The sequence below is a fragment of the Xiphophorus couchianus genome, chromosome 20 (genome assembly GCF_001444195.1).
Source record: "Xiphophorus couchianus chromosome 20, X_couchianus-1.0, whole genome shotgun sequence".
Classification (NCBI taxonomy): Eukaryota; Metazoa; Chordata; class Actinopteri; order Cyprinodontiformes; family Poeciliidae; genus Xiphophorus; species Xiphophorus couchianus.
The window spans coordinates 2,757,327-3,023,451 of NC_040247.1; the positions used below are offsets into that span (position 1 = coordinate 2,757,327).

Genomic DNA, 266,125 nt, shown 5'->3' on the forward strand with positions numbered 1-266,125 from the left:
AGCAATTTATTCACATATATGTAGATTTATTATTATTGATACTTTAATTAAAGATGAGTTGTACAAGTTTATGTTATTGGGGCGGGGTGGCGGAGTGCCGATGACATGTTCGCCTACATCTCAGAAAGTATGCAGTTGCGCCCGAGTCAAGGACTGTAAAGCAGCTAATTTGGGATTCACAATCTGGTTTTGGAAAGGGCTGAAAGTATCTGGTTTCAGACCAGCTTTTTTATTTATTTTTAATATTTTATACTTTTATGGCTGTTTGGTCTTTGTTACTTTTCTTTATTATCCAAATTGTATTTTAATTGTATTTTGATTTGTAATTGTCAATGTGGTCTTGGAAAAACTGATTTTTAATCTCACTGAGCCATACCTGGTTAAATAACGGTTACATAGATACCATACTGAAAAGAGTGGAAAAAATATCCATCTAGAATGACGCCTGAATAAAAACGAAATAAAACGATCCAGAACTTGAACCATTTTAAACGTTATTTTGAACTTGAACCATTTTAAACGATATTTTGAACTCAAACCATTTTAAATGATATTTTGAACTCGAACCATTTTAAACGTTATTGTGGACTCAATGAACCAATTTAAACGTTATTTTGAACTCGAACCATTTTAAACGTTATTTTGAACTCGATTAACCATTTTAAACTCTATTTTGAACTCAAACCATTTTAAACACTATTTTGAACGTGATGAACCATTTTAAACAATATTTTGAACTCAAATCATTTTAAACAATATTTTGAACACGATGAACCGTTTTAAACCTTATTTTGAACTCTATGAACTGTTTTAAACCTTATTTTGAACTCTATGAACTGTTTTAAACCTTATTTTGAACTCGATGAACCATTTTAAACCTTATTTTGAACTCGAACCATTTTAAACCTTATTTTGAACTCGAACCATTTTAAACGTTAGACTGTTTGGATGCAGGCATGTTTATCTATCGTTCTCGAAAACAAGATATTTCAAACTGATTTTCTATCAGCTCTGATCAAATGGCGTGCCTGATTGCAGAAACTGAAGAAAAGCTGTGTCTTTTCCTGAATGGAATCTGAACTATGCAGGATTCATGAGATGCATGTCACACAGCCGCTCCATGACTAAAAGAAAGTAACTAATATCCAGACCAGAGACGCTGATGCTCTGCTGACGGATTACTTTGAACAGCAATTAGTTTTTTCTGTTTCGTCTTTTCTCAATAACCCAAACGGACGAACAAACGGAGAGGATCAACCAAGAAGTGGAGACCAAGCTTCGTATGCTCTGTGAACATGATCCCTCTTCTTGGTCACAAAACCTACCATGGGTGGAGTATGCACTCAACTCTCTCCCTTCTAATTCTACAGGCCTGTCTCCCTTTTACACCGTCTACGGTTACCAGCCTCCTGTGTTGTCTCTTCAAGAACGGCCCATTAGAGTTCCATCTGCGCATGCCTCTGCTTTGAAGTGCCAGCAAGTATGGCGTCAGGCCCACAGGGCCCTTCTGAAGACCTCTGCTTTATGTTCCAGATTTGCCAATCGTCACAGAGTCCCAGCACCCACCTACCTCAAGGGACAAGAAGTCTGGCTATCCACCAAAGACCTTCCTTTGCGGATTGAAAACCGCAAACTAGCTCCTTGTTTCATAGGGCCCTTCCCAATTTCCAAAGTGGTCAACCCTGTGGCTGTTCGGCTTCGCCTTCCCAAGACTCTCAGGGTTTGTCCCACTTTTCATGTGTCCTGTGTCAAACCTGTTTTCACTTCAGGGTTGGTACCCTCCTCCAGACCCCCTCCTCCCGCCCAGTTCATCGATGGGGGCCCCGCTTACACTGTGCGCCGTCTCCTTCGGTCCAGACGTTGGGGTCGGTCCATACATTACCTGGTGGACTGGGAAGGATACGGGCCAGAGGAGCGCTCCTGGGTGCCAGCCTGACATGTTTTGGACAAATGCCTGATCAGGGAGTTTCATTGGTCCAATCCTGACCAGCCAGGTGGTCCTTCTGGAGCCGGACCTTGAGGAGGGGGTACTGTCATGATTCATGTTCTGTCCTGTCCATGCTGTCTGTAAACACTCATTCAGTTCACCTGCCACGCCTGCTGATTGCTTACCTGTTCCACCTGGTCCCCGCCCTACTTAAACTCCTCTCAGCTTCTGCCTCCTTGCCAGATTATCGACAGCCAAGAGCCAGTAGAGATCCAGCGTTTCCTTAAAAGCCTTCAGTATTTCTGCGACCCTTTTCTGTCCACGGATTGAACCCCCCCTGCCAAGCACTTCACGGATCCCAACTGTTCTGGATTTCTGGACCCTGACCCAAGCTTTGCCTCACGACCACCGACTATTGCCTGCCCCTCAAGCTAAGTTTGCTCTCTCTGCTCTCCTGTGTATGACCTCTGCCTGACTATCGTCTTAGTCCCTCCCTGGGTGTTGCCTGTTGGATCGCCTTGTGGAGCATTTCATTGGTTCCACAGCAGCCTGATCTTCCTGGGTTCTCTGCTCCACCCGTCCATTGCACTACAGGTCAGTTAAGCTGAACGTTTCTAAGTTACCCCCCTATCAGTGCATCACCAGCCTTCTCTCCTCTCTTCTCAGTGCTGTGTTGGATGACCACATCCTGAGCCACAACCAGCATCTGAAAATTTAATTAAACTTTTTTTCCTTTGCAACTCCTGTGTGTGGTTGAATTTCCGGGTCCCCACCCAGTGTCCTTACACGTTATAAGTGTGGTGTAACAGACATTCGGCAGCCGTGTATGAGGAACAAGTCTATGTAAATGCTGACAGCTGCAGACACGAAGACCTTCCTGTGATTTCAGTTCTGGATCAGCAAACTTACCGTTTATTTGTCCTGAGTTATTTGTTTTAGGAGAGATCTTAGGGTATTTGATGAGAGGAAATTAAATTATTTATCTTTGCTGGAGATTCATGAAGATACAGAAAAAATGTCACCTCAGTCTAAAATTTGAGTGAGTCTTTATTTTAAACCTTCACATCACATGTTTCATTTAAGTTTTCTTTTCAAATATCAGAAAATAAAATGAGAATCAAAGCAACACTCCGGTTTGTTTCTGATGAGGGAATAACATTCTAACATGAGCCAATGCCCAAAAAAGTTACCGTTACATAATACTGCCGCTTTAAAAGTAGAGGAAATAAATGATGTATTCTCTAATTCAGCAAAATAAGTTGGAAACTGAATAAAAATTGAACGGAACGTTTTCAATTTAAACTATTCTGTCCACTTTTCTGCAGCTGAGTGAAGCGTGACGTTGGATTAATGAAAGATGGACTGATAGGAGTTTCCGCAGCTGCATCCTGATGCGTTTCCTTCGCCATTCTACCTGCATGCCACACAGTCTGACGCCCAGCTTCGGCGTAGTGGTTTCTTTGCATTTCTTTATCTGGCGGGTCACCTTCTCCGAGGTGTCGTCGCCGTGCTGCCGGGTTCCCATCTTCAGGTTCCAGGATGCAGGGGAAGGAAAAGGGTGAACTACGTTCTCCAGCAGCAGGCCATCTGGTTGAGACGCTGCAGTTAGGGAATAAAACCTGGAGGATTTCATCGACCGCAGACTGACTGATCTAGTTTTAAGAATGTCAGTTGGAAAAATATATTTGATTTAAAAAAGAAATAAAAGATTTCTGCTTTCTTTTACACCAAAAGTTGGGATTTACAGGCTTGAAAATTTCAACCGATTCCAATATTTGATATTTATACTTCTGTTATGAACAATGCCTGATATTTACTGATATTATATGAATTTTGTCAACCATTTTGATACCCTGAAAAAACAATCAGGCAAGTTTTACTAATTGAATCGATCCAGATGTGTTTTAAAAAAATATTCTGTCCACGACTTTAAGTACTTTTAAAATGTTGATAGACGAGAATTTTTTTTTAAAATTTTGCTCCTTCAAATTAAGGGACATGAGTTTTTATAGTTTTTAATAATTTGTGGATAAAAACAAACGTTTAAAAATGAAGTTACGAGATTTTTTTTGTGTCTCTGTTGTTTTTAACTGTATGAATATAATCGCCTTCCAAAAATAATGGCTTATGTCATTTTGTGCCAAAAGCGATATTTTTTTTGTTGCTTAAATAAAATGTAGGTATTAAAAAAGCCATAGTCTGAGAACGATAAAAACATAATATTCTTCATAATTCTTGGTTTAACTTATTTTTTTAAGAAGTTCTATTAAAATAAGCTAAAAAAATACACTCCAGTTTTTGAAGATTGCAAATATTTATGCAGATTTATGTATTTATTTGCACTAGTGAATGATTGTGAGTTCATCCCATTTCCCTGTCAAAGAATCTCTTTTATCGGTCTGTTTCTAGACTTTGCCCAGGTCAGAGCGAAACTCACAGAGGACAGAGTAAAATTACTTATCAACTGCATGTCCCTGTTTCACAAGGGAAATTTTGTGTCTCCCCGTCTGTGCAGACAATTACTGCGTCTAATGGCCTGAGTTTTGGACGTTGTCCCACTAGGCCGCCTTCATATGAGGGGAGTCCAACGTTGGGTGGCCTCTCAGATGGTTGGCTTACAGCGCCCCACAGAGTGAGGGTCTCAGCCACCTGCAAAGCAACTCTACGTCCCTGGAGAAGTGTACACTTCCTAACTCAGGGTGTTCCCATGGGAACTATACAGAGCAGAAAAATGGTGACCACAGATGCCTCCCTGTCAGGCTGCGGGGGGATCTTCGAAGGGAAATCAGTGAATAGGACATGGGACAGACACATGCGTGTGTTCCATATAAATTATCTGGAACTGCTGGCTGTTCTGACACTGAAACATTTCCTCCTTTTCCTAAAGGGTCATCACGTATTAGTTCAGACAGACAACACAACTGTGGTGGCATACATAAACCAACAAGGGGGTCTAAGATCCCATCATCTTCATATGCTGGCCCACAAGCTGGTCACTTGGAGCAGCAATCATTTTCTGTCACTAAGGGCCACTCATATCCCAGGAGTGTTAAACCGGGGAGCAGACCTTCTCTCCAGGGGAAACCCTCCGTATGCAGAATGGAGACTTCACCCCGAGGTAGTCAGGATGATCTGGCTGCGTTACGGGCAGGCCTCAATAGACCTATTTGCGTCTCGGGAAAACCGACAGTGTCCTCCGTTTTTCTCCCTTCATGACTGGGAAGCACCTTTGGGGGCGGATGCTCTCTCCCACCAGTGACCCCGAGCTCTCCTGTATGCATTCCTTCCTGTAGCCCTCATTCTGCCGACGATAGCCAGAGTTCGAGCCGAAGGTTTGTCAATGATTCTCATTGAACCTCACTGGCCATCGAAGGACTGGTTGGCAGAGATAATCCAGCTTCTCCAGGGAGAACCATGGCCTCTACCTCTGCAGCGGGACCTGTTGTCTCAGGCAGGGGGGGAAGACTGGCACTATGGGCCTGGCCTGTGAGTGGTTCAATTTACACTCTGTAGGTCTCCCACACAATGTTATTGAGACGATCCAGAGTGCGAGGGCCCCCGCCACCAGGTCTCTGTATGACTGCAAATGGGCCATATTTGAAAAATGGTGTGCAGAAGCACATGAAATACCCATTCAGTGCTCTGTAGTTACCATTTTGACTTTCCTGCAGGACCTGCTGGATAAGGGTAAGGCTTTTTCCACCATAAAAGTGTACTTGGCAGCGATCTCAGCTTGCCATGTTGGTTTTGGTGGGAAAAATGTGGGACAGCACCCCTTGGTTTGCCGGTTTATGAAGGGAGTTTGTCGTCGGCTTCCTGTCTCAAAACCCCTGGCTCCGTCATGGGACCTTCCCCTGGTTCTGGATGCTCTGATGGATGCTCCATCTGAATATGGATCAGGTTCTCCAGTCCGAACAGGTAGCCAAAGCCAGGTAGGTCCGGGCCTTTGTGCAACACCTTGTCGTTGAGAAAACCCCTGTAGGTGGAGTGGGCAAAATTAATCATTCGAATGTCCACCAGAGGGGGCTGCTAAGGCAGCGGTGGGGAGGGACATTTTGACGGGGGGGCAGGGCACAAAGGGGGCAGGAGTCCGTCACGCTGGGCAGGAAGGGGGGCGGGCGAATGTCCGGGTCCCTGAGAGGACAGGGGCTCCAGGTCCGAGTCCTGGTTCTGGTTGAAGTCCGTTTCTCTGGAAATGTCTGAGTGAGGAGAGGGAGCGGCGTGAATGTCTGCAGGGGCGGCGCTCTGCCCAGGGCCGGGTGCCTTCAGACTCCTGCAGCAGATTGAGAAGAGTCAATCAGGTCCGAAACGGTCCGGTTTATAAACTAACAGAACCAGGAAGGTTTCACAACTTATAGACCCATAACAGTTGTTACATTTTCAGCTGCTCTGAGTCAAACCATCCAAACTAACTGCAAAAGCTGTTCCCCTCTTTCATGTTGTTTCTTTCAGTGGTTCTTAGTGCAGCGCCCCCTCTGGTGAGGAGGGGAACAGGTTGCCCAAAAAGTTTGTTTGGTTTGACTCCACAGCAGCTGAAAATGTAAGAAATGTTGACATTTTGTTCCCAAATCAAACCGAGTCTATCAGGTGTAAAAACTGTCCTGTTTTTGGATTGTGGGAGAAAACTGGAAAACCTGGGGAGGAACGCAGGCCGGGTTCAAACCCAGAACCTTCTTACTACAAGGCGTCAGTGGTACCTATTAATTTATTACATTACTGTGATTATTATTAGTTTAGTTATTGATTCTAGAGTGCGAACATTTACCGTATGTGCTCCTGTTTTATCCACAGTGCGGTTCACAGGAATATCAAAAGTGAGTGGAACCTCGTCCATGTTGATGATGTGCTCTGGCCGGTTCTTTTTTTCAGTAATCTTGTTTTTGCAATATGCACGGAAAGTGGCCAGCTTTTCTTGGTAGTCTTTTGGCAGTTGCTGTGAAACAGTAGTTCATGTGCGGATGGAGAGATTACGTCTTTTCATAAACCAAAAGCACCAAGAAGGACCGCCTCTAAATTTATTGATGTTAAGTTCGCATGCTAGCGCTGTTGCCTTCATTCCAATAGTGATTGTACTGACACTTCTACTTGCTGCTCTCTGTTCAACAACCCACTGTTCGAGTTTGTCCTCCAACTGTAGCCATCTCGCTTTGTTCCCTCGAAACCTCGTTTAGTCTTCTTTACTTGGAGCAGGTCATCTAGTTGCTTCCTCCACTTCCGCACCATTCATTCGTTAATGTTAAATTCTCTCGCCGCTGCTCTATTCCCGTGTTCTACTGAGTGACTGATCGCCTTGAGTTTAAACTCTGCGTTGTAAGCGTATCTCTTAATAGGAGCCATTTTGGGGTCGTTACACAAACACACAAATGGAAATGAAACGGCATGCTTTGCGCAGTCATATATACCAGCATGCACCATGCGCTTCTTCTTCTACAGGGGAAAATGAAGTCGGCGGCTGCTTACCGTAGTTGCGAGAACTGTTGTGGCTCAATACTGGTCCATATATAAGGCACACCAGGCGCACTGTTGGCTTTTGAGAAAATTGAAGGTTTTTAGGTGCGCCTTATAGTGAGGAAAATACGGTAATTAGAAACCTGCCCATCTGCTCACCTTTCCCCCGTAGATGATGAGCAGCGAGGAAGAGTAGAAGCTGTAGGACTCCTGCCTCTCTAGCACCACCTTCAGTCTGCGGAGATTATTTATGATCGGCTCAAAGAGATCCCGCCTCAGGCCCTTCCCGTTGTCCAGGAACTGGCGGAGCGCCTGGTGGAAGCCTTCGACCGATAGGCCGCTCCCGTAGTATTTGTCCATGCACAGGTAGACGCCGGTGCTCAGCTGGTACACCTGCAGAGGGAGAGGGCGGAGTTTAAATAATTCATCACCAAAATCGCTCTGCAGACAGTAATACTTGCTGCAGCTCTGTGAGGTTTTAAAGGTGAGATATTACGCTTCCTTTAACAAGTTAGGAAAGGTCTAAACAACACATGCTCATTACTTTTTTAGCACAAAATGATTCTTAGATAACGAGATTTTAGTCTGCTCAGTTCTGCCTATTGTGAGCTGTTCTAGGGCGTCCTGTCACATTAAATCCAAACAAGCTGCTGCTGGCCAACTCAACGTTTATACTCACATGTAAAAATGGCTGCAAACAGATGCACAATCATACAACAACACATTGATGAAAAGCAGAAGTGAAGCCTCCTGCACAGTCAACAAAAATGCAGAAAGTGGTTTCTGGATGGTAAGTCAAAAACAAAACACTTGTGTTTTCCAGCAGCCATTGTACAGCACATGCAGCGATAAAACCAGCTGACCAAATGTTCTGGAGCTCAGCCTGGGTTGCTAGGTAACAGGCTGGCTTGCTAGGTAACAGCACCTAGATTGTGGCTCAACAATCAGGAAGTTTTTGAAATGGCTTATTTTCCAGACACCAGAAAACATTAACTTATTGCCATAACCCCCCCCAAAAAACACAGCTGGGTGGGTTATTTTAAGCACTTGGGCTGTTTTTTTAGAAGCACTAAAAACCCAAACAAAGGACCAAAAATGTGCAAAGTGTGAATTTTACATAATAGGTCCTCTTTAAATGGGTAGTATTATGTATTTACCAGGCACATAGTGCCACTCTATATCATAATCAAGAAACTGTTACTTTCAACTTGTTATAAAAATGCTATATAAATATTACACATGACTGAAAAGAAATTTCACTTCCTGATTTAAGGCCTTGAAATTGGCCATGTAATCCATATAAATATTCCAAACACCAGAGATATTTTGCTTTTAAAAATCGAGAAAAAAAAATAAAAAATAAAGGTCTGCTACAATAGTTCTTATTTTACTGATTATTTTTTGGTTGAATTATTCCCTCTGTTTCTGGATACTCTACATCAGGAAGAATCTTTGATCCTACCTTTTGCCTTCTTACAGTTGTTATCATACGTAACCATGACAACAAGGTATTGTTGTTTTTTTTTTACAATTTGGACAAGCGGATTAGCATCTAAAAACTCAAAATAACACCTGAATTATCATCACAAATTCCAGAGGGGTTGAAAAGGAGGCTTCAAGGATGCAGAGCAGGAGGTTCAAGCATTTCTTCCATCAATCAATGTTTCTCTTCCCGGCTTCCTAACCGTATATTCAGATAGCAAATGAGGTGGATTAGCAGTGATTGCCAACAACTGATCGTGTCACCTGGGACATGTTATAATAGAAAATAGTCTCTGCTGCATGAAAATGAATCTGTCAGCATGTCATGACAGTGATACAGCAACAGCCTTCAATCAGAGGATTCTTCAAATTCGTTGCATAACTGACTGCTACTGGAGGTCCTTCCTTGATGCCCACAGCATCACCATCCACTCTCTTTAAAGATACTTGGATAACATTTAATTTTCTTTTGGGATAAATCAAAGTATTTTTCAATTTGAATGATTAATATAAATATAAATAAATAAACTAAGTCAAGAAATGTTGGACTTTTCTTGACTTAGTTAAGAAAAGTCAAACCACAAAGGATCACAACATAGGTGATCTTTGATCACCTATGTTATATAAAGCTTGTTTAAGCTAAAATGTCAGTGTTTAGATGTTTATAAAAATTAATTGATAAAGTGCAAATGCAAATTGTACCGTAATTATAATATATCCAAGCAAATACTGATTTATTCAAATCAATAAATTCCTATAAATAGTTAAATATGTGTTGGCAGGGCTGAGTCCCCGGGTGGTAAAACCTACCAACGCCTCTGGTCTTTGGTACAATCATATTTACACAGAGGTAGCTTCCAGCGAATGAAACTTTTGGAGAAACAACATCTTATCTCAACATCTTAACTCCCGATCAGTGTGATCCAGAGGCTCGGCCATTATCCGCTAGCAGAAGGACTTAATGCCACATTACACGTTTATAGAGACAGGTATCGGTTAGCGTTAGCTGCCGAACTGGCCAGCTTCTTGACCTTAGCCTGACAACCAGCAAGAGAAATAAGTCGATCACTTTCAGCATTTAAATAAGCTTTGACTCAAAATAAAACATCACCTCGTTTTATACTATCGTCCGTCGTAATTCCACCTTCATTAAGAGCAGCTCTGACCCGAAAGGCTCGCCCGGAAAACACTGTCGTTACACAGAGTCTAGTTGCCGTTAAGTAGCCTCGCATGCTAACGGTGCAAGCTAACATCACGGACTGACGTTACGCTCCGGTCATCCGATCTGTTACGAGCAGCAAATTTTTTAAACTAGCGATTTAAAATCTCTCCCTAAAATTTTATACAATACAGGTAAAACAGACAGAAGAAATGTACTTACAGATTCTTTCGTAGGACAGCCAACCCGCAGACTCCGCGCCAACGGACTGCTAAAGAAAAGACGCTTGATTTTGAAACCCCATATCCATCCGCAGTTAACAATTTTATGTTTTCCAAGAAACACAAGATTAATTTTGAGAGTGCTACATCGGTTTATAACAGATATAAAACCGATGTAGCACTCACAAACGTTCTCAATGAAAATAAATAAATATAGTCCTCCTTATTCAAATGTGCTATGGAACTATTTTCTTCAGTGGATGTGTATAGTGCCTATTTCAATTCACCAACCTTTATTGACAACGGTGCCAACAGTACGGTACGGTACGGTACGGAGCCCTCTAGGGAACATGGGGAATTTTTTTTCTTTTGCGTTTCCTCGCAATACTTTTGCGTTCCCTCGCAAAACCTTTGCATTACCTCGCAAAACTTTTGCGTTACCTCGCAATACTTTTGCGTTACCTCGCAAAACCTTTGCGTTCCCTCGCAAAACTTTCGCGTTACCTCGCAATACTGTACTGGTCAGTTATGCAGCATAATTGAATACTGCAAGCCTTTCTTACGGTGGGCGCCGTACTTTCTGCTTTAATATAAGGTTATGTGAGGTTTTTCCATGAATGTTAGAATCTTTTTGTGAAATATCTGAAGTTTTATATCTTTCTTTAGGATAGAAAGGCACCACAAACCTACGATATAAACAGAAACCTTCCGTAAGTAGGAAAGAAATAAAAATGGTTTAAAGAGCTGCTTTCAGTGCCGCTCCATCTTAGCCTTAACAGACATAAACATGCAGTAAAAAAATCGATTTTCAATAAGTGTTTTGCACCAAACAGTTTTTACTGTTTTTATTATTAAAAACACGACAAACTAATGATGGTAAAGGGCCTCACTGGGTTAACTCGGGGAATCTCATCTGTCTGTGTATCAATCAACTCCAAACCTTTTCTTTATTCTGTCACAATTATCGATTTATTCCATTTTGATGATCAGGCTCCAAACTTTGCAAGGACTGACCGCCCCGCTCACCTGCTTCCTCATACACACAAAGCCAGTATCCTTCCATTCATACCTGGTGACGTCACGCCCACATCGACACACCTAAGTGTCAAAGCCGCTGCTCCTGTCATATCAATAATTACTTATTTCATTTATATGGCTCTTAAAGAGCCTCAGTGAAAACTTGTTTATTATTATTAACTGTTTGGTGCAAAACACTGATTGAAAATCGATTTATTACTGCATGTTTATGTCTGTTAAGGCTAAGATGGAACTGAAAGCAGCTCTTTAAACCATTCAGACTATGAACAACAGAGACACAATCAAAACTGTCAGATGATTTATTACCCGCGATAATAACTCAGAAATAGTCCAAATTACTCCTCCATGGGCTGCCACCTTATCGTGGTGGAGGGGTTTGAGTGCCCCAATGATCCTAGGAGCTATGCTGTCTGGGGCTTCATGCCCCTGGTAGGGTCACCCAAGGCAGACAGGTCCTAGGTGAGGGACCAGACAAAGTGCAGCCCGAAGACCCCAATGATGAAGGAAAACCTTGGACTTGGTGTTCCCTCGCCCGGACGGGGGTCACCGGGGCCCCACTCTGGAGCCAGGCCTGGAGGGGGGGCACGATGGCGAGCGTCTGGTGGCCGGGCTTTTACCCATGGAGCCCGGCCGGGCTCAGCCCGAAGAGGAAACATGGGCCCCCCCTCCCATGGGCCCACCACCCGTGGGAGGGGCCAAAGGGGTCGGGTGCACTGTGTGATGGGTGGCGGCCAAGGGAGGGGACCCTGGCGGTCCGATCCTCGGTTGCAGAAACTGGCTCTTGGGACGTGGAATGTCACCTCTCTGGTGGGGAAGGAGCCGGAGCTAGTGCGTGAGGTCGAGAGGTTCCGGCTAGAAATAGTCGGTCTCACCTCGACGCATGGCTCTGGTTCTGGAACCAGTCTCCTTGAGAGGGGCTGGACATACTTCCACTCTGGAGTTGCCCAGGGAGAGAGACGTCGGGCAGGAGTGGGCATACTTGTTGCTCCCCATCTCGGCGCCTGTACGTTGGGGTTTACCCCGGTGAACGAGAGGGTAGGATCCCTCCGCCTACGGGTGGGGGGACGGGTTCTGACTGTCGTTTGTGCTTACGGGCCGAACGACAGTTCAGATTACCCACCCTTTTTGGAGTCCTTAGAGGGGGTACTGGAGAGTGCTCCTCCTGGGGACTCCCTTGTTCTGCTGGGGGACTTCAACGCTCACGTGGGCAACGACAGTGAGACCAGGAGGGGCGTGGTTGGGAGGAACGGCCCACCCGACCTGAACTCGAGCGGTGTTCTGTTGCTGGACTTCTGTGCTCGCCATGGATTGTCCATAACGAACACCATGTTCAAGCATAAGGGTGTCCATATGTGCACTTGGCACCAGGACACCCTAGGCCGCAGTTCGATGATCGACTTTGTCATCGTTTCATCGGATCTGCGGCCGTATGTCTTGGACACTCGGGTGAAGAGAGGTGCGGAGCTGTCCACTGACCACTACCTGGTGGTGAGTTGGCTCCGGTGGCGGGGGCGAAAGCCGGTCAGACCTGGCAGGCCCAAACGTGTTGTGAGGGTCTGCTGGGAACGTCTGGCGGAATCCCCTGTGAGACGGAGCTTTAACTCCCATCTCCGGCAAAACTTCGAACACGTCCCGGGGGAGGTGGGGGACATGGAGTCTGAGTGGACCGTGTTCCGTGCCTCCATTGTCGAGGCGGCCGATCGGAGCTGTGGCCGCAAGGTTGTCGGTGCCTGTCGCGGCGGCAACCCTCGAACCCGTTGGTGGACACCTTCGGTGAGGGATGCCGTCAGGCTGAAGAAGGAGTCCTATCGAGCCTTTTTGGCCTGTGGGACTCCGGAAGCAGTTGATGGGTACCGGCGGGCGAAGCGGCATGCGGCTCGGGCGGTTGCTGAGGCAAAAACTCGGGTGTGGGAGGAGTTTGGAGAGGCCATGGAGAAAGACTTCCGCACGGCTTCGAGGCGATTCTGGTCCACCATCCGGCGTCTCAGGGGGGGGAAGCGGTGCAGCACCAACACTGTTTATAGTGGGGATGGTGTGCTGCTGACCTCTACTCGGGACGTTGTGGGCCGGTGGGCAGAGTACTTCGAAGACCTCCTCAATCCCAACAACATGCCTTCCACTGAGGAAGCGGAGCCTGGGGACTCTGGGTTGGGCTCTCCAATCTCTGGGGGCGAGGTCGCCGAGGTGGTTAAAAAGCTCCTCGGTGGCAAGGCCCCGGGGGTGGATGAGATCCGCCCGGAGTTCCTTAAGGCTCTGGATGTTGTAGGGTTGTGTTGGTTGACGCGACTCTGCAATATCGCATGGACATCGGGGGCAGTTCCCCTGGATTGGCAGACTGGGGTGGTGGTTCCCCTGTTCAAAAAGGGGGACCGGAGGGTGTGCTCCAATTATAGAGGGGTCACACTCTTAAGCCTCCCTGGCAAGGTCTATTCAGGGGTCCTGGAGAGGAGGGTCCGTCGGATAGTCGAACCTCGGATTCAGGAAGAGCAGTGTGGTTTTCGTCCTGGTCGTGGAACACTGGACCAGCTCTACACCCTCAGCAGGGTCCTGGAGGGTGCATGGGAGTTCGCCCAACCAGTCTACATGTGTTTTGTGGACTTGGAGAAGGCGTTCGACCGTGTCCCTCGGGGAGCCCTGTGGGGGGTTCTCCGGGAGTATGGGGTACCGGGCCCTTTGATACGGGCTGTCAGGTCCCTGTATGACCGGTGTCAGAGTCTGGTCCGCATTGCCGGCAGTAAGTCGGGCTCGTTTCCGGTGAGAGTTGGACTCCGCCAGGGCTGCCCTTTGTCACCGATTCTGTTCATCACTTTCATGGACAGAATTTCTAGGCGCAGCCAAGGTGTTGAGGGGATCCGATTTGGTGGCCTCAGGATCTCATCTCTGCTTTTCGCAGACGATGTGGTCCTTTTGGCTTCATCAGATCGTGATCTGCAGCTCTCGCTGGATCGGTTCGCAGCCGAGTGTGAAGCGGCCGGGATGGGGATCAGTGCCTCCAAATCCGAGGCCATGGTCTTGAGCCGGAAAAGGGTAGAGTGCCTTCTCCGGGTCAGGGGGGGTGTCCTGCCCCAAGTGGAGGAGTTTAAGTATCTCGGGATCTTGTTCACGAATGGGGGAAGAAGGGAGCGGGACATCGACAGGCGGATTGGCGCAGCGTCTGCTGTCAAGCAGGCGCTGTACCGGTCCGTCGTGGTGAAGAGAGAGCTGAGCCAAAAAGCGAAGCTCTCGATTTACCGGTCGATCTACGTTCCCACCCTCATCTATGGTCATGAGCTTTGGGTCATGACCGAAAGAACGAGATCGCGGATACAAGCGGCCGAAATGGGTTTTCTCCGTAGGGTGGCTGGGCTCTCCCTTAGAGATAGGGTGAGAAGCTCAGTCATCCGGGAGGGACTCAGAGTAGAGCCGCTGCTCCTTCACATCGAGAGGAGCCAGTTGAGGTGGCTTGGGCATCTGGTCAGGATGCCTCCTGGACGCCTCCCTGGTGAGGTGTTCCGGGCACGTCCCACCGGGAGGAGGCCCCGGGGAAGACCCAGGACACGCTGGAGGGACTATGTCTCTCGGCTGGCCTGGGAACGCCTCGGGATTCCCCCGGAGGAGCTGGAAGAAGTGGCTGGGGAGAGGGAAGTCTGGGCCTCCCTTCTGAAGCTGCTACCCCCGCAACCCGACCTCGGATAAGCGGAAGAAGATGGATGGATGGATAGTCCAAATTAGGATGTATTTTCATTTCTTTCCTACTTACGGAAGGTTTCTGTTTATATCGTAGGTTTGTGGTGCCTTTCTATCCTAAAGAAAGATATAAAACTTCAGATATTTCACAAAAAGATACTAACATTCATGGAAAAACCTCACATAACCTTATATTAAAGCAGAAAGTACGGCGCCCACCGTAAGAAAGGCTTACAGTGTTCAGTTATGCTGCATAACTGACCAGTACAGTATTGCGAGGTAACGCAAAAGTTTTGCGAGGTAACGCAAAAGTATTGCGAGGGAATGCAAAAGTTTTGCGAGGTAACGCAAAAGGTTTTGCGAGGGAACGCAAAAGTTTTGCGAGGGAACGCAAAAGTATTGCGAGGGAATGCAAAAGTTTTGCGAGGGAACGCAAAAGTTTTGCGAGGGAAAGCAAAAGTTTTGCGAGGGAACGCAAAAGTTTTGCGAGGGAAAGCAAAAGTTTTGCGAGGTAACGCAAAAGTATTGCGAGGTAACGCAAAAGTATTGCGAGGTAACGCAAAAGAAAAAAATTCCCCATCTCCCCTGAGGGCTCCGTACAACAGAGCAAAAAATGAACAAAAAGGTTAAATTGCAACCAGATTAAAATATATAAAATGAATCATTAACAGAAATGTTAAGTTTTTTTATTTTATTCATACTGATGACTTGGAAAATGTTTGCAGATATATGAAAAAACAGATGCTTAAAAATTTACTCTCGTCTTTCTCACTTAATAATGAGTTTTATTTGAATTTATTTTCTAAACATTTTGTAATATTTTTCACGATGGTCCGATCTAAACTATTTCTCCAAATAAAAATTCAATCCTGCTGCGAACAGGCTGCAATAAACTCTGGATGTCTGAACATCCAATTGATCAACAAATTTTAAAAAAGCAAGGACAAAAGTCCACTCTGAACCATGACCTAATTTTGAATAAGCAGCAGAAGATGAGTTTACGTATACATGACATGGCGCACATTTAAAACAGATGATGTCACAAAAGGACTGGACTGGACTGTTCCAGTGTAAAATAATGTAAAGAAGAAATGTTAGGGGTTCAAAGTATAGCTAGAACAATACTGAACTGGTTTAAAAAATAATGCTTTGAAGCATTATTTTTAATGGCAATGCCCTGGTCCTCTGGAAGGCTAGTGTCATGTCGTTGTTAGTAAATGAGCCAGACACAGAGATCATATAGCGAGCATGTTTTAGGTTCAAATACAATACACCTTGGTGACCTCCAAGATGAGGTCACCGTCCAAGGAAAGCTTTTCCTTTTGTGGAAAGAAAAGCTTATGCAATTGTTTCTACAATTGACCTTATATCAAATCCAATACAGGCCAGCTGACGAACAATTGCCTTGGCAAAGGCCATCAATCTGATATCTTGGGTAATTTTTTTCCAAGTTTTTATAATCTTGCTCTTGCAGCTTTTGCTTTTGACATATAGTGAAAAGTTTGAAAGTGACATAGTAACCACATTGTCTATTAAGATGCTCCACAGTTTTGTCCCATTACCCCACATAAAAATCTACTAGGGCCTACATATCCATGCCCAGGTCCAACCCATGTAAGGTCACCGTACGGTACGCTTGCTAAGTCAAAGACTAAACCAACTGGACAGCAGACTAATGAAAGTTGGATTGAGTAAAGACATATCGAACGGCCAAGAATGGTACAAAGCTGAGGACGTGGGGTGAGGCACTCAGATGTGGGCCATCAGAAACAATCCTTGAGCTAAATAGATTTCCAATAGATCCTGATCAAGGTAAAACTCAACATGTTTAGGAATCTCAGCACCCGTTGGATGGAGAGCTGAGCAAGTGCTAGCCTCTCAAAGTATGGAGTTAGGAGTTTAGTTCAAAAAACTGTTGCTCTGGTTTGTGAAGAAGAAGGTCTGGATCCACTGTTTCTCCTGGGTCTCAACACACTTCTGTCGACATAGGCAGAGCTTCATAAAACCTGTCACCACGCTGATGATATTTATCAGTTTAAATTGTAGGTTAATCTAAACTGTAGGTATCTAATCTATAGCTCTGAATAAACCAGTAAACCACAAGTATAGTCTTGCGGTTCTTGCTTCTAAATATTTGGGATGGTATTGAAGTAACTAAAGGATGAAGAACACCAGTCTGAAGGAAGAGAACAATGGAAGAAGATGGCAGCATTGACTTAAGAAGATTATCCTGAGAGTTCAGTCAAAGCTGAATGACTGCAAAGAAAGACACTACAGTGGACCTTTCAGATTTGGTTTGGTTCCATTAGAAATTTAGAACCTACTTCCTGTGCTAAAGATCACACTGTTTTCCATCATCAGCTGCAAGTTTAATAAATAACTTGAGACAAAATTTGATATATATATTTTTTATATATACAAACTAATTTCAGTTCACAAAAGCTATGTTTTGATGGAAATCAGAATAATACTTTTAGATGTTGCAAAGTGCAGAACAATTCATTACATTTTTGCGGTTTGAAAGAGCATTTCTTGTTTTCTGAAACTGCAGAAAAACAGGAAATTCTATAGAGGGCACTACATCTTTGTCTCAAAGTCAAAACAGCAGGAAACAGTTTAGAGAGAAAAAAAACTAATCGAGAAAGCACACTGAGGATCACTTGTTTCACAAAACTTCTTTACCTGTTCAGAGCAAACTAACGCTGAACAAGGAGAGCAGAGAGAGAGCAGGGAGACTGCGACACTGAAACAGACGCCTGCAAAAAGAAAAATCAGGAAATCAAAGTGAAAGTAAGTGAATGATGTTTCTGCAAGATGAAAACTGACTTCCTGGTTTAACGTTCTGTCTGCTGTGTTTTCAGCTTCACTCAGAGACAAAATGGCTTCCAGATCAGAGGAGGATCTCTGCTGTCCGGTCTGTCAGGACGTCTTTATGGATCCGGTTGTTCTGTCATGTAGCCACAGCTTCTGTAAGGAATGTCTGAAGAACTGGTGGAGAGAGAAACCAGCAAGAGAGTGTCCAGTTTGTAAGACCATATCATTCACCAAAGATCCTCCAGTTAGTCTGACTCTGAAGAGACTCTGTGAATTATTCCTACAACAGAGAAACCAAAATGTTTCAGAAAGTCTCTGCAGTCTGCACTCTGAGAAACTCAAACTCTTCTGTCTGGACCACCTGGAATCAATTTGCTCCATCTGTAGAGATTCAAAAAAACACACCGACCACAGATTCAGACCCATCGATGAAGCTGCTCAGGATCACAGAGAGAATCTGGAAACATTTCTGGAGCCTTTAAAGAAGAAACTGAAGCTGAAGAAGGAAGTTAAAGAAAAGTTTGATCAGACAGCAGAACACATGAAGGTCCAGGCCCGACACACAGAGAGGCAGATTGTTGAGCAGTTTAAGAAGCTTCATCAGTTTCTAGCAGAGGAAGAGGAGGCCAGGCTGGCTGCACTGAGGGAGGAAGAGGACCAGAAGAGAGGGATGATGAAGGAGAAGATGGAGGCTCTGAGCAGAGAGATAGCAGCTCTTTCAGACACAGTCAGAGCCACAGAGGAGGAGCTGAGAGCTGAAGACGTCTCATTCCTGCACAACTACAAGGCTGCAGTGGAAAGAGTCCAGCGCTGCCCCCTGCTGGAGGATCCACAGCTGCCCTCAGGAGCTCTGATAGACCAGGCCAAACATCTGGGCAACCTGGCCTTCAACATCTGGAGCAACATGAAGAACATGGTGACCTACACTCCTCTGGTTCTGGACCCAAACACGGCTGGGTCAAGACTCTTCCTGTCTGAAGATCTGACCAGTTGGACAGTAGGAGAGATGCAGCAGCTTCCTTATAATCCAGAGAGGTTCAAGACATGCCGTTCTGTTCTGAGCTCTGAGGGTTTTAACTCAGGGAACCACAGCTGGGATGTTGATGTTGGACACAGTGAAGACTGGATGCTTGGTGTGTTTGCAGAATCTGTCCAGAGGAAGGGAGACATAGAGTCTGGATTGTTGGTTTTAGGGTTCAGTAAAGGTAAACACTCAGCATGTTCTCCATCAGCTGCTTTCACATTTCTCTCAGTCCAGAAGAAACTCCAGAGGATCGGAGTGAATCTGGACTGGGACGGAGGGAAGCTGTCGTTCTCTGATCTGGACACTAACACACACATACACACCTTCACACACACCTTCACTGAAAAGATGTTTCCATTCTTCAACACTCATGATAAAATAAAAATCATGCCAATGAAGATCTCTGTGGTCAAACAGCAGCTCTGATCTTCTCAGCATGAAGAACACAAGGTCTAAATGAAACCATATTTATCAAATCACAAATCACATGACAGGTTTTCATGTTTACTTGAGGAACATCTCAACAGATTGCTAGTTGGATGAAACCATTTAGTTTCTGATTAGCACCAATAACTCTCAGCGTTTCTGTCTGACTTCATGTCTGCTGCTCCACAACATGGAAACATTCTGGGTTTAGTTTCTGTTACATAATCTTTTTGTTCATATGAGGTGAGAAGGACTTTGTTAAAAGGTAGAAACTTTTCTTCATGAGACTGGAAGTTGGTTTCAAGTGTGAAAATAAAAAGTAAACTGTTCCAGTGTGTCTGTGTTACTGGAAGAACTGGAAACCAGCAGCAACATACTCCACAGAGAAGTCGTCCTCCATCAAACATTTCTGCACTTTCTCCAGGACGTTCTGGTCGTACGGTTCGTCTATCTGGAGGCCGGTCCTAACGCAGACAGAGACGTAAGAGTCCAGGTCTAACTGTAGGGACAGGTTTTCCTTCTGGTTCTGGTTGGCCGGGTTCTACCTGTCCTTGGGGAAGTCCTGCAGGTGTTGCTCCACTCGGCAGCGGAGGAAAATCAGGAATCAGTATAAGGTACACCTGTGCACTAACCAAGATGTCAGATCAGCATCTTGATGTGGCACACATATGAGCAGATTATCTTTGCTGAGATAATCGGCTTTGCTGGATTATCTCAGCAAAGCAGAAGTGCTCACTATCAAACATTTAGACAGATTTGTGGACAACATTTGAAAGAAATGGTAATATTGTTTATCTGGAATGAATTTTAGATCTTTCGAGTCCATCTCATGAAAAATGGGAGCAAAAACAAAAGTGTTGCGTTTATATTTTTGTTGAGTGTATATGCTCCCACTGGCTCAGGTTATAACAGGAAATAAGATTAGCTACTATAACTACGCAGATGACACACAGCTCTACATTATGAAGTCACCAGGTGACCTTTGACCCCATCCAATCACTGAATAAATGCTTAGAACAAACTTTTCTCCAGCTGAACTGAAACAAAACTGAAGTTATTATTTTTGGACCTAAAGAGGAACGATCTAGAGTTATAGATCTAGAGTTATAGACTAGAATTATAGATCTAGAGTCAATGCACAGCTTCAGTTATTACAACTAAAACCAGCGATCAGCCCGAAACCTGGGAGTAGTGATGGACTCTGACCTGAACCTCCAGAGCCACATAAAGACAGTTACAAAGTCGGCCTTCTATCACCTGAAGAACATTTCCAGGATTAAAGGACTAATGTCTCAGCCAGATCTAGAGAAACTCATCCATGCCTTCATCTTCAGTCGTATTGATTATTGCAACAGCGTCTTCACAGGTCTGTCCAACAAATCAATCAAACAGCTGCAGCTGATCCAGATGCTGCTGCTGGCGTTCTGACTAAAACCAGGAAGATAGAGCACATAACACCAGTTTTAAAGTCCCTCCAGTGGCTCCCTGTAGCTCAAAGAATAGACTTTAAAATACTGTTGTTAGTTTATAAATCACTGAACGGCTTAGCACCACAATACATTCAAGATCTGCTGTTGTTGTATCAACCTTCCAGGCCTCTCAGGTCTTCCGGTTCTGGTTCTGCTCCCCAGAACCAAATGAGGAGAAGTAGTATTCAGCATCTATGCACCACAAATTTGGAACAAACTTCCAGAAAACTGTAAAACAACTGAAACACTGACTTCCTTTATATCTTGACTAAAAATCCACCTGCTTAGAATTGTATTTGAAACTTAATCAACTACGAATTTAATGATGGCATTTGACTTAATGTAATGTATTGATTGTTGAGTCTATGTTGCATGATTATGTGTTTTTTGTGTGTGTGTTTGTTATGATGTAAAGCACTTTGAAATGCCTTGCTGCTGAAATGTGCTATACAAATACAATTTGATTTGATGATTGATTGATTAGCTGTGCCCTGCGACAGACTGGCGACCTGTCCAGGGTGTACCCCGCCTCTCGCCCGGAACGTAGCTGGAGATGGGCACCAGCAACCCTCCCGACCCCATTAGGGACAAGGGTGAACGGAAAATGGATGGATGGATGGATGGATTGATTAGCTGTCATGGCGATCCGGTGTTCTGACTATCGGTGCTACCTCGTCAGATTTTCCTATCGTAGCACAGATAGATAGCCATATCTTTCTATTCGTGCTACGCTTCTAAAACTGCTGTTTTACACTAAACATGACAACTGCTGTCGTCATGTTTACAAACTGAAAACTACAGCGTGTTGTGTTAGGGTAGGGCAGGTTTATGGGTAGCACAGATAGTTAGAACACCCGTTTGTGTCTGTATCTGTTGAAATTTTGGTTAAAACATGTTTGTTCTTCATTCAGTGAATTTACTCAGTGGATTAAGAATCCCGAAATTTTACTCAAGTAAGAGTAGCAATACTTCATAATAAAATAACTCAAATAATAAAGTATAGCATACTCCTCCTAAAAATACTCCTAAAAGTATTTTTTCCTCAGAAAAAGTTACTCAAGTAAATGTAATTAAGTGAATGTAACTACTACCCAACTAAAATCCCACCTGCTGACAAAAATAGATACAGTGTCTACTGCCTACCTGTGAATTGGTATAATTACAGCAATGCCGTATGAGCAGGTCAGTAAATAAAATCAATCTGTGCAGCTGTAGCATATTTTACATGGGGTGGAGGTTAGCTTCCATCCAGAAATCAAACACACACAAAAAAGTGTTTATAATAAAGTATCAACATTCATTATCCATTCTGTCTTCTCTTTGTTTGACCCCTGACCTCCACTGCTTTGCTGCTGAAGGGTGGATCAGATTGGAGCAAACATCATGGATCATCGATGATTTTAATGAGATCAGCGTCTTCAGATTGAAGGCTGAGTTACAGTTGCTCTTTTGACAGGAAGCGTTAGTTGTTTATGCTTGACGCGCAGATTGTTGCAGTATTCTCCTGAAAGATAGGGGGCAGTAAACTACTTTACAATCGGAAATCTGGTGAAAACGGGAAAGAAACGCTTGATGCCACATTTCCGAAACGGCTGTGCGGGGTAACACAAACATGCAAGAACGGTTGTGTTTTAATCAGAAGTGGACAGAGTATCCAGAAATTGTAGTTGAGTAAACATATGTTGAAGTAGTGGTAATCTTAAGTAAAAGTAAAACGTATCCACCCAAAAAATGACTCCAGAGTAAAATAGTATCTGGTAAAGTCCTACTCAAATCCCAAGTAACTGCTCAAATTATTAATCATTTAATATTTAACATATTACATAATCAGATGGACCAAAATATAAAGTTAAGTGGAACTTTTGATATTTTAATTATGAAAATGAAAATAATCCATATATGTAACAAAAAATAATCCGGCAAAAGAAATGTTTTCTAAAGCAATTTCTCTCAATAAAAAAAATTATGAAACTTTAACAAAAGCTGCATGTGTCTGTACCTGGTGAATTTTTGGTTAAAACATATTTGTTCTTTATTCAGTGAAGTTACTCAAAGTGGCTGGAAAATCCAGAAATTTTACTCAAATAAAAAGTGAAAAAAACTCAAAGTGCATTTTTTTTACTCAAGTAATTGTAACCGGTCACAACCCAACTCTGCTCAAGATTAAACATAGAAATCTGAAAATTTGACCTTAGTGAAGCGGTTTTTATGCAGCAGTTCCCCAGTCAGCCTGCAGGGGGCGCTGCTGACCCGGAACCAGACAAACACACAGAGAGCAGACAGACCAGGGTCTGTACCGGACCGAACCGAAGTTCGGTCCGGTACAAATGTTTATTCTGATACAAAGAGCGTGACTGTGACGGCAGAACCAGCGAAGCTTGTTGGTTCAAATCTACAAAAATAAAATGATTTCAGTAGAAAACACCAGGCAGCTGTTTGGCCTTTACATCCTCAGAGCTTCTGTTGCTTTGATTTCCAGTCTGCAGGAATCGCAGAGCTGATGACCTATGACCCTCAGCGAACGGAGGCGCTCAGGCAGCCGGCCAATCAGGTTCCAGCTCAGATTTTTAACAATTTCAACAGAAAACTGAAGCTAAATGTAACTAAAAATCTTCTGATTTCACATTTTTATCCAATTTTCTGAACGTTTAAAATATTTTTTAATTTCTTAACATAAAAATCAAACTAAAACTGTTCATATGTCATTTATTTTTAACATTTATTTTTTCTTTTTGTATTAAACAACCTGAACGTTCCCCTTTGCTATCATCGTTTGTTAGTTTTCAGAAATGGTCATCTTTTCTAAAAGCAGGGCTGTAAAGTTTTCACACCCCTGTTAAAGTCACTTCCTGTAGTGGCGAGACGTCGAGCGGTGAAAGTTCTGGAAACATTTAATGTGACATTTATCCTGGAAAACCTGCATGAATACGTTTTCACACCCTCAACATAACCGTCTTGGTTTCAGGGAGTCATTCTGCCTGCTTTATAAAGGTTCTCCAGTCTATTCTTCACTCGCCTCTTCAGCTCATTGATTTTCAGTCTGGACTTTAACTAGGCCGTTCTAAAACTATGTAATTTTCCTCCCATAAAATCATTCATTAAATGTTCTGACTGGATGTTTGGTCTCTCGGAGATGATGGAAAATAAAATCCTTCAGTTTTCTAGCAGATCAGTGTGCTGTGCCCTTCTCCTGACTGATACCTTTAAACCGTCAGACCCTGTGGAACATGAGCAGATGTGAGGAAGATCCCAGCTGAACTTTACTTCAGGTTCATCAGATTCACCCGAATGCTAGAACTGGACCAGAACCTGCTAGTTGGAGGGTGTGTAAACTTGACTGGGTTGTTACAGATTTATTGGTTCTGTTTTCCCCACTAAGCGGTTAGTTTGTGTTCCAGGTGAGTCTTTCAGGATATATGTCACATTAAAGGTGAATAAAGTCGCCTTTTGCCTCATAGGAAGTGGATATGTTCACAGGAGTTTGTAAACCTTTGGAGCGTCTCAGCTTCATCATCAGATCGACTTTATCAACATTGTACAGTTTATGAGCTGTAACCTGAAAATCCTCCCAGTTGAACTGGAACGTTTCCAGTCTGCGGCACCGTTCAGACAGGGCACATCCAGTGATCAGTGAGCGGTTCCAGTGAGGACACACTGCTACTGATTGGCAAAAAGAGAGCGCCTTCGACAGGAACCGAGGTCACAGGTCAGCGGTTTCTCTGAAGCCGCTGCCGCCGGTCCAGCAGAATCTGTCCAGACCTGTTGAACGGGTCGGGCTGCAGGGGAACGCAACCTGTAACAGAGTTAGCTTCCTCAACAAACGCACCATCACCGTCCTCCAGAACCGGCACCAGTCATGTTTGGCACAGAAACCAGCAGGTCAGAGGTCAAATCGGACCTTCACAGCAGAGTCCAGGTCAGCCGAACGCTCTGAGTTCTAGAACGATTCTGAAGGGGTCCGGTTGGACTCTGGAGCAGCTTTCAGTCCAGAAATCGGACCTCAGAACCTTCTGATATCCAAACGGTCCTCATTTCCTCACTACTTCTTCTCTGTTTGGATCAGCGGTTCTCCAGAACCTCCATAAGGTACTCCAGGTTCTGTTGGACTGAAAAGGACTGAATATCAGCCAAAGTCCAAAAGAATCGTCTGGAAGACTTGCAGAACCAGAACAGAGAGAGGAAGGAACCGGATAAGAGGAAAGAACAGGGACCGGATCAGAACCTTTGAATGCTGCTGTTTGTTTAACGTCCAGACTGAAATCTGTTCTGGCTCTAGTGAGCGGTCCGGTCCGGTACGGCACAAACAGAACCAAACCCGCTCTCCTCAGTCGCTGGGAGGTTCTGGCTCAACCCGAAGCTGGACCCAGTAAAAGGCTGTCCTGTTGCTGCCTGACAGTAAATTCCTTCCTGTTATCAGTGGAAACATCAGCGGTTCTGTCCCAGCTCTGTTGGAGCCCGGATACAGCGACCAGAATCAACCGACCCAGGAGGTTCTGCTGGTTCTGGTCGGGGTCAACAGACCCTTTAATTTGACCTTTTAAAGCGTTTCAGCAGACGCCTGCTGACAGTGTTTGATGATGACGACCTCAGAGCATCAGAGCCCGTTGCTATGACAACAGCTTCAGGAGAGGTCAGAGTGAAGCTGCGAGTTTGTGGTGAAGTAAGACAGAACCGGCGCTGGGTTCCGGTCGAACTGCTCTCTGGGCGGTGATCTGTTGACCTCAGAACCGGTCCGTTCACACAGCCTGGAAACACAGCGCCCGCTCCTCCCTCTCCGCCGCCAGGATGCTGGGCAGCGGCGGCAGGGAGCTGTTGGGCAAGGTACCGCCCGTCCTTAGGTAACAGGAGACGATCTTCTGGTCCAGACGCAGCTGGCGGGGGACGCTGTCCAGCGGCTTGGGGTCTAGATCCAGGACGGAGACGGAGGAGGAGAAGGCCTGAGGTCTGAAGTCCCTGAGACGCTTCTGGGAGGAGAGACTGTGGAGGAAGAGGAGGGTTAATGACGATGCTTTAACTTGCCGTCCATAGCCACCACAACGCGGTAGAACCGTTATAAATGAAACCGGGAGATGTAGGAATTAATAATTTAGCGCAGTGTGCCACAGCGAAGGAAAAGTAACGCAGAAAAGCCCTGAAGAACAACCCAAAACTATTTTCTTTTTTCTCGTCATCTGAGTCGGTTACGGTACAAAAACACACATTGCAGTTTTATGTTTCCATGCTGTTTATTTTGCGATTATTAATGAGAGATCGCTGTGGTGGCTAATTTGCCGCAGCAGTAGCTAAACTATCACAGCAGTGGTTGATTAGCTCATTTAAACACCTGCTCTACTGATCAGTCTGAGTTGGTCTGGGGTTTTTTTTACTCAACCGAAACACGAAGAATTCGCAGAACCTTCATATGTTAAAGTGGTCAGAGTAAAGCTAGCATAACTGACCTTTTTTTTTTTAGCATAACTGACTAACTTCCATCTCCCTTGCTATTATATAGACCCGGTTCTGCAACGGGTCTATATAAAAATAAATATAGATGTGTTTTACTTGAGGTGCAACAATACTTATGTCTGTTATGAACAGTTCAGTACAATGCTCTTGGTTCGGTAAGCACTATGCAAATTTTTAAAAATTATTTGATCAAGAAGATGCGCTCTGCGTTGAAGGCTCAATGGCTCTGGGTTCGACTACTCCACCTAGGCTGCATTATCGAGCGCAGATCCACTGAGCATTCAGGCTAGTGAGAGGCTAACTAGCTGCAACATGGCTACTGCCTCTACTATACCTGATATCGAAGCTCCTCCACCATCATCATTCAGATCTGCCGTTTGGAATAACTTTAGCTTTCATGCCAAGTCGTGGACAAAATTGTTTTATGTGTATTAAAAAAAAAAAAATTGAATCGTGACACTAAAGCACTGAACTGAATTGTTGCACTCCTAATCAACTAAACTATCTGTATTCCAGTAGCTAACGACCATGTGTTGTGTTGGACATAAGTTTGTGTTCATTCTGTGAATGAATAAAATCACTCAGATCAATCTTCATCATTAGAATTAATAAATCAGAGAACATTCAGGCTACAGACTAAACGCCTCAGCTTTGATTTAACAGACAGACTAAGGTCTTACTCTTCATCATCGTCCTCTTCCTCACTACTGGGAACCAGTGTAACCATGATGGAGCAGTCCTTAGCTGTCATGGCGATCCGGTACTGATGGACCTGCAGAGAAAAATAACAGAACTGGATTAAAACTGACTGAAAAGCAACAGAAAACCTGAGAAAAACTATCTGTATCCTGAGTGTCTGAGTTTTACTTCAGGAACAGACAGAGTGGGTCTAAGTACTGATGACTTACAAATGTGATTAAGTTATTTTATTAACTAGGACATAAAACCAATTGGTTCTTACTAATTTTTACAAGATTGAACAGCAGGTTGATGGTGTCATCAGTTATTTATCAGAAACTAAAACCAGCCACCGATCTAAAAACTAAATAGAACCTTAAGCAGAAAAAAACAATGTTACTTTAGATGTGAACTTTGCTGAGGTCAGCTGATTATTCCTAAATGAGAAGCAAGATGACAAATCAGTTTATTCTACTGTCTTTATTGCAGTTTCTGCTCTGATCAAAGGTTGAATTCTAGACTCTGGAGTGAAGCACGCCTCAAATACAAGGAACATCACAAGTTCATCAGATTTAAGCTCCGCCTACCACCCGACACACCTGAACCAAAGCAGGAAGCATCTTGTGACTTTTGATTTGTGCAGAGAGACTCTGCTGCTTCAAGCTGCTCACACTGGAGGTGAGTTGGACCAAAAACACTTTGAGGGAAGTTAGTAGAGGAGGGAGGGAGCCGCGACTGACTGGACCTTCTGTGTTTTCAGCTTCACTCAGAGACAAAATGGCTTCCAGATCAGAGGAGGATCTCTGCTGTCCGGTCTGTCAGGACGTCTTTAAGGATCCGGTTGTTCTGTCATGTAGCCACAGCTTCTGTAAGGAATGTCTGAAGAACTGGTGGAGAGAGAAACCAGCAAGAGAGTGTCCAGTTTGTAAGACCACATCGTTCACCAAAGATCCTCCCTGTAACCTGGTGCTGACCTCAGGAGCTCTGATAGACCAGGCCAAACATCTGGGCAACATGAAGACCATGGTGACCTACACTCCTCTGGTTCTGGACCCAAACACTGCTAATCCAGGACTCTAACTGTCTGAAGATCTGACCGGTTTGATTTATGGAGAGGAACAGCTTCCTTATAATCCAGAGAGGTTTAATGACTTGTGGCGTTCTGTTCTGAGCTCTGAGGGTTTTAATTCAGGGAACCACAGCTGGGATGTTGAGGTTGGACACAGTGAAGACTGGGAACTTGGTGTGTCAGCAGAGTCTGTCCAGAGGAACGGAGACAGAGCATTTGGCTGGTTGGGTATCGGGTTATATGACAGTAAATACTCAGCATGTACTCCATCAGCTCCTCTCATATTCCTTTCTGTCCAGAAAAGACTCCAGAGGGTCAGAGTGAATCTGGACTGGGACGGAGGAGAGCTGTCCTTCTCTGGCAGAGAACGACAGAACGACAAGATGCTTCCATTCATCCCCACTGATAATATAGTAAAAATCCTGCCAATGAATATCTGAATGATGAAACAGCAGCTCTGATGTTCTCAGTATGAAGAACGTAAGTTCAAATTAAAGCTGCAAGCAGCTTCATACAGCAGCTCTGCGCCGCTCCGGCCCCATGGCAACCACCACCTATCATAAACACTTTCCCGCTCCTGTCCACTAGGGGGCGCATTTGACAAATCTTCCAAATAGACTCAATGCGAGTCCAGCAGCATGTCTTAAAAGTTTGGCTTTAAGACAGGTCGGGTCTTGTAGGTCGAAGGATTGGCGAGTACTTCCTGTAGGCACACATTATGTGTGGTTATCAACAGTTAGTGAATATAGTTTCAATCTGAGATCACAAACAGGATGAAACAGGATAATCTTCAGTATTTTTTCTGTGTTGGGTGTAAAACATGGCTGTCAGAGACATCTCTGTACATCTTGGGAAATTGTAGAAGTGTTGTGATGTTCATGCCTCTACAACTAAGGTCAATACGCAGGGTGTTTTGAATGTTGCCAGGTGGCGCTGTTGAGCCATTTCTATTGCGAGTTTTGCAATGACCTTAAAATACGTAAATTTCACGCAGGCCTGATGTGACCGTCATGTTTGGTGAGTGTTCAAGCATGTTCTCCAAAAACCCAGTTTATTTGACAGAAGAATCATCATAATAAACATTATAATTGCAATATTCCTTAATAAAACCTTATCGATCAGAGCAGACCAATAAACACTGCAGAAAAAAACTCTGAGGTTTTCATTCTATCGTCTCAGCAGATCTTTAGTTGAATGAAAGCATTTAGTTTCTCCTGTGGTTTGGAGAAAATCTATAGAAAAACCTAGAACATTGATCTGGAGGATAAAACTGTTAGTGCTGGAGTGTTTGACTCTTAAAATCTGTCCAGCATCAATAAAGAGTTTCTGTCTGACTTCATCTCTGCTTCTCATCATCATGGAAACATTCTGGGTTTAGAACATTGTTGTTCATCTTTGTTTGAAGAGCAAAACTGGAAGTTGGCTTCAAGTGTGAAAATAAAGAGAAAATTGTTCCAGTGTGTCTGTGTTACTGGGAGAACTGGTAACCATCTGACCTTGGCAGCAGCGTACTCCACAGAGTCGTCGTCCTCCATCAAACATTTCTGCACTTTCTCCAAGAAGTTCTGGTCGTACGGTCCGTCTATCTGGAGGCCGGTCCTGATGCAGACAGACAGAGATGTAAGAGTCCAGGTCTACCTGTAGGGACAGGTTTTCCTTCTGGTTCTGGTTGGCCGGGTTCTACCTGTCCTTGGGGAAGTCCTGCAGGTGTTGCTCCACTCGGCAGTACAGAGGATAAAGTCCTTCGATGTCCAACGAGTCCAACATCTGAGTCTGAAGGATTCTGGACAAAATGTTGTTGGTGGGTAAACCTTGAGATCCTGCATCACAGAGAGACAGGTTCATTAAATCAACCTGGAAATGGTTCTGGTTTCAGGTCCGGTTCCAGAGAATTTCATCAGAAAGTCTGCTCCTCTGTTTTATCTGTAACATCAGGACCTGGAAGATGCTGCAGAACCAAAACCTTTGGAGTAACCAAACTGAAATCTGAACTAAACTCCTGATTGAAACGTCTCGGACCAGAACCAAAGGTTTTGTGGTTGAGCTAGTCCCAATGTGCATCAGGTCTATACTAGCATGTTTATCTAGTGATTCCAGGTAATCTGGTGGTGCCCCAATTAACTAAAGAAACTAACTTCATAAATTATGTCATTAATAATAAATTACTTAACATAACTGTTACTAACTGCGTGTTAAAAAACTGGATTCCCTGTCAAAAAAAACCAAACTCTTCTTCCACTCTGTTGTTTCCATTCTGACAGGTACGTTTGTGTTGCTTTAATAATAAATTTGGAAAATCCACAGCAGATAAAGAAAATTCACCTTCACCTTTGAACAGAACACAGATTTCTCTACAAATAAAAAGTAAAACTTTGTTTCTAGGTGAAAGCAAGATGACACAGCAAAGCCCTGATGATCGCCTCGTTACCAGACTAAATCCATTCCTGCTAGAGATTTTGGGAGCATTATTGGCTGTTTACGTCACCATGGTAACTCAAAATGCTGGTAGAAGTGAACGCACACATCTCAAGTCTGAGCTGCATGTTTTGATATGCATATCGTTTGGGTTAACGCTGAGCTTTGCTCTGCCATAATCTTGACAGAAGATCAGAGATGAAAAATAACAGGTGCCTCCACATATTGCCATGGCAACGCTGACCCATATAATGCATTTCTGAAATGTATGCATCAACTCTTACAGATCACACATTGTTTCCAATGTTAACTGTTGGTTTGATCAATGTTGATTTTATCTTGTGATCATATTGATTCTGTTTAAAATTTAAAGTTCAGAAAAACCAAAACAATAAAAATAATCTGCTTAAATCTGCAGTCTGTGACTTTTATAAATAAATTATTTTTTAGTAATTTATCGTATGAAACAAATAATATGTGATAAAATCAGGCTCCTCTGCCTTCTCCCAGTTCTCCCAGTGCTAACTAGAAACAACCAATCAGAGCCTGGAGACTCTGATTGACAGTCTTAGGCTGTCAATTACAATCTTGTGCAGTGCTGCACATTCTCTGCAGCTAGCATGGCCTGTTGTGAATGCTAAGGACTAGTTAGCATGGCCACCGATGACGGTGGATAAACAATATTCCTGTAGCAGTGAATTGTTTCTTAAGGATGATTGACAACGCTAAGACCCGCCTCTGGGCTCTGATTGGTTGGTTTTGGTGCATTTGTTCAGATGGTAAGTAGGGGGGTGGAGGAGATAAATTTAACAAACATGTAAAAATATTTTTTTATAAATGTTACACTCTGCAGCTTTAAAGGAACAAGTTCTGATGATGTTTGAGAACAAACTGACCGTGGCGAATCCGCTCCCTGTTAAACAGACTGGCCTCGCAGAAGCTCCGCCCTTCTCCTGTCCTGTCGGTCACCTGACCTCCATCTCCTCCTGCAGCGCTCAGCAGGGCGTTCCCCAGGACCTTCAGACACAAAACCAGCTGTTAACGCAGACCAACACCAGCAGCTTCAGGCAGAGCCATACTGGACCGCTGCTTCACCTGTATGAAGTCGTTTAGGACGGCTTTGGTGGTCACGTGACCGTTGACGCGGTTGTTTCCACGCAGGAAGTAAGGTCTGAGGTGATGCAGCAGAGAGTTTGTGTCGGGCGACTCGTCACTACCCTCCTTACTGCTGTAGATACACTGACCACCCTGAAACCCAGAACCAGCTGTTAGTCCGGTTGGAATAAAAACAAAACACAATCAGTAAAGTTAACTGGAAACAAGAGAAGAAAACAGCTTAAAAACATGATTTATTAAAACACAAAGGACCAGGAACATCAGAGGAACAAAGTTTGGCTTCATACCTTAAATACTTTGAGGTTATTCTGAGGTTCTTCTATCAGGTGTCTGATGGCGAAGTGCATTCTCTGTTTGTTTCTGCACAAAAGAAGAAGAAGAAATCAGACTGCGACAGAATGTAGAACAAAAAGACGGGACGGTTCCCTGAAAACCCATGGGACAGCGAATGCATCGTCAGTGAACTCACCCTGAGAACAGGTCCAGGGGACAGTACAGGCTGCGTCTCTTCCACTTCCCGTTGGCCACCTGAACAGGTGAGACCGAAACAGCAGAGATGCTGGTGAGAAACCAGAACCAGAACAGAACTCTAACTGGTCCTACTGGTCCAGTGACCTGGTTCTGCTCTGCTCTTTAGCTGAAACATCTGTCCTTATCATCAACTCTGATAAGTGGATAATTGCTTCTTCTTTTGTTTTTAACTCTAATAAACCTTTTAAACTAAACTCAGTCATTTTATCTTCAACATCAGATTAAAATGTTCTGATGCTCAGCTGGTTATTTGCATCTTTACCACTAGATTTCAGCATCCTTTCAGCACAGGTCTTGTGGTTTAATGAGGAAGACGCAGTAAAACCTGTCTGACTTCAGTCAGGAGGATTTTCTGTCCATCAGAGCAGAATGAAAGATGATCTGAGGACGTTCTCCATCTGACAGGAGAAACATGTCTACATTCTTCTGGAGCTTTCCTCAGAGGAACCAGCTCAGAAACAAACAGAGCAGCTTTTGTTTTTAGATCAGAGTGATACAGCTTTGCATTCTGCATGTCTCAGAACAGAGGCGTTGATTCACCACAGGCCGAGGCAGATCAAACATCAGAGTGTGTGTGTGTCTGTCTGTGTGTGTGTTGGGGTGTGTGTGTGTGTCCTGCAGGCTCTACCTTGTAGTGCTGGTGCATGCAGTAACGACACACTCTGGTCTTGATGTCCTTGCTGACGTGTTTGGGGGACGGCAGGAAGCCACATTTAGGCTGAAAACAGAATCAATCAAATTTATTTGTAGAGCCCATTTAGTCAGTTCAAAGTGCTTTACATCACAAAAACACAAAAATACAAAGTCATAAAAACAACATACAGTCAACAAATGAAGCATTAAATTTAGTCAAGTGTCAGCAGTAGAGCAGAACCAGAACCAGAAGACCTGAGAGGTCTGGAAGGTTGACCCAACAGCAGCAGATATTAAAGCCATTCAGTAGCTTATAAACTACTAACAGTATTTTTTCTTCTTCCTTTTTTTACCCCTCCAGGGGGTCTTTTGTGGGCTCTAGTGTCCCTTATATAACAGTGGGCTGACAGGAAACGGGGAAGGAGAGGGAGGAAGACATGCGGCAAATATCGTCGGGTCCGGGAGTTGAACCCGTGATGGCCGCGTCGAGGACACAAGGCCTCCAAATATGGGTCGCGCTAACCACTACGCCACCACGGCACGCCCTACTAACAGTATTTTAAAGTCTGTCAGTAGAAGGACTTTAGAACTGGGTGATATACTCTATGTTCCTGGTTTTAGTCAGAACACCAGCAGCAGCGTTCTGGATCAGCTGCAGCTGAAGGACTGACATTTTAGTCAGAACTGTGAAGACGCTGCTGCAGTAATCAATGTGACTAAAGATAAACACCTGGATGAGTTTCCCTAATGCTGAGACATTCATCCTCTGATCCTGGAAATGTTCTTCAGGTGATAGAAGGCCAACTTTGGAACAGCCTTTATGTGGCTCTGAAGGTTCAGGTCAGAGGTCAGCCTGATTGCTGGTTTCCAGCTGTAATAACTTAAGATGACTCTAGATCGTTCGTCCAAAGATAATAACTTAAGTTTTGTTTCTGTTTAGCTGCTGAATGACGCTCCGACCCACAGAGCGTCACTCTGAGGGAAGCATGGCGGCGAGTCGCACCTTGATCTCGATGCAGAGGGGCGGGGTCGGCGTGGGCTGGTGAAGGGTTGGAGACGTCAGGTTGGGCAGACACAGAGCGCAGCCGCTGTAGATGTCCATGACTTTATCACAGCGCCACGCTGAAACAGAAACACAGAGTGCAGGTTCAGGTCCTGATCAGGGTCCAAACGGGCCCCCGTCGGGTTCTGAGGTCTCACCTGGCCTCTGATGCTGAATCTTGATGGATAATTGTCGAACGAACTCCAGCGGCAATCTGACCACTTCCTGCAGACCAAATAAAGACACAACACTTCAAGTTCAACATCAAACTGAACTTCCACATAAATCTGATTTGCAGCATCACTGAGCAGCTTGATGCGTCCAGTCAGGGTGTACAAACTTTTTACCATGCGAGTCAAAATTATTCAGGCTGAAAGCCTCAATGGTCAAAAATACAACAGCGTATTAGGGCAAGACTAGGAGATATCTTTAAATTAACAGAGTAAAATCATAATATTGCCAGAATAAAGTCGTAACTTTAAGAATAAAATCATAATTTTAGGAGAATAAAGTCATAAATCTAACAGAATAAAGTTGTAATTTTAGGAGAAGAAAAAGTAATATTAGGAGGATAAAGTCGTAATATTACCAGATTAAACACAATAGATGATGCATTTTTGACCCTCCTGGCTCAGGAGAATCAAATATGTACATTTTCTAACTGCTTACAAGGGGCTGCAGAAAATCAGCCCACGGACCACAAATGGCCCCTGTGCCCCACCTTGAACACACCCACAGATCTGAACCATAACCAGCCGGATGATCTGCTCTGTCTCTCTAAACAGATAACAGAAGTTATCTGTTTAGATAACAAAAGTTATCTAACAAAAGTTATCTAAACAGGACTCTGTGGACTCTTCCAAAAATAATGACAGTTAAATCAGTTTTCACTGTGAAATTAGGGGCTTTTTATGTCTTTTCTTTTTTTTAATATGATTGATGATTTGTAAAATTTGTGCGTATTACCCCACTGTGGACAAACTTTTCCCCCAGCAGGCAGCTTATGACATTGGAGGTGAAGTCCACGATGTTCTGGATCTGCCTGAAGGCCTGCTCCGCCGTCTGCAACACAAGATCCTGCTGTCAGCGCTGGCGTCAAACCGTCCACCAGGGGGCAGAGCCACCTGTCCCCGGTGACCTCACCCGCAAACGGCGCTCCAGCCGACACCAGACGGGTCCGGCAGAACAAGAGAAGGATAATGAAGGGAAATGAGGTCTGATGAAAGTAAAATCAGCGCCGGGCTTCATGCAAATAAAGGATAAGAAGAAGAAGAAACACTGAACTGCAGATGCAGCTGCAGAGAACTGGAACTGAAAACTGTTTCCGTTTCAACTGAATGTTCTGGTTCTGCGGGTCAGAACACAGTCAGAACCAGCGAGCCAGGGATGGGCATTCATCATATTGTTTATTATTTATCGTAAAAAATTTTGGTGTCACTTTATTTGAAGAGATGTGACAAAACTCAAGTCATCTCCAGTTTCGTAAAGTTCTTGATACATAATGACAAATAAAAGATCTTATATCATCAACATGAAGGACTCTCTATGAATGTCTATTATTTTTGTCAAGAAGTGCTTTTTGGTAAATAATGACCATTTTAATGCAAGGTTGCATTAAAAGTGTCAATTTTGCATGAAGGGAGGTCATCTGCAAACTGTTTTTTTATGTTTCTTTTGGAGTAATGGCTTCTTACTCGCTGAGCGGCCCATTTTGGATCAGAACCCATCTCTTCCTGATCCGTATGATGGTTGGACATTCGCATCATGTCTTCCTTTGCTATCATACTTTGAACAGATGAATGAGGCTCTTTCAAGCATCTAGAAACTGGAGGTGAGTCTCCAATAACTTATATGTCTCAGCTAACCAATCAGAAGTTTCCAAAGCCGTGACATCATCCTCTGGGCTTTCCCTCATTAGTTCATGAAACAGTAATCATTTTGAATGTAAACTTCAGAATAAAATAATCTCTGACATTTTCTCTTATGATTGAGGCTTTTAGCTAACAGAAATATTTTGTTGATTCTGACATGAAACCAGAGAAGTTTGTTCTGATTCTGGTCTGTACAACAGAGACAGATCTAGCATTTTGGAACAACATGAACAAATCAGAACTTTCCAGAACAAAGTGGTTCTGATCAGAAGAACAAACAGCAGCTTTACCTGAGGAGGGTTCTCAGAGTCTTCTGCTGGATACTTGAGGAGACGTAAAACTCTGCAGTGCTGCAGGAACAGAGAGAAGTCCAGTTAGGATTCAAACATAAGAGTCCGACTCTCATCAGCAGAACCAGCCTGAAGCAGCAGAACCGTTCTTCTAAACGCAATGAGCCTGATTTATTTTACTACAGATAATCTTTCAGCCTCCCTGCAGCAGAAAGAAGACCGTACTGATCTGGTTCTGGTTGGGTCCTGTTTCTGGATGTTGAGCCGGGCTGATTTGGGTTTTGTCAGCTCTAGTGGCCTTTATTTGACAGTTGTCAGACAGGAAAGTGGGGTGGGAGAGATTGACAAAGGTCAGGGGGCAAAGGTCATAGGGCCGGGACTCTAACTTGTGACTGATGCCTCTAAACAAATTCAAGCTCTGGGTTTGGTTGAAGTGAACTTTGATTTGATTTGAATGCATATTTGAGCACCAACTGGACCAAAAGCAGGAAGTGGACTACAGTGCAAGGCATTCTGAGTAAGAAGACAACCAAGACAAATGTGCTAGCCTAGAGCTAGTAGAAGAAATGAGTCGTGGGGAAAAACATCCTCCTACAGCTAAAATCTGACGCCACTCCAATTTCTGCATTTGATGCAGCGCCTCCACAGGCGAGGAGGGGAAGAGGTTGCTCAAAGGGTTTGGCTGATTTGACTCAGAGCAGAGAGAAAGAGAACCACAGCAGCTGGAAATGGAGCAGATGTTGCACCTTTGGTCCCAAATCAAACCAAATCTACCGGACTATCAGGAGCAATGTCCCTTATTTGTTGTCACTCACCAGGATTAAAAACTTAACAGTTACTGAAAAACACAACAAAATAATTAAAAAACAACAAAAAGAGGCTCAACAAATTTTGAGTGACTGAGTCATTGCCTATTTGGGTAATTTAGTGTTATAAAACAATAAGTACAACCAAGAACATCTATAAGAACTCATTCATCCTAAATGCAATAATGTTCCTGAGTTGTTGACCGTTATTCAGATGTGATATTGTGTCCATTGCTGGTTTGTGATTCTGCTGTGATAGTTTTTATTTTGTAATATTTTTCACCACCATGCGAAGCCAAAGGCAAATTTCCACATGCATTTGTGGACAATAAAGATCATTATTCTTAATAAATCATAAAGTTTAACAGAGAGATCCAGACTGTCCAGCACCATGGACAGCAGCCTCCCAAAGGGTTAAGTTACTCCGGACGACTGATGATGTCCGCTGTAGACGGTCAGTCACTATTGGTCTTTGTCACCATTTGAACAATTTTAAAAATCCCATTATAATATTTTATTTCAAACATAACAAGGAAATCAGCCCAGCCAGAGAGTTTTAGGCATTTTTCCAACAAAAACTGCCCTCTGGGTAACAGCATCCTGCGTGACTTGAATACATAATTAAGTCTTAGCACAGAATAATGTCCTAACCTGCTGACAGGTTAGCAGCTCAGCTGTGTTGTTCCTTTTCATCACAGCTTTGACTTCCTCATTTGTTTTTTAAAAACACCAACCAGATGTGAACAGTGCTTGAGTTTAGGTACTTGCTGACACCAATGCCACGTCAACAAGTTGGTACTTATACGTCACACAATAACTTATGAAAACAAATTTATTTTATTTAGAACAGCTCTTCTTTTTAAGGCAAATCATAAATGGAGTAATACAGATTGTTTCGCATTTGAAGCGCATTGCACGATAAATGCGACACCATTCCGCTCCCATCAGTCGCACAACCCAGATGATAAACGCTAAAAACAGGAGAAAAAATGTCATGATTTCAGCTTGATGGTGGCAGGACGTGGATTATCTGTTCAGCTTGTAGAAAGCTGCTTAAATAGAATGACAGCATAATGCAAATAAATGTCATTAGGATTTTAAGAATGTAAGGGTAAAAATAAATGACATTATTTTTTTTTGACACTGTTAGTTAAAATGACGGACAACGAAAAATCTGGCAGGACTTTGCTCCAAACTACAGACATTTAACTAACTTATCCGCTCTCCTATGTATTTTTCTGTTTTTCTGGAGGATCAAGAAATAATTTATTAGTGTGGTACCACCACCACCTGGTCTGAAGTGCAGCTTAGCTTTGAGCTCAGCGCAGTACAAGAGGCAAATCCAGCAGAACAGGTAGCATCGGTTTGGAGGTTGGTTTTTACAATTAGCCAAGTTCAACAAACTAAATGAAAGCTGATTTAGCTTTTTTTTAGACGTTAAACCGGTATAGCACTGAGTATACAAATAAATGTCTGCTAATCTATTCTAATCAAACTCACCCCTTTACTTAGTCCCTGCTATGCTAAGCAAACACCTTTTCTTCTTAAATATGTTTTGATATTCTCCTTGTGGCGTAATTAAAATGCCTAACTCCATTACACAGTATGGCTGAAAAACGTATCACAATAGAAGGGTTTTATATCAGTTGATTTATAATTATTGATTAGCTTACTGGTTTTAAATATCTGCCAAACTGATGGTCTGACCTTTCCGGTTTTATCCACAGTTTTCACAAGATGCAGTTGTTTATTTTTAAGCAGTTATGAGGCACATTGGCAAAACATGAAACTGCTGCTACGAGAGTTACTCAACGGGTTGTTGCTAGGTAACCAAAGAGTGAGTTAGTTGGTTGATTCCACACCAACCTTGATTGAGAGAGGATGAACGGATAAAGCCTCTGCATACATCTCCCAGGATGCTGTGCGGTTCTGAATCAAAGTTCAGTGATGAGTCCATTGATACCGATCGTGTTTCTATTGCAATATATCTTGTTATTGACTTATTGTCCAGGACTAAATTCCATTGTCGAAAAATATGCAGGTATGTAGGTTTACTCAGAGTATCTGCCTTCTACTCAGGGTTTGTTAACCCAGATACATTGAGATGCGGTTTGTAAGATGACTGAAGGTAACCGTGCAGGTGAAAGGTCTGGTATTTGTTCATCATGTCAGGTCTATAAGGTGAAATGTTGGTGATAAACATAGTGGAAAAACACCAGCAGCAGAAGGCATGTCTGACATAATCCCATCCGGAGCGCCGTGCTGGAGCATTTCCAGGCGGATCCTCAGGCAGGTTCTGACATGTACGCCCGTTTTACACACAAAGACCTGATTTCACAACACCTGGGAGTGCCATGGGAAAACCTGGAGCTGCAGCTTGGGGCTGGATGAGGATTCAACACCACCAGAAACCTGCTGGGAAAATGTTCCCAGAACAAACATCCCAGTTTAACCCTACTGGAAACAAGTAAGCAACATAGTTGGAGGTCCAATCAGTTTAGAGACAGCCAGGTAAATCCAGATAAACGCAAACTTTCTCTTCTTGAACTCTTTGTTCTCACATTAATCACCAGCAACACAGCATAAAGAAACCTGACTCCAGGTGAGATTCACCTGGCGTAAAAAACAAAAACAGAGAAACTCTCCAACATGAAGCTAAAACCATCTGCTGGGACGTAGTTTCACACCGAGCCACCCGGCCCCAATTTCCTTTCTCAGGAACTAGTGGTAACTTCAAACCCGGGCCTAACGGGCTCACATCCCACTTTCACAACTCCACTTCTTCTTTTATTTCATTTCATCTTTTAATGTCATTTTATTTCAGTAGTATTATTATTATTTCTTTTTACATTTTTAACAAATACACTCATTTATTTTTTTACATTTTATTTCTGTTTTTTTTTAACTTTAATAACTTTACTTCTATTTTAATGTTATTGTTTATATTTACTCATTTTTGTTATTATCCTTTGCTACTTATACATTTTTAAACTTTACAACTTCACTTCTTTAATTTGATTGTTTTTATTTACTATTATTATGTGTAGCAGCTCCCCAGCAGTTGAATTAACCAGCCAGTCTCGACGGGTGAATTTAGCGTTTTATTTTTCTTCGGGTGATTCAGAATCACCACAGTCACCGTGAAAACTAAATCATATACAAATATTAGAATACAAACATAAACTTACAATACAAACAACAGAACAAAGCGTACCTCGCTGCTTTCACTGGGGAACACTAAGTGTTGATTTCTTCATGCTACTCAGCTTGACAGTTCAAGTCATTGATTGACACAACGATTCTACCAGCCTTTAAAGGGCCTGCCCTCATTAGTTACGGCAGCCCAAGAGGTACAACAAAACCCCCCAAAACATTACAAATTGTAAATACCATTACAAAACAAAAAAAAAAAAAAAAATGCTAATCAAAACAGACAAACATCCAAAAACAATCTGCGTCATACTTAATTTAGAAAATTCTTAATTTACTTTAAATAGTCTACTATCCGTTACATTATGTTTTGCGACATTTTTTTTAACTAACTTCAATTCTTCAACTGTGGTTATGCATTTATTATAATTATTAATTTATTTATTAATGTTTTTATTAACTTCTAACAGGTTAGAGGAGGACCAAAATTGTCATCATTAAAAATAAAAGCCGAAATATATATATATATATATATATATATATATATATATATATATATATATATATCTTGATGAAAACATATGTATAAGAAAAATAAATATATTTCTGCTTTTATTTTTACTTATGTCAGTTTTGATCCTCCATATATATGAATACAACACCTAACTAAATGCAAATTAAGGTTTAATTCTGGCCTTTTAAAGCCAGAAACAGAGAATGTTAGTTGTCGGGTTCTTCAGGTCTGAGTTCAACAAAAGCTGTCGGTACATTTGTTTCAGAAACAAATGGCCGCCTGGTTTCAAACAGGCGTGAGAAACGCAGCTCATGTTGGAGCAGCGTTCCCTCACTGGGTCCTCAGGCACAACGCTTCGCATGTTTCAGCTGTTTTCTGAAGTGAGCTGCAGGAGAGAAACATCCAAAGCACACAGGACCGTTTCCCCTGACAACCACAGGGTCCAGTTGGGCCACAGGGTAGAACGGGATTACATCAGCAGGGCGCCAGTTTGTTGAGAGGGGCAAAAGAATTTTATTTACATTTTTTTTAATAAATACATATTTTGCCAACATTGTTACATGAAACTCAGTGGCCCATATCACATGAGTTGTAGTGATATTTGGGGATTTTTATGAACATAAACAATATTATGAATTTAATGTTTATCATATTTTTGTATTCTATTGTGATAACAATAAAAGCAACAATAAGAACTTTTTTATTGTTACTTTTTTAGGTAACTTTAGGTGGCATATGGAGCATTCATAGCTCCAAAAACATAAATATTGTAATATGCTTCATTGGACCCTAGTTACATAAAGTTTTATTTGTGTCACTAAACTGATCACATTAACCGCAATTAATCATATTTTCAAATTTATTGATACTCTCAATGAGAAAACTGTGTAGTAAAATTAACATAATTAACTGAATTTTATAACTATAATTAAATTTTTTATCATGTTAAGAAATTTATCGCGATAAATGATAGAAGATATAATGAATGCTAAATGCTACATGAAGATATTATATTGGTAAGTAGATTTATAGAATTGTAGTTTATTCTTTTTTATGTTTGTCTGAAAACTAGGATCAAAACTGACATAATTAAAAATAAAGCAGAAATATATATGTTTTGTTTTTCTCTTTTCCTCATACGTGCGTTTGACAGGGAATGTATCAAAGGTTAGGAACACATTTTCATGAACGTGTCCCAAACATTTCCTCGAGACAACAGTGGTTAGAGGTTTTCAGCAGGAACATATTTCCTGTCAGTTAAAACAGAAGTAGAACCGCAGTGTCTGTTTGAAACCAGAATGAACTTCAATCAGCTTCAGAGCGGGATTAAAGATGATCCAATTCAACCTGTTTGAACTTCAGAAACAAAAGATGTGAAAAAATGTACAAAGCAGACTATTATTCCTGCTGAGCCCAGTTTTACTACAGAGTTTAATGGGTTACTAAACATAACATGTTTAAATGCAAAACATTGTTCAAAAAAAGAGGAACAGAGGGATCTGAACAGCTCACTTCGCCTTCTAAACCAGATGGGCCAGAACCAGCAGGCACTTCTTTTTTTATTTTAATTTAGACACCATCAACTGTCAGTTAATCCCAGAACATGTCTGTAACTTTTAAACCCTTCTGACCGTGAATGCATCATAAGGTCCTTCATCTGAACAACAGTAGACGAACCAAACCGGTTCCCAATGATTCAGGTCCAGTTCTGATATGACTCATAGTCTTCTGCGCTTATTGCTCAACAACATGGTCCGTCTCTGAACGGTTCCGACTGCTCAGACACACAAGTACCAGACCATAAAAAACACTCTATTGGGAAAAAAATGTCGGTTTTAATGTCAGATAAAAGTAAGAACAGGCCTATTAAATCATCCATCAGCAGCTGATGGAAACACTGATGCTAAGTCCCTTAGCTTCCCAACAACCCCGATACTTTGGTTTTTTAATATAAAATACGTCAAACTCTCAATTAATCTGCCCGCTGACACATTTAAACAAGATTGTGATGTAATAAAATAAATAAAAGTGTTGTTATTCCGTTGTAAGAAGCTGTTTACATGACTTAACTAGCTTCAACCGTTACAGCGGACGAGGGTGAAGTTAGCCTTCGATTCGAAGCTTCCGTAAAGGGCTAGTCCACAACTTTTAAAGACCCTAAACTTTCAAAAATCTGAAATACTAAAGAAAAATCATACTAGGACTGAATTTCGTTTTAGATTATTTGGAGGACCAAAATAAAACATTAAAAGTTTTATTTTGGTCCTTTTTAGGTATGTATGTTTTTGGTATGTAGATCATTACATAAATTGTTTTTGGTGAATACTTTAACAGTTAATACCTGAACTGAATTAATCTACAGTTAATGCAGATTCCTGCATAAACATAAGAACTGATGATCTGTCAAAAAAAAACTCATTTATAAAACATATAATCTACTTGTGAAATATGATAAAAGGACAAATTTAAGTATGTTTGTTTTCATGAAACATGAGTCCAGAATCAACACGGATGTGTTTTCGAGATGGAACAGTAGATGTCAAATCTGAAAAGGCAACAGCAACTATTTAATACAGTTTCCAAGAATATTAATGTTTTAATTGGAGGGTTTATGTCTGTCAATGTAACATGATGTTTAGTAATACTGAGTTTTGTATTAGAACAACATAGAAAAAGCTACACATAAAAAAGCACTAAAATGTCAAGTTTACTAAAACTTCTGCAATGTTAACTTAAACAATAACTGAGCTCATGTTTGAAATATAGAAAATAACTTTAAGTATTTTCTTAAAGTAATTCTGAATTTTGCTTTTTATGTCAGGTGTTAGAGAATTAAACCTGGAGATTTAATTCTCTAAGATTATTCTCTTTTTCGAGACTCAATCAAATTTAAAGCAATTTCATACTTCCCAAGCAGTGTAGAAAAATTCTAAACAATATTTATTCCCAGACCAAATGTACTTAGTCTTAAGTTTGGAGGTTCTATGTAAGGCAGTTCTGAAGACTCTGAAATCACTTTTTATAGAAATTTCAACAATCAAAATTAAGTTTGAGATAGTAAACGTTGCTTAGATGAAGCTATAATCAATGCAGAATATTTTTCTCAGCTTTGGTCAAACTAGTTGCTTTGGATTTTGTTGCAGACCGGATGCTCCAGGTTCCCTAAACAGTGAACTAGCCCTTTTAAAAAAAAAGCTTCGAATCAGACGCTAACTTCAGCACCGTTAGCCTATTTACCTGAACATGGGAGACCACCAGGCTCTTGTTTCCTTCTCCGTGGTATTTCCAGTCATTTTCATCCATTCTGTCCAGTTCCATCACACCGCGGAGAGCCGACCGAACTCCCGACACACACCACACAAGGAATCAGGACGGTGCAAAGCCCGGACCCTGCTGGCTGCTAGCGGCGGACCGACAGATTGACACCCGGTGTTCTGTCAAAGTCCGTCCCTCTCAGAACCCCCGGTTCCTCTCCGAACACGCCTCTGACGTGCTGTTTTTCTTCTTCTTCTTTCTGATTTTTACTGGCGGGTGACATCTAACGTTAGGATGTATTATCGCCATGTATTATCGCCATCTACTATGCTGGAGTGTGGACCAGAGTATCTCCCTTTAATCTAAATTCTTATATATAATCCTGTTTCCTTCAAAAATTTAATAACTGTTTTTTTTTATTTTATGTTTAATTAATATCTTATTAAGTTTTAATGTCTCTATATCATATTTCCTAATTTCTTGTTTTAGCTTCTCTCTACTTACTGTATATTTTTCACAATGAATTATTACATGTTCTACTGTTTCCATATCCATACCACGCTCACAACTACCTGTTGGATGTTTACCTATCAAATGTAAAGTTTTATTTAATCAAGTATGTCTGAGCCGCAATCTTGTCATTGCTACTTGTTCTTTTTGATTTTCTCCTATTATTTCCATATTCCCTACTTTAGTTTGTATATGAAGTAAATGACAACCTTTAGTTCCTTCCTCCCACAATTGTTGCCATTCAGATTTAATTTTGCTCTTAATAACTGATTTTATTTCAGATTTACAATACGCTATTTCCATAATTCTGTTTTGTTTTAAAGACATCTTAGCTAAATGATCTGCCATATAGTTCCCTTCTATATCTTTATGAGCAGGTAACCACATAAACCTAATCTTAATCTGAGTTTGTGTCATTCTAAATATAACTTCATAAATTTCATATACCAACACTATACGACTTTCAGATGACACATTTAAAATAGACATTAGTAATGATAATGAATCTGAACTTATAAGAACTTTTTCAAACGTGCTGTTCTCGCGCGACCTTCTGAATTTGATGGATGCAACTGACATAATTAAAAATAAAAGTAGAAATATATATTTAGTTTGTCCTTTTACAGATGCATATATTTCGCGTGTATATATGTGAAAACGTATATATAAACATGTATTGTTTTTCCTTTACATGAGTTTTCGTCAAGAAATGTATATATATAGTTTTTCTCTCTCTCTCCCTTCCTCCTCTCTGTCTGTTTCTTTCTTCCTTTTTTAGATTTTCACATATATCCAGATGGTAATTTAATTTAAGACTATCATTAATAACAAATGTTTTATATGGAGACGGATAACTCGCTGAGGCGACCCCTAAAGGGAAAACGTCGAAAGGAAAAAAAAATCGAACTATTTTATTTCGCCATATTTCGCCACATTCTCAATAAAGCATAAAAACTCAATGTTATTATACCATATTTTTTATAGATGGTAATAATAAAGAAAACAGAATAAATAGAAAGTTAAAAAATCTTAACAGTAGTTGACCGGAAGTTGTTTTATCCTAGTTACTGACAACTGGAATTAACTTCCGCTAATTCCAGTTAGCTTTTGTTCTAAAAGAGGATCCGTTTCTGTCACAGTTTACCCCCTACACACGTTGAAATGGTAAGATAGAACACCTGGATTTAACATTTATATGAATATCAGCAGGTTTTATCGCCACGTGTGGGGATGTATTGATTTATATTTGGAGGTTTGACAGGATGCTAACTATGGCTAGCAGAGAGAAGCTAGCCGGGCGTTGCCTGAGTTCAGAAAATGTTAATCTCTTATTATTTAACTGTTTTTACTGTTTAGTGACTTTGGTTTATTGCTGAGAATGTCTTATTCTTAGTATTACTGTTTATATTTATTTTCTATATATAGTAGCAATGTTAGCAGAACGGGGTTATTTACAGTTGTGTTGTTGTTTTCATTGTTGTCTTAGCCCCTGTTTACTGTTTTGTTGCGTTTCTACTGTACATTTACATGAAACCACCGAATGTTTTCTCTGACAACGGTACAGATTGAAAACGGGTTCCAGAGTGCAATGGTTCTTAAATGTTCCGGTGTCAGTTGTCTTGTAAACAGAATAAATGGATCTTTTCTGTCAGGGAATCCTTCGCTCATGCATAGTATGACGCAAAACATATCTGCTTCCTACAATCCTCAGAAGAATAAGAAACTACTGACAATGCTGGTGTTACTACAATTCGTGTTTCCCCTTCAGATACGGTTCCTCCAGCGTCTCTTCACCGCTACGCATCGCCCAGGTGGCAAAATACCCGTGTGCTTGGTCAGCCCTCTTATCTAGAGAACTGCGGACACCGTGAAAGCTCAAAAAACGTGTTTCAGCAAAGTCATCCTACTTTTTTACAAACTGCGCCCTAATCAGACGCACATAGTTTGTGTTTTCCCTCAGTGTCTGGAGAAGGACCTCGCTGCAGCAAACATAAAGGGGCGGGGACGGACCACTGTCAGTCTCATACCTTATTTGGAAATGGGACCACTACACTCCGGAAGTGAAGGGGGCGCTATTTCCCATATTATCCGCGGTCTTCTGTTTTTATTTTCTTTTGAAATCTGTGATACATCTTTACCTTTAGGAAGGACTTTCACTCGCCGCATGTATTTGAACTTCTGTCTTTTATTTACTTCAGCGCAGCTCACAGTTATTAACTAATTCCGTAGCTTTCTGTGTAATTTTAAATCTGCTCCTTAGTTGCATAGTTTAGTTTTCGGGCCTGCTACTGCCTCTAGTGGCGTGGGGGTGGTAACACAACTAATATAATTAAATTACCATATCAGAATACCACAAAGTCATTATTAATTCTGGCATTACTGGGACCGTAAAAGATAAAGTCCCTCACAAAACACCATACATTTTTATATCCTTTAGGAAGTAGAGCTAATTAAATGACATAAACAAGACCTGAAAGTGGTTCTAGTTTCACTCAATGGCCAACCTGTTGAAACTGTGGCTAATTTTAAATACCTCGGGTCATTCCTGGACAGTCAGCTCAGTTTTGCTGAAAACACTGGCTATATTTTTAAGAAATGTGACCCAGTGATCTTGGGGTTACCCAACCAGAGGTTGTGTACAACCTCTAGTTAGGTAGAGGTTGTTGAGTTAAAATGTTAAAACATTTTAACTTGAGTTTTAACTCATCTCAAGTTTTAACTGTTGAGTTTTTCATCTTTTCAGCTGGTTTGGTTACATGAGCTGCAGACTAACAGACAATCTTTTAAGAAAACTTTCAATGGCAGGTAAAATAGTAGGTAATACTTTGAGCTCATATTGTGTTCCTCTGGTAACTATAGAACATCTATTAGAAGTGATTTATTGATAGTGCAATAATTATTCTTAGCCAAACTAAATGATAACATTTACCTTATAGCATCCAAAGTATTTTACTTGATGCACAAATTGTTGATATTGTGATTCTATGAAAGAGTTTTATTTTATCGTTTTAGAGTCAAAGAAAAATTTCCACCTTGGAAGACTAAATAGTTTAAACATATTTTTTTATGATTTTTTTGTTGTTTAGAATGTCTTCATGTAAATATGTTAACAGAAACAAAACAAAAATTGAATTTTTGTTGGATCATTGTCATGTAAACAGGGCCTAAGTTTAGTGTTTATTATCAGTTCCTGGTTTCTTTTTCTCTTCTCCACACACACACACACATACACACGCACGCACGCGCGCACACACACACACACACACACACACACACACATGCTTAATTGCTTAATTACTAATTTTCATTAGAAACAAACATTGTATATTTGTTGTATAATTACAGTAATGTCCCTCTTAAATGTGTTTATTGATGTCCCTTAGAAGAAAAAAGGGGATTTACTGATCTGTGGTGTTTGACTTGCTTTTGTTTCTGAGTTAAATGAAACCACCTGCTGTTTTTGATTTTCAGGCTGAAGTTGAAGAAACTCTGAAGAGGATCCAGAGTCAGAAGGGAGTTCAGGGAATCATCATTGTTAACTCTGAAGGTAAAACGTTTTAAAGGTAGAATGCAGAACAAATGTAGAACATTACCGATTTAAGAGAGATAAATATTAAACGTTATCAGGTTTCTAAATGGTTTAAATCAGTTTAATAAGCTGTTTTGAAGTGCTTTGTGAACATCTCTGATATATTGATTGAGATGTTGTGTTTTCTAGTTAAAATGATCTTAGAACAAGATTTCAGTCAAACTTGGACTCGTTAAAATGCTTCACTGGAGGCACGACTCTGTAATCTAATTACATGTTTGACCTGCAAATGTTCCTTCCAGGAATTCCCGTCAAGTCGACCCTGGACAACCAGAGCACGGTGCAGTACTCGGCCTTGATCCACCAGCTGGTGATGAAGGCCAGGAGCACGCTGAGAGACATCGACCCGCAGAACGATCTCACCTTCCTGCGGGTTCGCTCCAAGAAGAACGAGATCATGATCGCTCCAGGTAAGAGAGTTTGTCCTCCAGATTTGCTTTGATTTTAGGAGAAAATCATGGTTGAACATCTGTATCTGATGATTCGTATGGAGGACCAGAACTGACATATTTAAAAATAAAAGCCGGATTATATAGATTTTGTTTTTGATTTTTCTTTCACATGCGTTTGACAAGAAATGTATGTATTGTTACATACATTTCTTGACAAAAATTCACGTGTAAGCAAAACGAAAAACAAAAATATACATAATTCTTTTTATCATACGTACTGTATGTTTTCATGTCAGTTTGGTCCTCCATAGATTCCAGCCTCACTGCGGCGATCCGATTCTGATCGCTGGTTCTGTCTTGTTTCTCCTCAGATAAAGACTATTTCCTGATCGTCATCCAGAACCCTTCAGCCTGAAGCTGCTGCTGCTCCTCTCCTCTTCATCTCCTGTCTGAATTTAAATGGCCAAACTGTTTTCTGTTTGCTTTGCTGAAAGAGAAGACCCCAGTGTTGGTTCTGCAAGGACAAGGACTGATGAAGGATGAAACTGAACCGATCGGGGATCCGTCTGATGTGAGATGGTCCAGATCTCTACTTCCTTTTTTGATCATTCCAGATCGCTCGTCTCTTAGTTTTCTAAGTTCTCTGCTGTTGTCTTTGTGTTGATTTCACATATGAAGACATGCACAACGTAGGAAACATAAGTTTGGACCAGAACGTCTAGAACTCCAGAGGTTCAGTTTGATGCAAACTTTGGGTTATTTATTGTTCTGTCCCAGAAACATGTTGAAGTATTAAACATGTGAGCTGCACTACATTCGCTTCTCTGTTCATTGTTTTCATCAGAATAAAGAATAGAGAAATACAATTGATTTATTAGTTCAAATTATTTTAAATAATTTCTAAAACAGCCCACACGATAGTGGCAATGATGTTGCAACTACCATGTATGACAGTTGGTACTTTGTACTTCACCTCGACTCCTCCCAAACATTTTGTCTCATCTGAAAATAAAACTTTTATCCAGAAAACATTTGACTTTTAACTATTTAATAGCTTAAAGTTCAACAGGGGGAAAATAACTGAGTGATCATCGATGAATCGATAGTTTTGTGAATTATTTCAGACATTTTACAAATATATTTCATTAAACTTGTGGTTTCCTGAAAGATTAGAATCTTTTTAACATTTCTTACTTGGGGTGGACAGAAAGTTTTAATTAATGTTTTTAATTACATTTAATTGTATATTCAAATTTATTTGTTTATCAGTAGTCTCATTGAACAGAAATTGAAGAAAATAATAAAACTAACAATCTTGACAGTACAGGCAGTTTTTTGAGGTGGGGAGTTGTTGACAATTATATGGAATTTTTTGTGAAAATAAATTAAAATTGTTATCATGATAACAACTTAACCATGATAACAATAGACAATACCATAAATACCCACTCCTGTTTTTCTTATGTTTATCAGTGAGTTTTGTGACAGTATCACGAACGGAAGCTAAGAATTCCGGGTTCGCCTCCAGGACTGTGAACACACCAAAGTAGCCGTTGGGATCGAACCTTATAGTTTCCAGTCAGTAACGGTTCCGTTAAATGTCAGAAGATTCGTTTTTGTTCCCGATTTCTCCAGCTAAACATTAAAATGGTAAGACAGAACACCGCACTGTGTTCTTTGTTGTAAAATTCAGGGTTTTATCGCCTCCTGTTCGAATGTGTTGCTTTATATTCGGAGGTTAGCGGGATGCTAACTTCGGCTAGCAGAGAGAAGCTAGCAGCTGGTTAGCAGTTTAAAGAGCAGCGGTGTTTAGGTTGCGTTGGTTTCGGAGCTAAACGAAGCCACCTGTTCCTCGTTTTTAAGGCCGAAGTTGATGAAATAGTGAAGAGGCTCCAGGCTCAAAAAGGAGTGGAAGGAGTCATCATCGCTAATTCTGAGGGTAAAACTCATAGTTTTAATTAATGATTGTTTGTCTCTGCTGAGTTCATGATTACTTCTGATTTGAGGTTTCCATTCAATGCTTTATTAAAGGGTCTGCATTCAATGACTTAAAATTTCTGACTTTCCACTCAAGTCAGAAATCTGAAGTGCTTTATACCATAAGATAATTGGGACTACTGAAAAAAGAACTTTAAATTCTGAATACTTTGAAAAATGTCAGTATTCTGATATTAAAATCAAAATTCTGTAGAAAAAGACAATCAAAGTTGATTGGATTTTGTTTAAAAATATATATGTAGTCCTCCACCCTACTTGAAAAATACTGACCTAATACCCAGAAATCCAAAGCTTTTTGAATGATTAAAGCTACAGGAGATGGTTAACTGAAAAAATTAAAAAAATAAAATCTCAGAATTGTTTGAAAAAATGTCGCAATTCTGAGACTGATTTTGGAAGCAGAAATCAGATGTTTGAAGAATTGCAAAATTCTGAGGAAAAAAATGTTAAAATCATTTAAGAAAAAAATCCGACTTTTTGAAAATGTTAGAATTCTATGAAATTCTGGAGAAAAGCCAGAATTCTTAGAAAAATGTTACGTAAAAACAGTTAATAATCCTAAAAATAGTTAACAGTTAATAATCCAGAAATAAAAGCAGAAATCTGTCAGAATTCTGAAAAAAGGCAGAATTCTTCTTTTCTTTCTTCTTTTTTTAAATAAAAGATGAAATTCCCTAAAAAGTCGGAATACTAAAAAAAAGTCAGGATTCTGAGATTAAAATAAGAACCCTGAAAAAGAACAACTATTGTTTTATTTTGAGGAATTATACTTTAGGGTGAAAAAGTCAAAATTTGGGATTCTGAGAAGAATATCCAGAATTCTCTGAAAAATGTCAAAATTCTTTAAAAAAGACATTGACAAAGAAAAAAAGTCTAAATTTTTACATTTAAAATGTAGCAAGTAGTGGTTTTTATTGCCATGTGATTTCATGGTGTGTAATCTGATTACGTGAGTATTTGATCTGACCAGGAATTGCCATCAGGTCCACTCTGGAAGACCAGCACACGGTCCAGTATGTGGCGTTGATCCAACCCCTGCTGGTGAAGGCCAAGAAGATGCTTCTGGAAATGGATCCCTCGGACGACTTCACCTACCTGCGGGTCCGCACTGAGAAGAACGAGATCATCATCACTGCAGGTGAGGTCCAGACGCCATTCTGAGCCATCAGAACTGGGTCCGGATCTGTGGAATTAACCTCCGGGTTCTGGCTTTTCTCTCCACAGATAAGGAATATTTCATGGTTGCGATCCAGAAGCCTGCACCCTGAAGTTGCTTCTTCTTTTTCAATCTTTAATCTTTATTGAAAGTTTATATTTTATCATCCACACCAACAATATTCAATGTTTCTTTAAAGATGGTACATCTTGTTTGTCCCAGGTTCTTGTTCTAGTTTGCTTTGCAGCGATTAATAAATTTTGCTCCCAGACGATTTGTATTTTTAAGTTATAACTAAGCCCCACCCCCAGACAAATTTAGAACAATTCCTGTAATGTGGGCGGAGCCAAGATACACTGAGGGGCGTGGTCAAGACGAAAAAAGCACTGTTGCCCATTTATCCACTTTGCTCCTATTTAGCAACTTTTCAGACTCTAATCCTCTTCTGTTTATATTGGAGTTTTTTGTAATACACTGCCAACTACTGGCCATGCACTGCATGTGCAGCAAAAGTTTCTCAAATCCAAGATGGCTGACAGATAAAAAAACATGCTGAGCATCTCAGGAGTATCCAGTCAGTCTTTCTAGAGTAGAAGAACTCTGCAGGTAAAATAAATACTGAAACATCAAGTAACAACTCAAGAATAGATCTAGTCATATATTTTATAAATATCAGCTTTAAATATAGAGAAAAAGATAACTGGTTATCCAGTAAATTGGACATTATGCATCACTGGATATATTTCAACAGCCATTGATATCATTAATCTGACAATAGTTCTATAAGATGCACCACACAAAATCTCATATTCTACTGCATAACTTGGAGATTTTTGGAAGGAAAAAAGTAAATTGCAGCCATAAACATGTAAGTTGGTTGAAGAGCCTATGAGATAGTGGAGCAACCGCTTGCCTCCCAGATGATGTTCTTCCAGAACTTTCTTTCTATATACCTAAGTCCAGTCTAGCATTTCTATTATTTAGAGTGGTTTTCAGTTAATCTTCAAAAGTTTTTCTGCGTTATTTTTCTCTTTGCTGTGGTGCGCTGCACTAAATTAATAATCTCCAGGTTTCATTTTGTTAATGGGTTTGTTCTACAGTGGCCGTTCATCTATGGAGGGGAAGTAAAAGAATCCTCTTTGTTTTGCAAAGTGTCTGCAAGGTTTCTGGATGTAAACAGCTAAGTGTAACATATCTATATGTAATTCCAATTAGTCTCAACCACTAGCTGGAATTAAAGCTCTGCTATAGCACAAAGCATAGCGGACCCATGGTTCCAGACCGACAAAAAGAAAATATGTGAACACTCTTAACCAATATGCGAGAGAAAGAACAAAATGGCTGCTATTGTGATCGACCCATGTTGTACGGATAAGGGAAATATGTCATATGTCAAGCTGCCTCTGATCTCCTACCATGATATAGTTCACACAAATGGTGAACACAAATGGTGAGCTTCGCAGCCTGAAATCTATACAATCAGTGTTTAAAAGTATTTGTAAAGGACACACAAACTTTTTGTGTGGATTACAAGGTTCTGCCGACTGGCAGAGCAAGTGTATATAGGCTACATATCTGTCTTAGCTTGCAGATAAAAGCTACATTAGCTAAGATAATTTTGCTAGTTCCGCAGTAGGTACTACAGTAAATATCACTGACATTTTCCTTAGTATTACATAGACGAGGGTGGAGTACTCAAAAACTAATTGAGTAATAGATGTAATGTACTTGTATAGTTTATAAGTTAGACAGACACGAGGCTAAAGCTAATTCTAAGCTTGTGGCTTTGTTGTTGTCATAGCAACTGTCAATTACAAATTCACATAAGTGTGACTTGACATGAGATCTATGTACTGGGTTGGGGACCCCAAGTGAAAATCTACTTTATGGCCCCAGAAAAGCTTGAGCAGCAGCTGGACTTCACCTCATCCTCCAGGAATAAAAGATGCACGTCCCCTTTAAGAGCCACTGATGACATCACAACTTTCCAGGCTTTGTTTGTCCCGAGCAGCCGCTGATCCGCAGACGGACCTCGGAGAGCAGCGGACGCCGAGCTACAGCCCCTTCTTTCGGACCCATCTGCAGCAGCCATGCCGTCCGACAGACCCTTCAAGCAGCGGAGGACCTTCGGTAAGACGGCGGCCCGGAGCCCGGCCGGCGGGCCCGAGCCCGGTGGTGGGAGCCTGGAGGCCGGGGGGGATGCGTTGCTGTGGCCGTTAGAGGCTCCAGGCTGAGCGGGGACTCAGCGTAAAGCCCCCCCGGAGGTCCAAATGAACCACCAGAACCGTTTTAAGCGTAAAGCATAAGAGTATATAAATGGGTTCTGGTGCTTTAAGGTTCGGTTTGAAGGCTAACAGCCATCTGGGTCAGTATGACACCAGGCCCGGACCCAGCGGTACCACCAGAACCAGAGAGGCTAAAACAACTGGACCACTGGTTCCGCTCAGTGTTTACTGGGGAGGGGAAAAACATGTGCTGAAACTTGATCCCGTCACGCGTGTTCTGTGGTCCGGCTGTAATCCGATTCTGGTGGAGGGGCCCAGTTCGGACTGGGAGGAGCCCAGACTCTCATAATTGCATAATGGGCCTGATCCAGAGGAAAACAGCAGAACCGGAGGAACTGCAGGGGTTAAAGGTCAGCTAGACTCTGGTTTTAGAGTCGGACTTGAACGGGACTCAGAACCCAGCAGAACCGTACAGGATGCTAATTTGTTTTTGTGTTTTGTTTTTGTTTTATCAGCTGACAGGAACATGGAGGCTGGACAGCTGATCCAGGTTCCGGTCCAGAGTCCAGGCGGTTTGTTTACTTGCTGGGATAAAATTAAATGATCCCATCTGGGTTTAAAACTGGACCTGGCAGCGTCCACAGACCGGGTCGGGTCAGAACGGCTCGGTTTAATGTGTGTGTTCACTTTTACGGTTTAACTGTAGTTTGATCCCAATTTTATTCAGATTTTTTGTTCTTCACTTAATTCAAGTTTTATTAGTTTTATTTAAACAATCTTTTTAAAAATTTATTTCTAAGTTTAATTCCTTGTTTATTTTTCCACTTTTTGTTATTTTTCATCCTGGTTTTAATAATTTAGAAAATAAACCCAGAATTTATCCTGATTTTATCCCATCAAACAGTGGGAAGGGTTCCTCTGCCTACATCTCCCAGAATGCTTTGCAGTTCTGGGAAATTATTTAATATTCTATCAGATGTATTGTCTATTCATATTAATCTGATGGTTCTGATCCGACCCACCTGAATATGCTGCAGTGGAACCAGAACAAAGAGCCCATTCAGATTCCAGAGTTTTCCTGACCTTTGACCCTAGCCTGATGTGTTTTTGGGGCATTGGGTATTAAGTTTTTTCTGACTGGTTTGATGAGTTCTGAGGAGGAAGCAGCTGGTTCTGACTGAAATGTTTCTAATGGTTCTACTGGGCTCAGAACCTCGGTTTGACCCCTCCTGCTTTCCATCCGCAGCCGATCGGTGCAAAGAGGTGCAGCAGATCCGGGAGCAGCATCCCAACAAGATTCCCGTAAGTCCTCGTCTCGCCTCTCGAATTGATCCTGAATCGGGCCGTCTGATCGGAATCAGAACAGAACCTTGAAGTGTCCGTTTGCATCTGTCTGATTCAGCAGCAGGGAGTCAAACTCCTCATTTTAAGCTAGGCTGAAAACGCAGGACATAAGTAGAGCTGACACTAAATTAGTAATCAATAAACCGTTAAGTGGCATAAATAGACCATAAAAAGTCCATTTACTGAAAGAACAAAACAGTCAGAGCAGTAATGAAGCAAAAACTGCACAAAAATAAAAACATTCAGCATTTAAACGGGCAGTATCGTGTAAAATCAACTTTTTTAGCTTTACATCATGTTATGTTATTTTCTCATCAAAAACAGACCTGCAGTGTTGCTTTGATTCTTTCATATATGTTTGAGAACTTCTTTAATTGCTATGGCAACCATTCAGCTGTGCAAAGCGCTCGGTTGGACCTAGCCCCGCCTTAGAGGTGCAGCTCCTTCAGACTAGCCAGGAGCAATTAGCAAACACCTGGTGGAACTGCTGAGCTTATTGTAGGAGCTGCTGCTCAGAGCAACACTGGTAAAAACGTTAAAGGGTTAATAGAGGAGCCATGTTGGGATGACTTCCCTGAAAGAGCAGGAGCTTCTTAAAGAGACAGACTCCCAATTTCACGGCATTAAATTCCGAAATCAAATTTCTTTTAAATCATATTTTTTATATTTGGTATTTTTATAACAACTGAAGGTAACATAGATATTTGATTATGCGATAAAAAAGGAATTATCTGTAAATCTGTTCTACCCAGAACTCCTCTAGTTGTAGGTTTAGCTTCACCTGGTTCACTTTCTGTGAATAAATGTCCTATTAAGCACTTTTTTCCATCCAGTTATTAATCGTTTAATTAGTCCTACACTGTATTGATGTTCAGTCCAGCAGAAATGGCGGAGCCTTTCATATGTTAATCGATGTTTTAGATTATTTATTGTTTAAAAAGAAAGTGATATGTATATTTCTTAAGCAATGATTCACAAATAATGTCTTGAGGTGAAAAAAGATAAATAAATTTCAAGTTTAATTAATTATTACAATTAAAATGTTCCTATCTACTGGAACCCAGCAGAGTATTGAGTCGTTGACGGTACAGCGGTGCCTCTGACTGAACACGCATGTGGCGACAGTGGAGAGGAAAAAAAATGTAAATCCATCGATCCTTTCTCTCCTTTTGGTTAAGGAGTAATTTGAAAAAAATGTCATCCTCATATTTGGTTTTCAGTTAATTATACAGGATAAATTTGATCAAATCTGTCAATTTAAAGGAGAAAAACTTTTGGTAAAAACTTTTTTTTTGCCTTATTTTATGACGAACATTTATTTTCTTTATTTACAGATTTAATAAGCAAAAAACTGCTTCTATAATTCAGACCAGAAGCTTTTCTTATAATCTCTACTGATGGGCAAGAAGTGTTATTTAAAGTTGCTGTGAATATTTGCCTGGATGGATTGAACTGTCAGGATCTTTCCTGCTCCTGTTCGCCCCCTGTAGGTGATCATCGAGCGGTACAAGGGGGAGAAACAACTTCCTGTTCTGGACAAGACCAAGTTCCTGGTTCCTGATCACGTCAACATGAGTGAGCTGGTGAAGATCATCAGGTAAACATCGTCTGCTGCTCCAGAACACTGAGATTAAAACTCAGCTGGTTTTTATTGTCCTGGTGCACAGAAACTGTTTTAGTCAAACATGGATTCATTTACTTTAGTGAAATTAAAGATTGATGATGAAAACACTGAACTCTGGCATAGCAAAACGGAAAGTAGAGAAAACGTCACTGCACTGTCGAACATTTCAAAGTAATTGAAAAAGTTGTTCCCCTCCTGACCTGTGGGGGCGCTGCACCAAGAACCACTGAAGGAAACGATACAAAAACCTCTGAAGACACTGAGCGCAACTTCCTTCTTCACTAAATGGGAACAAAAATGGAGGCGTCAGATTTTAGCGGTTGGAGTTCGCTTCAACCGAACCCAGATCAAGGTTTAGAGGACCAGAGTTAGCTTAGCATTCACACCTCACCAACCCAACCTGACTTTTTTTTTACTATTTTCAAGCAGTTTGAAAGTCCAAACTATGATCTGTTTACTGCCAAACAATCCAAATTTGTTCCACCTCTGAATGTGACAGAGGTCTAATTTCAAGGCACTAAATCAAGAATATATATTAATATATTTGTTATATTCAGCATTTTTAGGTAACATAGTTACTTTATTGTTCTATAAAATACCTGGAAAGCACAGAATACTGCCCCTTGTATGACAGTTGGAAACGCAGCTACTGAGTCACAGTTGAAGATGATTATTAAAAAATACTTTCCTTACTTTTCAACTCCCTGCTTAGGATTTTCAGTGTCTTCTGCCTCTAAATTGCTTTGTCATTAAATAATGAAGGTTTGGATTCAGTCTGGTTGTTTACTGTGAAGCTGCAGGAAGTTAGCATCATTATGAAGTGATGAAGTTCAACCTCTTCCTCCCCGCCAGGCGTCGGCTGCAGCTGAACCCTACCCAGGCCTTCTTCCTGCTGGTCAACCAGCACAGCATGGTGTCCGTGTCCACCCCCATCTCTGAGATCTACGAGCAGGAGCGGGACGAGGACGGCTTCCTCTACATGGTGTACGCCTCGCAGGAGACCTTCGGCTGCTAGGGAGGAAGATGAGGAGGACGAGGAGGATGGGATGTCCTCTCCACCTTCAGACTCTTTAGTTTATTCAGTTCATTCAACACAAGCTGCAGACGGCTGCAGAGTGCGCTCTGCTGTTTCTCCACACACAGGCAGAGAGCTCTTATTTTGAAAGACCACAAACTGACCAATCACGTTAGAGAATGTAAAGGCGTCTTCTCAAACACTAAACATGCATTTCTGGCTCATTTCAACCCCTTTTAACTGAACTCTTAGTTTTATTTACAGCCAACATGGAGCTTAACCTTTGACCCCGATGTGCAATATTTCCGCCCTCACTCAGCCGTAAGCACAACATCCCAGCTTCTAGCGCCGTAGATTCCCAGGAGCAGCGAAAGCCTCGCGCTGCATTCAGGGCTGGACGTAGTTCCTAGTGTTCAGAGCAGAGTGACGCTGCAGCTTCAGGGAGGAGGAGAAGGAGCCACTGTTAGAGGTCAGGAGGGCGGCGCCTCCTGCTGGTCAGTAGAAACACTACAACGTTCAACAGAGAAATCGGTTTAATGTAGGAACTGAATGAGCTTTTTGTTTTGCACATAAATCAGTAAAATGAGGCTCGTTTCTTTTAGGTTGTTTGTAATCATCTTTTTTTGTACTTCTCCCAGTCTGCCTTCTTTAGCAGGAATTTATAGAAAACGTTTGGTTCTGCACTACAAACCCTGCATGTTTTCACTTTTTTATAGAAATGTTAACAGATTTTATGCCATAAATAATTGTTTTCTTTTAACTATTAAAGTCTTTATTAGATGTTTTTTTTTCAAACCAAAAACATTAACATATGTATGTAAAGCAAAGTGTGCGTCATATAATCAACCTGTATCACCGTGTTTTTCTCTAGGCTTCCACCAGGTGTCGCTGTTTTCAGCTGGTGTACATAGATGCATTGCTGCGAGTTGACTCAGAGCGTTTGCCAGTAAATAAATAAAAACATAGAAAGCTTTGTAATGTTTGGAGGTTTAATTTTTACACAAAACTGCAGGTCCTGCTTTTGGTCAGCAGATGGCGCCACCAAATTTGACAGTCTTGGATCACTTAATAGGAGTACTAGGTTTTCGACCTCTCCCCAGATTTACTGAAACAGTGCCAAAAGGCCCCGAGTCCAAACTGACGACTCTGATGGCTCAAATTAGCATCCCTTCTTCAATTGTAATGTGGCCGTTGACCGTCAGGCCAGAAGGAGGAGTGTGAATAGTCCATGTTGGGGGTGGGTATCTATGATACCTACAACTAGTCAGTTTAGTTTTGAAGCATACATGAAGTGTTTTTGGAGAGATGTGACCGTATGCAACGAAATTTCGTTCTGTATACACCCTGTGCATGCAAAATGACAACAAAGTCAGTCTAAGTCGAAGTGTAAGTCTAAGGAACAATTGTGCAACTGTGAGATGCGTTGAGGCCATTACCAGGGTACTTATAAGGTAATGGCCTTATTTACAGAACAAAAGCAATCCTTCAGGTCATTTGGCCTATCTCTAGACTGCATAGGTAAATGTCAAAATGGACTAACTCCAGTACTTCCAGTGCTAAAACCTAGAGCAGAGAAATATTGCCACCTGCAGGTGGGCGTTAGTATCACCTAAGCCCAATATTGACAAATTTTTGCTGGAAATGTGCAATTAATAATTTTAGCACAAAATTTAATGCATGAATCTGCGTTTGCTTGAAAACGGATTCATTTTCTTCAAATTTCATTTGAAGAAAATTTTATTCAAATGAAATTGTTTCATGCAAGAAAACCAAAATAACTTTAGTCTGAAAACAAGCCAGTTTATAGTCATTCTTCCAAAACATTTGATTAAAATGCAATAAAGGACACTCAGTCAGACGAAAAGAGAGCAGTCAGTTTTATTTTACACATAAAACATCCAACATATTGAGTGTCTCCTGACAGAAACACAGCTTTCTGCACTTTGTTCCTCCTGCAGAGCCGACAGAATCAGAAAGTGGATCCAGGTCCAATCAGCTTAGAAACCTGCAGACCGATTCATCTAAATGAGTCTCGGCTCATCAAGGTGGCCTCCACCTGACTGGAGGCTCCAACGTCTCTGATCTGGTTAATGTGGTTGAAAAAAGGCGGAGATGTTTCTGAATGAGGTCCAGCTGCTTTAGGGGGCGGAGCTTCGTGATGGCAGCAAACTGAGGCAGCAGCTTCTTACGCCATGCTGAGGGGAAACAGGAAATCAATGACTTAAATATGAATAAACCAGAATAATCCAGCTGGTTATAGTAGAAAACATGGCTGTTTGAGTCTGGAAACAGGAGATCCTCAGCTTTAGTCAGACTGTTTGGGATGTAGGTGGAGCAGATCACAGTTTCAGCATGTGGAGGTTGCATTTTAATCAACAAAATAAGCAACGTTTTCAATTCAAACATCTTGCTGCTAAATTATTGATTAAATAGATATGAACACAGCAACAAATTTTAATCTGTTCTCCAGCCATCAGATTGGTGAAAAAGTGTTGGCATTTGGTCCAATGTAAATAAGTTCATAGTTAGCAAATTGTATGACTACATTTATGCTAAGAATGGATAAAGTTTAGATTTGAAATTTAATAATAGTGTGACATCTGTGTTACTGTCTGTTGTATTTGCAACAAAAAAAAAGACAGAGTGAGAGCTCTTAGCAGCAAACTAGCTTTGGTGTAAACTTCTCTGGTAACCATGGGAACCAAGAATTTAGGCCGAGAAAATAAACGGCTCCAAATGGATTTTACGCTTCATACGTGGGAAGATATTCTTCATTGTAAGTATTTATGTATTCAGAAGTCAGACATGTGTTGTTTTTTCTTTGGTTGATAAAATGTAGAGAAGTGAACATAATTTTTGAGTGTAGCATTAAAATGATCTGCTAATAATCAAAATTTATGTTTTGAGTGTAGCATTAATATTGGTGTATTAGCCAGTAATGTATTTTTATTTTTTACCTTCTGTTATACATCAGCTAAAAAAAATCAAATTATAAAAGATCAGTTAAAAGCAAGCCTTTTAAAGATATTAGCACAATAGCATCCAGCTTTATATTCGCTCATATGCTAACTCCTTTCAGCATAACTCGAAAAATACTCATTTCCAGCGTCCCATCAGAATGATTTTAAAAAATTAAACCCCAATGGGTCGAGAGAAGCAGCTTTGTCGTCCATTGCCATTAGCTAATGTCGCTTGTGCGTCACGCTAACAGGCGTACCGGAAACACTAGAAAATAAAGGTTCCAGCTGGAAACTGTATGTAAATGGGGACTTGTGATTTCCTGGTCAGACAGCCTAATAAATATTTATTTACAATTTTTACATTAACCTGCAAGACGTTTACTGCTCCCACAATTTCAGACTGGATATACATTGTAAATAAGATATACAAGCAATTACCTTTTCCATCCATTTTAAGAAAAATGTTTATTCATTTATGGGGCCAGATTTTGTAGAGATGTTGTATTAATCAGCCTATTTGTGCTTTTTGGTATGCGTGTTTCTCACCCCCAGTATAAATCAGGGATGTCCAAAATATGGCCCTTGAAATCATTATCTGTGGCCCTTGTCCATAATTCAAGAATAGCACAGTTTCATTTCGTCACACTGATGGTGAAAGGCTTAAAACAAATGAAAGTGAAGAAAAGGCAGATAAATTTGAATAATCCTAAAATGAAAAACTTAAACAACACAAACTATTCATCTTTTATAAACTACATTTTTCCTTTCATTAAACTTTGATATTTAGTCAAAAGTAAAATTGGGCCACACTTTGCTAAATAAGAGGCTTTTAAAAGAAAAAGAGGAATTTATATTGCGTTCTTATAGCCTAGAATATAAAAAGAATCTATAAATTAGTAGGTTTTAAAATATGTTTTTAAACAATAGAATTGGTTTTGCTTTTTTATATCAAAATGAATTAATTTATATTTGCAGCCTGCAGCTACTTTTAATTTCAGAGTTGTGACCCTTGTTGCAAAATGTTTGGACACTCCAGTCTAAATAATACAGATGTATATACCAGTGTTTTATTTTACCCTTTCTCCCCCAAACTGTTCTAAGTTGGTATATGAGAAAAAAAAGACAGGGTATTTCTACTTTTAGAAGTTGTAACTTTGTATTGTTGACTGAAAATATAAAATGCCAAAAATTCCGCATAAAATTTTAACATGTTAAAGTCCCAAGTTTAAACTTCAACATTTTGCTCCAATCTTCAATGTTTTTACTGAGATTTATTGCAATAAAAGGAACACGAAGTTGATCTATATTAAAAACAAGAATCTGATAAGTGTGGATGGCCTGACCTGTCGATGAGCGAGTCCCTCATGCTGGTGGCGATGGCGGACGCCTGCGCCGCCTCGCTGAGCCGGAACACGCTCTCGATGACGGACAGCTCCGTGCTCGTGGTGTCCAGGCCGCAGAACGCGCACCAGTCGTTGACCACCATCCCCGCTGCGATCACCTCGCTGCCCCGGTTCACTGTGCCGGCCTGCACACCAAACCCACTGTTACTAGCGGCTCTGGTTCCACTGAGCCCAGAACCGGGCCAGTGGACCGGGACTCACCACCAGGGGGACCTGCAGCAGGGACGACAGCTCATCCTGGTCCTCGATGGACGTCTTGGGGTGGACCAGGCCGCCCTGGTTGCTGAAGGCACAGTAGGACCCGACCAGAACCTGCTCGGCCACCGTCTGACGGAACACCTCCACCTTCAGCGTGTCGGCCAGGATCTCCTCCGTTTCCTGAGGCAGAGGAGGACAACATGGAGGAGTAACTCATCAGTAGGGCTGGGCAATAAATCAATAAAAATATATATCGCCATAGAAACATGATCAATATCGACAGATAATACGTCTGATATAATATTCAATACATAGTTCTCATGTGACATCGTACTACCGGGAACTTTGTAGCTGACAGATATCTTGGTAGGTAACCGTAACTAAATCTCATTCTCTTTCTCATACGTTTGGAGGAATCAACTAACTCTCTCACTCACTCTTTGGTTACCTAGGTAACTAGCACCCTTTACCTAGCAACAACCTGTTGAGTAAGTTGTGCAGCAGCAGTTTCATGTTTCGCCTCATAACTGCTTAAAAATAAAAACCAACAGTGTGGAGTGAAAACTGTGGAACAGGAAAGATTACGTCACCAGTCTGGCAGCAATTCAGATATTTAAGACCAAAAACTAATCAATAATTATTGATCCTAACTGATAAGAAACGCTTATATCTTGGTACGGTTTGTGGTCATATCGTCAAGCCCTACTCCCGAGGACCGCCTCTCACCCGGTCCAGGTCCGGGTGGACCAGCGCCACGTAGTCATTGCAGGCCACCACGTTGCCCAGCGCAGACAGCCGCTCCTCGACCCGCTGGATCCGCACGGCGTCCGGCAGGGAGTTCCTGATGTGCTGCAGCTCCTGGTCAGTCGTGTTGTTGGGCACCAGCAGGCCATGGCGGTTCCCTGATGAAGACAAGGAGGAAGAGGAAAGGCTCGTTAGCAGGCCAGGGAACTGTAACGAGGAAGAGGCTCCACTCACCGACACACATCCTGCCGATGATCCGACATCCGGCGATGGAGGCGTGAACCACGGGGATGGTTTCTGACAGCTCGCCTTCAAACACGCTGAAAACACAAACCAGGGTTACAGCAGTTCTACGTTTTCATTATAGTTTAGTTTTATTTCATTCTGGCTTTTTGTTTGTCTAATTCAGTTACTTATAATTAGTTTATAAGAGAGTGTTTGCTAGTTTTTATTAGTTATAGTAGTAGTTTTAATTTTTTTATACTCAGGTTAATTTTTAGGTGCAGAACTCAAAAAGTATATTATTGTGATTAAACACTGATTCAGTAGTGAATACTCAATGCAAGAAACCATTTTAAAAACATTAATTATTGAACAATTAGCCATCTCTGGTGTTTTCTCCAAACTTTTGCTGTAGCCATTTTGCAAACTAGAAGAGCTACCACCATGAGTTCTGATTGGCTGCTCTTTGGACCAATAGGAGCTTCCAAATCGTCCAATCAGAGCCATTTCCTCCTGCAGGAAAACTCAGATCTGGACCGGAACTTTTTTCATAAAAAACTTCTAATAAAACCCAGCATCATCATCAAGATCGTTACTTTTACTGTTTTCTCCAATAAATCAATAAATATTAATAAAAGTTAGAAATTATTATTAAATGCAGCTTCTGTCTGCAGTTTAGCAATAAAAATCAGACTATAAAACCAGATGCCTGAAAACTCATATTTGGATGTTTTTGAAGAGTCATAGTTCTGTTTCACTTAAAGAAGTTTAATTGTCACTTTTATTGTTTTCACAGTAAATAAATTTTATTGTGAAATGAATTTATTAATTTTAGATCCAGTCCAGAAAAACAATTCTCCCGATCCGTCTATGTGGCTTATCTGCTGGAGGACAAACTGACCACTTCTCATTTTCTTCTTCTACTACTCTCCGATTTCCATAATTTGCTGTTCACCCTTTGTTTTTTCTCAGTTACTTTTCTGATGGGCCTGTGATTCCTTCCTGGAGGACTTTTTCCTTTCAACTAGATTAGGGGTGGGTATCCTGGTCCTCGGGGGCCGGTGTCCTGCAATGTGGTGTCTTAGACGTCTCCCTGGTCCAACACAGTTTAATCCAACAGCTGAATCACCTCCTAAGTGCAGTCAGAGTCCTGCTAATGACCTCATTATTTTACTCAGGTGTGTTGAAGTAGAGATTCAGTTACTTATAATTAGTTTATAAAACGTTGCAGGAGACCGGCCCACCCAGGGGCCAGCTCCAGGCCCTGGGTGAACGAGAGAGTACCGTACTCCTTGTTCAGTTTTCTTCCTGTTTTCCTCTCCACTGTCACCACATGCATACAAACTTTTATTGCTCAAGTGCATCGAGATGACATTTATTAATTGACGCTATGTAAACAAACTGAATTGAATGAGGCTAGTTAGCCTCTCATCATAGTTTTGAACGGGGCCAAAGGTTCTGGATGTTAGCAGGAGTTCTGATTCAGTCTAGTTCTGACCCAGACAGCTCGAAGAACTGGGTTCTGCTCTGGTTCTTCTGGTTCAGCCCAGCTGGGTCACCTGGTACCGCTGCTGGTTGGTGCTAGTCTGTTGTTGCCTCCCAGTCAGAACTCCGGGATTAGCCACTTCGCCCAGATGTTTGACTGCTGTCAGAACCGAAGCGCGTGCGCGGCAGGTGGGGACCCACCTGTAGAAGTTTTCGGAGCCTCCGATGGCCACGAGGCAGTAGGTGTTGGTGAGTTTGGCGAAGCAGCCGATCTCGTTGTTCTTCTCGAAGGAGGCTCTGACAGCCATGATGAAGAGGAGGAGGAGGAGGATGAAGGAGAAGGAGAACGTTCAGCTCCAGGAGAAACAAAACCGTTCTTTTCTTAAACAGGAGCAGAAATTAAAGTTATTATCAGGTGATCCAGCAGCCTCACGCGCTCTGGGAACTAATATGAACCTTAAGCTAGCTCGCGGCGGCTCCTACCTTCAACCCCACGTGTTGACTTCCGCTTCGGGGTTCCCGTAGTGACGTAGCGCGTATGGTACGTCGAACTATTTATGTGCTACGAGTCAAATATTTGATATGTCCGTTATAAAACACAGAGATCTTCTTTATTTTATTCTTTAAAGGTTCAGATTTTTATATTTTATTTCCGAGTAATTTTTGCCCATTTGTTTCCGAAGAATCCTTGTGTTTTGTATTTTTAATTTGCATATATTAATTTCATTATTGCTTTCATTACATCACTTACAAATGTAAAGTAATTTTAATTATTCTATTTTAAAACATGTATATTGTTCTAATTATTTGTTATATTATTTTTTATATTCTTTATTTTTTATGTGCATTATCCAGGATTGTAGCGATAACATCGATACCAAGTCATTGTCAGCATTGGGCCGATTAGTTTCAGATTCCTTCTTGAAATGTAATTTTATTTTTACATTGTAATTTCTCAAATCTGTCAAAGAAAAAAAATCTGGTTTAAGTTGATCTAAAACTCTATATATTTATATTGCTTTTTTTTTTTTTAGGAAAAATTTGTTTTGTTTTTCTACTGTCTCTGTTTGTCATGTTATAAACTACTGAATTTATATATTGATTTTGCACTTACTTTGCATCAGATTGATACCAAGACATGCAGATTGCGCACTTCTACTGCATGCCTCTATCGTTGGTCTCCATGGAAGCCAAACTACATCCACATCAGACTTTCCAGATGCTTATCTGCTAACTGTCATCTGCTTGTCCAGTTGGTTTTCCAGTTCCTGACTGATTCATTACTTTAAAATTACTTTATTGGTTCCTGTGCTCCTGTTTGTCTCCAGCAGGTGTTGCTCTCACATTTCCAGACTGTATTTTCTAAACAATCAGTGAGTGAATCCATAAATCCAATCAGAGCGGCTCCTCTTGTTTAATAAGTTGAATAGCAACCAGCTTCACGCTGCTCGCTCTCAGCCAATCACAGAGGGCTCTTCCACTGACGTAAGGTGCCCTGTTGTTTTTCACTTCGGTGCAATAAAGACCAGTAGAAGAGCGTAAGAGGCATCACTCTGACTAGTAATGCTGACCGGGGGGGACAGACGCTTAATAATCATTAAATCAGCAGACGATTTCATTGTTCTTTTTGTTTTAAGAGTGATTTTGTTCATTTCTTGTTTTTGTTATTTATTTATTTTGGATATTTAAAATGTCTCCCAGTTTCAGTATTAAATGATCACTAGAATTTAAAGTTTATTGATATTATGCCAATGCCATTATATTGCTTGAAAATGGTCTCAAAACAACAATATTACTTTATCGCAATGACTTTATCGTCCATCTGGTTCTGAACGCATCTGGCTCAGACTCCTAGAGATGTTAGTATACGCCTCGGAGTGATGCTTCCTCTCACTCTAGGATCTCTGCAGCCGCCGTCTCAGCTGACACGTCGGAGCAGATTCTCTGCCTGGAAACATCGGAAACTGATCGGAACCGCCGTCAAACAGAGACACGGACCTCCCCGGATCCCCAGGCACCGATTAGGTGGGAAGACGTTCATTTCTGTTCCAGATCAGAGCCCAGATCCGGCTGTCCTGTAGGGGGCAGCAGCGGGGGCAACCCGCACTAGAGAACAGATAAACAGCCTCAGAATAAAGCAGTTCAGGTTTAGTTTAGCTGTCAAGTTCAGGCTGGCTGCACTGATGAAGAGGTCAGAGGTCATTCCAACCGGCAAACCGTCCCGCATTTCTCTAGATTTCCTGCAGCCACTGAAACATGCATGAATGAAAAACAACCCAGACTTTCTGCCGGGTCAGAACCATCATCATCACTCTTAACTGAACATTCAGGGGGAAATCTGGAAAAATCCCCAGTTAAACTGGGATTGTGGAAAAACTGGATTAGAATAGTAACTGGATCGGGTAAAATCCAGGTTCCTGTGACCCAGTTTGACTCTGAATGATGGCTCTGATGGAAGGATGGCTGAGATATGGAGGTCCAAACAGGATGGAGTTCATTTACTGCTGTCACCATCCATCCATTTTCTGCACACCCTGAGGGTTGTCGGGGGGAGGGGGGGGGGGGGGGGGGGGGGGGGGGGGCTGGTGCCAGGTGGGGTCACCTGGACGGGTCGCCAGTCTGTCAGATCAGTAATATTATTAGTGCTCACAGATGATTAATCTAAATTATGTCCTGCAGGCTGCCTCTGCCTCGGTTTTATTACCTAAAACTTTCTCTGACTTTGTTTTCGGATCAGAACAACTTGGTTTGGGTCGGTTTCATCTCTCGCCTGTTTTTCTGTTGGGTTTTCTGGTTCTTCTCTCTTCCCTCTGCACATATTTAAATGTGCAGTATTATGTGTTTTCCAGGCATACAGTACCATTTTATAGCAGAGTCATGTTACTGTGTTACCTGCAGTCGTTATACATACTGAATATGACTTTAACAAAATTAGACTTTGTGATTTAATGCCTTGAAATTGGGTCTGTCTCTTTAAAAACTCCTGCTCTTTCTGAAACTCCACCTTCAGGAAGTTGTCACAACATGGCTCCTCGTTTATTGTTTTCACCAGCGTTGCTCTAAGATGTAGCTCCTGTAATGAGCTCACCAAATGCTCGTTTCCACCAGGTGTTTGCTAATTGCTGCTGGCTAGTCTGAAGGAGCTGAGTGTGGGAGGAGCTGTGGCTCTAAGGCGGGGCTAGGTCCACCTGGGCATTTAGCCCAGCTGAATGGTTGAAAAGGAGATTTAAGGGTAGGAAATAATTAAGTCAACACTCCGGGTAGGTTTTTGATGAGGGATAAAACATTATGACATAATTTAAAGCTAAAAAAGTAGATTTTACATGATACTGCCCATTTAGCGAAACCATCTGCAGCCATCTGTGGTTTTGCAGAACTAGCCTGCTGCTGAATCTGGGTCTCAGACATGGTGCAGTTCTGGATGGATGAGGACAGACAACATCAGGACCTGAGAGGATAGAGCTATTTTTAGACCGATCTGATCTAATCAGACAATGAGGAGGAGGAGGAGACTGGACGATGACGAAGGTCATGACTGAAGCAATTCTGAAGTTAGAGAAGATGTTCAGTTTAATCCATCGTGAAAGGAGGAGAGAATGTTCTGCAGCGAAGGTTAAAGGTCAGAGGTGACCTGGATGTTGGAGATTTGATGATAAAATGTTGATTATTTAGAAACTTGACTTGGAGATAATGATTAGTGACCTTCTCTGAGTTTTTCCACTGTAACATAAATATAAATACAGCTAACAGCAGAGCATAAAAGTTCTGTTCGGGAGGGAGGAAGAGTGATTTTAATTTCCCAGCATGCATTTCCTCCCACTCTGAGACGGTGTTGAGAAGAGGAAGGTGACCCGATCATCTGCTTCCTCCGATCTGATCAAATACGACCTGATAGCCAGGAGAGGAGAGGACATTTTGTCCACTTCCTGTCTATCCCCACCGTCCATCTCTGTTCACACACCTACACCTACACACACACACACCTACACACACACGCACACACACACACACGCGTTTTCATGAAACATAAAGACATATGACAAAAATAGGACAAATCTTAGCTAGAATTTTGATCAAATCAGATTTTTATGTGACTTATGGGGACTATAATATCTCAGTTATTTCATGTCAAAGTGAATTGTGGGACCCAGAGATACACACAATATTTTCAAGTATATGTGACATGAAGACAAGGCACGCACACACACACACACACACACACACACACACACACACACACACACACACACACACACGCACACACACACACACACACACACACACACACACACACAGAGCATTTAACTTTAATGAAATATTCTACATAAAGTTTCTAATCTGTGTTTCAGTCAGAATAAAACAGTTTGAGTTCATGTAAAATTGGTTTTGGCAGCTACATAGAGCTTATTATGGGATGGATGGCAGTGGAAACCAAACTGTTGGTGGAAACAGGAAGTTAACTCTTGACTTCGTTGTGCCACCTGCGTGACTCATGGCTCCAATAGGGGGCAGCAATCTGCTGGATTTTCAGAATAAAAGTCCAAGCATTAACTGGTTTTCTGCTCAGATCTGAAAATTGACGATGGGAGGAGGTCAGAGTCATGAGAAGGAGGATGAGGAGCGAAGAGGAGGAGCTGAAGAACATAAGAAGCCTGAGGATGCTGAATCTGCTGAAGGTAGAAACAGAGAAATGCGAAAAATTCAGACGTTTATTTCTGATGAATTAATGTTGTTCTTCTCCTCAGAGTCGTCAGGTGAGCTGCCCCAGTGCAGGATCGGAAACAGGCTGGTGGACAACATGTGCTTCATGATCTCGTGCACTAACTGGTATTGAACTGGTGCAGACTGGGACTACTGGAGGAAGATGGGTGAAACATTCCAGAAGCAAACCTTCAGGAAGTTTGGTCTTTAGTTCCCAGGTTTAATCATAAATCTGCTGAAAAACCATCCAGGTGTCGTTTATGGCTTCGGATCTGTTAGTTTACTGCAGGAACAGCAGAGAGGTTGCATGATGAGGTCAGAACCCGAGGTTCTGTTGGATAGAGGAGGATTCATGGAGTCATCTTCTTATTATCTATCGAAAATTAATCTGATTACCTTCATCGCTGCATCAGGCTTGATCCTGCAAAAGCTGAAATCAGAATTTGTACATTTGTAGCAGCGCTCTAATGGCTGAAGGTAGAAACATGGCTGCTGCTGTTAAGTTTTCTTTTTTTTGAATCAATGATCAGTAGAAGTTTTGGTCAAGTCAGAGTTCTTCATCCATGCTTCAGTTTCTCTGCAGCTTCAGCAGAAAAGATGCAACAGCTGGTGATGATTCCTCTGGATTTAAACTGATGCTCTGATGATAAAGATTAAAATGAAAAGATAATAATGGATTTCTGAGGTTGATTTACAGTGTTTCACATTGCATCAATAAATTCTTTGCATTTATTGAATAAATATTGCTTTGAATAAAAATACAAATAAAATAATTGAAAACATTTATAGTAAATATTTTTATTGATTTTATAGATTTCCAACATGAAAAACAGTCAAAAATGAGAAAACATAAGGTAACGAGTGGCAATGCATTCCATAGCATGTGCATGAAATACATGCAGAGTGCATATTATTTAAATGTATCCATCAAAGTAAGTACTGGTTGACAAATATATATTCCTGGGTTAGTCAAGGAAAATCAGATTTTCTCCAGATGTCATTTCACTTTTACCTTTATCGTGTTTGATTTACATGCAAAATTAAACATCACTCTGAACACACTACCCTACCAGCATGATGGTAGCGGCAGCATCATGCTGTAGGAAGATGGATGGAGCTAAATCAGGACAATCCTGGAGGAAAACCTGTCAGAGGCAGAAAACGGGATGTAGGTTCACCAGGCTCAACGTATCTCTGTGGCAGAATTCAGTTGGCATTAATTAGTTTTTAGAGTGTGTTTGCTAGTTTTTAATAGTTATAGTAATAGTTTTTTAATGCTTTTAATTTTTAGATAAAGAATAAAAAATATCAAAATTATTACAAAAGTGTATTGTAAAAATTTCTCAGAGTCCTGACCTCAACCCGATAGAACTCTTTGGGATGAATTAGAGACTGAGAGCCAGGCCTTCTCGTCCAACATCAGTAAGTGACCTTACAAATGCACTTCTGGAAGAATGATCAAAAATCCCTATAAACACTCCTAAACCTTGTTGACTGAAGCTGGTGAAGGGTGGACCAGTGTTATATTGAACCCTATGGATTAGGAATGGGATGTCACTGAAGCTTATATGTGAATCACTTTTGGCAATATAGTGTATCTCTGAGGGAGCAGAATCAAGGTGCTGCAATGGCCTAATCAAAGTCCAGAGTTAAACCTGATGGAACCTAAAGAGCTGAGCGGAAGCAGAGTTCTTCTTTTAAGAAAACAAAACTTCATCCATCAGTCTGGATGTTTGGATCTAAGTTTGTTTCCATCAGCAGAGCTTTCCACTGTCCTCACCTGTTCAGGATCAGCACACCTGCATCCTGACCAATCAGGTTTCATTAGACTTTCTTTTCTTCATGCTGAGAACATCATAGCTTGTATTTGACCACTGAGATCTTCATCGGCAGGATTTTTACTTTATCTGCAGTGATGATGTATGGAAACATCCTGTCAGTGAAGGTGTGTGTGAAGATGTGAATGTGTGTGTTAGTATCCAGATCAGTGAACCACAGCTTTCCTCTGTCATAGTCCAGATTCACTCTGATCCTCTGGATATTTTTCTGGACAGATAGATCTATGAGGGGAGCTGCTGGAGAACGTGCTATGTATTTACCCTTATAGAACTGTATAGCCAACCGTCCAGACAGAATCTCTCCTTTCCTCTGGACTGACTGTGGTAAAACACCAAGCATCCAGGCTCTACTGTCTCCAACATCAACATCCCAGCGGTGGTTCCCTGAGTTAAAACCCTGAGAGCTCAGGACAGACCACCAGTGATCAAATCTCTCTGGATTATGAGGAAGCTGCTGTTCCTCTCCTACAGTCAGACCAGTCAGATCTTCAGACAAGATTAATATCGGATTCGCCGTGTTTGGATCCAGGATGATGGGGGTGTAAGACACCATGGTCATCATGTTGCTCCAGATGTTGAAGGCCAGGTTGCCCAGATGTTTGGCCTGGTCTATCAGAGCTCCTGAGGGCAGCTGTGGATCCTCCAGCAGGGGGCAGCGCTGGACTCTTTCCACTGCAGCCTTGTAGTTGTGCAGGAATGAGACGTCTTCAGCTCTCAGCTCCTCCTCTGTGGCTCTGACTGTGTCTGAAAGAGCTGCTATCTCTCTGCTCAGAGCCTCCATCTTCTCCTTCATCATCCCTCTCTTCTGCTCCTCTTCCTCCCTCAGTGCAGCCAGCCTGGCCTCCTCTTCCTCTGCTAGAAACTGATGAAGCTTCTTAAACTGCTCAACAATCTGCCTCTCTGTGTGTCGGGCCTGGACCTTCCTGTGTTCTGCTGTCTGATCAAACTTTTCTTTAACTTCCTTCTTCAGCTCCAGTTTCTTCTTTAAAAGTTCCAGAGATGTTTTCAGATTCTCTCTGTGTTGCTGAGCAGCTTCATCGATGGGTCTGAATCTGTGGTCGGTGTGTTTTTCTGAATCTCTGCATACAAGACACACTGGGTGTTGATGGTTCAGACAGAAGAGTTTGAGTTTCTCAGAGTGCAGACTGCAGAGACTTTCTGAAAGTTTTTGGTCTTTCTGTTGTAGGAATGATTCACAGAGTCTCTCCAGAGCCAGATTACAAGGTGGTTCCCACTTAGAAGATCTCCTCTTGCAAACTGGACACTCTCTTGCTGGTTTCTCTCTCCACCAGTTCTTCAGACATTCCTTACAGAAGCTGTGGCTACATGACAGAACAACCGGATCCTTAAAGACGTCCTGACAGACCGGACAGCAGAGATCCTCCTCTGATCTGGAAGCCATTTTGTCTCTGAGTGAAGCTGAAAACACAGAAGGTCCAGTCAGTCGCGGCTCCCTCCCTCCTCTACTAACTTCCCTCAACGTGACTCTGAGTGTTCTTGGTCCAACTCACCTCCAGTGTGAGCAGCTTGAAGCAGCAGAGTTGGAGGTTTCCACTTTTCTCTCCTGCAGCTGGACTCACTGAGACGAAGCTGCTAGTTTGGTCTGAAGGTGAATCTGATCGTCTCTCTGCAGGAACCAACGATCACAAACTGATTCCTGCTTTAGTTCAGTTCTGATTGAGGTTGTGTTAATGTAGAGTCCAGAATTCAACCTTTGAGCTGCTATAAAACTCACTGATTAACAGGTTTTATTTTTCTCTGCACAGATCAGAATAAACCTGCAATAAAGATGGAGGTATAAAGTGACTGAACTTTGTCAACTTGATTCTCATTCATTCCATTCTTTTTACTTTTTTGTGATCTCTCATTATAGAGCTGGTTGGCTTGATCTATAAATGAAAACAATAAATATTTAAAACAAAACAAAAAGCTACAGAAATTGATACATATAAACTGTTAGAACCTCTGAGAAGTTGTTGCCATCATTCGGTCACCGAAAAACAACATAGTTCAAGGAATTTTGATCTGTGGAAAACACCACTAATAATAGTTTAATATATAGAAAATACTTTCATTTTTTAGTCCAACAGGCAGATTGGTGCTGCGCGTGGGGAAAAGAGGGCGTGGAGTGTTGTGGTGAATAGAGAGCTGAGCTGAAAGATAAAGCTCTTGATTTCTATGCGTTCCTAGCCACAGTTTGGGATTGCAGTTTCCTCTGCAGGGTGGCTGGACTCTCCCTTACAGATTGGAGCTTGGTCATCCAGGACAGACTAGAACTGCTGCTCTTCCACACAGAAAGGAGCCAGTTTAAGGTGGATCAACATCTGGTTAGGATGGACGCCTCCAGGGAGAAAACTCAGAGGAAGACCAGGACTCGCTGGAGGGACGATGGTTCTGCCAGGGAGCATAGAGGCTTGGTTCAACAGGTGATCAGGAACACACCTGCTGGCTCCACCCTTCACATCTCTGGCTACTGGGTCAACTGCGCCCTCTGGTGGAGACCAAGATGTAAAACCAAAACATAGTCACACACCCCTAACCCTGTAACAGCACTTCTTATTTGTCTACACATTTTCTTTATGATTTTATCAGAATTTTAGCAAGTTTCTTAACTTTTTTTTAATGTTTTCGTTTCCTTCTGATCACCTTTAAAGAAATTAAACAGAACTTTAAAGTTATGATTTTGTTCTGGTTTTATAGATTTTTTTTGTTAGCTGTAGCTTTTGTGTTGTTTATGTCAGAAGTTAATAACATTAACTGTCCTTTCTAATTACAATAAGTCAAGACTACAGTGGTCCTACTGAGTAGATATATTGAAACAACATGTTACCGTTCAGCAGGTAAAGTAAAAAAGTAAAACTATTTCATATTGAGGAGCTAAATCCAGTCACCCAAAGTCACAGGTTTTCATTTTAAGTGACGAAGTCTTTTATTGACATTTTTTAGAACATGGTGGTGTCGGTACAGAATCGGTGCCGAACAAACTCAAAGAAAGATAGAAACCGTTTTCATTTTTCAGAATAAAATCCTTCAAAAATAAACCATAAATTGGAAACAGAAACATGGTTGTTCATCTGACAAATGCAGCAAATGACAGAAATAATACTAAAAAGATTTTCAAAAACATATTTCTTGTATTTACAGAACTTGAGATGAAACAGGATTTCAAAAATGCTTCATTATTTTGAGTCAAAAATCGAGATCAGATTTTGTTTAGCTAATTTTTATTTTATAATCAATCCATTGTTAAAGAAACAAACAAAAGTCAAACATTATTTACAGAAAAATATTTTTTAAGAAAATTCAACTGAATTTTTCTAAATTTTTCAGATGAATCAGCAGTAAAAAGTCTGAACATCTGAAATGTTTTTCTGCGTCTTAATAATCAAAGACAGGAATAAAAACTAAAGGCAACAACAGGTTAAAAACCAACTCTGGGTTTTCCGGCAGATTAGCTTGCATTCATCAGGAAAACTGACTGTGGAGGAAGTTGACAAAAATAATTCAACTAATGATTAAACTTGATCTCTTTTCAGTTTGAACATCTGTTTTGTTAGTAAATCTCTTTTTGCACCTTTTTAAAAGGTTTATCCTCATTCTGTTTGAAAATATTAATCTTGTTCATTTCATGTAAACTAAAAATTCAAACGAAGCGTACCTCTCCAATTTCCAAAAAGAAAAGAAGTTCAAGTAAACTAGAACTGCAAGCAGTCGTAACGGGTTCCTCGCTCAACGTGGCAGGCCCTCCACCGCAATAAAATTTAATCATGCAAACATCTGTGCAGCCTTTTGTTAATCCATTTCTTTCCATGTTTGCTCTTATTGCATTAAATAATAGTTTTCTCTGAATGAGCTGAGTAAAATCTAGAAAATAATCAGTTTTTCAGTTGCTTGCTGTTGTTCTGAACTATTTGCTTCCAGCTTTGTGAGTTGAACTTTCCAGAACGTCAGGAGACTGAGGTCAAAATGACTGGACTCTGGTCACATGGGAGTGTCTGTTATCTGCCCAATACAACCATCCAGAACCAGCAGTTTGGCCCAGTTCTTCCTGAAAAACCCACAAAGCTTATATACTACTTACAAAAATCTCATTTATACATATTTTCTCTATTATGTCCATTACATGAACAATGCAGTCACTACAGAATATTTTCTTCAAGTACTTTTCTTTATTTTCCACAAACAGACATTTGCTGAAATACACAGTAATCTGCTTTTCTGTAAATCTCAGTAAATATGTACAAACTCCAATATTTTCTGCCTAAAGATAAAAAAAGCATGAATCAGATGAATGAATATTTATTTTTTCTCAGCCGATTATTTAACCCCCCCCAAAAAACGGTGATGCTATTTTGCCATGTCCATCTTTAAAAAGCGATTGTAGATCTCAATGAGGTTTTTTATTATTATTATTATTAGCCATTATGGAAAGTGTCATCTTAGCTCTCACAACTCTAAAGGTCACTGCAATTTAAGCTGCACTTTATATAGTTTAAACCTGCAAAAAAAAGTTTTCTGCACAACCAGGAACAGAAGCGATGCTCCCACAACGTGTCAGGCGTTGTGAGGAGAACACTGGAAAACCACCAGATCAAGAATCGGGACCAGAGTCGGACTTTTTTCTTGTACAGCTGGAGCTACTGCCAACAAAGGATTAACTGAAAACAGATACAGGCTGCACTTTTCAGATTTTTATCTATGAATTAATGTAAACTGTTATGGAGCATTTTGTGTGGTCTGGCCCACAAAATAAATTGAAGTTGGTGGTTGTTATAAAGCCCCAAAGTGGGAAAAAAGTTCAAGGGGTATGAATATTTTGTATTTTTCTATTTGTGCAGCTTGTACAAAGTTATGAACACATTCATAATCCAGAAATTAGGAACTTTTCTTTCTTGCAAATATTTAAACTGCCTAAAAAATTCAGATGTCTGAAGTTTGATGTAAATATCTGCACAAATTTTCATTTTCATGACAAATTTTGTTTAATTTTGGCAAAAATGTCTTTGGAAACCTTGGAGGTTATAAACGTTAGCTGGAAAGGCTAGCAAGCTAAGAGCTAATGAGGCTAGCTGGAATTCATTAGACTGACGGCTGCAGGCTAAGAGTTGAATCTGATGACAGAAGAGAAAAAGAACAGGAAGCAACACGTAAGTAGTAATAAGTTTGGCTAAATTAATGCAAAATAAAGATGTGTAGTATTTTTAAGACAAACTGAATCACATAATATTCAGAATAAAAACAAATAATTGAATTAAGACACTGAGTAGTAATAATAAAGATAGAAATATTATTCTATGTCATGTTATAAATAAATTTTATAGTGAGGAAATTTAATCCCTGCAACAAATCATCTTGAATTTATAATTAATCTTGTGCTATTATAAAATTATTTTGAATTTTCTTTAATAGTTCATCATCATTATGATTTGACTACTTTTCTAAATATAATAAATATTTTTTATAGATGCTATTGTGTGTATTATCAATAAATGCCTGCCAGTAAGTTTTTTTTAATTTATCGGCAGTGAGTTAAAATTGAAAAACAACTTCCTGTCATGTTTGATGGTTTGGTTGAGGTTTTAACATGCAGGAATGATTATTTTAGTCCAGATCTGGAACTATTGTTATTGTTTCCAGAGAGAAACGAAATGCAGCTTTGGACAAAAAAACCTGCATTTGGTTTTATGCAAAACCAAATGGTTAATGGTTAAATGCAAGTTAATATTACTAGAAGCTGCAGATTTAGGAACCATAAAGCAAACAGAGGAGAATGAATAAATCAGCAGAGTGTGAATAAATGGCGCATCAATAACAAACTCCTGCATTGACACTTAAAAAAGCCTTCAGCAACTCACGAATTTAAAACCAAATAAACCCGTAAAGATGAAACTGGGAAAAAATTGGGTCCAAAATCCAAACAGGAAAATGTGTAGAAAAAAAACAGGGAAAAATTAATAATTAATTGATTTGTGTTTTTGGGTAATTGCTGCAATTGGAATTAAGTACATCTTGGTTTTTATTTCTATTATTGTATTATTATTTTCTTGGTATTGTGCTGCCAATTTTATTATTATTTATTAATATTTTTATCAATCTTAATTTTATTTTGTTTTTTTTGTTTATGTACCTGTGAAGCTGTAATGATTGTGAAGCATTTTGGTCAGCAGAGGTTGTTGTAAATGTGCTTTATAAATAAACTCATGCAGAAAGTGTTATATATAAATAAACATATATTAAATAAATAAAAAAGTAAATAAATAAATAAAAATTATTTTTGTGGTTTGTTCCATTATTTCATGTTATAAGGTGCAGGGTACTTTATTCCTTTTCAATCTTTTATTTTCAAGAATTCAGCATGCTGATGTGAGTGAAGCATCAACGTAGATTAAGTGATGCTGTTACTGCTGCAGTGGTTGAGTTGTGGCTGTGCTGATTTTGGAGAAGTGAGCATCTGAAGGTGCTGAATCTTTTAACAATCAATCTTCAGCAACCTTATCTGGTGACCAGACTGTGGATGTTGTTGTGTTGGATGTCATGGCAGCAGAGAGGAGATGTTTGAGAATCTTTAGGTTTCATTTAATCCTAAACAGAAATTTGTAAACATTGGAGGCTTTTATCTTCTATCAGACTGATAATTATAAACCTCAGCTTCCTTCAGCTTTAGACAGACATAAGAAGCGTCTCTACTTCTGTAACAATCCATCTACGTAAATCAGTGATTCTGATACTGTGTGACTAAAAAAAAAAGAGTTTTATGTTATGAGCTGTGGTGAGTTGGTATTATATTGTTTAGTAAAACGAGAGATCAAAACAGTTTTCCATCCCAGTATAACTGAAAACAGAGTTCTGTGATCCAGAGTTTACTTTTTGTTATGGCCTTTCTACCTATCTTTTATTTTCAAGTTTAATTTTAAATGTTTTTTTTTCTTACTTACGTTTGACCTAACTTTATAACTGAAGCAGTTCTCATGTAAAGTCTAAAGGTAGTTTCCAACTGGGAGATGTTTTCTGCCTCTTATTTTCTGAGAGGAAACAGGTTTGTTGTTGGTCCAGCAAGAACTTCCAGCGTCCAAAAAGAGATAAAGACAAACTCGCTCCACATCACTCTGGACTTTATTTTACTGTCAACCCTGTTTGGTTTTAACATCCCCAAATATGAACATTTCTTTTAAACTCTTTGTCTCAAAGTTCAGATCTTCTCTCTCCAGCTAGCAGAATCTTTCGGTCCAGTTCTGTTGGCTGAAAATAGCGACAGCTTTGGGGTTCTGGTCCCCTGTCATACCCACTCCTGAACCGGGTATTTGTAATAATGCTGCATGATCGTGTTCTGCTGCGCTCCTTTGCTCTTAAACTGGAAAATGGTATAGATCAGCACCAGGATGCAGAGCGACAGGATGCATGGTATCACCACGGCGATGGCGTTGACGGTCGTGGGGACGTCGTTGATGGTCACGATGACGTCCACGTCGTCAAGTGGCAGCTGCCGGTCTCCGCGGTTGCTGCCGGAGCGCTCCATCTCGGACTGGTAGCAGCCCATCCAGTCTTGTAAAATGGACTTTGGATATCCAGGCTCCACCGTCAGCTTCTGGTTGTCGAACCTCCAGTACTCCTTCCCCCTGTAGAAGTAGGTGTGATCTGAGGAAGGTGGGGGTGGGATAATGGTGCGGATGGTAGAGGGTGATGGACGACATAAACGGAGAGAAGGTAAATTCAGGGGTAGGTCTTATTTATTGAAGCTGTTGAGACATAAACATGGACAAATCTGATGTGTCTGTTTCAGTTCAGCCAGCCATTGTTCTGATTTAGCCCAGGAAATTGTGAAAACTGGACCATTTAGCCACAGATTTTCAGCGGATGTGATCAAGCTGACAATGAAGGAACCTTTGTTTTTTAACTAAATTTTGCAGAAAGTTAAGCCTTTGATTAACAACCAGAACACTCATTATCTCTGGTCTGCATTACAACTTTTGTCTTTATGTCGTCGATGTAATGTTTCTTTTTTATTTGTTTTTTGTGTTATGTTTTTAACCATGTGAAGCGCTTTGAACTGACCAGTTGCTAAAATGTGCTATGTAAATAAACCTGCTTTGACTTAATTTCTTTGGTTCGATGATCATTCCCTCCTGGATGTTGAGGATTTTTGCTTTTACACGGTTGTGAAAACAAAAATTCATAACCAAGGCAACAAGGAATTGTTTTTACAACTGGGAGTAGCTGATTAGCATCTCAAAAGCTCAAGTGTTCCTGAACTATGACCCCAAGTCCCAACATCTCTCTGTGCGACTTTTTAACCCGACGGACTAACAGAGGTATAAAGAGGAGCAGCATTGGTTTAACCTCTGAGAGAACATAAATCAAGTTAAAGTAATAATAAGCCAAAACTCAAATATCTTCTGAACATGAACTTGTCTTGTCTGTTTGAATCACTTCAGTTTGAAACATTTTGCTATATTCAGATGATCTGAGGCTTAATGTCTTTTTATTGTCTGAATTTCACAGTTTCTGTGATATTTGAGGAGCTCTTAGGAAGCCGTTTCCCTGCAGGTGTAGAGAAGCGCTTCTCACATGACTAAAACAAACTCTGAAGTACATTAAAACATGATGTAGGATTTCAACATCTTGACATTTCCCAACTGAAAATACCTTCAAATACTAGCTTCAATCAAATAATATTCACAGTTTGTGATTAACGAGGCAGAATATCCAAAAATGACAAAACTTTTTTCCAACTGTAAACTTTTTAATTATTAAAAGAAAATACACATCATTTTGCATTTAATCTAAAAGGCAACAGAGCAAAATAAAAAAAAACTTCAGCTCCAGATCTTTGAATTTATTCAAGCTGTCAACATTTTGGTCCAAAAGACAACAGGTACCAGAACCTAACACAGACCCAATCCTAACAACAACTAAATATATGAACCTTTGATTGCAGACGCAATCTTACAGAGATGGTCTATTTTTCTGATGCTTGATGTTCTTCACACCACCTCAGTTTAACTGGCTGTAAAGTCAGAGTTTAGTTCAGCTACAGAACCTGAACCAGGACTGTGTCCTGCTGAACGCTTCATCCTGGCTGAGCTGACGGTTTTTATTTCTACTGATTTAGACAAATAGAAAAGCGACATCATGCTGGTACTCACATCCCTCTCTGCTGGTGAAGGCTCCCTGGGGAGAGTCGGGGACTCCATCCCACACACTGATGGGCTTCGGGTATCCCGGGTCCACCGTCCGCTTCTCCTCATTGTAGCGCCAGTACTGGTTTCCTTTGAAGAAGTAGGTTTTCCCGAAGACCTCCCAGCGGACGGCGGCATCGATGCCATCTTTGGGGAGGAAGCTGCCCAGCTCCATGAGGCTCTGAGGGTAACCCGGCTCGGCCTTCACCTCCTTAAACACCCAGAACTTATCACCTGAAATAAAAACAAAGGAGCAAATCAACGTTTTTTATCTTGATTGATATTTTTTAGTGTTTGTGTCTAAGGTCTGTACTCAAACACAAAATCTTACCAAGTATTTTTGGTCTAGTTTCTAGTGCAAACATCTTAGTTCACGTGAAATAAGACAAAACTAATTTACAAATTTTAAGTAAATTATTCCTTAATATTCATGTCTAAGTTTATTTGCATAGCACATTTCAGAATCAAGGCAATTCAAAGTGCTTTACATCATAAAAACAAAAAAAGAAAACATCATAAAAACATCATGCAACTGAGAAACCAGAAACGAATATTACATTTTATTGAGTGCCATCATCAAAATCATCAACACGTTGAATATGTTGGTCAATATTCCATTTATTATGGTTCTGAAACTAAACAAGTGGGTTTTCAGCATTGATAACATGGGGAAAATGTCTTGTGATAAGTGAAATTATCAACTAAATTATAAACTAAATGATGACAACAGCAGTAGAGGGGGAGATGGCATCTCATGCAAATCCCCCAAAGAGAAAATAGCTAAATTTAGAAACAAGAAATTTGTCTCCAAAGACAAACATATGAAAAATGGGACAAAGGAAATCCTGAATTATTGATTGATTTAAGCAACAAAGAAGAACATTGAGTTACTAAAAAACTTGAAATGTGTTGGATATCAAAGTCATTACATTTCTGGTTCTTTTTATGTCCTGAATTCATAGCAACTAGAGCCACTAGACGTGTTTGTCAGTGATCTCATGGTTTCTGTTTAATTTCTCCTACCTTTGAAGAAGACAAACTTTCCGTCGGACCTCTCGTAGGCAGCGTCGATGCGAGGAGGCAGGCCCTTCCAGAACTGGTCGATCTCTATGGGATAACCCTCCAGGACCTTGTTGTTCCTCAGACGCCACAACCAGCGATCCTGGAAACAACAAGCAGAAACATCAGCCTTGATTCACCAGCCTGAACTGCAGCAGCATCAGTAAACAAACGGTCTGCGTTCGGTTGAAGTGAACTCTGGTTTGGTTTGAATGCATGTGAGAACACCAAGCGGACTGGAGACCGCTCCATAAAAAAAGAAGTGGACTACAGTGAAGGGCATTCTGGGTAAATACAACCAAAACAAACGCGGCAGCCTAGTGCTACCAGGAAAAATGGCTCATGGACTTTAGCCAGAGGTGAAAAAGAAATCCTGCAATCCCTAAAATCTGATTTAGTTTCCATCTGGTGAAGAAGGAAGTTGCGCTCGGTGTCGTCAGAGGTTTTTGAGTCGTTTCCTTCAGTGGTTCTTGGTGCAGCGTCCAAGTTAGTATGTTTAACATGCTAATTGTTAACACGCTAAAATGTTTTCCACCTGAGAAATAATCTTTCTCTCAGCAGAAAACTTCAGATACGTTGGAGATGACCTTTGAACCCTTCCCAGATTGGCATTGTATTAGCACATGTCTGGATGCTCAAACACAAATTTGCTTTGGAAGATAAATAAATCAGGTTATAAATTAAGTTTTGTTCCCTGTGAGGATGAATTTACCTAAACTTGTGACCAGATGAGCATCAGAACACATTTCTGTTTTCCTATAACATCTGATGTAACATTCATCCTTAATCTGTTCCTATCTTGAATAAAGTGACGCTGAAGCATCAGCCTGTCTCTTCCTGTATTTGACAGACGGAGGACAGGTGTGGACAGGTGAGCTGCCAGAGGAGATGAATATTCTCAGTGACATGCGATCCTGAAGGTAGACGGAGATCTAGATCAGTCTGTGACCTTTTCTACAATTCAGTTTAAAAATCAGAGACATGTGAATAGATTTTTATTCTTCCATCCGTCACTAAGAGTTAAACACTTTATCTGCTGCATTAATGCATTTTCTGCAATTTCTCGATAATTGGGAACGTTTACTCACTGTTGCTTCAGCCTTTATCTGTAGATTTAAACAGACTGTTTATTTCAGTCTTGTTCTGCTATTAACTTTAACGTTCCAATAACATAGAAAGTAATCCTGGTTCAGTTCTTCTGTTTCTTCTTGTGTCTCTGCTCAAACATAATATTATCAAAAACAAACCTGGAGTGTCGCCTTGATTCTTTCGTACATGTTTGAGAAATCCTTTAAATCCCATGGCAACTATTCAGCTAAAACGCCTGGGTGGACGTAGCTCCACCTTCGAGGCGTAGCTCCTCCCACACTCAGCTCCTTCAGACTAGCCAGCAGCAATTAGCAAATGAACTGCTGAGTTCATTACTGCTACTTGTCAGTGCAATGCTGGTAAAGACATTGTTAAAGGGTTAATAGAGGAGCCATGTTGGGAAGACTTCCTGAAGGAGCTGGAGCTTTTAAAGTAACAGAGGCCCAACTACAAGGCATTAAATCTGGAATTGAAATTTCTTTCATATGTGATATATAGCATTTTTATAACAACTAAAGGTAAGATAGTTACTTGATTATGCTATAAAATGTCAATATGTGGCTGGAAAACTCAAAGATTTCCTCTCCACTGTCGCCCCCTGTTGGCCCAGGAGGAGTGTTGCAGGTGTATGACTTGATGCTTTGCTGGGTTTCCTTAGAAAGAATATTTTTGTCTCTCTCTGACACAATGATCACCTGACTACTCTTGCACTATTCTGACCTACTTTTAAAAAGAAAGAATGAAAAGTCAGAACAGGACAGATTAACATGAAGCTCCATTTCTCTGCCTCACATGCAGACCATTGAAAGACAAAGAGAATTCAAAAATATTTAGAAATTAAAAACAATAAATTAATAATCATTAGACTTGACTTAATATAAAAGTCTTTAACTGTAGTTTTGATGTAAACTAGCTGCTGCATTGCTCATGTGGTGAGACACAGGATCTCATCAATGTTTCAGAGAAAATGAAAAGTAGGTCATTTAGTTTCAACCACATCAGCAGCAAACAGAGCTTCATATCAGCAGCTAGCAGAGAGTTAGCTCATGAAGCTAGCAGATCTTTAGCTGAGTAGCTAGCAGAGCTTCAGCTCAGCAGCTAGCATAACTTAGCTTAGCAGTTAGCAAATTAAAGTTCAGAAGCTATCAGAGCTTCACCTCAGCAGCTAGTACAGTTAGCTCAACAATTAGCAGAGCTGTAGCTAGCAGAGCTGTAGCTCAGCAGCTCCTCTCTGTGGCTCAGACCCAAAATGTTGAAGTAAACTCCTTCACGAAGACGTGAGGCTGGGATTCAAACCGAGGACCTCTGTGCCCCCCACCCCCACAATGCAGCCCCTCCTGACAGATCAGTTTGATCAGTTTTATTAGTTTTGTGTAATTAGTGGAAATGTCAGCGTCCACATTCCTCCATCTCTCCCTCTAATTAACCTTTCATCTCTCATCCTGTGACTCAGCCTCTGTGACTCAGTCCGCTAATTAATGTTCTGGATCATTATCTCTCTGGGTCGGGAGCAGGACCGGTCCGGTCCGGCCCGTTCTGTTCTCAGTTCGGCTCACCTTGAAAACGAACAGTTCCTTTCTGAAGAACGCCACGGTGTTGAAGTTCCCGTCGCAGATGTTGGGTTTTCCGTTGCCGGGCAGAGCGGGGCGGTCGCCGGGCGGCCGACCCGGCCGGGCGACCCGGTCCGGATGGCGTTCCGAGGTGGAGTGAGTCCGTCGGGAGGGAAGCGTGGGCAACGGCCGGGTGGGTTCCAACATGGGGGTGGGGATCCCTGAGAGGGACGGGAAAAACACAGAGAGGGACCGAGGGAGAGGGGTTACTTTACTGTCACAGAGAGACATCCATCCATCCATCCATCCATCCATCCATCCATCCATCATGTTCTGTTTATTCTTTTCTTTTTTCAGGTTTTTCATCAGTTTTGTTTTTCTAATAACCCTTTAGCATCAGATATTGTTTTAACGTTCTCTGTGGGTTCTGTATGTTGTATTTTTGTCATCTTCCATATTTTCTATCTGTTCCTTTAATGTTTCAGCCTTCAGTCTATGTATTTCCTCTCTTTTTCTGTGTGGTTGTGCTGAGCAGAAACGTCTTTGTTCAGATTATCTGAACGCCGTTTATGGCCTAAATAATGTCCGTCTGATCTACAAACGGCTCTTTGACTCCTGCAGCTTCACAGAGGAATAAAAAACCCGGCTGAGTTTTTTCTCTGAAAGGTGGAAACGCCAAACAACCTGAGGAACTCAGTCAGGTATCTGCACCGAACACTGAGCTGCAGAGAAAAGATGCTGCTGATCTCGCGCTTCCTGTCAATATTTCCCTGAAATGTCAGCCGTGCATCATGACCTTTAAGGTGATAATCAGGATTTTTTTCAGGCTCTGATCATTAAAGTGAATAAGAGGAAATGTGACCCTACAGACGCTGTCTGTTCCTTCTCTTTGTGTCTAATAAATACATCTTGCACCATATTTCCACCAGCGCCATGGCGATTATTCTTCGTTTGCGGACAGAAGTCAGAGTCAGAGCTGATGAAGACGGCAGCCATCTTTGTGTTTCTGGCATTAACACGTTTTCCAGGCAGAAGCTGCTGGTTCCGATCCGTTTTCATCCTTCAAACGAAGCCCAACTGCTGAATATTCTCCATAATTCAGCTGCTCTCTGGGCTCCGGCATTAATAATTCACACAAACAGTTTGCTGTTTTGACTTTTGCATGTTTTTGCTTTTAGATTCAGAGTGAAATGTTGTGTTCATGAACACCTCAAAGAGTCCTGCTTCATCCTGCCAGTTAAATATTTCTCTACTTGTGTTGTGTTTCCTCACCGTAGATCTTCTGAATGCCCTGCAGGTCGTCCATCGGCAGCTTGAAGTTGTGCGTGTCCATGTACTGGTAGAAGGGAGCCATGATGGCACTGGGGTCGTTGGAGTGCTCCAAACCCAAAGCATGGCCTAGTTCATGCACCGCCACCAGGAACAAGTCATTACCTGGACAGAAAGACGGCAGAAAATCAAAGATGGATCCAACACAATGAACCACTGATCTGCAGCTGGTGTGTTAAATTTACAGTAAAATCTGGTTCTATCACTCTCCTCTTCAAAGTAATACCAGCCCCAAACGAACACACTGCGTCTTTAAATATATAATCTGTGAGAGAATAAATTATTCAGATCTCATGAAGCAGCAAACATGTTGGATCTGAAGAAGAGAAATATCTTTATACTTGTTGTAGGAATCCTGCTGAGCAGCGGTTAGCGCTCTGAACAGGCAGTTTAACGCGTTTTCCACTAATAATAATAATAATAATAATAATAATAATAATAAATAATAATAATAATAATAATAATAATAATAATAAATAATAATAATAATAATAATCTGTGCAATGAGCTAACTTACTATTACTTACTATTGTAGCTCAGAGCTAAATTGGAGCTATTTCCATTGTTAATTAAATATTTAGTTTAAAACTGTCACTTTCATAAATGATTGAATAACATGGTGAAATATGACATTAAAAAATGAAACCTTATTGTTTTTATCTTATGACAGGCTAAATAAACCAAATTATTTCTGTCAATTTTTTACTTTGTAGGTTTAGAAATGACGCCACATCTAGTTTAGCTAAACTTATTAGTTTATTTCAGACATATCCACATTCAAACACCTTGATACATATTTCCATAACCAGAAGTATAAACTTACTTGACCTTTTTCTACTTTAGACATTATTCTTCAATTAGAGAAGCATCAATAAAAAATATTCTGATCTGAACAGAGAAAATAATCTCTGTTAATTAACAGGTTTAAGCTCCGCCCACTACTTGACACATTTGACGTAAAGCAGGAAACAGTTAATGATTGTTGAGCCATGACTTTTCCCCCAAAAACACCCAGAAATATCCCATAATGTTTTATTTTTAAAATATGGATCATATATAATTGCTGATGTTGCATTAATCCTCCTTCTCCTGCATGCTGTACGCATCACTGTAGATTTTTGCATCTGAGAAAATGCTGCATTTAATCCTGATGTGTGAATTTCTACAGCAAAGAGGTGGATAATTTTCCATCTGAAGCCTCTTTCCTTCTTGTCCAGCTGGTTCTGAGGGAGAACGGAGGCCCGGCCCGTTCTGAACCCATGTGGGATTAGATAATCTGGACTCTGAGCTGCTGTCAGATAATTAATAACTTCCAGCCGTCTGATGGAGGAGCTGAGACTCAAACACTTCATGAGCTCTCTAATTGGTTCGACTCTGCCTGAACCTAATTACAGCCCATCATTTTCTGCTCTTCTTGATGCGTTTGAAGATTACAGCCTCCTTCAGCTCCCTGGACTCCGACTTTCTGCTCTGCTCAGACCTTTGAACGCATCACTTCCTGTTGTCTGAAGCCTGCATTTTACTTTCAATTCTATTCAGTTTTTTTTACATAGCGCCAATTTACATTTATGATCAGAACAAAGCATCAGGTCGTAACTACGGCAACACAGCGATCTAAAAGTGAAGATTGTGGTTTTACAAAATAAACTTGCCATTTACTAACAATGTGGAATCTTTTAAATAATTTCTGTTGAAACTGTCAAACCAGATTTAATAATAATTTTATTCACAATAAACAAATATAAAAATGCTGTGGCTTAGTTTGCCTGTTCAAGGAGGAGCTGCGCCTCGTGGGCAGGGCTAAGTCCACCCAGGTGTTTTGCACTGCTAAATGGTTGCCATGGAGATTAAACAAACAAAATGAAAAGGTATTCGCAGTTTTCCTCATCTTGAATAATATCTCTGCTGTTTGCACAGATTTAATTTCCATATTTTGTAAATAGTCTGTTGTATTTTAATGAACAAGTAAAAAAAGGAAGCAAACCTAATAATTTTTTAATTTATAAACATTTTTATTTTATTATTTTCTATCCATTAATTTGATGGAATCAAACAAGATTTCATGTAATTTTCTGAATGTTTGAACATGCTCATCAAATCTAAAAATTGACGGAAAGAGATTTAGTTTTAATTTTCCATGATAATTGTGTTGTAATTTCCTGATTTTGTTTTGTATTGATTTCATTTTTGTACCTATTGACACAATTTGTGTAGTGAAATCATTTTAATCTTATTTATATAACCTTTATTTTGTTTTAGCAGGATAAACTGAGCATTGTCAAATGACAACAGATGAAAAATAGTTTTTTTGGTTAATTCTGGCTTTCAATAAATGTGCATTATATCTACCAAATAAGTAAAATAAAAATAAATACATTTAAAACCGTCTTTGTTGATGGTTGCATAAAGTAAGCACCTCTTAATGAATTTCTATTTGTTTCTACAAACCAAAGGAGGGATGACTCTCCCTCTGTGGAGAGAGCGGTTCTGGTTCCTGTGGGTTGCTTTGCCCTCAGCTCTGTCCTGCAGGTTAATAACGAATCGTCACCAGACTCAGGTGGGAACATGAAGTTTTAATCCAAAGTGAAAAATGTGTCCCGTTTGTCCTTCTGAAGCGGATAGCATGAATCACGCTGCTCTATCTGCTCGCTAATCTTTCAATTACACCAAGCACGAGTGTCTAGGTGTGTGTGTGGGTGTGTGTGTGTGTGTGTGTGTGTGTGTGTGTGTGATAGAGACAGACAGAGCATTGCAGGTTGAAGAGCTTTTAGGGAAAGCAGAAACACATTTAAATGTGTCTCAAACAGTTCAGGAGGAAGGAAACTCAGAGAAAGTTTTTGATTTTCAAAACCTTTGTTGCATTTCGTTTGCTGCCATCTTAAACTATAAACTTTGTTTCCGTGAAGGTTTTCCAGAAACCTCAGGAAGAAGTGGTTTAAAAATAATGAAATTTTAACCTCAAATGTCCAAAAGACACGACCACGGTGGAAAAACGAAACATTTTGCTGCTTCCACAGGATTTAAGAGGGAAAAAAGTCAATCAGGTGATCCAATAATAAACTGATCAGAACCAATGTGAACATTTCAGTTCAATACCGTTTCAATAAGTAAATAAACAATTAAAATAAAATTAAAATGTAGTTTACGTGAAATATTTAAATAAAAACTAATAAAGAATTAAGATAAAACAAAAAAGAAATTAAGCATTTAAATTAAAATAAATAAAATATAAAAACAAAACAAAAATTAAACTGAACATTTGAATGAAAATAGAATAAAAAAGTCAAATAAACCAGAAACTAATTGAAATTAAACATTAAATGACTCCCAGATGTAAAACAGTTCAAATAAACAACTAAAAAGCAGATATTAGATTCTGACGGCCGGTTTGACCTCTGTGACCCCGGGCGGCGGCTCTCACCGTCATGGTTGGCGTTTCCCAGAGTCCACGGCTCGTCAGAGTCGAAGTGGGTGTCTCCTCCAATGCCGGCGCCCGGGAAGTAGGCGTGGGCCAGGAATCCCCCCTCGCCGTCAAATGGAGAGCTGTCGCCATGGAAACCAGAGGCGAAGAAGATGATGATGTCGGCGTCTTTCCCGTCGCTCTCCACGTCTGAGTTTGGGACTTCCTGATTGGATCAGAGGGAGGAAAACTCGATGTCGGTATGAAATCACAGAACGTTGCTTCACTTATGAAATTAAATGTCTTAAAATGTTTTTTATGACGATAAAAAATGGAGATCAGGAGAAGCAGGTTGGTTTCTGACCTGGAAGGAGAGCGGAGTGACAGCCTGCCACACGTTGAAGGCTTGGCGGATCGCTCGGTGCGTGTCCTTCTCCCCCACCTTCGGGGTGTAGTTTGATATTCTGGGGAGCAGAGAAATTATTTTTAGTATTTTTCTGACAGGAGTCACTGCAGTCTGTAAACGGACCAATCAGAGGACAGGAAGCTGAAACGAACAGCTCAAAGTTTAGTTAGCAAAATAAAAAAACATAAACAATTATAATAAAAACTTCAAATGAAACAAAAATTACATTAAATTAAACATTTAAATAAAAATAAAAAGTTAAAATTTTTTACATTTAAATAAAACTAAATTACATAAAAATATCACATTCAATTAAAATGTATCAGACAGACAAATATAGTAAAACCCACAAATGCTTAAGAAAATAAAGAAAAAACACCAACAATGTGTGAAAAAAAACGTTTGGCAACTACTTAGGAAAAATAGAGTTAAAACAAAAAAGATAAAATAAAATGATAAACTTGTTTGTTTTTATTTCCCCCCAAAACTACAAACCTCTAATTTGTTTAAACAGATTAGTTTTAAAATTTGCTTCATTTTCTTAAACAGAAAAGAAATGTGTGGCCAGAAGTCTGCAGAACAGATAAACGCTTCGGCTCCGCCGCTGTGCAGGCGGTACAATTATGATCCCAATCTGTGTTTTTGAGTTGAATAATTTCTTTCTGATCTGCTGATGTTTCCATCTGAAGCTGCAGCTCGGTTAATGTGCAGCCTGATACGCGCAGCTGCAGATAAACGAGGCAGAAAGGTCGTTACAGAGTAATTGCAGGAGAGGAAACGTGCCGTTCATTTTTATTCGCTTTTATTGCTCGTCTCACCGGCAGACCTGCAGAAACTCAACGCAAGACGGCTGGAGAAGGAGACGGATGGAGGGATGGAGGGCAGGGAAAGGAAGAGAAGAAGAAAACGCTGCAGGAAAAGGTCCGGCGAAGAGGCTCAGCAGATTTCTGATGTTTTAGATGAAAACCCAAATTAAACAATCAGAACCACGGTTCATCGTAAATCTAATTAACCCCTTTAGACCTGATTTTTATCAACGCAGCAAAAAATTTTTACTCCACGTCAGCACTAAAATACAGAAAAAAAACATTTTATTTTACAAGCAGTTCAACAACGTCAGTGATTATGATCATAAAAAACATAAAAACAAAACAATGAATTAAAATAAATGACTTGTGAAACCACAAATAAGCTGCAAAATGCTACAGATACATTTTTCCTTTGCATGGTGACACAAAATAATTCAACGTTGGTTGATATACTCTTGATGTCCATTGGGATGGACATTCAACTTTTTATATGTTTGCATTTCTATATAACTTTTTTTGATGAAGACGCATGTATAAAGAAAAGGAAAAACTAATTATATGTATTTCTGCTTTTATTTGAAATCATGTCAGTTTTGGTCCTCCATACATTCGGCCTCTGTCGTCAACTGGAAACCACGTTTTCTGTCGTTTCGTCTCCGTTTGTGTGTTTTGCTTTCTGCTCTCTCAGACTTCCCAGAACATGAAGAGGATTTACAGGAACGTCGCTGAACTCACAGCTGCAGCTCCGCCAGGGCGAACTAGCACCGAAACACTCCCACGGGAGTCGGAGGATGAAGGAGAAACTGGAACAAAACTCAGCAGGTGGGAATAAATACTTCAAGTTTGCTAAACGATCCGATGCAGCCAGCCTCCTCCAAACTGTCACCAAACGCCTCAGAAGGAGCGTCGTTTAAAGAGACCGGGCTTCGGCGCCTCAGAAGACGAGCAATCGGATTTGAAATGATCAGATCCTGCAGGTCCGTTTGGACTGACTGGAGGTGAAACAGGAGGAGGCCCAGAGTAGCCAGTAACAGGAGCTGACTATGCAGAGAGGGAAGCGCCGCCGGGATGCGTTCAGGGTCCCGCGGGAAGGTGGTAATTTACATTAAGCCGATGGAGCTCTGAGTGGGAGGGTGCGGGCGAGGCGGAGTGGGATTGATGCGGTCCAATATCAGATCATGTTGCCTTGGAGATTTTTAGTTTCACAAAAACCTGAGCGAGATTTCCCCTTGGCAACAATAAATTTAAAGGGGCAGTATCAAGCTTGACAGTTTTTGAGCTTGTCATGGAAAATTTGATTCTCTCATCAAAAACAGACCTAGAATGTTGCTTTGATTCTTTCATGCATGTTTAAGAAATCCTTTAATCTCTATGGCAACCATTCAGCTGTTCAAAACGCCTGGGTGGACCTAGCTCCGCCTTCAAAACGCAGTTCCTCCAGCATTCAGCTCCTTCAGACTAGCTAGCAGGAATTAGCAAATTTAGCAAATAGTTATCCAGAAAAAGGCATTTTTTCAGCATTCATTAAACTATTTTAACTTATTTTAACTGCCATGTGCTAACCTCCACATGCTTCACCAGAAGGCGCGCCTCTCTCAGGTGCACTGGAACCAACATCCCTGATATCAGTTCCTACCCACCAACTTCCAAAATAAATGTCCTCATGATGCAAAAACATATACACAATGCAAAATAAAAAAGTAAAAATACATTTCTTATGCTCATTTAGCTATTTATTCAATCATTTAGCAGCAGAAAGGGTTGTTTAACTGAAATGTTACTTATTTTGTTTTTTGATTAATTACAGATGCTGCAATTAACTTGATTAAACTCCTTAATCAAGTCCCACCACCACTATTATTATTATTTCCTTTTGAAACGTAGCACTAGCAGTAAATGATTAATTCATCTGTCTTAATAGTTTCCTTTCTGCGTTTGCTGCTGTATGATTATTTAACATAAGTCGTCTCTGGCTCTGAGCCTTGTGGGCTTTCAGAAAGGATGGGAGTATTAATGGGTGTCGGTTCTGCCTAAAAGGCCGGTCCCGGTCCCACTGGGCCGGGCTTCGTTCCCCAACAGACTGCCTCTCCACTGAGGATTTAACTCATCAGTCGCTTTATTCACCAGTTGATGCTGTTGAAGTCACAAAAACAAGAAGGAGAAGCTGCAGGAAAACACACAGATTCTTTTTGGTTAGATTTCTAATAAAGTTTGGTGGAGCCATGTTGGTTCTGGAGGAGCGGGATGTGTTCAGTGTCTCCTGGGAGTTTCCTAATCTGCTTTAGGGACGTTTTTACACCTCTGAAGAGAGCCAGCAGGCAGAGAGAATGGTGCGTTCAGGGTACCGTGGGACACTTTGGCTAACAGCACAATAACAATAATAAATTGTTATTGTTATTGTCACAATAACAAATTTTGCTGGACGATAAATTGCGATAAACGATAATGTTTTGAGATCATTTGGAAGTAATAAAATGGTAACGGTGGATCAGAACATTCTCTTAAATTCTAGTGAACATTTCAGACTGGAGCTGGAAGACATTTTAAATAAATAAAACAACAATTAAAATGAATTATGACGTCTCTGTAAACAAAATTGTTCTTCAATAAAATGTTTAGGTGAGACCAAAGCACCAGACTGAAGACTTTTGTCATCCAGTTTTTACATTTTTTAAATGACTATGGGATGAATTGATGAATTGTTTATTGCGTTACCTGTAGGTGATCCTCTTCTCCCTCCATTTCTGCCCCGTCAGCGCGTAGCGTTTGTTCCTCTGGCGCCGGCTGGTGTGAGGATGGTCGGGAACGCCGCAGCGAGGCCGCCGCATCCACCTGGACACAAGGCACAGCTTTGGCTCAGAGCAGGACGGGACATGATGACAGGACAGAAGATTTCAATAAAATCTGATTCAGCAACAATCAGGAGCTGCACTTCCTGGAAATGCAAACTGAAATGACAAAAATGAATTAACTTAATGGAAACATGGCAATTTATAAAAAAACAACAAGTTTTTCTATAAAAAGTTTTTTGAGCAGAAATAAGGTACTTGTTCAGGCGTCACATGAATCACATGACCAACAACTGCATGTTACTACTGGCGGAAACCACAAAGAAGACAACTTCCTGTCATCGTCTTCGTGATTTGTAGGTTGTTTTTTTTTTTTTGCACAATGTGCAGCTGGCTCCACCAGAGCCCTCTCAGCATCACAGTGGATGTCTCGTCCGATTGGCTGAATTATGATATATTTCATGTTTACATCCGTCTCTGCCATGATTTTTAATAAATTATCTTATTCACACATCATTTTTATCTAATTTCTTATTTAATGGAAAGAATGTAATTGCAAAACTGTGTTTTTTCGACATTAGCGGAGTATAGACAAAGATTTGATCCTATTTGTCATGGAAACGCAGCGTGACTCACTCTATGGTCGTTTCATCCAGGACTCCCGTCACCGGTATCCCGTAGAAACGCTGCATGGCCGCCACGGCGGACTGCATGGCCTTCTCCTGCCGCAGGTCCGACGTCCTGACGTCATGAGGCAGCAGGTAGCCGTAGTTCTTCAGCCACGTCTGGGAGACACGACAGGAAGGAGAGGAAATGTCAGGGAAGGGTTCAAAGGTCAACTACGAACCATCAGAAATCCATCAATCTGCAGAGTTGTGAATGGACGTCCAGCAAGAAGACAAGTTGGACCATGATGGACAGAACCATGTTTGTTAAAGAGACAGAGGCACAAACGGTGATAAATACAAAGTCAAATTTCAAATTCATATTTGATATACACAGCTTTTTTAAATATTTTTTTTACAACAAGTGAAGGTAACATTTGTACTTGACTGTACTAAAAAACGTCACTATGTGCCTGGAAAACACAAAATGCCCCTTTAACGATGAACTCCATGCAGACGGAGAAACTATCGCTGAGAAACAATCTGAAACAGGAACAAGCAGTTATCCTGGTCTGAAGAGAAACAAGCAGGTTTATTAAAATGTTTCTAATTGAAGAGAAACGGTCACTATAAAACATAAAAACTAATCTCTTATGATCTCCATAAACCTCAATAAAATCTTCTACCTGCTGCAGAAACTCGGATCAGAAACCGACTGAGGAGTTTTTCCTTCCGAGTCAAAGAAAATCTGATTCTCATGGATCCACTAATTGATCATAAATCCACAGACAGCTCAAGTTATGGAGCATCTTCCTGGTTTCTTTCTCTTTAAAAGTCACTTCCAACCAGTAACATCCTCAGGTTTCCAGCACCGAGCAACACGAGGCGAGCCAGACGTTTATTATCACAGCTAAAAAAAACCCTAACAGAGTTTTACTTTAAACAGATTATTAAGCAGAAAAAGTTTATGATGGGGTCGTAACTCTACAAATATAGATGTAAACATCCTGCAACTAAAAATAAAATAAATAATCTGTATGAATAAAAACTGCAAAGAGAGAAAACATCCAAATATTTTACTTAAATTTTGAAGTAATTTTAGTATTTCTACATAATCCAGTATTGAGACAAAATGTCAACATTGTCATATGTTTTATCATTGATTTCAAGATGATATCTTATCATTAATAACAAGATGAAACTCTTGTTATTAATGTTTCTTCAGTTTTTTTATCTTCAGCATCTCTGCTGCTATAATCATGTTTATAGGAACGTTTAATGAAAGAAAACATTCAGCGGCGCACAGATGAAATAAATCTGTGGCTCACACTAGCGCAGCAGCAAACGAACTTTAATGAATAGATTTCAAACTTTGTTTTAATCACATTTATGTTTCTGACCTGCATAAACCCACAAAAAACTGAGAAAAAACCCAAATCACTTTAATCTAACGGATCTAACAGCAGCTGAATGTGACACAAATACCACTTTTTAACAGAATATTCTCATATTTTCACCAAAAAACCGGATCTATTTCACTTCCAGATGTGGAATTAAAACACATTTGATAGCTTTCAAAGCCTCTGCAGTTTGAACGATAAAGATGCGTCTGAACTGCATGACAAATTAAAGCAAGTTTAATCATTTCCATTTGCATAATTTATTGGATTTGTCTTTCTACCAAAAACTGGATGATAAAAGTTTTCAGTCTGATGTTTTGGTCTCATCTAAATCTTTTTGATACTTCATAATTCATTTTATTTGTTGTTTCTGTTGTTCTATTTATTTTGGACATTAAAAATGTCTTCCAGTTCCAGAGTTAAATGTTCATTAGGATTTAAAGTGTATTGATCTGTGAGGATGTGTTATGTGCCATTACCATTATGTTACTAAAAATGGTCTCAAAACATCAACATTTTCGTTTATCGCCATCACTTCTGGGGCAATTTATCGTCCAGCAACATTTATCGTGACAGGCCGGGTTCTGGATGAGACCAGGTCTCAGGTTTCTGTTTCTGAATGTTGCAGCAGGAGAGCAGAGCAACGAGCTGGAAAACCCGATCCGATCGCAGCAATCAGGACAGAAAACAGCCGGTGAAGCCGAGCGGCGGCTGATTAATGGAGCCGATCTGCTGCAGCGCGGAGCGCCGGCCTGCGGCCCAGGATTCCCCCCCAGGGCAGATCCTCGGACCGCCGACGACTCTTCCTGTCAGGACGTCTGCACTTTGTCTTCCAGGGATCAGACGAGATCCGATTAATCAGTCTGGATGAAGCAGAGTTCTCTCAGTCAGATGGGCCGGGTCACGGAGGACACAACCAGCTCAGTGTCTCAATAAAAAGCTCCAGAACCTGCTCTCTGAGGCCTTTATGGCAAACAGTTTGCCCACTTTATTAATCAGAGACACAGAATCCCTTTAGAACCAGACAGAAACAGAACCGAGGAGCAAATCACAGAGCAGGAGCTCTGGTGTGTCTTCCTCCTCTCGATCAATCAGTTTATTTCAGCAACGAGGGAGTCAACATGCTTTACATCATAAAAACACAAAAATAAAAGGTCATAAAAACATCATACATGTGAGAACAAACCAGATCATATGACGTGTCTTTATTGCATGGCTTTAATAAGGAGCACAGCTGGCTGACATCTGGTTGCTGTGCTGTTTTGGACCGACACACCAGACCATAAATAATATTGATAAGATTTACTATATCTATACATTCAGATAAGCTAAAATCAGACAAGTTCAATTATGCTAATCTAAGATCAGATATATGCGACGCTAAACTAAACTTAGATCAGAAAATCTTATCTAAACTAAGACAAAACAAATAAGGTTCAAATAAGCTATAAACTATAATAATAATAATAACTAAGCTAAGCTAAGCTAAGCTAAGTTAGAGAATTATTTAGATTATTCAGGCCAAATAAATGGGTGTTCATTTTTCAAAGTGATAGTTTCATCTTGTTTTTCATACACTTATAAAAATCACAATTCCAAACTAAATACACTGCTCAAAAAAATAAAGGGAACACCTAAACAGGTGTTTAACACTTAAAGTGTTCCCTTTATTTTTTTGAGCAGTATATTTGATTCACAAGCTATACTGTATATCCAGCCAACTAGACATTTAGCTTGTGAATTAAATATTTAGTTCCAAAGTTAACATTTAATTTCCAAACTAAATATTTATTTTCCAAATTAAATATTAAGCCTGCTAGCTTGTTACACCCTATCTAAATATTTAGGTTGTAACTAAATATTTTCACCACGTTATTCAAACATTTATATTAAAAAATCAACTTAAATATTTAGTTAGGAGCTAAATATTTAGCTTTCTAACATAATATTTTTAAGGTTTTCCCGTTACTGTAAAGCACATTATTTTTATTCTGTTTTTAAATATTTTATTTTCTATTTTTGTGTGAATTTACTTGCTTTGATTGTGCGACAATAAAGGAACTTCTATTTCTAAAAACAAACAGTAAAATATCTGTTGTCCTATTTTATTTCTTTGACGGATATTATATGTTTTACATATAGCAAAAAACATTTAATAAAAATAAGACATTTTTGCTCATAATACAAATGTTTCAAGCATGTTTGCAGGAAATGTGTTCATATTTTGCATTAGTTTAATTAGTTTTAGCTTTAAATGACTGTAGTTCGCATTAATCTGAACTGGGCCACTGAAAGGTGGTTTTGTGGTGGATCCACCAGAGGAAAGGTTTTAATGTGGCGCCGCTGCATGTGCAGCAGATGACATTTATCTCCGCGGCGGCGCGGAGCGGAGTGCAGATCTGAGCACAGCTCTAATTATAAACGTACGGCAGGCGGAGGAGCAGCGAGCTCCTGAGAGCAGCGCAGGAGGATTAGGTCTGATCGGAGAAACCATTTCTCACCAACACGGACATTTAATTATGAAGCTGCTGTAGATCCTCCGGCTGTTTGTCTGAGGATCTGCTCACATCTTTATTCAAACTACTAATTAAAACAGAAAAATACAAAACAAACATTTTTCTGTTGTTGGGATCAGCAGCAGGATGTGGTGAGATCTAACTTCCTGTTCACAGAGAAGCCAAAATAAAGAACCATCACGGGAACGATTAATGCTGGCCATTGGTCCCAGTGAGTCCAGTTTAGACTTCACTGGATGTTGAACTGGTTTAAATCGTCTGACAGGAATAATCTGAAGACATTCTGATGCAAACCTGAGGTTGTTTTGAATCTTTCATGAGGTGGTGGCTCTAACGCTGGTTCTTATTCATGTTGCTGCTCTGATGTACTGATTTATGGCAGTTTAAAGGAAATATCTCAGAAACAACTGGATATGGATCATGATTCAAACACTTCATTCTGCCAAACTTTAAGGTTGGGATTAATTTAGTTTAATTTTGTTAATCCCATATTATTTGAGTTTTATTTATCCTATTTTATTAATTTTTCAAACTATCTTGACCTAATTTAACATTTGCTTAGCGTACATTAATTTATTATTGCTTAGTTTAGCTTGACTTTGCTTTGTTTACCTTAGCTTTAGGTTTCCTTTGGTGACTTGTCCTAACTTCGGTTCAGTTTGTGGTTCTCTGCCCCTCTGGGTTCAGCAGACTCTTCCTGATCCAGTTCTGATGTGAAACTTAGCAGTTTTCTCTATTTTGTTTGTAGTTAGCATGTTAGCGCGAATGTTTCTGACGTTTACAAGAGTGACTTTTTGAAAAGTGACATTTTCATTCCGAGTTGTTAAAGAGTTTGTCCTGAAACCTGTTTTTGTCCTGAAACCTGTCTTTGTCCTCATGTCCTGTTTTTGTCCTGCTGTCATGTTGTTGTTCTGCTGTCCTGTTTTGTCCTCATGTCCTGTTTTTGTCCTGCTGTCATGTTTTTGTCCTGCTGTCCTGTTTTGTCCTCATGTCCTGTTTTTGTCCTGCTGTCCTGTTTTTGTCCTGCTGTCATGTTGTTGTTCTGCTGTCCTGTTTTGTCCTCCTGTCCTGTTTTTGTCCTGCTGTCCTGTTTTTGTGCTGCTGTCATGTTGTTGTTCTGCTGTCCTGTTTTGTCCTCCTGTCCTGTTTTTGTCCTGCTGTCCTGTTGTTGTCCTCCTGTCCTGTTGTTGTCCTGTTTTTGTCCTCATGTCCTGTTGTTGTCCTGTTTTTGTCCTCCTGTCCTGTTGTTGTCCTCCTGTCCTGTTTTTGTCCTGCTGTCCTGTTTTTGTGCTGCTGTCATGTTGTTGTTCTGCTGTCCTGTTTTGTCCTCCTGTCCTGTTTTTGTCCTGCTGTCCTGTTGTTGTCCTCCTGTCCTGTTGTTGTCCTGTTTTTGTCTTCATGTCCTGTTGTTGTCCTGTTTTTGTCCTCCTGTCCTGTTGTTGTCCTCCTGTCCTGTTTTGTCCTCATGTCCTGTTTTTGTCCTGCTGTCATGTTGTTGTTCTGCTGTCCTGTTGTTGTCCTCCTGTCCTGTTTTTGTCCTGCTGTCCTGTTGTTGTCCTGTTTTTGTCCTCCTGTCCTGTTGTTGTCCTCCTGTCCTGTTTTTGTCCTGCTGTCCTGTTTTTGTGCTGTTGTCATGTTGTTGTTCTGCTGTCCTGTTTTGTCCTCCTGTCCTGTTTTTGTCCTGCTGTCCTGTTGTTGTCCTCCTGTCCTGTTGTTGTCCTGTTTTTGTCTTCATGTCCTGTTGTTGTCCTGTTTTTGTCCTCCTGTCCTGTTGTTGTCCTCCTGTCCTGTTTTGTCCTCATGTCCTGTTTTTGTCCTGCTGTCATGTTGTTGTTCTGCTGTCCTGTTGTTGTCCTCCTGTCCTGTTTTTGTCCTGCTGTCCTGTTGTTGTCCTCCTGTCCTGTTTTTGTGCTGCTGTCATGTTGTTGTTCTGCTGTCCTGTTTTGTCCTCATGTCCTGTTTTTGTCCTCCTGTCCTGTTGTTGTCCTCCTGTCCAGTTGTTGTCCTGTTTTTGTCCTCATGTCCTGTTGTTGTCCTGTTGTTGTCCTCCTGTCCTGTTTTTGTCCTCATGTCCTGTTTTTGTCCTCATGTCCTGTTGTTGTCCTCCTGTCCTGTTTTTGTCCTCCTGTCCTGTTTTTGTCCTGCTGTCCTGTTTTTGTCCTCCTGTCCTGTTTTTGTCCTGCTGTCCTGTTTTGTCCTCCTGTCCTCTTTGTGTCCTGCTGTCCTTCAGGATTCCTCCTGAATCATCAAGCTTCCTTCTCTGACCGCGACTCTGCAGTTTCAGGATGAAGAACTCACTGATCGCGTCTGCAGAAATCTAATTAATTGATAACAGTTGAAGATTGTCTGCAGAGTATCTGCTGCTAGTAATGTATCTGTGTGTTTTGACGGCACGTCAGAACGGTGTGAGTGTGTGGGCGTGTGTGTGTGTGTGTGTTTGGGTCTAATTTGAGGTTCTGTGAAGAATAAAATTATAATTTCAGCCCAAAATCAAATGCAGGAATCTAACATGCGATGGCTGCTCTCAGACTCAACGAGTCTGGAAAGCTTCCATCATCACTCCTCTCCTTCTCCGGGTTGTAAACGCGAGCTAGCTAGCGCTAGCGGTGAAGAAAGGACCTAGCTAGCTGTTCTAGAGCCTAAAAAGGCTCAACAACCTGGTAATGAAGGCTGGTTCTTTTCTGTGGAACCAATATTTTACATAAAATCAAGAAAACTATCGACAATTCTGACCATCCACTTGGAAAAACACTGCCTTCAGTCAGAGGCTTCTTCAGATTCGCTGTAATACAGACTGCTACAGGAAATCTTTCCTGCCAACAGTCATCACCATCTACAATAACTCTTTGAAGAGTTCGGATTAACATTTACCTCAACATTTGATTTCCTTTTCGGATCAACACATCGTTCTCATGTTAGGACACATGAGAACGATGTGTCTTAAACTGACAGCCATCTTGGTAGGCAGTTGCTATGTCAACAATATACAAGCCACAAACTTCAAACTAGCTCTCACCTTGTTCCTACCTAACTGATAAACAAGATAAGTACATTACAACTATTACTCAGTTACAATGTTTGAGTTCTCTACCCACCTCTGTGTAATACATAGAAAAACATCAGTGATATTTACTGCCGAACTACCAACATTAGCTTAGCTAACATAGCTTTTATCTGCAAGCTAAGACTGAGGTGTTGCAAATCAAAATCTCGTTGATGAAAATTTTGTTAATGTAAATAACGAAACTAAATGTTAATTATTTGTTTAACTCAACATTTAATTTTAAAATGAAATATTTATTTTCCAAACTAAGCATTTAGCTCAGACCTAAATATTTAGTAAGCTAGGCAAATATTTAACTTGCTAACTAAATATTTAGGTTGCTAGATAAATGTTTAACTTATAGCTAAATATTTAGCTGCAAATATTTAGCTATGACGATAGCTTCCTTCCCATAAGGGTGAATGGAATATAAAAGCCGCTACACAAACTCTGCTGCTGTGAACTGAATTGTTGCTCAATGTTTTTATCTTTACAATCGTTTCTTTTTCTCCTGACATGTCCAACGCGTTAGTTGAAAACATCGGATGTGACGTTTTAATGGCTCTACAGATGCTTACTCATGTTTCCATAGCGACCGTCTCCTCGGTCCGGGTTCGGCTGGTTTCAGACAGAACAAAACCGTCTTCAAACCCGCAGTGACAGCTCCTGTTAGTTCCAGCTGCGGCTTCACCGAGCAAAGCGAAGCGAGGCGAGTGTGGGCGTGATGAAGACAACAAGGCTGTCAATCTGAAAACGTTACAAATGTGTGTATTTATCTCCAACAATGACTAATCAGGACAGCGCTGACTGGAAGCGGCCGTGAATTCACACCAACCCATTCAGCAGCAGCAGCAGCAGCCCACTTCCAACCCATCCTCAGCTCTAATGCTGTGTTTACAACCATCCTCTTTCCCAGAACTCTCCCCTCCTGGGAGGGAGGAAACCCGCCCGACACCGGCTCGTAGGGCTCAGACACACTTTCAGCCCATTACCTCCATTATGGAGCAGAAATCTGCAGTTAGGCATCGTTTTCTGCTGCCACGTCACCCTCACAGAAACAGGACAGGATGTTTCCTGTAGCATGTTAGCCTTGCAGCAGTTATTAATAAAATCCTCTAGGAACCTGCAGGTACTGTGCTAAGCTAAGAGAAGAGAAGCTAAACTAAGACCAGACAGGCCTAAATTAAACAAAAAAAAGCTAATCTTAGCTAAGATACCCCAAATGAAGCTACGCTAAGCCTTAAATTACGTGAAGCTACTGCAAACTTAGCTAAACTAAGCTAAGCTCAGTAAATCTGATCTAAACTGAGCTAAAATAAATAAGGTTCAAATAAATTAAGCTAAAATAACAATCTAAGCTAAGCTAAATTAGTGCAAGTAACCAAGTAAACTAAACTCAGTTAAATTGAGCAAAGATAAACTAACATAAGCTAAAAAAGTTAAGACAAATGGAGTAAAGTCAAGCTAAGCAATAATAAATTAATATACAGTAAATATTAAACTAGATTGGGCTGCATAGTGGTGCAGTTGGTTTAACTGTTGCATTGCAGCAAGAAGGTCCTGGTTTGATTCCTGGTCTTTCTGCATGTTCTCCCTGTGCATGGTGGATTCTCTCCAGGTACTCCGGCTTCCTTCCTTTTCACTTTTAAAACCTCACCGTTCTCAGAAAGAGGCTAAAATTAGGACAGGAAGGTCTGATGTCCATGAAAAATGGAAATCATTAAAAACTCAGCATCTGGTTTAAATAGATCTATATTATGATTGTTCTGATTATTAACAGCCTCCACTGCAGAACGTAGGAGTATGACTAACAAAACCCAGAGAGGAATATTTGGAAAGGTTGTGCAAACAGAATAACAAACAATGAAAATATGATTAAATGAGTTAAAGAGCTGAAAACCAGACACAAAGCCATGAGTTTTAAAATGCCAGTCAGTGGTATCTGATTGAAGGTTGGTTTCCAGATCGCCAATTACTGATCTTTAAAAAGCCTGACCTGCCGCTTCACATTTTTTTGTCTGAAATGTTGCTAAATATAGCAAGAAAGTAGCTGAGCTGATAACAGTGACGTGACTATTGATGACTGCAAAAGTGCCGACATGACCTGGTGGGCGAGTCTGTTGGTCAACCTCTCTAATGGGAGAGCAGAAGACGTTTGCCGAAGTAAATAAGATCGGAGAAAAGATCGGCTTCACATTTACGTATCAACTGATCATCGATTCTTTAAATTAAGAAAATCTCCACCGATAAATCGGTGCACCACTCAATCTGACGCGACATTTTTGTCTCCCTTTGGTGAAGGAAGTTGCGCTCAGGGTCTTCTTCGCAGGTTCTTAAGTTGTTTCCTTCAGTGTTTCTTGGTGCAGCGCTCCCACAGGTGAGGGGGGTAGGGGGGGTTATTTAATTGCGTCGTTTGACTCAACGATCAGTGAGAAACTGAACCACAGCAGCTGAAAATGGAACAAATGTTGTGGTTTTGAACCGAGTCAACCAGACCACCAGGAGTGAAAACAGTCTCTGAATCTGACCCACTGGAGAGCAGAGTCTCTATTCAATTTCCTCCATGTAACTGGAGTTACACTCTCCTGTCCAGATGAGACCCTTATGACACACACACACACACACACACACACACCCACACACACACACACACACACACACCCACACACACACACACACACACACACCCACACACACACCCACACACACACACACACACACTGGATGGACTTGGATTTTCTGCTCCAGCATCCCTCAGGAGTTTTTCCCTCCACGGTTTGCTGCTTCTCTAACTTTGTGATGTTTTCTCGGTGGAGCTGAGTCTGTCTGCCTCCTCTGGTCTCAGACTGCTGTGGAGAAAACATCTCCTCCTTTGTTCCACTCTGCGCTGCCAAGGGCGCTCTCTTTGTTTCAATCAAAGCATCTCCAGCAACAAAACAGGAAAGCAGCAGCAGCAGCAGCAGCAGCACCGAATCAGATCACCAGCATCTCCACCAGTTTCCCCCATTCACCCCGACTCAGAGCAGATCCATGAATTATGGAGGAGAGGCTATATTTGGACTGGAGCCTCACTTTAACCTGCCTGTTTCTGGTCAACATGTGTCTGAATGTAGAGAAGCAGCAGCAGCAGGCGGGGGAGGGGGAGCAGAGGATCTGAAGGACTTATTAAAGCTGCCAAACAGGCGGAAACAATCAGGCTTAATGAGCAATTAAGCTGTTAGTTTGTTACTGACGCTGAACGTCAGAAAACAAAGCGCTGAACCGGTTCTGAGTCCGGATCGGTTCAGTTCCTGATGTTAATCTCTGCTTTCATAAAACCTCCTCTTACCTCCACTATGAAGGTCTTCTCCTCCCCGCACACCGACACCACGCAGAGCAGGAGCGGGAAGCAGCAGGTCTTCCAGCAGAACCCGGGGATCCCGGCTCTCCGCCTGCGCGCCGCCCCGCCGCCGCCTCCGCCGCCGCCAGTCGCCATGGCTCTGTCTCCCGGATCCCCCCCGCCACCTCCTCCGCTTTCCTCCGGGGCTTTCCAGGCTCCTGCTCCGCTCCTCACAGCAGGAAACGCGGCTCCAGCTCGGGGTCCATCCCGGCGCGTTGGCCCGGTTCCTCCCGGTTCGGTTCGGCTTGGTTCGGTTCACCAGTTCAGGAGCAGCGGAACAGCTGCACGACTCGGGCTACAATCAAACACTGATGCACTGAGGTTTGTCGCTCTGGGTACCAGTGAGGAGGAGGAGAAGGAGGAGGAGGAGGAGGAAGGTGATGGATGTTGTTGCAGGAGCGCATCATCAGCACAGGGGGCGCTGCAGAGGCTGGGAGAGTCATTTCACCCAGATAGGCTGATCAGGAGTTTAAATTTATTAAGATTCAGAATTTCCTGATAGTTTCAACGTTTCTGGATCCGGAGGTCTTTTGAGTTCTGATGGAGTTTTTCAGTTTCAGTTCAAGTTTTCTGCTCGTTTCCCCCCATTGAACAGATTCCTGACTGAACAGATTCCTGACTGAACCGATTCCGGACTGAACAAATTCCTGAATCTGAAAAGGTTCCGGACACCAAACAGATTCAATTCTCTGTTCAGTTTGAACAGATTCCTTGTTTTGAACAGGTTCCTTGTTTTGAACTGGTTCCTTGTTTTGAACTGGTTCCTTGTTTTGAACTGGTTCCTTGTTTTGAACTGATTCCTGAATGTCTCTCTGGACGTCAGCTGTCTTAACACGGAGATTTTATTGTTTTATTTTGCCTAATTGGCTGCTGACTCAGACAGGAGAATCGTTCAGACAGAACATTCACCTTAGTGAACCAGTTCTGAACCGGGTCTTTGTAACAGAAATTCCAGTTGCTCCAGTTCGTCCCTCATATCTCTGCTGGCGGCAGCTTTTTGACATTTCTTTTGCCCCTTTCTGTCCCTTCTGGTCAATCAGTGGACATCTGGGACGGATCCATTAGCAGCAGCCGTCTCTCCTCCATAATTGAAGCTGTCGTGGACGAGGCAGGTGACGGGAAACGGCCTGCAGTGACGTGAGCGGTGGATCCATTAGACACGTCTGAAACACAGATTTAATTATCGGTCAGAGACGGGTCCACCGCTCCGTCATTAGCTTCATTTCCTGCCTCAGTGGCCGCTCTGCTCTTTAGCCCACAGGAAGTCATCCTCCAGAAAAAGGTCCAAACGGTTCAGGTTCTGAGGGATTTATCACGTTACTGAACTTTACAGGTCAAACCTGCAGAAAAACATCATTAAAAGACAGAAGCTAAATCACAGGACAGGCTAGTTGCTCTGATTGAGTTTTATTCCTCCTCCAGGTGATGATTGCTGTTGGTTTTCCAGCTGATTTGTGTATTTTAAGCCTGGCGGGCCACCAGACTAAACATTGTTGTTTTATTTATTGTAGTTTTTTTTATAAACCAGTAATGGTGATACAAAATACGGGTTAAAGAGACTCTTTGGTGAAATGATTTGAAGCTCAGTGGAAATGTAGGGGGATTGAGGTCAGGTGTGGTTTTATTTTTTAATTCACCGGATCGCCATGACCACTTCCTGTTTTTACTGGTCTACAATCTAGCAATTTTGGCTAATAAAGTGACAGTGAAACAACTGAAGTACAAAAAAATATTTTAATTGTATTTTGTTTTATGTTAGCCTCTTTTAAAACTTTAAAGTTTTTAAAACGACTAAATAAAAAATAAAATAGCTTAAAAACTGGCAGGATGGATCGTAATGGGAGGATCTGACAAGGAACTGAGGAGTCTGGGAGGGTGATTACTGGACTGGAACCAGGTGAGTGGCTTCCACTGGTAGGATGGGAGCAGAGGTCAAGGGTCAGTTGAGGAAGGACTGATCCAGAAACAGGACAAAACAGGAGTTAAAAGTAAAACAGGAAGTAATCAGAACACAAGAAACAGATTATCAAAATAAAACAGGAGCCACAGTTGAACCAGAACCAACACAAGAAAAGTCCAGAACCAAACTGTAGCAGCAGCACTCGTATTAATTCATTACTTTAATATTCAGCTAAAAATGACAGTAAATGCATATAAATATGAGAAGCATGATATTTATTCAACAATAAACAAATAAATTGATGTAGATAAATTTAATTTATTGAGTTAAAAATGCATTCAGATGTAAGGAGGAACTTATCTTTTGCGCCCCTGGAGTTTGCATCTATAATTCAGTTCTGACACGCGGTTCTGACCCACAGTCTGAACCAGAACCACCTCAGCTCTCTGTTTCTGGGTCGTGACCCAGTTTCTCCTCAGCGCCGGGACTCTGTCTGCCAGCAGAACCTGCGATGAAAGGAACCCAACTGTTTGACCTCTGAGGAACAGAAACACCTGACTGATAAAGGAAAGGTCAAAGGTCAGTGATTCTGGAACCCGGTGAAGAGCAGATTGGTTTCAATGAGTTCAGCAGATTGACCTCAGCCTGGTTCTGATCCAGCAGAGCAAACCACTCAGAGCTGGTTCTGGTTCTGGCAGTTTGGGTTCTTTTTGCGTCTCTTTATTGTTTAAAAGCTCAAAGTTTTATTCGGGAGCTTTTTGGAGCATTTTTAAAACTCTTTCTCGTGTCCAGATTGATTTTTATCTCAACTAAACATCAACCCGCGGGCCCAAACGGTGATCAGAACCACAGAGTTCTCAACCTCTGCATGATTTTCTTCTGTATTAAAGTTTTTCTATCTTCTCTTAGTGATCAGTAAGGTGAATGTTCTGTCTGAACGATTCTCCTGTCTGAGTCCGGAGTTTCATCTCCCGCTCAGAAGAATCTGGGTGTAGTTACAGGTTTTAGCCGCCAGATGGCGGCAGTCTGATGTGAATGTCTGCAGGTGGAGTCTTCCCTCTCTGCTGCGGACCGGTGGACTGACTCACCAGGTGACTGTGGTTACCTGTCTCAGGTGTGACCTGCTGGTTTCCACCTCTGAGGGCGGAAAAGTGATTCATGCAGCTGGGATGTGAGGAATCCAGGCTGGAAAGCAGCTGCAGACATGAAGAACAAGGCAGGAAGTTCTGCTGCTGTGTGACGCGCTGCTGCTTTGTTTTCAGCACCAAAGACTAATGAGGCGAGCTTTACTGAAGCTTTGGGTTTCAAAACACCCAACTTCAGAATCTGCTTGACATGTAGCACAGATTGTTCCAGGTCAGACTCATCCATCACTTCAGTTCAGGTCATAACGCCAACTCACAACGATCTGAAAAATAAAAAAGCAAATTTAAATAAAAAGATCCATCTGGTCCAAATGATTGTATTTATTAAGCTTGGTTTACTATTCAGTTTAACTTGAAAGGTTTCTATAAGTTAAATCCAGCAGAGCATTATTGACTTTACAGCATTTCTATGGAGCTAAACTGGGGCCAAAAAGAAAAAAAAGAATTGAAACTTAAAAAAAGATTGAAACTGCAAAATTATTTTGAATTTAAAAAACGTTTGAAGCTGGAAAAAAAAAACTTGACTCAAAAAATGTTTCTTGGGTTTTAAGTTTAAATTTCTGAAATGTTTTTCAGATGTTTTTGAGTCAGATTTTATTTTAAACACAATAATAATCAATTGGATTCTTTAATTTATTCAGGATCAAACTTTATTTGAGGAGGGTTTTTAGTTTAGTTTTTAGTTAGAGATGGTTTTAACTTAAATAGATTTAATTTCTCTTTTGTTGCTTTTTGGAGATTAATAATTTATTTCTCACCTCTTATTTCTTCTTTTCCGTTTCTCCTGTTGACTCGTCTCTGTTTTGAGCCTGAAGCTGAACCAGATTAGCTTTGATCCCTTTAATAAATCTCTTTATTCCACTGCAACAAAGGTCCAAACCACAGATGGTCCAATCCGCCGACCGCACCCTGCAGGGAACCCGGCTTTCTATTTCTGTCCCAACCCGACCGCCGGCCCGTTTCTGTTCACTCAGCATCAAGTTTTCTGCTGCAGATAAAACCAGGAAACAAACTGATGAAGATGATGAGGAGGAGACACAACAAGCATGAAAACTAAAATCCCAAGTTTTTAAGCTAAAATCATAATAAATATAGAATATTTAATGTGAAATTAAAAGGGAATAATAAATAGATTTAATAAAATGGAAACTAATTAACCACAACATAGAAAAGGAAAACAGATTTTTAAAAATACCACAAACATGGAATAAAATCACAGATGTTCATAACTTAATATTAAGATGAGGATAAGTAAAAAATAAATAATATATTCTAAACGTTTACATTTGCTTTTAATGGTCTACTCTGCTCTCAGTTATTATAATATTAAATTTTATGGTTAAATTTCTGCAAAACCAACCAATAAAACAGCAGAAATCTGTTTAACCCCGAGGTCTTCAATATGGGGGTCACAACCCCGTCCAGGGTCACAGAGTTACTGCAGGGCGGCCGTGATATTTCTGATTCATTGGATGTTTTTTTATTTGCTTCCTTCAATTCAAAATTATATCATTGTAGATAAGTAATAAGTATCTAATAGAAGGCACAAAATATTGCGTTTTACACTAAACGGTTTGTTCACAGCAAGCTATATTAAACTTAGGTTTAAAATATAAACTATAAATGTATATTATTTGTATTGAATGAGCAGTAAAATGTCATGTTTGATGTAGTTTCTTGGTTCACTTTATTGTAAAACTTAAACTCCTGGTTTAAGCTGCTTAATCTTTGATTATTTAATGTATTTATCAGAGTTCAGATCAGAGTTCTTTGGATTTAGACATTAGTCTCCATCTGGACTCTGTGGTTCTGAAGCTCAGGTCGGGTTCTGGCGTTAAGCCGTCGGTATGAAGGAATTCCCTCTGAACAAAAAGCCGTTGAGCAACAAACAAAGCTGAGGAATCATCCTGGAAAACCAGGAATGTGTTTGGAAACACAGAAACTCCAGGATGAAACCAGAATGACTCCTCTGTGGCTGAAACTGGAATCAGAACTAATCCCGGTACCAGAAACCATCAGAACCCGGTTTCAGTTTCAGCTGCAGGTTCTTCATTATAGTTTAGCTTTATTTTCTTGTGACCTTTTATTTGGGTGTTTGGTAGTTTGTATCAGTTATTAGTTTAATATAGTTTACTTTTGGTTGCAGAATTCAGAAAGGTCAAAGTATTACAATGTGATTATTTAAACACCGATTAGGTAATGAACACTCGACAAAAAAATAAAATTTTCAAAAAAGGTTTTTAGTTTGTCTAACATACAAACTAAAGCAACAGATCAGCTAACAGGATTACTTAAAGGGGCAGCATCAACTTTTTACTTCATGTTATAATGTTATTTTAAAACAAACATGGACAAACTGTTGCTTTGATTCTTTCATGCAAGTTTAAGAAATCCTTTAATCTCAATGGCAACCATTCAGCTGTGTAAAACACCTGGGTGGACCTAGCCCCGCCTTTGAGGTGCAGCTCCTCCCCCACTCAGCTCCTTCAGACTAGCCAGCAGCTTTTAGCAAAAACCTGGTGCATTTGCTGAGCTCATTATAGGAGCTACTTGTCAGAGTAACTCTGGTAAAAACGTTGTTAAAGGGTTAATAGAGGAGCCATATTGGGATGACTTCCTGAAGGCGGAGCTTCAGAAAGAGCAGGAGATTCTTAAAGAGACAGAGGCCCAATTTCAACTCTAATTTCTTTTATGTCATACTTGATATTTAAAGCATTTGAGTAACAACTGAAGGTAACAGTTACCTGATGATGCAGTAAAATGTGCCTGGAAAACACACAATACTGGCCCTTTAAATGAGTCAAATTCAGCTTTTAGCCACAGTCGACCTTCCATTCGAACAAATCCCAAAATCCTCGAGTCCAACTTTCCTGAATCATCAGATTATTTAAATATCAGAACCTAAATCTGGACAAGGTCAGGCCTGCACCTGTGCACTTGACTCAAAGCAACACAATGAGGTGACTCAAGAGTCGACCCAAGAGTCGATGCAAGTGTCGACCTGGGAGGCGACCCGGTAGACGACCCGGGAGGCGACCCATTCATTCTGAGACAAACAGCCAGCAAGTCCCTGGAAGAACAAAGAGGCTGCAAGTCGCAGCAGAACCAGGCGGGAGGCCGGAAAGCTGCTGCATCCTGCAGATAACGGCCAGCTGCACGTGAGGAAATGCTGCCGGAGCATCTAAACTGGTGTTTACTGGTTCTGGTTCTGGAGGATTCCCAGGTGGGGGAACATGCCCACTGGGTTTACCTTTCTGATCTGAGATGGTTCCAGTTCACAGACACCACAGCTGACACTGGAAATGAACCAGTACCTGAACCCTGATGGGTGTTGAACTACACCAGTCCAACCAGTTCTGAACCGAACTGGTTGGGATGGCGCCGGACTCTGGTTGCAAGGGGCAACCAGGACTCTGCTGAAGTCAGCTGACGGCATCTCCTCTGCTTCTGTCACTCCAAGGTTTTCCATCTGAAAAATGAGCCGCTCAAGGTTATTATAGTTAACAAAATATCAAAAACAGAAAAAACTTTTTAACAGAAATAAATAAAAACGGTAATTAACAGTAATTAAATCTGAATTTTTATTTATTTTTTCAAAATAAAACTTATGAAGCTTTAAGAAAAACTGCAGGTGTGTTTCTGGTGAGTTTTTGTTAAACCATGTTTGTGTTTTATTCAGTGGGTAGAAAATACAGAAGTTTTACTGAAGTAAGAATATAAATACTTCATAAGAAAATTACTCAAGTAAAAGTACAACATAGTAAAAATACTCCTAAATATAATTTTTTCCCAAAAAGTTACTTCAGTAAATGTAATTAGTTACCATCCAACTCTGAATATAAAAACTGAACTAAAACTAAATAGTATTTAACTAACAAAAACTAGCAGACACTCTAAAAACTAACTAAACTGGTCACAACAAAATAAAAAACCTAAAATAAAAAACCCAAAGCTACAATAACCTTGGACCCGTTTTGGCCCGTTTCATTGTTCTGTCAGCTTTGGGACTCGCTGCTCATTGTTCCTGATTTGGACCCGGACCCAGACCTGGACTTCCTGACAGGAAAACGACATGCTGAGGTTCAGGAAGGAATACTGAGACCAGAACCGACAAAGACCGGTCCAAATGTAAAACCTGAAACCTGTCAGCAGCAGAACCTGCAGGTTTCATGGCATGTCTGCATAAAAACCCTGATATGTATCAGAGTTTGATCAAGAAGTGGCTCCAAAAGCAAGAAGGACGAAGAACTGGAGTCCAAAAACAACAAAAAAATCAATCGAGCCACTCATCAGCTTTTTGTTTTTATTCAAATTTGTTCATCTTAAAAAAGAAAATCAACTTTAACAAAAGCTAAAAGTTCACATTTTTCCATTAATAATAATTGTTAAACACAAAATAATCAGAAATCTTTTTTATATGTACAATAAACGGATTATTCAGCCAAACTGCAGGTAAACTGATGGCTGCACATTCTGACACATTTCAGCTGAAGGCAATAAATGAAGGCAAAACAATAAAAATTACAAAAATGAGTCGTAAACAAACACAAAACGTGTGATCAACATCATTCCTTATTGCTCGACGCCGAGGTTGAAGCCCTGATGTGCCGGCTGATGATCGGCGCGTTTCATTCTTAAAACCTCCAAGTAGAAACAGTTCAATAAGTTTTATACAAATCTGGATATAAAAGGAGATTTGAGAAGCAACCCAGTGAAACCAGTGTTTTATACAACATCACAGCAGAGCTGCTGGGAAGAAAATGCCCTGAAACCTTCAGGTCTCATTCTGCTGATGCTCCTGCGCCGGACAGGAGGAAACCTCGAGTTTGGACCCAATCCAGGTGGTCAGAGACAGAGTTGGTCAGAAACGTGGCTGTAAACCTTAAGGCAGGATGATCAAGGCACGACTTACCAGGAAACTATGATCATAACCAAAAAAACTGCAGATAAACAGCTTGATTTCTGTTTCAACATCGCACATATAAAAAAAATAAAACAGTTGATCATTATTTAATGATAATAATAAAAATACATCAGATTGTGCAGCAAACTGAGTGGGATTCGTTCAGAAACCAGTAAACGGTTTTTCCTTCTCTACGTTTTTATCCTGACGCTCTGAGGACCCAACAGGGTTTTTCTGCAAGTTAGGAAAATAAAATGTGGAAAACAGAATCACACTCTACGCTGATGACGCTTTAATGTTCATTACTAATCCTGAGACCCGCTGGATGTTATTATTTATATCCAGAAATGCTGAGCCCACTGCTGGAGGACAAAAAGACGATTCCTTTACATGCTGTCTGCAGCTGTGCTGCTGCGGTAAAACAAAATGAAACCTGGAGACGGAGGTGTTATTAACTTAGGGCAGTGCACAGTGTGCAGTCCAGACGTCACGCTGCAATGGGTCTGCAGCATTTCTCCTTTTTTACTGACCCATTTGGTCCCATCTACCACTGGGTGAATCACGGCACCGGCTAATTCCTGCAAGAGTCTCAGAAGATGCTAAAAAGCTTCATGAATTTCAAGAGGCGGTTTGTTTCAGACACTGAAAGCTCTTCATTTCCTTCCTGCTTCCTTCTGTGTAACAGAGGATGAAACATGAAGACGTTACAGGTGAACTGAGACTACCTCATCTGTTAGCACAGACAGAAGCAAGGGATTATGGGACAGAGACGCCGAGCGATACCGCCGTTTATTAAAAATGTCCTCCAGACACTTCAATTTGAAAACTTCTCAACTTTTAGTGTGGTGATGAATTTAATTGGTACAATTGCTAATTGTGGTATATATTTTTCCTTTTATGTACAGAATCATTTTTTAAATCATTTCTCTATTTCCTTCGACTCGGCCCGGGTGTCAGGATGACACACTAATGCTGCAACTTATTAGATTTGTTTTTGCTTCCTGTTAAATTAGCAAGATTTATGCTGGAACGGTTAATTGGTTGTTGCTGAAATTTAATAAAAGTATAATTTGAAAAAAACAAACAAAAAAAACTTGGGAATCTTTGTGCCTTTTAGCTTCCAGCCTCTAACTGAAGCTACGACGGCGCATTGGGGATTTTTAATTTTTAATTATCAGAATGAAGATGAAAAATGAGAAAAAACTTTTATAAAGTTATTAAGATCTGATGTGACCCGCTCAGCAGGTCCAGGTGGTTCTTTCCAAACAGACTCCACTGTTGTCCTGCTACTGATAACAACTTAATGCTGATGTGATAAAAGATTAAATATTTTCTAATTTGTAAAACCAAGAACAAAATGTAACTTTTCAAGATCTTCAACATTTCTTATTTTAAATGTTAATTATATTTCATGTAGGAGTTTTCAAAAAATTTAATTCTGTCGAACAACTTTATTATTGTATTACAACCTTTTTTGTATTGTTATAACTTTATGATTTATGGCTTAATCCTAATGTTATGACTTTATTCTCAGAATAATATTTTGTGCCAGTTTCAACCTGCGAATGTTTTACAGTGCATTCTGATTTAATAAAACATCAACAGAAACAATTTCAACAAGACTCATTTAAATTACCTGACTTTTTGAAGATTTTAAGACTTTAAAATATCTTGAATTCAGATTGCTGGTAATTGCAGATAACACTTAAGGGAGGGGCAGTTAAAATAAGTTTTAAAATAAAATCTTTATACAGTGAAATTATCATAAGATTGCATTTATTTACAACAGCTAGAAAAAAACGTTCCTGGAGTGTTGAAGGTTTAATCCAGTGTTAGCTCGTTGCTACGCCTTCTTGTTTCCAGAGCACAACTGATGATTAACAGATTATTTTAGAGAACAAACGTTATATAAAATAATCTAATACAGAAAAATCTCTTTCAACCACTGGTGTCCAAACATTTTCCCAACACTTGGAGGCTGCAAAAGTATTTTAAAACAAACTTCTTGAGCCTTTTTTTTAAATGTATCTGTTCAATAATAAAGTGAAATTTTAAGTTATTTTAGATCCAAAACATAAAAAGTTTTGCATCATCATAAGACTTTTAAAGTTTGATTGTTTTCTTATTTGGGCTGAATGCTTTGCATTTGAGTAACAGTAGATCAATGTTTGTGGTTCTAGTTACTCCAAAGGTAAGAAAAAGCAATTAATATAAGAGAATCTATTTTTTGTACCTCATATTTTTGTAAGATGTTACGAATCTGTAAAAAAAGAAAAGAAAAAACCTAGTTAAAAACTTGCTCTACAAGATGAAAAAGTGTCCATCCTTGGATTGAGGTTGGGGGCCACACACAATCATTCAGACGGCTGCAAATGGCCCTGGGCCGCACTTTGAACCCCCTGTTGAAACCAACAGTTGGTCCTTATTTCCATGAAGAGGCGAAACGGTTTCAGGAGGGAAACTGAACAGTATCTCAGAGCCAAAATGGCCGACTCAGTAAGTGTTCCATGTTTTCCGGCTGTGGAAGATAATAAAGAAATAAAACGTTAACAGAAAAGGTTCAGAAAACTCCTCTGAGTCTGAACGGTGCGGCAGGACGCAGACGGTCCTTCAGTTTTTGCTCTTCAGCTCAAAGCGGCTGTAGACCTGCTTCGTTTTCAGCTTGTTGTAGTGGTTCACCAGGTCCAGCTTGCTGTGGCCCAGCGTCATCCGCTTCTGGTCCTGGCGGCTCATGTGGCCCGGCGGAGACGTCGGCGGCGGCGGGCACTGCTGGCTCTCCGGCTCTGGCTGAGAGAGTTCTGGCCCGCCCCAGGGCGAGGAGTTCAGCGGGGACGGAGAACGCCGGAAGTTGAAGGTTTCCTTGTCTTTGGAGGAGAAGAGCAGCTTGTCGGACATCTTGTTGTGGTACTGGCCGGTGGGCGTCCTCTGCTTTGGGGGCAGTTTGGGTTCGTTGACGGGCGACGGCGTCTGGATCTTAAGGTTCAGGTTTGTGTTTGGAGAACTTTGAAACAAGGTGGGCTTGTGATCATACAAACCCAATCCCTGAAATTTGGTAGAAGTGCCACCAATGTTTGCCCGCAAGAGTTCGGCTGAGCTGGGTTTGTTCCACTCGATGCCCGTTGACTGGCTGTAGGTTGGCAGCTGGCGGTCGGTGATCGGGTTGTGACCGGTTCCGCCATTGGGAGAACCTCGGACTCCCGGGCCTCCCACCCTCAGCCCGCCACCGATTCTCCTCTCTGGGCTTTGCAGAGACGAGCCGACGGGTTCCTTCTTGTCATGACCCTGAGTGACCTTGTAGACGTTGTTGGAGGTCATCCCCGGAGCGACCTTAACGCTGGAAACACTGTTACTTGATTGGCTGCTGGAGTTTTCAGAGCAACTCCGGTCCCGTTGCCTGCAGGAGGAAAGACAGTCGAGATCAACAAGGAACAGAAACAGAGACGGTACCAGTACCGACCCGGTTCTTTAAAAACTGATACACTAACAGGCCCGTCACAATAACTAATTTTGCCCAGATGTTATTATGAAAAAGAATAATGTTGTTTTGAGACCATTTTAAATTCATATAATGGTAATAATGCAAGAACACATTCTCAAAGATCAATAAACTTTAAATGCTAATTAATTTTTAAAACTGGAACTGGAAGACAAATATCCAAAATAAATAAACAAACAACAGAAATAAATAAATCGAATTATGAAGTTTCTGGAAACAAAATTACCCATAAAAATAAAGATTTAACTGAGACCAAAACTCCAGAATGAAAACTTTACCATCCAGTTTATGGTAGAAAGAGAGAAAAGAGAAAAACGATAAATCATGAAATCATAAAACAAATTTAGCTCCGCCCACTTTGGTGGAAATGTTCTAACTTGGTCAGTTAGACTTTAACGGTTCAAATTCTGCCTGTTTTTACTGGGTTTGTACTTTTTCTTGTGGTTCTGGTCAAATTACTACAAGTTGCAGATCGAATCCCACTCAGGAAACCTTCGCTGAGCTCCAGTTGTACTCCGGGGCCAGCGGCCCGGTTCTGTCTGTGTTTACTGGCAAAACAAGCGACTCTGGAATCCTTTTTTGAAAACATGCTGACAGAAACGCTTCCAACAGTTGGCTTGTTGAGACAAACACCAAGTTTAACTGTAATGAGTTTGAGGGTTTGGGGCCGACTGCTGATGTACCTCTGAGCCTTCAGTCAGGCGGCTTCAGAACCAGGTCTGGCGAAAAGCAACAGCCTTGTGCACAAATAAACTCGGATGAATTAGTTTGTTGACTTTTTGGAGGACTTTGGACCGAATGACCTGGTTTTTACATGACGAACCTGAACTGAGCCAAACGTGCTGCCATTAAACTCAGTCTGGGAACAACAACTGTAAACGGAGCAAATCTGAGGCACAGCATTTCACCTCGGAAACGTCCTGTGGACCCGGTCCTCCTGACAAGTTAATGTTTCAACTCGTCTTTGGTAACAATAAGAAACTCCAGCTGTAAACCTGTGACCAGATTCTAGTTCCTGTTGTTATTCTGCAGAACCTGCTGCAGGCAGGGTGTGGCAGTGTGCAGAGAAAATGGAGGAATGAAGCCACAGCTTAGCGCTTGTTAACACTTTAACTTTGCAATTAAACATTTAGACCAAATGGATCCTTTATCTATTTTAGGAAATTCTCATTCTGTCTTCTGGTAACTAAAACATGAGAGTTTGATGACATTAAAATATAGTTTATGTGAGCAAACAGAAGAGCAGAAAATGAAAATGTTGTGAATAAGGTGGTAAAGGTGCAGCTGGTAGGAATTATACTGAGAAGAAGCAGGAAGTTTTTCTATTTAAGGTTTCCTTCCCGTACAGTGTGAATTATCTGTACATTTTTTCCATAATCTGCTTCAGATTGTGGTTGAAATAATTAAAAAGAATAAAAAAGCAGATGAATAAATAAGACCTGAGTGAAGTTGGTTCCCCTGGCACCTTCTTCAAATCTAATGAAATTGGTGTCAAAAGTTTGTGCAGCAATTTTTTTTCCTTTGTGCACCTATCACGTTAAAGATGTTCATAAAAATGTAAGACAATTGTGTTACATTTGGGTAATGTGGGGGAGGAGGGGCCTTTAAACTTTCATTAATATTTTCAAAGCAAAAGCAGCACAAAGATATTTTTGCTGCACAATCATAGTCAAGTTGACTGACACCAATTTTGTCTAATATGAAGAAGGTGAGGAGGCTGGTTGACCTTTCCTGACCTCTGGAAACATTTATTATTGTCTTTAAAATGATAGCGATTCTTAATGTTTTCCTCCATGATGTATTTGATGTTTCCATGGAACGTCCGCCATGTTGGACAGGTCGCTCATACCTGTCGGAGTGCAGATCCAGACCCAGGGGCCCGCCGAGCCCCAGGCCGATCCCAGGGGCCTGGAAGGTCTGGTATGACGGATAATAAGGCATCTCTTCGTCTTCTGAGTTGAACCTGTCGATGATCTGCGAGTCGGCGTACAGACAGCGAAACTCCCGATCGAAGCTGTCGGTGATGAAACCTGAGAAATGCATCACCATGTTGCTGTGCACCTGCGCCGACAGCCAGGTGAAGCTGCAGGGAGAGACGACAGGAAGTCAGGACCTTTTATCATCTAAGATCTAACAATCAGAAGGAAAACGGAGGAAAGTTTCCACAGATAACCTCAGGTAGGAGCGTCTGACAGCTTCGGTAACAAATTAGGGTTGGGTTCCTCCTGGGGCTCGGAGTGAGGCCATTAACTCGGGTTAGTTCCATCGGGACAATAAAATTATACGTTTAAGAATGATAAAACGCACTGAGCATCTATCAGTACTTGGTGTAAATGATCTCCCTCCACCTCCAGCTGATAAGCCAGAGTTAACCGTTTCCTGGCAGATGATGAGTCACAGCTGTGACTCATCGGTTCATTGGGCGTCCAGCCGACCTTCATCTGCTGGAGCGACGACAGCTTGAGCTGGTTTCATCCAGACACATTCACTCATCACTCAGATTTAAAACCCTCAATCTGGAAATTCGGTTCTGTTATGTTATTATAATTCCGCCTGAAAGCATAAAGGTGATTCATGGAAAAGTGATGAAGTATTTATTAAAACCATATCATCCTGTTAGATATGAAAACAATGTTTTCTTACTTTAAACTGAATGTTGGTTACTAGCAAAATATATTGGAAAATTCCCAAAACATTTTATTACTTTTATCTTTTCAAATTGTTGATTTGCTTGAATTACAAGAATAACTTTAGATTTTTAGCCAATCTAAAAATTCTATAACTATAATAAATAAGAATAAGTATAACACCATACATCTATGTATTACAACAAAAAACAAGAATACATATTTTAAGAATTTTGAAATTATTAGATTTTGTTTTACGTCGAATCTTTAATAAAATAAAATGCAATAGAATTAGCAATTTTTCCTCCAGAAATACAGTAAAAATATTAGAACCAGTTCATTTCTATTTGAATAAAAAATACTGAAGTATATGTACTTGAAGTTTTTTTTTAAAAGCAATCAAAATCTCTAAAATAAATCAGATTAAAAAAAGAAATAGAGATAGTTAGCTATGTAGCTAACTACAGGAGCTAGCTAGCAAGCCTGATAACTTCTTAGTTATTTCTCACTGTATTCAGATAATTATGTTCCACTTACAGCTGATTAAATAAATAAATGATGATGCAAAACATCATATTTGGAGAGTTTTCTATGTCTATAAAACCTTTTCCAGACAGTTTTTCCTCTCAGTAGGCCGCGTCACTCTCACCTGTTAAACCAACCCATCATTATTATTATTAGTCATAGGAAACAGCAGCAATAATTTTTCCTCAGATGTGAATGTGAAAGTTGCTGAACTTGCTGAGCGGGAAATTAAACAGAGAAGTTGAGGTGCCTGCTGAGCAGCGACTCGCCGTCCGCCATGACGGTTCCTCAGAGGGAACCGCTGCGACCATAAAACTCTTACATCGCTTCACTCTGCTGCTTTATCAACAGAGCCATAAACTTATAAACATGTTCAGCAAGTTACGATACGACTTCCTGGAACATTTTATATAATTTTCCAGTTAGCAGCTCAAACATGTTGATGAATTATTAATGACGAATCTCAGGATTTTCCTTTTATTCTCTTTTTGTTCAGCTTATCATAATCTGCATCTTTACCCATGAAACAAAACATGCAGCAGATATACATCAATCAGGCAAAACATTACGACCACCAGCAGGTGAGGTGAATCACTAATTTCCTCGTCAGCATGCCACCTGTCCTGGCTTCGACAGCTAAGCAGGAAGTTAATGTTAAAGTCGATGTTAGCAGCAGAAAAAATGGCATGTAGTCGAAACCGAGGTTACTGCAGTTCACTAAAACAAACGAAATAACAAACAATTTTAATTCAGGAAACGTTTTGTTAACTGATAAATAAAAACTGTAATCAATGGGGGAAACTACTATATTGTACGTTTATAAAACTAACTAAAACATACTGAAATTATAGATAAAATGACCTTTGTTCTCATTTATATTAAACTATTTATTATTAAACATTTCGAAATGATGCAAAGTTGATATCTAATTTGATGAGCTGCAGCTCTGACTGTTGCAGGAAACTCAGCTGAAGTGAAGGTGTGGTGCAGATGAGACCTGACTGAAATATTTTGAACAGTTTTTTGTCTTCATTCCAGAGTCAGCAGAACTGACCCAACCCACACCTGCAGCTAGGGAACCGGTTCTCGTACAGAAACGGTTCTGGGTAGTCAGCTTAACGATTCTGTTTAACGGTTCCCGTAACGTGTGATGTATCCACGCTCCGTGTTTCGCTTTAGAAAATATCCAAGATGGTGTCACGGCAGAAACGCTGCAAGAAATGTTTATTTCACATAGATTTGAAATGCCTCCAACATCCTCAAACCGCTGACAGCACAGCATGCAACCGATTTGAACGAGTGAGTTTGATCCGTTGCTTAGCAATGATGGTGAATCTCAAGGGGGCGGAGCTTAGAGGACAGGTAACTTAAACTCCTCCGCATCCTGGCTACTGTATTAATGTTAGAGCCATGCTGTATGAATAATCTACATCTCACGTTAAGTTAAAGTCATATTCAATAAATCAGAATATATTTTCTGACCAGGCTCGCTTATTATGTTAAAAACACAAAAACTGTTGATGTTAATGTTAATTTGACAGAGGGATTCTTATTGATTAAGCAAGTTTTTGTTTAGTTTGAATCAAAAACAACATGGTGCATATTTTGAATTAAGAAGTTTATTTTCTAACTCAATGAGAATCGATAAGGAACCAATAAATTCTCTTCAGTTCCCGTCCCGACCTGCAGCACCACGGATACGTCGCCTTCAAACTCCAAGAAAACTTTCTGCTCCCTCATAGTGACAGCCTGGGGTTTTACAAGCTGTGGCAGGAGTTATAATTACACCACCAAGTACATGCAGTAATGATCAACACTTCCTCTGAGCTGATCTGTGACAACAGCTTGGTAAAAACAAAGTCTCAGCTTCACGGCGATTTTTCACTCAGACGCCCTCGGCATCGCTTCAGGGGACATCGCTACGCTCCGAGCCCAGTTTTCACTCTAAAACTGAACCCGTTTCCTCACCGGGTCGCACAGTTTGTTCATGACAGGAAGTCAAGTTCTCGTGATGTGAGCAGGAAAGTCTCTGCGCACAACAAAAGAGACAATAACACAGTTTGGACGGACGCCTGGAGACAATGGAGCTCAGTCTGAGCTGAGGATGATGAGTAACTGACAGCCGAGCAGACACCATGTTTCTGCCTGGGAACATTCACATCACACAACGGCTCCTTTTAGAACAACAACTTCACGCAGAACCTTCATCTGAACCAAAAATACGCCACCGTCCAGGATTTATGAGCGTCTTCAGAGAGCGTTATGGTGGTTTATGCATAATGGGCTTAACGTGAAAGAAGCTCTGACTGAAAACAAAAAATCCAAACCGAGAAACGTTTCCCACAAACATTAACTTCTTTTTGTGGAAAACGTAAGATCTTGGTTGCGTCGCGTATCAGTGGGAATCTCAACTATGACTTCTCCCTCTTTGCTTTTAACATAATTTAAACTGAAGGTTTGTATCCGGACCGTCTGAAAGGGAAAAAGTTTCAGCGCTTACGGTGCAGAACCTGCTGCAGGCAGGGACTGCCAGACAAGTTAAGTTACAGTTTAGCACATTCTGTCACGTCCAACGCTGCTCTCGAGGTAATTTTAGCTGAACAGCACAGATTTAGTCAGATATCGTGTTAAAACAGAAACTGGATTTTACACGAGAGGAACACGACCCTGTTACGCTTTAAAGAGCTAAATTATCAACTTGGTTTGAAACCTTTAGCTTAACTTTCTAACAACTAAAACATGAAAATGTCTGATCGTGGACACACTTATATCTGGTTCATGTTTGTGAGCAACAACAGAGGATATCAGCTGAATGAAGGCTGGTTGCTAATGCTAACTTACATGTTTTATTTTAAGGTCATCATAAAATGAACTTGTTCATATTGGGAATGTGAACTTGGTTCACAATATTTAGGTGTGGATCTATGAACATGAACTAATTCAGTTTTAGTAACTGAACTGTGAGTGGGTTCTGGTTAAGTCTGGACCAGGACAAGATGGCTGCAGCTTTACCAGGTCACAACGACGACACTGAAGGTTGTTTTAGTTCATTTCATCTGTTTGCTTCATTTAAAGCAGAAACATTTCAACCCTCAGATGTTCAGTTTCGCTCAGAGACGATCAGAAGGGGAAAACCGTGAGCTTAAACTGGATGACCTTTGCCCTCTCTTATCTCTGGCTGTAATTACAGGTGATACTGGGATATTTCTGGAACCGTTTTAACCACCCGCAGCTTCAGGAAACAGCTCTGCTGCACAACGTCGGCTTTATCAGCCTCGCCACAAGAATTTGCAAATTCATCTGAGTCTTCCTGTGTCAGTGCTGCGTATCAGCGAGATGCAAAGCAGACGTCAGGCTGCAGGACGGAGCAGCTCCACACAAACCTTCCTGTTTTCCTGCTAAAAAAAGGAGGGCTGACTGATAACAGGTGTGACTGTTCCTAAATCTCATATTTATTTGCTGCCACTGAGACTAAAGGCGCCTGGAAAAGTTTATTGGTGTAAACTGAGCAGCTAACGCTGCCGTCTCACCTGTAGGAGCCGGCGATGACCTCCTCACAGTCGATGATCATGAACTTCTCCAGGACCTGACCGGTGAACTTCTTCCCGCCTCTGGTGCAGTACGTGTCGCCGCAGACGCTGCGAATCCGCATGTGCTGCACAAACCAACACACAGACGTAAAATAATGGCTCTCAGCGTGAAAACAGGACAACAAGATCAACCAGAGACGCAGCATTTATGGAGTTTGTATAGAAAAAAGCAAACAACTGGAATTATCTGCACAAAAAGCACAAAACGTCCCTGGAATAGTGCAGCGCACTAGGATCAGGACTGTGAATGATTTATAGCCATCATTAAGTTTTTCAGAATGAACAGAACCAGAATAACTGAAAAGTTCTGTTGGGAAATCTTCCACTTTTCTCCAGCTAATTTTTCATTTGGTGCTTTAGTGTTTTTGCCAACTTTGTCGACATTTAGCACACTTAGCTTTTCTCTAATTTATTTATTTACTACAGATAATTTACTTGGCTGTTAGCAACCAAGTTAGCAAAACCCAGCAACCATAAAACTGAGACCATGAGAGAAAGGCCTGTTCCAAAAAACAAATCACTTCCTTAAATGCAGCTGTGTTTGACAAATCTGGGTTCAGGAGAACGGTCGTGATCACCAGGTCCCGACCCGTTTCACTTACATTCAGGTGAGAGTTCTGAATGTCCAGCGCCACACACATGTCCGTGAAGTAGCTCAGGTTCTTCTCGTCCAGCAGCATGTAGACGGGGACTCGCCGCTTGTTGGACGCCTCCATCAGGTCACACATCAGGTCCACGTCGGTGAAGATGTCCATCACCACGGCGATGACCTGTAGAGACAGCGGGACTCAGTCAGCCGTGGTTTGAGATGGTACCGGTTCTGATCCAGACCTCAGAAGTTTCCTTCACAGAAAACTCTCCAGAGAAAGTTTTTCTTTCAACTTCAGATGAATTTTACTCAGTTTCAGACAAAAAACTGAGCAGAGGAATGTTTTAATTTTATCGCTCTTATTTTTACAGTATTTACAATAATAATAATGATATTAGCACAATGTTTGGAGAAATCCGCCTTATTAACCGTAAGGCACAGCGGTGGAGGCTTGATGCTCTGGACCTCCTCTGACAGATGAATCTTGGTCCAATCTGGGAAAATATTCAACTTCCTGCTTTCATGACCCAAATTACTCAAACTTTTACAACAAATCTTCCCTCAGACTAGAGAAAAAACGTTTTATTCTGTAAAGAGACGAGAATCTGAATCAGCAGGTTTCTAACTTTCTTATTCACCAAACTAAATATCAGCAGAGCGTTTATACACAATCTAATTTTACAAATGAAGGGCATAAAGAAAGAAGAAAGCTGCAGTCAGTGTTTCATGAGAACCTGAATGTTTATTATTTATGAGCTCATAAAATAAAAGGAACTATATTTGGATATTATGAAGGAACATGTTATAACCTGATGAGCCGGTCTCTGGGCCCCGAGGGGCTAATCCGCTCCACTGTGGGGCCTCACAGTTTCCATCAAGCACAGCTCGGATGACAGCGTGACCAAACCCAGTCAGCAACCAGTCAGCAACCAGTCAACCCAGAACCACGATCAGTTCCTCTGAGAAACGACCAACCAGGAGATTATCGATCATTTCTGATCAACTGGAGGCAGAAGATTTATTCTCACTTCCATCAGAACCGGGAGGCTGAATACTTCACTTCCTGGAGGATTTTCCTCCTTTACCCCCCACTCCCACTCCCACTCCCACCTCTGCTTTGTTATTTCCTTCAGAACCAAAACACAAAGAGAGAGGAAACGGGCCTGAAGCAGAAAGAGAACCGACAGGAACCAACAAAAACAAAAAGATTCAACGACCAAACACTCCACTGTCTCCCCACTTCCACAGTTAATCTACAGCTTCATTTGAAACCTTTTGGTAAATATTCTTACATATTTACAGAGACAAAACCTCATGAAAAGCACAAATAGTTTCATTTTTAACGGAATAATATTCTATTTTACCCATTTCCCCCCCCACTGATTATTAGTAATTGCTCTCATAAGTAAAACAATCGATATCGATTTTCATCATGGGACTGGTCATGTGACACTGACGCAGCAAAGGATTGTGGGATGTTTCACTGAAGCAGAGACATTTTTATGATAAATATTAATATTGGCGGATGAACCTTATAAATTACATAAATCCTATAACGTCACCATATTAATAAAAACTGGTTTGTTTTATGAGTTGATTCTTTAAAACAAACTGAAGTTTCTGTTGCATTTAAAGTAAAAACAAAAAAAGTGACATCTCCAAAGTTTTAGTTCAATTTAAAGAGGTTAATATGAGTTTCTAATCATTCTATAAAACAATTTAGGAGATTTATCAACTTATTTTGTCCAGTGAATTGCACTTTTCTGAAGGAAAATTTGCAGTTGTCAGGGAAACAAATAATCCACCTCTTTATTTCCGAGCAGCAGTGAATGCAACACGACTTCAAGCATAAAGGAGGTGAAAATCTTTAACCTTTTCTGCTTTAAGTTTTAACAGGGAAAAATTGTTATGTTTTAACTGTGCAGACAGAAGCAACAGAAATCTGTTTGGTGATGAAATCCTCCATCAGCCAATGAAAAGCAGCTTCAGGCGTCAGGAAAGCATCAAGCCAGTCCTGCTTTAGTGGTTAAACTCTTCTGCAATCGTTGAAATAAACATTATTACCCAAAACCAACCTGAGGCCAGTTCTACAGTAAAACCTGAAGCCAGGCTCCTGCTGCAGCTCAGCGTTTCAGACGAGGTCAAAGTTCATTTATTGGCTGAAAAAGCAACAAAGAGTTTGAAGGATTTCTGCACATGAACTTCCTTTATTTCAGTGGTTCTCGGGGTTGCCCCCCTCGGCGCAACCCCTCAAGGGTCCGAAATTCCATCGGGGGGTTCAGAAAACGGTATGAATGAATGAAAAAACAACAGTTACACAAAAGTGTTTCACTGTAAAGAAGGTTTGTAATTTGTTTTGTTGCAACCTGAAGTGTGAAATAAACTTCAGTGGAGTTTGAAAACAAAATATGTGTGTAGGTTTATGTCTGGTTGAACCATGTGTCAGCCCAGTTGATTTTATTTTCTTTTTGGGGGGATTTTATTGGGATCCATGGGGGCCAGAAGAAAATCTTTGGGAACTACTGCTTTATTTACAGACACAGGAAGAGGAAGTGACTCACACGCAGCGCGTGCTGCAGCGTCTGCAAGCGGAGCAGCTGACCAGGCTGATCTGGGACCAGCTCACAGCTCCAGACAGAGACTAGTTGGGGAGGTCAAAGGTCACACAGAACCACGACCTGAACACCATGGATTCACCAGCGTCTGACTCAGGTTCTGGGTTTACTAATGCAGCAAGTCCAACCCGTAAAACCAGCTGCTGGGAGATCCACAGACACGCAAGGCGGCTGCAAACAGAGAAGCTAGCTTCAGAAACGTGACCTTTGACCTGCAGAAGGAACTTCAGACGCAGGAAAACAACAGAAATTAGTTTCAAAGCACAAATTTGCCTTAAAATCCTTCTGGTAGTTTATAAAACACAAAACTCATTAAATATCTGCTGCTGTTGTATCAACCTTCCAGACCAAACACGGAGAAGCAGCATTCAGCTTCTATGCATCACAGATCTGGAACAAACTTACAGAAAACTGCAAACAAGCTGAAACACTGAATTCCTTTAAATCTGGACTAAAAACCCAGCTGATTAGAGCTGCTTTTGATTCATAATAAACGGAACATGGAACAACATTCTTTATGAGCGTTGATGATTTTTTGATGGTGGTATTTGACTAAATGTAATGTCTGTTCTTAAATTGGTGACCGTATGTTTTTATTTTTGTGTTTTTACAATATAAAGCACTTTGAGCTGCCTTGTTGCAGAAATGTGAGACACAATTAAACTTCACTGATTGATTAAAACAAAGAAAACTTTCAAAAAAGCAAGAAAACTGAAAAGATCTAAAATAAACTAAAGCTATTTCAGACAAAACAAGCTCAAAATGTTTTAAAAAGCAACCAAAGATGCAGAAACCAACATCAGGTTCAACTTCCTGAGTGTTTCTCCAGGTCAGTTTGCATTGAGGTCATTGATCCGGACTCAGCTGCTGGCCTCTGGTTCAGGACCCAATAGGAGCTGAACCAACATGGCAACAGGTGGGGGTCGGGCCGGCCCAGGCCTGTCTGCTCTGGAGACGAATTAACGCAGCCAGCTGGAGGAAACACACCTGCAGAGTTTCCTCTGGCAGCGTGTTTACCTGCGCCGTGACGTCATCAGACCGGAGAGTTCACCTAGAAGCGCCGCGCTGAAAAAGAGAAACTCTATATTTGCAGCTCTGCGGCCGTCAGAGACTCTGGAAGCAACAGGACCGTAACCATCTGTGACCCGCTGGTCTGCAAACACAACGCAGCATTTTGGGCTGAGCAACAGCCTCAGAGAGAGAGAGGGAACATTTGAATTGGAAATGAATAGAGTCTGTTTTCATTGGAAGAGTGCAGACTGGTTCTGGTTCTGGTTCTAACCCGGGTCAGGAAATCTGCCCACCTGAAACTGAATCCATCATCAGATTAGATTAAACTACGGGTCATTAATCAGAGATAATCTCTCAGATCTGCAGCTGATTCAATTATTGATCCACTTTTACTTCACAGCATCATCAGAGCTGCTCTCTTTTATATGGAGGAACAAAACTGACATCATTAAAAATAAAAGCAGAAATATGGATGTTTCTTTATTTTCCTTAAAATGCATGTTTAAGGAAAACGCAAAAGAAAAAATGTAAACATTTCTTGATGAAAAGCAAAAGAAAAAACAAAATACATACATTTCTGCTTTTATCTATATATCTATATGCCACTGTTTAAATTATGGACAGGATTAAATGAGTATTCGCTCCTACTGCTTTTCAAACAGAGAAGTAGCTTTAAGCTAATTATTTTGTTCTTGGTTATAATTGGACATATTTACTCTGTCCAACTGATTACTTATTTTAGTGTTTTTAAAAGCCTGAAATTTTTAAAATAAATGAAATGGATTTTTAAATGCTGTTATCGATACTATGCTGTGTTTTTATAACTAACTGTTCTAACTGGATAAAGGATCTGAATGGTGGGAAGAGAACCCCAAACTTTACTCAAATATCAGCAGCATTAATTCAACATAATTTTTTAGTAAAAGTAAAAAGTAGCATCCAAGAAATGACTCCAGTAAGAGTAAAAAAGTATTTGGTAAAAAGTCTACTCGAGTACTGAGTAACTGATCAAATTATCAATCATTTCAAAATTACATTATCAGACGGAACAAAATATAAAGTTTAGTGGAAAATTTGGCATTTTAAGGACAAAATGACAATAATTCATATAAGTAACAGAAAATAATAAAATCCAGCAAAAGCCTTGAAACTTGTGAAACTTTAACAAAAACTGCAGGTGTGTGTCTGGTGAGTTTTATTTGCTTAAAATATGTTTGTTTTTCGTTCAGTGAATTTACTCTGTGGGTACAGAATCCAGAAATTTGACTCAAGTAAAAGTAAAAAGTAGTAAAAATACTCCTAAAACAATATATCTTCCAAAAAGTTACTCATGTAAATGTAGTTGAGTAAATGTAACTAGTTACTACCAAATTAAGCCGGACCTCCTCACCTTCTTGGCCTTGTTGATCATGGACCGGATCAGGTCCTTGATGTTGTGGGTTTTGTCCCTCTGGAAGTAGATCTGGGTCTCCGACGGTCCGAACCGCACCGGGGTCTCGGGCCAGCCCAGCTCCAGCATCGGCGGCTCGTCGTCGGACATCATGGGGAAGTAAGTCCCGGAGGTCAGCTCGGACACGGCGTCCGCGTCCCCGTCGTCCCGGTCGCCGCTGTCGGGGTCGGAGGTCTTGCAGGCGGCATGCTGGCTGATGTAGCGGATCTCCAGCGGGGACAGGAAGTTGAGCTCCCGCTCCTCGGCCAGGACCCGCCGGTACTCCTTCTCCCCGTACTCCAGCAGCGCGTCCGTGGCCAGCCGCGCCGCCTCGTTGTGGCTCAGCTCCAGCTTGGAGCCCTCCCTCCACGGGTTCTTCACCTCCTCCAGCCGGGAAGCGAGCTTCCCCAGCGGCTTCCTGCCGGCGGGGGCCGGCCGCAGGCCCTCGGAGCTGATCATGGTGCTGCCGGACTGGGAGACTATCGACCTGAAACCTGGAACTAGTCGCTGCTGCGCTGGGAGTCCTGAAGCATCGCCGCTATTTTTAAAGCAGAAAGCGGATTAAATCTGATCAATAATCCGCGCCGACCTGCCTCCAGATTAAAGAGAGTAAATGACAGTTCGGTTCTGTTCGGGGCGCTGAAATGGTCCCGGCTTCTCTGGTTCCCGGCCCTGTCCGTCAGGATGTCCCTCTCCGAGCCGCGGCCGCCTCCTCTGCGCGGTGTTGTGTTGCAGCAGCCGGGGGTCAGGTGTGTGTTTTCTGCTCACCTGTTGCAGTCTGTCCTCTCATTGGCTGCTCGCCATCAGGCTCCTCCCCCTCCAGCCGTTACCAAGCCAACCAGCTTACAACAAGTAGCACACGTCTGGTCAGGGATTTCAAAATAAAGCTGCTGGTGATTAAAAGATAATAAACAGAGTAAAAGCCATAATGGGTGAAAATGAAACAAGTACCAAAGAAAATACTAATTTTACTTCATGCAAACCTTTTTCGCCATTCCCAGTTTATTTCAACTTAAATGTTCAAATGAACCCGAGGTTTGACATATTTTACTCAAATAAAAGTCAAAAGAAGTCGTCCAAGAAATTACTCAAATAACATCTGATTTAATATTTAAAAATTACGTAATCACACTGAAAAAATGTAGAGTTAAGTTTGAATTATTGTATTTAAATAATAAAAACAATACAAATAAAAACATATTCACAAGAAGTAATTTACTAAATATGTTTTTCAACATATAAATTATTAAAGTAATTCTACTGCAGGTAATTAGTATAAAACAGATGATAAAACAGGGTAAAGTACTTTCTGTGATTAATTTATATAGTTTACTATATTATCTTGATCAATGGCTCATCAGAAAATAATTAATGAGAACAACAAAGCTGGTGTAGAAACAGGATGTCTCACTCTGATTTAAACTGTTGGTCTGTTTCTGGTGATTTTATGGTAAAAACATGTTTATTCTTTATTCTGTGAAGCTACTCTCTGTGGGGACAGGATCCAGAAATATTATTCAACCAAAGTAAAAAGTGTGGTGCAGTTAAACTGCTGTACTTAAATTCCAAAGATGTTACTCAAGTATGTAAATGTAACGAGTTACACCTCGATTAGAGTGTTTTATAAATGTAATTTTGCTGTTTTATGTGCATTTCAGTTAATTTCACACATTTTCATCAGCCTGTTTCTGGTTTTGCAGGTTTTGCATATTTTTATTCCTCATCATCCGGAGGGAATAGTTGGTTGTTTATTAGTTATTTAACATAACTTCGTAGTGAAACGTGTAATTTTGTGTTAAGTTTTCCTCCTTATGTCTCTTTGTTGAGTATTTTAGTGTATTCAACCATCAGTTTGTGCTGCAGAAAGCAGAGGTAATGAAATATGACTCAAAGTTTTTGTGGTGTCATTTTGTTGTTTTGGGGTTTTGTGTGGAAATCCTTTGACTACCTGCTGTACAGCTCAGTAGAAAACCACAAATAGATCTGTTTGTGATGTTCCTTTGTGTTTCTACTAGAATTATGGTACAGATATGTTGTGTAGCTAAATAATCACAGCGATAGTTTCAGTTGTCATCTGACACTAGAGCTGTGCCAGAACCAAATTCTTCTTTTTTAACTGGAAGTGATAGCAAAAGACTCAACCCTTCCCTGGAATGAAGGACTGCGCTCCTCCGTCCTCACCAAGTGCTTCTGCAGAAATTTCCTTTGATGCTTCAGCCATTGATGAAGAAATCTTCATCTTCTTCCTCTTGGCAGCAGAACCCCCCCCCCCCCCCCCCCCCGCCCCCCCGAGGTCACAGTGTCCGTAATCGGGCCTGAACATCCGGGATCGGGTCAGGTGTGACGGTGTGTTTACCAGCAGGGAGGTGCAGGTGATCGAACCAAACACCTCTCCCTGACATCATCCTCCCTGCTCTGTTTGAATAGGTAAAGCTGAGTGTGATTTCCATGCAGCGTCCGGGTCACGAGTCAGAACGGCCGGGCGGGTTAGCTGACGCTGTGAGGTCCGGCTGGGAAACTGGGCCAGTCAGAAACTGGTTATACTGGAACCATCATGGATCCTCGTTTATTCAGTCAGTTTGATTTTCCTTCTCTGACGGTTGAAATGGGATTTTCCTCACACCAACATCAGCTGTACTCAGGACATTCAGGGTCTGCTCTTACGGAGATGTGAAATGTGTTTTTCTAAACATCTTAATGATCTTTCAGGTTCAGAATAAACTTTATTGTTTATATTCTGACCAGTTAAACGATCATAAACATCAGCGGCCATAACTCCGTCTGACTGCCTCAGTTTCTCACATTGTTAAGAAATTTTGCCCCAATCTTTTTTTCAATGTGGCAGACTTTTGTTTCAGCTCATCTGAAGGTCCAATCAGGTTGAGGTTTGGACTTTGACTAGACCTACATCTCATTCTTGTCTTTGTCTCCTTCCCCACTCATCAACTTATGTTGATGGTTCTGTCCGTCATGGTTCCGTCCGTCATGGTTCTGAGATGGTCTGAGATGTTTTCCTCTCTTGAGATCGACGGACTTCTGATGGTTTGCTGATGACCTTTGACCCTTCACAGGTGGATGGGCAGCAGCAGGTGCTGGTGTCTTTCCATTTTGGCTTAATGTCGACAAATACCTTGGAATAAAACCTAAAAATAAACAATTCAGTTCCTTTTGTGAATAAAATAAACATTCATTTAGAGTCTGTGTACTACAGTTATCTATTAATAGATTACTAAATTAGTTGATTATTATTTCAGTAATCAGGTTAATCATCTTAATCTGAGTAACTGCCTCAGCCGTATTGAAGAGGATGTTGTTATTCCATCCATCCATTGAATCCAACCTGATGAAATTAAGTTTCTCCATTTCCTGATTTTCTTCTTCAATCCTTCTGCCTCATTTAAACAGTAAATCTGATTTTTGTTTTTACCATTTTCAGGATTATTCAGTTAAAGTTGAATGTGATCAGCTCAGAAAAGGAGAGTAAAATGTTTAAACAGTGTTTATTTAATCGTCATGGTTACAGACACAAAATTAGAGAAGTTCAGTTGAAAACATTTATTCCTCAAATTTAGATCCTTCCTGAATAAATGGTGTTAAACTAAAAGATTAGGAAATTTTACTGAGATAAAGTTAAATATATCTGAAGACTTTTCCCTCATCTTTACTGGAGATGCTCCAATTAAAAATTAATATTTTTATTGGGAAGAATTCAGTTAGTGACAAAGATCCTGATTCATAAGGGCAGATCTATTCAGTCTAATTCTATGCTTTATTATTTATTTTATAATATGTTTAGAATCCCTAATTACAATTTGATCATTTGAAAGAAGGTTGTTACAGTTTATTTTTACATATTTGACCAGGTAGTCAAGCTATTGTTTTAGTTTATTATTTATTTTACATTGGCTTGAATAAATAAAAGTTGTTTTTACATGTTTGACCAAACTGGTGATTAAATGAGCTGGTGCAGAGTTATCAAATAAGTTTATAATTCAGTACATTTATGTCTGTGTTTAAGAAACAGAAACGTTTTATTTCTTTTTTTAATCAGCTGTTTTTCTGTATCGGATCGGCATCTACCGATAATAAATCTCAGAAATTGGAAGTGCGATCTGATGCATCCCTAATCTTTACTCGTGTTTGTACTTTTGGATTTGCATAATGGTCAGAAACAGTTTTAGAAGAAGAGCAACATGAAGCATCGGCAGCGTTTGTTCAGCCGCCTTTCATCCAGTTATTTTAGGCAGCGTTACATGAGCTGCCACAATAAACTCGATGATGGACGTGTTGTTGATCCTGACGATCTCTGTGAGGAGCGGCCGCGCCCGCTGCTAGAAACACAGCAGAGAACCGGTCCGACCCGCTGGCTGAGAAAACGCTGACGCATCACTTTTCAGTCATTAGTTCAAATTTATTCACGTTTATTTATGTAACCCGCAGTTACCAGGAAATTCATCAGCCGGTTCCTGACAGAAACAAAAACAATCAGTTCAAATCTGAAAGTTTAATCTAATCTTATTGAGATGGAAATGATTCATTATAAACACCTGAATAAGTTCAGCTAATAAATGCTAATTAAAGCCAATCAGAGACAATAATTGTTCTGAACACGCCCAGGGCATTGAGCAGCGCTGAATAATAGATTTAAATTATTGTTGAAAGTTATGACAGCATCACTGCACTTATTATACTCTTACTTAAAAGTTTCAAACACAAAATTGTGGAGACACTTTTATAAAACCAACATAAAACCAGCTTACATGCATCAGAAGGAAACTATGTGACTCATAACTGCATCAGATTATTTTATATTTATATTTATTACACTACATTGATTTAGTACAATAAACTGCTTCTAACAAAAGTGATTTAAATTAAAGAAACAAACCGAATAAGAGAAAAAAGTTTGTTTAATAAAACTAAAGGTCAAATATTAACAACTGCTGTTCAATTAGAGGGATTCATGTGAGCAATAATGAAACTGTGTTTTTCACTCTTTAAATAAAAACTAAATTATAAAAATCAATTGCTAAACAAAGACAATAAGGTTTGATCGTGATTGTTTATTTTCTTTTATGAGTTTGTCTCCTTGGAGATTTGTTCTAGAAAAATATACACTAACAAACCAACAGTTTTGATTTTGATAATATTCCATGTATTAAAAAGTTAATAAGTTTAGACTTTATACCAACTTTCCTGAGTTACTCCAAGCTTTTCCTGGACCTGGAAAACTTTGCAGTCATGAATTTAAATGACTTGTTGATGATGGTTTTAGTACCGAATCAAACATGCAGCTGCAGATAGAAAACTGACATCCACATTTCATGTCTGTGATTCCATCAGATAGTTTATGACGCTGCTGAGCTGCTCCCCTTTATTCTCTTTTATTCTTCTTTATTACCTTTTATTCTCCTTTATTCTCTTTTATTCTTCTTTATTACCTTTTATTCTCCTCTATTCTCCGTAATTCTCCTTTATTCTCTGTTATTCTTCTTTATTACCTTTTATTCTCCTTTATTCTCTGTTATTCTTCTTTATTACCTTTTATTCTCCTTTATTCTCCGGTATTTTCCTTTATTATCTTTTATTCTCCGTAATTGTCTTTTATTCTCCCATCACTTTGTCTAGGAATCAAACCTGCAGGATTTTCCTGCATCAGCACGTTTTCACTCTGAAGAAACAGCTGCAGGCAAACCAGGCAGGAACAGGAGAGACATTCAGCTGAGAACCACAGAGAAATTACTTGATTTGTGCATCTGTGCAGAAACCACACTCAACACAACGGCCCTCCATCTTGTCTGTATGATACGCCTGAAATGTCAAAACGGGACAGAAAATGTTTTCTGTGGGGAAAACAATTCCTTTATTTTTGGTGCTGATTGTTTTGGATACTGTGCAGTTGGACTGATTTTTGGTAATATTTTTCATGCTTTAATATGTTGTTGTGGTGCGTAACCATAGCAACGGGGAGGTTTACAACAAAGCACAGCTGATTAACATTGGAAAAGCTGAAATAATGTCAAAGCCCTGAGAGCTGTACTGCCAAAGTCACCAACATCTAGAACGACTCTTTGAAGAATTTGAGTTAATATGAGTTACAACATTTAATTTCCCTTTGAGATCAATAAAATATTTTAATTAAATTAAATTAAACATTTTTTACATACTTGTTGAAAGTGTCACCATGTTGTGAGTTTGTTATGAGACAGATCATCTGAACAAAATGAAGCTCTTCTACCTTCTCCCAGTGCTAACTAGAAACCACCAATCAGAGCCAGGAGGCGGGTCTTAGCGCCGTCAATCAGCCCTTCCCATTCCGCCCATACAGAAACATTTATCGATGATGGCAAATAAATGGTTTTCCTGTAATTATGAGTTGTTTCTCAGCCATTAGCATATTTAGCAGCGAACATGAGGTTGATTGACAGCGTTAAGCCCCTCCTCCCAGCTGTGATTGGTTGTTTTTGGTGTATTTCTTCAGATGACAGTAGTAGCTCAGGGAGAAGGTGAAGGAGATCAGTCTTTTCATAGATCGTCTGTTTCTGTCACAACGTGGTGACAGTTTTAACAAATATGTAAAAAACATATTTCTTTAAGTAAAAATTACATACTGCAGTTTCAAAACGTAAAGCATAAAATAGTAAGCTCTGCACATGCTCAGTTGCTGTCCTCTCAGTTTAAACCTTCACCTCTGACCCTGAGTCTGTATCAAGGTCAAAGTTTTCACCTCCACATTAATAATTCACTTCAGCAGATTTTACTCTTCATCCTGAGGAAGAGTTGTTGCTGTTTAACCTGAACTTCTGTTTAAGATGAAACAGACCATTTGGTTGGTTGTTCTGATCATAGAGATCACACACGCACACAGACGCACATAGTGTGTGTGTGTGTGTGTGTGTGTGTGTGTGTGTGTGTGTGTGTGTGTGACCTGCATACGCCTTCAGTAAACAACGCCGACCCGTGACCATGCAGTCAGCATGAAGTCATGGAGGTGAAGACAGATGTTGGACAAACACCATCTGATCTGCTGCTGGAACAAATAGGCCAACATTTCACTGCAAGGAAACCAGATCTTAGAAATTATACAATAATTTATTCCTAAAAACAATTATAGACTGTAGAACAACCTGCAGCTCATGATTTTATGTGTGGGAAATGAGAAACGCTCAACTTTTATTATGAAAATGTTTGAGAGCCTAATCCAACGCTAATGTTAATAAATGTTTTCCTGTTTTGTCCAGTTTTTTCAGAAAGTCTTTGCTCGTGTTCCTGATGTCCCATTTTGAATCTGTTGTGTTTATTATTGTATAAAGTCTCACGAAGTTTGTCGATGTGGCCATTCTCTTAAAATGTCTTTGTTTTCTAAAGGATTAACAATCAATTTTACTGGAACTCCTGAAAAACCACAAGCAAAATGGTCATCCCTCCATCAAACTTCACCCTTACAAAGCCTTTATTGTACCAGGTATGTTTCACTGAGATTACAAATGCCTTTTTCGTCTTCATTTATGAATTTTGACATGCAGTTTGACACATCAGGCTCTAGCTGCACCCATGATTCACAGCTTCAGCTGAACTCTGAAAATGTTCAAGATTCAGAAAAGTGTGACTCTTGAACTTAATTTATCTGGTAAAAATCCTCCACATCAGAAAGAATCCTTTTCAAAGCAGGTCAGATGTGGAAGGCAGAACAATGAGTCATTTTTCATTTTGACTTTTTTAATTATAGTTTTACATGTTTTTCAGTAAATTCTTGCTTTAGTAGTGAATAACTGCATGTAAAATTCCTTTTTTTCTGCCTACAACAGTAAAATAATGTGTCTCTGCTGAGCACAGAGGATTTTTCTGCAGATTCAGCCCAACGTCAGGACATGAAGTGGATTAAAGGTTAAAGGTCATGATGCTGAGCTAGTATGGAAGCTTGGAATGACTGTAGGAGAAAGCCTCTTCTCTCTAGAAACAAGATGGCGGCAGGTTAGCAGCGGTGCATCTGGATGAGACAAACATCTGCTAAACACGGTGGTGGAGGTATGGTGATTTGGGCTGTCGTTTAATGAACTGTGACCTTCTTCAGCTAAATGTGAGTCCAACTGTGTAAAATCTGAATTCTGGTCCAGATCAGGTCAAAAATCACAAACACAGATCAAGAAGCTGCAACGGTCTAGTCAAAGTCCAAACCTCAACCTGATAGAAATATTTCACCAAAACAAAATCTATATAGTTAAATTCGAATCAGGGGAGTGGGTTTTATTTAATGTTTTCTGTAGCTAACCGTTTTGATCTTCAGGAGTTTTGTCCTGGTTCAGTAAAGGCTGAATGAAAACCAAAATGTTGCGGGACGTTTAGAGAGAAAACAGAAACCCAAATGAACTGAAAGACCTTCAGCTGCTGCTGAAATAGAAACAATGTGATTTTTATTTTTTCCACACTTCCTTTGACAGACTTTGACTCATACGGTCTGATAATTTGTTAGAGCTTCAGCTGTGAATCTTTCTGTCAAGCTGCCTGGTTATAAAGGACCCTGAAGATAAACGTAAAAAAAGACAAATAATCTGATCCTGAACGTCTCAGGAAAGGAAAGAAAATGTGAGATTTTCCCCAAAACGTTGTGAATTTCTGTTGAGACGGGTTTGTGTCTTTCTGAGGACGGCAGCAGCAGACAGACTTTCACAGGGTTTGTCCACCCACAGTTTCAACACTTGGACAGAACGGCATTGATGGTGTGAAGCCGGCTGGCAGATAAAGGTCCCAGCTCATAACGGAGAGAGAGAAACCGCACCATTGTTCTGCCTCACACAAGAACAGGACTCAACCAAAAGGCTGAAATTAAAATAATCACCACAACCCGTCCAGTGTCAGAACCTTCGGTCTGGAAAGCGGACCTTCACCGTCTCAATGAGACCTTTGTTGATGCTCTGAAGCACAACAGATTGACACAGTTTGCGTGAGAATCTCACAGTAAATGTCAGCAATTGCAGTTTTTATTATTCTGCTGCTCCATAAAAGACGGGCTGAACGATAGAGACCAGAAACAGAACTGCAGTTTGGACCGGTGAAGGAACAGAACCCACCCAAAGAAGTTACATTTATCAATAACCGCCATACAGTTCAACCTTTATGTCACTATTTCATTTATATACCCTAATTCATAAATGAACAGTACAAAGCAAACAGGTCCAGTCCGTTCCCAGCAGTACCAGCCAGAACAGTCCAATCACCTCAGTAAAAATGAATCCCAGCTCTTTGAATCGAGTCGTTCTCTTTGTAGCAGTGATTTCTCCTTGGCAAGAATATGGTGACAGTGGAGAGGAATGACTCACTTTAACAGGAAGACCACCAGAACCAGAACCAGAACCAGACTGTGTGTGGCTGAACCAGAAGAGAGGCTGTAGTGGAAGCAGATTTTCTCCTGAACAGTTGGCCTGTATTCCCACCAGTCCTGTTCAGTTCGCTTTAATCCGACTCCAGCCCATTTGCCTATAAAGTCCGGTCCGGTTGGTGAGGTATGAATGCTAATCGACCTCTGACCTCTGGTCCTCTGGTCCCCCAAACCTTGGTCTGGATTTGGTTGAAGTGAACTGTGGTTCAGTTTGAATATGAAAGCCAAATGGACCGGAGACCGCTCCAAAAGCAGGAAGTGAACTATAGCGCAGGGCATTCTGGGTAAATACAACCAGAGCTAACATGCTAGCCTAGCGCTAGCAGCAGAAATGGCTCCTGGTCTTTAGCCAAAGACTAAAGAGAAATCCTCCAACACTAAAATCTGACGCCTCCATCTTGTTTCCATCTGGTGAAGAAGGAAGTTGCTCTCAGTGTCTTCAGAGGTTTTTGTGTCGTTTCCTTCAGTGGTTCTTGTGCAGCGCCCCCACAGGCCAGGAGGGGAACAGGTTGGTTTGACTCAGAACCACAGCAGCTGGAGGTGGAGCAGATGATGGAGTTCTGGTTCCAGTAGAACCGGGTCGACCAGACTATCAGGTGTGAAAATATCCTGATCTGATGGATGTTAGCTGAAAATCCCGTCCTGCTTCAATGGTCCCATGACAGAAACACCAATGTTTTATATATATGGACTCTTTTTGTGTATTTGTTTAACCAAAAATATCAGGTCCAGCACTGTCAGTTCCGTACAAATAAAGTTCTTTCACATGGGAACTAATGCAGAATGTTGTGAGGAACTAAAGCAGTAAACAACGTTCTATAGGGAAACTTTAAAAAGTGACACAAGAACCAAATAGAGAAAACTCCCAGCAATCACTGAACTCTGGTGTTTGGAAACATTAAATATTTTATCATGTAGCCAAAAAGGAGAAAGAAAAGTGGACCGAACCAGAACTTTGTCAGAATCTTCCAACAGCAGCAAGTTTACAAATGCACACCACACTTTTCAGATTTTCTTTACAAAATTTTTATCCCCACTGATCCTTTTCCCTCCACATCATAATTATATTTCACTTTGTTAGTTTGTCACATTAAGTCAGAATATAATTATAGTTCTTTGTTTAATGTTTAATTTTACTTAATTTATATTTATGATACAAAAACATTTTATTTTCTCTGAGATTTATATCCAGAAAGAATTACTGAATTTGTTCAGTTTAATTTTTTTCTTTTTCTTTTCTATTTCATGGAGCTGATGAAGATCTATGTTTAAATAGTTAAACTATAAAGGAAAAATATTTACTGTGATTTTGAAATTGGTCTAAATAATACAAAGTAGGCATTATTTGTGGTATAACATTTTGTAAAATATAGAAGTTATTATATAATCATATATTCCAGAAATATACATTTATAAAATTTCCTGGTACAAATAATTGAAGATGTCAGGTTACTATATATATATTTTTATAATCTGCAGTTTAAAAGCTAAAAGCAGGAAACAGTAATTCTTATTGATTTTAATTAAAATCAGCTCTAAAGTTTACATTTAGCATCTCTAATTTTAAACAAACTGGATCCTTTAAGGTATTTTTATTATTATATTCTGTTTTAGAAACAGCCAAGTTCGTACATTTTAACAAAAAGAATAATTTAATTTCTTGATCACAATGCGACACATTTTATTAATTTTATTTGAGTTTTTTTAAGGTTCTGACCCGCTGTGCCTCCTGAAGGTTTGACCTCTTCGTGACCCAGATGCCACAGCGTCACTCTGTCACCTGGGATCCTGCTAATCAGGCCTGGTTCTGACCCACTTCTGGTCCCGGAGCGACCCGGAGCACATTTAGATCCGATGAAGCTTTTCTACAAAGTGAAAGCATCAGGTAGGAACTGAGCCGGGTCATCTGTACGACCCGGTTCTGTCCAGACCCAGTCGTCTTCTGAGGGGAAAAGTTTGAATCAACAAGCAGCAAAATGACTTGATTACATTTGAAATGGTCAAAATCTTAACATTCATATTTTATTATTTCTTCATTAACTGCAGCAAAATGTTTTCATAGATGAACCTTCACTGTGAGGCGAGTTTTCTACGTGTTGAGGTCAAACAAAGAGAGATTCACACATTAACTTCATCTCTGTGCATTAAACGGGTTAAATAAAAAACTCTGGAACCTGCTGCAGAAACTCACAGCTGGAGGATTGAGATTTTATTTTCTAAACGTTTCTGCTCTAAAATAAAACCAGTGTAGTTTTGTTTCCAGATCAAAACTGATTTAAATTTAAGTTCCTTCACTACGTGGGTTGTGGCGCCCCCTGCTGGGTAAAGGTGGAACAGTTTTCCATTTCAGAGGAGAGTCTCTCCACCTCAAAATGAAAACTTTAGGAAACTAAAGTTTCCACCACAGATTTCTGTCCTGTGGTCAGAAACCCAAATATCTCAGATTTATTTCTAAAACAAAATAAAACGCAGTCTGTGTTTCCACTGATGTCAAAGCAGAAAGTGAATTTAAAACACATGAAAAGAGTTTATGGATCCAATTTTAAGCAGAAAGTAATTTAATGTCTGGATGATGATTTACTGTTTGGAACTTAAGTTTGTCTGCTTGTTGCTGAAAGTGATTTTTTTCTGAACAACATTTCAAATAGGAATAAACCACAATGCAAGGTGGTGAGGAAAACTTCCTGCTTTGACAGGATCTTTAAAGATTACAGATTAATATCAACCTTCAAACTGTACATGTCTAATCTTTAACTTTGAATGAATCAGTAAATGATGAGTAGTCTTGTGGTTCTTGCTTGTAAATATGAAGGATGGTGTTGAAGTAACTGAGGGACAAAAAAGGCAGAAAAGGAAGAGAAGCAACATGTAGTAAGTCCGACTGTTCTTGAATAAAAAGTATTCAGTAAGAAACGACTGCAGCACTGAGAGCAGATAAATCTACTGTCTTCATTACAGGTTCAGTTCTGATCTGAGAAAAATGAAACCTGTTAATCAGTGAGTTTTATAGCAGCTCAAAGGTTGAATTCCAGATTTTGGAATAAAAAACCTCAATCAGAACTGAACTACAGCAGGAATCAGTTTGTGATTGTTGGTTCCTGCAGAGAGACGATCAGATTCACCTTCAGACCAAACTAGCAGCTTCGTCTCAGTGAGTCCAGCTGCAGGAGAGAAAAGTGGAAACCTCCAACTCTGCTGCTTCAAGCTGCTCACACTGGAGGTGAGTTGGACCAAGAACACTCAGAGTCACGTTGAGGGAAGTTAGTAGAGGAGGGAGGGAGCCGTGACTGACTGGACCTTCTGTGTTTTCAGCTTCACTCAGAGACAAAATGGCTTCCAGATCAGAGGAGGATCTCTGCTGTCCGGTCTGTCAGGACGTCTTTAAGGATCCGGTTGTTCTGTCATGTAGCCACAGCTTCTGTAAGGAATGTCTGAAGAACTGGTGGAGAGAGAAACCAGCAAGAGAGTGTCCAGTTTGCAAAACAAGAGTGGTCACCGAAGATCGACCCAGTAACCTCGTTCTGAACAACCTGTGTGAGACTTTCTTAGTGCCGAGAGACCAGAGAGATTCAGAGGGTCTCTGCAGTCTGCACTCTGAGAAACTCAAACTCTTCTGTCTGGACCACCTGGAACCAATTTGCTCCATCTGCAGAGATTCAAAAAAACACACCGACCACAGATTCAGGCCCATCGATGAAGCTGCTCAGGATCACAGAGAGAATCTGAAAACATTTCTGGAGCCTTTAAAGAAGAAACTGGAGCTGAAGAAGGAAGTTAAAGAAAAGTTTGATCAGACAGCAGAACACATGAAGGTCCAGGCCCGACACACAGAGAGGCAGATTGTTGAGCAGTTTAAGAAGCTTCATCAGTTTCTAGCAGAGGAAGAGGAGGCCAGGCTGGCTGCACTGAGGGAGGAAGAGGAGCAGAAGAGAGGGATGATGAAGGAGAAGATGGAGGCTCTGAGCAGAGAGATAGCAGCTCTTTCAGACACAGTCAGAGCCACAGAGGAGGAGCTGAGAGCTGAAGACGTCTCATTCCTGCACAACTACAAGGCTGCAGTGGAAAGAGTCCAGCGCTGCCCCCTGCTGGAGGATCCACAGCTGCCCTCAGGAGCTCTGATAGACCAGGCCAAACATCTGGGCAACCTGGCCTTCAACATCTGGAGCAACATGAAGAACATGGTGACCTACACTCCTCTGGTTCTGGACCCAAACACGGCTCATCCAAGAATAATCCTGTCTGAAAATCTGACCAGTGTGAGTTTAGGAGAGATACAGAAGTTTCCTGATAATCCAGAGAGGTTCAAATCTTGGTGGTCTGTTTTGAGCTTTGAGGGTTTTAACTCAGGGAACCACAGCTGGGATGTTGATGTTGGAGACAGTGAATTCTGGATGCTTGGTGTGATAGAAGAGTCTGTCCAGAGGAAGGGAAAGATAGAGTCTGGATGGTTAGATATTGGAGTCTATGAAGGTAAATACTCAGCAGGGTCTCCACCTGCTCCTCTCATATTCCTCCCATTCCAGAAGAAACTCCAGAGGATCAGAGTGAATCTGGACTGGGACGGAGGAAAGCTGTCGTTCTCTGATCTGGATACTAACACACACATACACACCTTCACACACACCTTCACTGACAGGATGTTTCCTTACATTAACACCATGGATAAAGTAAAAATCCTGCCAATGAAGATCTCATTAATCAAACAGTAACTCTGATGTTCTCAGCATGAAGAACACAAAGTCAAAATGAAACCTTACTGATCAGATTTAAACTCTTTGCCACAGGAAGTTCTCAATCCCTGCGGCTATAAAACTGAACTTTTTCTCTTTTTCCACATAGGACACTGATAATTAAGTCTCCTGTGGTCTTAGGGCGATTGCTCAAGGGGAGTGCGGCAAATGTCACGGTGGGCAAGCGGGGGTTTTCCCATAAGACTGTCACTTTTCAAAGCCACACAGAAAAAACCTGGTAAAAGCGCACACAGGGTCAGTGTGACCCGCCAGACTGCGCATAGAGTAAAAACCTGATGGGTCTAAATGCCCCCATCTCTTAAAACAGCAGGAAGGATAATTATATATAAAGCTTTTTATTATAGTGTTCTATTTATTTGCATTAATAAATTAAATAACTAATTAATTATCTCATCTTGTCTGATTATTGATTTGATCAATTTATTGTGAGTGTCTTGTGGGTAAATGTCTATTTGTTGTTAATCTCTGGAAATCACTTTGTTAAATGCAATATGCTATTCTTAAAACTGTATTATGAATGTCATGTTTTCATCTTTGTGTGAATCTACATGATTTGACTGCCTGTCACCTGAATGTCTGAACTGTGAGGTAATAAATTTACTCTGTTCTAAATGCCAGAGTGGAATATATTGTAAACGGTAAATAAAGATTGACTGATTGGGTGTCAGTGTCGTCTGCTTCAATTCAGCCAGTTTTCCAAATGGTTTTCCAAAGAAGACGTTTCTGATGAAGCAAAGATTCATCTGCATCAACAATCCAGGGCACACTGAGAGCAACACTCTTTGTTGTGGAAGTGGTAACTGAGTGAAGTTTGAGGAAGAAGAAAAGTTGTTCAGGTGTTATGACAGGCCTACATATATCTGATCATCAGAACCTGCAGGTGTTTGGAAAAGAAAACGTCAGACTCGACTGTATGCAACTTTCCACACAATCTTCTGTTTTTTGTCCTTTTAAACCTGCATAATAGATTTCTGCCTAAGCCAGTCGGCTCAAGCTGCATTCCTCGGGAACCAGAATCCTGCAACCTTTAGATGTGTCCCTCGTCCTACGCACTTGGATTGAACGGCTAAACTGCCTCACCAGCATGCAGTGAACCCCTACAGAGCTCTGCAGACATGTTACAGCAGGACACCGGCCCTCGAGGACTGGAGTTTGAAACTGCTGGTCTTTAGTCACTATTTGTGTTACACATCTCACCTGGGTTGAAACAATTGTAACAAATGTTTATTGACGTCTCCACTTCTCCTTTCTTCTGAGTGGAAAGTCTGCAAACATGATTAGCTTCAGTGAAGGAAGGAACGACCGCCGTCTTCTTCCCCAAACTGTCTGAACTGGGGCTCCTCGCTTTAGGCCTCCTGGTGAAACGCCGTCTGCATTTTGGTTCTTTTTTTTCTTTTTGATTTGACAAGGTATTTCAGTCAATTTCAGTAAAAAAACAAACAAAAAAACACATATATAATACACTGCAATACTAATAATGGATGTGCATAATAAAAACAATTTAATTTATGCTCTTAAATTGTTTTTATGAATGAATGCAACTGTTACGCCAGAATTTTTCACTGCGACACTCAATCTTTTCTAAACTACTGTATAAAAAGTTCTGTATAAATAAGGATTGATTGATTCTGGCTCCATTTGTTCGTCCAGAGTGAGGCGGCTAATTACAGCCAAAGACAATAACTGGCTGCTTTATAGTCCAGACTGGTGTGAGAGTTCTGCAAAGATGAGCTGGATGTATAAATGTATAAAGATTAGTGCGTCCAGTGAACAGTAAACAAGATCAGAACAAGCGGAAGAAAACAAGTCAGAGTTTGAAAACTTTATTAACCATCTTTTTTTTAGAACCACTGATGTTTAAGTCTCTGAGTTTTGCATCCTGTTCAGGTCTGAGAGCATCGAGGGAACAAGCAGGTTATTTAAACAAAGAGGAAACACACAGATATTCAAAAATACTTTATAAATACAGAGCGGCATTCAGTAGAAATATGAACAGAGTGTGTGTTTGCATACAGAAGCTGGTCTCAGACCCGACAGGACGACCGACACACCTGCATGTGTCTGAATCCTATTCCACGATTGTCTCTGCTGCTTTACTGAACCTCCACACACACTTCATTATTTAAGAAAACCTGGAGCAAGAAAGAGAAGCTACAGCGACTGAGGTGAGGTTTAAAGTCTGATCTGAGGAGAAGCAGGAAGTGTTTCATGGTTTCAGAGAGGAGAGGCGTTCATCTCACAGCCCTGTGTCGTTATACGTGGGACTGACCACCTTCAGGATGCTCTGAGCATTCTCCTCCACCAGAGGGCGCCACTTCACCTCTCCTGTGAGCAGCAGATCCTCTCCGTCCAGAGAGTCGATAAACTGCATCTGTGAAGAGCAGGAGGAACATTTACCCTCAGAGCAACAACAACATGCAATGAAAACACATTTTAAATGATTTACATAATTCCCATGAAATCCAGAGACTCAGCACAAAGAACACTAATGGTTTTACATCACATAAATACACACTTGAATGAGGAAGCAATTTTTACCTGTGAAACTATTTGGAAATGGAAGCCAAGATAAAATGATGCAGCATGAAGTCGAAACCCAACATGGGCAAATCCAACCTTACCGTCATCTCACTCACTGAACCTCACTTCCCTCCATGTGGAGGCAAGTCCAGTTGGTTCTTCAGGTTAGTCATTTCTTTGCAGTTTCACTAAACAGACCTCTTTGAAATGCTCTTTGTCTGACGTTCCTCAGAGATGAGAAAAACAGACACATCTTTAAATGGTTCTACTGCAGCCAGAGTCATCGCCATCAGCAGATTCTCTGCGTCTTTTCTGCATTTTTTGTACCCATTTCAGAGGCAGTACAAGCCAGATATTGCGCCTTGGAGTAATTTACGTCACTGCGTGAGCGAGGGTCAGACCTTGCAAACTCCTCAAACCACTGCAGCAGACAGGGGGACATGGTGTCTGCAGTACTGCCATGTCCACCTGAATGACTTTTGGAGCAGAGTGACTGTGATTTTGCAGCCGCTTAAGCAGCAGATTTATCTGAAGAACCGGTATGAAATGAAGAAGCAAAAAGCAATGCAGCTCTGCTCAGCGTTTTGTTGGAGTTACAGTTTTGTACCGGCCCGACTGAAACACCGAAGTGAAACACCAGAGTGAAACACCGGAGTGAAACACCGGAGTGAAACACCGGAGTGAAACACCGGAGTGAGACACCGGAGTGAGACACCGGAGTGAGACACCGGAGTAAGACACCGGAGTGAAACACCGGAGTGAAACACCGGAGTGAAACACCGGAGTAAAACACCGGAGTGAAACACCGGAGTAAAACACCGGAGTGAAACACCGGAGTGAAACACCGGAGTGAAACACCGGAGTGAAACACCAGAGTGAAACACCAGAGTGAAACACCAGAGCTACATAGCATTAGCTTGGCGTAACTGTTTGGGTTTTCTTTTCAATGAAGTTCATTTGTGAATATTGGTTTACATCTTTTGACTGCATTACACAAATCAACAGGTTGCTCATGTTTAAAACATAAAACTAATGAGTTAAGTTGAGTTGCTTTTATTATGTTTGGGCAAGAAATTTATACAGGACAACATTATGAGTTTAGTTGAGTCCAACAAAAACCACAACCTTGAGGTTCTCCATTGCTCTGCGTTGTTGCTAACAACATCAAAGTGTGAACGACCACGCCCACAAAACTGAGGAACAGACTCTAATGGAGACGCTCTAAACTGGGGTTGAACCAGACCAGTTCTATCCCAGTCTAGCAGCTGGAGTTAGATCTGACAATGGAGAAGAGGTTTTAACTTGGTAACTGTAGGCCAACGACAGTCATGGTTGTCCACCAAAGTAAAGTAGTGACTCTAAGGGGAATGATGCAGAGAAGATGAGCCGTTTTTTAGGACCTCTGTTGCTAATCAACCTTCCATGAGCTTTGGTCAAAGGTCATCAAGGCCTTTCACAAAGTGAAGACCCATTGCCTGGAGCAGCTGATGGAAACCAGGCGGTTTGAGGAACTTTGGTTTTTGTATCTGTAGAACCAAACCCAAGCATGGGAGAGATGATGAGACACCAGCAGCGTTTGGTTTGGTGTAACAGCTACTCCAGTTCGTTCCCAATAGCAGAACCTGCCATGAATCCTCAGACCAGCACGGCCACCAACGACCGCCATCACTGGGAACTTGGACAAGATTTTCAATTCTGATTTCAGACTGTTTTTATCTACTTTATATTTTTCTTCATCTACTAAATGTGTGGTGTGATTTTGTACAAATTTATAAATGAATATCTTTTTTATTCTGTTGACTTGTTTCACAATCAAAGTAAAATAAAATCAGTTTTGAAGTTACACATTTGTTTGGCCAAATTCAGTAAAATGTGGAACATCGTCTCTGATATTGTTATCCAAAAAAATATTGTGATATCATTTTTGGCAGGAAGTGCAACTGAGTAACCAACACACCTGTTTGCGAACGTACTCCACCATGAGCTCCAGCTGCTGGGGGTCGTCACACTGACAGTTGAACAGGTTCCTCCACAGAGCTGCGGCCAGGACGCAGTCATCAGACAGGATTCCCTGCAGAAACACAGAAACACACTTCAGCGTCAGGACCAATGTCTGGACGCTCTCCAGGCGTTAAAACCCAGAGATCTGGGATTGATTTCATGTTTTCTAAAAAAAAAAAGCTCCTGCTTTGTTCTAACCTCATCGTATCCAAATATGGCAGCGTAGAAGGTTTCAGTCATGGCTTTCATGGCCTCCTTCCTGTGGATGGCGTCGATCTGCAGCACACACAGAACCACAGTTCAGTTCTGCACAGACAAACACCGAGCTGGGTCCATCAGAACCTGGACTGGTTCTGAGGCCATCAGGTCTGTGGTCGATAAGAAGGATGAGCGATGGACCTAAAATTTTATCACAATATTTTGTTGTACAATTGTGATATTGCTAAAGATTTTTATTTTAAAAAACTGTTGATTATTTTTTTAGGTAACTGTATGCCACAAAAACATATTCATGAAAAACTAATTTGAAACGGAAAAGGTGTGATTTATAAGTTGCACACAGTGGCTGCATTTAATCATATTTTCAAATTTACTCATATCTGTTGATTTTCTTGTGGGACAAACAATGGAGAAAATAACAAAAGTAAAACTTCTGGTCATCCTGCAAGTTTTGTTTTTTATTTACCATCAATAAATAAAATTTATCACAACAACACTGAATTTAAAATCCTATAAGGAATTTTTCACAATAAATGATCACAATATATGATAAATGCCGACCTGTAGCAGTTAACTCAGGTTATTTTTGACCTGATGATGGCGCTGTTAAAACAATGTTGAAACAGCAACATCCAATTTTTCTGTAAATTAGAGTCCAAATGTCTGAAGAAACATTTCAAGTTCAGGAGTTTTTCTATGTTTTTTATGGATGTAGAAATAAAAACTGAGGTTTAGGTTTAAAAAAAAATCTGAAAACTGATTTAAAGAAGGGCAGAAACTAAAGATCGATTGAGTTTGGACATGTGGAGGCCAGGAGAAGAGTCAGACTTTTTTGTGATTTCTGAATTGAACTGAAAGTTTTTCAGTGTGATAATCAAAACCCGGTTTGGAGCCGACCAGGTATCAGGTGTTTCCACACCTGCTGGTGCGCTGGACTCGACTCAGGACCAAAATTCCAGCATTTTTTACATTTCCAGCTGCTGCGGTTTTCTTTCTCAATGCACTGAGTCAAATGAATTCAAAAACCTGTTCCCCTCCTGGCCTGTGGGGGCGCTGCACCAAAATCCACTGAAGGAAACGACACAACAACCTCTGAAGACACTGAGCGCAACTTCCTTCTTCACCAAACGGAAACAGAAAAATATATATTTGAGTTGCATTAGCTCACTGTGCCGTTGTTGGGGGATCAACGCAGATAAAAACTTTTCTAACTGAAATTAATTCCCACAGATTGCAGTTAACTAAATGTTTTCTCCCAAGGCGTCTCTTCCAACCCAGTAACTCTCCCCGGGGAAGCGGCGCTGATGTCTGACTGAAGCGGACAGATTTCTGGCGCGTGATGGACGCAGGTCAGCACCAGGTCTGTGTGAGCAGCGTGGAGCCACCGGTTAGAACAGCTTTTCACGCTTGTTGAGGCTTTCAGAGCGGCAGTTGTTTTTCCTAAAGTGACCCTGAAATATCCTGCAGACCCACATTAACATTCTTTGTTGTGACTCCTGAACAGAGTTGACTTTTTCAGAGTGAAACCTGTAATTTCTGCTGTGCAGTAATCGGCCTTGCAGGAGCCTCTCTGTGAGCCAGAGTCCGGCGCTCCATGCCAACCAGCGATGTTTCCTGGAGCTGCTCCACTGACGGAGAATAGAGGAGCGACTCTGTGGCCGCGGTGACCGCAGCCAGCCGCGCTCCCCTGGGACCTGGCTGCACTTCCTGCCTGTTGGTTAAGTTATGCTGATGTACAACCTGCGTCGCTCTGCAGGATGCAGCGGCATGGCTTGCAGCCGAGGGACTAAAATAACGGACATTTATTTCAGAAAACAACTCTTGTTTGGATCTTTGATTCTTCATGAATGCTTAAAGTCGCAGAGCTGATCAAAAAAAAAAAAACTGTCAAACATCAGTGAGTTCCTTTAAAACCGTCTTCCAACCGAGGTTATTATAGGTAACTAAAACAAAATAACTGAAACTCAAACTGAGAAAACATTTAAACAAAAAAAATAAAAACGCTAAATGGCGACAGCAAAAGTTAGAAGAAAACTCTTGAGTCAGTTGGTTGTTCAACAATAACTGAATAAAATTTTTAAAAAATGTAATTTTCTGTTGAGCATTCATTACCCAATCGATGTAAACAACCACAGTCCCTCTGACTGGCACCAAACCCGACTCACCCCCATGATCTTGCTCCTCTGCTCCACGTCTTCCCACATGGAGTGGACGATGTAACGGCACATGAACTTCCCCTCTCTGCCCTCCTGACGCATCCGCACCAAACACATCCTGCCAGACAACAAACAGGGAGCATGGACAGGATCTTTGTTTTCTAATTAAATTGGTCCAATCAGGAGGATTTAGTTGCTTTAATACGAACCTTCAGTCAGGAGTTGGGATTTAAACCCACCAGCACTGAACCTTAATCCTTCCCTCATTCGTCCCTCTGTCTACGTTTTGTAGCTCAGTTGAACTGTGTTCAATTCAGATCATCTAAACTACAATTTACCATGGAAACATTTCCATCTTCTATTACAGATATTCTGACTGGTTCTGTTAGAGGGCAGGAAAAGTCCAAACTGCATCCATTACAACAAAATCTGTAAATCTAATCACATCCAAAATCCATCTAAGCTGATGTTCAGCTTTAAAAGAAAATGGTGGGAAACTTCTGCTAACAGCAGAGCTAACCTTTAGCTTAGCAATTCAGCTAACTTTGAAAACGCTTAGCGCACTTAGACTCCCCCAAGTTAATTTTCCTGGATAGATTCTTAACTTTACTGGTTGTTCAGTCCTGGTTTAGTTGAATAAAGTTCATTATTGAACTGTGTTGAAGTTTTGGTTTTAGATCTTTTTATTCATGCTCTTATTTTGAAATGGGTGAAGACAGCTTACGCAGCAGATCCATTTCCTCTCCTCACATCCTCCACCCGCGATGCGACGCAGCAAATGACTATTTGAACGAATCAATAACATGAACAGGACGGCAGGTAACAGCAAAGCGTTTGACTCACCAGACATGCAGCTGAGCGATCAGGAACCAGGAGTTCAGAGTGTCCGGCAGAAAGCATTCTGGACCAAACAGAACCACGTTTTACTACATCAACAAGCCTGAAAACAGCTGGATCCTTCTGCTGCATTGTGGGAAATGTAGGACTCAGACTTACTGTCAAAGAACTCGTCGTAGTTTATTCTCTCCACGCAACACGTGTACATGCGCAGCGCGGCGATCTTGATTTTCTGTCAAGGCAAAAAAGTCCAAAACTTTAAAGAGACGCTAAAACTTGAAGTTTTAATTTGCTGAAAATTTTTTTATTCCTATCAAGTTAGAAAGTATATTTTAACTTACCAGTACCTTTGGAATCAATATTCAAGAACTGACTTAAATCTCGATATAACTGGATATTAACATCTGTATCTGTCCCAATATGGAAAACATTCTAGATCCGTCACAATGTGCTGCGGCCATACAGGCACATCTATTCACTCTAATTCTATGTTTTATGCCCTGAGCTTTGCCATACTTTATTATTTATTTTACATTATATTTAGAATTCCTAATTGCACTTTCTGAACCGTTTGGAAGAAAGTTTGTTACAGTTTATTTTTTACATGTTTCACCAACGTACTGATTGTTTTAGTCAGTTTCAGTTTCTTTCTTTTTATTTTCCATTTGCTGTTTTACTCCTAACTGCACTGACTGAAAAAATGAACGTTGTTTTTATATGTTTGACCAAACTTGTGAAGTTACTGGTGCATTTCAGACAGTTGTACTGGTGCATCAAGTAAATTTGATAACTCTGTCTGTCTTTAAAGAAACAAAAAATGTTTTACGTAAATTCAGCTTTTTTTCAGTATTAGATCAGTTTTAACCATTAATAAACCTCAGATATCAGACATGAAAAGAGTAGATCGGCGCATCTTTACTTAAAACAGGCTCCTGTATCTTGCTGAAAAGTTAACTTTGTATTTTTATGAGTTCTAAGACATTTGCACTAGAAACTAGACAAAAAGTATTGCTAAGAATTTGTGTTTTGAAGTGATTTCAAACATTTTAGTTTCTGTAGTTTCAGTTTAAATCAGGAAACGGTTTTGGTCCAACATCACGTCTCACCCTGAAGGACACGGATCAGGACATATAAACACGTTTTCTCTGGGTTAAAACCTCCAACATTTTCCGTCTTTCTGCTCTTCATTCAAACCTAAACAACCTGAACTCCATCCAAACCCTCCAACTCACCCATTTGTTGTATTTGAGCGGCGCGGTGAAGCCCATGGCCTCGATGAATTTGGTGAAGGCGCCGACTTCCTCCTGGGAGTGCTGAGGCGTCTCCTTCACGCTGCGGAGCTGCAAACCCACATCGATTACTTCTGATCAAAGTGTCTGACACCAAAAAACTTCAAGGAAAACATTTCATTTCATCATAAATAATCCACCAAAACAGAGAAAAACCTCAGGAAATATTAATTTGTTTTCGGCTTGGAAAGAAGCTGATGGAATTTTAAAAATGTATGTTCATAAATGATGCAATTTTTAAATATTAAATGGTTGATCATTTCATCAGTTACTCAGTACCTGAGTAGGCTTTTTACCAAATACTTTTTTACTCTGAAGTAATTTCTTACTTTTTATTTGTACTTGAGTAAAAATAAGTTGAAGTAGTTCTGCTCTTAAGTACTTTTCCCGCCTCTGCTGATCAAGATGTCAGAAGAAAAACTAACATCCAGGAAAGATTTGTGTTTCTATAGCAAAGACCGATCAACGTTTTGATTCACAAACGCAGCAGAAATACAAAGTAAATGTGATCAATTAAAAAATAAGATGCATTGAGTTAATTTCTTAAGAATTAATATCAAATTAACATTTTGTTCTTCTTTTCTGATCTAAATAAAATTATGTTTTTTTAAGGCTTCTGCAAGTTTAATGATTAGAAAAAAAATCTCTTGATGACAATCGCCAAAATATTTTATTTTCTCTTCATCTTGATCGCCATTAGCTGCGTTAGCATCAGAGGAAGCTGAGATAAACTGTTCTGTGGCTCAGAGTAAAGCTGCAGGACGTTCAAACACATCCGTTACCCAACCTGCACGCTGCAGGAACGCCTGGTTTCAGCATGAGCGGGGTTGTTGGTCAGATTCCTGATGCTTCATTACCTGAGTGCTGATGTGCAGAGCCCGACTCTGCGTCAAACAGCTGGATCTGCTCAGCTGGCCGGCGGCCGAAGCTCTCAGACACCAATCTTGCTCCAGCAGCTGGAAGGAAAAAAAATTATATTTATCATTTCTCTCTAAAATTCAGATAGGTGTGCAACATAAAAGTTAATGTGCTGCATTTGTTCAGCGATGAACTTCAGTGCTGCTGCTCAATATCTGAGGAAAATTCAGCTATTATGGTTCTGCAGAACGACAAAAAGGCAAAAAAAAGTTTCAAAAAATATTTTTTATCCGTCCAACTCAGTGTTTGTAATGATGCCCATTTAATTCAGGAGTTTATTATTGGTCATCACATCTTTGAGAATAAATGTTAATGACAAAAGGAAAATATTCAGAGTTTAATTTATCATAGAAATGTTTACATTTTCCTAAAACCAACTGAAGGTCAGAGGTCACGGTGTTCTGGCTTAGATGTTCACCGATCAGCACCAGGTTTGGATCTCTCAAATATTGCAGCATTTTCCTGAACAATAAACCCATAATTAGTTAAAAATACCCAATTCATCCAACACAATGGTGAAAATTTCTTTTTTTAAAATAACTTTAACTGAAAACTTTGTGGTGACATCAATAAAACCTAAAGATTCACACAATTTTTGTCATAAATATTTAATTGAGTTTTAACCTAAAGCTTCTGGAAGCCATTTGTTCCTAAAACTCAGTTGGATCAGAAAAACAGTTTAAGTCATGAAGCTGCTTAAAAACCAGATTAATACCAAATAATCACACATTTCTCAGTATGTTGATCATTAAAACTCTGAGTTCATTTTAGACTTTTCAGTGTGAACTCAGGGTAAAAGTGAGGTTTCATTATAACTTGTGAAACTCAAGTGAATTTACAGCATGAGAAAATACTGATCATTTTAAAATGTACATAAAAAACGATTATTTACCAATATAAAACTTAAGAAATTAGTTCATGGATTCACATGTATGGATGGAGGGTAATAATGACCTTTAACAATTATAGTTTGTTTTTCTATAAAGAAAAAATAAGCAATTTATGAATGCTTTAAATTAATAAAAATATCTTATTGTAATTTTAGGAGTTTTCAATTAGCCCATTTACACAGAGAGCAAGTTTGCATCAGTTTTCTGATAAAATGCTATTTTTATTCTTGTGGAAATTATATATGTTATAATATATCTTGATATTCTGATTTATATGTGGAAATTAAAATAAAAAGAATCCAAAACCCCAACAAACATAACAATAAAAAGTTTTACAAATGCAAACATTTAAATGTAAACATTTCTGCTATTTATTACCTTATTATTTTCATTTTCAGACTCTAGAGGAGAAATTATTTCCAGAAGAAACATTTCTGCCTCATGTTTACCTTCAACAACAAGAAAAAAACCTGAATATTTAAATCTATCAGCAGGTGAGTCAGAATAAATGATCCCATCAGGTATTTAATCCTGTAATCCTGACACATCTGTTCCTCTCCGCTGTTTCATCTCATCAGAACCAACCGAACCCCTCAGTTTCTGCCTCTCTGGATTTAAATGATCCGGATTTTTTAGCTGGTTCCGGAGTTAGCAGCAAGCTAACCTTTAGCTCCTACCTTCGCGCAGGCGCCTCTGGACGCCGCCGCTCTCGCGGCGCACCTGGCGGCGACCTGCAGCGGCCGCCGGTACATGACTGCAGCAGGTACCGGTGTGAGGGCCGAGGAGGACCGGGCTGCTTCTCTGTGGCTACCTGCGAGCACACCTTCTGGTTGGGTAACACCTGCCCCAGCAATGTCAACGGAATCTGTCCGGCAGCGAATACTGTCCGACCGGAACGCCGCGGAACGAACGAAAGGTCCGCTTGGTTTAATAACAGCAGAGAGTGTGATGTAATTTGTATTTTATTTGTGCTAATAAATTTATAATCCGCTTTCAGTGAGGATTAAACGTTCTGTGTAATTTTATACATCTGGTGAACTATTTAGGCAGCACAGCTGCTGCTAAGAAAGTTAATATGGAAAACTCAAAGTGCCACAATTACTTTTTATGAATAATTCCAGATTTATGGCGCTGCACCTTGAGCACCTGGAGACACTATTGCAACAAGAAGGTCTTGGGTTCTGGGTCTTTTGGCGTCTTCTCTCCATATATGACTCACAGGTTCTGATGATTCACAACTAAAATGTTAAAAATTTATTGTCATGATCATTTTGATTTACAAATGTGTTGCATTGAGTCAGAGCACCTTCTACAGCTGCATCAAGCTGGAAGGAGAAACAGAACTCACTGGAAATAACACAAAGCTCCCATTCCAAAAATACCTTGTTGTGGAAAATATAAATAAAACGGAATGCGATGATTTATTATGTTATTCTTCCTAGAATGTTGTAAACATACAGAACATATCAGCACCTTTTATTACCAACTCATCGTTTTTTAGATTGTTGTTTTTTTCTGACTCTTAAATTTCTCTTTCACTGTCAACAACAAACTATAATACCAAATATCTGCCTCACACTGAAATATAAAGTTTTGTTTTTCAAAAAGTGAGATGACATCCAGCACCTCCCACTTGTGGAGTTGCTCAAGGATTTGTCCTTGACCCAGTCTTATTTTCTGTATAGATGTTGTCCCCAGGGTCTATTTTTGGGAAATACAATATCTCCTTCTGCTGCTTGTCTGATGAAATTCAAATCTCTCTGCCCATTCATGAAAAACAACAGTTTTAATCTGTTATTGGACTGTCTTGCTCATATAAACTCTGGAAAAACTCAAACTTTCTCCACCTCAACAATAATAAAAAAAAGTTATGGAAATTGGGGGGATCAGATAATTTTTGAGTCCTTTCTGTCATCTTGGCAGATTCTTTAAACTCACAAATCACTTGTCAAGATGAACATTTTCTAACTAAAACTTCTTGCTGGGTTAAGATCAATCATCACTTCACTGCTTCCAGTTAATACAACATGTTGATCATCTCTTTAACAGGAACTAGAAATCAGCAACCTCTATAACTCCAGTTCTAGCTTCACTTGACTGGATCTACAATGTTGTTACTGGTTGGTAAGGCTCTTAATGGACCTTCTAAAACAGCAAACGTCCAAAATAAGAACGAGTTTCTATTGGATGTTCGAAGGTAAGCAGATTGATCCGGACGTCATTTCCTAGAGAAGAAGAAGCTGAGCAGAGTGTTTAATTTATTATTTTTTTCTATTGAACAAACTTTATGGCCCCAATTTAGCTCCATATTGCAGTTCTTTATTCTGAAGAAGACACCAGTATACCCAGCGACATCTAGCATGTCATTCTGGACCTGCTAAACTGGAAATGATGCTAAAAAATAATAATTTAATAAATAATAATAAATGTTTCTGACCTTTACACGTTTTCCTAGCTGTGATTCAGCTGCAAAGCACAGAGTTTCTTTAAATAAAGACTAAAACGCACCTGTTTGCAGTTGCTTTTGAACCATAACAAATGGAATATCGTCCAACATATTGGAAGTGTATTAGTGATTTTAACAATGATACTTGAATGTGATGCCTGTTCCTGGCTTTACAACTGTTAACTGCATGATGTTTTTATGTTTAGCACATTTAACTGCCTTGTGGCTGAAATGTGCCAAATAAACCTGATTGATTGACTTGACCAGAGGTCGTACATGGAGGCCAACTGTCGGCTCCACTGCTGCCACAACCAGAGGGAAGATGAGGAGCAGCCTAGTGGTTTTCTGAAGATTTAAGATTCTCCTTCATCACTTTGTGGTTTTATTTTTCTCATCTGGAAGCGTCTGCATGTAGGAGGCAACATGTCAAAGTAAGGGAGGTCAGAACCGTCACTGCTCAGCAGGATCAACACAGCATGTTTAGAGACTCGGAGGCCGAGAGGAAAATTCAGTTTGGAATAACAGGATTCCTCAGAAAACACAAAGTCATCAGGGAAGGAAACTGGCATGGAAAGGAAAACTGGAAGGTCAAGTGGAGCTTTCTGGACCAAAAGTCTGAACATTCATGTTGGAGGAAATGAGATCAGCGGCGTCTGATCGAAGTTGGACCTGGGCTGTGAGTTATGAGACGTGACTGAGCGGGGCTGTTTCCTCTGCAGTCAGATGTTCTTCATCCCGCAGAGACCTCGCCCTCAACGCACCATTCCTCATCGGTGACCTTGGTCCGACATTGAAGAACCCTCCCAGGAAGTCAGAACAAACCCAGCAGACCTGGAACGTGCCAAAGAGGTTCAGTTACAACTTTTAAAGATCTCACAGAACCATCGGCGCCACGCGGTGGACAAACACGTTTAGAGATCAAACACATGTAGAAATCCAGAAATATCCAGCAGAAAACTCAAACATTTTACTCAAGTAAGAGTAAAAGGTCCCCAAGAAATTACTCAAGAGTAAAAAAGTACTTGATTAAAGTTACTCAATTACTGATTAAATTTTCAAATTATCAAGAGTTTAATGTTTAAAAATTACACAATCAGATGGACCAAAATGTAAAGTTCAGTGGAAATTTAAGGATGAAAATAACAATAATTCATACAAGTAACAAAAATAACAAAATCAGAGAAAATAATTTTTTTCCAAATCAGTTTCTTTCAATAAACAACTTAGGAGACTTTAACAAAAACTGCAGGTGTGTCTGGTGAATGTTTGGTTAAAACATGTTTGTTTTTCATTCAGTGGGTAGAAAAAAAAGTAACTGAAGTAAATATAATTGAGTAAATGTAACTTGTTACTACCCAACTATCATCAAATAAACCCAATATTGTAACTAAAAATCACATCTTTAGCTCCTGCTGGTTTACTGCAGGTGTGAAAATGAGAAGTTAAACTTTTTCTCTTCAGTTTTTCTTCTGTGCTCTGGATGTTCTGGTTGTACCTGAAACTTTCACCTAAATCTGAAGGACATTCAAGTCTTTTGGAGCCATTTGTGAACAACTGCTGCTTCCAGATTATCCGATGCCTCAGCGGTTTGATGAGGGTCTGGAATGGAGACCGAATGAACCCTCAGTAGAAAGGAAACTGCTGAATCGTTCAGGTACAACCTAGAAACCATGAAGGGTGGACACTGCTGGAAGCATCAGTGGTTCTGCCCACAGGAAAACCAGTTCTCCATCTCCATGAACTGGGAGGGTGCCGACTAAGAAAGAAGGTCCTGAGAAAAGCGTAAGGGTGAGACAAAAAGACTGAGCTGTTTGAATAACGACAGAAGAATGAAACACGGTGAGGATTTTGAATCATTTAAGTTAAAAATACTATATTGTTCAGAGGATTTCAGTTTCTTCTTGTTTACACTGTTGGCTTGGTTTGTAGCGAACCTGTTTCTGTTCTGAAAGATGATCCCACTGTTAAAGAAATATCTAAATACACATTAATAAACAATGTTTCAAAATGACAGTTTTGGTACTTACAGTTTTTAAATGTAATAAACTGCATCAGGTGACCTGCATGGTAGAGGCAGCCTTATGCTGTGGGACTGTTTCTTTGTCAGAACAGGTGCCTTGCATGAAGTGGATGGAAAAATGAAAAGGTTCTCCAAGTTGACCTCAAGTCAACAGCGAGATGCTTCCCACCTGGATCCAAACCCTCATCAGAACCGGGTCTGGGTTGATAAACCGGGATGAGCGCTCCAACATACTCAGGTGGACCCAGTGTGCAGAAAGCCTGGTGTGTCACGCAATAAACTGCTGGGAGGGAAACAGTGTTCACAGTGAACTGTTAGCGACACTAAAAACCCAAAAATAAAAAGTCATAAAAACACCATAAAGTCAACAATTAAGAAAACCAGGAACAAACGTTACATTTTGACGAGTCTCATCATCAAATCCATCAACACACATGAATATGTTGGTCAGTGTTACGTTTATTATGGTTCAAAAAAAGAACTTTGAGCAGGCGGGAACTCGGTGTTTGGGCCGCTAAGGTTCCAGCTGTGTGACGCAGTTTTTACTGCGTCGGGGTTTTGAACTGCCTTGTTGCTGAAATGCTGTAGAAATAAAGCGACCAGACACTGACTGTCCAGCTGAACGTCCTCCAGACTCCTTCTGTGGTTTAATCAGATTTTATATCACTGGTTGTTGTTCTGAACATCTGAGGCTGAAATCCTTTCACCTGTTCCAAATCATCTCTTCTAAACTTTGGTTTCTTGAATAATAAATAAACTGACACAAAGGATAGCAGATGCTCCCCAAAGCGGGCATGAAGACATCAACAGGACTTAAAATAAACTTTAAACGCAACAACAAAACCTGAACAAAAATAAGAAAAAAAATGCATAAAAAATGAAACCACTAAGCAGATGAAATGCAGTAAAAAGCCAAAAATCTGTCCAAACATATTTGTAGTTCTTTTTCCGTTTTCTGCCAAGTGATTTATGTTTTTAACCAATCTATAACTTTTAGTTGCTTATGTGCTGGGATTTGTGCCCCGGCTGTTGAGGGAAGCTCTGGGCTCATTAAATTCCTGCTTGTTGGTCGTATATTAAGAGGTGTGAGAGATGCCGGAGAAGAAGTGAGGATAGGAAGGTTTGTGCAGCTCTCCTGCAGAGAAGGCCTGATTTCCTCAGCGTTTTCATGGTGGGGCTAAATCAACAACGCCAGTGACATGTTGGAGCTCTGGGTCGCGGTGACGCCCCGCTCGCGTTCAGCTGCTGGCTCGTCCCGCCTTCACCCCCCTCCGCTAATGTTACTACTAACACCTCCTGACGCAGGACGGGGTACCAGCCTGCTGAACAAACTGATGATCTAACCTCTGCAGCTGCTCCAGCTGTAGCTTTACTCCGGCTCACCGTGCGTGTGTGCGTGTGTTTCTGTTTTAATGAAACTTAATATGCCTCCTGCTAATGAGTGAGGCGGTGACGTTCAACATGCAGGACAGAACATGAAGCTTTAAACTGACTGGTGCTCATGAAGTCTGTTTTTCACTAGAAAAGTTACAACTAAAGGTCAGAACAAATAAATCTGGAAGAAGTTAAAGCTTTGAGACGATTTTAGGTTAATTTATCAACATTCGGATTGGAACAAACACAATAAATACACGAGGCGAAGGCTGTGGGTCCTGATGAGTCAGCGAACCATTACTCCCAGTAAATGAACATTTCCGTTTTGATTTGACTCTGATGGAAGTTTGAATGATGACATATTTTCATATTTCTGCCTGAAGTCATCAGATTTCCAGTGTTTTTGAATATTTCATTTTAGGAGCTTTACAGCAAAAACAAACCCACAGCATCACAGATCCTCTTCTGTACCTCAAAGCCATTGCAGCTTTTCCCACACTGACCACAGCTGTAGGGTTTAACTCCTCTGGTAAACTACCCTTCAAAGTAAAAGTATGACTACATTCATCTGTGTGAGTTTTAACTCCATTGTGCAGGCGGATGTTTTTAGTTAACTTTGATTATCAGGTGATTTTCCACACATTTGCCACTGATACGACCTGATGGTCGATGAAAGTGTCTCCGCATTGATCACAGCTGGGAGATTTTGCTGAGGGAGACACGCCGCCATCTTGCAGAAGCTGTTGAGGTTTCACTCTAGTCTTGTTTTTACTCATTAATAGGGACAATGTTACAGAGACAGTGAAGGAAATGTAAGAGATAAGATAAGATAAGATAAGATAAGATAAGATAAGATAAGATAAGATAAGATAAGATAAATCTTTATTGTCATTGTCACAAGGACAACAAAATTCAAAAGGTGCCATCAGTCGGTGCATATGCCCAAAAACAAAAAATAACTGTCTCACAATTCACACACAATGCAAGAATCAACAAACAACTGGCAAAATAAATAAATAAGTAAGAACAGCCACATTCTCACATACATCATTTATGATGATTAATGGTTGTTTTTGATTGCATTTAGTTTTGTTATTGCTATCGGGTAGAAACTGTCTCTGAGACGGTTGGTTCTGGTTCTGGTTGCTCTGTATCTTCTGCCTGAAGGCAGCAGTGTGAACAGAGAAGGTCCGGGGTGAGAAGTGTCCTTTGTGATGTGTTGTGCTTTTCTTAGACAGCGGTCGCTGTACAGTAGTCAGGTTTCTATGAATAATTTCAGATCCAGACAGAAAAATACATTTTAGCAGCTTTATGAGGCTGATGTCTGACATAAATGATAATGTTGATGACTTTGTGTGGACAATCTAAAGACCCTTTTTGGATTATGTTGTGATTTTAATCATGCCTCACTTTCTGCTGCTCTCTTGGAATTTCGATGTACATCTTCAAAGTGTTGTGATTATGCTTTTCTGTGCTGACAGTTTAAACCTGCGGTTCTGTGAAGGAAGGTGAGAAAGCTCTGTTTTTAAGGTTATGGACTGGGTTGCTCTTTGCCAGCCTGTGTTGAACGTATTTCTGTCGCCTTCAAAGTTTGAGGATCTGTGTTGCCTATGTGACAGAAATGAGGGAGCTGAGAAAAGTGTGCATAAATATGTTTTTAGCACATTGTTTCACTGGAATGAACTGAAATTTGGCATGTTTCAGTAAGTCTGAACCTTACTGAAAATAATTTTCTGGTTTACAGTACACTATAGTAATTAAACTAATGTCTGTGCCGCCTTTTCTCCACTGTACCTCTGCTATGCCGTACCAGAAACGTTTCTAAACTCTGCCATAACTTTGAAAAAGTACCAACAAGTTCTGCAATATAATCAACTCTTTATGTCACCGAGGTTATAACCCCTCCTACCCTGCAGCTGCAGCCGCTCTGATTTTTCATCTTTTGTGAGAACTGACTAAGAAAAACACCAGCCTGGGAAAACAGTAGAAGTTTTTGAGCAGGTAGAGACGGTAATCTGTCGACAGCACGGCTTGGAAACACTTCCATCTGTATGATGAGAGAGACACACGGGGAGCGCTGTGGCCTTGAGCTGAAAGAACGACTGAGGAGTAAAAACGGTGCTGAAGGTCTAAGTTTCACTAAAGTGTTTCTTGGCAGAGCAAAGAGTCTAACCTCACTGCAACTGTCAGAGGACAAAATTTCCTCCTATATGAATGTTTTATCTTCCAAATACAAGAAATTATAAGTACTTAGAGCAAAAGGTCGTAGTAATGGTTCTTTCTCAGTAGAACGGAAACAGCCACCGTCACCCGGGACCAGAGATCGTTTATTGTCTTATTTTATGGGGGGATTTCAGCCAATCACAACAGTCCTAAAACTGATGAGCTTTTCTCTTCTTTTTGTTGCTGCTGTTTCAATTTACTACAACCTGAGCTTCTGATGACAAATCAGGAAAAAATATCAATGCTTTTATAACAAAGCCTCTGTGAAAGAATGCTGATGGAATGTGTTGCTTAAAGTACTAAATAAATTATGTGGACATGTTGCATGTTATTATTTGCACATGGAAATTTTGTGCATGTGCACAACGTTTCATAGCCGAGTCTGGCGGCAGAACAATTACGTTAACAAAATGAAACTTGGAGATGCAGAGATTATTAATCTGGTGCAGAGCGCAACAGGAAATAATGCAGAAAAACCACTCAAAAATAACTCGAAACCGCTGGCACTTTTCTTTTTCTCGCTCTCTGTGCTGGCTATGCTACACACAGACCTGTTGCCATAGCAACTACGCCACAAACGTATCAGGATTCAACACCAAAACGCACGCAAACATCTCCTACACAAACAACAGAACATTCAGTCGGTTACAGTTTTATGTTTTCAGCCTTGATGTTTATTTTGTTATTATTATTAATTGATCACTGTGGTTGATTAGCTGCTGTTGCTATTAGCTGAGCTAATGTAGTTGATTAGTTGAAACACTTGCTCTACTGGTGATCTGTCAGAGTTGGTGTGTAGGTTGCCTTAGTTTTGTTTTTTACTGAACCAAAACACTGAATTCCACAACACAACTACATGCTCAGGTTGTCATAGTCAAGCTAGCATAACTGATCTACTTCCCTCTCCCTCTCCATTTTTTATTTAATTCAAACCTTTTACTGACCTTGTTGTCTTGTTGTATCGTTGAAAATTAGTAGCAAACACTGCGTCCATTTTTCTTTTAGATATCACACATTAAGACTTAGAGTGTTATGTTGACAACTGGACAGCTAAAGCCAGTGCTAGTCATCGTCAGCTAGCAGTTTTATCTCAGCAGGAAACTGCAGGAGGCAGGATCTTCCATGCATGACATTACGCTGCAACTAAAAACTATAACACTTCTACTGAAATCCTGATTACAACTCCGTTCTTTGTTAAGCTGATAGCATCTTGAAACAGTACTAAACTAAAATGGACGTGTTTGAGTCACCTGGTAATCAGGAGGTTGTGAGTTTGAATCCGGACAGTGAGCCACACAATGCTCAGGCTGTGTGAGTAAATATGACTGTGAGCTGTGCTGTAAAACCCAAGCTGCAAACCGCTGTTTGCTGAAGGAACAATTTCTATTTAGAAGAAATTATTAAGTTTAACCAAATAACTCCAGAACATGGTGAGCCTGCTTGTGTCTTTGCATTTCAGTGCTGTTTGCTTAGTGAATCAGGTGCTGAGCAAGAAAAATAGAAGCAGAAAAATCTGACCTTCACCTCCAGGTAGTTTCTGAAACATTCACTGTAAAACTAAAACTAAAAGGTCCAATAATGGAGGACATATTTCTGCATTTCTTGGGACAAATCTGGTAACATCAGACATTTTTGAATTATTGACTGGACACATCTAAAGTTGCACATTAAAATGTTTAAACATTTTTCAACAAAAAAGCAGTTTGGCTTGATTTGATATTCTGAACGCAGCTCACAGTAAGATGCAGAAATGGAGAGAAGCAGGATCAGATTTTTAGCATCAGAATTGGTTTATCTTGGCTTCTGCTTTGCTAAAGAGTTTCATATGAAGGAGAGACGATGCCAGCGGTTGATTACAGAGAAATACCAGAGAAGGTGGAAGCAGAGCGCCGGGTTTGGACTTCCTGCTGGACTGAAGTCATCAACAACCTGTCATCACCTGAAACCACTTCTGGTTCTGTTCAAAAACCCAAATGTAATCCTGACCCTGTAAGCCTTGAAGCAGAGCATCTGCCTGAAGGATTCATTTCATCATTTTATCCAATTTCACACATGAAACTTCTGCTTTATTCATAAAGGAAAAACTTTGAGCTCAATTATGTGATCTTCAGCAAACAGGAAGGAGAAAAGGTTCGTAAACTAGAAGCTGAAAACAGGTCCAAAATCACCAAACAATTGATCTAACAGAACTCATAGAACCGGGTCAAAAACCAGATGGAATCTATCCAGAATCAGAGTTTTGGGTTTTTTCATTATAGTTAAGTTTTATTTTGTTCTGTTGGTCCAAGTTGTTGCAAGCAGCTTTAATTCACATTTAGAGTATGTTTGCCTAGAATTAATTAGTCCTAATTAGTTTAGTTTTTAATAGGGATAATAGTTTTAGTTTTTTCATACGTAATTTTTAGGTGGAGAATTCAAAATGTCGACCAACTGACTCTGGCGTTTTCTCCCAACTTTTACTGTCGCCGTTTTGCAAACTAAGCTTCATCAGAAGGATTATGAAGCGCTGCAATTTACCAACAACTGACATAAACTGATTGTGTGTGAGAAAAAAATCAGTTTAACATCAGTTTGAAAGGCTAATAAATAGATTCATAAACACAAAAACAAAGGTTGTTATATCTATAATTTCAGTAGGTTTTATTTATAAATGCATGATACAGTTATAGTTTTTCCACATTATTCACCGTTTTTATTTATTTCAAGGAAAATATTTTCTCAAGTTTCAAATAATTAAAATAATATGACACATTAAAAGAAATACTCTGCATTTCAAAATCCGAACGATTATTTTTCTGTTTGCTTCTCCTGTGAGGTTAAAATCAGCAGCAGCAATAACACTGGTATGATGTAAGCTAATTGCTAATGATGCTAATGTTACACACAGAGCAGCTTAGGAATGATGACGCAAATGGTGATGACATGTTGCTATGAAGGGGGCCCCAAATGAAAATCTGACTAGGGCCCCAGAAAGGTTTGGGCTGGCCCTGGCTATAGGAGAGACAGAGAAGCCGAGTGAAGGCTGAATGAGGATGTCCAGCTCTTGGAGCAGCTTTGTGTGGCTCCTGGTTCAGCTTAGGAACGGGTAAAGTGAGATTTTTAATGACAAATGTTTATCTTAAATAGAAAATTTTCTGTAGTTAACCAAGATTTATATTTTTATTTGCTTTGATTTTAAGTAGGGCCACAATTCTCCAAAAACAGACTTAATCACACCAAATAATTAAACTGTGTTAAATACAGTTAAGGGAAATTGAACGGTTTTGAATTAAAATACTTGGCAATTTATTGCTAATTGCATAAAACAAAAATAATTCACAATAAAACTCATTTTTATTTTGAGCCCCGTATTGTTCCAGTGTTCACACTGCTGATATTTAATCAGCTCTCTCGTTGCTACCGCCCGGTTGTCCTGCTGGCTTTCTGTTCTGGGTTCTTGTTTTTGTCTGACTCTGGCTCCCTGTGTTCCCTGTGACTTTTTTGTTAGAATAAAAATAAGTAGATAAGTTTACTTGAGTAACTTTTTGAAAGGTGAGGAGGAGAAGTTAGCGTTAGGTTTTCGGTCCGTTCAGCCGGGCCGGTTTTCGGTCCAGTGGGTTGATGGAGGATCTGCTGAGGAGCCAGAGGGTTGATCAGTTCAGCCAGCTGTGTGTTGATGTTGGCCTCCGTCGCTCACAGCAGCGTTGAGCTCACTCATGTAAAGTTTGTGCGAACATATAATCACCCACTGAACCGCCGCAGACCGTTTTATAGACTCCCAGAGCTCAGAAATATGCACACATTAATACAAGAACAGCCTCAGACCACTAAACTAACCAAAGCGTTTGCCTCTTGGGTTCTCACAGAAATCAGGAGGTTTGTGAAGAAAATATTTACTTCTGTTTGATCAGGACGACGACGCCGTTGGAAAGAAAACTCCTCAAGAAAACAGATGTTCTGGATGTTCCTCCATAAATCATAAAAGTTCCTATGAATATTAACATCCAGCTGCCTTAAACTGAAACTTGAATCAGTTTTCAGCAGAAAGGATCCTGAAACTCACTCTGTGTCCTGAAACTGGGAGGAGCTTAGTTATTTCTATGCAGCATATAAATATGTTAATTAGGCTGAAATTAAGCTGGCTGTGTTTTTTTTTCTTTTAGATATGGCTCTGTCCTTATTGATTTTTAACTGTAAACATGTAGAAATGTTATTGTTTGTGAACCAAATGACCTTTTCACCAAAACTATTTTTTTTTAATAACTCAAACATTTTTGGAGATTTCTTTGGGGATTCAAGCCTGTTTTTTTTTTTCTTAAAGAACTTTCATATTTTTGAGTTTAAAAGTTCAAAGTTCAGAGTTCAATGTTCAGAGTTGCTTTTGAACCATAATAAATGGAACATTGTCCAACATATTGATGCGTATTGATGATAATGATGTTTGTCGCTGGTTTCTCATTTGTTGACTGCAGGATGTTTTTGAGGTAAAAGGATTTTCAACTGCTTTGTTGCTGAAATGTGCTACAAAAACACATTTAATTGTTTGATATAAAATTCTGCATTTGTTGCTAAAATATCAGAACCATGTAGCTGACCCGTTTAGGAACCTGAGGCTCTGATCCACTTTGGCAAAAAGTGTAGTTTGTCTGAACATCCATCAAATTCCCTAGTTTTACTGAGAGAAGATCAATATCTTCCTCTTCCTCAGTGATATATGTTAAAATACTGAATATTTTAACTTGGTTTGGCATTGATGTCTTGAAATCTTGCATTAGATTAGATAGTACCGTGCATAAAGAAATTAATAATTAATGTAACTAGAAGGTGTACATTTCCTATGAAAATGCAAGTGTGAATGCTCAATGCTGAATGCTCAATGCTTTTGGTGAAAGTGGCAAAAGCATTTGAAGCCAACTGCTGAAGACTTGCAGAAAGGTAAGAAATAGTTCATGCAGTGTGAAAAACCCACCTAAAAGCCAAAATTAGCTAAAAAGCTAAAACTACCTAAAATACTAATGATAGCAAATACGCTACCACTAGCATGCTGGTTTACAGTAAAATATTCCATGAAATGTAAAAACAAAAAGAACTAATGTAAATCCTAAAATTTGAAAAGGACAGAAACGTTCCCCTATTCCTTCTGATAAAAACGGTGGGTGAATGAAATCCAAACCTTTTATGGTTCCTGAAATATCAACATTTGCTTGGAGGCATCGTTTAGCACAGTGACTACAGAAAACATGTTACATGCAGCACAAAAAAAGCAACATCAAAAGCTCAAATTATTCCCAGGTGTTAAACAGCATAAAAGCTGTTAAACTGCCCAACTTCAAAATGGCCGCTGCCTTGTCTGCTCCATGGCAGCTCCAAAACTGGAATGTCTGATTGCAGTTAATAGGCAGGAACTGAAACATCCACTGTAAAACACAACAGACATTTTATAATGTAATTATCAATTCTGCCACAGGTTGGAGCGGTTTCCCCCATGGGTGAAAAATTTATTAAAAAACTGAATATTATAAAAAGTATAAAGGTTATGAATACCAAGAGATATAGCCGGTATTAGGAGAGCAAGCTGAATAGTATAAAAGTTTAATGGTGAAAGTTTGCAGGAGAAGAAGGGAAATTTACGGAGCAAAAAGAAAAGTGGAACTGAATGTAGGGATTCACACTAATAATTATTTAAAAGGGTAAGAATAACATAAGTAAACACAGCAGACAGTGAGTCTGATGCAAACCAAGATGGAATTAAATTTTAAGTTTTGTTAAGAAATAAAAAAATTATTTTTGCTTTTTTACACGAATTATGAAGCTTTTTTTGGAGGAAGAAAATCACAGATGTATTCATTGTAAAAGAAAAATTCATATTTGTCAAGAATTTATTACACTCCTACTTTGACATTTTAAATTGTAACCAAAACATTTTGTTTTCGTGTGAATCATTTAAAACTTTAATCTTATGCACTGATCCAGCCACGTTTCTGATTTTAAAAATTTCATCCCCAGCATGATTTCTCTCTGCCACACTCAGATGTTTGCAACTTGGTGGAAAAATGGAGCAAATTGTTCCTGCTGAACTTTTGTCCTTTATTTGTATTATTTGCTGCTATTTGCTTTGTGAATCAAGAGAAAAACAGACATGCAGAAATTGATGCAGAGATGTTTATGGAACTGATTGTAACGGATTAAAGTTGCATGAACTGAACTTTCATAACCTTATTCCTCCTATTGGGAGAAAACAGTCAGTCCATTGTTTAACAATAATTGAATAAATTTTTTGAAAAGCAATGAAACACTTTGATGGTTTTGAATTCTGCACCTAAAAATTAACCAAAGTGTGAAATAAATAAAACTACTGTAAATGATAAAAACTAAGCTAATACTAAACAATATTTAACTAATAATAATTAATTAAATTTAACAACCACATACTAAAATGACTTAAAACTAACTGAATTAGACAAATAAAACCCCAACTTTGGTGGATTTTACTGTAAGTTATGAGGAATGGCTGAACGACGGCGTCGACGTCTAGCAGGTCGGAGAGCAGCGAGGGGCGCTGCTTCTTCACTTCCTTCCTGCTCCCACGCATTCTTCTTCTTCTCTGGTTATTCAGCTGTCAGACTGCCTGGGCTTTATCTGCAGGCACAAATTATCTTAAGGGTTCTCCATTGTTAACTCTTTAGCCTGCACACACACACACACACACACACACCCACACACACACAAATGGTGCTGTTTTCCAGCAGTGTGTGGACTCCTGCAGGCGGTTGCTGCTGCGCTCACAGGCTCCTTGTTCAGTTCGGTTTTACAGCCTGGTTTTCATAGGCAGTCCCATCAGACTCTTTACACCTCAGCAGCTCCATGCCGGATCTCCTGCAGGTCCGGCGGCTGCTGAGGGTTTGTATCGAAGCCGCACATCCAGCCAAACCTGGACTGGTTTAGCTTTTGTTGCTTTGAGTTTGATGCATTCAGAGAAATGGTGCAGATCATTAAGACGAGTTGATTCATGTGAAGAAAAGACAATAAAATAAAATCTTCCACATTCACTGGATTCTCTTGAATTCTGCCTCAGTTTGTGTAAACCAGGCTGGTTTGTAAGACAGAATGCATTCAATCCAGATCCAGCAATAAAATCACTTATAGGGACAGTATCATGTAAAATTTACCTTGCTTTAGCTTTACTTTATTTTATAATGTTATTCCCTCATCTAAAACAAATCTGGAGTGTTGCCTTGATCATTTCTTAAAATCCTTTAATCTCCATGGCAACCATTCAGCTGCGCAAAATGCCTGATTGGACCTAGCCCCGCTTTTTAGACGCAGGTTAGGTCTAAAAGCTCCTTCAGACTAGCCAGCAGCAATTAGCAACACCTGCTGAGTTTGTTATATGAGCCACTTCTCAGAGCAACGCTGGTTAAAACGTTGGTAAAGGGTTAACAGAGGGGAGAAAACGCTCCGATAAAAACATAACCCTGACCCAGAGATCATCTTAGTGAACTCAGATCCAGATTAAGAAAGCAGGAAACCCAGCAGGAATCAGCTGCTCTGTGCGACTGAACTTCATCCAGGATCCTTTCAAACTGTAGTGGAAAATCTGAAGCCGCTGCAGCGTGTGAATTATCTGAATAATCACTCACTGAACGTTGTCATTCATCTGTGGCTTCATATTTTCCACAGCTTGGAGTGGAGGAGCTAAATAACCTGTTAAAGCAGCTCCCAACACACACACACACACACCCCCACACACACACACACACCCACACACCCCACACACACACACACATACACATAGGGGGCTGATTTACAGGTGGTGTTAAGTATGACTAATGGTGTCGTTTGTTTTGCTGTCATGTTATTTCCCTGCAGTGCTGTGGAAATGGGCGCCACGCCACCTATTGGAGCTGATAATGACTTCATTGCTCACTGTGTGCAGGACGGCAGCTCGTTTGTGGGAAAGAGAAACCTGGAAGGAGCAGAAAGTTGAAGAAACCTGCTTTAATGACGGGCGGCGCTGATGAACCTGGGCTTAAAACTTAAGAGTGCTCCAGACCCAAACAAGCTGATCCGGGATTTCTGGGAGGAAAAGGTTTGGTTTGTCTTCTCACTTTTAAATGAATCCATTAAAATTTACCTTCAGAGCTGCTCTGTCCTGCATACTTTAGTTTACAAGGTAGGAAACCAAATGATGTCTGGCCCAGTCCAAACCTGGGAGCCACCAGCTTCTCCACAGCATTTCCTGAAGGAGGAATGGACTTTAGTTGGAAAGTTCCTACAGGCCCAGAAAGTTTCTGTGGAAACCAAAACAAAGAAGAAGATTACCATAAAAGTTCAGGAACATCTGAGGAAACTTGGAGGGAATATCAAGTCAACTGACTGAGGAGAATCAGACTTTTTAACTCCAAACAGAAAAAAACAAACACTTGGTTTTACTCTGGATAAAAATAAAAGTCTCTGCTCAGGGTTCTTCAGCAGTTACCACAGAAAAGATACTAGATTTTTCATGACTGATTACTCCTTGAAAAGTAGTTCAGTTACTTTACATTAAAGTAACTACATTAGATTACCAGTTACTTTATTAGTTACATTCATCCCCGCTCATGTCTGACTTTCAAATCTCCACTTATTGGGTTACAACATGACAAAATGTTTTTACAAATATTGATGTAATATTTTTGAAGCTGGATATTTTGATAGGTTGGAAGATTATTATTATTATTATTAATATTATTATTATTATTATTATTATTATCCTGTAAATCAGCAATCAGCTAGTGAGCCTGTTCTGGGATCGACTGGTAGTGACTCCTTCCTCCACTAGGGGACGTTCACATCGAGAACAGCAGAAAATTACAAAAATAGTCGTAAAATATTAAGTAACTGTAATCTGACTACTCAGTTGGTAACACGTTACTGACATCACGGTTCCTCGGAGAGCTGCTGGCCACACTAAACAGCTCTTCTTCTGATGAAACCAAATGAATATGCCTCAAGTTAAGGTCATGTGACTCCTGGGCTTCTAAAGAGGCAGGTTTCAGCGGAGGTCAAAGGTGAGGCAGCCGGCAAGAGGAGCAGAGTGAGAGAAACTTCATCCAAGTTACCGTCGAGAGCCTGTCAGGATTTATTAGGCTGGGTAAACACACACACACACACACACACACACACACACACACACACACACACCCACGCCCACACACACACACACACACACACGCACGCACACACACACACACTGCAGAGAGTCATAAAGAGGCTGCAGATAAGTTAACCTGAAAGCAGGACCCAGTGAGATCATGACAGCTGCGGCGGAGCTGCTTTTCTGCTGTTTTTCTTTCCCTGAGTGAAAGTTTACCTTCATCATGACGGAGGAGCAGCAGAGAGGAAGAGGAGGAGCAGGGCCGGCCCCAGCCTCCATGGGGCCCTAAGCAATGTTGGTCAAGTAGCTCATTGATATATTAATGCAGTAGCCAGGTAGGCTGATGTAAAAACATTTTGCTAGACAATGTCAAGCACTGAGACGTTTTAACTATTGTTATCAAATGTTATCAAAAATGCCGTTTTGAAGCCAAAAATCCCTCAGAAACATTTCCTGTAGGACCAACAGGAAAATCAACTAATTTAACGTTAAAACTCAGTTTCACACAAAGACAAAGACTCTGTCTGCTGAACTGGACCATTCAAGGTCGCTATCAAGCTAAGTTTCTATCAGCAGCTCCACTAATCTTTCTGATAAGCATTACATTACCAACAGACATTAAAACAAACTTTTATCTCAGCTTTTTTCTATTCGTCCTCTTTCTTCTCTTTGTCCCTGAAGGATAAATCTTTTTTGTGACATTGTTTTGGTTTCCATGCGATCTGTGCATGGCAGCTGATGTTACCGGTGAAGCGTGACCTAGCGCGGCCACCAGGGGGCCCCCAAGAGCAATTTATGTTTTACTTTTGTCCATAAAAATAATTAGCAGATATATAATTGTAAAAACAAATCGCAACATTATAATGAAATTGTGTGGATTGTTATTATAATGACAGAAATCATTACTAAAAAATAATTTAAAAAATCAACTCCACATAGGGGGCCCCCTTACTGGCCCCGGGGGCCTAAGCGACTGCTTAGTTAGGCAAACTTGGGCCCGCACTGAGGAAGATTAAAAACTAAATATCTTTTTTGTTGAGCTCATATGTCTATTTATTCACTAATTTAGCAGCAAAATGGGTTTTGGAATTGATAGTTTTGCTTATTTTGTTGATGCACAGTGTTTATTAAAATATGGTTAATGAATTAATTGCAGACCCTGAAATCAACTCCATTAAAATATTTAATGGAGCCACTGTCACTTCTGACCACGTGTTCTTGGTGGAGCAAGTAAACATGGAAACCATTACAACCAGTCACTGAACATATTGAACCTGTTTTCTGTTCTGGAGATGAATCCAGAGATCATTCCCACAATAACAACATTATTCCTCCTAATCCGGAAGATTTGCCGGGTAGATATTTGGTAAATGTTCTCCAGAGCGCTTCAGGTCCAGATTAAGGGTTCTGGTTCTATTAAATCAGGAAAAAAAGAAGAAGAAAAATAGCTGATTAATTAAAGAGATCCCGGCTGAACCACAGAGACGTGAGCTTTTTATGGCGGCTCAGCGGTTCTTAACGAGCCTCTCAAACTGTCAGCACTCGGCTCGAATGAACGGCCCGGCTTCCCAGAGGCTTCCGATGCGAAAGCGCCGCCACTTCCGAGCGGCGGTCCCAAGAGACCTGGGAATACCGAGAGACGTGGGAATACCGAGAGACCTGGGAAACCGGGAACACAAAGGCCGTTTCCACAGGAGAGAGCTCCTCGCAGTGACTGCTTTTTACTCGTTTCAGGAGATTCTTTAGGACTTTATTTGACAGCGGAGTGATGGGAGCCACCGGTCAGGGAACGCCAACGCCTCTGAGGCAAACACGCAGATATTTTATGATATTCACTGGTGATTTCCAGAAGTCACGCTGTGTTTTCCCTCAACGCTAATTTATGGCCGCCAAAGGAACATGTTTGCACGGCGTTTTACTGCAACAGATTTACTGCAACAGGCTACAACTGTGTCCAGAGGCAGCAGAGGAGTTTATTCTGTTTCTTTGTTTTTATTAGCTGTCAGATATTTTCCAGAGATGGTCAAATGTTTGAGAGGAGAAGAAAGAAAGCACTGAATGAGGAATCTTTACTTTTGCAGGAGCCTCTCCAGAAGAACCATCACTTTGCTGTTTGCTCCGGACCAGAATCTGTTAAGTTTCTCCTAAATGTTCAGCGAAGGAAGGGAAATATATCAACAGGGGGAAATCTTCACAGTCTGATGTGCGAGAAAGTTCTTGAAACAATTACAGCAAAGGTTTTCTTCTTCTTCTTCTTTCTTCATCCTAAACGAAGCTGAGATGCAAACATCCCAGAGAAAGTTTATATCTTGGTTTGAACGGATCTGACAGACTCCAGAGCTGCCGTCTCTCTCCGCAGCTCCGTGCTAACGCAACCTGACGCCTGATCTGAATGCTGGAACACACACAAACACATGTACACAGTTTATTTACCGTCATGGTGCGGGCCGCCGGCAGCCTGCTTTCTGGTTCTGCCCAAGCTGGACACTTGCTCATCTGGAGAAGATGCTCTCGGTTTTAGATTCAGCTGTTTCCCTGAACGATGCGCTCCAGCAGAACTCTGATGTCCGACGGTGAAATCATCCTGAAGGTGGATTTCTGAGCACAGTCTGCAGTGAATCACTGGTGATTCAAACATGATCAGTCAGCAACTGTTGAAACTCTGGAAACGCCAGAGTTCAGATTTTACTAAAGTACGTCATACTATCAGCAAAGTACTGTAGCAGCTGTACTTCTGGTTAAATACATCGATGCTTCATAAAAACGTAGAGTTTAATCAGTTTGGGTGTGATGGACCAGGGTTGGAAGACATTAGCAATGATCACAGAACAGATCACAGAAGTGGACTAGAGTAGAGCGCACGGCATTCTGGGTAAATACAACTGAAACAAATGCAAAAGTCAGCTAGCAAGAGAAATGGTTTGTATTTGACCAAAGACCAAAAGAGAAATCCTACAACCTCTGAAATCTGATGCCTCTTCATTTTTGTTTCCATTTGGCGAAGAAGAAGTTGTGCTCAGTAGCTTCAGAGGTTTGTGTTGTTTCATTCAGTGGTTCTTGGTGCAGCGCCCCCACATGTGCCCTGGTTCACATGGCAAGATAATTATTAGGTGAGGAGGGGAACAGGTTGCTTAGCTAGTTTGAATTAGTGCAGCGTAAAATAGAACCGCAGCAGCTGAAAATGGAAGAAATTTTGCCATTTTGGTCACAAATTGAACCGAGTCCGCCGGATCATCAGGTATAAAAACAGCCAAACCTTAGCAAAGCTGCATCTGGATGCACTGGAAGATTTCTGGGACAATGTTCTCTGGGAGCAGAGTTGACATGTTGGACAGAACCAGGCACCAAAGATCAGCACAAACACCAAGAGTAAAGCACGGTGGCGGAGAGATGATGGCACATTGAGTAAACCCTGAGCTTCTCTATAGAACAAAGTTTTCTAGAGCCCAGCTTTAGTCCAAGCTGAAGCCGGGTTCAAACAGAACCGTGACCCAAACAAAGCAGCAGATTTAAATCAGAACGGCTAAAAGTGGAACTAAACAAAATGGTGCAATGGTCCAGTCAAAGTTCAAATCTTCAGATGACCGTAATGCTGAATTTCAGTTTGTAGAAACCTCAGGAAAATGTCTCCTCAACATTGACACAGACTGATAAAGTCAGACAGAAAACTCTTACACTCATGAACTTAACTTCTACGCATCATAACAGACATTTCTGAGTCTCGTTAACAAAAACAAGCAGAAACATCAAGATTGTTTTCCACTTGCTCAAACAAACAGCTGCTCCCAGGTGAAGCAGATCTGTTTGGACCCGAAGATCAAACGTGCCTTCAGCGTGTTTCCACTCTTCACTGAAACTGAGGATTCCTTTTGAAATCAGATTCTGGTTCTGGTTCTGGATCTGGGTCTGATTCATCAAAGACGTCTCAACCACATCTGCCGCAGTCGACTGCTGGAACAGCTGCGAGTGTTTCTGATCCCAGAACAGCGAGACACAAACAGGACAGAGAAAACTGTGGTTCCAGCTTCAAACTGCAGTTAAGTCAGATGATCCAACACCTATTGTCTTCCACTTATCTGCGGTGACACCGAGGCGTTCCTCAGGGTGGATCCTCCTCACAGTCCTGGATTTTCTCTCAGTAAAACATTCTTGGAAAAGCTTCAAATTAAGGCAACCAGCAGATATCAGAACCGCCTAACTGGACTCTTTTCAAAGGAGGTTTCTGCTTATCTCTAAGGCGGACATATTTGCTACAGGAAGTCATGCCTGGTTCACATGGCAAGATAATTATTAGTTTTTTTTTACCAAATCGTCAAAACTTAACAGCAGTAATTTGGGTTATTTAGTCTAAGACTAAGAGAAGGAGATGTATTGTCATCATGTTATTCATTCATTTAGATAGCAAGCTAAATATTTTTGCTAATATACAAATTCACTTGCCACTAACCAGAAATGGACCACCAAAATAAAAGCTTGGTCTTGACCGATCACAAAGTGAGAAAAACATGAAAGGAAATCCAAAATACAGAAAACAAAATAAAAGTGGACTTTCTGGTGAGCTATGTCAGCAAACTTTGACCGCCGCTTCTTCCAACAGTCGGCCATATTTGTTTTTATCCTGAACTCATGTTTGGTTTTGAGAGATTTAAGGAGATTTCCCATCTGAGTGTTGGTGAGTGAAACTGGTTCATATGTGGAGTCGGAAAGTAACTAGTTACATTTACTCAGTTACATTTGAGTAACTTTTGGGAAAAAAATACTTTTAGAAGTATTTTAACTACACTGTACTTTTTACTTTTACGTTAGTAATTTTATTATGAAGTACTTTCACTCTTAGGAGAGTAAAATGTCTGCATTCTCTATCCACTGAATGAAAAACATGTTTGAACCAAAGATTCACCAGACGCAGACACACACCTGCAGTTTTTGTCAAAGTTTTATATTGAAGGAAAATTATTAGGATTTTTTTTTTTTCTTTTGTCTAATTTTGTATTCATGTTATTTACATTAATTATTTTCATTTTGGTCTTTAAAATATCAAAATTTTCTCTTAACTTTTTATTTTGTCCATTTGATTATGTCATTTTTAAAAACTGCCTGATTGATGTACAGCTACTCTGTATTTGAGTAGACTTTTAGCAAACAGTTTTTACTCGAGCAATTTTTTACTTTTACTTGAGTAAAAATATACTTAAGTATTTCTACTCTTACTTGAGACCAATTTTTGGGTTCCCTGGCCACCACCGCCTACGACCAAACCTGTTGAAGCTCAGATTTTTAATCATCATGTGTTGGGTTCACTCAAGTGTTGAAAATCAACTGAGAATTTTAAAGTCTTGCCATGTGAACCAGTCATCAGCTGATGGTTTACAGGATCTCGTTCCTGCAACTGTTCTCCAAAATGCCAAACAAAAGACGGGAACGTCTCTGCTAAGTCGAGAAAAACGTGTTTGGTGAAATCCCTGTTCTGACCTGCTGCCTCTGAGACATGGAGGGAAAAATGCTGCTGAGTGAAAAGTCACATGAAGTCATAACTCAACGTCAGACTAGAGTTTAGAGATTTTTTTCTCCCAATATTATAAGAAGTCGTTCTTGACCCGAACAGGTCCGTTCACTCAGGATTAGTCACGGTTTTGGTTTGCTGCAGTTTGAACCAAGTTTTGCGTCAAAATGCCAAACCAGTCATTCCAGTTTCACGATGCTGCCGATGCCAAAAACCATCAGAGTCAAATGAAACGAAAACACAGGATGTTCAGAAGGTTCAGAGGAGGAACTACCGACAAAACACAGAACTCTTTTCCGCCACAAAAAACCCAGTTTGGAAACAGAAGCTCAGAGCAGGAAAAGTGGAAAGAACTTCCAAAATTATAGAAAATCACACAAAAAATGTCTAAAAGATGCTTTAGATGATCCACCTTATATCAGGCATTTACTCATTATGAGGCAAAATCCAAAATGTGAAGATATTGCTGAATCAAATCTCTCAGTTTTTTCTTCTTGATATTAATGTCCATTATTTCAGATGTATTAATGCATGAAATTAAAAGTATTTGGTTTTAAATCTTCAGTTGTAAATAATTAAAATAGAAATAAACGACATTTAGAAAATTGTGCTTCATTAATCTGATTATATTATACTTATTTTTTATCATATTTCATTCAGTTCAGTAAAACACAAAACATGAAATTTAGTTTGTAACAAACTAAATAATACATCTAATAAAAACTTTGTGTTACAGACGAGAATATAGAGCCTGAGGTCTCAAGATCAGAACATTTAGAAAACCAAAACCAGAGCAAAGCTTCCAAACCTGAAGTCTGCTCTGCTTTTACAGTTGCATATTGTAACTTTTACAAAAAAACATTTGCTCAAACTTTCATGGTGATCAAACCTTCCGCTCACCTTCCCTCGCTGCCTTCGTTGTTCTTGTGACAATGACAATAAAGATCTATCTATCTATCTATCTATCTATCTATCTATCTATCTATCTATCTATCTATCTATCTATCTATCTATCTATCTATCTATCTATCTATCTATCTATCTATCTATCTATCTATCTATCTATCTATCGCCCTCTGCAGCACCGCTGCTGGCATTGCATGTTGAGAATGTTAAGGCTAGTTAGCATAGCCATCGATGACGGCATTAGAAAGTTTTCTTATATCTGTAAATTGTTTCCATGTTTAGTTTGTTTTTTGTCCCGTTCAGAGTAATGATCGTCACCTGCGCAGCTTTGATTATAAATGATAGTCTGCTGGAAAAAGCAAAAAATGAGAGCAAACCGCACCTAATAACAAAAATAAAGTTTGACCAGACACACCATTGGTGAACGTCTTGTCCCTGGAAGTTTAGGAATATGTCTGGTTCCGATATCATCAGCATATTTTAGGTATGAAGGTCTGATATATATATATATATATATATATATATATATAAACTTTGATACTAAGAGCCTTTTTATCAGCTATCAGCTCAGACTGAACCAGCAGATTTCAGCTGTTTTCCTGACTTCCTGCTGCTTCTTTCCTTCATGTGTTCAACGTTTTTTTTGTCTTTCCACATCTCATTTGTTATTTGGTGAAACTTTCAGCCTCATCATACTTGTATCTAGTGAGAAAATCATGGACGTGTTCAGTGGCGGTCCGGTTGGTTTCAGGCCTCTGGATGAACTTCAGAGTTTCTCTAACTGTGTTGTTGTTGATTTTTTTTGCCATGCTGTCTTTGTTTTTGTTTTATTTGAGGCTCCTCTGTTGCCGTGGCAGCAGCGAAGCCAGACTGGCCGTAATTAATGTCCAGGATGTGGAGCGCTGTCCTGAGCAGGTGCAAGGCCTCACCGAGTCTCCTGGGAATTCCTCGGAGATGTGAACATCTGTCTGAGGCGTGTTCATGCTGCTTGGCAGGGTGGCAGGCATGACTGTGTGTTTGGCAGAGTAGCTCAGCAACAATCAGGTAAAATGCCCCATTATAAGCATTCTTCTGAACTTAGATATTACAGTTGTTTACCAGTACCAGACACTGCTGCGCTGCGGACACATCCGGGTCAGGACCGGCTGCTGTGGGAAAGTCTGCGGATTGATGTGGCTTGTCATATCAGGAACATTTTCTGCTGTTCACAAAACGGCATTTTTGTGTAAAATAGTTTCAGGGTCATGTTGTTCTGGAAAAGACGGGAACAGACAGGGGAAACTAGATCTGTCAGGACAATCAGATCCGGACCACTGACCCAAAAGGGAAGATAAATTTCTGGAAATAACTTAGGTCCAGGTTTTTCTGCACATTGGAAAACGTGTCTTGCTACAAAAAGTCCCAAGTTTAGACTCTTTGAGCCTGAAAACAAAGTGAAACCACAGAAGAAGAAAAAAGGTTGCTCAGAGGACAAAGTGGTCTTTGTCAGAAAAACACATGGAACAACTTGAGGATAATAATATCTCTAAATATCAAAATGCAGAAGTGCTGAGTGGGAGCAGGTGCAACTCTGAATTCACCTTTTCTCCGAGTTCCTGAAAAGCTGAGTAAGTCGTTGGAGGTCTGGCCTGAACAATGTGACATTATGCAGCAGTGGTGAGGCCAGCGGAGAGGAAGGGTTGTCGACAGGAGCGGATAAGGTCGCCTTTGTTGGGATTAAACCCCGAGTAGCAGCGGCTCAGATGTGCAGATAAAAACACTGTTTTCCTGCACTTTCACCACCTCCCTCCCCTGGTGTCTGCGCTGCAGCCGCCACTTTTCTGAAGGCTTCAGAGTTCAAACACAGCCTCCGCTGTTTGTAATGTAAAACAATTAACAGCAATAATTTTGTTTATTTAAACTGTTGGAAAGAAAAAATATAGGTGTTCATTTTTCAAAGCCATATTTTCACTGTCGTTCCAAACTACATATTTAATTCACAAGATAAATATTTAGTTACTTTTCTAACTATTTACTTCAAACAAAATATTTGTCTAGAATTAAATATATATTTGTCTGACTAAATATTTAGTTTTAAAATTAAATACTAACTTTCCCAATTAAATATTTTTATTTTTTTTTACAGAAATGAATAAATATTTCATTTGGAGCTAAATATTTATTTTCTATATGTGAATTAAGTGACTGCTTAGAGTCCCCACACCACTAGGGGGATCCCAAGAGCGTGAAGCTAGCATGATTGTTTTTTAAAATAACATTAGGTAATGCCAAATAAATGCTATTACACATGTGGGTGATGCTTCTTTTGGAGAAATATAAAATACTAAATGTCTTAACTTGTTTACTGTAAATTCAGTGTTTTTCTGCTACTTTCAAATAATTAAAATAATATGACACACTTTAAATGCCGCTCTGCATTTCAAAATCCAAATGATTGTTTTTTGGTTTGCTGCTCTGTGAAGTTAAATTCAACAGCCATGAAAACACCGGTGTGATGTAGGCTAATTACAAATTACGCTAAAGATAGCCAGTATGCTACATGCTGGTAGAGTAGCTTGGGAATGATGAAGCAGATGGTGTCACCATGAAGGCCCGTCACGAGGAATTTTACTGGACGATAAATTGTTCCAAACGTTATTGCAATAAACAATAATGTTGTCGTTTTGAGACCATTTACATGATATTGTAATGCAACAATACATTCTGAAAGATCAATGAACTTTAAATTTGAATGGACATTTAACACTAGAACTAGAACTGAAAGACATTTTAAATATCCAATATAAACAAAACAACCAATAAAATCAATAATGAAGTCTCTGTAAACAAAATTGTCCTTAAAAAAAGCTCTTTGAGACCAAAACACCAGACTGAAGATTTTTATCATCCAGTTTCTGGTAGAAAGAGAAAAACAAGTCATGGAAATGGAAATTATTGATTCTTTCTAATTTATCATGCAATTAATTGATTTATTAGACGTTGGTTTATTAACGTCTAATTGGCATGTCTAATTGACATGCCAATTAGACAATAGGCATGTCTAATTGCAACATGCCTATTGACACATTGGTATGAGCGGGGCCCCAATTGGAAATATGCTTAGGCCCCCAAAAAGGCTTGGGCCGGGCCTGGATGAGGAGAAGCTCTTCCTGCTTGTGTTTCTGGGTTCACTCGGTTGGACCTGAGTTATGGCCGTGACAGTAACTCAGACTCCATGTTGTCGGTTTGCCTCCTCCAGCTGAACTCTTCACCTCCAGCTCCTTTACACCCAGAGTTTCCTTCAATCCACCAGAACCAGACCTGCTCCGGCTCTGCAAGATGAACATCCATCAAAACCTCGCTGGCGGAGCTGAACTCTGAGGCTCAAGGGCACGCAGGCACATTTTATTCAGGAAGTGATATAATTCTGGTCCTTGGACTTCTGGGCAGTAATTCGTCTCATAATGGCAGAGCATTGTTGAAAATGGCACTGCTCCGTATTTACCCACCTGGCTCAGGTTTCACACAATAAAACCCAACAAAACATTGGCGCTCCGTTGTAGTCCCAGCATGAGCGACACCCGAGGTCAGCCGACAGGCGATACGGCCGCAGACGCTCCGAGAGGTAGCCGCTCGCTTCGGGTTTAGCTGCATTTCACTCCTGGCTGGAAACTCAGGAAGTTATTGTAATGGTGCCTCAGTGGTCTAATGTTTAACATTTCTGCCTGCCTTGGCACTAATGGTGATCCCTCGTGATGTGTAACAGAGGCAAAGTGAGATTTAGACCCATAAAAATGATCTATATGCTTCTGTTTATTTGTTTCAGAATAAACATTAGAAATAAATGTTAGAAAAACTGCAGGGGTTCAGAATATTGAACATTTCTAAGCAGTGTAAGACGGACTGATTAAAAAACCCCATGAATAAAAGCCAACCACGATCTGAACTTATGATTTTATTGTTTACAGATTGAATATGAATCAATAGAATCAGATTTTTTAAAACATTTTCTTTAATCTGAAAAATGTATTCATCCATCCAACACATTTAGCATCAAACTCTGAATCAACTGAGAATACTTACAGCTGCATCATCGTCTCCACTCACCTGTCTATGATTTTTGTTTTACTGTTTGTGGCAGATAATTTCACTTTCAACATGGGAAAAATGTTTTGTTATAAGTGAAATTATCTGTAATTGTTCATCAATGAAAGTGATTTTTGTATTATTTTAACTGTACTAAGATATTTGCGCTAGAATAGACCAAAAAAGATGTTCCGTTTTTGCAGTGTGACGGCAGCACTCGCTGCTTGTTCAGCTGATGTAGAGCGATTTCTGCCTCGCCTGTTGACATGAAAGTCTCCAATAACAGAAAAAGTCACTGGATTTGATACCAGCCTCTATTTGAAAAAAAAGACACCAAAGGGTCTGAAAGTTGCTAAACATATCGTCAAAGTCGCAGAAATGATCAACGCTGCATTCCCTCATCCTGACCACACCCACTCCTCTCATCCAAGGCTTGGATGAGAGGAAATTTAGATATTTTAAGGACAAAAATGACAATAATTTTTATAAGTAGCAAAAAATAAAATCAGGTTTGTTGGGTTTTTTTTCAAATCAGTGTCTTTCAAAAAAACACTTATGAAACTTTAACAAAAACTGCAGGTGTGTCTGTGTCTGCTTATTTATTTGTTTTTCATTCAGTAGGTAGAAAATCCAGAAAGTTTACTCCAGTAAGAGTAGAGACACTTCATAATAAAATTATAGAAGTAAAAGTAAAAAGTACAACGCCGTAAAAGTACTCCTAAAAATTTTCTTTTTTCTGCAAAGATTTACTCAAGTCAATCAATCAATCAATCAAATTTTATTTGTATAGCACATTTCAGCAGCAAGACATTTCAAAGTGCTTTACATCATTACAAACACAGAAACACAATGCAATATAGAATCAATAATCAAAACAAAGCATTAAGTCAAGTTCCATAATTGATTACATTTCAAATACAATCCTAAACAGGTGGGTTTTTAGTTGAGATTTAAAAGAAGTCAGTGTTTCAGCTGTTTTACAGTTTTCTGGAAGTTTGTTCCAAATTTGTGGTGCATAGATGCTGAATGCTGCTTCTCCTCATTTGGTTCTGGTTCTGGGGATGCAGAGCAGACCAGAACCGGAAGACCTGAGAGGTCTGGAAGGTTCATACAACAACAGCAGATCTTGAATGTATTGTGGTGCTAAGCCGTTCAGTGATTTATAAACTAACAACAGTATTTTAAAGTCTATTCTTTGAGCAACAGGGAGCCACTGGAGGGACTTTAAAACTGGTGTTATGTGCTCTATCTTCCTGGTTTTAGTCAGAACGCGAGCAGCAGCATCTGGATCAGCTGCAGCTGTTTGATTGATTTGTTGGACAGACCTGTGAAGACGCTGTTGCAATAATCAATACGATTGAAGATGAACGCATGGATGAGCTTCTCTAGATCTGGCTGAGACATCAGTCCTTTAATCCTGGAAATGTTCTTCAGGTGATAGAAGGCCGACTTTGTAACTGTCTTTATGTGGCTCTGGAGGTTCAGGTCAGAGTCCATCACTACTCCCAGGTTTCGGGCCTGATCGCTGGTTTTCAGTTGTAATAACTGAAGCTGTGCATTGACTCTAGATCGTTCCTCTTTAGGTCCAAAAATAATAACTTCAGTTTTGTTTCTGTTCAACTGGAGAAAGTTTTGGCACATCCACACATTTGTCTGTTCTAAGCATCTGTTCAGTGATTGGATGGGCTCTGAGTCAAGTAAATGTAATTGAGTAGATGTAACTAGTTACTACCAAACTCTGGCTCTAATTGCGAAACACTAAAGGAAACATTAGCGCCCCTAACTGGTGAGGCCGCCCTGTACATCAGTCAAGTGACGGGATAGATGAGACTGGAGTCCATTTTTTTTACGTCATGCAATCTCCCCACACTACCATTGCAATCGATTGGTAGATTGTGGTTTAGACAATTGAGTTGTCATATTAAGCTAAACTTTTAAGACATTTTTGGTGAAAAGCTCAGAATGCGGTGAAGCTAAAGTTTCCCTTTCAGACGATCAAGCTGCGCCTTGATCAGCTGTTTTCTGACACTCTAAAGGGATGGATCTGCTTCCCTTCAGCTGCGTCCGTCTGTCTGTCTGCTAGCTACAGAGATGAACAGGAAGGGTTCCTCAGATGGCACATAAGTGAGTCCGTATGAAGCTGCAGATTAAAGTTTGTCCTTTGATGTCGTCCTATATTGTCTCCGGCCGTTTGGAGGATTAAGGGTTATAAAAACGAGGAAACAGGATACATGCAGCGAAAAGCTGGGAAACATTATTATTAAATGAGATTAGCAGGACAACGATGCATCTCTGCAGATGGAGACAAAAGAGCTGCAGCGCAGTATCGCCACAAAGCGGAGAAAGAATCCCTTAATGAGGTCAAAGGTCAGCTAACAGAGAGCGCATGTGGGAGGAACCAGAACCAGAACACTAGCTTTCCTTTTATTCAGGGTCCAGTTACACAACCAGCACAGGGAAGTCGTCTGGATGTAAAGTCACTGAGGGACGGGGAAGGACACACAGGGACAAACAGAAGGGGGCGCCAACACGCAGCGTGGACGTCAGCGCTTTGAGGTCAGGGGTCAGCCTCAGTGGGTGGGGGTGAGGCCGAGCGTCAGTGCGCACACGTCACCTTCACTCGTTACGGGCAGCGCCACGCGGCTAACTAAGCATGGCTAATTTCCCTGTGTGTTGTTCCGATCAACCCAGAACACAAACTCCACCTTCCTGTTGGGGGTCGGAGACAGAAACACGCTCAGAAACTGAAAAAACAAATAAATCTGTTTGTAAAAAGTAAATAAAGCATGCACACATTGAAACTAATGCTTCATTAAAGCAACTTTTCAATCAGTTTCAGACTTCAAACCCGTTGTGTTCGCACCGTCCACCAGTTACAGTCAGGATGATCAACCTGGAGTAAAATATAATTTAATCAGTTTGTTTATACAGTGCCAAGTCACAACAAATGTTGTCTCAAGGAAAGCCACTGGCTGAAAAAGATTCTTAAAATATGGTTATCTAGAAGGTCAAAGGTCAGGAAAGGATGCAAAACAATCAACAGCATTTAGACAGATGGAGACAATCATCAATACATAATAATGTTCAATGTTTTTACAGAGAAACTGACATTTAATCACACCAAATGTGTGGAACAACCAAAATAAAACCACAAATACAAACTAATTTCAGCAAATTTATTTATTAATTTTGAGGAAATGTTGCATTAAAAACATAAAATACGCAACAATAAGACAATCCAAAACATAAACACAGAAACACACACACACACTCAAATAAAGTCCAAAAATGAAGTGTAAACAATTGGAAAAACATGGGTAATAAGCATTAACAACGTGAATAAAAAGGATGTGAGAAACCAGCAGAAATTTGTCAGTTTTTAGAAGAAATCCCTGCTGCTCTGTGCAAATCAATACCAGCTGCTTTAACTTTAAACTGGTGGCCTATAAAAAGGTTTCACATAATCAAATGATCAACCAGGGCTACAAAAGCACAGAAAACTTCACAAAAAGTCTCCCTGTTGCTTTTTAAAATGAGTGGTTCCAGCTGAATGCCATTGGAAACAAAACGACAGGAATTCACTCTGAAGGAACCTCGTAGGATCTACAACAGACGAACATTTTGTTCAGTAATGGCCCCTGCAAAATAACAGCTTGACTTATTGTGTAAAAGAAAATTTGGGTTTACAGTGTACAGTTAATGAATTCAACCACAATTACATCTATGCACAAGACTCCACTGCTGAAGGAAAAACCTGATTACTGCCAAAGATGTGGAAAACTCAGGGAACTACAGTGAGAACTGTTCAGATGAGATCAAACTGAACTGTTTGTTTGGAGTGAACATGATCCAGTTCGTTAAACACAAGTCTCTGAATGCCCTCAGGTTTGCAGTATTTGCAGTAGCTGTGAGCACTTTTAATGCGGCCTCTCCTCAGGATGATGGACACGGCCTTTTGGTCCGACTGCACACCTCAGCGCTTTGCATAAACAGGGAGAAGGAGGAAGAAATAAACAGCCTGCCCCCGCTCCAGATGGGCCTGAATATAGAGGTGAAAATTACAGGAGAGACGCTCGTCCTTTAAATAGGACGTTAATCAGGAGCGTCCCAGTGACTCAGCAGGTTATGGGCCATGTCACTGACGTCAGCGGTCTGAGCTGCATCTCACTTTTTCTGTCTGCTGAAAGGAACTTTTCACATTTTGGGCTTTTCTTAGCCGGATTCAGGTGGTTAAAATAAAACCTTTATTACATCCTCTCTTACAGGTTTACTGTGGATTTCCTGACAACCAAAACCATGCAGATAAATAGTAGTCTCTGTGCCTGGCATCATCTTCTCCCTGACCTTCAAATGGATTTAATATGCATCATGATGGCATAATGACTCTATGTACGTCTGTCGTTCTAAAGTAATGCATTCTGGGCAGAGAATAAACGTCATTTGCTGCACCACATCACGGGTGGAGAACATGAGGAGAATCTATTTTAGGATTTTTGTTATAAAACAATATTGTGAAAGGATATCACAAAAAAATTTTGTCAAAACAATTTGGAAATTACTTAGGATGGATAAATGTGACCTTAGAAATACAGAGCTTTTACATGTTTTTAGCTTTTTAAACATTTACAGTAAATATATTCAAATAAATACATACTATTTTATAAATATATTCTCTAAACATCTGCAACAAAACCTAATTTCCAGATTTCAATATCCTTTATTAATACGTACATAAAATTCTTAAAATATGCTAAAACCATTGAAAGTAGAGACTACAACCCTGAAACACCAATTTAATTGTGAAAAAACTGACATGTTCTATTATAGACATTGTATTTATGTTTCTATCGACCTGTTCTCTACTGTCTGTTTGTATTTTATTTTGTTGCTGTATGTCTCTTGTTTGACATAAAGTTTTTTGGGGAAAAAAGAGAACACGAGTAAAGGAAACAGAACTGCTGTGTAAACTATTTTCACCCAATTCAAAATAAAAGCATGAATAGAAAACTTTGACACATTCAACTGAAAGTTTAAAATTTATCCAGAAAACTTAATTTAAGGCAAGCTAAGCGCACTAATTTTTTTAAAGTTAGCATTAGTATAAAACATTAACGCTGCTATTAGCGAATTAGAAGCTAAAGTAGCTAAAGTAGTTTTATAGCTGATGTTGAAAAGCAAAAGTGGATCTTTGCTGTAGATCTGCCTCCATTCACCTGCCGCAGAAAACAGAGATCATAAAAAAATTAATAATCTGTAATCTGGTATTCAGCAGATTGTTGTAAAAAAAAAAAAACCCATAGAAATACAAACCTGACTCAACACACACTGGTTAATATTTCTGCCCATATTAGTAACTGTGTTTATGCCTAACTCCACCTTGACTGAAATCTAATCCCTAAATGTGAAAAGGGGTTCATCGCCTTGGAAACGGACGTTGGTCCCCATAAACCTAACTGTCTTCAGGTGACTGGTGACTTTTAAAAGAAAACGTCCTCAATAGAAACATAAACCAGCACACAGACACACACGAATGATGTCACTATATATATATATATATATATATATATATATATATCCCACTTGTCCTACTTCAGTGGAAACCAGTCTCTCATAATATTTGCAGGCCACCCTGTGGTGATATTTATTTAGCGCGCTTATTTATGTGCTTTTACTGCGTGCATCCCGGCGTGGCCGCTCCCGGCGGTTTCATGTCCGAGTACCACTGTTTATGAACGGGGTAAGAATGGGAGACAGGCTGGACGTTCGGGCCAAAGCTAACGCTGCGTGGGCGTGAACCGTCTCCGTTTCTGGAAGCGCCTTTGGTAAGGAGGTTTCGCTTCAGAGGCGTCCATGCTGGAGGCTGGACAGCTCTCAGAGACACACCGTCCAGCACAGAGACAGTTTTACACCAGCATGGACTGGGAGGGTGTGGTGAGGAAGAAAAATTACAATTCAGAAGGATATGAATACTTTTCTTACCGGAACATTTTGAGAATCATCTGTAGGTTCTGCCATAATAACTAATGTTGCCAGGCGATAAATTGTCCCAGAAGTTATTGCGATAAAAGACAATACTGTTGTTTTGAAACCATCCATCCATCCATCCATCTTCCTCCGCTTATCCGAGGTCGGGTCGCGGGGGTAGCAGCTTCAGAAGGGAGGCCCAGACTTCCCTCTCCCCGGCCACTTCTTCCAGCTCTTCCGGGGGAATCCCGAGGCGTTCCCAGGCCAGCCGAGAGACATAGTCTCTCCAGCGTGTCCTGGGTCTTCCCCGGGGCCTCCTCCCGGTGGGACGTGCCCGGAACACCTCACCAGGGAGGCGTCCAGGAGGCATCCTGACCACCTCAACTGGCTCCTCTCGATGTGAAGGAGCAGCGGCTCTACTCTGAGTCCCTCCCGGATGACTGAGCTTCTCACCCTATCTCTAAGGGAGAGCCCAGCCACCCTACGGAGAAAACCCATTTCGGCCGCTTGTATCCGCGATCTCGTTCTTTCGGTCATGACCCAAAGCTCATGACCATAGATGAGGGTGGGAACATGTAAATCGAGAGCTTTGCTTTTTGGCTCAGCTCTCTCTTCACCACGACGGACCGGTACAGCGCCCGCTTGACAGCAGACGCTGCGCCAATCCGCCTGTCGATCTGTTTTGAAACCATTTTCAAGTAATATAATTGTAATGGCAAAATAATGCAAGAGCAAATTACTGAGCTTGTTTTAATGTATCATGTGATTAATTGATTTATTAGTTACTGCGACAGGCCGACCTGTGACTCAGTGGTTCAGATAAATACAACCAGCGGAGTCAGATTATCTGTTTCTGCCCACCAACAGCAGCAGGTACAGAAAGAAGGAGGAACTCTCAGAGTCCAGGATATTTATGTCATGTTATTGGTTATGTTATACAAGTGATGCATCTATTTTGTCAGGAAATAACTATGGAACTAACCCATCATTTCTGTCTCATTTGACGTCATTCTAAGGTATAAAATTAAGATCTGGGGCCTCGTGCATAAAAGAGTCCGCAGTTTTCACACTAAAACTTGACGTATGGAAAAATGTAGAAGAATCGGATGCATAAAGCTGCATACGCACCTTTGCTTTATAAATCCTCATTTGCTTGAAATAGAGCCGCTGCTGGTCCGCCCTGATGCCGCCATAAATACATCTTAACGTAAATTAGTATAAATACCCGGAAGTCTGCCACCACGTGAAGCAGTAACCATGGCAACGTCCTGGTCGAAGCAGAATTTATTGAAGTATTTATAATAATAATTATTATTTATTTTATTTAAATGATGCTTTGAGGACACATAATGTCACCTCGCAAAAATAAAAATACATTTTAAAGACAAAAAAAATCCAAATTTAAAAAAATAAAAAATAAAGAAATCCTGTAAATGCCTGTTTGAACAGCAGCGCGTTCAGCCGCGATTTAAAAACAGACAGCGAGTCAGAGAGTCTCTGAGTGGGAATGTGGACGTTTATTCTAAATGATTTATGTCCAGAAGGCGCATTCACAAATCGGGCGACTGCAGCTGGACCGGTACCGGTACCGCACGGCTCTTTTAGTTTTGCTCAGAGCTCCAGGATGATCAGTTAATCTAAACGCTCATAAACCATCATCAACATTTCCCAGCAGATCAATATGATCTCTGATCAATCGCTCCCTCTGAATCCTTCACTTGGCGACGTTCTCCATCAGAGCCAAAGCTCCACAATTACGCGGCTCACCTTTGCGCAGCTATACGTGTGACTGCAAACACACCTTGATCACCTTAAAAACAATCAAACCTGTTGATTATTTTTAATCAGCAGGTTTCAGTTACTCTGCTGATCCAGCCATGTTTTCTTCTTTTAGTGAGAATGAAATGACCCCATAGATGCATTTCATGCGCTTCGGCGCACAGAACAATGAGTTACATCTTTATGAGACAAAAACTGAGAAAAAGTACTATTTACATTCAAGCGGGGTTTTCACATACTTTTATTTTTATTTTCTTTATTTTGTGTGCGTGTTAGCTTATTGTCTGAGGATAAATGCGGTTCAGTTTCACCGTTTACGTTTAAACAATAAAATATTAAAATCATGAAAACCATCGGGTTTGATGCTTCTTGGTCTAGATAACACGGAATGTCGTCAGATTTCAGTCTATTTAGGTGAGTTTTGACGCTTTGTAGTTTGATATTGTCCACAGATAAAGTTTGCGTGGCTGCCGCACATTTTCACGCCAGCGAAAAACTGTGCGTATATTTACGCAAACTTTGACGCAAAGTAAATTTTTGTACATGCCGACTTATGCGTAAAATATGGCGCCGCACATTTTTTGTGCGCAGCAGGCTTTATGCATGAGGCCCCTGGACCTTTTCCAGCCTGGACCAGATTCTGATTTACCAAATAAATTTCCAGAGAGAAATCAAACGATTAATGTCTCCTTAATCAAAGTTTTTAAAACTTAATAGGTGCCAACCAAGAACAAAACTTCTGCTCTGAAATGAAACTGAACTTAAATTAGCAGCTGCCCACATGAAAAAGCCACGTCTTCTGGAGAAATGTTTGACAAACACTGAGCATTTTGGATGCAGTAGCTGTGCTTCCATTACAAATATGCGCAAATATTTGTCTATATTTTGCTGAAAATTTCTTGTGATTGCAGTGCTTCCATTAAGTAAGAAATTCAATTAAAATCATGTGTGTGAGATTGATTTAAATCATTAAAAATCATGGCAGTGATGAAACAGTTGGATATTTTCGTAATTTAGTTTTAGTGCTCATCGTGTACCAGCCAATCAGGTGAGACTTTTATTCAGGTGCTGGAGCAACAAGCCCCGCCTACTCAGGAGCGGTTTTAGGGGAAAGTCATGATTTAGTTCCAAGAGATTTTACTCTATTTTCTGAATGTGGACGTCTTTGTTTTCCAAACGTCTTCCTCAGACGGTTTGATTCAGATCTTAAAGAAAACCTCACATTGGCTGAATTCCTGAGAAAAGAGTTTAGATGTTGCTCTTATGAGCTGTCTCTGCTTTTAACGTTACATTTTTCTTATCCATCCAAAATATGTGCAGATCAAAAACACACAAAACATGTTCTGGTTCAAAACTACAGGGAGAATAAAACATAATTTAGGTGATTTAATAAATATTTATTGATCAAATGACGAGTAGGGTAAATCAGAAAGGGGATTTAGGAGTTTCTTTGAAATAAAAAGATTAATTGTAACAAAAATCCATTATAGAAGAATGAAGAAAAATGTCCTAAACTCTGTCCTGAGGAAGTTCTCCAGAGCCGAACATCTTGAAAAGACTCTTTTGGCCTGAAGAGTCTGTGCCTGACAGTGATCTGCTGTAATAAAACCAAAGTCTTTGTTATCTGAGTGAGCTCATCAATAAAACAACAGAACAAAGGAGTTCATGTGTCAAAGTTACTCCTCATAGTTTGTATTTTGGGTCAATTCAAACTTTTCCTGGACCTGCAGTCGCTGAGCTGTGGTTGTCTGCTCCTGCAGGTGTTGGTTACATGAGGAGGAGGCAGCTTCTTGGCCGCTCATGTTCAGAAAAACGCGGCTTCAATAACGTGTTCCTTCACACAGCTGGATGAAGAAAAACCACCAGACTGAGACACACATAGTGACAAAGAGAAACATGAGATGCTGCACATCAAAAGCCAAAGAAAAACCTAAAATAGACGCTCTAACACGACTCTGTCACAGGCGGAAACACGAGAACACACCAACGAATCAAACACAAACATTTCCAGCTTTTTTCTTCCATCATGGGTCACCGTTCTGTTTTACACAAACGGGTTTCTGATCCAGAATGAACCATGCAGACCCGCTGAGTCAGCGTTCCCAGAACCAGAACCGAACATGGAGAGGCAGCGTTTAGTTTAATCCTTTCAGTCATTTATAAACTACCAGCAGTAGTTTAAAGTCTCTCAGTGAAGGACCGTAGAACTAGTTGATATAGAACCAGGTGGTGTCTCTATCCTCCTGGTTCTAGTCAGAACTCCAGCAGCAGCGTTCTGGACCGTTGGGTTGTCAATCAGACCTGTGAAGACGCTGCTGCAGGAATCAAAGCCACTAAAGAGAAACTAAAGCCTGGATGAGTTTCTCTGATCTGAGACTTTAGTCCTCTGGTCCTGGAAATGTTCTGCAGCTGCTAGAAGATCCACTCTGGAATCGGCTTTATGTGGCTTTGAATGTTCCTTTAAATCAAAACTGAACACAGGACTGCTTACTGCAGAATCTGATTCATGAACTGTTCAAAACATTTCTTTCTGCCTTTCACATCTTGAGTTTAACATATTTCTTTTGTTTTTCTGTCGATTAAAACCCTTCAGATCGGTTCTGTAGAACTGAACCTGCCTTTCTTCGAGGAGCCGATCAGATCAGGATGGGATGATAGAAAACCTTCACCCCAAGCTTCCTGCGGCTTCCCAGAACTCCTGGCCTCTCCATGAAGCATTCCCAGTGTTTGTTTTCAGTCTAACTGAGAGGAACCAGGGATAAACCACCTGGAACGGAGCTTTTCACTAACTGCATTAAGCGCTCCGTGTGGGGATACTCGAACGATGACCTTCTTGGTGGTTAGAAGAAGAAGGAAGGAAACACCAGAAGATGCATAAAACCTGGGCAGCTCCATCAGGAAGCAGTTTGTTATCGTCTGGCTGCTCCAGGTATGCACACACTTATCTCACAGTGAGACGCTTCTGCATGAAAATGAGAGGAAACAGACAAATGGAGTCGAGCGTCAGCCAAATGTTGCGACTGGAGACAGTTAATGCGCCCGCAGCGCCTGCGGTGTGAATGGAAACAAGGTGTGAGGACGTGTTGGTGGGTCCGCTTGGTTCTGACAGCGGGAGAGCTGCAGAGTTCAGGAGTAATTATCTGGAACATTTTCATCTAAATAAAAAGCTCCGCGTTTCTGATTTACAGCCAACTGATGGATTAAAGGCAGAGTTTGGGAAGAGCAGCAGGAAGAAGGAAACACTAAAGGTGTCACCGAGTAAATACGGCTGGAAATGGTCCTGTTACTCCGGCAAAGTGCAAATATACCATCAGCATGAGGAATACAAACACGCTTCACTCATTCAGATGGAGGGAAAATAATTATGAATTTCATGTGCATAACTTTTCATCTACACAACATCAGCGTTTATAAACAAATCAGACATAAAACTATGAAGCTGCTGCTGCGTTTCAATCAGCTGAAGATTTCATGATCTTTCAGGGTTTTTTTATTTTTATTTTCCTTAGCTGCATTATTGTTTAAAGATTCAGTTTCTCTTTGGTGGGGTGTTTACTTGTGGGTTCTGCTTCCTGTTTTCCATCAGTTTTTTTTTAAACAGTTTGGTTTCAGGGAAAGTGGCAAAAAGAGCAAAGTGTTGGGAAGAACCAGTAAAGATTAATGGGAACCAGTGACCTTACACACTGAAGCTGTGGTGGAGACAGGTGAGTTAATTAGGGGGGTAATTAATAGCTGTGAAGAGGGAAATTGAATAATTCTCTCAACAGAAGCTGAACTTGGATACCAAGAAACTACAAACCAAAGAGGAAAACAATAAAAACTAAATCTAAATGCACAAAGAATAAACTAATAAACTAAATATGAACTAATGTGGGAACAATTTCTAAACAATAATGCAGAACTCAGAAATGATCAAGAAATCATAACATCCTGAGTTTTTTCTGTTCTTCACCTCACTTGTGTTTATTTATTGATTCCTTTCTATTTAATGTTTTCCCTCAGATCTCTGCAGTGATTTGGTTCCTCTCATTTGATCCTCCTCCAGTAATCACTGCCACATCTTAAATACCTCCCAGTTTAATTAGTATGTTGCCAGATCTTCTCCTCCTCTTGCTCTTAATAATCTGTTTTCCTCCTAAAGTCGCCATAAACCTGATCCTGACTGATCCATCACCGTGTTCAGATCCTCTGTCAGAAACATTTCTGACAGTAAATCCTGGATCTGTGGTCATAAATATTTGTCACATTTCTTTTCCTGTTGACTTTCAGATCCATTATTGTTCTGTTGGGTTTTAATTTATGTTTTTACTCTGTTGTGTTTTTGCATTTAAAACCTGAATCTTGTTTCCATAGTTTTTATTCAGAAAGCGACTATTTGCTTAGGTTATAAACGGCCCAATATTTAATATTTAACATTTGTCTTGGTGCAAATATATTAAAAATGAATCTGTTGGATGAGAACTAAACAGTCCAGATGTATAAATGACATTTGGTTATCCTGCCATCCTGCAGATCAGAAACATCCCATAATGTTGCAGCTAGTTAAACTGACTGTTTATCTGCTTTCTGCCTCAAATATTCACATTAAAACACATTTTAATCTCCTGAGACATGAAGAGATAAGAGTAACAGGCAGCAAAGTATGAAAAAAATCCTTTAAATCTTTAAAAAAAAAAATTTCTTGCGTTTAATTTTGCTGTTTTGTGACTAAACCTCATGTTTTCATATTCATAAAAGTGAAAAATGAATCTGGCTCCAGGAGCCAAAAGAAACAGATGGTCAGAATGTTTTACATGTCTGTGGAGCTGGAGGTGTGTTTAGTTTGAGGAAAGTTGTTGTGATTGATGAAACACCAGAGCAGATATCTCCTGGTTTCAACACCTGGCAGTGATAACGGAGCACAGCGTGACTCTGCAGCGTCCATCCAGCACCGTGTGTGGCCCGGGAAGTGATCCACTTTACTTTAACTAAACATGAGCAATGCATTCAGGACTGCAGGTGAAAGGGAAGCATCACCACGATGCAGCGGTAACCTCAGGTTTGTTAGGAAAGAAGGAAAGTTTCAACGGAACATGTCTTCAAAAAGCAAAAAATGCCTGACCCAGTAAAGAGTATTAAAGAGTAAACATGTAGAAATGTGACTTAAGATTAGAAAAAAGCACCAGAATCTAGACTAAACATCCCAAAAAGCCAGACATAAACGAATCAGTAAAATACCAACCAAGCAGAAAATTACAAAACAGAACAGAGGTCAAAATACTGGACTGTACTTTCTTTTGGTTTGTATTTCGTTTTAAATCCGGTAAAGCACTTTGTATTGTCTTGTTGCTGAAAATGTGCTATATAAATAAAATTACCTTTAACTTTTAGTTTTTATTTGTTTTCAGAGTTGGTTTGCTAGTTTAGATTTGTTAAATATTGTTTGGTTTTATATTAGTTATAGTTTTTTCATACTTTGGTTAATTTTAGAGCACCAAATTTTCAAAAATTTATTCAAATGTTATTGAACAACAACTGACTCTGTTGTTTTGCCCCAATTTCTGAGGATTATTGGAAATGTCAACAACTGACTTACACTAGATGTGTGGAGGAAAATATCTATTTTATATTACTTTTAAAGGCTAATAAATAGATTCATTAACATAAAAACTAAGGACATTATATCTATAATTTCAGCATGTTCTAGTTAGTTTTATAAAGCCATGATATAGTTACCTTTTTTCTCTATAAATTACCATTTCTATTCATTTTAATTAATGAAAATGTTCTCGGATTTATTTTTTGTTATTTCGCTAACTATAATAATCTTGGAACAAACTTCCAGAAAACTCCAAAACTGCAGAAACATTGAGTTCCTTTAAATCAGGGCTAAAAACCTCCAGGTTAGAGCTGATTGTGGTTAATAGTATGTGGATCATTTATCTGCATATCTTGGCTTGGACAATCTGATCATAGCAATGAAAACCTGATGAAAGCAGGTTTGGAGAGAGACATGATGTGTGTTAATGATTTTGATAATAATATTTGAAAAATATTAATAATAAAATAATAAAAAATATATTATTACAATATATGAAACCTTTTCAAATTTAAGATAAAAACAACTTTGTCGAGATGTTTTACTCAAAACTTAAACTCACCCAACTCAAATTCACAACCATGTTTATTTTTCTCTTGAGTTGCTTATTTCCATCTTTTAATTTGACAAAATATTCTTTTGTCAAATATTATGCAAATGTTTATTGCTTGTTTTATAACTTTCTATTTGTAGTTTTTATGATATAAAGCACTTTGAATGCCTTGTTGCTGAAATGTCCCACACCAACAAGCCTGACTGGTTGGTTTGGACAGCAGGTTGTTGAAGCAGCAGAGAAACATGAGGAGGAAGACGACATCTCTTCATCACCTCCACGATGGACCAACATGAATCCTGAACGGGTGCTGGGACAGTTCTGTCTCCTCAGAAAAACTCAGACTAAGAGCTTTTTATTCCTGGAGATGAAGGCGGGTGAATCATCAGCCCAGCACTTACTTATGATTTAAAGTTGGAGATTAAAATGTCCTCGGCTGCTCTACGTGTCCAGAAAAAACACCCCCTCTGGCTGCACACTCAGACTGCGAGCTTCAAAAACCCGCCATGTCCAAGCCGCAGATATCAGCACCATATGAAAAGAAACTGGAATAATATGCAAATACCAGCTTCTGCACGCTGGGAAGCTGCAGACTGCTGAGAGGCGAGGCGTCACACTCTACGTGCCAGAAGAAACTGCAACGCTTCTCCTTTTCAGCAGCAACTGGCACGGCTTCGTGATGAAATTCCTCACTAGCATCTGTCAGGGAAAAAAAAACACAAGTGCTTTTACTAAAAAAGTGAAACAATGTTCAGATTGTCCAAGCCAGATCTGATAGCCATGAAAACCTGATGAAAGCAGGTTTGGAGAGAGACATGCTGGTGGAGAAGGAAGGTCATACGATGGAAAGGAATGGACGATTATCGGGATTCTGGGATAATCTGAAGGCCAAAGGCTCCAGATTATAAACTACAAAACTGTTCAAGTCAATTAACACAGTTCACCTCAGCAGTCGCCGTTCTACTTATCAAAACATTTCACCTCCATCATTTCTTCAACATCATTCAGGAATTAGTCAAATTTATTGTAAAGCACATCAGCAATAAGGCAGTTCAAAGTACACAAAAATAAAAAGTCATTAAAACGTCATGCAGTCACCAACATTATGAAAAACCAGAAACAAACGTTACATTTTGTCAAACCCCATCATCAAAATCATCGTCACACATCAAATGTGTTGGTCAATGGTCCAGTTGTTATGGTTCTGAAGCAGCGCTAACCAGGTGGGTTTTAGCCTGGATTTAAAGGAACTCAGTGTTTCGGCTGTTTTACAGTTTTCTGGAAGTTTGTTCCAGATCTGTGGTGCATAGAAGCTGAATGCTGCTTCTCCATGTTTGGCTCTGGTTCTGGATGCAGAGCAGAACCAGAACCAGAAGACCTGAAAAGTCTGGAAGTTTGATCCAACCAGCAGATATTTAACTAAATATTTAGTTTGAAACTGACGTTTTTTTCTCCATGAAGCTAAATAACCCAAATTATTGCTGTTAATTGTTGACTGTGTCACTTTACAAACTGTTCCTCATAGTAAACTAGCGGAAACACTTTTGTTCTCTGACGGCTTTAAACTCTGCAGGTTTTTATTTTGAGAAGCTTTGTAGCCTGCAGCAGTAACTCTGCATTTCTGGGCTCTGCTATGCTAAATAATAAGTAATAATTTGTTGGATCTCCCAGGACTAATAAAACGCACCTGAAGCCTGAGAGGAAGCTTCCGATGGAGGATTTCCTAAACCTGACTGTTTATTTCTGGGAACCGAGAGGATCCAGTCTCTTCTCCTGGAGGTGGATTTGTGGACCGAAGGCGCACCGTTCCTCTGTGGGGAAGCGCCTTGTTAAGTGGTGTAATGGGGCGGCCATTAAAGTTGTGTTCGATGAAGGTAGGTCCAGTTAAACAAGCGCCCCCCCCCCCCCCCAGCGCTGACGGGGCAGGGCATCTGGTTCTGATTACGACCCAGTAGGAAAACACAATAAGCCTCTTCAGCCGGGCTCATGATGCTGTTCGCTCCGATCTGGCCTGACGCTTTGCCACAATTCCCAGCCACAAACAGAAACACTTGAAACCTGAAACTCATAAACAGCCCATGTTTCTGCTTAGCCGCTGATTTCTGGGCTTGACGAGGCAAACCGCGGAGTAATCTGATTACAAGATGCATGGAAGAAAGAGGCTGCTGCTCCGCTCCGTTATTGGCCTTTCAACAGCTTCACCACAAGCTGACCTGACTTTGACTCGGTTTAAACCCCGTTAGCCTCACAATTACACCAGCGTAAAGGTTTTGAAGGCATTAAGCTGAAGCTACAGTCGTTTCCTGGTTTCCAAAAGGAAGTCCAAACGTAAAAATGGGAGACTAGGCTTAAAACTTTGCTTTTTACTCAAGCTAATGCTTTGGCTAGCTGACCAATTCTCCCTCTGCTACTTTCTCCTACTACTCTCCAATTATCCATGACAAAATAAGGCTGCTTGTGTACAGCTGAGATTTACATTTCTTCATCAGAGATAGGCAGCGCTGGAAGCTCTTGAAATGCTAACAGAGCTAATGGTACTGCGGCCATACTGAATGTGAAACCAGGGACCGACACCGGACCCTAAACAGCTGTTACCGGACCGAACACAGAGCTACAGAACCACTTACCGGATCACACAGTCGGACCAGAGGTAGGGGTCATTCATTGTTTCATTCATGAAGCTGAAGGCAGCAGCAGCAAAATACCATCAGTTTCTTCTTCCAACTCTGAAAAGAGTTACTCCGCCCTGTTTTAGCTGGATGAAGCTAGCGCAATCGGACCAAACATACCATTTACCCATAATGCATTGCAGCGTAAACAACATGGCAACATCGGTACGACAATATTTAATTAAAACTCATAAAAAATAAACAGCATTCAGTATTATTACTATTTTATATTTATATTTCTGTGAACGAATCGGTAAAGTACCTTGAGAAAACATGTATTGTAAACCAGGCGGTGTTTATGTAGCGTCATTTCTACAAGGTTTTCTGTTTGAACAGCTTGTTGCAGCGCAGCGCCTCAGTCCATCAGGTCAGTGTTTTTGAGGGCAGCAGGTTTACTTTGGCCCCTGCAGTGGAACCGGTAAGCAGTTTGCTTTTCTCTTTAAGCTCCGATGACAGCTGCTGTAGCTCTTCACAGCCGAAACTGGGAGGAGGCGCCACTGCACCTACAGAGCTGTCGTTCATCATGGCTGCTCTACGTCTTAGATTTTTGACACCACAGAATTTGCTGTAGTTGTAATTCATTAAAGATTAACTAACCTCCAGATTAACTTTTAAAACGATTAACTGTATAAATTTGTTGTCAAGAGTTCTATCTTTGTGTTTTTGTCCAAGCTGTAACATTTTTGTGTAAAATTTTTTAATTAAGTAGTATTTGGCACAAAACCAAACACTCAGTGCTGCTCTCTTCGGGCTAAAGGGTGGTACTGCATTTATTGCTTCCAACAGGTTTTGTTAGCTATTCTATTGCAGTTATGGAGGGCAAGTTAAAGAATCATTTAGCAAATTTTCCAAATGTCAACAATAACATGCAACAGCTCTATAAAACCGTCTCACCCAGGCACGCCCCCTGGTGGCGAGTCAGGAGTTGGTGAGTTCTGATTGATAGCGTTACTGTGTCAGACTAGTCAACTCACTCAATTGCTGCAGGGCAACTGGTGTTTTCATATTTTGCCTTAAAAGTCTAAAAGAACAAAAAAGTTGTTAGATTTGACCAGACCCCCCAATTAACCGCCTCCACTCGTTCCCTCTCCTGGCCCCACCCCTCAATGCTTATTGACCCCACCCACTTTTCTTTGTTCACTGTCAGGGGGCGGTGCTATGTTTCACAGGTGGGTTAGTTACAGTTTAAAGGTCATTATGCAAAATGTTATAATGTTATTCCCTCATCAGAAACATCATGGAGGAGCATTGCTGTGATGAGGTGCTGAAGGTGGAGTGTTAGAAAGGAATAAAAACATAAAACTTAAATAAAAACAATTAACAAGCATGTTTGCCCTCAGACCAGGAGGCAGATGTTAAGTGAAGACAAAGCAGGGTTCTAAATATGGCGGACGTTGATGCTGAACCCACCAACAGCCTCCCAGTCACCCTGTTTTCTCTTTAACAATCGTTTTCCATCAAAGCAAGGAAAAAAGGAACCATACCACAAAGTCAATTTCCCAATTATGCTTCATTTCCTGTTGAGCCAACCCCCTATTTACACCGTCATAAATCATAGGAAATATCAGTCACCATAAATCATACGTACAGATTTAAATCAGCTGTTTGCATAATCCACTGGCTGTGTCTCACATGGACTAATGTGTGGAAATCTGTGATAATTAAATCCAGGCGGTCTCGGTCCGGTTTGCCAGAACTCTGCTGCTCAGTTCCTCCAGCTGCAGCCTGACAGTAGCTCACATTAACTCTGCTTTCTGCGGGGTGTTTGTCTTCAGCGTGACTTTTCTGTGACTGTGTCATCGGCTCTTTGAACAGTTTGGAATAAAAAAAACCTTAATACAAACTTTTCACGTCTTGATTTTCTGCATAACATGTATTTATTGACTGGTCATTAACAGTGATCAGCTTAATATTGCGGGATGTTTAAATAGAATGCAATGAAGAAGCAACGGCTGCTGATAATTAACCTGGGAAGGGTCAAAGGTCATCTTTAAACCACCTTTCAGCAGAAAAGATTATTTCCAAGAGGAAAACATCTCATCAGCTGTCAACCTTCCCTGGAGATTCAGCAAGAAACTCAAAGAAATGATCAATTAGCTGCTTACAGGTCAAAGGTCAGGCCAAAGCATGGCTTCTTTGGGAGGTTGAAGCAGTTACATCTGAATAAAACTTAAAGTTTCTAGAATAATGAAAACTCGAGAATGAAACTCGAGGAGAGATGTGTCTCAGCAAATCAGCTCAAACAACTACTGACTATAAAACACGGTGGTGGAAGGTTGATGATGTGGGCTTGTTTTGCAGACAAGTGTGACAACTCTACCAAGAGAAAATTCGCCTCACATGATCACAAAAAGGATCCCAAGCAGTCAATGACTAGGCAACTAAAACGTTAATAAAAATAATAATTTTTATTAGGTAATAAAAATGATTTGAGAACAATTTGTTTTACTGTATTGTTTAGTTAGCCTCACATCAGTAACTAAACTTTATGTTTGCTGTTTATTTTTGTGTTTCAGATAAAAACAAACCGTGTCTTATCTGTATCTTGTATTTGCTGAGTTAAGCTAAATTTAGGAAAATGTTTTCCTTCCTGGAACCGGAGAGAAGGAGCCGATTGTTGACCCCCAAAGCTCCATAGATCACATCCTTCCAACCAATAAATGGGTTTCATTTAAGACCAAGCTGCCATAAACACAATCAGGAGAAACTGCTGCAGCTGTACCAAACACTTTTCATTACGTGTTAATGATGCAGAGCTGCAGCGAAGCATCCTGAACAGAAACGAGACGCTCACAGGATCCAAACGCAACCAGAACTATTGAGAGTCTCCCGGTCCAGTTCTGCTCAGCTTCTACCTGTCAGGTTCCATGTGAGGAATGAAAGGTCCGACTGGAGCCTCGGCTTTGATTAGAGGAAACGATGACATCACCGCGTCTCGTTGGCTCCTGGCCCCGACCCGGACAGACGGACAGGTGTGCTCACTGCCGGCGGGCTTCTCTTAACAACAAGAAGGAAACATTTTTATTAGGATGTTTTTACACCTGATAGTCTGGTAGACTCAATTCGAATTGGGGCAAAAATGCATCATTTGTTCCATTTCCAGCTGCTGCGGTTCACTTTCACACTGCTGTTCCCCTCTAAACCAGGGGGGATGGGAGGCGGACAAATGTTGCACTGTAGTCCACTTCCTGCTTTGGGAGCAGTCTCAGGCCCGCTTGGTGTTCACACACGTTTTCAAACCAAATCAGAGTTCACTTCAAGCGACCAGAGCAGGGGTTTCTAGGCAGACTAGTTTGCTTTCTTTGGTCCACATCAGAGTTTTGATCACGCGTTCACTATCCAAACAAATAAAACTTTGATTAAAGCAGACTAAACAGGGCTGATGTGAATGCAGCCTTAAAGTCAGAGTGTGTAGAAAATATGTCTGGTTTGGTTTGAATGTATATACTGTATGTGCAGGACAAGCATACTGGATACCGCTCCAAAAGCAGGAAGTGGACTACAGCACAGGGGATTCTGGGTAAATACAACCAAACTAATGCGCTAGCCTAGCGTTAGCAGCAGAAATGGCTCCTGGTCTTTAGCCAAAGACTAAACAGAAATCCTCCAACCGCTAAAATCTGGCGCCTCCATCTTGTTTCCACCTGGTGAAGAAGGACACTCTCAGTGTCTTCAGAGGTTTTTGTGTCGTTTCCTTCAGTGGTTCTTGGTGCAGCGCCCCCACAGGCCAGGAGGGGAACAGGTTGGTTTGACTCAGTGAACCACAGCAGCTGGAGGTGGAGCAGATGATGGAGTTCTGGTTCCGCAATCAGACTTTCTGCTGGAAAAACATCCTTAGACATCACTAAACTTTAAATATTTCAAAACGTGTTAAAACAGGAACTAGTCTGTCTCTGAAACGAGGTTCAGTAGGTGTTGGTTTATCTGCAGTGATCAGAGCTTTTCCTGTTTTTGGCTGTGGGTTTGGAGGAGAACAGAAATGATGGCAGGCCTGGGCTCCCGATAAAAAAGTCAAACTCAAAAGTTCAATATTGATACATAATTTTTTCTTTTTTTAAAGAACTATCCATTTAAATAATTAAAACATAAACACACCAACGACAAGTGACAAAGTGAAATCAGCAGCAATAATTAAAATCCTCATCCTTTTCCAGTTTGTTCTTTAATCACCAATCATCACTGGCAGGAAACAGAAATCTGTCATTTTTAAACAGATTTTATTCATTTAGGTTTTACAGTGCTGGTTTATTTTAACATTGTTGGCCTTTTTAAGGATGTTAATTATGCAGATTAACCAGAAACTGTAGGAACTTGTTCAACCCCAGTGAAACATGAATGTTATCAATAAAAAAGGCATTCTTGTGTTTGACTTTACTTCTGGCATCTGAAACGCTCAGATTCTTCCAATAGTTCAGTCTGTGGATCATTCCTGATGGGGAGGGGGTCAGAGGTTCCCACTGATACCAGTCCGAAGCTCAGTCACTTTGGAATTTTTTATTGAAGACTAGTCTAAACAATTTTTCCACATTTGGAGCAGGTCAGATTAGCACTTCATCACTGTTTGGCATTTATACATCAGGGATTCTTCACATGCTTTACAGAAAAAAGGACATCTTGGTTAAGGAATACAAATGACTCCATCAGATAAGTGCTGGAAAAAAGGGGGCGGTTCTGAGTATAATTCACTTAATGTTCCTGCAGAACGTTTTCCACCAATCAGGATGCAGATACGGATCTGAGGAGAGTCTTTTCTGTTTTTGTTTTGGGCCGTCTCTCAGACACATCCTGACAACGTCAACAGTTTAAGTGAGTCTGTGTTTAAGAGCACAATTTCCATCAGTTTATCTTCTTGTGTTTAGCCTTTGCAGCCTTTGGTATGCAGTGTGAAAGCCCACTGGAGTGGGGAGCCATGTCTGTGGCACAGCAGTATGGAAGGCCCTTCATAAACTTACTCACTCTAAAGTTAACAATAATAATAACAACCAATCATAGCAAACAAAGTCATATTTTTACGATGTTAGTCATTTATTTATAAAAGTCACACTTTCAAGTTCAATATTGACTACTGAGTTAGCTTACTATTTAGCTTACTGACTAAATATTTAGTTTGAAGCAAGCAAAATATTTAGCTTTAACTAGCTTCAAAGAAAATATTTAGTTTGCAAGCTAAACATTTAACCTACTAACTAAATATTTAATTCGAAATAAACTAAACATTCAGCTGTAGGCCAGCTTAAAAGTAACTATTTAGTTAGGTTGCTAACTAAATATTTAAATAGCAAACATAACATATAGATTAAAGCTAAATATTTAGTTTGTACCTCAACACTTAGCTTAAAGCTAATCATTCAGTTAGGAAGCAAAACTATTTAGCTCCAAACTAAATATTTAGCTTGCCAATTAAATATTTAGTTTAAAACTGTGATATTTATAAATGGAGGAATAACATGGTCAAAATATGACTTTGAAATCTTTTTTCTCATGACAAACTAAATTATCCGAATTATTGATGTTAATTTTTGACAGTGTAACTTTACAAACGGGCCCCATAAAGCAGCGTGTCTTTTGCTCTGTGATGATTTGCTTTGTAGATTTCAGAGAACTTGGAACAAACGGAGTCCGTTTTCTGTGGCTGCTACCTGCAGCCACAGGACTCCACCACCATCTCCTCGTACTGCTTATAGACGACATTGTTGGCCGAGTCGATGTAGAGGATGCTGATGGAGCTGAGGCGCGTCGGGACGCAGCAGGTGGGCGGGGTCGTGTCCGGCTCCATGGAGTTGATCAGGGTCTGGATGATGGCGTGGTTGGTGGGCTCCAGGTGCGAGCGTATGGGGAAGTCACAGGCGCCGTCGCAGTGGTAGGCGTCGTACTCCAGCGGCGCGATGATCCAGTCGTCCCAGCCCATGTCCTTGAAGTTGACATGGAGTCGCCGGCGGTGGCAGCGCGGCCTGGACTTGGCTGCCTGGTGCTGCAGGAGGATCTGAGAGGGGACCCGGAGGGGTTTCTTGGCGCCTCTTGGCGGAGGAGCTCGCCTCATCCGTCGCTGGTTGAACAGATACTCGTAGACGGTTTTGTTGTCGTGACCCGAACGTGCTTTGATCTCGTTGTAAAAGAGATCTCGCTTCTTGCTTTTCCCAAACACCAGGAGGAATGCCTTCTCCTTGTTGGTCCTGCCAGGTCGAGCGAAGCCCAGAGTCTGCAGGTCCAGCGGACGGCCTCCTCGGTGCTCCAGAGCCTCCAGCTCCAAGCACAGCTGCTGGCTCTTGAATCCCTTGAAGACTTTATAAATGTCAAACACTTCCCACTTGTTGCTGAATCTGCCCAGGAGGTCATCCACCGTCCTGGATTGGAGCAGAGCCGCTTTCTGCCGGCCTGAAGCGCAGCTGTACAGCTTCAACCAGGGCACCGAGCCTCCATCAGCCGCCGCCACAGAAACCAGCTTCCTCAGGATGCGGAGCTCGGCCCCCAGGAGCCCATCCCGCTCCAGAGAGCTGATGTTGAACTGGTACTTCTGACGTCGCAGCATGGGCCCTCGATCATCTGCCAGAGACAAAACAGTGTTAAAAAGGTCACATCGGCAGTTTCCCACACTGCAGATTTAGTTTAATAAACAGCATCTGTTTGAAGAAACTCTCCCAGCTGGACATATGTCTAATTAATTCAATTTATTACGTGTTTCATACAACTGTTTCCACTTTGTGCATTAATTTGAAAACAGCTTTGCATGATGATTCCCTAAATTTCTGAATTTTTGGCCTTGTGTTGAACAAGAACGTCAAAAAATGATCATCAATATTTCTATCATTTGTAAACAAATAACAGAAAATCAAAAACTGATGTGAAGTAGACAGCCACTCTGTTGTTCAGTTAACTGAAAACAAAGAATGAAAAATAAAAACAGGAAAAGATTGTTTACAGTTATTTCATCTTTGATAAGTGATGTTTAATGTTTAATCAAGTTAATTGCATGGTCTCCAATTAATCACATTTAATTGCCACAATAAGCAACATTTTCAATTCCAAAACAACTTTTGCTGCTACATTTTTGAATAAATAGACATGGAACTTCTTTAGCAATGTGGACTGTGGATGCTATTAGCAACATGCTCAGCATCCAGATGCTATTTTAGGCTTGAATAGCTTTGCTAATATGCTAACTCCTTTTTAGCATAACTTGAAAGCAACCATTGTCTTTTCCAGCATCCAATCAGTTCAAAGCAGAAATTAACCCCCAGTTGGCCAAGAGAAGAAACGTTGTCCTCCATTGCTATTGTTAACGGAATTCCCTTGTGCGTCAGAGTTACTGGCGTACCGGAAACTTGTGATTATAAAGGTTCCATTCAATACTTTTGTATGTAAAAAAAAAAATGCCTAAAGTTTTTTTAACTGGTTGAAATCTATGTAATTAATTAATCGACATTAACAGATTAAAGTCCCAGTCCTATCAGACGTCAAAATAGAAACATTTCTTTTTAATCCTGTATTTATAAAGCACAACACTGACTGACCTTCGTAAAATATTGCAATAGTGAAAGGAAGCAGCAGAAAATTTACTGCTCAGTAGTTATTTTGTCACATTTCTGAGATCAGGTTTTCCACTTCTGTTGCATCTGCAGCATCTGATTCACAAAACAAACAGCAGGACTAATCAGTCACTGCAAACAAATGTTTTTGTATCAACTCTGTTATTGCACCACAGGAAACTCAGAAATGGCATAGAGGAATGAAAATGGTTCCTCAGTGAGTCAGATCATAAAACCTGAACAGTGTCTCATTGTGTCAGAGAGGAATACCATTTAGTGTGCATGTCTTTAAAAACTAATTGGGAAAAGAACGTGAGATTATTTATTCCTCTCAGATTTTACGCTTCATACTAGAAAAACCAGAGATAATTCCACTGAAAAACTCAAATGTTTCATCAATGGCCTTTTTTTATATACAAACGACCTATAACTGAGATGGTTGACTAAGATGCCGGAAGCAATCAAAGCAACACTCCAGGTATGATTTGATGATAGGAAAGCATTATAAAATTATATAAATCTAAAAAAAATCTAATTTACATAATTTCCCCCCTTTAAATTATGCACATTGTAAAATAACTTAATAATTTATTTGAATTACGGTACTCTCAAAAGTGTGTTTCTGAATATCAATCAAATATTTATTTAGCGTTTCCGAGTTGAGAAAAATATATTCTAGATGAAGAAAAAATTTGCTGACAATTTTTGTTTCTGTAGATTAGGGATCCTCAAATCTGTGCGTAGAGGTTTGCAAAACACAAAATCTTAAGTACTTTTTTGTTTAATTTCTAGTGCAAATATCTTAGTACACTTTAAATAAGTCAAAATTGATTTACCAGTAACTTTTCAGCAAGAAATAAGAGCTTTAAGAAATTAACTCCTTAATACTCCTTATTGATGGAAAAAATACTAACTCCATTGGCAGATTATTTTACTTATAACATGGCAAAATGTCTTGTAATAAGTGAAATAATCAAATACTTATTCATCAATAGTATGGAAATACTTAAAACAGGCTACTATGTCTAGATGAAAAATTACTTGTAAGTTAGCTTTGTCTTATTTCAAGTGTATTGAGGTAATTGCACTAGAAATTAGACTAAAACTACTTGTGTTTTTGCAGTGTGGTGTCCTGCAACTTGTAGATGTGTCCCTGTACCTGAAACGACTCAATCACCTCCTTTGTGCTCAGTCCTGCTCCTGACGTGATTATGTGACTCAGATGTATTGAAGCAGAAATACATCTACAAGTTGAACTGAACTCCGTCCTTTGAGGCCTGGAGTTCAGGACACCTGCTATAGATATTTTTCCTTTTTGTGCCAGTAAAGGCTAATGAGTTAGTTTTCCACATAAAGTTGTAGAAACGTGGAGAGCACTATGAGATGTTTTGTTTCCTTTCAATGGTAGAAACCAGCAAAGGTCATCCAAATGAAACCCAGCATAGAGATAATCTAAAACACACCCAAACACGCGTGTTTGTAATTGCAGTATTTTGAGGACCTTGGCTCATGTGAGACTTTCTGAGGTCTGTCACACTAAACCGAAACCGGACCCCAAACCAAACCCTGAAACCAAGCCTGAGCCTTCAGACTGCAACAATGTGATGTCCTTTCTCTTCCAAGATGTCCTGAAACTCATCACAGTCCTCAAAAGAACCTCTGGTTCCTCATACAGTTTATTCCTTCTCACGACACCCCTCCTCCCATCCAGCACCACCAGAGCGGTAAAAAGTACATTAGAACCAGACAGGGAGACCACATCTGACCACAAACAGGCCTGCTATTACAGACCTGCAGCTATTCCCCACTGACAGCAAACCAGCATCTGCTACAGAGGAAACAAACCATCAACAGCAAACACACATACACACAGAAAAAGAAAGAAATGTTGGCACTTCTCTACAGACGGCCTGATTAAAGCTGAGAGGAATTTGATTTCACAAAGTCTCACATACTTTTAAAGCAGAAAGGTTGAAAATGTTTGCAAGCTGCGAAAATGTTTACAAGCTGCTGAGCTCTCAGGTGTGGTCTTTGTTATCACCTCAGACTTTACATCCTTTAATGTACGAAAGAAAATCCAAACTATTTCAGGCACTGAGCCCACATGGAAAAGGTTTTCCTGGAGATAATTTGAGCTTTCTAAATAACGTTCTTGGCCTCAGATTTCACCTGTCACAGGCTTCAGGCGAGCGGAGGGTGGGTGGGCCGTTAGACTGATCAGAGCTGCAGTTAACACTCAGAGAGAGCTGGTTATCAAAAACTGAGCTTGGATTCCACTTTTTGTTTGAATAGCTAATGTAGCTGATGCTACGTAAAGAGCACTGATGGGTTTTCTAAATATAAATTTTTCTTTTGACAGTGGGTAGATTTGATGTGAATCCTGCTGCTTTCAGGGATGGCTCTGGTTTATTTTAGTGACGTCTGTTGTGTCTCATAATGAATTTAAATGAGGCAAGAAAAGAAAACTACAGCAAATTATAATAAAATCTTGTGTGGTACTGGCTGCATAGCTTCCAATGCACCACAGGAATGTTGCTGGTTGTTTGGTTTCTTTGTAATTTTGTACTTCTGCACATTATTAGTTTGGTGGTAAAAATATGAAATAGTCTTATCTTATTAGCCGAGATATTCTGGATGAGAAGATGTTCAGTACCTCCCCAATTCTGTCTCCAGGCTGCAGCATCAGGCTTATTGCTGTGTGAATTACAGTCAAAGTGGTTAAATCCAGGCAGATAGAGGTTGGGAATCTGATTTAGTTGGACTTACACAATTAATAGATGAGCTCCTCTAAATGGTTGCTCTGAAATGCTTTTACTGTTGCTCTTTAGGGATCCAAGAGAGCTTTTCAAAGACACCGAGGGGGTAAAAAAACAACAATAAAACAGCAGAGGGAAAAAGGAAGAAAGAAAATAAATAATAACAATTTAAAACAGTAACACAAAGGAGGAATGAAAAGTGAAATGAAGGAAGACTATAAAAAGGAAAGGGAATCTGTAATAGTTGTGTAAATATGTGGTCGAGGTCGACGGCATCCTGCTGAGGACTCGCTGAACAAATACAGGCCAAATTACAAGTGCATTAAGTGCTGGAAACATAAACCTTCCAGCAGCAGCAGAAATATTAAACTTTGGTCATTTAAACATTGTTTCAAACAGTTTTACACGGTAAAAACAACACGACACTAAAGGGGGCCTGGAGGAGCGTTTATTTACCCTCCTGGAGACGGATATCACTGAGAGCCCACCAGATGTTGGAAAAGCACAGCTGCAACTCACAGATGGGTAAAGTCTGCAGTACGTCCACAAATGGATCAGAACAAACACACACACCTACATCCATATTCCCAGGATTGCTCCATGGAAGCACTGGGAAGTCTGGTTTCAGACTCTGCAAACAAAATGCTTCCATTAAATACATTCTGAGGTTCTAACAAGTACCAACATTTTCAAAAGGAATCCAGAATCATAGCTTATATTTTCTAAATGCCTCCAGGTGGTTCATAACTAACCACAACTTTATTCTAGTAACTGAGACAATAACCAGAAGAATCTGTTAATCGTATCGCTGCTCATATTTTCTGCATTTGACCATTTTTTTTAAACGTGATGCAAAAATCTGACAGAATTGTAATCTGTCATTTTAACAGATTACAATTCACACATCTGACAACTTGGTGGAAGAGCAAAGAGATCTTCGATCAATAACAAAATTCCCTCATGAACATCATCTCTGACCTGGACACTAATTTTAATGCTTCTTGCTTCCCAGAGCTCTGGATGCTTTGCAGTGCCAAAGCGCCACGTCGTGCTGGAAAAGAAAAACCATCGATCACAGAGTTTTCCCGACTTCTGATCACTTAAATTGGTACCTGGTTATGATGTCACCAGGTGACTCTGGACTCATCCAATCACAGAACAGGTGTTTAAAACAGATAAATGTGCCAAAACTTTCTTCAGCTAAACAGAAACAAAACTTTGAACCCAAAGAAGAAAGATTCAATTCTTCCAGCTGAAAACTTGACATCAAAATGAACTTTGACCTGACCCTTCAGAGCCACATAAAGACAGTTACAAAGTCGGCCTTCTATCAGCTGAATAACATTTCCAGGATTAAAAGATTAATGCCTCAGCATCAGAGAAACTCATCCATGCATTTATCTTTAATCGATCTTTAATTGATTACTGCAGCAGCGCCTTATGGTGAACTGCCTTGCTACTGAAATGTTTTGTACAAATAAACTTGATTTTGCTTAACTTTATGCTGTCAAGCTAACACCTGTGACTCAGTTTCTTCATTATGCCAATATTCAATCTGTCTATAGATATAGATAATCATTCTATCCCTTCATACCTCAGGCCACGCCTCCAGGCACCATCATGCACTTTGTTCACAGAAACACGCGTTGGTAAATGACCAGTTGAAATTATAATACAGTCTATCAGCAGAAAACGCCAGAACACACATGGGTTTTATTGCTGTATACCTACAAAACAGTGATCTCGTAAAAAACTCTGGGTCACCTGATCATTGTTGCGGCTCTTACTTGTTCTGCTGTGCCCTGGAGTCAGTGCCTGTGTTTTAGGCAGACATGCACTCAGATATCTGATATTTTGCTTCAACTCGTCTGGTTTCATGTGACATGAACACTTTTAAGGAGGAATTACATTAGCCCAACTCTTCACTAAATAATTTCAAAACTGTAAATGGATAAAATAACTGGATGGAAATTGAAACATCATCCCTGGAGGAGGCTGTCTGCAGAAAAGTGGCGCTCTCGCTGGGAATGGTTTGTAAAAACAAAGCAGAGAACGTAAGGAGGGAAAAGAGACTTTTCATGTCTCCATTTGTCATTCTGCCCTGCAGAGCAGGCTGCAGAAAATCATGAGGATCCTTTTCTCTCTTCCTCTCACACACCCAGCACCGCCCCCTCTGGTGACCTGCAGATTGCAGGTTGACCCCGCTCACTCCACACCCATCCATCCTCTCTTCCTGCAGAGATCTATCACTGTCTTGTTTTAGATCTGATCGAATGCACGGCTCTGAAGCTCCAGAGTTTTCACTCCCCCAAACAGGATTCAGGCAACATCCATCTAATGTTTTATTGGATTAAAACAAAACTACTTGATGCAGGAGTGCAAAACTTTTTAAATCAGGAGCCACAACTGTGAAGTTCAAAATAGTCATGGGCCACAAAAACTGTATCTGTCTTCTTATGAAAAATGCAAAAACAATTCTATCGAAGAAGCAAACTAAATACAAAATATTCAAATTAAATTATTACATTTTATAGATTAATTTTTATACAGAAATTATCTGCAAATTATTTTAGAGTCATTGTAGGCCACAGATTGTTGTTTAAAACATTCTCTCATAAATTAGTTTAATTCTACCTGTCAGTAAAGGTTTGTGGATGTTTGTTTTGCTATTTACTGTAACATTAAAATGAAAGCAAAAAGTTGTTTACTAAAAGATTAATAATTTGTGGTGTTGCTTACATTTTATTTTTTTTAAATATTATTTTACATCTTTTTTTGATCAGTGAAATTCTCTTTAGTTTGCATCACCAGCCTCAGTCTGTTGAAATAAATCTGTGCTGTTTTTGAATCATTGTGAAGGTAAAAATGGGCCCCGGCCGCACTTTGGACATCCCTGACCTAATCATTTAAAGCACGTTAATATCTCGTTATTTCATTCTTTATTAAGTGGTCGCGGTTATTTCACATTAACACAGTTGAAGCAGATCTTCTGTGGTTTCTTGGGATACTCACCGTGTCCTCTGTCTACGAAGCTGGTGATGGTGTTGGCCAGGCCGGCCTCATGCAGCGCGCTGCTGTTCAGGTTCCCGCTGCTCAGGGACCAGTACAGGGACAGCATGTAGTCGTGCGGGGTCACCAGCGGCTGCTTGTCGCCCAGTTTCTGCCTCCTGGCGGCGGCTCCGCGCTGCGCCGCCGGAGGAAAGCCGCCGCGCGCCGCCGCCGCCGCTGCGCTCGCCCTGGCGGCGACCTTTCCCGCAGGTTTCCCCGGTGAATCTCCAACTCCGACACCTCCTCCCGCATGTGCGGGGGCGTGCGGTTTGACGCGTGCATCCGCAGCGGGAGGCCAGGAGCGCGCAGCCTCTTTGCGCCCCAGGTCCAGCGCTCCGGTCGGCTGCTCCAGCTGCCGATGATGGTGAGGATGCGGATGTTCAGGGTTCCCTCCCGCAGTCTGTTTTCCTCTCAACGGGATTGTCTCGGCTGTAATCAGCGGGGGTCCTGCGTGGGGTTTCCAGCTCCCTGCAGCGGGGACCGGCTGCCTCCCTGAGGGGTGAGCGGATCCACGGTGGGTTCCTCCTGTGCGCTCTGCGGGTCCGCTCCGGCTGAGGGAGCCGCGGACAGGATGCAGGTAGAAGAGAGTCCAGCAGCTGAGCAGCAGAGAGAGTCGTGTCACAACGTTCATCCTAAAGCCCTGAAGCGCGCCGGCAGGCCGTCATGGTACAGAGCACAAAGTCACTTCAGGATCAGCGCAGCTGCTGGGCTGGAAGCGGAGCAGAGCGCAGAGATGTGGAGGCTTTCATCCTCATGTCAGACTCTGCGCGCTGCAGGAAAAACTTCTTATCCGATCAGAAACAGAGAAAAAAACTCAAATCAACGCAAATCAAACCGATCCTATAAAAGTCCTGCAGACTGTATTCTGTCCTCTGTCATGTTGAGGAAGCAGAATGCAGTGGAAGCCCCGCCAGCGCCAGAAGAACTGCTCTGCTGGATTTCTGGAAGAAACTTCTTTAAATCCCACTTTTTTTTCTTCCATGAGAGGCAAGAATGGCGTAATGCCGCTGCCTCCGTTTTTTCTCTTTTCCTCCAAAAGTTTGAACTCCGTCCAGTGAAAATATTTCACACACATACAACCTCTTTCTCCCTCACACACACACACACACACACACACACACACACACACACACACACACACACACACACACACACACACACACACACACACACCAACAAGCCAACCTGCAGGTGCTCCAGAAATCCTGCAGCAAACCTGAGCGCAGGAATTGGGGACGGAATTCCAGAAAGCGGTTTTAATTACCCCGTGATGTCATGCTGTCCAGACTCATTTAACAGCAATATTTCACCCCAAATCTTCCTCCCTCTTTTCCACCGATGACTCACTGAGACTGCAGCACGAAATGGCACAGAGTGACCCCCTCAACGCGCAAACACCAGAGGAGAGGAGAGTGCTTTATGGCGTTGAAGGCGAACTGTTTTAACTGCTCTAAAGTGATGTGAGCAACATCTCAGAGGCCCCGAAGGGCCCTTCAAGGGCCCCTGGTGCAGCTGCATCTTTTAGTTCTTAAAGGTTTCAAACAAATCATAAAACAACTTGAGCATGGACATAAAAATATTTGTTTCAGACAATATTAAGTCAAGATGTTCATGTTTTACCTATATAAATTGATGAGTTTTTAATCGAAAATTTTAAAATTTAAATTTTAAATTAAAAATCTAATTTAGTGGCTAAGTTGGTAAACAAATAGATTTTAATTTATTCTTGAACTATCAGATTTGTGCCAAGTTTACCATCCCGGTGTTTCAGGAAAACCTAATCAGGATCTTCTTTAGAAATGTGGATGCTGGCATTAGCATTAGCATTAGCTGCTACACGTTTAGCATTGACATGCTTTGCTGATAGCCTAGTTCCTTTTAACACAGCAATAGTCTTTTCCAGCGTCCAATCAGAGATGCAGCTCCGTCATCCATCACTGTTGTTAGCGGATGTCGTTTGTGTGTCACATTTACAGCTGTACTAGAAACATGTGAGAACAAAGGTTCCATACCGTAACCGTTGTATATAAAAAAATATATATAATGATAATAATACATTATCAGTTGTGTTAAACATTTTAACACGTTAAAATGTGTATATTTAGTTCATTCATTAACATGTTAAAGTGGTTCTGATTTATGAAATGTGTATAAAAATGATCTGTATTAGTCCAACAATCTCTTGATTGATGCTTTAACAAACTTCATCTCAACTATATGTTTTTGAATGTTTCACTGAATAAAGCTTCACAAAAGCTTGTACAATCCAGTAAAATCAATAATTTTTTTATTACTCATCAAACTATATGAGTAAACCTAATTTTTCCCAGTGATTTCAGAAAAACAACAGAACACAGCAACACTCCCTAAAATATTATCAAACCTAATTAAGAAGTTTGTGTTTTTCTCCGTTCAGCCTTGAAGAGACTATTAAGCTGCTGAAAGTTAATTATTATACTAATAATATTCAAATTTATTGAATAAGTTTGTATCTAAAGTCATGTTTAATAAATTAGAATATTGTTTCAATTTTTATATATTTCATTAATACATTTAATACATTAATTACTTTCACCCAGACTGGCATTGTCAAGCCTTTATTTCTGTCAATTATGAGGATTTTCTAATCTAATTTTAATCCAAACATGTTGGATTGAAATCTTACATGAGAACAATAAAATTCTGGTTTATTGAATATGACGTGCATCCAGCACTCTTTGATAAAATGACTCTGAAACACACGAGAGACTCGATGGTGCATTCACTTCTAACTTAAGAAACTCTACTCAAAGTATTCAAAGTAAATAAAGTAACCATAGCATTGGGGGAAAAAAGACTCATTTAACAGAAAACACTCAATTGATACAACGTGCTGATGACGTCATCACGTGACTCCCTCCGGTGGGCTTTAATCCGGAAGTAGCTTTGTTCGAGTATCTGAACAGGGAAAATGTTTGACATTAATATCTATGCTGCAAATTACAAACTAGAATGGAAATGGCGGCTGAGGCGGAAACACCACGACCAGCCGCGCGAGTTTGTGTTGAAACTAAGAAGTAAGTTTTGTCAGCACGGACTGTAACTGCCGCCCAGCTCGAGAAGACTCGTCCGCCATATTGGAGCGAAATATTTAGGTATCAAAATACATATTTAGTTTGAAGCTAAGCATGTAGCTTGAGAACGGAATATTTATCTCAAACCTAAGCAATTAATTCGGAACTAAATATTTATTTTCCCAACAAAATATTTAATTTGATAAGTATATAGTGCGTAAACTAAATATTTAGCTTGTTAAATATTTAGTTTGGAACTCTGACAGTTATGTAGGAATAATATGGTGAAAATATGACACGTTTTTTTTCTGAAAGACTAAATAAACCAACTTACTGCTGCTGATTTTTTCCTGTGTAATTTTCCAAATGGCAGCCCATAGTTTCAGACGCCATGGTGTCAAACAGCAACAATCATTCTTTGTTTTTACCTTCTGCCTCACTGATGAGTCTGGTAGATTTAACTTGGTAACCTCTGCAGCGCCCCCTGATGTGTGGATCTTGAACTGCAGTCTTGACCCTGTAATTTGGAGTAATCAGTGCAACTCTTCATATTATCACATCATGCTGGGTTTGTTAGGTTTACAGTTTTTAAACGTCCTTTTTTCTCAGCATTACAGCGATCTTGGTTCTGATTCGGAGTCTAATTTATGACACCACAAACAGCGCCAGTCTGGAGCCATAAACATAGTTTCAACCAAGCTTTAGGAGTAATTAGCAGCCAGAAAAGTTGGGTCAAACCCAGAACTCTTGGCAGCGGCGGCGGTCCCAGATGGTTTGGAGCTGGTTCTGGTTCTGCCTTGTTTGTCTTTCTGTTCTCTTGACTTGTGTTTTTCAGCATCAGAACGTGGAGATGATGGATGAGGTGAAGTGATTGGATATTACGAAGCTGTCGCTGATCAGTTGCGGGCCGGTGCTGATGCGGCCGGCTGCAGTGATGGTGACGGGTTTGTGTTGGCCGCAGCCTCAGCTGGCAGGGTCATTACATGCAGGTAACTGTGACCGAGTTCAGAGCGGCTCTGTTTGGCTCTACGGCTCATTACGCAACAGAAAACTAAATCACTGATTCAAAATTGGCTTTATTGCCCTGAACAACACGGCTTGGGCTGATGGTGAAGTTACACAGCAGGCTTTTCCTCTCTTTTCCTCTTTCAACACACTTTTTACACCTTTTTCTCCCTCGTAGTGAAAGCATGAATGTTAGTTTTACACCTCTGGTTTCTTTCAGGTTGCTGCGTTTGATTCTTCTTCTGCTGTTGGTGAAACAGAAACGAGGAGCAACAGAGAACAACTTGTCCTCACAAAGCTCAACTTTAATTCCACAGGTTTGATTTTCTGATTGTTTTTCTCAGCTGTTTTGCACATTTTCTCTCTGCGGTAATATTTTGTCATCCAGACCATGCTGGTTAGATTTATTTTGTAAAGAGAGCCTTAAAACTGTAATTTCTAATCAAATGTGAAAAGTAATTTGAGGCAACAAAAACAAGGTGGGAAGAAAAGAAGAAACAGAAGCTGCTGCAGGACTGAAAGTACCAACCAAAGCAGAACCAGGAGGATCTGACAAAAACTGAAAGGAGCCGGGAGACTTCACATCGGTGGATTGGTGCAGCTGAAGATCTGGTTGTGGAGCTGGGAATCTAACACAAACCAACACAAAGAGTAGTCAGTATCTTACCCATTAGAGAAGGAAAGGTAGTGGGACTGCAGCTCCCCCTGGTGGTGACCAAAACATCTAAAAATGAAATTCAAATGAAAATATTTTCAAACAAATAAAACTTTTTAAAGGCTGTTTGTAAAGTTACCCACTGAAAAGTTAACAGCAGTAATTTGAGTTATTTAACCTTAGGGAGAAAATGGTGGTTAATTTTTCAGTTATATTTTCACCATGTTATTAATTTAGAAACAATACAGTTTCAAATGAACATTTAATTCACAAGCTAAATATTTAGCTCCAACATGAACATTTAGCTTCCTAATTAAACAAAGTAACAAGAGTGGAGCATGAATTATATCCTACAAACAGAACCTCTATGGTGGAGCATTAATATCCCTATAACTCATGGAGATGTGAGAAATGTGAACTGGCATGATGTCTCTGTATTTCTGTTAATGCTTTATCAAATACAACACTATGATGATGATGATGATGATGATGAAGAAGGTATAAAAAAGAAAACCGGATGAGATTCAGTCAAACTCAGATTCATGTCATCCAGAGTGATTGTGATCCAGGATCCGGTGCTAGAGCAGAACCGGCCCAGACGCAGAGGAGGGAGAAGAATAACTGGATGAAAAAAACATTAGAGGAAGTGGACAAAACTGGAAGTGAGAATAAAGGTGAATCTCAACAACAAGGAGCCGGCGCCGGGCTCGATCCGTCACCGTGTCACTTATCTAATCCAGAACAGAACCTGGCTCTCTGCAGCCCAGGAGGGTCTCAGCCTCCGGAGCAAAAGTCATCTGGCTTGAATCTGCTCCGGCATCTTCGCTGGATGTTCCAAACTCAGAAATATCAACAAGTCATCTCTGTAGGCCAAAGTTTCTCTGTGAAAAACCACATTTCCTCCGAAGTTGCTGCGCTGGACGTTCCTGGCCTGGAGCTGGACGTCTGAATGATCTGTTTACATCTGAGCGTCGCCCACCTTCCTCAGATACAGGAAGTGCCTTTACATCCACAGAAGCTGTAAAAACTTTCAACATGCGGACAAAAATAAAGCTAACCACATTTATTTCTTTAAACAAGAAGACGAGAGCGAAGACAGAAAATAACCAGAACAGTCAAAGAAACTAGATAGAAAACGACAGATCAAGTCACATGATTACATATGATGATCAATAAATGATCTAACAGTGTGGCATTCTGCATGTTCCATCAGAAGGTCAGAGGTCACCCCAACAGGTCAGAGGTCAGAGTTGAACTTTCCCGAGTTCCTAAGCTGAGAGCAAAGATGGCAATATTCTGACATTATTCTATTATTACAATTTTTATTTTATATTCTGACATTATTCCCATATCATAAGGACTTTATTCTGGTAATAATGTGACTTTTTTCCTCATATTGACCTTATTCCCTTGCTATTTTCTTGCTTATCGACCTTTTTTATTTTCTTATCCTGGGCTGATACTCCATCGTAATTTCCCGCCTTGTAAACGAAGACCATGTTGCCGCCGTCATGGCAGAGTGGGCTGCTTTCTGAAGAGCGTAAAGTCAAGAGCAAACGGCCAATTGGCTGAAAGGCTACTCGTTGAATTTCTTTTTCTATTTATTGTTTTTTTTCTTCTTGCTTTCGACACATTTTTTATGGTTTGAGTCACAGACTGAGTCAGGCGTTTACAGACAGCAGGGATCGGAGTCTGGTTATCAGTCCGCGCTTCCCGGGACGAGGCGGAGGATTCGACTCCAGGCAGAGAGCAGGAGCATCATGGAAAGTGTGACCCGGCCGGACACGGCCACTGAACTGTGAAGCTCTGGTGGTGACCCTCGCTCGGAGCGGCGCTGGGAAAGAAAAGGCTTCAAACAGAGGGAGGAACAAAGGTGCAATCAGACCGACCGCATTCACGTCAGTGCCTGATGTCTTTATGGGGGGAAAAGTTGTAGACGTTGGAACTGACCTTTAGCCAGGATTCCTAGGTGTTCACCATCACCAACCCTTTTATTACTGCAGAGGAAACCAAATAAAACCGAAGGAAAAACACTACGCCTTCATCTGCAGAGTGTCTCCCGGCTGCAGGGGGAAACATGGGAGGACGGCTGTCGGTCTGAAACAAACCCAGAACACAGAGACGTTGGTCCGGGGGGTCGAGGATGAGGAGCAGAAGAGAAGCTCTGCTCATCACATCAAACTGTATGATGTGATGAAGAAAACATGGCAGAGGTCGTATCATGCTGCGGAGAAAATAAAATAATATCCTGGTCTTAGAAAAAGACAAAGATCGCTGTATTTTGTCTTGGGGTGAAAAAGTCAACGTTGGGTCACATTTATCTGCTGTGAACGTTGCCCAGGTCCTGCCGCCATTTTATTTGTAGAGAGACGAGGCTTTTTCCTTCAACTCGCCCATGCAGCCATGCTGGGTTGGTGTCCTGACCTTTAACCTTTAACCTGCTTCCTGCTCTGATGTTGGGCTGCTTTGGCTTCCCTCCAGCTGATGAAATGTTTTCCTCTCTAAAGAATGATGGACATCAGGTAGTTTTGAGATGACCTTTGACCCCTCCCAGGTTGATGAGCAGCATCAGTTTTTGTCAGGTCTTTGCTGATGTCTTCCCACCCTGGCGTTGGGCTGACCGTTACAGTCACACCTTCCTGCTGACGTTGACGGTCAGTCGATGAATGAGTCTAAATGTCTTGTCTTGTCCTGTGGAAGTGGAACAGACGGACTTTTTTCTAACCTCCCTCTCTGGTGAAAACAATCCTGCAGGTGAATCAGGTCGACGCTCCTCCTGTTTAAATGTTCTGGGACCCAGATATCTGTTGGTGGAAGGAAAACCTCAAGGTTGTTCAGTTAAAGTTTGGGGTTTCCTGCTGAGCTGAGATGAAGAGTTTCCTCTTTGAGCCAGAGAGGCCTGGCTTTTCCACCTGGATCTCAGGTGTTTGCTAATCGGACCTGCAGCTGAAATGTTGACCTTCAGAGAGGAGAGAGGGGCTCCTGATGCACTGAGGAGGGGAAAGATGATCCACTACTGGACCTCGTTAAGGAAAAAATTATTCTTTATGAGACAAAAAGTCATAGGTTTGTTTATGAAGATATTTAAAATCGTTAGGATTTAAAGTCAGATGATCTTTGAAAATGTGGACTTGCATTTTTATGCCATTATTACCTGTTTTAGGACTGTGGGAGGAAGCCGGAGTACCCTGAGAGAACCCAGCAAGAAGCAAGAAGGTCCTGAGTTTAGGAGCTTTGATGGTTTAGAACAAAACCACTAAACATAAAAACATTTGGACCTTCGGTTCTGATGAGCTGCTTCCACTGAGAGTCCAGAATGTTTTCATGGATTGTTTCTTTCTCTGGATGTAACGCACGCGTTTGCAACATCTGGACTGTGGAAACCTTTTGCCAAAACTGTAAAGAGTGAAAAGTTTTCACAGGCCAAGAAAATAAAAACTAGAAACACACAAAATAGGAAAGAGATGTTGGTCATCATAGATCCAAAACTTTTAAAGGATTTTGTACGTTTGCCTGTTTTAAAATAAGATTTAAATGATTAAGCTTAATAAATTTGCTAAAAGCTGATTTTGGTGCAGTAAAATCGACTTTTCAGTAAAAGTTTCTGGATAAATGTCTCAATTACAAATACACAAGAACAATAATTTTACTCTCATTTCAAATAAAGAATCTCCATCTACGTTTATTTACGTTTGTTTAACACGACAACTTAATAAACTTATATCTACTTTGGTAAACTTAATTTGATTAGTTGTAACAAATTAACTATATTTTTTTAATTGGATCAACTGCCAGAAATAACTTTAGATTTTCATACGTTTGATGAAATTTGCATAAAGAGTAAATGTATCTGCAGACCTTCAGTAAGTGGAGGTCAGTAGTGATAAATCCTGTTTGGACCTCCGTGTCTCAGCCGCCCTGTTCATCAGAACCATCAGTCAGAGTCAAACCGGGTCACAGGAAGCTGGACTTCACCCAACCCAGTTACCATTCTGATCCATCCTCCAGTTTTCCCACAATCCCAGTTTAGCTTTGAGGATTTCTCTCCCAGAATATTCCCGCTGCAGCTCTTTCTTCAGTCTTCCACTACTGGAGGACTTCCTGGTTTCTGTCCAATCAGGGGCCAGGGAGCAGAGAGACACGCCCTCTCTCTCCTTCTCTCCTGGTAGATTTGGTTCTGCTTGGTTCTGGAGAAACTGGACCTGGAGGTTCTTGTAAGTTCTCCTCTCTACTGGCAGTGACTGTTGGGGTCGGAAACTCTTTGTGCTGTTTGTCGTCATGGCAACGGGCTCTTTTAGCATGAAATGTTCCAGTTGTGGTTATTTTTCTTGCTTCTGGGTCAGTATCTAGCAGATTGGACGTGTGCTGATGGTTTTCAGGCCTCACCTGTGGACCCCGCCCCCGGGGCCTCTCAGCACGCGGCCCCTGAGTTACCTGCATGCCAACCCTGCTGCTGCTGCTGCTGTTTATTTTCTCTCGGATCCATTTTCTGGCACTCTCTGCCAGAGACAATATTATTCTGGAAACCTGCAGGTATTAACTGTGGCGCTTCAGATGGAGCCGCGGCCCAACAGAAAGGAGACTGTGTGTGAACCGCCGCCGCTAATGAAACGCGCGGAGGAGGGGAGGCTGTGCAGCGGCTATTAATTCCTCCACCCACTCATCCATCCGTCTGTAAATCTATCCATCCCTCCACCCACCGCTCCATCTGTCCGTTCATCCATCTCTCTTTCAGCTCAGGTGATTTCCAGCCGCCTCTCATTCGTCTTCTCCGGCTTTGATTAGGACGTGACGTCCATTTCACGCTCATTTCCTGCGGCCTCTCGCTCCGCTTTTCAAGGCGGCCCTTTCATTGGCGGCTCGGAGCCTCTAAGCACCCTCTTATGCGCTGACCTCTGGGAGGCGGGGTGGTGCCGGGGTCCCTGCGGAGACAAATGGCGCTCAGCAGGACGTAAATGATGATGGATCTGTTCTGGCAGGCCGCAGGCTTCGGTTACGCAGGACGGACCGCGTGCGTCCGCATCCATGCGTCAGGCACACTTAATGACTGGAGCGCAACACCAGGCGCTGTGTTCCCCTCAGGGCTTCTGCTTTTAAAAAAGTTGCTTGAACCAACATGTTTGTGAATCCCAACCAGAGATAAACTACTCAACTCCAGTACTTGAGTAAAAGTATTCATGGTCAGAATGACTGAACTACAAGTAAAGGTTCCTCGGTCAAAGGTTTACATATAAGAAAACATTTTTCCGTCTTATAAGTGAAATAATCTGCCAGTGCTTTTTCATCAATATTAAGAAGTTATTGAATTAAAACAAACTCCCTTGGTCTTATTTCAGATGCACTAAGATATTCACACTAGAAACCCGACAAAAACAACAGAGTAAGATTTTGTGTTTGTGCAGTGATTTCATTTTAGGCAGTAAAATGTTTATTTTCTTCCTTAAAATAAGAATTGAATTGGTGTATGTTGATGTTAGACCCAAATGCAGAGAAGCTCAGGCAGTAAGTAGATTTATAGATTCAATAAAAAAAAAGAAGAAGAAAAATGTACAAAAAGCACGGGAGCCCAGGGAGCCAGAGGAGAACAAAAACCGAAAACAGACAGCAGAGACAAGACGTAACGGGAGGAACAGCAAGGAGAGAGAGCTGAAGAACTGCTGAAGGACTCGCAGAGTGAATGCTGGGAAAAAGGATCTGAGCTGAACATTAAAGAATAACTAAACATAATTAAACTACAGTAACAAGGAATAACTGGACGCAATAAATAATTAAACATCATAAAGTAGAATCACTAACTGACTAAACAAAAACAAGTACGACCTGAAGAAAGATGGAGACTAAGGAAATTCAGAATAATAATGAAAATAAATCTAAATTAACAACCCAGGATCCTGAAAGCATCTTTTAATGTATTTGTCGTTAAATTAAAAATCTGCAGAATATGCCAGTTTATCTGGTTGACCTTTAAAATAATAGTTGAACAACAATATTTAAAGAAGTCCACTAAAATCTGCACATGATCTTAAACTAACCCAGTATTCAGTCAGTTAACCATAGCTTAATTTTTCATGGGGGGGGACGCCGAATTTCATCAGAAAACTGGTAAAAATGATTGTTAAAATGGATCATAACCTGACAGGAACCCAGCTGAAAATGTTCCTGCAGCTGGAAAGCAATCATTTGTGAGCTGATTAACATCTCTGTCAGATGTGATTGAATGAATGTTTTATTGCCTCCACAGTTGCAGCTGAGGCCGTTTCCCCCTAAAGCAGCTCAGTTGGTCCCAGGAAGCAGGCTGAGATGTTTTCATTTCCTCTCAACCTTCACATGAAAACAGGGCAGAAGGGTGGAAGCATTTCTTTTGTCATTTTTGTTTCTTTTGACTCTGTTTACGTCTATTTCCTATCAGTCTTTATCCCCGCTGGTTTTGGATTCCGAAAAACCCAGAAAACCCAACTTGAATCAAAGCCACCTTGGTGGGTTTTCTACAGAACCACACTGTTGCAGCTGCACGGTGTGAAAATGATAACTTCTGACACGCTGCTGCTGCTGCTTTTCATTAGCGCGAGGGAAGCTGAAGGTGTTGCCATCACATCTGATTGAACGAAGCAGAACTGAAGCTGCAAACGTTTAGAGAGTCGTGGCTGACCCCATCTGATCCGGCATCAGAACTTCAGGACCGTCTGGGTTTCTCTGGGGTTTTATTATTAACTGCAGAAACAGCGCCACCGTGTGGAGAACAAAAGATGAACCCAGAAAGATGTTCTGGTGCGTTTCTCCTCTTTCTGTGATCGTTTGATCATTTAAAGGAGTTTTGTAAGATTTTCTCTTATTTCACTGAGGAAAGTGAATTTACTTTAACCTTCAGTCTCTTCTGGCTCCACTGGAAACAGTGGTTCCTCTCCACTGTTGCCACATGCTTGTTCAGGATACAGATCACCTGTTCAGATCAATTATCAATCAGTTAAGTTTATTTGTATGGCACATTTCAACACCAAGGCAGTTCTAAGTGATTTACAAAATAAAAAACACAAAAATAAAAAATCAAGAAGTTTGCAGTTTGTTCCAGAATGATAACATATTAACAGTTTTATAATTTGACAGGATTGTAAATATCTTCCAAAACTTTGTGGAAATATTTCAGTTTGTTACAAGAAAAAGAAACTAAATAATCTTTAAAATGTAGCTTTACATCTGATTGGTTCAGAAAGTTAAAGTTTTGAGATGAAACGTCATCAGCAAACAGTTTGTGGATCAATCCTGCCACCTGCTGGTCACCTTGGGTATGACGGTAGAGGAGATCAGAAACCTGAAACGTTTGCAGCTTTCAGCAGATAAACTAAGAGACCAAACATTAAGGCCAAAATTCAAACATCATTATTTAAACTGACATAAACCGAAGTTCCTCTGCAGCAGCGGATGTTGATGAAATCTGCAGCTCTGCCTCCATCACAGGTTTGGAAACGGGTTTGTTTTATCGCTGATGTCAGGAGGCTTCAAGTTCAGTCCACAGGTTTTAATCACAGCTGCAGAACGATGAGCTGAAATATTGATGAAAAAATAATGAAGAAAAAGCGGCGGAATGCGCTGGAAGTTTAAATTAGTAGAAGTTTTCCAGGGAATGTTTTCATCCCTAGATATGTTACTTCCATCTTAAACTCTTTCAGCTGAGGTCTGTTCCGCTCAGTGACCAGCAGATGGCAGCATTTTCTTTGAAGAAGTCTTTTTTTCAGGATCAAACTTCCAGCTGGTGAACATTTCATATAAAAATCAAGTTTTGACTCTTTCAATTGTTAGAGAAAAACACAAAAATGCATCAAATTTTTATTTAAACGCTTGTTGGGAATAAAAATAACCAGTAATAGACTGGGATGAAAGATGAAAATGATCTCCAGAAGTTCAGTCAATGAATGTTCAGGTGTTGATCTGAACAGCAGGGGGCGCCAAAGAAAACTTTAGATTACATAAAATAAGAACCAGAGTAAACAATCAGGTCAGGTTGTTTAATAAATCACGTTTCTCCTCCCATTCTGGGTTTGAAACATCTTTTTTATGTAGATGTGAATTCAGACACTTTGAGGTTTGATTTCAGCAGATTTGTTAGTTTAGTTTATTAGAAGATGGATAAGAAAACCTTCTCTTTACTGTGATGTTTTTCTTCGTACTGAGGGACTTACCCCTGAGCTGGTGATTCATCTATAATATTATATTTATATTAGTAATAACACACATATATGCACAGAATGCACAGTATTTATGAATAAACATTCCTGCATCGTATTTATTCTTGCTGCCGTTGCTGGCCACATCGGCCTCAGGACAACAGATGCTTTGCCATTTTGTTTTATTTTCAGTTTATTTGTTTTATAGTTATTAATGTATCTGAGCTGTAAGAACTGAGAAAACACAGAATCAGTTATTTTTCATCTTAAATGTTTGCTGGACTCTGAGGTTTGGTGAAGTAGAATTTCACTGATTTAAAATGTAAACTGTTCGATTCAGAGCTTTAAAAGAGTTTCTGGTCAAACTGAGTTTAAACCGAAAAGTTAGATTATTTTTACTCTTGATCTTCTTTCATATGTTTTAAGGTTTCTGCTTCCTGAGGCAGAGAGGAGTCCTGGTTTTATCAGGAGTTTTAATAAAACATGGATGTTATGAACAGAAACGCCTCAGGCTGAAATGCTTCATCATCCATCAGCCAAGTTTATCTGGTTCCTAATTTTTAAAATAATTTCTCCTTTCAGAGTTCAGGCTGCCAGCGTGCGTAACGCCCCGTATGACTGCGGTGGGTCCAGTTGCTGCTTTTTGACACAACATTTCAACCATGTTGGTGACTTTATGCTGCCCATCAGCGCCTGACTTCCTCCACACTCTGCCATGAAGCTTCTCGGTTTGTTTTTCACTTCTGCTTTCTCTGACATCATGAAACTTTTCCTAAATGTCATTAAATGTAAATGCTGGAGACCTTTTCTCTCTTTCACATCAGTTTTTTTTTTACGTCTCTGCATGTAAAACCACAATAAACATCAGATGATTAAGACTCATGCAAATATTAGGGCAGAAATCCCCTCTAAACATTATAGTAGAAGAAAAGCAGATGACCAGATATTAACATAAACCATCAACCAGGGACTTTAGTTGAAAGGGGAACTCTGAGGGGAACTCTGTCAGTTCTGACTACATCCATTAATGTCTCTGACATGTAAACAAAAGTTTCTCCACATCATTTAAAATCTGGATTAAAGATGAGCTGAAAGCAGCTTCAGATGTTCAATAAAAACGTTTGTTTTATTTTTCTGGTCAGTCAGAGTCATATTTATCTTTATGAGATTTTCCTGATTTGCTCTTTTCAGGTTTATTCTGTTGGATTTTGGTCGCAGCAAAGAGATGAAACATGCAGATTCATGCAAAGGTTACAACTAAATATGATAAATAAGAGACTAAACAGTCTTATTTATCCACAAACAGTTAAACTACAGCATGTAACTTTAACAGAAATATGTTTTTTACACATTTGTTTAAACTGTCACCATGTCCTGACAGTGTAAATGAGAAACGGTGAAAAGACTGAGCTGCTCCTCCTCCTTCCTGTGCTCCTGCTGCCATCTGAAGAAATGCAAAACAACCAATCAGAGCCAGGAGGAGGGTCTTAGCGCTGTCAATCAACCTCAAGTATGCAATGCTAATGTGCTAAAACTGTTTGTCTGTCATGATTGGTGGCCATGCTAACTAGCCTGAGCATTCATGGCAGCCTGTGCAGCAAAGAGAAAAGGGAAGGTTGTGAGCAGCACATACAGAAGAGTGATTGACAGCAATAAGCCCCTGCTCCTGGCTCTGATTGGTTGTTTTTGACAGAGCGTTGTATTTCTGTAGATGACAGCAGGTCAGTAGGGAGACCTTTTCTTACAAACCAGACAGTGTTGCTTCCGGTTCTCTCTCCACCAGTTCTTCAGACATTCCTTACAGAAGCTGTGGCTACATGACAGAACAACCGGATCCGTTAAGACGTCCTGACAGACCGGACAGCAGAGATCCTCCTCTGATGTGGAAGCCATTTTGTCTCTGAGTGAAGCTGAAAACACAGAAGGTCCAGTCAGTCACGGCTCCCTCCCTCCTCTACTAACTTCCCTCAACGTGACTCTGAGTGTTCTTGGTCCAACTCACCTCCAGTGTGAGCAGCTTGAAGCAGCAGAGTTGGAGGTTTCCACTTTTCTCTCCTGCAGCTGGACTCACTGAGAGGAAGCTGCTAGTTTGGTCTGAAGGTGAATCTGATCGTCTCTCTGAAAGGAGCAACAACCAGTCGAGTTCCACTTAGAAGTTCAATCCAAAGGTCAATAATAAACTGAGCTGCTGTAGAACCTCCTGAATCTTTATCAGTCGGCTCCCACCTTCACCTCCTTAAAACTAAACGGAATTTGGGTCAAAAATTTTCATTTGGGCTTTTAAAGATTTATCATTTTAAATATATCAGTGAATGTTTCCAGAGGTCGTCAAAGGTCAACCAGCCAATTCATTTATAAAATCAAATAAAATATAATTTCAATCTATTGTGCCACATTTGTGCAACACAAAATGTGTGAAATTACAATTAAGACTTTTATTAAAAAAATAAAAAAATGTTTTCATAGGTGACCAGAGATCAATGCTCCCCTGTCCACATGAACAAACTCAAACAATATTAACAATTATTTACACCAAATTTGTTTCATTTAGTAATATGTGTGTGTGTGTGTGTGTGTGTGTGTGTGTGTGTGTGTAGGGTGGGAGGCAACTTTACTCAGGTTTTTCCATTAAAGTTTCATTTAACCAGGATAAACAACATGAGATCAGGTGTCCTGACACCGGTACGGGCAGATTGAATAAAAACTTAGAGACTGAAAAGAAAAAGATTACAGAGAAAAATAACAAACTGCTGAATCATCAACACAATGTTTGTGTTTCCTGCTTCTCTACTTGGGCTTCATTTCTGTTCAGTAGTCTAAAAATCTCACTTTTCTGCTTTTATATCTTGTGTTTCCTTTAATATCTGATCATCTTTCATTATTTTCTGACAGTGAAACATTGAAACTGGGAAAAGGAGTACTTTCTATGAGCGAGGCCGTGTGTAAGCAACATCCGCAGCAGGTTTAAGTGCCTGATCTGAGCTGATAAGGCCAGCAGGTTTGGCAGGGATGAAACTTCCCTCCTTCCAAAGCAAACAGCACGCCTACAGTCACTTTAACTGCTTAGGGGTTTCCAGCAGCTCTGTGACACTTTCCCTTCATGTTGCTAATATTAGTTTACTCATGAGGAGTTTTCATAGGCAAACAGCTCGGAGCACGCGCAGGTACGGCCGTTGGGTTTTCCCCGCTTCATAATCTTCTTATCTGAACTCGTTTCCTTCTCATCATGGATGAAATGAAACAGCAAACAGGAAAATCCCCACCTTGTGTCCCAGCTGTCAAAAATAATAGAAACACTGATTCCAATCATTTTCTGAAGATAAGCAGTTATTATTGCAGGCTGTCCCCTGAGACTGAGGCTCTCCTTTCTTTTTTCCATTCATTCCTGAGCTTTGCTGCATCTTTCAGGCCGCTGCTGCCGGTCCGTCCCATGATGAACTCACACCTGGGGGCGAGTCGGCCTACGCCTTCAGACTGTGGGAGGAAACATCCACTCAGGAAAACGTGGAAACTCCACACAAAAAGCCTCCAGGTGAGGTTTGGATCCAGAATCCGCTTCATGTGTGAATTTGTGGATCCAGTTTTAGGGTTTAATTGGCATTTAGCAGCGAAAACTCGCTGCTAAATGCGAGATGAAAGAAAGTGATGAAAGAATAAAATACAAAAACCTCTAAAGGTTTCTATAAATAAGCAAATCTAAGCCAGGCAGAATTCACACATTAACATTCTGCTGTATTTCAAAGGATACAGAAAATATCTATGATTAGTCTGCATATGGGCAATTTGTTATGATTACTGAATAGTTCAAATATACTTAAAATATATTTTAGATGGTGAAAATATTATTTAATTACAGTAGATGGAACAAAAAATAAATGCTAAAGCAGCAACTGATGAATAGGATGATAATAAGGATGTGAGAGAAAAATATATAATAAAATGTTTGGTATGTTGGCTTTAATGTGAAAAAACTGAACTAAATAAAACAGCAGCAGGTTTTAAAGCTGATTTTGTCAAATAATTTCTATTTTCTCTGAAAAAGAACATATTTACTGCAAATTAGAATATACGTCCCAATGAGTCAGATTAGTTTTTGAAAATAACCTTTAAGCAGGTAATTTCATTAAACCCACATTTCGGGTTTTAAAAAGAGTTTCTTTATTGGTTTGATGTATTATTTCAATTTTAAATTATGTAGAAAATCATCATAATTCAAATAAAGGCATCTGTGTGTAATTAATCTATGTAAAGTGTTTCAGTTCCTCAAATAAATTTACTTTACAATAATAATCTGATTAACTGAATGGGTTAACTCAGCCTCAGAGGAAAATGCTAATCTTTCCACAAAAAAAAAATTAATAAAAATATGTTGGAAAGTTTGATTTCCACATTTGTTGGTTATACATAATTAATGTCTAAATTTTGTTTTGATTTAGTAATTGTTCATAAAATCTATTTACCTCAGAACAACAAAGTTCCAGTTTGGTCTTGATAGAGAAACTGTTTTTTTTTTTTAGGTAACTAATATGATTTATTAAAGTGAAAACAGAGACCACTCATCAGAAAAGAAAAGGATGCAGACAGGAAAATGAAATAAATTACGCTCTAGTGATGAGAAAGTGAAAGAGTAGAAAGGCGGAAGAAGATGTCGTCACCCTGAGTTTCCATGAAGCAGCGGAGAGAAAAACCCGTCGGTTGCTTCAGCTTTCCCTGGAACAGACAGAAAACACTTTAATGGCGCCTTCATGACTGATTTACTCAGAGAAATTCAATCTGCGTTCTCTTATCATTCATGTAGTTATTTCTGTTTGGAGGAAAGTGAAAGTGGTCCGTAACACCCTGAGTTAGATAAGATAACCTGTGGGGTCGGTTGTTTTAAAGGTTTGTATTGTTATTAACGGTCATAAAAACAGATACTGACTGAGACAGAAAAATACAGAGAAAGAAAGCAGCTCCACTTAAAAAAAAAAAGATGTTTCAATGCTAAAGGAACATAAACTGCTTCCTGTGTTACCAAACTCCAGATGTGTGAGTGGCTCCACGGCATTACATTTTCTCAAACAACAGATTCTGGACTAGTTACTTTATTATTATGACACTTTCTAAATAGGTAAAAATATAAATACTGTGTTATTTCACATACATCATTACAACATTGCACTATAAACAGTGGGAACTACTTTAAAAACTTTATCAGTCTGGTTTTCAGGTAAACAAAGTAGTTTATTCATACACATGGCAACACTGTTTGTTTTACATGATTCTCTATAAACGCAAAACCACGGAATAAAGATCTGTGGTACATATACACATATTTAAGGCAAATCTGAACCTAACTTTTGGTGAATGTTTAATTTTGAATTTAAATCTACGTTTAATACTCACGATTTAAGCAGCCAAAGAGTTTTTAATTCAGAATTTTTATCAGAAGCTGCAGTAAACCAACACATTGTCAGTCCTGATTTAAAGGAACCATTGGGTTCTGAACATTTTTTTTGCCCATCTGAGGAGCAGAGAAACTAAATGCTGCTTCTTTACCTTTTCTGCTGGTTCAGAAAGCACTGGGTTCTGAGCTGGATTAGTTCTTGTGCGGCCCATATCGTTAAAAAAGTGCTGACACAACTCAAATAAAGATATCCTCTTCAATATGGCGGCTGCGTTGACGTATGACTGCTAAAAGAAACAAGCAGAACCCAGGCTGCCTTCCCCCACCAACATGGCGGAGTATTTTTGGTTTTTTTTGTTGTTGTTGCTGAGGGGCGGAGTCAACCTGTTGGATTACCGAAAGTTTCGTAACGTCACGGATTTTGATTGGCTACGTCACTCCATGTGAAGGGACGAGCCGGCGTGTGAGCCCCAGTAGAGATCCAGCGGTCAGCGGAGACAGACATAGTAGAAAACAAACGGTTAAAGCGACAAACAGCGGAGCAGACGGAACCTTTTCTGGACTAAAGTTGGACCCAGGAGCAGTGAAGACTCACCAGTCCGAACCCGCAGCCGGTAGAAGGTGTTAAAAATCCGCGCCGCGCAGTTTTATCCTCCTGTTTCTGATCCAAACAAGCTGCGAAGTGAGAGGACAGCCATGATTTTCCCCCTGTGCCTCGTGTTGATGCTGTCCGCCTCCGTCCTCTCAGAGTCGGTGAGTCCATCCAGGCCCACTGCTTTCTGTGCTTGGTTTAACGGGTCCAGCTGTGACTTTGGTTGATTTGTTTCTGGTTTGTTGTAAAACTGCGGGTTTTCAGGCTCGGACTCCCACAGCCTGCTCCTATTATCCCAGATGGGGCCCAGATCGGGAAGGGGGTGGGGGGCGGCTCCAGAACCAGAACCGCTCAGTTGTAACCCAGATAACGTTTCATCTAGTATCCAACCTAATCTAACTTCATAGATGTCTATCTTAGTTTAAATGTTGAGGAGAAACTTGAACAACCCGGAGGTTAGAGCAAGTTTTCCCTCCTCCTCCAAACATTTGGGAAGAGTTAAACAGGGACTTCCTGTGTTCCCAGATCCAAAAGGTTGACTTAATCTCTAAAGAATTTGTGTGCTGCGGGTTTGGAAGAACCAGACTCCCTCCCTGGACTTTTTGGTGTCGATTTGGGCTTTTCCATGATGTTTGCTGATCCAGCAGCTCTCAGTTCAAAACCTCTAATTTCCAAACAGGTTTTCCCATAAAAAAAAAAATAAAAAAAAACCCAAATCAACAATTATCCAGACTTTTCTTTCAACTTTGGCTGCATTTTCAAACTCCAAAAAGAAATGTCACAATGTTCTGCTGTCTGTCGTAAACAGCATTTTGTTAATAATTCCTCAGCTCAGTCTGTAAAGATTAACAAACGGTTTGTTGGTCAGATTCAGGCTCAGACGAGCTGATCCCGCTCCTACTCATGTTTAAACATTAATTATCCTTCAGTAAGAGAAGACATTTGTAAGAAAAGACTAAAATTCCCAAGATTACACCGATGCTGGATGAGTCTAGTGTGGTAGACAATCATCCATGTCCATGTGTCATGCTGTGGGCTTGCAAATTAACACAGAAATTACTTAATCTAGATTGGGTCAGACGCACCCTGACGGGATCAATCTGCCCCAATCTAATCGACCCAGTGAGTCATTCTGGTGTAGACGTTGGGCTCATGGAAGTGGAAATCCTGGGTATTTTGGACGGGAGTGGATTTCTTTGATTGGTCAACTGTTGAGGCAGGTACAGGTTTCGCCAGCAACCTGTGGCAACTTCTATAAAGTTCCTGGTTCGGGTTCCCTTTGGGTCGTAGTACAACCGCCATCTCTTGGTTCTGACCAGCTGTTGGAGGTTTTAGTTATATTCTTGTTCCTCGGTTTAGTCATGTGACCTTGTTGTTTACGAGCAGGAACAGCTGATTGGTCATGTGATTTGGTTGGTTTCTGTTGATTTCTCCTGGATTTAGTAAATAAAACTGTGACTTTAATTGTTTTTTGTGTGTGTTTTATCTGAGTGATAATTCTGGGTGGAGGTGGAGGAGTGGTGCTGCGGGCCACCCACAGTCCTCTCCTCCTCCCAGCTTCTCTGAACCAATGGAGGGAAATGGCAGTAATGGCAGGTTTAGCGGCGTGCCTGCTGGGTTTTCACCCTCCTGTGTTCAATCATCGGAAAGCTGGCAGGAATTTCTAAGATGATCTGATCCACCTCGTTTTTACAGTCTGCGATATTCCTCACCTCCTCCTCTTTCTTTTCTTCCTTCATGCTGGAATGTGACCTCTGGTGATCTTGACCGGCCCTCTGGGGGATTTTACACACTTGGAGGGATCTCAATAGGGCCTCGGGGTCTTTTCACAGGGGACGCTCCTTTCTAGCCGGGCCTGGTGTGGAAACACCTACAGCTTTCCCACCGAAACGTTTTCCCTCATCCCGTTTCTCCTGCTCTGTAAGCGACGCTCCAGGCTGTTGCCTCCTCGGCCCGTCGCTCCATCTGTCTTCCCTCTTTTCCCGGCTCTTTGAAAAGCCTTCCCTCCGCCTCCCTCTCACTCGCCGCCTTTTCATCTCCTGCTGAGGTCATCGTTGGTATGTGGCTTCGGCGTTCCTCTCTAATCGATAACAATGTTCTCTCACCTGACAAAAGAACATGCTCTGAATGCAAGCAGAGCCATGGGAATGATCGGAATGTGTTTGAGGATTAAGTTGGATTTCTAATCCACTGGAAACCAAACAGGAAGTTTTTTTAATCGAAGGATCCAACCTTTGTTTGTTTCGGTTTAGTCTGGAGAGATGGAGCCAAACGCATCCGGCTGTTCCAGCTTTCCGGCCTCGTCAGCCTGAATGTTTTCTGCTCCTGTTGGGATACAAGTTGGAACGGGTCCTTCCTGAGCAGGATGGGGGTGGGAGACGGGAAAGCACCCGAGGATCTGAGGAAAATTATCCTGCCTTTAAATAAAGAGGTTATTGTCACATGTGAGAGTAAAGGAGAGCGAACTTCCTGTAGCTCGTTGAGGCATGACGCTCCGTTTTGATCTCAAATTGGTTTTAATTGGCTCTATTAATGCAGATTAAAGGCTGTTAATCAGTGGAGTTAATCCAGCAACCCTCGGCTTGTTGGCTCCTTTCTGGTGGATCTTGTAGGAATGTGGCTGGTTTGGCATTTAGCCTCTCGGATCATTTGCAAGAGAATGAGGCAGGATTTTTAAAGGAAGTTTTTCTTTTTTGTCTCCTTTGCATGACGGGGCGCTGTGAAAGCCGCCGCGTTGAAAGGACGAAGGGAAGGAGGGGAGCGTGATAAATAGTATGACTAGGATGTAATAATGGTTCCTGCTTTGCTGTCCGCTGGTCTATAAAATCCTTTTGGGCCCAGGAATGTTGGCACGGAGAGAGGAGCTTTTTGTCCTGCCTGGCTGTGCTGGCGGGCCGCCGAACCCGACCTCCCTCCACCCGGTCCGACCGCTGCATACTCTGGCAGCGCCGACGGGAACTATACGGGAGCATTTAGCCTTAAACCCTCCGTATCACTTTCATCCCTCTTCTTTCTTTCAAAGAACTGTAATTATAGTCCTTCCATGAATCCTGCAGGATCTCTGGACAGAACCAGGATCTCTGGACAGAACCAGGATCTCTGGACAGAACCAGGATCTCTGGACAGAACCAGGAACTCTGGAGACTAGGGACATTTTCTGTAGTGGTTGGACTGGATTAAAGTTTTTAATCAAGTTAATTATAGAGTTATTATCGCAATTTAATTAAACTGTATATCAACAAAAAACATTATTGAATAACTGGCCACATGAGCACAAACACACATTTCTTGTTTTTAATCTGTTATTCAGGTTATTCCACCATCAAATACATTTTTTAAAGCAAATCCTTTAGAGATGTGGGCTGTTTATGCCGACGGCAGCCTTGAGGACGTCTGTGTTGCTGAAACATGTTTAGCATTGAGATGCTGTTTTAGCCTTGAACAGCTTTGCTGATAAGCTAACTCCTGTTAGCTTATCACTTTTCCAGTGTCTTCATCAGATTGTTTTTGGAAGCAGAAATTAATCCTGGCTGGAGCATCTTCGTTGTCCAGCGCTGTTAGCCGTTTGTGCTTCGGGTTTACTGGCGGACCGGAAACTCGTAAAGACATTAATACAGTTCAGTTTCCTCTCTTCGTCTCTGAAAGGTTATATGTGTAAACTAGAAAACATTTGGGTAAGATTCACCTCCCGATTCCAGTTTCCAAAGACGTGTTTCCAGTCTGATTTGGAGAAACTCTGAATGGTTCATCGGTTAAATTAAACATTTTAAAATAAATGTTACATTCAAAGAAAAAAAATTTACGCATAAAAATGTAATGATTCATCTAAATTAACAGGTTTGGGTGACGGCCCTTATCTTCTATAAAGCCAACAGAAAACTTCTGAAATATCCTTTTTCTAAAAGTTAGAAAAAGAAATACACGATATTTCAGCCAAAAAGCTTAAAGTTGGGATGGAAGCTCATGTTTTTCCGCCATGTTTAGATTAAATTTCATCGAAGCAGCTTCCATAAATCATGAGCAGAACAGCTGATATGGGAACCTACATCACTGGGAGATGTTAATATATTTTATTTATAATAGCCCTTTATATATTGAAATCTCTACAAGTTAAATGATTTGCAACTCCATTCTGCTTCGTTTGTCCCGGGACGCTGAATGGGACTCAGTCGGCATCCATCAGCAGAACTGACCAGTAATCTCCTTCCTCCTCTGGATTTGATCCTCCTGGATCCTGTGAGGTTTTGCTCAGCTGAAATTTGACCTCCTGCTCTGCAGAAACGTCATTTTTTTACTCGTGGTTTTGGATTTGTTTGCCTGGCTGTGGTTCTGCTTGACGTTTTATTGTTTACCGGCGTGTTTGGCTGTGGAAGCAAACTAACGCAGGTTCTGCTGGTTTTCGCAGCTGTTGCTGTGGAGCTCGGAGGAATTTTCCTCGGTAAATGAGAGCAAATCAAATTAGTTAGTGTCTCGGTGAATGCCCTCACACAGATCGGAGTGTTTCTGACGGGATCTGCAGAACTCGGCTGCAGGTTCTCGGCCTGTTTCTGTGATCAGCCGAGTGTCGGCGTGTAATTTTCCAGAAAGTTCTGAGTCGGTCGGGACTCTGAGACTGTTTTCTTGCCGGATCTGCAGGCTGACGTTGGTTCTCGGAGCGTCGGTTTGCTTTGGCTCCTCCAGAGCCGAGACAGGAATGTGGTGGCTGACTGAGCAGCCGAGACCTCGACTGGCGAGCCGGCCCACATCCAGGCACATTCCTGAGTCAGAACACACACAGACACACACACACACACACACACACAGAGCGACAGTCAGCATAAAGCACCAGCGGACCAGCCGTGCCTCCAGGCCTGATATTTCTGTGTTTGTTTCAGGGTCAGATATCAGAATATAAACGATACGCTGCAGATTCCTTCTGATCAGAACCAGAACCGACTGCAGCAGGCTTTGGTCCAGCCATGCGTTCATGTTCTGATTCTAAATGTTCTGTATTTTCCCTCAGCAGCACAAATCAGAACCCATCTTCTCTGAATCAGAGGTACTGCCTCTAACTGGGCCGTTCCTCGGCTTCCTGCTGGAAGTCAAAGCTCTTATTGTGTCCATCCGTCGCGTCTTCTCGTCTCCTGGGACTTTTGTTTGACACTGAATGGATTTGATGTTTCCTGATGCACCTTTAGTGCTGCAGCTGCATCTTTCATCCAATAAAAGCTCTTCAGCGTGGTTGTCTTCATCCGGTTCTGCCTGGAGGAGAAACGTTGGATGTGACGGATGGATTACTGCAGGAACGACCCGGTATTGTCTGGTTATTGTGGCGCGACAGTCTCATCGCTGGCAGGAAGTGTCCAATAAAAGCTGCGTCGATAAGATCAGTAGCTCCCTCAGGAGGATCCTCATCAGAACCCCATTAGACCCATTAAGCCCAGAACCTCCGCTTCCCATTGAGTCTGTCGCCATGAAACAGGAAGTCTGGGAGAAAACTGGAGCTTCTGCTTCTTCTCAGAAATAACTGCATCAACACTTGGTGATGGAGTTACTTCTGGACCAAACGACCTGAAAGTCCAACTGATTAGAACCAGCTAAAAGTACCAGAAGGAGTTGTAGGAAGACTGGGCTCGATGTTCTGCTCCAGACTGAAACCGCATCCTTAAAGGCCCGACTGGACGTTGGGGGTCATGCGCCTCCGGGTTGGGAAAACGGCCGGATGTAGCGACCGCCTGCCGTTTCCACGGCTCTGTGTGAATGGAGCAGATGCTCCTCTCCGGGTCGGCAGATGGAGGGATTGTTTTCAGTTGGACCCGGTTGGCTCACTCATTGACATGCTGGAGGCATGTCCACATCTTTGTTCCCTGTCACGGATTGGATCCGGGTCCAAACTGGGTTGTTCTGGAACGTGGGTGGCCCAGGAGGGAGGTGATAATTAGTCTTAAGCTGCTGAATGATTCGTGTTTGAAAAGTTTTCTCATAAATAAACCTGAAGATGAAGTTTTTGTCCAGGAACATACCGAAATATCCCATAAACTTTCTACAATAGTTGGACTGAAATGCAGTCAAACTTCGTCTTTTGTCTGATGATCGGTTTAATCGACAGCATTCCCAACCACATTCCAGCGGAAGGAAAACTCCAGCATGTCGGCCGTTTCTTCGTCTGACTGTTGGAAGTTTCTGCTCCTTCCTCCGCCATGCCTGTCGTTTGGATCCCTGGCGATTCACGTAATGAACTCTGAGTCACATGATCGGCGAGACCAAACAAGCTCTGCAATTAAGAAGCTTTAGTCGAACAAAGAGCAGCTCTGTTTGGCAGAAACGGTCCGGTTGGTGGGAGTTCATCCGGGTCGGAATGATGATGATGGTCTGGGTTGCAGGTCCGTTCAGAGTGAGAAATAACAGATTTTAACTCTGGATCCCTTCTTAGTTTCCCCAATCCTGTTTGTCGGGTCCATCTGGATGCAAGGTTCTGGTTTGGCTCGGCTCCACATCCGCCTACGGGTCACATGCTGCTCATTACAGTCGGAACCGAAGGCGGACGGCCGCTGATGTTTCTGTCAGTAAACATCGTCTCTCTGCGGCACATGGTGTCGTTTATTCCCGCTTCTCCATAATGTTTGGACCGCAGCCGGCCCGGCTTTGTGTTCCTGTTCTGGAGCGCCAACACATTTGGTTCCAATCTGCCTGTTGAGGTTGGTTGTGGTGGCGTTTCCAGGGCAACAGCCATGTTTGGTTAGCCATCCACGCAGCTTCGGTTTCATCTCCTGAGCCGTGGGTCGGGCCAGGTGGAGCCCGGTATTTATAGCGCCGTCCATTAAAGTTGCTGATCTTATTGTTTACGGGCTTTGTTTGTGGATTCTGTTGGGTTTCATGTTCTGTGGATCGACTCGGTGCTGCCGAGGCCAAACGTGTCTCTGGACCTCACTGGGCTTATTTTTGTCACAGACTCGCCCCGGTTCTGGTCTCCTCTTGCGTAACGGATCCCGTCTTCCCGCCCTGGGTCCGACTGGGATGATCCTCGGCTTGCCGCTCTGACTCCAGTTTCATAACTGCAGGGGGTTAAAGGTCAGGGGCCGCCAGGTTGAGGAGCTGTTATGGTAAACATTAACATGGTGACGATTCCAGCCAGTTGAGCCAGTTTAACTAACTGGGCCAGAACCTAATGCACTGGAACATGAAGTCTTGCTCGACCCCTTGAGCTTCAGCCTAAATGCGCAGAACTAAAAGCAAAATGAGTTCAGCCCAACTTCCTGAGTTATTCGCAGCATTGATCTGTCGTTCATTACTGGAAATGAAGCCAAACCGGATGAACCATTAAAGATCCTCAGTTTCAACCAGTTACTGATTAACAGGCTGCAGCCAAATCAACCTGCCTGAGCGTCTGCAGGTCGGATCCAGGGAACCTTCCCTCATTAACGCAGAAAACTGTTTTTATTTGGGTCTAAAAATGCAGTTTTAAAAATCAGCAGGTAGATCGTTTACAGAACAGTTTTGTCAAACATTTATTTCTAAATGTTTTCATTAACTGATGAATCGGACTGGACCCTGGATTCAAGAGGTCAAAGTTACCCGAATGAAAACGCAAAGACAGCAAACAGAACTGCTGTGCACGTCTTCACCCCCTTCAGAATAAGAGCATGAGTATAAAACTGTTCTCATCATTATTCAACTGAAAGTTTAGAAAACAGCCAAGTAAATTAGTGTTTTATATTTTGTGGTAAAAACTGAAATTGTCGGTAGAAATGCTGAGCTGAAAATGAGCTCTGTTAAATTACTTAGTAAAGTTCCTCTAGATGGCATTTGTTGTGAATTGGTGCTTTAGAAATGAACTGATTTGAAATGTCAGTCATTTTCTTCTTTTCTTTCCACTTTTCCTGGAGCCAAATCCAGTAGTAAACTGGAATAGCTCCACGTTCTTCCAGTAGCCGGAACAAGCAAACCTTTGTTCTTTACTTAGTTCTGCTGGTTTTAGTTCTGGTTGCAGAGTCGGGATAAATATTTACTCACAAACCCAAAATGTTTCCAGTTAAATCCGGCTGAAATATGCCAGTCGGAAAGGTTTATCATTTTAAAAGGAAGCAGTCTTCAGGGCCTTTAAACCTGCTGGAAACCGCAGCGTGAAGAGAAGCAGGCCTGAGGGATCGCCATGGAAACCTGACTCAGCCCGGTCCAAGGAATGGGATTCCTGTAACGTAACTCAGCAGGCATGTTGCAGCCCGACTCGGGATGAGGAAACGCAGAGCCACGAGTCACCGCTTTCTTACGTCTGAGGCAGAACCGCCTGCAGGGGCGGAAACGGGTCTCTGAGCCAACGGCACTTCCAGAACTTCCTGAAAACATTCCCAATCAGGGTGAAGGTACCACGAGAGGAAAATGGCTGCTCCGGTGTGAAGACGGAGTCGGCTCCAGAGCCGTGTTCATCGACATGTCGCTGCAGAACTCACATGGAAGCGATTACCAGAACCATGACGTCGGCGCTGCTGGCCCAGCCCGTGGGGATGTGGTGTTTGTGGTTGACTTTTATTCCGAGAAATTCCACTTTATATATATATAAAAACTGAAAAAGCTCAAAGTTTCATTCCTGTTTCAGTTAAATCTGCTCTCGGGTTCAGTTCCCTTAACTGGTTCGAACTGACTTACTAAACCACAGCAGTCGGGAATTATCCGTTCAGCGGACTCGTTTGGTTCTGTTGATACCAGCGCCGGTCGGTTTGAAGTCAGAACCAGGAAGAAGTGAAAGCAGGAGTGGCGTTGTCCTGAGAAGCTCTGCAGCTGTGAGGAATGAGTCTCTGAGGAAAACGTCTGGAACAAGGAAACCTGTTGAAGTTTGGCTGCAAGTTAGCACTGCATGTTTTCCTGTTTTCCAGTTGAGAATTCCCAGTTTACAGATTTAAAACCACTGAGAGGATTTTTCTCCCGCTGATGAAAAATATTCAGAATGAAGTTTTTCATCTCTGCTTCCTTCCTCTGGGAGCTGAACCGTTTCCTGCTTTGAGCCTTTAGCAGCTGGTTGGGAATTCCTGTTGTCATTATTACACACACACACACACACACACACACACACACACACACAGCTTCAACCTTAAAGCTGATTAACTGTGTGTGTGTGTGTGTGTGTTCGTTAATCAGGCTGATGGAGGTGTGTGTCTGCAGTCAGTGGGATCCTGAAATGTGATTAAAGTGCCGTCCGGTCCGGTCCGGTCCGGTCCGGTCGGTGATGATTCCTGGATCTGGATGTGTAAAGATTCCCGGGAATTCTGGATCTGTAGTTTTGGAAATGAAATCCTTCCTGAACCGTCCGTTGTGTCCCAGCAGGTCAGGGAGACGGAGACATGGATGCCCATGAGCACCACGCAGACGGTTGCCATGTCGACGGACGGCGGCGACCTGGAGGCATCGGGAGACTCTTCGAACGGCTCCGACTTTGGTTTCATAGACGATGAAGACGACGATTATTACGATGAAGACGACGTGTCCGGATCCGGAGAAGGAGGTCGGTTCTGGTTCTTAAAAACGAAACGTTCTTTAAGTTTTGCTTGGATCTAAAACATTTTTTTTCATTCTCTTTAGAAACCGAGTCCAGACCTTCAGCTAAGGTGAGAACGGTTCTGAATGCAGGTTCTGTGAGGTTCTGGAACGAGTTCTGACCCGGTTGTTTTCCCCTGCAGCCCGACTTTGATAACAGGATCCCTGACCTGCCGGACCCGGCGCGACCAAAAGACAGCGAGATTGACCTGGTGAAGAACAGAAACGAGATTCCTCCGCTGGGCAGCGAACCCGAAACCAAGGAGGAGAACCCGTCCAACGTCCTGATGTCCCAGGCCAAAGGGGACAGCATCTTCAACAAGACGGAGGTCCTGGCAGGTCGGTACCGGCTCGCCGACCCGCTGGCACTCAGCTCAGTTTTGCCCATTTTACACCCCTAAATGAATCTTTCCAGATAAATCCTTATTTTATTCTGCTGTTTTGTAAAATTAAACAATCTGTGTTGAAGTTTGGTCATCGGCTGTTTATACGTTTATACTCATGCTCTTATTTTGAAGTCTGTTTTACGCATCATGTCCTGATTTCTCGCCTCACACTCTGACTGTTTTATTCCCCAATAATTTTATTCAAAACAGACATAATGGAGCAAAAATACTTTAGAACATTTAAATCATTTTAAATTAAATTGGTTTTAGCGTTTAAATCAATGGTGTCTAAACTTTTTCCCAGTTTTTTAGGTTTTGTCAACAAAAAACAAATCTGTGAATCATTTAAGATCCAGATCATCAAAGTGATTCAAACTGTTGCAGAATTAAAGGGAAAACCAGGAATTTTGTGTTTTAGGGCCAGACTTTGCACACCGCTGATGTAAAGTCTATTTTAGGGAGTCTTGTGTTTGATTAAATGAAATAAAATGTGTGTTTTTGTTTGTCCGCTGCAGCTGTGATCGCGGGCTGCGCCGTCTTCCTCATGTTCGCCGTGCTCCTCATCCTCCTGCTCATCTACCGCATGAAGAAGAAGGACGAAGGCAGCTACGACCTGGGGAAGAAACCCATCTATAAGAAGGCCCCCACCACAGAGATCTACGCGTAGGCCCCGCCCCCAGCCCCGCCTCCTTCCTCCCTGACCTCACATACACACAAACACACACACCTCAGCCGTAAAAACCCGACGGGCCGACCGGCGGCCCTGCAGTGCCTCTTCTTCATCACCTCGTGTTTCTTCAGCGGCGTGGCGTTGGATGAATCCCCGACGCCTCGACCGATTGACTGACTCCGCCTCCTGATGCGTACGAATCTCACTGACCAATCAGAGGCTGAGTTTCCTGGCAGGTTGGAGCTTTTCCGCTGCGGTACGCCGTGTTTCCCGGATCAAGTTGAGAGGAAAAAAACAACAGAATGAACTTTTCCTGCTAAACACTAACAGATGTTATTTATTCACTCGTCTTCCTCAGTCTGCAGTTTCTGTCTCCTTTCTTTTTTTGTGATGGAAAAGTTTTTCAGACTGCTTTTATTTTGAAAAGGCGTGTAGCCGTTAGCTTTGCTGTTAGAGATCACAATCATGTTAATATTTTTAATTTATCTGCTGGAGTCCCAGAGGCAGGCCTGCTTTTGTTTCTGCTCTCTTCTGTAGAAGATTTTTAATTAAAATGAGCTTCCGATTCCTCGGGTCCGTTTCCCTTCCTGCCCGATGATCCGGCGCGAACGACCCGGGTCATGGCGGGAAAACGCAGAGCGCCTCCGCTGCTGGGAAGGAGTGAAAATCCTCAGGATGTTTAGGAATGATCACCGCCGTGCCTCCAGTTTGGGACAAACGTTTAGCAGAAATTAATTTTCTGAGGAGTTTCCATGGTTACACCCCGACTCGCGTGACTCGAATCCCCCTTTCATTCACAAATCCGATGGGTGGAAGGTGAAAATCCTCCGTTTTCTCCACATCCTGGAGGTTCTGGAAAACCTTTCCGTCTCGTTTTGGTTCTGTTGTTTTTTTCCGTCAGGGCTTTCCTCGATAAGCTACACCGACCGTTTTCTCCAGTCAGCCTGAGACTCCATGAGCAAATCTGAAGCAGAAATATTCATTTCTTCAATGCAGCTGGTGTTTCTCTGGCGGAGACGGCCGGACCCAGACTGATCCGACCTGTAAATAGTCCTTCAGTAAAACGTATCTGACGGTTGGTACTTTGGCCGCTTCCTGGCAGCAGAAATATCTACCAAATATTTAAATGCCAAATAGTTTGTGTTTCCCACGGTAACGCTCATGTGATCGACTGTAAATGTAAAGTTGTTTTTTTTATACTAACTCTCATCCTCCTCGTTTGTTTTTCTGCTTTAGATCAATTTCCCTTTTTGTATTAATTTAACTGTCAAATAATTTTATTGCCTTCCTTCAGGTTTGGGTGTCTGGCCCTTTAAGCTGTTGTACATGTGATTCTCAAAGTTTTATACACACTAGTTTGATTTTCAGAGTCCTAGTTTTGAAACGATTTATTTTGTAAGAATTTCTTTTATCTTTTAGACATTTTTTTGCTTTCATATTTATGTTTTATGCTGTTTTTATGTGTAGAAGGAGAAATCATGTGGTTCATCTCGATATTCAGGGGATGTTGAGCCGCGTTGACGGCAGCAGACCTGGGCCTGACCTTCTTTTATTTTTCCGTTTTTTGTTTCTGGAACAAAACGCCGTGGGCGAGTCCAGGAGGTTCTGCAGGAGCGAGCCGACCTCGACGCCTGGCGGCGCCGGGTGGCGGAGCTCTGAGATTAGGAGTTGGGAAAAATAAAAATGTCCGTCGTTCCCAGGTCTGGGCGGTCGGCGTGGAGAGAAAGTTCTGCTGCTTAATGTCAAACACCAGTGGAGCGAAGAAGCCAATGAATCATTGGTTTCTACATGCAGGTTCTGATTTATTATTGGAAATAAAGTTATTTTTATGCACATTAACAGATTAAACCCGTCTCTGTCTTCTGTCTGGCTCTGATTCATCTTGACCTCCAGATTCAGATTTCTAGACTAAATATGATGAAGGTCGCAGAAAGATGAAGCTAAACTAAAACAAAAAGTCCAGCCTTGAACTTTTTCTAGGAATTATTTAAATATCTGCTTATTAAAGAATCAACGTTTTGCTTCTCTAGAGAACGCTGGATTATTCCCAAGAAGGAAATTTCCCAGAATCCTGCTGATATTCCCAGCAGATTCGTCTCGATGCATTTTGCAAAAAAAAATCTGTTCATAAATTCATTATAAATGAACTTAACACGATTCGGTTCATTGTTAAAATGAAACTCAACAGAATGATGCCAAAAGTACCAAAAATATTCTTATAGGTCTTTTTATTCATTTTCTCTGCATTAATTTCCACAGAAAAAAATTATATTTTGTCTTCTGGGCAAAAGATTTGTTTCTCTTCAGTTAAAAAACAAAAACTTAAATAAAATTGTATTTCTTTTAGGAAGGTATTGCATTTAGATATTTATCATAATTTTTCCAAACGTCGTGTAACATTAGCAGCTCTAAAGTTTTATTAACTGGACTGATTATTAATCAGATCAAGTTCAGTTCATTATTAAAATTAAACTCTCACAACATAGTGACACTAAAAGTACCAAAAGTATTGATTTAAAAGTTTTTAAAAATTTTGTTTAAACCCTGGAAATTGAACGAAGATTGTATTTCATATAATAAGGTTCCAAATTTCCTGTAGTAGATATTTATGTAAAGATATAAAGATTTTTCCAAATGTCACATTAGTGATTTTAAACAAGCTGGACTGAGGGAAGAAATGTTTGGATAGTAAAGATTGCAGAGGTCTGAACTAGAGACAAATGTGAGATATTGACTGTAAAAGGGAAGAATCAAGGTGCTGCAATGGCCTAGTCAAAGTCCTTTTACAGAACTGTGCAGAAACCTAAATGAAGAAGCAGCATTGGAAAAGTAGGATCTGAAGCTGAAAAAGCAGAAACTTTCCTTTTCTCCATGTCTGGATCTTCCGAGCTAACGCAGCTGAACGGAGCCGGTCCAGTATGTACTCAGGTGGACGGGATGAAAGCGCTGAGCTCCTCCTCCACCTGAACAAACAACGTTTCCCTCTCAGTCTCTGTGTGTGTGTGTGTGTGGGTGTGTGTGTGTGTGAGTAAAAATGATGCTATAGTGTGTTTGAGCTGGACCGTTCCCAGGAACGGCGCATTCATCCAGGTTTTGCCTGCGGTGCCTTTTTCCCGGCAGCCGGCAGGCAGCAACATGTTCTGGTTCTGCATGAATGTCAACAACAACAAGCCTGAGTCACAGATGATGGTTTGTTCAGCTTTCAGTGAAACCTCCAGGACCGGGACGGGATATTTTCCATGTTCTGCACTTTTCTTCCAGCCATCCCCGCTTCATTTCAGTCGGAGACTGACTGGAACAGATTTCACTTCTCGCTGCCTGTTTGGGTTTTGGTTTCTACGTTTCATGAAGCACCGAAAAATACTTTTCATCACATCACTTGTTGCTGCTGCAGGCAGAGTCGTGGTGTTTGAAGCAGTTTGTCTTGGTTGTGATTGGTTTGTGGTCGCTGCATCGCTTCATTGTTGAAATGTTTAACTGCCAGAGATTGGAAAATAAATTCTGGAACAGCTTGTCGTTTAAACAGAAAAACTTTCTCTAGAGCGAAAACATGTTGAATCGAGAAAGTTTTTCCTAAAAACAAGTTTTATATCTTGTTTGAATAAGAAACAGTCTTTTTTTATTGAGCTTTGGATATCGTTTAGACAAACTTTTTTATTTTAACGAGTTTTATATCATAAAACATGAAAGTTTCTCGTTACAACAAAATTTTCCGTTAAAATGAGTAATAAAACCTGCTAAAATGCAAAAGTTTATATCTCAGATTAACAAGAAACTTTCTCTTTTTAATGAATTTTGCATTTCATAGGACAAACTTTCTCGTGAAATCTCATTAAAACGTGAAAGTTTCTCATTACAACAACGGTTCTCGTTAAAATGAGATGAAACTTGAGAAAATGTAAAGGTTTATATCTTTGTTTAATGAGAAACGTTTTGGTTTTAACAAGTTTCGCACCACCACTTCCTCCATGAGCTGTTATTGCTGTGTGAAGAGATCCACCAAAAACAACCAATCAGAGGCAGGGGGAGGGTCTTAGCGCTGTCCATCAACCTGGTTCTTGATGACTAACAGCATTAAATGCGTTAATTGTGTTGCTAAATGTGCAAATGGCAGAGAAACAACGTACTGTTACAGGAAAACCGTTTATCCGCTGACATCTTTGGAGATGCAAATTAGATTAGCATTAATAACAGGCTATGCTAGTTGCAGCGTAGCAGAAAGCAAAGGCTAAGGCTTGATTTTCTTTCTCATCCCAAACTGTCAGGATATAGTGACAGTTTCAGCAAATATGTAAAAAAATTGTTTCTAAAAATGACATGTTGCAGCTTTAATAATGATATTTCATTGTTTTTGTCATTTCCTGACACAAGTAGCGCTCCCTGTGGTCAGTAGAAGTATTGCAGGTTTAATTAACGTCAACATTTGAAGACTGAACCATCCTGAGTTATAAAGTTGATGAAATAAACAAACATTTAGAGGAATAGAACAATAAAACTGGATGAAAAACGTTCCTGACTAAGCAGCGACTGCGTTTGGCGTCTCGTCGGAACGCTGATGGTCTCAGAGCGAACAGACCGGCTCTGATGACCCGGAGCGATGGCTCCACATCTCCTCCCTACGCTATGTGTCTGACAGCCAGCAGCAGACAAAGAGGCACAGGTGAGACCCGCAGCGTCTCATGGGACAATGGAGGGAATGTGAAACCCGGAGCCACGTCAAAGGAAAGCTGGGAGAGTCAAAGAGCGGCTTCACACAATGCCGCCAGCACCGAGGTCAACATGCGATCCTCCGGCTCTCTCCACCTGCTGGTCCCACTGGATCCACCAGCCAGTAAAACAACAACTACAACAATTATAATAATGAAATTCATCTGAAAACCTTTGACCAAGCTGGAAATATTTCATCAAGGCTCAACATTGAGGCTTTGGTCACATGATGCACTGGACTTCAAACAGAGACAGTGGTCATTGCTAAGCACTGCATATTTAAAGGCATAGCATGAATATGGAAAACTAATAAACTCTCCCAAATAAGTCAGCAAATATAAATGAGGTCATAGTTTAATTTTATTTTATGGAACTTTTATTTTACCAGGATAAATCCCCGTTCAGATTAAAAATCTTTTTTTCAAGAGTCCTGGCCAAAAGGCGGCAACAAATACAACACAAGAAAATCCACAAAGAAAAATATGGAGCTGTAAAAATCAGGCGCATGTTGTGGAATCGGCCTCAAGGACCTTTAGTTTAGATTTAAAAACCTTAAATGAGATTTGTTATTGTTTCTCTGTTTTGTTTTGTGATTCTGCTCCAACATTAATAAAACGGTTAAATTGTTAATTTTCCCCGTTACAATCCAACATATTAAAGCAAACACAACACGGAGGACCGTCGAGGCCCGGACCAGATTCCAGAACTGCTCTAAAACAGGAACTGAGTTATCATGGCCAAATCAGGGCTAGTTGGTTTGTTAATGTTTTCATTAATGTTAATCTCATATTGCGTGAAGTATTTGACCATTTTGTGTTATTTTTGTGAACATGATGGTTCTGGAGAGCAGGAAGATGTTCCTGCTGGGTTAGCAGTGAAGCTAACTTTGGTATTTTAGCTCATTTTAGCTCATTCACTAACATCTGCTCTCTGAATGGAGGAATCTAATCTCAACATGCTAGTGATGTTTACCCTCATCCTAATGATGGTGTTGATATGCTAGCTGCTGTCTGTATGATAGCTCTCATGCTAACATTAGCCTTGTAGGTAAAGTGAGCATTTTATCTCATTTTTGATATATTAGCTATGTTCAGCATACTGAGTTGAGTAAGTCACTGGGAGTCAACATGCTAGTGATACCCCACATCTTACCCTACATTTTAGCTAACCTTAGCTACATTGTTCATTTTCAGCCTCAGTATCCTTGATTTGGGTCAGATCAGAACTCTGGGATCCAAACGACATGCACACTTTGACAGGACGCTTTTGAATATTCTAGTTTTAAATTATTCTTATCAGTTGTAGACATTTTTATCTTAGTTTGCTGTTTATGTAGCTGTTGGAACACCTGAATTTCCCCAATAATGGACAATAAAGAATGTCTATTCTATTCTGCCTTCAGGGTTAAACAGGACAAACTGACCCGGTTTGCAGATGTTTTCTCTGCTTCGTTGCAGATGTTCTGCTGATGACAACCTTCATATTCTGAACATTATCTTCTCTCTGCTCAGTCTGGTCAGTGTTATTTCCTGCGATGGAGCGGACAGATTAATGATGAGCATTAAAGCACCATCAGTACTTCTCTGTGATTGTTACTCCATCATTTGCATGTAAACAAAAGGTTCCTCTTTCCTGCTTCTCTCGTTTGAATGTTGGGAGGCAGAAAGAGGAAACAGAACCTGAAGCAGTTCTTTGTTAAAAGGAGCAGCGCTGTTGTTATCAAATGTCAACCTGATCAAATCACCAGGGTCGAGTCTGCGTCTGCGTTCGCTCTGGGAAACATTAATAACTATTTATAGTTTTCCATGAATAACTCTCCTCATCCCTGTAGAGGTGAAAGAGTCAGGTTAATCCAGCAAACCAAATGTTGCTGCTGAATCTGTTGCTCTTCGTCTGGCGTCTTATCTTTGATCGGTCGAGTCATTTTTAGGTTAAGATGCTTCAGCGAGAGCTGCTTTACGGAGCAAAGGTCACCTAAAGCACAAAGAAAATTAAATTCCTGCTCCGGAGATAAAAAACCAGAAGAAGCAGGGATTACATTCACATGTTGGGATTCTGATATATCAAAGTTTACAACGTGCGACAAAAAGGTTTTAAAAATGTTTCGTTTCATTAGGCAGTAATGAGTAATATTAATTTTGATTGTTGTTATATATTTCAAGATAAAATTAAATTACAATTTTTTGGTGATGGAGGAATAATTCAGTTATATAATAAACACTAATATAGTATTTCTGTGCAGTTGCTAACAGGAAACAATCATTTTTGCCACATTTGAACCGCCATGCACTATAATGTTGAAACAGTATTACATTCCAAAACTTGCAAATGAATTTTAAAGATGAGTTTGATGAACAGACATAAAGTAATCTTTATAAGTAAATTGGTTTTATTTTACTATTTCATGTCACTAATTTATGTAATATGTCATTTGAAACAAATTCTGGATGTATTAATGAAATAAATGTCATCTAATTAAAATCTAGCATCAGATTATCAACAAAATCAAAACAAATATTTTTTAAACAGAAATAGATAGAAATGTAATTAATGCTAGTTTTGTGTATTTATGTTTAAATTTGACCCTTACTGCACAGTATTTGGCTTTTTATTTTGTTTTTATATATTATTCCTACCTTTGTGTTAATCAGTGTGTCACTTTGCTGCTGCTGCACAGAAACTTCCCTAATGTGGAACAATAAACGATATTTTCTATCACTGCCTTCATTCTGCAAGACTTTTCCAGTTCTTACCCAAAGTAAAAACTGTGGAGGTTCTCCGTCCGGCGAGGACGAACCTCAGAGTTACTCAACTGTGGTTTACACCGTTTTGAAGCTTAACATGCAGAAATCATCTGATGTCAACTAAAAACATGAGAAATCTTGACTTCTGCTTGTCCGACGAGGCTGGAACGAGGATCAGTCCCAGAGGGACGTTTCTGCACCGAAACGTTTTATTTGACTTCAAGTGTTTCCGCTCAGCTCTGAAACCAGAGAAACTCCTTCAGAGAGGAGATCTCATAAAACCAGAGGAAGCTGAGGGTCTTAAATCTGTCCACACCACTGCAAAGGTCAGAGGTCAGTGGATGAGGGAATGCAGGAAATGAGGCTGCAGGTGAGTTCCCGCGCATGGCGGCGTCCCGGTACGTCGCACTGAGTCTCTTTTCTTCTCTCCGGCCGTTTCCCTCTCTGTGCCTCTTCTCCGCTCAGCCACAGGCCGTCTTTTGTCTTCATGCAAAAACTCACATTCCTCATGGCCTCTGCCCACAGACACACAAACACACACACACTCAGGCATTCCTCTGCCCGGCAACAATGAGCTCTTTGTGCCGCACGCCCGCCTGTGTTTTCATTTCATTTTTTATTGCTTTTGAACTCCTTGCATGGAGAATTTAATCATCTCTGCGCTGGTTCCTGACTCTGCTTCTGAAAAGGATTTTTTTTTTGTGTGTGTGTGTTGTTTGACGGCTGGTAGTCCGGGAGGCCGGCAGCTGTGGTGTGAGCAGAAACGCCCTCCACACACACACACACACACACACACTCATATGGTCCAAAGACAAAAGGACTACTAGTCTTAGAGACACCTGACTTAAGCTCCGGTTTTGTTGTGTCGCTTATCGTCTCTTCAAGGATTCAGGCAGTGAAAAGAAGTCAGAGGAAGGCAGGAAGTGACATAATATCAACAAATCACTACATCATGACCTCATTCAGAAACGCTACTGTCCCGTAAAGAAAACACTTCCTGTCATATTCAGAGCTGATCAACATGTGAGCTCACGTTTTCCAGATTCATGTTGGCCTGTTTCATCCACTCAGACTCCAGTTTGGACACATCAACGTGACCCAAACAGGAAGAAGATCCTTGACCCCAGATCCTGGCCTCCAGGCTGGACTGAGGTCAGAGACGCCACGTTGCTAACCACGTTTCCATCAGCAACTTTTTACACACATTTTGAAATATCACATCAGAGTCAGTTTGTAATAATTGAGTTTTTTATAATATGATTTATTGTTTGGTTCTTTATTTCAGTAAACTGAACAGGCATATGAATACCATAACATGTTTTTAATTACAAATGTCTGATAATTATTGAGTCGGTTAGTAACATATGTCATTAAATTCAGATGAGTGTTACTTCTCCTTGTCAAACAGAAAAGTTGTGGTAAGTTAATTATCTTGTTCTTGGTTCTGTATGAACATGTTTTTCTGATTTGTTTTATTTGTTTTAAAATCAGTTTGAAACAAATAAATAAAAATAGTTTTTATGTTCACTTGAGATGGTTTTCAGCTTTTTTGGAAAAGAGTTAATGCGCTAAACGCTAGCAAACAGATCTGGTCTGTGCCTTACCAGAGGCACCAGAGGAGACGGATGAATAACTGAATTTCTTTGCTGTTATTTTTGTGCCACCAATCCGAGAGCACAGAGAAACCGATGTGAGAATATATGTCTATGTAAGCAAACAACTATTTATGCTGCTGAGTATTTATATTTCACATAAACTCTTGTTCTGCTCTGACTCCCTTTCTCCTCATGTATGGAACACCAAGAAGGCCAAAAACGTGCAAAAGTATTTTGTTAATGTGCAAACATGTGCGTTCATGATTTAAAGTGTTTGTCAATGAACTCGACCACCAGATCAGATTGATTTTATTCATTAGATGAAAGGAATTTAATTACAATCAACAATTCAAAATACTTCAGAAAGACGCAGAAATGACAAAGTGAAAAACACCAGAGAATATAAAAGATTTGCATTTTGTAGTCTAAGAATATGTAGTTAAGCATACTAATTGTCGTGATCTGTGTTTTTCTGTGTTTATTTCTGAGTTTTCGGTGTCCTTGAGTCTCTTCGTTGTCCTGTCTCCCCTCCATTACTCCCAGGTGTGTCTCGTTCCCCGATTACCTCCTGTGTATTTAGTGTCACCTGTGTGTCTGTGTCTTTGTCGGGTCCTCGTCTCATTTGGCATCTAGTCTCTGTCATCTGTGTGCCCAGTCCGTCATCTCATCCTTTGTGTAACCGGTTGCTACCGGCGTCGAGCGCTGGCTTCCGCTCGGCCGTGCTGCCCGGTATTCTGGACATTATTGGACTGTGTAATTCTGGATATTCATTATTTAAACCATCTTACTCGTCTCATCCTGGGTCTGCTGCGTTTCCCTCACCATCTTCCACCACCGTTTCATGACACTAATGTGCTTCATTTATGCATTTAGGGAACATTTTGACATTTCCCGAGCTTCTATGTGAAGTAATCTCCTCCCAGCCGACCCCCCTGCTGCTGCACCACCCAATAAAACGTCCACGTTTACAGTCTACAACCCAGAGCTCCAATCAGCACCTCCATATTTCTGTTTTACAGCAGCGAGGAACAAAGTGCGGCGCTGTGGATGACAGGACACCTGTAAAGCGTTTGAAATTTCAGCATCCGCTCACACACAAAAAGCTCCTTGAGATAAAAAGCTGCATCAGGTAACCTGGACGGTGCAGCAGAGACCTGCAGCAGGTCTCCGTCTGCGTCCCGACGGCCGACTCCATGACGGCCTTCATGCTGCTCAGGCTTTGAACTTTGCCGGCAGTAACTCGATCTGGAGACGATAAAACCCCGAGGGGAAGCAGTTTGTGTCACTGCAGCCACCCACAAACCACCAACCAAAGATGTTACATGAATTTGACTCAATGCTTGTTTCTGGGTGTGATGAACTCTGACCTGAACCTTCAGACTCACATAAAAACGGTTACAAAGTCGGCCTTCCATCACCTGAAGAACATTTCCAGGACTAAAGGACTAATGTCCCAGCAAGATTGTGATAACTGCATTTCCTTTAAAAATGTGCACAAATCTCTGTCTATGTTCTGTTAATGTTGAAAAAACACAATTTCGTAATTGTTCTGTTTCCATTAAATAGGACGTGAAATTAAAATCACACGTGAATAAACTTGTTCCCGTGATAAATCATTAAAATTCATGGGGCAACGTATCTAAACATGAAGTATGTCCATAATTCATCCATCAGAGACGTCAGCGTCTTATTCAGGCGTTGGAGCAACAAGCTCCACCTACTTGGCAGCGGGTTTTGGGGAAATTGTAGTCGGCAACGGATTCAACATGACTTTTGATGAACTGGGTATCTGTGAGTTCTGTTGGCGCCTGATGCGCATTGTCTGAAAAAACAAAACAAAACCAAGCCGTGAAGAAAACTACTTCCTGTTGTCTTCTTCTGTATTTTTGCCAGTAGTAACATTTGGCTGTTGACGCCTGCGATGTGAAAAAGGTGTTCAAGGATCACTTCGGTTCGGATGACGGTCATCTCAGGAAGGTGGTACCCCAACCCCAGCTGAGTGATGGTCGGACTGCTTGTTGCCATGGCGACACAGCTGGTCTCTCTCGTCTAACTTTATAGCGTTGGAAAGAATGACGGGATGTCTGGCAGCAGCCCGCCGCCTGTTGCACCTGAGTGACTCACCGCCTGCTCTCCTGCTCAAACCCGATGATTCAACTCTAGATGGACACAAAAAAATAAACCTTTCAGCCGAGACTTTCTGCTTTCAGCCCCTCCCCAGGGCGAAGCATCGACTTTCAGCGAAATCATGACCCAACCCTGCAATCCTTCTTCCCGGCAGAAATTCAGACAGGACAGAAACGCCTCTGCCTTTAGAAACAGGTAAATGGGTTCTACTGGAGTTCTGGTTGGTTTTCATTGGGTTTTGTTTGGTTTATTTTGCTGATCTTGATTATTCTGTCAGCTTTCGGAAATTCCAGCTTCCCACACCAGCAACGTCGAGTCAAGCTTCATAGAGCAACACATTTCAGCAGCAAACCTGTTTAAAGTGTTTTACATGGTAACAATGCAAAAATAAAAAGCCATAAAAACATCAAACAGTCACCAACTGAGAAACCAATAAACATTACATTTGATCAATTACCATCATCAAAATCATCAGCACACATCAAAAATGTTGGTCAATGTTCCTGTATGTTACTGGGCACAAAAGAAAAACAAATGATTTGAAATTTTAAACATTTATTTAAACTGAAAATAATTTCAAAGCTGAAAAGAAATTTGAAACTCAAATTTAAGTTTGAAACTTGAAAAAAATGGAACTGAAAAATCATTTTAAACTTAAGAAAAAAATGTTCAAAACTACTTTTCAGATTCAAACCTTTTTTAGTTTAGTTTTTTCTTTCAAACAAACTTTATGGCCTCAATTTAGCTCCATATAATTGCCCATGAAGGAGCTCTAACGCTGATTGGTTATTGTGTTTTTGTATCTGACTGTTTTGATGACTGATTGGTTAGAAGAGATGTTTGAGTTTTCTCCTGGTTAAGTGGAGATGGAAAGAGAAACCGGAAAGATGTTGGACCTGAATTCACCTAAAAGCAAACAGATGATGAGAATCTGATATGCAATTTTAAAAAGTTCCGATTCGGTTCTGTTCGCGCCCCTGTGGAGGATCTGGACCGGTTCTGGTGGATCTGGACCCAGCTCTGGTTCTGGGTGCCGCTGGTGGAGGAGTGACGTCACACCTGAACTTTGGACTTCTGTCCAGGTGCTGAACAAACAGGAGGTGTGAGAAATAGTTTTCAACCAGCTCATTAACTCGGACTGGTTCTGTTTTACGCTTCCAGAACCGCAGATGAAGTCATGGAAACCCGGTGTGTTTGATGGACCGGCTCCATCTTGTTTCTGCTCGGCTCCATATCTGCCGTCTGTTCTTTGTGCCGGACTTGGCGGGTCGAGCCGGCGGCGTGAAACCGGATCCGCCCGCAGCTCGGGCTGATCCGGGGAACAATGCAGGAGGTGTAACTCATCCACATTGTTTCTGACGGCCCGAACACGCTGCTGGAGAGAACCGCAGCCTGATCCAGTTTCACGGAAACACCTCCAGGCAGAACCGAGCCGAGCGGCTTTGGGCTGAAGCACGACGAGCGGATTTAATGCGAAACATCAGGTTCAGAACCGAAGCAGAACCTACACTCTGCGATGGTTCTCCTTGGACTGGGCCTGTCGCAACAAGCAAAACAATGTTTAAATTACACAAATTAAAACGAGCTCTAAGGTTTTAGATGCCGGACCGGACCGGACCGGGTCGGGTTGTCTCCTGACCCGGTCCGGACCTTCAGGTGTATGGCAGGCTGATTTTAAATAAATCAGCTTCATTCCAGATATCTGGAATTAGCTTATGACTACAAATATTTAGGTCTGTGGCAGTAAATCAATTAATTAAACCCAACAGTTTAACAGGTTCGTTAATTTTCTCTTTCTACCAAAAACTGAATGAAAAAAGTTTTCAATCCGGCGTTTTGGTCTCAATTAAACCTTTTCTGAAAGACTATTTTATTTACAGGAACTCCATAGCTCATTTTATTTGTTGTTTTTTATTTTTTATGGATTTATTTTGGGTATTTTAAATGTCTTCCAGTTTCAGTGTTAAATGTTCATTGGAATTTAAAGTTTATTGATATTTCAGGATGTGTTCCTGCATTATGATGCCATGAAAATAGTCTCAAAAACAACAATATAATCATTTATTGCAATAACGTCTGGGACAATTTATCATCCAGCAAAATGTGTTACAGTGATTTGGATCAGGGCTTTCTGCTTCTGACCCAAAATGTTCAAATAAGAAACAAAATGTTGAACTCTTTCTGTGGAGAACAGTTCGGGTCCATTTTTCTAGATGTGACACAAACTGGAAGGATTTAATATGATCTTTTTTTCTGACCAATCAGCTGCTGGGAAACCGGTCGCCATGGGTTACCAGCATTCACCTGGGATCTGCAGGAAAAGTTTCGGCAAACAGGTGGGGCTTCTTACAGACAGACAGGTGAGGAACTCAAACTGGGTTACCATGGCGACCCAGAAAGGGTTTCCTGCAGCATTAGTAACTCTTATTATCCAACAGGAATAATAAGAGTCCATCCATCTAAGAGTCCACTAATCCATCAACAACTGATGTAGAAACTATGGGGTTATAAAGTTACAGTCAAACATGAACAGCAATAATTTGGGTCATAAGAGAAACGGAAAAAGGAGAAGAAGAGAAATCGGAAACATTTGGTTTGAATCTGTCAGGAAATTCCAGTCATTCCTCGATGATTCCTCCTATCATTGTTCCTGTCAACGCTGCGTCTGTTCTCCACCCTCGGCCCTGACCTCTGACCCTCACTCGGCCCTAATAACAGGAAGTGATTGACTCTCTGCTGTGAGAGGAGGAAGGAGGTTGACTCAGAGCGGCGTCGACCCGTTTCTAACTAACGACCCGCTCCGATCTGCAGAACTTTGCAGATTTTCAGCCCAGAAATGAAGGAAATTCAAAACATCTGCTTCTGTTATGACTCAACTTTTAATGGTTAGCCTCCACCTGCAGCGCCCCCTGGTGGGTGTTCAACTTTGGCTCCAGAAATTTCCCAAATCTACAAAAAAGTGTCAAAAGAAACAATTATTTTTCCAAACCTTTTTGAGTTTTCCAGTTGACATGGCAACAGTGATGTCATCAGTTACGACCAGCCGGGTTTGACAGAGGATTAATGGGTGCTGAAGGTTCAGAACCGACCATAAAATCAAAATGCCTCTGACGCAGTGAGGCAACCAGTCCCACCAGCTGCCAGCTTTCTGCTGGGATTAAAGTATTTCTAATGGGACATTTATTTCAACTTTCTGATTTATGATGAATTTTCACCCTCATATTAACAATAAGAGAGAAAATATTAATAATTTTAATAATGTCAGCAGTTTAGAAACAATTATTGTTATAGTATTGTTATTGTTATAGAAACTCCTTCATCACCATATTTACCCTCATAATTTAGGGGATTACAGGGTTATTGCTGCTCTAATCTGGGAGGTATAAATATGTTAAAACATCCTCCTGAGTTGTTTTTATTATAATTGCTATCATTATGTGTTCTCAGATTTATATCTTTCCCAAATAGCTGATTAGTTTAATGGTTTATTTGTATTTGTAGGAAATTATCCAGTGAAAGCAAAACTCACCCCAGAGAAACTGTCTGTCTCCACATTTTCTGCTCTGATTGGATCATTTTTCTTGTTTATGGAAGAGGAGAGCGGGATTACCAGAGCGCAGACTGGTACCATAACACCAACAGCGTCTCAGGCCCGTTTCCCACACACCAGGCCGAAACATGTGGAAGCGTTTAAAGATGGCAGCCTCCAATCACCGCGTCGTCCGTCACCCGACACCGCCCTGAGAGGGCCGTGAACCCGACAGACCAGAGGTCAGCGGCGACGAGGCCAAGCTCCAGGGCGGACCGCGGGCCTCCGGACCGGGCCGACCGGCGCGTACCGGGCCGACCGGGCGCAACATGATCCAGGCAGGATGTGGGCTGATGCCGTTCGGGTCCAAACTCTTTACCTCCTGAGCCAAAACTGTCAACCTGAAAGTAACTGATATTTTAAAATCTGGCATTTAAAAATTGAGATAAAAAGCTAAATGTTTGATTTTTATCTGCACAACTAACACAACACAATATTTTAATAACATTATGAAGTCTGATTTCCAGCTGCACTGCAAAAATTCAAAATCTCACCAAGTTTTTTTGTCTAGTTTCTAGTGCAAATGTAAAAAGACAAAACTAATTTATAAATATCGTTTCACCAAGATATAGAAGCTTGTTTTAAGCTTAATTCATTTGATGAAAAAGTTCTTGTTCTATTGGGAGATTATTTCACTTATTTCAAGACATTTTTCCATGTTACAAGTAAATTAATGGAGCAAGTACTTTTCCCTCAATATTAAGGAATTATTGTCTAAAATCAAGCTCCCATATCTTGCTGAAATGTTATTTTTAAGTTAGTTTTGTTTTATTTCAAGTGTGCTGAGATACTAGACCAAAACTACTTGTTAAGATTTTGTGTTTTTGCAGTGTAAAATCTAGCAGGTTTGCCTTTTTCAAACAACAAAACAACGAGCTGTGTGAATGTAACGCAAAACGCTCCTGCAGGATTCCAGCATCCTTTTTCTAAATCTGCGTCACGGTTTCCTGTCCAACCGTCTTGGGATCAGAAAACGTTTGATATCAGGGTCCACATGTCAGGAAATGAAGCTACTTTATAAAATATCTGGTTCTGTCTTGTCTTTGGAGTGTGTCTTGATGTACTTTATGTTGAAATAATGCCTGCTGATTGGGATCAATGGTGGGAAATTCACAGAGGCCTAAAGCTCTTCCCTCAATGCTCTGACTGACTGTTGGAGGCTCCAGTTACTGCCTGGTGACACGATTGCCCACCTTTAGTGACACTAGTTGTGCTTTCTGGTGTTTTTTACCATGTGACCCGAGTTCAGGCTGGATTCAGCCAGGACTGCATGAGGCAAAGATCTTTAAGCTGCAGAAACATTTCTGCTTTTTAGGTTTATATGCTGTGATTTTGTAGCTTTATGGTTTATCTTAGTTGATTTCCTATGAATATAAGTTAACTCATCAAACAGAGCAATGTAGCTTCGCTGTGAAGCTAACTCTGATTCTCCTGGCTCAGCTGGTCTTCATTTCTCCTGTGTCAGTCACATGTTGGCACTTAGGCTCTGCTACAACAACACATTTTTCTGGGGTTAAATATGGCCGACTCGTTGGCTTCAGTTCTGCTGCTCTAACCTCAAACCTCCACACAATCCGACCACATGTCAAAACAACGAGCTAATTACGTGAGCTAAGTAAACAGCTCTCTGATTGGCTGCCTGCAGAGCTCTCACGTCAACGCGGCGGTTTGGAGTCTGCATGCGTTTTCTGTCGCTTGTGTCTCTTTGTGTCTTTTTAAGCCGGGTCTGGTAACAGAACCGGACTCCTGTTTTCATCCGTCACATTAAAACAAGCTGCATTCCTGCAAACAAAGAAACAGAGGGAGGACAGTCTGGAAACAATTCAGCCAATTAGAAATGAGAGCAGGAATGATGGGAATTCAGGGAAGCTTTTTCCATATTTACCCTGAATTTACAGACATGCAGATAATTTAATCCATATTGCAAGAGTTTTTATTTGTGATTTATTCTGAGGTAAAGAGAGCTGAAGACATCTTGCTGTGTCTGGTCAGGCCATCGCCATGCAACTAACACAACACAATATTTTCATAACATTAAGAAGTCTGATTTCCAGCTGCACTGCAAAAATACAAAAATCTCACCAAGTATTTTTGTCTAGTTCCTAGTGCAAATATAATAAGACAAAACTAACTTATAAATATAATTTCACCAAGATACAGAAGCTTGTTTTAAGTGGATAATTAATTCATTTTGATAAAAAAGTTCTTGTTCTTGTTCTGCTTTAAGGAAGCTGGAAGATGAAGGTTCAACGTTGGTCCATTTGAAATCCTGACCAGGATGAATCTAAACGGATTCATCGGGATTCGCTCTGGGACTTTTCCTCTGGAGGTTTCTGGACTTTTCCAACAGGATCAGAACCAGAACACGCTGACAGAATGGTCTATTTAAAGTTCTGCAGTCAAAAACTCATTCATTTAGAATGTCACAGTTCTAAACTGAATATTTAATTTGAACCCAAAATGTTTAGTTAGCAAACTAAACATTCAGTTAGGATTTCAATATTTAGTAAGCAAGCTAAATGTTTAGCTTGGAGCTACACATCTAGTTAACATCTACTTAACATCTAGTTAGCTAGCTAACTAGATGTTAAGTTTGCATTTAACATTTAGTTATGAGCTAAATATTTAGTTAGCAAGCTAAACATTAATTTTGATAATCAAATATTTAATTTTAAACTGTGACACTTATAAATTTCCATTTAATCTCTTTTAACCAGCTAAATAATCCAAAGGTTTTTTTAACTTTATAGACGACATCCCATGATGCAAAGCATGATTTAGAAATCTTCTAAACTTTCACTGTTGACCAAATTTTGACCTATTTTTTTACTTATAAGCTGCTCCGGGTTTATTTGCTCTTTATGACTCAGTTTCTCGTTCCTTCGAAGTTTCATCATTCCTGCTGGATTCATGCGGTTGATGATTGGAGGGAAACGGCTTTTTCATTGTTCCCTTTGTTTGTCGAGGACATTTTGAACTCGAGTAAATATTTCAGAATGAGAGCCAGAACGTTCGGGTCCATGTTGTTCCTTCCCAGACCAGGTTGATCAGGCAGGGGTCAATAGGTCACGCCGAGTCTTACAGAAATACAAACATCACCTGTAGAGGGCTTTTCAGCAAATATATGACGATGTGTTCAAAGTTCTGGTTTCAAAAGTTCTGGCATGTCTGCGGGTTGGACATGTGAACCAGGTCATAAATCACCTGGAGGCTATGAAACACCTGCGATTGGTTGGTTCCATTTAAAGAGACAAACATTTAGAACCGTTTTGTTTTTCACATTTCATGAAGACTTTGATGACATATGCATGTCAGAGCTGGCTCTGAAAGCAGTTTGTTCAATTTGTCAGTTTATTTTATCAAAAACCGACAACAAAAATACAATGATAAATTAATCAAATTGATAAAGTAACATTAAAGATGACAAACACAAACTTCATGCTCATTTCTAGTTCTTGTGTACTATCAGAGTGAAGGGAAAGTTATTTTTCTCTGCAAATCTTTTGAGTCTTTTGTGTAGTAAAAAAGTTGCACGTTTGTAGTTCAACCATAAACCTGACGCACAAGCAACATGACCTGGAGTCAAACAGATGAACTTCTTTTCTGCTCCTCACATTGATTAAAGAAAGAAAAACATTTTGGATCTCAAACAGTTTAAAACAGAAACCAAAACCAGGAACAAGTAGAAGGAGGCAGAAAGTGATTAATGGGTCGTGGTTCACCTGCAGCTAGAGAACAAGCATCCAGACAGACCTGAGTCTGTTGCTGCCATCAGAGATCAACCACATCAACAGGCCAGTCAGAGCAAAACTCGCAGCCTTCGCTGTGTGAAAGTACCGCGCTTCAGTCCACACCTTTCACTTCGAGGAATTTTAACTCGAGCTAAGCGCTGAGTACTTCCCCGTCCACTCATTATGATAAACGAGGCCCACATGAAGCGGCCGGATGTTTCTGGGGAACCACAGCAGCATCTGTTTGGTTTCTCTGAGACTTTTCTGAGCGGCGCCAAAAATCCCACCAGCTTCACGCCTGGCTTTGTTTTCTGAGAGCTGCAGCGACATGAAAGTCCGAGGCAGAGAAAGTCCTGACGTTTTCTCATCAGTCAGGATGTTTGCTCCTCGGTGGGCTTCAGGGGCGGAGTTCCCCTCTTCTTCTTCTTCTGCTTCTCTGTGGCTGCGCGGAGACAAACATGGGCAGGAGGAAACCTGCTGCAGCAGCAGCCGTCAGATCATCTGCAGGTGATTTCCTGCAGCTGCTGACAGGAAACTAACCGACTGTAAGACGCTGCTCTGCACATTTCGCTTTCAGATCCATAGAATTAGTTTCAGAAAATCACCTGTTGGTTCATAAACAGGCCTGATGGTTCTGCACGGTTTTCAAGGCTTTCGAGGTTTAATCTAAACCTGTCGAAAATCAATTAATCACATAAGAAATTAAAACCAGTTCAATAATTTCCATTTGCTTGATTTATGTTTTTTCTCTTTCTTCCAAAAACTGGATGATAAAAGTTGTCAGTCTGATATTTTGGTCTCAACCTGCTCTTTGTTTGAATGGCTGTTTTGTTTATAGAGACTTCATAATTAATTTTATTTGTTGTTTCTGTTGTTTAGTTTATTTATTTTGGATATTTAAAATGTCTTCCAGTTCCTGCATTACATGTTCATTAGAATTTAAAGTTTATTGATCTTTGAGAATGCGTTTATGCATTACCATTATGTTAATCTTCTCAAAACAACAGTATTATTGTTTGTCTCAAACATTTCTGGGATAATTTATCATCCATCAGACTTTGTGACCCTGTCAGGCCTGATTAATCAGCAACACTGAAACTCATTTTCACTATGTTCCTCCAAAATTCCTGCGTCTCCATTTCAATTATGCACAAATCTTGAAAAAATACATTTTCACAATTGCAGTGTTTCCATTAAATAAGAAATGAAATTAAAATTACATGTGAATTAGCTTATTCACATGATTAAAAATCATGGATGTAAACAGTTAGATGAGATGCAGGTCAGTTATGTGGTTTGGATGGTTTTATTTCCCTTTAAGTGAAAAACTGCATCTGGTCAGTTTTTCATATAAACTGGCAGAGAATCAGAACAAGGAGATTTAACTGTGACAAAGCAAAATAAATTTCCATCATGTGTAGAAAGAGCAGATAGGCCTGTCACGATAACAGCTGGACGATAAACTGTCCCAGAAGTTATTGCAGTAAATGATACTGTTGGTGTTTTCACATAATGGCATATTAATAATGTAACAACGTCTTCTCAAAGATCAATAAACTTTAAATTCTAACGAACATTTAACACTGAAACTGGAAAACATTATAAATATCCAAAAATAAATAAACTAAACAACAAACCAGATGAATTATGAAGTCTCTGTAAATTGTCCTTCAAAAAAAAGGATTCTGGACTAAAACATGAAAATCATTTTTGTTTTATTAAAGGAAACGGAAACATTTCCACTTCTGGATTATTTATTGGTGCATCTTTTTTTTTTTTTTACCAGATATATGAGCCAAACATGGAAAACCACCGTTATGATGATACAGCAGCTGTAAAAACACAATAAACTGGGATTCTCATCATCATAAAGAAGGAATTCCTCTGTTGTTAAACTTGTATTTCCCTTATTTCTCCATCTGGCCGTCTGGATTATTTCTCAGCAAATTCCAAAATAAAAAAGAATTCCCTTCCGAGGCAAAACTTTCATCTGATTCTGAAAACATAAACCAGCTGGCTCACTTAGCCAGCGGGTGGAAATGTTGAGCTTTTTTACTGTGACTTTAAAGAGAGCCTAGCCCCGCCCCCTGACAAATGTCGAAAAATTTAACAAAAATGGGAGCAAATATATTTTGGGGCGTGGTCAGTTTGGGATGAGTGGGTGTGGCCAAGTCCAGGGAAAGAATGGTTGCCATCTTAGCCACTTTGCTGCTATATTTAGTGACTCTTCAGACCTTCTGGTGACTTTTTCTTTTCCAGAATATAACAAATTAAAAAGTATGTCAAAAAGACTGAAATCTAAGTAACATATTTAGACAGTTTGTTGGCAATAAAGAGTTGATTTTAAAGTGAGTCTCACTTTAATAAACAGAGTAGAGGTTGGTAGCTAGCTGTGCTAACAGCGCTGTGGCAGTGAGACCGTGGTGAGGTGTGTGGAAGGGTTCTAGGATCGACCAATGAGGGGAGACCAAAGTCCCCATGGAACTACATTTCCCAGAAGACACCACAGTGAAGTAGAGACAATGAGACAGCAGAGCTTTAATATGGACATGGCAGAGGGAAGAGGAGGTTCATGAATGTCTGAGGATTTGCAGAGATGCTGTGGTTGAGATGGTGGCAGTTGATCCTCTTTAGCGCCCCCTAGAGACAGCAGCCAGAGGAAGAAACATTTAAAACGAAACCAGAAGCTTTGATCAGAAACCAAAGAAAACTTCCAGGCCTCCTTCAGGCTCAGGGCTTTGTTTTACACAGAACAGCGCCACCTATTGACACTTACCCATTTTTTCACCGTAAGATTGAGATGTCATTTCCATTTGATGAAGACCTGAACTAATTGGACAGCAGCTGAATTCATTTTTGTTTTGTCAGATCTGAACATTTTCATTGGTTCCTTTTTGGATAAAAAGAGTCACTTTGGGAATGCAGACATGAGTTCCTGCCTGGAAGGTTTTTCCTCTGGGACATGATCGGTCCCCCAGAGACGGTGACAGATTGAGAACTCTCTGTTAGATAAACATGAGAACAGTTCTGCACCTTTTGTTTACTTCTTCTTCCTCGCGGTTTCCTGAGGATGGAACAGGTTTGGCGACTTACTGTAAGTTCTTTCACTGTTTGCTGATTCTGTTTCTGATCCCGGAGGGAAAACAGGCACACCCTGCCGAAGCATTCTGGGCCATTCTCAAAAAAAAGTTAACTCTGTAACCCTGCAGAGCAAACAGAGCAGCTCCAGTAGGAAAAACCTGGGCAGGTGCTGCCCCCTGGTGGCCATTTTCAGTGGTGCGCAGCAAAAAATAAGAAAAAAGAAGAAAGAAAACAAACATTTATGTAATTCTCCGGAGGGCAAAATTACTACTGTAAATAACTTTTTAAAATGCTGTTATTTATAGCAATAACCTTGGAAACTGGCGTGCTTTTATTGTTTCCATGGCAACATGATCAACAGCGATGGCAAAGATGCATGAAAGGTTTCTTTTTTTCAATCTACTGTGATGAATTGTGCTGTGGACAGATGTTTATTTTTTTTACTAAGATATACTTAATATTTAAAAGTCAATTCAAATCAAAAATACTTTATTAATCCCAAAGGAAAATTAAATGTTGTTGAAACTCATTAATTTATATGCTTCAAAGAATAATTGAAGATAACACACTTACATGAAAACGTCAAGTGTTTAAAAGTATTTATTTTTGAATTATTTGGATTAATTATTATGTAAATGTTTTCTCAAATGTACAAAGACCAAATTCTACTTCCAAAAGTCCTGATCTCACACACATATTTATTTACATCTATTTAAAAATGATATTTTTGGTTCAATTGATTGAACCAAATTTCTATAATTACTTGAAATAATCTTTATAAGGAGTTTTAAGCTTTCTGAATGTCTGACTGTTGTTTTTATATTTTAATTTTTAACAACAATAAGAAGAATATTTAGCTCTAAAAATAGTAAATCAAATGACAAGCTGATTTAAAAATGTCCTAAGTTTTGTATCTGGAGGAACTTAAGAGAAAAAGATAGAAAATCTGTGTATTTGTAGATCTGAAGGATAGTTTGTAATATTTTTGACTGACATAATCAGACAATACTGTGGTATTTGTCAAGAAACCTTCAAAATATTACACAAAAGTGATGCTTTTATGAATACTCAATAGAATAATCAAATAACTAAAAAAAATTGTTAGCTGCAGCCATTGCTTAAGATTAAGTGAAGTACAGATTGAAAGATAGAATAATTAATATATTCTGTACATTATTCATCAATGTTACAATAGCTTCAATTTTGATTAAATTGATTAAACTAAATATATTTTAAACATAAAATAGGCATCTGTAGAGCTCCATATAGTTGTTTTTATTCCAGGTGTATAAATGTAGGATAATAAAACAAAGAACACGATAATAACAGTACAGGGTAAAACAAACAGGATGAATAAATTATTTTTAATACTAATTAATAAATAAGGTTTAAAATCCAAGCACATTTTAACGGCACTAGGGGACTTCCATACTGCTCGTCGGGTTGGTTTCTGGGCTAGTGACGTCAGTTGTTGCAGAGTCACTGCAGACGGTTCGACTGTAAACAAGACGCTTCTGACGGAGAAAAGTCCCGATCCGGTTCGAAAACCCCGAATATTTGGCTGCTGCAGATATTTAGCGCTGGTGTCGGTCCATTAGCGGCTCTGTAGAACCTGCTCCGGGTTTTGAGTCTACCGTGTTTTTTTTTTTTTTGGATTGTGTTTTGGCGGAGACAGAGCTAGCATTAGCTTCTGCCCTTTAGCCTCTTTGGAACCAGCCAGAATTTTCTGGACTCTTCTGGACTTGTGCTTGGCGTGGCCCGGACAACCTGAGCCGTGAGTGCTGGGGGTTCTACCCGTCTATCAATTCAGAATTTGAAGCTGTTCAGAACCGCAGAGGTTCCGTCTAGTCAGCTGCTTCATTAGCATGCTAACAGGGGCGCTAAAGTTAGCCAAACTAAAAGCACATTTCACAGATTTACACAACATTTGATCAGATCTAACTACCTATACTAGTCGGTGCGGGACTGAATTATTCTGCATTTTTTTAAATAGATTCTTTAAAACCTAATTATTGTTTAGAGAAACTTTTAGTTCAAGTATGAAAGCACAAAAAAATTCAGTTTAAAAGACCAGGGATGTTGCTTCAACAGTGACACCTTCAGCAAATATTGTAAAGAACTAAAGAATGTTATTAATTATAAATAAAAGAGGTGGATTACATTGTCTTATAATCTTATCACAATATTTGTTAATATTTATTGAAAATAACAATAAAACTTCCCATAGAACAAATGTTATCCATCCTCTTCTGTTAAACCTAAAAACATAAAAAATGTGTTTCAGTAGATATTTATCAGAAATGATAAGTTGTCTTTTCTTTTAAAGGCTGGATCACCTTAGTGGCTCTAAACAAGTTTTATTCAGTGGAACTGGGAGGAAAATGTTTCCAACAGTGACCTGGATCATTCAGATCAGGATTGAAATATTACACAATTTACTTTAAACATAAAGTAGAATTTTGGAAATGTATTCTATTTGGGGGAAAAAAGACAAAACAACTTTAAGGCCTTGTTATTCAGATTTTAAATCTGAAAACCTTGAAATATTTTAAACCATTTTTTAAAGAAAGCTTTTAAAATGTTTTATTGTACAGATTAAAACTCAGACCAGATTGGGTAAAGTGGTAAAATCTCTAAGATTTTAGAAAATCTTAAACTGACAATAGTCCGGTGTCATAGTAACAGCCATAGCAACTGCTCCCAGTGAGAGGAAAAAGAAGACTGGAATATAATAATCAGCTAAACAGCGCCGCCATGTGGTGGGCGAATCATAACTTATATGATGGGTTCAAGGGTCACGGTTGAGAAAGTGGAAGTGTTTAGTCGTTGTGGGATTAAAGCCGAGCGGGTCGAGGATTCGGTCCCAGTAGAAAGTGAACGTGTGAAAAGTTTTGACGAGGCGTTTGTGTTGCAGCTGGGGGGCTGGTCGGAGCAGCCTCCTCCCACCATGGAGGCAGGAGGGAAAGACTGCGAGGAGGAGACGCTGCAGACGGCCTTCAAGAAGCTCAGGGTCGACGCTGAGAGGTAGGCGACCTTTGACCCTGGAGTGTGATGTTGTTACTTTAGTTTCAGGTTTTTCGTCTCGGCTTTTCCTAAATGGATCAGGAAAACCAGCGGAGGCTCCTGATTGGTTCCTGCTGATTAATCCCTCATCCAATCTGGATCAGAACCGGATGTGAAAATTGGTTTTTGCTTTAATGTTCCTCTCTGCAGTCTGTGGAAGCATTTCGACGATTTCTCTTCTGTTTGTCCAGTTTGTCCGGAGCTGAGAGCGTTTCTGATTCGTTGACGCCCAGAGCGCCGGCCCGGGTCTGTTTGGACGCCGCCAGCGGAGCGAAGGCCAAACTCAGCAACTCCAAGGACACCTGGCACTGGTAAGTGGACCTGCAGCCTGGACCTGGCTGCAGGCCTGATCTGCAGCCTGGCATAATCAGATCTGAATCCAGCAGATCTGATTCTGCTGGATTCCGATCCAGCAGAATCAGAGAAGATCTTCAGAGAAGATCAGGAAGTTTCTCACCATCTCAACTCAGAGCTTCTATGAAGCTGCAGTTTGTAATCTTTCTAAAAATATGTTTTCTACATATTTGTTAATATTATCTCCATGATGTGACAGTTTAATATGAGACAGATAATCCAATGAGCTCCTCTATCATCTGAACTAATCCATCTGATCAGAAACAGAACCGGCAGATATTTCCATCCTTCCCGTCTTTTCTCCTTCAGCTGCACGAGAAAAACCTCCAGAGGAACGTCATCGCGGAGCCAGCGCCGCCGGCGGTCGAAGTCGCCCATCCTACACCCGCCCAGGTTCACCTACTGCAGCAGCGCCGCCTCGCCTCTGGCGCCCCCTGGTGGCGGCCTGAAGCAGCAGCGACTGGCCGTGTCGGACCCGGCAGCCGACGATGTTCCGGTCCAGGCGGAGCGGCATAGCTCCACCATGCCGGGCCGCTGCTCACCTGTTCTTTTCGGAGTCAGTCCGAGTTATGAGACCCGGGTGGGAGTGGGTCCGTCGCCAGAGGTTGCCACGGCAGCTACGCCCCCACGGTGGGAAGGCGGGCACTCCGGAGAGGAAAAGGTTTCCCCTGATGGACCCTCGGCGCCGCTGAGGTCCAATGCCGCAGATTTCCGGGCTCTATCCGAGCTGCACTGCACGGAGGGAACGCAGCCCCCCTGCTGCTGCTGCCATCGCGGTGCTGCTGCCGGCTCACAGGACGGCGCCGAGGTCGAACCCGGATCTGGCTGCGGCTGCAGGCAGCAAGGGCCCGGCTGGAACGGCGTGGAGGTTTACTCCTTCACAGGGCTGCGCAGCGTCCAGCAGGATGAGGTCAGAACTCTTAGCGGCAGCTCCGCCCCCTGCGCCGTATCGCCGCTGGGGTCCGGCAGCAGCACCGCATCGCCGCTGGCGTCCGGCTCTCCCCGGTCCTGCTCGGAACAGGCGCGCGCCTACGTCGATGACATCACGATAGAGGACCTCTCCGGCTACATGGAGTACTACCTCTACATCCCCAAGAAGATGTCGCACATGGCGGAGATGATGTACACCTAGACCTTCAGCAGTCACAGAGGAGAGGTTTGGGTTAGATTAAAGCTGTTTTAATCTGGATTATAATCCCTTCAGACTGACTGGATCGCGCCACAGCCGAGCGTCTCTATAGGTTTCATCTGGTTTCTGTGTCTTCTGTCAATCACTCTGTTTTCCAGATTTCAAGTTTACAAATGAAGTTGCCAAAACTCGCAGGAGTTTTAATCCCAGCTGGGATTCTGTCTGTGGTTCCTGGGTGAATAAAGAAGCTGAATGATCCACTGGGAATGTTGTTGTTTTTCTTCATAAAATAATCTGTTGATTTCAGGATTACCTGAGACTTTACAGTTAAATCTCTCGACACAGCACCGCCTCTTCCTGCAGGTTCAGTAGGATTCTTACATCTGAAGGTCAGAGTTCAAATGTTCCTCTAAAACAGCAGAAAGTAGTCCGGATCACTGGACTCTTTTATAGCCTCAGCTCAGAAGTTGTGGAATTATTTCTTCACTTTTATCCAACACTAAAGACCAGGAAGTCCTGAGTGCAGATTAAACCTGATATGAAGTATAAGTGTAACACTCCATAATTTGATTGTGATTTTACATAATTTAACATCTGAAATATGTTTTAAAATCATAAAAATCAGAACTGTTTACAGTTATTTTCAGCCATAACTGTCAAATTTAAATGTCTGCACAATTTCCCAGTTTGGTCTGGTTGCCTTTCTACTTAAAATGATTCACGACTGAGTGTATGTAGTAAAATTATACAAATAAATGTAAAAAAAATTTTTTAAATAATTTATCAAGAATAAATAAGAGCACTCAGCTTGTTGCTCCTTTCTGTCGC

The 266,125-nt window shown here is 40.7% G+C and overlaps 15 protein-coding genes and 4 long non-coding RNA genes across 24 annotated transcripts; 10 read left to right on the plus strand and 9 right to left on the minus strand.

Moving 5' to 3' along the window:
• Positions 1-4,222: 4,222 nt before the first annotated feature.
• LOC114136078 (inositol hexakisphosphate kinase 1-like) lies at positions 4,223-10,358 on the minus strand. The gene is made up of 4 exons (XM_028003865.1): positions 10,239-10,358; positions 7,535-7,768; positions 7,388-7,454; positions 4,223-6,200 (listed from the first exon to the last, which is right to left on the minus strand). The coding sequence occupies exons 2-4, from the start codon at positions 7,733-7,735 to the stop codon at positions 6,193-6,195; spliced, it is 276 nt and encodes a 91-aa protein (XP_027859666.1). The 5' UTR covers positions 7,736-7,768; positions 10,239-10,358; the 3' UTR covers positions 4,223-6,192.
• A 7,121-nt stretch (positions 10,359-17,479) lies between these two features.
• LOC114136061 (nuclear factor 7, ovary-like) lies at positions 17,480-19,534 on the plus strand. Its single transcript, XM_028003838.1, has 2 exons — positions 17,480-17,731; positions 17,803-19,534. The coding sequence occupies exon 2, from the start codon at positions 17,820-17,822 to the stop codon at positions 19,203-19,205; it is 1,386 nt and encodes a 461-aa protein (XP_027859639.1). The 5' UTR covers positions 17,480-17,731; positions 17,803-17,819; the 3' UTR covers positions 19,206-19,534.
• A 3,451-nt stretch (positions 19,535-22,985) lies between these two features.
• Positions 22,986-43,708, minus strand: ippk (inositol 1,3,4,5,6-pentakisphosphate 2-kinase). 2 transcript variants are annotated; one of them, XM_028003830.1, is made up of 14 exons: positions 43,472-43,708; positions 35,765-35,824; positions 34,570-34,665; positions 33,762-33,828; positions 33,565-33,683; positions 32,557-32,646; positions 31,867-31,925; positions 31,685-31,757; positions 31,377-31,529; positions 31,178-31,298; positions 29,551-29,686; positions 29,363-29,465; positions 26,800-26,891; positions 22,986-25,651 (listed from the first exon to the last, which is right to left on the minus strand). In XM_028003830.1, exons 1-14 carry the CDS (start codon positions 43,550-43,552, stop codon positions 25,411-25,413), a joined length of 1,491 nt encoding a protein of 496 aa, XP_027859631.1. In that variant the 5' UTR covers positions 43,553-43,708; the 3' UTR covers positions 22,986-25,410. The 2 variants fall into 2 exon arrangements, with proteins under 2 accessions (XP_027859631.1, XP_027859632.1); XM_028003831.1 differs by lacking the exons at positions 35,765-35,824; positions 43,472-43,708 and adding an exon at positions 34,747-35,709.
• Positions 39,653-40,032, minus strand: LOC114136082 (uncharacterized). The gene is made up of 2 exons (XR_003593731.1): positions 39,785-40,032; positions 39,653-39,717 (listed from the first exon to the last, which is right to left on the minus strand). It is a non-coding gene; the product is annotated as an uncharacterized LOC114136082 (long non-coding RNA).
• A 1,336-nt stretch (positions 43,709-45,044) lies between the features above and the next one.
• On the plus strand, positions 45,045-48,846 carry LOC114136076 (dynein light chain roadblock-type 1). Its single transcript, XM_028003863.1, has 4 exons — positions 45,045-45,163; positions 47,471-47,546; positions 47,831-47,998; positions 48,352-48,846. The coding sequence occupies exons 1-4, from the start codon at positions 45,161-45,163 to the stop codon at positions 48,393-48,395; spliced, it is 291 nt and encodes a 96-aa protein (XP_027859664.1). The 5' UTR covers positions 45,045-45,160; the 3' UTR covers positions 48,396-48,846.
• A 627-nt stretch (positions 48,847-49,473) lies between these two features.
• On the plus strand, positions 49,474-51,405 carry LOC114136077 (dynein light chain roadblock-type 1-like). The gene is made up of 4 exons (XM_028003864.1): positions 49,474-49,630; positions 49,844-49,919; positions 50,949-51,116; positions 51,203-51,405. The coding sequence occupies exons 1-4, from the start codon at positions 49,628-49,630 to the stop codon at positions 51,244-51,246; spliced, it is 291 nt and encodes a 96-aa protein (XP_027859665.1). The 5' UTR covers positions 49,474-49,627; the 3' UTR covers positions 51,247-51,405.
• A 1,690-nt stretch (positions 51,406-53,095) lies between these two features.
• map1lc3a (microtubule-associated protein 1 light chain 3 alpha) lies at positions 53,096-58,316 on the plus strand. The gene is made up of 4 exons (XM_028003862.1): positions 53,096-53,264; positions 54,606-54,661; positions 56,194-56,300; positions 57,180-58,316. The coding sequence occupies exons 1-4, from the start codon at positions 53,225-53,227 to the stop codon at positions 57,340-57,342; spliced, it is 366 nt and encodes a 121-aa protein (XP_027859663.1). The 5' UTR covers positions 53,096-53,224; the 3' UTR covers positions 57,343-58,316.
• An 886-nt stretch (positions 58,317-59,202) lies between these two features.
• eif6 (eukaryotic translation initiation factor 6) lies at positions 59,203-64,921 on the minus strand. The gene is made up of 7 exons (XM_028003855.1): positions 64,838-64,921; positions 64,556-64,735; positions 62,882-62,967; positions 62,630-62,805; positions 61,907-62,083; positions 61,646-61,830; positions 59,203-59,537 (listed from the first exon to the last, which is right to left on the minus strand). Exons 2-7 carry the CDS (start codon positions 64,660-64,662, stop codon positions 59,528-59,530), a joined length of 741 nt encoding a protein of 246 aa, XP_027859656.1. The 5' UTR covers positions 64,663-64,735; positions 64,838-64,921; the 3' UTR covers positions 59,203-59,527.
• On the plus strand, positions 59,547-69,301 carry LOC114136080 (uncharacterized). Its single transcript, XR_003593729.1, has 4 exons — positions 59,547-60,118; positions 66,254-66,379; positions 68,922-69,030; positions 69,100-69,301. It is a non-coding gene; the product is annotated as an uncharacterized LOC114136080 (long non-coding RNA).
• A 262-nt stretch (positions 69,302-69,563) lies between these two features.
• Positions 69,564-81,721, minus strand: LOC114136062 (nuclear factor 7, brain-like). Of its 2 annotated transcripts, none has more exons than XM_028003840.1 (2): positions 81,716-81,721; positions 69,564-72,312 (listed from the first exon to the last, which is right to left on the minus strand). In XM_028003840.1, exon 2 carries the CDS (start codon positions 72,293-72,295, stop codon positions 70,910-70,912), a length of 1,386 nt encoding a protein of 461 aa, XP_027859641.1. In that variant the 5' UTR covers positions 72,296-72,312; positions 81,716-81,721; the 3' UTR covers positions 69,564-70,909. The 2 variants fall into 2 exon arrangements, with proteins under 2 accessions (XP_027859641.1, XP_027859640.1); XM_028003839.1 differs by lacking the exon at positions 81,716-81,721 and adding an exon at positions 72,405-72,531.
• On the minus strand, positions 75,272-106,142 carry mmp24 (matrix metallopeptidase 24). Its single transcript, XM_028003827.1, has 10 exons — positions 103,393-106,142; positions 93,137-93,285; positions 92,427-92,543; positions 88,861-88,960; positions 88,518-88,722; positions 85,040-85,201; positions 83,774-83,988; positions 81,093-81,231; positions 80,037-80,303; positions 75,272-78,528 (listed from the first exon to the last, which is right to left on the minus strand). The coding sequence occupies exons 1-10, from the start codon at positions 103,537-103,539 to the stop codon at positions 78,170-78,172; spliced, it is 1,860 nt and encodes a 619-aa protein (XP_027859628.1). The 5' UTR covers positions 103,540-106,142; the 3' UTR covers positions 75,272-78,169.
• Positions 106,143-113,536: 7,394 nt separating this feature from the next.
• Positions 113,537-128,029, minus strand: fam83c (family with sequence similarity 83 member C). Its single transcript, XM_028003828.1, has 5 exons — positions 127,235-128,029; positions 122,232-122,399; positions 121,570-121,694; positions 116,737-116,970; positions 113,537-114,785 (listed from the first exon to the last, which is right to left on the minus strand). The coding sequence occupies exons 1-5, from the start codon at positions 127,730-127,732 to the stop codon at positions 114,002-114,004; spliced, it is 1,809 nt and encodes a 602-aa protein (XP_027859629.1). The 5' UTR covers positions 127,733-128,029; the 3' UTR covers positions 113,537-114,001.
• An 11,698-nt stretch (positions 128,030-139,727) lies between these two features.
• Positions 139,728-141,471, plus strand: LOC114136063 (nuclear factor 7, ovary-like). The gene is made up of 2 exons (XM_028003841.1): positions 139,728-139,872; positions 139,965-141,471. The coding sequence occupies exon 2, from the start codon at positions 139,982-139,984 to the stop codon at positions 141,359-141,361; it is 1,380 nt and encodes a 459-aa protein (XP_027859642.1). The 5' UTR covers positions 139,728-139,872; positions 139,965-139,981; the 3' UTR covers positions 141,362-141,471.
• A 1,739-nt stretch (positions 141,472-143,210) lies between these two features.
• On the minus strand, positions 143,211-153,122 carry uqcc1 (ubiquinol-cytochrome c reductase complex assembly factor 1). The gene is made up of 9 exons (XM_028003854.1): positions 152,911-153,122; positions 151,283-151,381; positions 150,369-150,476; positions 149,296-149,368; positions 149,143-149,200; positions 148,309-148,417; positions 146,123-146,200; positions 145,881-145,994; positions 143,211-143,774 (listed from the first exon to the last, which is right to left on the minus strand). Exons 1-9 carry the CDS (start codon positions 152,983-152,985, stop codon positions 143,640-143,642), a joined length of 849 nt encoding a protein of 282 aa, XP_027859655.1. The 5' UTR covers positions 152,986-153,122; the 3' UTR covers positions 143,211-143,639.
• On the plus strand, positions 146,207-148,145 carry LOC114136084 (uncharacterized). Its single transcript, XR_003593733.1, has 2 exons — positions 146,207-147,492; positions 147,691-148,145. It is a non-coding gene; the product is annotated as an uncharacterized LOC114136084 (long non-coding RNA).
• A 47,449-nt stretch (positions 153,123-200,571) lies between the features above and the next one.
• On the minus strand, positions 200,572-210,862 carry gdf5 (growth differentiation factor 5). Its single transcript, XM_028003829.1, has 2 exons — positions 209,723-210,862; positions 200,572-202,971 (listed from the first exon to the last, which is right to left on the minus strand). Exons 1-2 carry the CDS (start codon positions 210,387-210,389, stop codon positions 202,064-202,066), a joined length of 1,575 nt encoding a protein of 524 aa, XP_027859630.1. The 5' UTR covers positions 210,390-210,862; the 3' UTR covers positions 200,572-202,063.
• Positions 210,863-228,498: 17,636 nt separating this feature from the next.
• Positions 228,499-241,025, plus strand: sdc4 (syndecan 4). 2 transcript variants are annotated; one of them, XM_028003856.1, is made up of 5 exons: positions 228,499-228,772; positions 237,909-238,089; positions 238,167-238,192; positions 238,265-238,460; positions 239,023-241,025. In XM_028003856.1, exons 1-5 carry the CDS (start codon positions 228,716-228,718, stop codon positions 239,172-239,174), a joined length of 612 nt encoding a protein of 203 aa, XP_027859657.1. In that variant the 5' UTR covers positions 228,499-228,715; the 3' UTR covers positions 239,175-241,025. The 2 variants fall into 2 exon arrangements, with proteins under 2 accessions (XP_027859657.1, XP_027859658.1); XM_028003857.1 differs by having other exon boundaries at positions 228,501-228,772; positions 237,912-238,089.
• Positions 241,026-251,091: 10,066 nt separating this feature from the next.
• Positions 251,092-254,385, plus strand: LOC114136081 (uncharacterized). The gene is made up of 3 exons (XR_003593730.1): positions 251,092-251,538; positions 252,616-252,686; positions 253,945-254,385. It is a non-coding gene; the product is annotated as an uncharacterized LOC114136081 (long non-coding RNA).
• A 6,216-nt stretch (positions 254,386-260,601) lies between these two features.
• oser1 (oxidative stress responsive serine-rich 1) lies at positions 260,602-265,561 on the plus strand. 3 transcript variants are annotated; one of them, XM_028003842.1, is made up of 4 exons: positions 260,602-260,764; positions 263,666-263,775; positions 264,006-264,125; positions 264,478-265,558. In XM_028003842.1, the coding sequence occupies exons 1-4, from the start codon at positions 260,741-260,743 to the stop codon at positions 265,298-265,300; spliced, it is 1,077 nt and encodes a 358-aa protein (XP_027859643.1). In that variant the 5' UTR covers positions 260,602-260,740; the 3' UTR covers positions 265,301-265,558. The 3 variants fall into 3 exon arrangements, with proteins under 3 accessions (XP_027859643.1, XP_027859644.1, XP_027859645.1); XM_028003843.1 differs by having other exon boundaries at positions 260,602-260,749; XM_028003844.1 differs by lacking the exon at positions 260,602-260,764 and adding an exon at positions 262,202-262,525 and having other exon boundaries at positions 264,478-265,561.
• Positions 265,562-266,125: the final 564 nt, after the last annotated feature.

Bases quoted from the DNA above. Each gene is read 5' to 3' on its own strand.
- LOC114136061 (XM_028003838.1), top strand. From the start codon at position 17,820: ATGGCTTCCAGATCAGAGGAGGATCTCTGCTGTCCGGTCTGTCAGGAC.
- ippk (XM_028003830.1), bottom strand. From the start codon at position 43,552: ATGGAACTGGACAGAATGGATGAAAATGACTGGAAATACCACGGAGAA. The intron at 29,687-31,177 runs GTCAGTTTGTTC...TCTGTGATGCAG, and splicing joins CAGGGAGCGGATTCGCCACG to GATCTCAAGGTTTACCCACC. The intron at 26,892-29,362 runs GTCAGATGGTTA...TTTTCTCTGCAG, and splicing joins TGGAGTACGCTGCTGCCAAG to GTCCATCAGTACCGGATCGC.
- gdf5 (XM_028003829.1), bottom strand. From the start codon at position 210,389: ATGAACGTTGTGACACGACTCTCTCTGCTGCTCAGCTGCTGGACTCTC. The intron at 202,972-209,722 runs GTGAGTATCCCA...TGTCTCTGGCAG, and splicing joins CTTCGTAGACAGAGGACACG to ATGATCGAGGGCCCATGCTG.
- uqcc1 (XM_028003854.1), bottom strand. From the start codon at position 152,985: ATGTACCGGCGGCCGCTGCAGGTCGCCGCCAGGTGCGCCGCGAGAGCG. The intron at 146,201-148,308 runs GTGAGTCGGGTT...TGTGTGCTGCAG, and splicing joins AGAGGAGCAAGATCATGGGG to ATCGACGCCATCCACAGGAA. The intron at 143,775-145,880 runs GTGTGTTGGTTA...TGCTCTTCACAG, and splicing joins TGGAGTACGTTCGCAAACAG to ATGCAGTTTATCGACTCTCT.
- eif6 (XM_028003855.1), bottom strand. From the start codon at position 64,662: ATGGCTGTCAGAGCCTCCTTCGAGAAGAACAACGAGATCGGCTGCTTC. The intron at 62,968-64,555 runs GTGGGTCCCCAC...TTGTGTTTTCAG, and splicing joins GGCTCCGAAAACTTCTACAG to CGTGTTTGAAGGCGAGCTGT. The intron at 62,084-62,629 runs GTGAGAGGCGGT...CCTCTGCCTCAG, and splicing joins TCCACCCGGACCTGGACCGG to GAAACGGAGGAGATCCTGGC.
- oser1 (XM_028003842.1), top strand. From the start codon at position 260,741: ATGGAACAGGTTTGGCGACTTACT. The intron at 260,765-263,665 runs GTAAGTTCTTTC...TTTGTGTTGCAG, and splicing joins AACAGGTTTGGCGACTTACT to CTGGGGGGCTGGTCGGAGCA. The intron at 264,126-264,477 runs GTAAGTGGACCT...TTTCTCCTTCAG, and splicing joins TCCAAGGACACCTGGCACTG to CTGCACGAGAAAAACCTCCA.
- sdc4 (XM_028003856.1), top strand. From the start codon at position 228,716: ATGATTTTCCCCCTGTGCCTCGTGTTGATGCTGTCCGCCTCCGTCCTC. The intron at 228,773-237,908 runs GTGAGTCCATCC...GTTGTGTCCCAG, and splicing joins CCTCCGTCCTCTCAGAGTCG to CAGGTCAGGGAGACGGAGAC. The intron at 238,193-238,264 runs GTGAGAACGGTT...TTTCCCCTGCAG, and splicing joins AGTCCAGACCTTCAGCTAAG to CCCGACTTTGATAACAGGAT.
- LOC114136063 (XM_028003841.1), top strand. From the start codon at position 139,982: ATGGCTTCCAGATCAGAGGAGGATCTCTGCTGTCCGGTCTGTCAGGAC.
- LOC114136078 (XM_028003865.1), bottom strand. From the start codon at position 7,735: ATGGACAAATACTACGGGAGCGGCCTATCGGTCGAAGGCTTCCACCAG. The intron at 7,455-7,534 runs GTGAGCAGATGG...TTTTCTCAAAAG, and splicing joins TCATCATCTACGGGGGAAAG to CCAACAGTGCGCCTGGTGTG.
- LOC114136062 (XM_028003840.1), bottom strand. From the start codon at position 72,295: ATGGCTTCCAGATCAGAGGAGGATCTCTGCTGTCCGGTCTGTCAGGAC.
- map1lc3a (XM_028003862.1), top strand. From the start codon at position 53,225: ATGCCGTCCGACAGACCCTTCAAGCAGCGGAGGACCTTCG. The intron at 53,265-54,605 runs GTAAGACGGCGG...TTCCATCCGCAG, and splicing joins CAAGCAGCGGAGGACCTTCG to CCGATCGGTGCAAAGAGGTG. The intron at 56,301-57,179 runs GTAAACATCGTC...CCTCCCCGCCAG, and splicing joins GAGCTGGTGAAGATCATCAG to GCGTCGGCTGCAGCTGAACC.
- LOC114136077 (XM_028003864.1), top strand. The intron at 49,920-50,948 runs GTAAAACTCATA...TGATCTGACCAG, and splicing joins CATCATCGCTAATTCTGAGG to GAATTGCCATCAGGTCCACT. The intron at 51,117-51,202 runs GTGAGGTCCAGA...TTCTCTCCACAG, and splicing joins CGAGATCATCATCACTGCAG to ATAAGGAATATTTCATGGTT.
- LOC114136076 (XM_028003863.1), top strand. The intron at 47,547-47,830 runs GTAAAACGTTTT...TGTTCCTTCCAG, and splicing joins CATCATTGTTAACTCTGAAG to GAATTCCCGTCAAGTCGACC. The intron at 47,999-48,351 runs GTAAGAGAGTTT...GTTTCTCCTCAG, and splicing joins CGAGATCATGATCGCTCCAG to ATAAAGACTATTTCCTGATC.
- fam83c (XM_028003828.1), bottom strand. From the start codon at position 127,732: ATGATCAGCTCCGAGGGCCTGCGGCCGGCCCCCGCCGGCAGGAAGCCG. The intron at 116,971-121,569 runs GTGAGACGGCAG...CTCTCCCTGCAG, and splicing joins GTCATCGCCGGCTCCTACAG to CTTCACCTGGCTGTCGGCGC. The intron at 114,786-116,736 runs GTATGAGCGACC...TTCCTCCTGCAG, and splicing joins CTGGATCTGCACTCCGACAG to GCAACGGGACCGGAGTTGCT.
- mmp24 (XM_028003827.1), bottom strand. From the start codon at position 103,539: ATGGCGACTGGCGGCGGCGGAGGCGGCGGCGGGGCGGCGCGCAGGCGG. The intron at 83,989-85,039 runs GTGAGGAAACAC...CGTCCCTCTCAG, and splicing joins GGGCATTCAGAAGATCTACG to GGATCCCCACCCCCATGTTG. The intron at 78,529-80,036 runs GTGAGTACCAGC...CACCTTCCTCAG, and splicing joins CTTCACCAGCAGAGAGGGAT to ATCACACCTACTTCTACAGG.